Raw genomic sequence first — 288,358 nt, forward strand, 5'->3', positions numbered from 1 at the left:
TTCACTTAGAAATATGCAAAGTATTATAGCAATGACTATTTTGTACAAAAATCTTTAGGTGAATCTTTAGGAATGGTGAGAGCATAATGGGATGGCTTTTGAAGAAACCCACATGTAGAGTAGACTTCTCTATGAAAATTCTCTTATGTTCCTTCTTAAAACTTTTACTTAATAGGGGGTGACATTGAAAACCCTCTCTCAATCTATTTTCATGAAAGGGTTTCTTCAAAGAAAAGTCATTGAAGCAAGCCATCTAGGTAGTTTCACCAGCGAAACCCCTTTGAAGCAAGTCTCCCAAGGTAGTTTCACTGGCGAAACTATCTTGGACATCACTTTTAAAAGTGGCATAACTTTCATATCCAATGTCCAAATATAGTCATTCAACCACTCAAATCGATCAGAACACCCCATTTGAGCACATCTATGCAGTTATATTTTGGAAAATCTTGCATATATAGTATTAAATATCACATGTATTTTATGAGAGTGATATATAAGCCCAAGTTAATACTTATTTATAGTAATTTAAACTTCTTTAGAAACATGTCCATAAATATCTTGTTATTTATGCTATAAAAACACTAAAAAGATATTGCCATATGATATATATGTGTTAATAAGTAATTATATATGCATAGTATTATTACATTAAGAGTGATTATGAGGGATGTTTCTTAAAGGAATCAATACTTTTTTAAGGTAATAACAGGGGTACAAAGGGATGTCTCTAAATAAGAAAATTATGTTGTGTAAAAATGAATGAGTGACTAGTATTTATATTTTTATGATAAAGGGATCTAGTTCTAGTGAAAATAAAAGTGTTAAAACCATGTTTCCTAAAGAAATACATTTTTTTAAATCTCTTGAAAAATACGCTCGGATAAACTTGCTCATAGGTTTTTGCTCATAAAATTGACGCATCCCATGGTCTGCATCACTGTGGCTCTATAGGTCCCTAGCTCCACTTTCTCTCCTTTTGCTTCGTTGCAGTCAGCATAGGCTACCAGCAGCAGTCCATGCAGAGTTGCAACCTCATTGCCCGCTTGTGCAAACCGTTTGCCTTCTTGACTCTACCTCTCTCTGCAAACTACCACCCAAAGCTAGAATTCAAAACTTCAAAGTACAGCTGTATCTTGCTTTTCACATTAGCTTTGCCCCAAAGTACCTCCTCTACTACATCTGATCGTCGATTTCTTGGAGACTTGGAGAACTAGAATTCTCAGAATTGAATATTATTTGAGTCCGGTGACCGGATCTTGATGTTCCGTTTGAGTCCTTTCATGGTTACTCCCCCCCCTGCCCCACCCGCCCCCCCTCCCCCTCCCCCTTTTTTCCACTCCTCTTATGTATACATATTTCTTCTAAACACCCTTGCTAATTTCTCTTTGCCCCCCCGCCCCCCCTTGCATCATATTTACCCTCATCTAATTCGCTTTGTCTCTCTCTTTTTCATTAAATACAAATCCCCCTCTTTATTTATAATAGATTCCTTTATAAAGCGCTCTTATATTTCCCCCTCTTATCCCCCCCCCCCAAAGTACCTCATCTACTATGCTTGATCGTCGACTTCTTGGAGACTTGGAGAACTAGAATTCTCAGATTCCTTTTGAGTCCTTTCATGGTTACTCCCCCCCCCCCCACCACCCCCCTCTCTCTTTTAGTTCTAATTTCTTCTTTTATATATTGGTGAAAAAACCCCCAACCCCCCTGCCCCCTCCCCATTTTTTCCACTCCTCTTACGTATACATATTTCTTCTAAACACCCTTCCTAATTTCTCTTTGCCCCCCCCCCCCCTTGCATCATATTTACCCTCATCTAATTCGCTTTGTCTCTCTTTTTTTTCATTAAATACAAATCCCCCCTCTTTATTTATAATACGTTCCTTTATAAAGCGCTCTTATATTTCCCCCTCTTAACCCCCCACCCCCCCCCCCCTCCCAATACTTCATTCAAAAAACCCCACTCTTCATTTTAAAAAAAAACCCCCCCTCGATATATATATAATTTCTCTCTATAATTCCGCTCTTTACCCTCATAACAACCCCCCCTTCTTTTTATTGACATATAATTTTTTTCCTCCTTTCTCTATACATAGATCTTTTCCCTTCTATATACATATATTTTTTTCTTTTCTTCCCCCTTCTCTAGCTATTTATCTTCCCTCCCCCTTCTCTATGACACAAGGGAGGAGGGTTTATGACACATGTCTTCCCAACTGAAGTTAACCTGGTTCTTATCATGTTTTCTTGTTGGATGGTGGCAAGTAGGCAAACACCCCTCTTCAATAAAAGTGATGCTTTTGCCAGGACTTATCCAAGCTCAACTTCCATATAGTTTTCACAAAGACATTTCTACAAAAAAGTCCATTGCTAGTTTCCTTTATAAACAGGGATTCACCAACTTGTACAAACTTTTCTGTTAATGCAATTAGTCCTATTTCATTGTCTAGCTTCGCTCTTTTGTCTTTTCACTATGCAAAGGGGTGTTGTAAAATCTTCCACACACAGGTCTTTTCCCTTGCAACTCTGGACGGTTGCACATAGTACACTTAAGTCATTAAGGCTGTTTTGGCTTCTTGACTCCCTTCTTTAACTTGTTCTTTATTTTATTTTATTTTTTCTAATAAACATCTTTTTAATCCCTCTCTTGTCCTTGCAGAATTATTCATCTGATGTCACATTCTGAATCCAAAACTCTCTACAACCCTCCCCTAACTTCCGCTCCCACCTCCCAAAACAATACATTTAAGTCATTATGGCTTTTTGGCCTTTGACTCCTTTCTTGTCTCCTTTGAGAAACACTGCTTTATTACACTTACCTTGTTATTATATATTTTTAATATAAAACTCTTCTAGATTATTGTCAAAATTGTCCACTTCCTTTTCTTGCCTAATATTACTATAACCAAAACTTACCCATATATCTATTAAACCATTTTTACTTCAATATTTTTCACCTACCTCACTCAAGTACTTCTCTTCCATTTCCATTACTTCAAATTGCACTTCTCAATACTTCTTATTCTCTTTGGGTAGATAGTAGGTCGTCACACTAGGTGATGACCTACTATCTTGTTGGGATAAGTGTGATCAAGGGCTTGCTCTATGGTGCATGTGTGCATCTAGGGGAGACACATGTGTGTGTATGTGTGTTGTAGAGGCACATCAAGTGCTATGATGTGTCTAGTGTGTGACCTAAGTGATGATGTACGCCAAAGGCTCCCACATGGGAGGTTCCTTTGATTTAGGTCAGTCCCACTGATGTAGGGGCTGATTGCCACTGATATAGGGGAGGTGCCTACACCATCCTCTCTTTCTATAAAATGGAGGTCATTCCTTCATTCTAATAACAATGGATTTTGCCTCACTTGTGCTCTCACTCTTTGTGCCATGATGCATCTCTTCTACCCCACACTCTACATTTGGTATTAGAGCCTCCTTGAGTCCCTTGCCCATTGTAGCTTCAATATGCCACCTCATCATCTTCTTCTCCACCCTCCATCTTCTTCTTCATTTCTACCCTCTTTCTCTCCAAATTTTGCTTGGCTCTGTTCTCCTCCATTAAGCGGCCATTCCTAGAGCCCTCTAAGTTGAAGTTTCCTGTACTTAGGGTGCACCTTTGACACCAAGCAATTAGGGAGAGATGCCCTCTACAGCCCGTGCCGACACGATCTTTGCTCAACAAGCTTTCAAGCAATTTCGCCTAATGGTGCAATATTTTGCCAATTCCTCTTAGCCACGGGTGGGCAACACTATGAGCTTGCTGTTCATGAATTTTGAGCTCAAATGCTTGCGGGAATAAGGAGAAACAAGCAAAAGATTAATTGGAGAAGGCACTACTGTCATGAGCAATGTTGCACATTTTTTTAACAATCCGCTCTGTTGGAAGTAGTTCTCAGTAAGACCTTCCATTTGCCTTTGAAAGCCCTCTTAAAGCTTATCTCTTCAGCTTCAATTGCACCCTCCAATTTTAGACTGCTCAATTTGGGGGTAACAGTGATATCTACTTTTACTATGAACCATTGAACATGGTTAAGTGCTAGAAAGTTTCATTATTATGTAAGTAACCTTTGAGCTTTTGGATGCTTTCTCATTTGAAGTGATCTAAAGCATTTTCCAGCTTCACATTTGGAGCACTGTCCTAAATTTTTGACAGTTTTTTGAAAATTTTATGCTAGAATAAATGCTATGTTGATGCTTGAGGATTGAAGTAATGCCAAAGTTCAGTTCATAGAATGTATTTTCAGTTTTAAATTCAGTTAGGACTGATCTTGTGTCAAAATGCCAAGCTCTAAGGGATCTTCAAATGATAAACACTTGAAGAAGACTACAAGAAGGACAAAATTCAAAGTGAAGAAGACCCTAGCCAAGAAACTCTAGGAGGAGCCAACAAGGTATGAGTATGCTAAACAATTAGGATTCTCTGAATTTATCTCTAGCAATCTACATTTGTATGGTGAGGGAGATTTCTTTGTTCCATAAGATTAGTAATTTTTTAAGAGAGTAGACACTGCCTGATAAAGGTAAGACCCTCTCATGGCTACTTATAAAATTGACAGGTTCAATGGCTAAGGATTCCATACTTGGCAAATGAAGATAAAGTTTATGCTTATGGAGGAGAATCTACAGGACTTAGTCAAAGAAGGAACTCAAACCTCTCAGGAAGGTGAATAAACTACAACAAAAGGTAAAGGAAAAGTCACTGACTCTACTTCTACACCTGCAGATGCAAAGAGAATTGAGAAAGCCTATGCCATCATTGCAGTAGGTTTGGGTGATGATTATGTACACCACATCTTAGATTTGGAATCCCCTTTTGAAGCATGGCACAAGTTAGATATATTGTTTGGTGCTAGCTCTCATACTTCCAAATTAAATCTAAAAATTAAGTTCTTTGAACTTAGAATGGAGGGAGATAATGTTGCTGCCCATGTCAACACTATGAGAAGTATTATGACAACTAGCTTCAATTAATTCCCCTGTCATTGAGGATGATGCTATTGCAGTGCTTTTAAAGAGCATGCCTTAGGATTTTGACTATGTGATTACTACTTTGGAATCTACCTCAACCCTCATTAGAAGGCATCATTAGTGCCTTACAAGAAGAGGAAAGGAAGAACAATTCAAGAGTGGGCAAAATGCAGATAGAGGCACTTGCAATGAGGTTTTCAAAGACCAAGTACAAGGCTGGTAAACACTATGGGAAAAACAATCACCTTGAGAAGGATTGTTATAGAATCAACCCTTGCTCATATTGTGGAAAGAATAATCACTCTGAAAAGTTTTGAAATGAGAAAAAGAGGACTATGTCAAATATGGTTGAAGAGAGAACTCCATCAGCAAAAGAAGCATCCAACTTTGTGGTAGAAGACAAGGACTTCGCCTTTTGAGCAACTTGTCTTTGAATGTTTGTTTATCATCACTTGGTCAAATTTTGAGGTTCTCTACTTGGAGTAGTACTCCAAAAAGAATGTCATATGTTTTGTCTTTTGTAAATCACCTCTGGTCACCATATGATGTAGGCCATGTGATATGTGTTTGGTCTATCCCATTTTTGTGAACCTTGACCCTTGGGGCACCTTTGCTAGCATGAGATCCTAGACATAGATTTATCCTTGACCACCATGAGATGGCCATGTGCGACCACCTTGAGATGGCATGAGAAACTATGAGACTAGATGTATCCTTGACATTGCAAGAGGCAAACCCTTGAGGGGGGGTATGTTGGGATAAGTGTGATCAAGGGCTTTCTCTATGGTGCATGTGTGCATCTAGGGGAGTCACATATGTGTGTGTGTGCTGTAGAGGAACATCAAGTGCTATGATGTGTCTAGTGTGTGACCTAAGTGATGATGTAAGCCAAAGGCCCCCACATGGGAGGTTCCTTTGATGTAGGGGCTGATTGCCATCGATATAGGGGAGGTGCCTACACCATCCTCTCTTTCTATAAAATGATGGTCATTCCTTCATTCTAATAACAATGGATTTTGCCTCACTTGTGCTCTCAGTCTTTGTGCCATGATGCATCTCTTCTACCCCACACTCCTCTACATGTCTCACCTAGTGTGTTGTATCCTACTGGGGTAAAGGTGGGTACACACACACACACACACACACACACACACACACACACACACACACACACAACACTTCCTATTCATTTCCCCCTTTCCATTTACTTTACCTTTGTTCTTTCCCCCTTCCCCCTTTTTTCTTTAATGTTTCCCATTAACATTTTCCCTTAGTTTCTTTATTTCACCTCCCTTATGACCCCCTCTCTCTCTCTCTCTCTCTCTCTCTCTCTCTCTCTCTATCTCTCTCTATCTCTCTCTCACTAAGTACTTATTCTTACATTTGTAATTTTTTAATTATCCCAAGCTTTTTCCTACTAGTTTTTTATACCATTTTCCTCAATGTTCTCCTCTTGTCCTTAATTTTCTTTCTTTTTTAAATTTTCTTACTATTTACCTAGTTTCCCTTACTAATTTATATTTGCTTGTTAAATGTTTCCATCACTTATATATACATGTATATATACATATTTATTTTTTATTTTCTTCTAATATCCTATGATCCTTATCCTTATTGGCTATATTGATTATTTTACTCACCACTATGAATAAACAATTTATTTCTCTCATTCTCGATTATCTACCTAAACCCTTTAAAAATCTATCATAAACCCCCTACTCTCATAAACCCTTAAAACTCTAACTAAAACCCCCCGCTGCATGTTTTTCACACCTTTTGTGGCTTTGTCTTAATTGGCCCCACCTTATTTTTCCTTAGTTTTTTCTTTTTGTTTATTAAATCTAATCAATTGTCTTCGTTTATTCTTAGTGTTTCTTATAATTTCATTCTTTCCTACTCTATTAATGCTAGTAAATAGAATTTCTCCTTATTTTAAACTTCCTTTCTACTCTATTACCTCTTTATTACTCTAAACTAACCCCCACTGCCCTTACTTCCCCCTTACACCACGTGGGATTAGCTTGCCTTCCCAATTTAATCCCCGTTGTCCTGACTCCCCTCCCTGACTAACACTCCCTTCTCTTATAAATAACCTATCGTACCCACCTCCCACTACCTACTCCCCCTACCTACATCTTCCACCTATGCCCTCTACTGGCTCCTTATGACTATGCTCGCTGCCCTCTGGCCCGTACTCATCTCTTCTATCTCTACTCCATGATACGCGCTGCTACATTGGCCCAAAAAAACTTGCCTTGCCCATTGCGTTGAGCCCCTGCTTCCTTTTTGCCCTTTCGTTCTGGTCCTCGTACTCGACTCCATGCTCCAAAGCTCAACCCTCCAAGTCAAGTTTGACGCTCCCTCCTTTTGCTACACACTGTCGACCGATGCCATCGTTGATGGCATGGTATGCATCGCTGTGGCTCTGTAGGTCCCTAGCTCCCCTTTCTCTCCTTTTGCTTCATTGCAGTCAGCATAGGCTACTAGCAGCAGTCCATGTGGAGTCGCGACCTCATTGCCCGCTTGTGCAAACTGTTTGCCTTCTTGACTCTACCTCTCTCTGTGAACTACCACTCAAAGCTGGACTTCAAAACTTCAAAGTACACCCTTATCTCGCTTTTTGCGTTAGCTTTGCCCCAAAGCACCTCGTCTACTATGCCTGATTGTCGACTTCTTTGAGACTTGGAGAATCAGAATTCTCAGGATCTAATATTATTTGTGTCTGGTGACCGAATCCTCAAGTCCCTTTTGAGTCCTTTCATGGTTACTCCGCCCCTCCCCCCCTTCGCCACCCCCCTCTCTCTTTTAGTTCTAATTTCTTCTATTATATATTGGTGAAAAAACCCCCAACACCCCCCCCCCTCCCCCTTTTTTCCACTCCTCTTACGTATACATATTTCTTTTAAACACCCTTGCTAATTTCTCTTTGCCCCCCCCGCCCCCCCCCTTGCATCATATTTACCCTCATCTAATTCGCTTTGTCTCTTTGCACGCGCACACACACACACACACACACACACACACACATTTACTATGCCTTCCTCCATTGGTTTGGCCACTTGATCATTAGATCTCCCCCCAACCCCCCCCCTTTCCAAACCCCTCTTTCAATTTCTCTCCCTAGTATTTCCCTCTTTTCACCCACTCTCCATTCATTTCCCTCGCATTTCCCTTCTTAAATGTTCCCTTTTCCCTTTATTTCCCCTTTATTATCTTACTTTATTTATTATTTTTTAATTTCCTACTTTTCCTACCTAGTCTTTTCCTTAAACTACCTCTCCCCTCTCCCTCTCTCATAATTTCCTTATTTTTCCTTCTTTCCTTTACCTTCAATTCCAATTTTACTTCTCATCCCCATAGGTTATCGTATTTTACCCCCCTCTCCCCCCCTTTTTTTAAAAATTTTCATATTTTTACTCTTTCCCTTTTTTCCTTTATTAGTTTTTCTTTTCTTGTTTATTTTTTCATGTAATTTTTGCCCTTTTGTTTTTGTTTAGTTCTTACCTTCTAATATCTTATTTTCCTTATTGTCTATACTTAAGTAAGGTTCTTTCCTTATTTTTATGACTCTCCTAATTCTTATATTTCCTTTCTCCTAATTACTTGCTTATTTTCTCCATGATTCCCTCTCTTCCCACCCCCGTCCCCTTCCCTCTGCCCCCGCCCTGTGGCCCTTTCCCCCTTTTTTCTATTTTCTCCCTATTTTCATGGTTTTTTTTACACTTATCTACCTAACTACACAAACGAACTAGCTAAAACCTTGTAACTACCCTAACCCCCCACCTCTTTGACCACCAAAAACTCCTAACTACCCTGACTCCGTAACTAACCCCACCACTATGGCTACCTCCCCTACAAATTACGGTTCCTTTCTGCCCCGACTACTTCCGACTGGCCGACCACTTTGTTGAGAGTTCATGCTCAACATCATGTGATCACGTGTGCATAGCACCAGTGATCATATGTGCATAGCACTAACCCAATAGATTGCTATAAAGGAAAGGGTTAGATCCCCTAACCCTAACCCTAAATGGTTTGTATATATTCTATTTTTTTAACTAAATCTAGTGTATAGTTAGTCATTTGTGGTGTGCTCTCTAGCTGTGCCCTCTCTCCTCATCTCCACTCTTCTCCTCTCCCCTCTTCATATTTTGTCATGGTGCCAGAGCTCCCTTGCCTTTCGTTGTGGCATTGCGATTCCTGAGAGTGTGAGAGAGATTCAGAGATTGAGTATTCTTTCACTTTCATTGAGTGATAGAGAAATTTTCGTCCATTTAAGAGGAATTTCCGTCCATGAGAGATTGAGAGATTTCTGTTAATCTCCTTCCATTCAATTCATTGTTTCTTGAGAGATCTATTGTGAGAGAGAGTGCTCTTCTTCCCTTGTAATTCGAGTGATAGGGAAAGAGTTAGAGACCATTGAGAGATTTTAGTTGTTGAGAGAAAGAGATCTTTGTAGGATTCATTGAGAGGAAAAGAGAGGTCTCCTCATTGAGAATGCTTGAGTATTCATAGACGAGAGAGAGAGAGCGATATTGCCATATTGAGAAATTTTTCAAGTGAAGTTTTGTTTTGTGAGGCTACAAATCCATACAGCTCAGCCTTAGTTGCAAAGAGGAGTTCAAGGACTCCTATGACATACACAGCTGACCTTCTCCAATAGAGCTTCAGGCTCCCTAAAGCAACTACCTCTCCTCACAAGCCATTCACCTCTCCAAACAATGAACTCAACAATGAAGGGCAGCCACGAACAACCACCATAAGCCCAAGCTTCAATAGCCCTGTAGTAACTAGTCTGATCACGGGCGATGCTCTAGAGGGTTGAGACTTGCATGTGAATAGCGAATCCCTTAGCCCACAGGCTACTTAACCGCTCGACCTCCAAGCTCCTGCCTCTCTAAGGATCCGCCTCTCCATTGACCTTCATACGAGCTTCATACGAGCTCTGCAGACTCTCTGAGACGTAAGCTTATCTAGTAGCTTAACCAAGGGAGGGTTGTCATCTACTTCACGGCCACCACACATAAAAACGACATCAAAAGCCTCCACCTTCAACACTGCCAATGCACCAACACAAAGCCAATCAACAAGGCCTCCCAACGCGTCCTGCAATCGATCGTGCAACCCTCAGCTTGATGACCAGCACAACCGATTGCTCTATAAACACTCTTTACAACACAGCTAACTCCAATGACTACATAGAGTGCATTACAATCGATGCCAGAGCTCCAGACAACCAAGCGTCTGCAAAGCCACTCCTAATAGAGCTCCAACTATGCTTATTGGGCTAATCAGCAGTGACTCGTGACTGTGCCATCACCAAACTGTGCTGCTCCTTCTACTCCTGTACGGACGGCTTTGCAACAAGCCATAGTATTGGCTCAATCACCTTACTCCAATGCCTGTGACCAACGCTTCATCCACGAGCTCCGAGCAGACAAAATCTGTTCGATTCCACTGGAATCTATAAAGATTTCAGCTTCTCCATGTAGTGACACATGGCAAGCTAAGGCTATCCTTGGGGTTGGCCACCAATTTGACACGTGGTAGACATTATCTGCCATGTTACCCCTAAGTGCCACATCACCAGTCAGCCATGTCATCACTACCACATTAGTCAGCAGCTTGTACCACATCACGATCGACTGACACGTGGCAGTCGATCGCCACATCAGCCTTATCTACCATGTCATCTTATCCATCCATGTCAATAAGCCATGTCATCAGGCCACCTCAACTGCCACATCATTATTGCCAGCTTAGTTGCCACCTCAACATTGCCATATCATTTACTGACATCATCATTTGTGCCACCTTAGCTGTCCAATCAGCACTGACTCATGCAGGCACAATTATCTCTTGACAGGCACTGCATGTGACCACTCTTGCCACCTCAGCATAGGGCTCCATTGGTACACCTCTTGCTAGGCATAGTGCCACATCATCATTGCATGTGATCCACAGTGACACATCATCATTGAGCACATTTGCACTCCTTTTGCCCCTCCACCTAGATCAAGTCGTATCTCTTGATCCAGGAAGAATTTGAGGGTGCTTCAAAAAGGAAAGTCGCTCATTTTTTTGTGCTCTACGTGCTCCTCACATCATGTGCACATTTTGGCACAAGCTACACTCACATTTTAGCCTCGCCGCTAACAAAACCACTTCTACATCAATGCATCTAGCCCAGCACTTAAAAGGAACAAAAGAAAAGGAATAATTTGCTGTTCTTTCATCGATCGATGGTTGGTATAGATCTAGATCAGAGTAGATTAGATCACCATAGAGGGGACGCTTTGAATTTTCCCAAGTTGCCAATCTAAACCATGCCTAAAATTCCCGACTAGTACCTACTCGGAGTCAGCCCATACGCTCACATACAACCGCACATCATTACATTACTTGACACCTTACGTTCATCAATTCAGTGAATAGACTTCAGAGAGTTCAGAGGCATTGCAGATTGTTTCAGTGGGGGCAGATAGCACCAGATTTGATTTCACACACACATGCCACCATTGTAAAGCCTATTTAGCTATCTCACGGTATTGTGCACATCATTTTAGCCTTGTAAAGCCTCTTGGCTATTCCCGACATCATTTGCCACAAGCCTTGTAACATAGATCATATTTTATATATTGCAATTCTTCATTGACAATTCAGATTCCACTTAGCACAGTTAGTGTTTTTTGTAGTTGATTCATACAGAGATTTTCACGACACTTTAAGTACATTTCTTGCACCATGTCTACGACTAGCAACCTCAATCTAGAGGCATCTACTAAGCTAGACAACTCCAATTATGGTACATGGAAATACCAAATGGAGACCATTCTTGTACTTCAGGACAAGTGGGAGTACGTTGATGGATCTACACCTAGACCATTGGATAATCCAGCCAGCAGTAGCTCTACACCTATTGTCATAGCACCAGTAGTGGGATCTACAGCTACACAAACAGTTTTCGCACCAGTAGTAGATCCTGCCATTGCCCGAGCTCAGACAAAATGGGATAAGAAAGACAAGTACACCTATCATCTGATCAAGCAGAATGTGCAAGATGTCATGCTAGGATAGCTCAACACAGTCAAGACATCGAATGCGACATGGGATATGTTTGCAGATCTCTACGAGTCCAAGAACACATCCAGGATTATTATACTGAGAAACCAGATCAACCAGAGTTTTTGCAACAGTAGTGAAATCGGTCATGCTTATGTACTCTAGATAAAAGGCTACAACAATCAATTTGCAGTAGCAGGAGAGACTATGAACCCATCAGAAATGGTTCAAGTCATCTTGAATGGACTAGGAGAGGGATACGAGAATCTAGTTCAGAGTATTGCCATTCAACGATAAATTTCGACACTGGAAGAACTTCAGTCACAGTTCCACTTGGTGAAGAACTCAGAACTCAGGCAATTCAAGCACGTAAAGGTCATTCTAATGATCAAGCATTCACAGCTTTAGATAGAAGCAGAGGCAGAGGCAGAGGTAGATCATACCAGAGAAGTGGTCATCATTAGCAACAAAATCAAAGTCAGCATCAACATCAGCATCAACATCATCCTCAGCAGCATCAGAATCAACAAAGAGGAAATCATTCCAACCGAGGAAGATTTCAAGGATGAGGGAATGCATCCACCAATGTGTCAAACATCCAGTGCAACTATTGTCACAAGTTTGGACACTATGAAAGAGATTGCCACAAGAAGCAATACATCCAAAGCGGTCAATCCAACAGTAATCGAGGGAATTTTTGAGGCAGAGGAAATCATCGTGGTGGACATTCTAGTCACTGTCATTTTGCAAATGAACATGGGAATATGTTTCTTGCAAATGATGAAATGCAGCAAACTGATACAATGTACATAGACACTAACTACAATCCAAAAGAGGATTTCAGCTATCAAGTCGACCAAGCGGAACAAAATCCTTGGTACATCGACAAACGGTGCATCATCTCACATGACAAATCATCAAGAATGGTTCATAGAGATGAAACCACTAGAAGGTTAAAAAAATGTCATCTACATAGCAGATAAGGGACAGGTGTTATCCCTATGAACAATTTCACTACTGGTATGAAAGGATTAGTGAAAGATGTGCTCTATGTTCCGAAGCTCAACAAGAACCTCTTGTCAGTAGGTCAAATGATGGAACACAACAGTGCGGGTGTCGGCAAGTGATCTCAGAGTCCACGGGTGTTTCTCCAGTGTCCTCAACCGAGTTTTCTTTGTAGGTGCAGCCTATGAATGTTCAGCTGCTACAGTTTTGTTTCGAGTTGCTTGCTCGGCTAGCCTCACAAACTGGTGTAGGGGGTGATTCAATGAGAGTGACCAGCTTAGAGGTAGAAGTCACGTAGTTGTGGATGGAAAATGAGACTCTATGGAGTCAGTAGGACTGAGTGCGGCAACTGGAGGACAGGGTGGTAGTTCTTGAAGCCCAGTGGTGGAAGCACACTCGGATGCCACTCACATTCGGAGTATGTTTCGGGCATTGAGCATGAATTATTGCACCGACATACTACTGATGCATTGGTGGAGTACTTAAGGGCCTTTCTAAGGAATGTTAGTGTCAATATGGAGCAGATGGGCTCGCTCCTGGAAGCTCTTCAAGGAGATGTGCAGCCGGAATGGGACAGACAAGTGGCAAGATGGAGTGCAGGTGTTGTTCTGCAGACATGTTGGGAGCTGGTTCCACACCAATGCCAACCCGGACGGAGATGCAGGGGTTGGTGCGGGTTCTGGTCTACAAAAGGGTCTGCAGGTGCAGATTGGTTTTGGACCAAAGGGGTCTAGTACATCTTCCGGTGGTGGTGGTGGTGGTGCAGATAAGGGGAAAGGAGTTGTCGCGGAGTCGATGCAGATTGCGGAGGATTGGCAAGCGAAGTATGAAGAGTTGGAAGATGGCATTGTGGAAGTCGTTGTTCGCAACATCAAAAGAGTGGATGTGCTAAAGTGGCAGATGCGTTCACTATGTCTGTGGTTGGAATTGTGCACCCACTCCTTCAATCTATCACTACCTCCTCGCCCTCCTTGGTAGAAAGAAGCGGATAAGTTTTTGGGGAAGTTTTATAATAAGCACATGCCTTTTCTTGGATTGCTGGATCCTCCTTATGAACCGATGGTGATTCAGAGACCAGCAATTGCACAGGAACGATGGCAGTAGCAGCTACCACTGGGTGCTTGGATAGATGAGGTGCTACCCATAGAGAAGTGGCCTGAATAGCAGGTGGTGGATAGATCCAAGCCGCATCCTTTGCAGTGGCTGATGGATCTAGAGCAAGATCGTAGATTGAAAATGTGGTTGGAGAAGAGGTAGCTAGAGACTACTGTGGCTAGTTCGAGTGGAGCAATGATGCAGTTGCAGACAGAGTTACTTGAAAGCAGTGATGCGGGACTGATGAGCAAGGTGGGTGTCATTGATGCACCTGCTCATTACATTTCTAGTTCGGATGAAGAGTAGAACTACAGTGATGGCTGTTGAAGGGCCTCGCAGAATAAAGATAGGAGATGTTCGAAATGCGAGTTGCTTTTGGACAGGCAAAATTAAAGATGTCCGAAATGTGAGGATGCTTTTGGACAAGGAGGAGAAACAACAAAGGACGTTCAGACATGCATTTCGACTGATGAGAGTGGATGTTTTTCTGAGTGTTTTCGGGATGAGATGCTTTGTAATTCATGTGTACTGAGTGAAGGGTGAGAATTAACTTAGCGCACCTGGTTCTCTGCCGAGGCTATGCCTAAAATGATTGTTGCACCACGTAGGCATCTGACTTCAGTTCTGGGGATGTGCATGTGTGGTTCGCACCATGTGTGGTACATTATGCACCGTGTAGGCATCTGACTTCAGTTCTGGGGATGTGCATGTGTGTTTCGCACAGTCCACCGTGAGTGCCATGTGTTATTGCAGCAGTGACCAAGAGGGGTGTGCAAGGGTAGGTTAGCTGCAAGGGTTGGCAGTTCGGATCTCCAAGCAGTTGGGCCCTCAACGGCCACTTTCCTAACCGTCAGACGATTCTGTGCACATGCTATTACTAGCATTCTGATGTCATTCTGCACATAGTTGTTGTGCGAGCTATTGCTTTGGAATATAGTGATCTTCGATGTTCTATCTCTCTTGCATTATCTGTATTCCTTTCTCGTGGATGTTACGCGTATCGTTTGTCTTTGTTTCTCGAAATGTCTGTGCGTATTTATGACGCTATAGATGATGAGGTTGCAATTACTGCTCTTTCTTGCTCTTCAGAGGCTGCTCCAAGTGATGCCCAAGGAGGCCTAAGTGGACCCCTTTTATAGGGTTGAAGCCCCTGCCAAAAAATTCACTGGGTAGGGGGATCTTGGCGACCTCAAATGGACCCCCCCCACATGGCTTCACTTGCTGCCCATAAATCCCCCTTGGGGGCACACTTTCAAGCCCTTGGCTGCCCCTACTTGGCCACGTGGCATGATCCCATTGTCACGCCCATATTCCAACCTACTCTCCAGGCACATAGCCCTTCCAAAACACCCTTGATTCCTATCCTTTTCTTCTGCTATAGATCCACCTCCATTCGGGTTCCTTCCAGCCTCCAGGTTGCTTCAGAATAGTCCATACATGCCAACATGGCGTTCCATAAATATGCTAACATCATTGTTAATGTCATCTCAGACTTGCTTTTGTTAATGTCATCGTAGACTTGCTTGTTGGTTTTCCCTATTTAGTCAGTCCTCTCCAATCATGGAGAGCATCTGAAACCTTCTTTGCCCTTCATGGTGGATATCCTCTGCCAGGTACTTTCCCTCTTTCTCTGTTGTCCACATGGCAGCCCCATGTCCCGTCCTATCATTCTATGGTCCACATCCCTAATGCACTCCTCATATGCGCTCATTGGTGGGGATGTGACCAACACTATTCCAACCTCTTGGACATGTTATCCACCTCGCACAAGTACTTTGGAGCTGTCCATGCCTCACTAGACGTATGTGAGAAGTGCAGTGGATCTAAACAGAAATGGAAAGAGAGAGAGAGAGAGAGAGAGAGAGAGACCAAAACTTCTAAGAAGTGCCCACATTGTCAAATATTAAGCCATTGCTTTGACATTGAATCTTCCCTAAACATTATGTTAGGTAATCCTCCCAAGTCACTTTCAAAAAAGGGGCTAAGATTTAGCCACATGGTCAAATTGTAGCCCCTTTTCTGAAAATGGGATTTGGGAGATTCCCAAATTCTCTAATATAGTGTTCAATGGAAAGATAGCTTGGATGAGACTATGGGTTTGGATGACCAAGAGGACCATTTCTAAGGCCCTGCATGTAATAAGCCTAGAGAGGAATTCAACCTAGAGAAGCATGTGAAACAAAATGATTTCATTTTAGCCAGGCTGAGTGATGATATATATCACATTTGGCTAGTGCTAAGTTGCTCTAATTGCTATGCGCTATGCATAGCAGTACTAAAAGATAGTATAGCACTACTATAAGTGCTACGTGCTATACATAGCAGTTCTAAGTTATAGTATACCAGTGCTATAAGTGGTATGTGCCATATATAGCAAAGTTAAGTGATAGTATAGCATTATTGTAATTGCTATGTGCTAGATATAGCACTATTGTAACTGTTATGTGATATAGGGTATCTGCTATGTGCTCTATTTCCATTTCAAGTAGGCATCATCCCTTGACATCATCCAATACTCTACCATCTCTATTTCCATTACTCTATGATCTATTTCCATTTCAGCTAGATCAATATCTATCTCCTCATCTTCCTCTAGATGTGAATGCTCTACCTGCTTGAACATCACTCCCCATGGGAGTTTGAAATACAAGGATTGAAATCATCAAAAGCTTGAAATAAAATAGTATAAGAAGAATTTAATCATGTATTCCATTACCCAAACACCACATTCCTCCTATCAATAGTTAACATTGTCACAAAATCCTATCTTGAATCCTATATAGCATGTTAGCATGTAATAAACCAGGTCCACAGGCTAATAATACTTGTGGCTCATCCAAAAGATATATGGGATGTTCAATGCATGAATTCTTGCCTATTCATGACCTACATATATCCTTTTTGTTAGGTGAAATCCAATTTTGGTCAGTCCAAAATGCAACAATAATATCTTGGAACTCCTTGCTAATCACATCATTTCATTGTTGTCGTTGGCATGACTACAAAGGAAATTTTTTTTCATCCTCATTTTGCAAACAATCTCTAGCTGCATATAAATTCCTCTTATGGACATACAACAACCTTAAGGCTGTAGGAACATTAATTTCACCTACACTTCCTACATTCATCAACATCGTCAGGCTACTCCTTTTTAGAAACAAGTGCTCTAAAGATTTTGGAACCTTTACCACGCACTAAATTATGGAGAGGAGATTTTTGTTAAGGTCCTTCAATTGTGGATGACTTAGAAGAAGCTAAAAAATGTCCTTCTTGGTACTATAATCCAAAGCATTAGCCAAGGTGTTAAATTATTTGACAACATCATTTGCAATCTTTCTTTTCTTCATGTCATTGCAACCAATAATTTTAAGCTTCATTTGCTTCTCTTTCTACATTTCTATTTGTAATGTCTTATTATGGCTATTGCATTGAGAGAACCAACTGCAAATTTTCTAGAGTTTGAGACATTTTGTATTGCATTGCACGACTTTAGTGAACTGTGATGGCACACACCTTCCACAGAATTCCATGGATGGTTTTGCCCTTTTAAAATCCTCAAAGCATGCCCAGTCACCTCAAAGCTTTCTATGTGTGCACACCTTCAATGGAGCAACAACTATGGAGTGTATGAGAAATTTCCTGGATGAGAGAGAGAGGGGGAGAGAGAGAGAGAGAGAGAGAGAGAGAGAGAGAGAGAGAGAGAGAGAGAGAGAGAGAGAGAGAGAGAGAGAGAGAGAGAGAGAGAGAGAGAGAGAGAGAGAGAGAGAGAGAGAGAGAGAGAGAGAGAGGGTTCATAGACCTTAGGCAATGGGAGCCAAATTCAAAAAAATTGACAACCAATTGTATGTTTAACTACTAAAAACCAACTGCCCAATTAGCACGACTGCCTTCTCTAGCTAGGTACTATTGGACTATTTTTCTAGCACTTAGCACCTCATGTCCTAGCCACTGCCACATAATCCACCTAACCATGCTTCCACCTTGATTGGATGGATACATTCATGGAGACCTTTGATAGAAGTTTGCGAGGGGCTCATCAAGTTCATTGCAAACTCGGACCTCACATGTGCACGATTAAGCACTATCTAGAGTCCAATGTAGTAGCTTGTCTAGGTACCCCACAACTCAAAGGACAGTTGACTTGATTGCTACTAACAAATGTTCTAGAAGGAGAGATTTCTAAGAAGTTGAGTGGCTCAGGGTGGACCACAAAAGACCAAGAGGTTACCATCCTTGCAACATGGTTGGGACCCACACCTCCTCACCCAAAAACTCGATCCACCAGCCAGTTGCATAGTTGCCCATTCCCAAAATTCATACCTCCCCCTCTCCCATCAACGCACCCACTTCTTCTGCCACTCAATCTGATCAACTCTTTACCACACCTCCAAATTCTCTCCCAAATCCCATGCCTCCTCATTCTCTAGTAAACACCCTAACCTTGTCAAAGTAACAGGAGACCTGAACGAGAGAGGTGGAAGCAGCATCTTGACTATAAGAAGGAACTAAAGAAGTTCTTAAATAAATAGAGAAGATCCTAGTGTGGAGCTCATGAGGAGCTAAAGAATATCCTAAATAATCAGAAGAGGCACCAAAAGAAACAAAGGCCTTGAAGGAAGCAAAAAAAGAGAGAAGAGGCTCCTAAAGGGATGGAGGTTCCAAAAGAAGTACCTTCCAAGTATGGTACAGAGATGGCTAAGGGACATGGACAAAAGGTACATGGAAACATAGAGGAACTTGCCAAAGAAGGATAACAGAGTAGCAAAGAATCCTCACCATTGGTGCACAGAGAGACTACGAGTCCAACAGGCTTGGAACAAGTTGCAAAAGAAGTTAGAAGGATTCCAACAGAGGTAGCAAAAGAAATTGAGGCTAGCATTACTACCTCAACTCACAAGGATGGGAACAATTCTTTTCTTCCTTTAACATCAAATTTTTGGTGCCACCTATTGAAGTGGAAACCATAATGGCTAGGATAGACCACACTCCTTCTGAGCTAGCTGATGCACTACGAGCTCCAAGTCTAGTCGACTAGCCATAGAGAGGCAATATTTCAGAAGACTTGGCCTCCAAATTTGATGCTCCACTAAAATAGCAACAAGGTAAGGGGAAAAGTGATGCCACCAAAGCAACATGAATACAAAGGCAAGGGTATGTTGATAGGGGAGCAAGAAGATCAACCATAGTTTTTGAGATTTTAGATCAAAATCCCCCTACTTATTGTGCGTGTATTCAACTTACCCCATCTAAGATGGATTTTACCAGGTGAGGGTGTTAACCCTCTATTTTACTCTAAAGTTCTCACTAACCCAAAGGTAGCCCAAAGGTTGTCACATACACCTAGCAGTAGCTTAGGGAAGCTACCATGGAGGAAGGCCAAAATGTCTCGCATATGGTCCAGACATGGATCCCTCCATAGGTGCTGATGTTCGAGAACAAAGAAACAACCATGTACATAAGGGAGCAATGAGCTTGATATGATGAGATTGTTAACCAGGTCTCTATTATAGAGGAGGATGCAAAAGAAAATATCACCAAACTACAGAGGTTGACCATCACCAACTCGAGCTCAACCATGGCCTCATATTGCATCAATACAATGAGGTCATGGGTTCTTTGAAGACTGCTCAGCCTCTCAGGTCATGGGTTCTTTGAAGACTACTCAAGCTACAATAACCTCTCAATAGGAGATGCTCGTGCACTGATAAGAGAGGCTGAGGGCATGTCCAAGGATAGGGGCTAAACCATAGCATAGCAAAAGGGAGAATGTCGAGCCACATCAATAGTTTTCTAAATTAAGGCAAATGTTTTCAGCATGGATGTTACAGGACATTTGGAGCAGACCGTGGATAATCAACCAATTTCAAATATGGTATTTTAACAAATAAATTCTCAACCACATCAATAAATACATTTGCATACTTAATATTCTCTTTTGAAAACATCTTATCAAGTATGAAATCAATGGTTTCATTGGCCTGTTGGTGGTAAAGCCACAATATTCCTAGTTAGCACAGCAATAAATTTCTCTTGATGTACAATGCTTTTTGGAGCCAACAAAATATTTGGTGCTTGGGCATCCTCGGGTGAAAATGGATCCTTGTCACCTTCTTGATCAGTGTGCTCAATGTGAGGATTATCCTTATTGAAAAAATTCATTGTTTCTATTTCAGACAATTTAGAGGAGAATGGAAAAGTAAGTATTCATCTCTTGCTCCAAACATGATGCATGAGTCCCTCCCTTGATTGAGAATGTTTGATTATACCTACCCATGATTGGGGCTAGATGTCGTCTAGCTTGGTCATCCAATTTCGCTATCTATTTTTCTTTGCTTGGGAATGCCATATGGTAGGCAATTTTTAGCAAGTGGATTGCCTAAATGATGAGCGGATTGCCCCAAATGGCGAGTAGTTTTTTCTTTCTCTCTCTACTCTCTAAGTCTTGTCTCCTCTCTCATATCTCCACTTTTAATCCCACCCTCTAGCAATGGTCTTCCATTATTAATTGAGTATTCCCTTTGTAGCAATGGTATCACATGAATGCACTCTCTCTCTCACCCACACTCTCTACCCAATGGATCATATCATTATAATGCTCTAGAAAACAAAATAATTTTCTCTCACACTCTCACAAAATAATTTTCTCTCACACTCTCACACTCTCTCCCTCTCTCTCTCTCTCTCTCTCTCTCTCTCTCTCTCTCTCTCTCTCTCTCTCTCTCTCCCACCCTCCAGAAATGGTATTCCATGATCAATAGATCATATCATTATAATGCTCTAAAACCATGAAATAATATTCTCTCTCTCTCTCTCTCTCTCTCTCACACACACACACACACACACACACACACACACACACACACACTTTTAATCCCACCCCCTAGCAATGGATCAATTGAGTCTTCCCTCTATAGCAATGGTACCACATGAATGCACATCGTCTCTCTCACTCTCACACTCTCTCCACAATGTATCATATCATTATAATGCTCCATAAAACCATAAAATAACTCTCTCTCTCTCTCTCTAAAATATAAAGCTCCATAAAATATAATGTATCATATCATTATAGTGCTCCATAAAATCATAAAATAACTCTCTCTCTCTCTCTCTCTCCTCGATGGTTCATCTGGCCAAAAATGTAAAATTTGCCACTTATTGGCAGTAATTATCATTAAAGAGGTGCAAGAAAAGGAAATCACTCTACCCCTATCACCACAACCTCTTGAGGATCTGGACATCATCTTGTCACCCATGTGGGAGCCATCACAATCTTCTCCTCATGACACATTTCCCAATCAAGATGCCCTAGAAGAACTGCCTATGATGGAGGTTAAAAATGAGGAATTGCCCCAAGAGATGCTACAGCTCAACACGCAGTAACCAATTGATCTCCCATTAACAGCAATAGCAAGAGCCAGAGGCTACATTGGTACAAGCCCCACCCATCAACATCATGCCAGTAAATGAGGCACAATGGGATCTAGTGCAAGATTTTTAACACTACTCACCCAAGTGTTAGTTCCACCCATGGAGAAACCCCCCACCAATACTGTAGGGTCTTCAGTATGGATGCATGGGCACCATTTGTATCAACATTTTCACCAAACCTCATCACTGTCTACCATCCTCCATCATCAAGCCAACCAGATGCTTCAAATGTCATAACTATTCACTAGCTTGGCCAAGGAGAGCATGCTCGAGAATTGGAACGACAAACTGTAGGATACATCCAAGAACAATTCCATGGAATTGCAATAGAGGTCACAAAACTTTAGGCCCAAATAGATGAGAAAGAGGTTGAAGAAGTGCAAAGGAACCAAGCTCTCGAAGCTTAGGAGAAAACAACGTAGGACATGACGTCCAACCTCCACTAGAGCCAAATATAATTGACAATAGCACTTCACACTACGGCAATCCAACAAACCTCCAATGACCACTTTACCTCAATACATGAGGAACTTGTACAAGCTCAGCTCACTCTAATCCAAAAAGAAGAAGCACTCTAAATTGCCAAGAAAAGCTTATCGAGATGCAACAATCTTTGGCCACAACCGCTTTTAGCATTGAGGAGCTTACAAGGGAATGCCAACTACTAAAAGACCAACTTGCCACCAGTATAGAGGCAACCACTACTCAAGCTCAACAAGTCTTAGACCAATGATCAAATACTAATGAAGCCATTCCTCAACAAGAAGAGGTGACCTTGCAGCATATGAAAAAGCTTAAGGGTGCATATACATCTCGTCTACCATAAGTATGAGGAAAAGTCTGATGAGTTGGACTCCCACAAGGTAACAATCTCAAAGCTTAAACTCCAATTGCTAGTGCAAACCAATGAGGCAGTGGATGCCACCACAAATGAAGTCCCACTACAGTGCACGACCGTGGTGCACCAAGAGCTTGTGGCTACTCTACAAGCAGAAGATCATTGTAGAGCACGAACACTCATTCTATGGAAATAGCTCTAATCAAGATCAAACATAAAATTGGAACATTCAATAGGGGCAAAAAATCTACACGAAATTTGCAACAACTTGTCTGAAGATGAAAAAAATATCTTCTGCTTGTCCACACATGGTGGGTTTACTACACTCAGGACGGATGCTTCATAGCATATGTATGCCTCATGGGCAGTCCTCCCCTCAGGGTCATCGGTGGACTACTATAGTACCATTGCTACAAAAGCTATCACTCTTATCTATAGGGCATGACATGTCCAACATCCCACCCTTGCAGCTAATGATCCCATCTCACCAAGAAAAAGAAGTGTTGGAGGATGACATGGCCTATCTCACATCTAATTTACCATATCTAACCACTCTCTATGCCAATATCATAACCTCACTTTCCCTTGCTGCTACCAACCTCTTAACCTTTCCTAAGCTCGGATATCAATTCTACTATTTGCAAATGTACCTATTCGCAATTAATTAATCTCTGTGTCGCAACTGACCTATGCCTCTAACCTATGTTGAATACACGTAATTGACGTAATTTTTCTCCTCTCTAATGAGCCTCGCCTCGCCTCGTAGACTTTCTTCTCTCTCCCCTCCCTGCGCTACCCTACTTAGGTCCTCTCCTCTTCTGTCCCTCCCCTCCCTCTCCTCTCCTCCCTCCCTCTCCCTCCACTGCGCTCAACCCTCCCTCACTCTCCCTTCCTCTCCCTTGCATTCAGCCCTCCCTCTCCCTCCCCTCTCCCTCCCTCCACTCCCTCTCCCTCCCTCCACTCAGCCCCCCCTCCTCTTCTTCCTTCTTCTCGGGGAGGCTTTCATAGCCCCTCACAGCCCCCCTTCTCCTCTACCCCTCCAGCGTTCCCTTGTCCCTTATATACTCGTTGGGCGGTTAAGTTCCTTATGGATCTTCAAACCTTGTAAACTTTGCTCGGATATTCGTTAATCATGCCTCCTCCCTTAGCTTAATTCGCTGTGCTCGCCCCCTCCCACACAGAGAATTTAATTAATAGCGGCCTTTTTTCACTGGGGGGACCCTATTCCCTTCACTGTCCCTTTGCTCATGACTCTCACCACTTCCAACTCACCCAACAATTGCAAACTTACCAACCCCTCATTCCTAACTTCTTTCCCACCCTTGCTAATTCTACCCCCAAGGATTACCAAGTTGCTCAATTCATTTGCCTAGTTCTGCCACCCTTCCCTCAGATACCCCTCCCACAAATAATACTCTTCCATATTATTCCCTCATGTCCCCAAATTCTCTCCCTACACCGCCATCACCTCCAACACCACTGGAGATGCCATAAGCAAAAATGGACCCGATCTTTGATTTTGAATATCAAGATCCAAATAATCCGAATTACACTCCCATGCTAGATTCCAATGATGGGTATGATTATGAGGTAATACCACTTGCAAGTAACCCCATCAAGGATTTCTCGAACAAACATTTAGATATGAAAACTCGAGATGTCAAGAACCTCTATCCATGACCATTGGTGTTTTGTTTTTCCAATTTCTCTTTCTAGATTAAGGTAGCTAGATCTTGCGATGTGAAGACATTTTGTAGATGTTAAAAGAAAGGAAGGAGAAGGTGTCTGTATTGACAATCAAAGCCGCAAGATGTTCTTTTGCACAAAATCATTTTATCACTAGTCCAAAATAGCATGGTTGAGATATTCTCAAAACTTTAGTTTAATTACTTTCAAACTATTTATTTTATGGTGAAAATTTTGACACAAGTTACTCATTATATTTATAGTAAGGAAAATTGCTCTAAAGAGTTATAGGCATTGACCTTCAAAATCTAAGACCAACTCTCGTTCCTCTTGCAAGTCTTCAAACAAAAATTGCCTCAAAGTTAGGAAAAAGAAGAACAACAAAACTAGCCAACAAAGACTTATTATTAAGCTACACCAAGGCTATGGGTTTTTTTGAGTTGTTAAGCACAAATCCATAGTTGATCTTGTAACAGGATTAGACACCACCTTTCAAAAGGTAAGAAATTCCCACAATCATGTCTAGTTCAAGAAAAATAAAAAAGCTTGAGGACAATGCATTTAACACTTGGCAACTAAGTCAGAATTCACTCACATGAGAAAGGGTTTTGGAAAAGAATAGGGATTCTGAAGCAAGATGGGTCAATAAAGACAAAAAAGCCCTTGCTATGATAGCAATAGGCTTAGTGATGAATTCATCCATAAAATGAATGGGAAAGAAAAACATTTTGAGGCTTGGGAACAACTGGAGAAACTCTTTGGCACACAATATAAAAGTTCAAAGATTAGCCTCCTTATGGAGTCTTTGAGCTGAACTCGAATAAGGGAGAATCTATTGTTGCTCATCTCAATCAGATGAAGAGTTTGACCACTCAACTCTTAAGTGTCAAAGTATAGCTATTCTTCCTTCACCAAAGCTAGTAGATGTTGTTGGATCACTCATGCAAGAAGAAAAGAAGATCAAGCAAAGGCATATGTATTGTTTTAATGAAGCTTATTTCCCCAAAAAGACATTTAAGGGGTCATCATCGAAGTCAATTTTCAAGTACAAGGGAACTAAAATGTCACTTTTGTAAATCGAGACACTGAAGGACTGCTACCCAAGAAGAAACTCTCTACAAACCTTGTTGAAGACAATGAACACAAAGAAGAGCTTAATACGTTGAGGCCATTGATATGGCTAGCTTTATTGAAGATGAATGGTTCTTTTAGGGTAAAGGGTCATCCTAGGTAATGTTATCATCAACATCAATGTTTGTACATGAATAGACCATTTAGCGTGAGATGATATTAGGGCCAGAGCATCCAAATGATTCTACTCCTAATACAACAAGAGTAAGTTACAAGTTTGTGGGTGCTGTCACTAGAGCTTGACATTGTGAAGGCTCATCCCATCTAATGTTATCATCAATCGCAGTGTTTGTACATGAATAGACTAGATTTAGAGTGAGATCATGTTGGGTCTACAGCATCTAAATGAGTCTATTGATGATGTAACTAGAGTGAGCTCCGAGGTCATGTGTGTTGTCACTAGAGGTTGACAAACCATGAATCTTCCATAGGGTTGAGCTCATCAATTTGAGGGGGAAATATTGGACAAATTAATCTACTTGTGATAGATTGCTTAGATTCTAGGGGTCATGTTGTGACCATGAGAACATAAATGTTACCATGTGTGTGAGCATAGATATGTGTCTAGGTTTGTGTGAGTGTGACTACGTTCATGTGAGTTAGTGTGATTAAGTGGGTGTGATCTAGAAAATCATGGAGAGAATTAAGGGTGGTGGAGTCATGAAGGTCATGAAGGGTGGTGGTGGAGAATTAAGGGTGGTGGAGTCATGAAGGTCTCACCTTTGAGGTCAAGTACGTTATACACACTTACCTATATTAGGCTCTCTCTTTGGAATAAATGTAGTTTAGTTTTGTGTCATTGAGACCTCCTTTCATTTCAGCCATGTCACATAACTATACTTCTTAGTCCCTTGATGCATTCAAGAGCATCCTCTCGAATCCTTTCTGCAATGGTCGAGGAGGTCAATAGGCATCTGAAGAAAACAAATCTTGATATCCTCTTGATATTAGATTACCCAAAAGATGATGTAGCCCTAATCTCAAAGCTCGCAAAAGTACTCATCATGACGAGTAAGCCGTGCATGCACAGTCCAGAAGGAACGAAAGATCACTACCTCTCAACTCTTTGTTCCCGCCCAACGAGCTTTGTCACTCATCTCTTTTGTGAAATTTGTATTATAAAGGGGTTTAAATTCTTACCATCATAAATACTAGATAGGGGAGCCCCTTTCCTCATAATAGAGGGACATCCTCATTATTCATTTACTCTCCTCTTTATTAACACGCCCCTAACCTTTACCACCCCACCCCTCCTCCCTTTTCCACTTATTAATCCATTTTTGAATTCTTTGAAATGGGTGGGGGGGGGTTGGGGGGGCATGCTAATATGTACGTATTCTAAAGGTCTTTAATATTATAGAGCAAAATATTCCATTGATAAAACTTGACCTAAGGAGAAGCCTAATATTTCTTAGGTGAAAAGGTGGAAATAGCCCAATTAAGCTATGTCTTCAAAATTTCATTCAAGGGGGGCCTTACCCACTTAACTACCCTACATGAAAATGTAGTGAAAGAAATATTGTAAATAGGCTTAAATTCTTATCCACATAACCAAGAGGGGAGGGAGCGCCTTCCCTCATAAATATCATTCATCACTCTCTTCTTTACAACCGCCCGCACCCCCCCACCCCTTGCCCCTTCCTCCTCCCTTTCCATTAATCAATACATTTCGAATCCTATTCCAGTCCGGGGACCTATTCTACAATAGGCATGCTAGGTTTCTTGGAGGGTTTGACTTAGGCAATAATAACTCCTCGAGTCCAAAGGCGACCCTAGTGCAAAAGCAATGCATCATTTTCCATGAGATAAGGCAGCATTAATAGCGATAGCGACACATATCAAATCGAACATGAATGCAATAGGGCTTTCCAAGATGATGGCAGAGGGAGCAAGCAAGCAAGGAGGCAAGAGAAGTGTGATGGGTGAAGTGAAGTTGTACCTACCTGATGAGAGTTTGCACTAAGCCATGTAAAGTAACCCAACCCATGGGATGGGACGGTTTCTCCTATCTTCTCCAAAAAGGGCTTCATGAGCTAGCACTGAGCTTCTTTTAAGAGCTTTTTCCTTTGCTTGTTTTTCAAGCTATCATCAGCCATAGCCACACCACCTTCTTCTCCTCCCTTCTACAGCTCCCTCCCCTCATCCTCTCATCGTTCTTCGGCACCTGGTACTCTCCCCTCACCTTGTTTTGCCTTTCCTTTAGGGTTCTTTGGATCGTATTGGCTGCATTTCTCTTCCAGGTTCAAGATCTCGCTTCGTTTGGATTCCGCATTTTGTTTTTCAGTAGCCTTTTCCCTCTCTGGTGCTCTCTTAACGTGTATTTTTGTGCGTTCCTTCGTTTGCACATCCCTCCCTTTTATGCACGAAGCTTCGGTGAGATGTGTTCCTGTACAATCCTCTCTCTTCCACAGGTTTAGGTTTTTAAAAGCGTAGGTTCAAAATGTTCCATCCGATCTAAGGCTCGATCTTGCTGAGTCTGTTTCCGTTCTTAGATTTGGAGAATGGGACGTGGCGTGAGCAGTGGTGGAGGTCAGAGCTCTCTCGGATATCTGTTTGGATCTGATGAACCGCCAAAACCGGCTCCAGTTGCACCCGCTGCGGCTCCTACTCCGAAGGAGAATCCACCCGCTCCCAATCAAGCCGCTGCCGGATTGAGCACACCAGTTAGTAGGGTGGAGGACAATGGAGCCAACCCTGACATTGCTGCTGGAAAGCTCGGAACTACTACTAACAACTACCATCGGGCTGATGGTCAAAATACGGGGAATTTCATCACTGTGAGTCTTATGGGCGGGTCTCGAGTCTTTTGAATGTATCGAGCATTAGCAAAGTCTTTCAAGCACGCACTTCATAGGTTGCACCAGTTGTACATTACATTTCTGGCTAAGCTTTATGAACGAGTGCAGGATCGGCCATCTACCAAAGTGCACGCCGCTCCAGGGGGAGGTTCATCTCTCGGCTACCTTTTTGGAGGAAGTAATTGACTCATGGGACTTGTGCAAATGTAAGGTGTGTCGTTTACTACAGCTCAATGCAATGCTGTGGTGGAAGTCGTTGTAATGAAGGTGCTGGTTTCTGATCATTGCCATTGAATGAGCCAAGGCACTCTATGTCACAATGCAGCAGGTTGCAACTTTAATCGTTGCGATGGATTCAGTATATTTTCTACTTTTGAATTTGGTCTGGGATATTTTCTATCACGGTTTTCGATCGTTTATTAACTCATATTGTCTATCAATGTAGTTTAGTGCATCTTTATTTCACCTACTATGACTCAAGCTTTGAAACATTAAGATGTGACAGCGTCAAGCTACCATCATGCTGTAGTCTGTGAAATTTAACATCTATATTGGTGCATTCTCTTATCATGTCTTTCGTCGCAGTGAGAGCACAGTGAAATTTTTGAAGAAGCATACCCTGCAACTGCTTATGGATGTACCAGATTAGGGTGGTCTTTATTCTGATTGTTTACGATTGCAGGTAATGACCAAGTCTGATCCTGCCTTCTGTTACGGGGATAGAAGTAAGCTATTTTTATGATTGCAGGTAATGAGTGAGTCTTAGTTCGTCTTCTCTTAAGGTGATAGAATTAAGCACATTGACATTTACATTACATGCTTCTACGTGTGGGTGCTGTTGAAGTAAATAGGGATGCACAGCGTTCAAGTTTTCATTATATTTCCATTCACGGCTTGAAGCTTTGGGAATGGGCCTTATATAGTGAATATTAGAGTTTGTTCAGTGAAGCTAATATTGGTAGTTTTGTTTTGGTAATTTGTGCTTTGATTGTTCCTGGCCCTGCGCTCAGCAAGATATTGTGGGGCTGATATTTCCATAAGAAGTTCTTGATAAAATGAAGTGAACATCTTCAAGTCTGTCGTGAGATTTGCGTAAGGCATGTGGATTGATACTACTGCGGATTTGTTATTGAGGCTAGCTGACTGTAACGAGGCTTAAGTGATTGCTATTTGTATCAGCATTCTACTTCGGGGGTCCAGTTGATTGCTTTTCTTTAGGTGAGATGCTCTTCCACTTGAATTTCTTTGTGTCACTTCCTCAATATCACGTAGAGGCCTGTATCTAAACTGTCCTTACCATGCTACATTGATTTTTGAAAGTTGATAGGGAATTTTCAATCTGGTTGGTTCCTATGTCCAGAAGAACTAGGCTTGACAATCTGCAATAGACCAGGTTCTTTGCAGATATTTGGTTGTGCCCATATGATGTTATAATCGTGGCTAGATTTGTACATTTTGTATTGTTTCTGATTATAGAGGGAGTTTTAAATCAAGTATGGTACAAGAATCAGATAAGAGACTAGTAAGGGCAACGAGACGAGAACACAAATATGTAAAAGTAGAAAGAATGATTGAGAGAGCGAGTTTTACCTTTGGAAGATGGTTTGGAGCCCCAAATTGCTGACCAAATTGCTGTGCCTAATTGAAATGCTGCCTTTGTAGAAGCTTTAGAGAAAAAGTAATGCTGCGTGGATTTTGAGTACCAGCGTAAATTTTTTGTGTGAGTCTGTTGATAAAAGTGCTGGCCTCTCATCATGTTGGGGTATATGCTAATGAAAAGGTAGAGAATTTTTATGGATGTGTTTTTAATAGGCTGAGGACGTTGTCACACATGCTTACAATGTACTTCACAAACTGTATTTTTTACCTTGGAAGGCCTTAGATTATGCTAGTACTATTCACATGAAAATCATATTGAAGGGGGCAGGTTTACATGTGGAGTTTGTGGTAACATAGGGCTAGCATTTGTTCATGCTTTTCCCACTGAGTGAATCTCATAACGAATAATTCCATGTCTATTGTGGGGTTAATGCTTAATTTATATTGAGATATTGCATGCCAGATTAAGAAGATTTCTAAGGTAAGAGTAGTAGGGTAGATTTTGTTGAAAAGTCCTGTATGATGTGTGCGGACATCATAGAATCCTTACAATTTAGACATTCATGATGCTAGTACTATTCTGGTTGTTAACTCGGAAGGTGATCCATATTTAAGTTTATCCTAAGTCGCAACTTTATGTGAAGAGATGTATAACCTAGGCAGGGCAAGTAGTGCTCATCTTTTTCAGACTTTAGAAATCAAAGGCTTGCTGAACTTACACAGAGCAAAAGGTCTCAGAACAATGACGCATCATTTATAAAAAGGGGTCATCAAGAGATCGACTATAGTAACTGAAATTGTTACATTGTTCCTTTTTTGTAACAATGTTCTTTTTGGAAGTAGTGAGTGGCATACAAGAGGGTAAATGGTGATCTCGGCCCAGGTGACAGGAAGCCTTCACCTGACAGGAGACACCAAATCCGAGCCGGAAGCAGGAGACATGAAATTGGACATGAGGACCAAGACTCGTGCAGAAGGGCCCACTCCAAGAGCTACGGCATCTGGAACTAACCAATTATCGATTCCTGCAAGGAGGGGCACAGAAGTAGAACTGCGAAGTGTACTGTTAAAAAGTTCTGCCTCACTAAACTTCTTCCAAGAAGAAAGCTACAGCACAATGCAGATCGTTTGGGGTCGAGGCAACCTTTGTTCAGATCAGTCTGAAAACAAGCTTACTTGAGGAATGCGGTAAGGGTGAAGAGGGGAACTGCCCACGGTGTTTAGTGCAGAATCTAAATAGGCTGCTTGAGCAACAGTGCGGCAAAGCAGGGCGACACCCAAAGAACTGGTAAATGCAAACTCCACATCGCTTTGATTCGTATCCAAAGCATGGGCCCTTGAGTCAATAAATTGCAATTGAAGTGTCGGCTCAGTAAGTATTACAATGCGTTTGATGAGCCCAATGAGCTGGAGAAGCTGGATCAGTCGAACGTGTAGTCATATACGTGTAGTCATATAAACTTCTGAAGTCATGTGTGTTCAAGGATGAATAAAGATGCACTCGTGTGCCTGTTACTTGGTGTAACGTATGTTGTTGCTGCAGAAAGTTTTCCTCAGGGTTTAGGGATATGGGAGAGGGGAAAAATGTGATTTGTACCTCTAAGACCATAGTTGATGTAGGCGATTTTTCAGAGGGTTTAGGGACATGGGAGAGGGGATAAGATAGGAAGGTGTAAATCACGTTTTTCTATGGTCTATTTCCCGCCCTTGGATGTTGACATTGTCACAGGGAGTGTTTTAAGGAGTTTCAACCTTCCATAGCTTGGAATTCCTTAATATGCACTCTCCCAACCCTTCACCAATTTGTCCACCATGTCATTAGAATTTCGTTTTGTTTGATTTTGAGGTTGAGTGGGAGTTCAAAACTTGAAAAGGGTCCTTAGTGTGTGTGGTTTTAATACTAGTTGTTAGAACTGGCAGGAAAGAATGTGGCCCTTGTATTGAGAATAGCATATGCCCCCCCGCAAGTCACCATTGACCCCCGCAAGTCAAAAAATTACTGCCCTTGACCCATTCCCTTATACGACAAAGGCTTTTGTGTTTTATGCTTAAAGCAAAGATGGATTAGACATGCGTTGATCTTTGGTCATATTAGCAAATGGAAAGAGGTCTTCTAAGTCTTGCAACTTTGTTTTTGTATTTAGAGTGACTAAGTGAATTCAATCATTGTGATTGTTTGCTCTTGTTTGAGGATGAAGAAGAGAGTTGTATATTTCAACGTGTTTGGGTTCGATACTCTTATAAGTTTTACTCCCCAAAAAAACTTGCCTGCTTTAATATAGAAGAGAAAAAGGGAAAACTATTACCAAATTTTGGCCATCTATGAAGGGCACCCTGTTCTTGGCTTGTGTCTATAGGCTAGAATTACATCTTGGAAACACTAAGCTCATGAAGACATGAACCAACTAGTGAATCCTTCCAACCCACTATCAACCTCAAATGTGCAAGCATAGTTTAGATGTTTCCCAACACCATGTTCTTATATCCCATCCCAACTCCTTGATTAAGAATTAGATCATTACGAACAATCTAGATAGAAAGTAGTATTGCAGCCTAAATATGTTGGCAGCAAGTTGCCAGAGTTGAAGGCAGCTGAAGAGGATCCCTCGATACAACTAATTTCCAATTAGTTCTGAAGGAAAAGTTGCCCATTAACTCAACCTTCTTGACAATCCTTGCCAACACAAACCAAACTCTCCTTGTCTTTGCACATGCCCATGGCAAAGGCACTTTGTCCTCCACTCCTCTCCCAAATAGAGGACATAATGGGCTATGCTTCGATCACTTAACCCATTCTCCCCTCTCTCTCAAAGGCAACCATTTATACGTAATCTTCCAAAGAAAGAAGCTTGTCTTTCTTGATTGACAACCCTTTCAAATACTAACAATTCTTTGCCTTCCATTCTGCCGACCTCATCATCTTTTATTTTTCATTAACTTATCTAGTAAACTTTGCTCAATTAAATCACCATAGATCTTTTGGAACTTAGACGATCCCAAATTTCGGATAGTATTTCAGACTTCGTCTATTTGGATGGATCGAGGACGACCTAAAACCTCTCTGCAAGTTTTCGGGCTATTTTGTGAAGCTTTTGTAGATATGTCATACTTCATGTCTACGAATTCGTCTTCTCATTCAGATTTTCTCTAAGGTTCTTGATTTTTACCATGTGACATTTTTGCTAAGATATTTGTTAGTAAACTGCAAGGGTTAACTTCCGGTTTCACATCCATCGGTTGGGATTTCAGAGTCTTGTTGAGTCCTATTATGCAGTGATGTCCATGTTTTGGAACATTCTCGGTTTTATTTTTACTAGAGATCATTGTCGTAGGGTAATGATTTCTTGGATATACCTTATGCAAATTACTCTGGTTGCACTTTGAGCCGTGTGCGCTCATTTGTGGTTTCCATTGGGTTGCAGTGAATGCTTTATAGGGCATTTGGATGCATTGTGATCTTTGTTGGATGCGTTGATAGGCCCAGATTACCTTGTGGGATGCTTTATTAATGGACGTTTAGCACACAGATGCTATTTTATGTCGAGGGACAGCTTTGACACATTGCAATCGATGCACTGATATTGCTATGTTCTCTTGGATGAGATATTATTTATGCTTATGTTCAAGATGGTGTTTATACTTGAGGCATTTGGCTCTTATTGGCATTGAGTTTGCCATTGTTTTGTTATTGCAGGTTGATATTTTCTTTTAGGCCAGATTTGCTGATATGGGTGCATAGTATATGCACATGAGTTAGATGCATTTTGATGCTTTGAGCTTTGAGTTTTTGGTGACATTATTCTCCATTGTGAAAGACATATTTGGGTGTACCTAGTATTTGGTGTGATTCTTTCTTGCAGGCACTAGCATTTAGGACTTTGCTTTATTTGCATCATGCATTCTCTTCTATGTTTGAAAATGAGTTTTTCAACATTAAAAAGTTTGAAGGGATAAACCTTTCTTTGTGGAAAGAACAGATAAGGGATGTGCTTATTCAAAAGAAGCAGATTAAACTCTTGGAAGGGATTGTAGCTAAGCTTGCAACTATGTCTGAGGATGATTGGAATGAGTTAGATGCATTAGCAAAGTCTACTGTTAGACTTCATATTATAGAGTCAGTTTATTTCACTATAGTAAATGAGTAGACTACAAGAGATTTATGAAAGAAATAGTGTGACACTTATGAGAAAGAAACTATCTCTAATAAAGTTTATCTCATGAAGAGGTTGTTTGAGCTGCAATTGAAGGAAAGGGTCTTCATTGCTTATCACTTGAATTATTTTCAGCAAGCTTCACGCTCAGAAGATGAATTTTGATGCGGAGACTAAGGAAATCTTTCTCTTATGTTCATTGCCATTCTCGTAGGATACCTTCCATATAACTGTCAGTAACTCTGCACCTGGTGGAGTACTGAAGTCTATAGAGTCAGTTTATTTCACCGCAGTAAATGAGCAGATTAGAAGAGATTTATGAAGGAATAATGTTACTTATGAGAAGGAAACTGCCTCTAATAAAGTTTATCTCATGAAGAGGTTGTTTGAGCTGCAATTGAAGGAAAGAGTCTTCATTGCTTATCACTTGAATGGAGTCAATATTATTTTCAACAAGCTTCACGTTCAGAAGATGAATTTTGACGCGGAGACTAAGGAAATCTTCCTCTTGTGTTCATTACCATTCTCCTAGGATATCTTTCGTTTGTCAGTAACTCTGTACTCGGTGGAGTACTGAAGTTTGTAGAGTCTGTTTATTTCACCGTAGTAAATGAGTAGAATACAAGAGATTTATGGAAGAAATAATGTGTCACTTATGAGAAGGAAACTGCCTCTAATAAAGTTTACCTCATGAAGAGGTTGTTTGAGTTGCAATTAAAGGAAAGGGTCTTTATTGCTTATCACTTGAATGGATTCAATATTAGTTTCAACAAGCTTCACGCTTAGAAGATGAATTTTGATGTGGAGACTAAGGAAATCTTCCTCTTGTGTTCATTGCCATTCTCCTAGGATACCTTCCGTACAACTGTCAGTAACTCTGCACTTGGTGGAGTACTGAAGTTTGATGATGTTGTGGGTAGCTTGTTGGCCAATGAGATTAGTTGGAGTCTATGAATGGCAACAAGCAGGATGCATCCTTAAATGTGCAAAGGGGAAGATCACAATTTAGGAGAAAGTCTTAAGAAAGAGCGAACTCTTGTAGCAAATCCAAGGCACATAATATTGAGTGTTACCATTGTGGCAAGAAGGGCCACATGAGCTACAAGCTGAGAAGAGAGCAAAAGGATTAAAAAAAGAATGTAAATTGGGGTGCAAATAAGAAGGAACAGAGTCCAAGGAAGGACAAAGAAAAAGTGAAGATCGAGGAGATCAGTGCAGTTATTGATAATAGTGACAATGACATTCTCCATGTCTATTTTATCTACAGAGTTGCTTACCACTTCAAATGATGCATATTACCAGAATTGGATTTTGGATTCTGGTGCTTCATTCCATGTTATTCCTCATAGGGAATTGTTCTCCACTTCTGACAGTGAAAAGACAGGTTGTGTGCATTTTGAAAATAACTATGCATGTGACATAGTGGGAGCAAGTGATATAAAGTTTTCTTTTACAAATGGATCTGCATTTGTTTTGAAAAATGTGAGACGTGTGCCTAAGCTAACCAAGAGTCTCATTTCATCAGGTCACCTAGATGATGCTGGTTTTTAAACCACCTTTAGCTTTTAGAGTTGGAAGGCTTCATGGTTTTGGCAAGCGGTGCCAAGTGTGGGATACTATATCCCTTACATGTATGAGGGGTGTTTGATCATGTTGTTGTAATAACCGAGCAACCATATACTTCTTTGTGGCATTGCCAGTTGGGGCACATGAGCCAGAATGGAATGAAACTCTTATGCTATTTGAGTTATGTACCGCATTTGAGTTTTTTTGACTTTGAATTTTGTGAGCATTGTCTCTATGTGAAGTAGACTAAATTAGCCTATAATAGAAGGGGAAAGAAAGAGATTGAAAAGCTTGATTTGGTGCAGTATGTGATCCCATGTCTACATGGTCATTAGGCGGGGCTGAACACTACGTACGAATTGATAATGATGGAAGTATCTCTCTCGTGACTTTTAACATTTTTGTGATATACATGGGATCAAGAGGGAGGTCACATCCCCTTGTACTCTAGAGCAGAATCCAGTTGTAGAAAAACATTCATGAAATATTTCAATGTATGCTTCCAATGCAAGTCTTTCTGGTGGTTTTTGGGCTAAGGCAATGAAGATTACAGTGCATATGATCAATAGATCACCTAGTAAGAGTTTGGATGGCGGTATTCCTAAAGAGGCATGGGGTGGCAAGAAACCCTCTTACTCTCATTTGCATATATTTGGATGTAAGGCATATGCACATGTGCCAAAAGATCTTCAGAAGAAGCTAGATCCTAAGTCTAGGAAATGCATCTTTCTGGGTTATGGTGAAAGTGGAGAGATGGGCTATCGTCTCTAGGATCCAGAAGCAAAGAAGATCATACGAAGCCATGACGTGGTCTTCAATAAGAAGAAGATGCATAAGACATCCATGAGGGATGTAGAAATGAGGAGAATCACTTTTCAGCATGTGAATCCATCCGCATATTTTGATAGACAGCAAGCTGTCCATGCACCAAATGTGCAAGAAATGGTGCCACTAGGTACTCCCACATGTAGACAATCAAGGGTAGATGTTGGATCCTCTATTGATGGAAATAATTAGTCAAATGAGGCTGATATGCACGCGGGACAAGAAGCTAAAATGCCCTTGAGAAGATAAGCTAAAGTGTATAAACTGCCTGAGAGATTTATTCTAGGAGCAGACAATGTGATGCTTATTAATTGCGGCGAGTCTTCTTGCTATAGCGAGGCTATGATGCACGAGGATCAATGCAAGTGGGAGAATGCTATGCAATCAGAGATGAATTCACTTATGAAGAATAAGACTTGGGACTTGGTTTCTTTGCTGTATGGAAAAGAAAGATTGCCATGTAAATGGGTCTACAAGATGAATGTTGCAGGTATGATGTGTTTAAGTATAAAGTCCATTTGTCTACTAAAGGATTCAAGCAAGAGAAGGGTGTGGAATTTGATGAAATATTCTCTCCGGTTGTGAAGATGAACACACTTAGATGCGTACTTGGACTTGTGGCAGTAGAGGATATGGAGATTATGCAGATGGATGTCAAGACAACTTTCTTGCATGGGGATCTGCACGAGGAAATTTACATGGGACAATCGGAAGAGTTTAGAGAAAAGGGCAAATAACATTTGGTTTAAAAGCTAAAAAAGAGTCTCCATGTAAGTTAACCACAATGCCAACCCTGCACCTACAAATCTAGACAAGGAGGCCATCTTGAAGGTTACGAGAACTATCAGAAGTTTGATGCTTTCATTAGGTCCCAAGGTTTCAAAAGAAGTAAGATTGAGCCTCATACTCCTAGCACTTTATGTAGATGATATGCTATTGGTTAGCAAGAACACTTATGAGCTGGATGCATTGAAGGCCAAGTTGCATGAGGTCTTGAAAGCCAAAGGAGTTTCCTACTCTGGTCACGCGTGATGCGCATACGAAGAATATGACCTACAAGTCCCAAATCCTTCATGTCAAGAAGGTGTATGTTACAAAAGTGCTGTAGCGTTTTAATATGGAGGGGGGGAAGGCAGTAAGTACTCCATTGCCTCTGTATTTGAAACTAAGTTGGGTAGATAGTCCCAAATTAAACGAGGAGAGGGCCATGATGGCCAAGGTTCCTTATGCATCAGCAGTTGGGAGTCTTATATATGCTACGACAGCTACTAGACCCGACATTGCATTTGCAGTGGGAGTTGTTAGCTAGTACATGGCTAATCTAAGAAAGAGACATTGGGGCAGTTAAGTGCATCATGAGGTACATGAAGGGTATCAAGGATCTGCAAATGGTGCAATGTTGTGGATGTCTCATGCACAGAATTGTGTTGCTTGTCGAGTGCTTGTCTACTATGGAGGCTGAGTATGTTGGATCCACAGAGGGTTGTAAGGAGGCTATATGGCTTGATCGGCTAGTGGGAGATTTGGGGATTCATACAGGTGTATAGACATTGCATAGTGATTCCATGAGTGTTATTCAGTTAGCACGAAATCCGGTCTTTTATGCAAAGAACAACCACATTGACATCAGGTATCCTTTCATTAGGGAGGTACTTGTGGACAAGCGCATAGAGCTTGTTAAGATTCATATAGATGATAAACCTATAGATATGTTGACGAAGAGTCTACCTAGTCAGCGATTTGGGTATTGTCATGTCTTGATGGGCATTGGATAGTATACTCACTAGCTGTTCTCTCTTAAAGGCACATTGGTCTTCAAGTGGGAGGTTGTGGGGGGTTAAAGGCCACTATACATTAACCCGGGTTATGTACAATACTCAAAGACATATATATAAATGAATGACATAGAAGATTAGGGTGTCCTACACCCAGCAAAACTTGTGTGACTCTCTCCTGGCCCCTCTCTCTCACTCTCTTCTGTTCCGCTTCTGTTGAGAGCACTCTCAGATGCACCCTCCAACCTTGCACATGTGGGATGCCAATTTACAAGGGAAGAATCTGCTCTAAAATGGGGGGCTCTTGCTTGATGTGACACACTCTCATAGCCATATCTCCCACATAGACTCCTTCTATTAAGCCTCCTTGTACATATTGGCCTCAATGCAATAAGCCTTCTTTCTCTTTTCCACATGGAGTCCTCTCCAAAACTCATCCCCCTCATTATCTTTCCCATAGTGTCCCTTGTTTCCCTTGTATATCCACTCATTGATGAATACCATCCATCTTCTCCCATCCGCCCTTCCCCTTCTCTCATTCCATATGGAGTCCCTTCTCTCTCTCTCTCTCTCTCTCTCTCTCTCTCTCTCTCTCTCTCTCTCTCTCTCCACTCATCCTCCTTGTTATCTTTCCCATAGTGTCCCTATTTGCTCTTTTATATTCACACATTAATGAATCTATCCCTCTTCTCTCATTCCTACTTCCCTTGGTAAGCATACCTTCTCTCTCCTTTAGCATGTATTCTTGCTCTCCTTTATTAATACTGTATCCTAATCCATGCTTGTAGTGCTTGTAACAAGCCACCATTAGGACATTGACAAGTTCAAAATTTCCACATGTATTCACATAAGCCTACCACATATCTTGACTCAAGATTGCCACCTATTAGCTCCTTTAGCATTGCAATTTCAAGGTTGAACAATGGCAACGTATCTACATGGCGTGCCACCCAATTGTGGGGGATTTTGAAGCTTTGGGATGGGGGAGGGGTGTGAGATCTATGGAGATAGGGAAGAGGGAATGGAAAGGCAAGGGAATTTGAGGAAGAATCGAGTGAGGAAAGCAAGGGTGTCCGAGGTCATGAGTGAGGGGTTGGATGAGGAACTAAGTGAGTTGAGTGGGCTATGTGAGGGAGATTGGTGGCCGGGCTTGTGAGCGACAGGTGAGGGGGTTGGGCAAGGACTAAGTGATGGATTTGTTGTGTGAGGGACAAGGGGTTGGCCGAGGTTGTGAGTGGCCAATGAGGGGCTTGGGTGAGGGACTGATGAGGAAATGGACAATGTGAGGGAGAGAGGAGGTGACTCGGGTGTCATGGGTAACCAAGGGGGATCACTAGGGGCTGAGTAGTAGAGTGAGGGGAGGGAAGGCTAAGGAATAAGGGGGTATTGTGAGAGATTGTGAGGGGGTAGGTTCATGTGGCATTTTTAAGGCAACCCCCTTCACAAATTTAAAGTCCAATTTGTTCAAAAGGCCATAAGCCTTTTACTCCAATGTCTTATGTCAATGTAGCAAAAAGGCTAATTAATGATTTTTATGTGATCTTCAACATAGAAACTGATTTCTAGTAGCAAAAATGGGAGGGATTTCCCAACAACAGTACATGAAGGCATCTCCAAATTTCACAAAGTCACAACTTTTCACTAGAATATCGGATGACCATGTTGTAAAAAGGAAAAGTGATTACTCTCTTAAAGTCTTTGATCTCATGGAGACAGATCTATCATTTGATACAAATTTCCCAACTAAAACCAATTGTTCCACATGACACCATAGGGAAAGTTTGCAGTGCTCTATGTTTTGCCCATAGCTTCCATTTCCTCAAAATCATCCATTTGTACCACATTATGAGCTACATGTCATCATTTTATTTGAAAGGAAACTTAACCACTAACAACACATTGTGAATCTATTTGGAACCATTCGATTGGTAAAAATTCGATTATGAATCTATTTGGAATCATTCGGTTGGTAGAAATTCTAGCTTCTTCCCATCTTTTGATTTTGTCTATTGTCGATTACCAAGAGACTCGGGATGTTTGATTCCTAGTGATGGTATAAAGTCATCTATTTAAGGCAAGCCAAATGCGAGGGTAAACTCCATGGGAGGGAATAGTTTGGAAATTGGAGGAGCTTGAGGAAATTGAGGGTGACACTCAAGCCTTACAACTCTGGGCTTTGATATTGGCATTCCTCTTTGCTCTCATGAATAACTTGATGCACCAATAAATTCCTTTCTTGGAAGGCGTGATCTTTCCTCTTCTTTTATTATCGTTGCTATACACAAAATGGCTAATATTTCTATCTTTTGTGGGAGAATGGCTGAAAATCCAATGCTCTTCAAAAAGTAATGTGTCTTTGATTTTTTCAACAAAGGATAAGTGGATTAAGGTGATACTAGTTTTCATTGAGGGGATTGCCAAAGTTTGGTTTGAGAAGAAAGCTAGGTTGTCATTGTTGACAATAGAATTTGTGGACCATTTCGGCCAAAAGAAAGACCCCATGTGTGTATCTATATAGGTGGCCCAATCAAGGTAGGAGGTAGGAGAGACACCATGTCGATCCAACGGTTGTTCTTCTATAGAGCCTTAAAGAAATATAGATTGACAATGAAGGTCTTTTCACCAAAATGGCCTTGTAAGTGCAGCGTCAGATGATCAATGAAGCTAATAATATAAAGTTATGGCAAATGTTTATTGAGACAGTATTTTGAGTTTCATGATATTGATAGAACATATTATACTTTTTTATATTTTCTTTTGAATTTTAATGAAAAAGTTGTAAAATTTGGAAAAAAGTTAAAATTTTTCTCATAGAAGTTTCAAATCTTGGCGAATATTCCAAACCTTTATTTTTATTAGGGCATACAAAATTATCAATACCAACACACGCACACTTTTTCTTTTTCTTTTGGTGAAAATATTGTTGCTTTTATATTACAAGATGAGCATCCCAAAGCAAGATATGCTTAAAATACATCAAGCAAAGATGTCAATATATGACAAATATACATCTTGATCTAATGACCTTGTTTGCAAACAATCATAAAACAATTGTTTCAAAGAGTGCCTAAAGAAAGAGTAAGCTGAGAAATTCGGGTCACCAAGAAATCTGTGATTTCTATCCTTCCACAGAGTCCAAAGTGCCCAATATCAAACCCAAATAAAGAAAAAACAAATTGATGTCGAGGGGGATGTATCCCAAACAACAAGAAGTACTTGCCAAAAGAAAAGCCTGCAAATTTGCATAAAGTTTGACCCAATAGTGCCAAGAAATCACATGTAAGAGAACAATGCCAAAAGAGATGAGACATTGTTTCCGTGGGAGCCAAACATCGACGACAAAGTGGTGGAGCACCATAGTGTTGTGCCAAAAACTATCTAGATGGAAAGACTCCCAATAAAATAGGCCACAGAAACACCTATTGCCGAAGAGGAATTTTTGTTTTCCAAACCCCACTCAATCTTCTTCGCCACCACTTTGCCGTACTATTCATATGCCAAATTTTATTTTCCCTCTGTGCAGCCCAAGGCAAAGGAAAAATAACTTTATAGAGCGCTGAAACTATAATATTGGACAATCGACAAAGGACGACATGTCGATCCTGGCAAATGAAGAGTCCAGTTGTGCAGTCGATCCTCCACTTCCAAAGCAAGTACATGAGTAAAATTCTAAATCAAGGAGATAATCTTATGCCAAACCGGACAATAATACAATCTAAGATTATATTTTGCTAGTAGCCTGAGGGAAAGAAAGAGGGGTCCCATCATCATGAACAATATCTGAAACCAAAATGATCCCCTTTAGACTCAAAAAATAAGACCGTCGAGGCTCTTGCAAGGCCAGCAGAGGGGAAAAGACCCGAGACCAGTGTACACTTCTTGCCCTCAAGGAATTACCCTATAAAGTACCCTGGCCACCCCATTCCAAATGCGAAAGAACATGTTTCCAATCCATCAACAAATTGGAAACTAGAGGGCAACCTTTGATTTTCCCTTGAAGAGCACTGAAAAGAAAGTCCCAAGGAGTGGGCTACCAAAAACCAAAAGCAGAAGTAGTAATCTGAGTAAGTAAGTGATGTATCATGGCAGCCCATGGTTGTGGTCCTTGCAGAAATTGCAGCATCATGTTGCCCTTGTGAGCCAAAATATGCACATGAAGGTTCAGAATATTGAGGCCTCCATGCATCTTAGGTGAACACAGATGTTGCATAGAAAGCAAACGCAAACTCTTCTTGCCATGTTTGGAGTGCCAAAAAGTCTCCATAACCATGGACATGAAAACTGCCAAATCCCCTTTGGTAAAATAATCAAAGGCAGATAAAAATGTATATATGCCATCAAAAGAGATTGCATAATATGAAGCCTGACATGCAAGGGCCAAGTAGCAAGCTTCCAGTATTCTAGCTTCTTTTTTGATTTTTCAAGAACCCAATGAACTTGTTGACGATGCATGATCATCCAAGCAAGAGGGTAACCAAGATGACGGATAAACTGAGTAGGCTGTATAATATCACTCGGCCATAAAAGAGAATGCCAATCTTTAGAGTGCAGAGGCAAGAGCTTGGATTTATGAAAATTCACATGAAGACCAGCAGCTAAACATAAAGAGAGAGAGCATGCATCAAAGAAGAGAGATCCTACTATGTATTCCGAGGAGTAAAAAGGGAATCATTAGCATATGCCTGAGCTATCATAATACCACTCCAAAGAATTTCTAATCCATGAAGCATATCCATGGCAACCAAATGATCCATATATTGCAACATAGGCTGGGTGGCAATGGCATAAAGCAAGGCACTAAGTGGACATCACTGTCGAGTCGAACATTGAAGAGTCCAAGCTTCAAAAAGATCCCCAGACAGTATACAAGCCGCCTGACTATCACTATAAAGACAATAAATAATATGCTGTAATTTTTGACCAAAGCCCAATGCTTGCATAGTCTGAGCAATAAAATCCCATTGGATTGTGTCAAAAGCCTTGGCAATATCAACCTACAGTAATAAAACATCCTGTTTAGTATATTTGGCATATTCCATGCCAACATATGCATTAGTAATATTATCTGTAATATGCCGGTGAGGAACAAAACCATATTGAGCAGGATGAAGGCCATCATGCAGATATCCTTTAATGTGATCAACCACCATTTTAGTGACAATCTTATAAATATCAGGCATAAGAGTGATGGGCCTCCAATCAGCCAAGGAGTCACATATTTGCTTTTTAGGAAGCAATTTGACAATGCCCTTTTTCCATAAATATGGCATATACTGATTTTCCCAAGCAAAATTTATCATGCATAAGAGGGGCAGCTAGAAACACACATAGGACTGTATGGAAACAGTACGAAAATTGTGAGCAGAGTGTACAAAAACACTGAGACGAGAAAACTTGCCATGCATGTAGAGCCATACACACGTAGAAGCCAGCGATGAAAATTGTAGAAGTGGAGTGGAAAGCAAAAATTCGGGCCTAGGAAGGAATCATGATACAGCAAGTACCTCTGCGCTTAGGTTGTGGCTCCATTAAGCTTGAGCCAATCCATACACACACACACACTATCGTCGGCAAACACACACACACACACACACACACACACTATTCTCATTTTATCTTTTATCCTTGCATTTTACCTTTCTTTCCCTCTCTCTCGCTCACTCTCTCTCTCTCTCCCTACCCCCTTCCTCTCTCTCTCTCTCTACATCTTTCTCTCTCTACCATCTCTCTCTCTCTCTCTCTCTCTCTCTCTCTCTCTCTCTCTCTCTCTCTTGTCTCTTCTTTTGTTTCCCAATAACCCCCTTCATTCTTCTTCCCAAAAAACCCCCCCTATTTTACCTATTTACCCCCCTACTAGGTATTAATTCTAATCTTTTTCCTTAATTTTCTCACACACACTATTCTCATTTTATCTTTTATCCTTGCATTTTACCTTTCTTTCCCTCTCTCTCGCTCACTCTCTCTCTCTCTCCCTACCCCCTTCCTCTCTCTCTCTCTCTACATCTTTCTCTCTCTACCATCTCTCTCTCTCTCTCTCTCTCTCTATTGTCTCTTCTTTTGTTTCCCAATAACCCCCTTCATTCTTCTTCCCAAAAAACCCCCCCTATTTTACCTATTTACCCCCCTACTAGGTATTAATTCTAATCTTTTTCCTTAATTTTCTTAAGTCTCTTTCAAACCCCCCCTTTTTTCTGCTTTATTATTATTTGGTACTGTCCTATTTTCTTTCCTAAGTTTCCCTTTTTCATATCATCCCCTAATTTTTTCCCTTTTTTCTAATTTTCTTAATACTTTTCCCTCTCCCTAACCTAACTCTACCAAACCTACCTAACCTAACACCCCTTAACTTCCTCTCAAATTCCTCCTATTTTATCCTTCTCTTGTTTCCCATTTTTTCTGCTTATTTTCCTTGTTCAAAAAAGTTTTTACCTTGATTATTTTTTGTAATTTAATTTTGCTTATTTTCCTTACTTTTTCTAAAATTTCCTTAATTTATTCTAGCTTGCTTATTTTTTCTTCATTTCTATAAATTTTCCTCCTTTTTCTTAATTACTCCAATTCTTTCTTTATTTCCCTTAATTTTTGCCGCTTTTCTTTTCTTTCCTAAATTTTAAAATTTTCTTCTTCTCCCCCTATGTTATCTCCCTCTCGCACCCCCACTTTTTTCCTATTTATTCTTCCTTTCATTCACTCACCCCCCCCTTTTATCCACACCTTATTGCTCTTAATCACTATTATCTCTATCCAACCTTATTGCTCTTAAAAAAATGCTTTTCACTTTTTCCTACCTTTCTCCCTAGTAATTCAAAAATCCTGGGCTGACTACTAACCCCCTCTAATTAAAAAGTCCCTAACTAAACTTATGTTATGCTATAATCCCTAAAATACATGATGCCCCTTTCTTGACTATGTCTCCCGACCCCCTTCCCTGATTAGGACTCCCTAGCCTATTTAAACGTTCCTCCTCTAGTCTATAATCCTAGCTTCCCTATCCCTTATGTGTTGACAGCCTCCATAAATAGTACACTCGCTCTCCCTTCTAGTCACCTCTCATCCCCCGTGTACTGATGACCTCTCATGTGCGAAAGTAAGGGAGTTGTCCTCTTTGCAGTTTGACCTAAGCTCTGGTTCTCTACTCTAGTCTGTGAGTCCGGTTCTTTGCGCCAGTCTGTGCTACTGGTTGTAGTAACAACCATGCTCTTATCATTGCTTCACAAGACTGCATGTTTTGCGACCTTATTGCTACTATGCACATACCGCACACATGGCTGCGACAGCAAGCTCCTCGACTTTTGCTCTGCATGGCGATTATGGACAAAGGTTCTTTACTTGTCTCACTTCATAATGGTTTTAAATATTTCGGCTATCCCCGCCCCCTCTCTATGGTTATTTCCCCTTAGTACATACATTCCTTGAACCACAAACCCCTCTCCTCTCTTATTTAGTTAATTTGTTGCTCTAGTTACCTTACTACCTTGCTGAGTTTGGTTTACTTAGTTCCTTTTTCCCCCCACCCCCCTCCCTCATTTACTCTCTTCCCTCTATGCCTTTTTCCCTCCCCATCCCCCTCTATGACTTTCCCCCTCCTTTTATTTAAAGAAAAAAACCCCCCTTTTTCCTGTACCCCCCAATTTACCCCCTTTTCTCTAACCCCCCAATTACCCCCCTTTCCTTTAATTAAAAAAACCCACTTTCCAATTATTCTCTCCCCACCCTTATTTATCTCTTCTTTCCCTCTTCTCTCAAATACATATTTACCCCTCCCCCCCCCTTTCCTAATTCTCTTTATTCCTTTCTCTCTATTTATTAAACATTTCATCATCTTTATTTTACCTAATATTTTAGACATTTCATCATCTTTAATTTCTTAGATTATCTTTACTGAAATTAATTTTTTCTAACCCATTCCTTAACCCTCCTTTTCCCATTATTTCTATTATTCCGTGTCAAATTCCCCCCTTTTTTTTACAAATGTTTATTATTTTCTCTCCTTTACACTTGCAAGTTCTCATTAAGCTTGATTAGTCTGAGGCTAAGTGTTAAATTTATTGTGACCCCGATAACAAGGGAGGGGTGTTTATGACACCTGTCTTCCCAACATAAGTTAAAACTGGTTCTCATCGTTTTTCTTGTTGGATGGTGGCACGTAGGCAAACTGCACTCTTCAATAAAAGTGATGCTGCCATTGACTTATCAAAGCTCTACTGCACACATTTCGTCTTTTAGAAATAATTGTTCATCCTTTAATTGATGCTACTTCATTTTTTGCGGATGTTTATTGCAAAGTTTATCTATTAAACATTTCTCTTTCCTACTCCAAATTTGTCTACTCTTCAGTATGGAAAGGGGTGTTGTTAATGTCTACTACTACACACACACACACACACACACACACACACACACACACACACACACACACACACACACATGGATATATATATGTGAGGAATTTCCTTTTCTTCAGGTGAAGGAGAAAATGTGGGCCCAAAGTGATGCTGAATATTGAATTCATCTGCAACACTTTAAAACGCTATTGTCAACTTGATTTTAGGTTTTAAATGAAGTCCATCACGCAAGAAGGTTATGCAAGGATGTCAGAAAGAAAATAGTTCAAAGCTAGGACAACCAAAGCCTAGAAAATCTTCTCTCCTTAATGGAGCTAGAAGAAGCCGATATGGTCATGAAGAACAGCAAGACCCCAGGGGAATACACTCTCCCGGTGGAGTTTTATACAACTTATTGGGAGGTTGTTGGCCCTAAGCTGCTTGCAATGTGGCAAGAGAATATTTCCCTTAGACAACTTCCTGAACACATTAATGGGGGTATTATAAAACCTATCCCTAAAGAAGCTAGGAAGGTTGTCATTAAGAATTGGAGGCCACTTACTATGCTCAATTGTAGTTACAAGAATTTTGCTAAGGCATTGGCCCTTAGAATACATAACAAAATGGACAAATGGATTTTTGTTGAGGCATTAGACCTCAGAATACATAACAAAATGGACAAATGGATTTTCCAGGAGCAAAAGGGCTTTATAAAAGGAAGGCATTTACTTAAATCAATCATCAATGTTTTGGAAGGTTGTGACTATGTTAAAGACACTGCTTGGGTTGCAAAGGGATCCCTGCTTGGGTTGCAAAGGGATCCCAAAGGGCACAATTTTTAGACTCTTGGGTATCTCGATGGGCTTTGACATCTCCATAAAAGATAGATGGGACTGGGTATTAAACAGATTTAGAACCAAGTTGGAAAAGTTGAGAGGATACCAAGCAAATCTAGTTGGTAGAAAAATGGTACTCAACCACTGTCTTTATCCCATAAAAAATTTCCATCTGTCTTGTTGGCATCCCTATAGTGCTAGCCTTGAGAAGTTAATAGCAAAGTGCAGATCTTTCCCTTGGGGTGGAGACAAGAGAAGTGCTAAATGGAGTTTATGTACTAGACCCAAGCCAGAGGGAGGATTAGGCGTAGCTAATATCAAGCTTGCAACAACCAAGCTTTCTGCAACATGGATCATTAAAGCATTGCTAAATCCAAATTTGGATTGGGGCATGCTTCTTGCGAGACTTTCTAGTAAGTGGAAGCACTATCCCATTTTGTCAACTATTTTTTGACTTGAACCGTGTTCTTCCAAAGGCAGTCAATTGTGGAATCCTTTTGGTCACATCCCTTGAAAGTATTAAGAGCTAGATCAGATTCTCAAGTAAAGGTTCCGTTATGTTTCTTGACTCCATCTGGGCCTCCACAATTCATAGGAACTCTTTCATAAATGATAAGGAATTCAATAGGGCCTGTTATCTATTTAAAAAGGGGTTGCAAACTTGGGGACAGCTCTGGGACAAGGATCAATTAAGGTGGAAGACCTAGCAAGAGATTAGATGACAATTCAGGTTCCTTAATCAAGATGCGAGGCTAATAGTGAGCAGAATTGTAATATGGGATGGAAATATTAATGGATGGGTGGCTCAATGGTGGTGTATTCAAGGGAGTTTAGTTGGATTAACTCCTCCCATCTCCTATACCTACTCCATATGAAGAAATAGGGGACATGGTTGTGGTCTTAAACACCAAATGGAAGTTGCATGACAGTCCACAAATCTTGAAAAGAGATTTTCCAAGATCTGGGACAAATCAATCCCTGAAAAAATGTTGACCCTACTATGGCTAGTTTTGCAGAAGGCTATCTGGTCGAATGAGAATTGGCAATGGTGATGGTCAATGTAAAATATGCCTAGGAATTTAGAAGATATTTTCCACCTTTTTGTAGCCTGTCCCATGCTAGAAGAGTTTGTAAAGTTGTCCAAATCGACCTTGGGGAACCTGTCAATCGAAAAGCCATCCTTATGGGTGAGGCAGCCAAATTCAAACACCAGAAATGGACCATTGTTAGAGCACACACACTTTGTTTTATCTAGATTTCAAGGAATGCTTATCAATTTAACCAGCTTTCTACTAATGTTGAACTGCTTTTCTTGGGTTATCATGAAAATCACAGGTTGGACCAGGTGATTCAAGTATACAACAGAGATCATGACTTCCTCTTCAAAGAAATCCTTGAGCATGAGCTGGAATACCAGAGAACTTTCCATGAGCAATATATTTCCAGTTATGTAATATTTAGGTATAACTTCATCCTACCATGAACTATGAGCACTTAATGTACCATTTTGCAAGGAGTAAAGTTTGCAAAATACTACAAGTTCATTAGAATGATGTATACAAAAGGTGCTCATCCCCTTTTCCAAGTATTTACTTCAATCTATCAACTTAAAGGATAAGTTTTTTTTGTTAGTACAATGATGAGGTTCAAGCTAGCCAAGATAATATATATAATTGTACTATTGTTAGGGTCACCAATGTGTTTTGATAGGAGAGTATGGGATGCCATTTGTTTTTTAGTGTTGCTTGAAAGAATTGGGGTGTTTAGGGTAAAACGAGTGCAATCGGTAGTTTTACAAGGATTTGCAAGGTCCAGTTCTATTTTGAGGAAGTTATAGGGTATGAGTGTCACAAGAGTCGGGAAGTGAGTGTAAGCAGTGTTAAAGTCAACATAAGGGTTAATGATGACAACCTTGTTTATACGCTTGCAGACAATCGGAACACACATAATTTCATCAACACCAAGACCTCACAAAAGGTGGGGCTTGTTCTACAAAGAAGAGGTGGCTATAAGGATTTGGAAGGGGAACAACATCATGTCTCCCTTAAAACACAACTACACGAATCTAAGAGCCCCGTACCAATGTGCCACATGCCCCATTGGAGAAATGAAGTCCTCACACTACTTTTAACATAAAAATGCCTTGGTTCTATGCTGCCCATAGGCCTCCTAGGCAATGATTTCAAATTCCATGGAGGGAGTGGACGAGATCCAACCAAATGAAATCTCAAGGATTTCAAATGCTATGGCAAGGCGTCAATGATAGCTATGTATGAACACTTCCAAATGGGCACAGCTGGGACTCTTCAATTCCCAGAACATTTCCGCACCCTAGGGCAGAAATAACATTCAGGAAGGAAGCTCATGTTGAGAGTTCACGCTTAATATCATGTGATCATGTGTGCATAGCACCATCACGTGATCATATGTGCATAGCACTAACCTTATAGAGTGCTATAAAGGAAAGGGTTAGATCCCCTAACCCTAACCCTAAAAGGGTTTGTATATATTCTATTTTTTCAACTAAATCTAGTGTACAATTAGTCATTTGTGGTGTGCTCTCTAGCTGTGCCCTCTCTCCTCATCTCCACTCTTCTCCTCTCCCCTCTTCATATTTTATCATGGTATCAGAGCATGGTTCTGCCTTCTGCTGAGGTGCCATCCTTATTGTGAGAGAGATTGAGAGATCGAGAGAGATTGAGTGTTCTCTTCCGTGAGAGACTTTCGTTCATGTGATAGAAAATTTCCGTCATTTGTTTCCGTCCATACATTTCATGAGAGACTCGTGAGTGATTTCTTTGTGAGGACTTGAGAGTTCTTTGAGAGAGTTTCTGTCAAATTCTACTCATGCTCCATTCTGTTACGAGAGTTCATGCTTTGAGAAGTTTCCATTTCGAGAGAGAGAGACCTTGAGTGTTTTCTGAGTTTGTAAGGTTCTTTGTGATTCAATCTCCTATGTGAGAGAGGTTCCTGCACCTTCTACTACTCTAGCTGCAAGGCTCCTAAGCACTCCCACAGCGTGACCCTCCTCCACAAGCCTCTAAAGCTCTAGTCGTCAACTACGGGTAGGCTGAGACAACTCACCTTCTACGACCTTGATATTCTGCACAGCGCCAAGCACCTGGGAACCTTCTCCAAACGGGCTCCAACGAGCTTGCACGTAGCAAAGCTCCTAAGCAGCCAATTCTCTACAACTCCAATGAGCTCGACACAGCTCCAACGGGCTCCTCGCTACAATCAAGAGACCCTCCAACGAGCTCGACACAGCTCCAACGGGCTCCTCACTACAATCAAGAGACTCTGTAGGCTCTCTACGACCAGCGCCCTTCTTTAGCTTCAATGCCGACCTGCAGCATGCCCCAGCTCGAAAACTCTGCATCAACTAGCACGCCACAAAGCTCCTAAGCCTTCTGCCCATTCTGCTTGCATGACCTTCTGCTGCTCACGCTCTAGTAGCGCACCTACAAGCAACAAGACTCAGCCAGCAGATAACTCTTCCTCTCCAACGCGATGCGCATCCTCTTCATATTTTGTCTGCACTCAGGGATCTCCAGTGCCTCAGATCCACAACCCGGCTGCAGTAGCAACTAGTCACTGGCAATCCTGACTCCAGCGACAGCCCTTCTACCCCGTCAACTGCCTTACCAAATTTGCACATCAACCTCATCTCTGCACATCGACGGAATAGACCCAAACAATGGAATCTTTTGAAGATTCTGTCGAAATCTTTGTAGATTCTGGTGAAGCCATTGGTCGGCACGTGGCAGATAGCCTTATCCACTTGCCACATCATCCAGCTGACACGTGGCAACCGATTACCACATCAGCAACGTCAACATAGACACATCATCACCGATTGCCACGTTAGCAGTCCACATCACCTGTGCCACGTCAATAGTCTACATCATCAGCCACATCATCTACTGACATCATCATCTGTGCCACCTCAGCTGTCCAGTCAGCACTGACCTCTACAGGCACACACAATGCTTCACAATCACTTCATGTGACCACTTCTGCCACCTTAGCACAGGGCTTCACTGGCACACATCTTGCTAGGCACAATGCCACATCATCACTACATGTGACTCACAGTGACACATCATCATTGAGCACCATTTGCACTCCTTTTGCCCCTCCACCTAGATCAAGTCATATCTCTTGATCCAGGAAGAATTTGAGGGTGCTCCAAAAGGAAAAGTCGCTCGTTTTTTCGTGTTCTACGCGCTCGTCACATCAAGCGCACATTTCGACGCAACTTACACTCACATTTGAGCCTCGCCAACAAAACCACTTCCTTCATGCACATTTGCCTCTACATCGACGCATCTGACCCAACACTTAAAAAGAACAAAAGAAAAGGAATTATTTGTTGTTCTTTCATTGATCGACGGTTGGTTTAGATCTAGATCAGAGTAGACTAGATCACCATAGAGGGGATGCTTTGAATTTCCCCAAGTTGCCAATCTAAGCCATGCCCGAAATTCTCGACTAGTACCTACTCGGAGTCAGTCCATAGGCTCACATACGGTTTCACATCAGTACATTACCTGAAACCTTACGTTCATTAGTTCAGTGAGCAGACTTTAGAGTTCAGAGGCATTGCAGATTGTTTCAGTGGGCAGATAGCATTTGATTTCACACTCACATGCCACCATTGTAAAGCCTACTCGGCTATCTCACGGCATCGTGCACATCATTTCAACCTTGTAAAGCCTCTTGGCTATTCCCGGCATCATTGCCACAAGCCTTGTAATACAGATCATATTTTATATACTGTAGTTCTATCTTCACCGATGGTTCAGAGATTTCACTTGGCATAGTCAGTGTATTTACAGTTGATGCATACAGAGATCTTCATGACACTTTTTGAGTACATTTCTTGCACCATGTTGACTAGCAACCTCAATCTGGAGGCATCTGCTAAGTTAGACAACTCCAATTACGGTACATGGAAATACCGAATGGAGACCATTCTTGTACTTCAGGACAAATGGGAGTATGTCGATGGGTCTACACCTAGACCATTGGACGATCCAGCTACCAGTAGCTCTACTCCATCTGTTGTCACAGCACCAGCAACGGGATCTACATCAAGATCTACATCTACACAAACAATTTCCACACCAGTAGCAGATTCTGCCATTGCCCGAGCTCAAGCAGAAATGGGATAAGAAAGACAAGTATGCCTATCACCTGATCAAGCAGAATGTGCAAGATGTCATGCTAGGACAACTCAACACAGTCAAGACATCAAAAGAAGCATGGGATATGTTCGCAGCTCTCTACGAGTCCAAGAACACATCCAGGATTCTCACCCTGAGAAACCAGATCAACCAGAGTTTCCGCAACAGCAATGAAACTGGTCATGCTTATGTACTTCGCATAAAAGACTACAACAATCAACTTGCAGCAGCAGGAGAGACTATGAACCCCGCAGAAATGGTTCAAGTCATTCTGAATGGACTAGGAGAGGGATACTAGAATCTAGTCCAGAGTATTGCCATCCAATGGCAAATTCCGACACTGGAAGACCTTCAGTCAGTCCTACTTGGTGAAGAACTCAGGACTCAGGCCATTCAAGCACGTAAAGGTCATTCTAATGATCAGGCATTCACAGCTTCAAACAGAAGCAGAGGTAGAGGCAGAGGTAGATCATACTAGAAAAGTGATCATCATCAACAAAATCAAAGTCAGAATCAGCATCAACATCATCCTCAGCAACATCAGAATCAGCAAAGAGGAAATCATTACAACTGAGGAAGATTCTAAGGACGAGGAAATGCATCCACCAATGTGTCAAACATTCAGTGCAACTACTGTCACAAGTTTGGACACTATGAAAGAGATTGCCGCAAGAAGCAGTACGACCAAGGCGGTCAATCGAACAATAATCGAGGGAATTCTCGAGGCAGAGGAAATCATCGTGGTGGACATTCTAGTCATAGTCCTTTTGCAAATGAACATGGAAATATGTTTCTTGCAAGCGAGAAATTGCATCAGACTGATACAGTTACCTAGACACTGATTTCAATCCCAAAGAGGATTTCAGCTATCAAGTTGACCAAGTGGAACAGGATCCTTGGTACATCGATAGCGGTGCATCATCTCGTATGACAAATCATCAGGAATGGTTCATAGAAATGAAGCCATTAGAAGGACTGAAAAATGTCATCTACACAGCAGACAATACACCGAATCCAGTTCAAGGGACAGGTGTTATCCCTATGAACAATTTCACTGGTACAAAAGGATTAGTGAAAGATGTGCTCTATGTTTCGAAGCTCAGCAAGAACCTTTTCTCAGTAGGTCAAATGACGGAACACAATTACAAAGTCATCTTCGACGGTGATGAATGCACTATCAGAGACAAATCCAAAAGATGTCAGCTAGTAGCAAAAGGTGTCAAAGAAGGATGCTTATACAGAATGCTAGCTACAGTACCAGATAAGCATGCCATGTCAGTTCAACCGCAATAGATGCCACTATCTACAAAATGGCACAAGAGATATGGTCATGTCAATTTCAAGTACTTGTTAGATCTCAGGAATCAGAATATGGCAATTGGGATTCCGAAGCTATAGTTTCTTGGAAAAGTTTGTGAAGCATGCTGCTTCCGCAAACAAAAGCGAACCAACTTTATCAGAAGTACCTCTCGTGCACGAGGTATTCTTGATTTGATTCATACAGATGTATGAGGTTATGCCGAGACCCGCAGCATCAATGGCTCACTTTACTACTTGACTTTCATCGATGACTATAGCAGACATTGTTGGGTCTACTTTTTGAAAGAGAAATCTGAAGTGTTTTCTAGATTTCAAGAATTCAAAGCCATGGTAGAAAACTAGACAGGAAGAAAGATCAAGGTCATGAGATCAGACAGAGGAGGTGAATACATGTCTTCAGCATTCATGAACTTCTGCAGAAATCACGGCATACGAAGACAATTCACATGTGCAGATACTCCTCAGCAGAATGCAAGAGTTGAAAGGAAGAATGGGACTTTAGCAGACAGTGCTAGAGCAATGCTTAGTGAAAAGCATCTTCCAAATCAGTATTGGGCAGAAGCAATAGCTACAACTAACTACTTGCTTAATCAGCTTTCTACCGAACCGATACAGGGTATGACTCTGCTATGATAGAAGAAATGGATGCTTTGTATAAGAATAATACTTGGGAATTATGCAACCTTCCACCAGGAAAGAAGGCCATAGCAAGCAAATGGGTATACAAAGTGAAGTACAATCCAGATGGAAGTATTCAAAGATACAAAGCCAGATTAGTTGCAAAAGGATTTACACAACAATATGGTCAAGACTATGATGAGACTTATGCTCCAGTAGCAAAGATGGATTTCATACGGTTCTTGATATCACTAGCAACACTCAGCAGATGGAATGTGTATCAGCTTGATGTCAAGATTGCATTTCTCAATGGTTATCTAGACGAAGAAGTCTACATGCAACAGCCAGCAGGTTATGTTGAACTAGGACAGGAGAATAAGGTTTGCCATCTCAAGAAAAGTCTCTACGGCTTAAAGCAAGCACCCAGAAGTTGATACAGTAGAATTTGACAAGATCTGGGATACATGAAGTCCAATGCAGATCATACTCTCTACTACAAAGTTCAAGGGGAAGACATTACTATTGCACTTTTATACGTAGATGATTTGATTGTGACAGGAAGCAAGGATAGCTTCATCAAAAAACTAAAACAAGACTTATCTGCAGAGTTTGACATGAAAGATCTTGGACTTATGCACTATTGTCTTGGAATTGAGTTCTGGAGAGATTCAGATAGCACATTCATGAGTGAGCTCAAGTATGTTGACAGTCTCCTGAAGAAGTTTCATATGGCAGATTGCAAGATTGCAGCCACTCCCATGAAACAGAGTTTGAAACTTACTAAAGATTCAAAAAAGCCTACAGTCAATGACAGACACTACAGGCAGCTCATTGGATCTCTTATATATCTGACAATCACATGGCCAGATATTTGTTATGCAGTAAGCTCACTAGCACAGTTTATAGCAAATCCAAAACAGTCTCATTGGAATGCAGCCAAAAGAGTCTTGAGATACATCAGAGGTACAAGACAGTTTGGGATAGAATACAGAGAAAGTCATCCACGGTTGCATGGATACTGTGACAGTGACTATGCCGGAGATCATGAGACCAGGAGATCGACACACGGATATGCATTTTTCCTTGGTCAAGGTGCTATATCATGGTTGTCTTCAACTGAAGCAGAATATAGAGCACTCACTACAGGTGCATGTGAGGCTGTATGGCTCCGAAGACTATTGTCAGAAACATATTACTTTGATGAGTCAAAGCCAACAACAATATAATGTGATAATCAATTGGCTCAAGCATTGGCCAAAAATCCAGTACATCACTCCAGGACAAAGCACATTGATGTCAGAGAGCAATTCATCAGAGAAAGTGTTACTTGGTGACATCACACTGCAGCATTGTGATAGCAAAGAGAATGTTGCAGACATCTTTACCAAACCACTCGGTAAAGAGCTATTCGAGAAACACCGACTAGCTCTTGGTTTGACACAAAGGAAGGACATTCCCATTAAAGGGGTGTGATGGAATGTAATGCTATCCCTTCTTCGATTCCCCAGAATCATCATCTTGAGGGAAGGCCTACTTCATGATGTTGATCTTGAGGGAAAATGTTGAGAGTTCACGCTCAACATCATGTGATCATGTGTGCATAGCACCGTCACGTGATCATATGTGCATAGCACTAACCTTATAGAGTGCTATAAAGGAAAGGGTTAGACCCCCTAACCCTAACCCTAAAAGGGTTTGTATATATTCTATTTTTTCAACTAAATCTAATGTACAGTTAGTCATTTGTGGTGTGCTCTCTAGCTGTGCCCTCTCTCCTCATCTCCACTCTTCTCCTCTCCCCTCTTCATATTTTGTCAGCTCATTCCTGCAAGAGCAATTGACCATACCACCCTTTAGGAATCTCACCCTTGGAGAGTGATCGATTATATCCCTGAGTATATAGCATCCCAAGGAAAAGATTAAAAAGGGGGAGGGGTAATAGTCAAAGAAGAGAAGTTCTCCTAAGATGCTGCATCTCCTACTTGCCTCCCTTCATCCCTCCCACCATATCCTCACCACTTTGCGCCTCCTTCCCCTCACCATCACCTCACCATTAGCGCCCTCTCACACCCCTGTGCTTTGTCATTGTGTCCCCTCTCTTGCATTACGAGCCGCTCAGCCCACTTAGGGCTCGAGTAGCAACTAGCGTTGGTGATTGCAACCCCGCCCTTGTTCCCTTGACCTTCCATGCAAATCATGTAGATCCGCGTCTCAGTCGCGACAGCTTCCAGTAAGGCCTTGTCACGTCGAGGAGAGCCACGAGCTCTCAGCTCGGGTTGGTGGTAGCTCAAGCAACTACTAATGGTAGGCAACCCCCAGCCCCTTTATAGGTCGTACAACTGCAAGGGAGTGGTGAGGCCCCCCCTTGAAGCCTGTTTGCCAACAAAGAAGGGGAGGATGGCTCACAGACCTCCTTCCTCGTTATTCTTTCCACCTCATTATCCTTCCTCTTTATTTGGTGAGCCAGAACGTGCATGGACTTTACAATTGTGCATGCAATCAACCTCATCATTTGATTCTTTGCCAGGAATTGCAGAGAGTAGTGATAGGAAGGTCAATAGACCTCCTTTGGTCTAGGAGCACATGTTCACAGCAGTTGATATTGCACATTGCCATCACCTTCTCCTAGGAAGGGGGCCCGAGGTTTGATCCCCAGCAGTGGGAAGGAGTGGAGGGGTTTATATTTTAGCTTCACAGGCAGTGGCCTCTGAGGTCTTCGACCATGAGGAGTTGATTGCAGGCAAGGTAGCGTGGATGGGCCTTTGCGCGAGGGGGGCACAAGATAGGGCTCTTGAATGTTTATGCACTAGCATGCAAACATCACCAGTCGACCTTTTGGAGACGCCTAACAAAGTGCCTCCCAAATGTCAACTCATGGATTGTTGGAGGTGACTTCAAACAAACTTGAGTTCGTGGAGAATAAGTGAGAGGAAACCTCTTTCTTTGAGATGCCAGTAGTAGAGAGGACCACCTGGGAGCAGTTTATTTTAGTGGTCGGGGGTAGCAGACCCCTAGCATGAGGCAGAGTTTACTAGGACTCAAAGAAGCCTACATTTTTCTTTTGGATAGGAGGCATGATGGGTTGTGGAGCGCCTAGATTGGTTCTATGTGGGAGATAGGCCGCTACACAAAGGGGGCTCCACTAGCATAGTAGTGAGCACCACGAAGTCCGACCATCCTCCGATCATACTTCACCTCGAGTAGTCCCGCTCAAGTCTCCCCCAAAAGGGGATGCGTATTCCAAACAACCTGCTTCAAGAGGCAGAGGTCCAAACTGTCCAACATGACAGAGGATTTGGACAATAACTTTTCGAATTGTGACCAAGACACAAAGGATGCGGAGACTTCACGTAGGGTATGGTGGCGTGGCTCACAGAGGGACGCCATGCCTTCTCTATTGATCCAATCTCACCGGCGTACAAGATTTATGGTGAGCAGGTCTTCCGGATTGAGTTCTTGAGGCAATACCACCATGTTACACCCGCCTCCAACCTTTGGTGTATGGGAGACAGTGGCCAACATCACTGATTGGAACTTCTCGATCGCACATTACAGTCAAGTCATGGGAGGGCAATAGATTCCACTAGCGGCCACACTAATGGCCATTTGGCAGGACATCATCTCCACTCTGCGCGCTGGTTGGGAGTGAGGTGTTCCCAACTCATGAGAAACCACCGGGCAGCGGGAGCACTTTTGCAAGGCTTGGCCAGCAAGCATTTTCTACACATTCTTGGCGGGAGATATCCGCTGGATGTATAGGCCACCATCCTGGCTGTTAGCCCCTATCCCAAACAGTCCCTAGGCAGTTAGTTGGGATTGCCGACAGGCCGGTCTTGGACAGCCAAGGATTTTCTTTATACTCGGCCCAATTTTGGTTGCTGATTTGTATGGGATTTTCTTGAGCATTAATAAAAGTTTCCTTTCTTTGCAACCAAAAAAAAAAAAAAAAACATCCCAAGAAACCAAAACAGAAGGGCAGGGAAAAAGGGCATCATTGCAATTCTTGCAAGCTTATGAAGCTCTTTATTTATTAACCTTAAGGACTAGAGCATCAATCAAAGACGTTTGTCTTCTTGAGAGTGCAGAGAATTTTAATTAAAACCGCCATCAAGAGCAAATGTAAAGACAAATCTATGAACAATTTCGTAGCACCTTAGGAGAAACCAAGAAAGATCTAGAGGGAGGTAACGACCATGACAATGATAATGATGACAGCACTGACGATGACTCATTATTATTGCTCTTTTCATTCCTCAAAGCAGGAACTTTGGCCAGAGAAAGCATGCCCAGTGGCTGTTTCCAAGCAGGAATAAATTTGAGTGGAGCTTAAACTGCTTAAACCATAGATGTATACAAAGAGTGATTTGATCGGTTCCTACATCGCTATGACAATGGATTGCCTCCTCATGTAGTAATTCTGCAACATCATTCTGGTCAAGAGCTCTGGCTAGAAATTTGTAGATTGAAATTTTGCTCCATCAGGTCCAAACTTTGCAAGCAGCCAATCTGCAAGCATACAAGAGGCAATAAGACACGGAAAGAGCAAGCTTGATCACAACCCCACAATCTCCTGCCTGCTTAGACCCAAGGAATATTCCCACATAAATTATTTAATTTTAATGACATACCTCCACATGTATATTTGGTCGAAGAATACATATAAAAAACTAGTCAAAATACCTATGTGGGGATAAAGACACATGTCCAACAAGAGTATTAACATTTTTATTGAATGAAAATATATCCTTCCCCCCCCCCTCTCTGTCTGCTTGCTACTGTCCTCCTCCACCAGCTCATTCTCATCACTCACATGCTTTTTAGCCTCCCCCCAGCTGCCTGCTTGTCTCTACATATTATTTCTCTCCCCAGCTAAAGCCGCCTGTTATGATACCTCTGCCACAAACCCTTCCTGTTTTTCATGAGGCTCTCCTGCCTTCATTGTGGCACATCAGAATGCACTTCTCTCTAGGCAGCAGTTCTTCAAACACCAGGCATACTTTGTTAGCAGAGAAGCTTTCAGAGTAGCATTTCCCTGAATGCTGTTCATGAGCGTTCCCTTGTAACAAAACAGCACATTTTCCCCTATCTTTGCATTTGTATGGCTTTAAAAGAATAACCATTCTCTATGGCATCGTATGCACTAATTATACGCTGTACATTTGAGCTACCTTCATGATCGTATTTGTCGTAAAGTGATTTCTAAAAGCTCTAAAACTTTGACAGTGTAAAATTACTTAATCCTACTCGCCAGGGTCCATTTCAAAGAGTTGTTCTTGACCACTGCCTTTACCATCTGCAAACACCCTACCCTACCCCCCACCCCTGAAGGGGCCTGACCTATTCAGAAGCCCTACAAACTGTGCCAGACCGTTTTTTTTTTTGGGGCAAAAAGAGACTTCTATTAAGTATTAAAGAAAACTGTTAGAGCAAGCTCCATACGGGATACACCATGCAATGCATGAAAAGCTCAAAAGCCAAAAGAAAGGATTGGGGCTGATAGTGCCATCTCAATCCTATAGAACCCTCTGAGAAAAAGGGAGAACCCCTCCAAACTCGTAGGAATACAATCCTCCTAGAAGAGGCTGCCCGTGAAGGGCCCTACATGCTAGCCCAAATAGCTATCAAAGTATGAACCGTGTCACTCCAAATACCTGTGAACACATGTAAAGGGTGTATTTGGGTGCCATCCAGGGCCTCTATACATCTGGCTCTCCAGATGTGCCAAGAGGAAATGCTAGCCAGAATCTCCCAGGAAGTGTCCACTGAAGCATGAGAAGCTCTGAAGGGAGTAAATGGTACATCTTGAAGAGAGCAGGTCTCTATCACCTACCTACAGACCGAGAGTGCCCAAGAAGAAGGCTCACCCTCATAAAACGTATGGGGCTCAGTAAGGGATAACCAGGCGACCGAGCCCCAAGTCATGAAGAAAGGGGAGGTATGAAAAATGCTGAGTATCTGAGCAACCCCTTTCCAAACAGTGCTCGCTTGACTACATTCCCAAAGGCAATGTCGCACTGACTCCTCTGCAGAATGACAATGAGAGCAAGTAGGGTCAACCCCAAATCGTGATCTCCACTAGTTCACTACAATCCCTCCATGAATAGAAAGCCAAAAGAAAAGAGTGATCTTTCTATTTCTGAGGGATTTCCAGAGCCTCCTCCAGAAGTTCCTACACAAATCTGCAGTGATGAAGAAGCTGTCCCAATGGGGGGCTCTAGAGGGAATCCAACCCCTACTGCTCAACTGAAATCTCCTGGCATTACCAACCGTGAAACGAAAGAAGGGAATCCCCCTCTCTTGGTGCCCATGATCTATCCAATCCCACTCTCATGGGTCCCACTGTAAGCACATGATAGATGCACCTCCATATAACCACAATCTCCAGGATCCCAGGGCCAAGAGCAGAGGGTCAGAATCTAAATACCACTGCAAGCCCGCTCCATCATTCACAAAGCCACCAGCAATCTTGATAGGCTAAAAGGCAACCTCTAGAAGAATATCATCCGTGGATCTAGAAAGTATACCCCCATCCCCAACGTGAAAGACAAGTGCATCCTCCCTAACACCTCGAAGAGTGATCACCTGAGGAGAAGCTGCTGTCCTCGAAAAGGCTCCCATCCAAGTGGAAGAAGTAATAGGCATATCAACTGTCCAGTCCACCGGGATGGCTGCATCTATCTGCTGAATCTTACGTGCTACCCCTCTGAGGTGACTCACCGACTGTAGTCTCTGACCCTCAGGTAGCCTAATAAATGCTTTCCAAGTGTCCTACTATGAAGGCGGGGCCTCTCTCCCATCTAGACCACTGCATGTAATCCGAAGAGCCCAGTGGTCTGCCATCCTCATCAAGAATACTGTCATTCCAAATGACCGACTGCCTATCAATCTCTTTGAGGGTAGAGGGCGGAACCCTGCGAAGTGTATTTCAGAAGCTTCCCCAAGCTTTCAGGATGGCAGCCATGACAGGACATGCAGGAGATTTGAGAGGCACGGAAGTAAATATCCAGCGAGGGCTGTCCACCCAATCATCTCCTAAGGTAGGTCTGCAAGCCTGAATGCGTCCAAAAAAGAAGTCCTTCCAAGGTTCTTGCCCAGGCATGATACCCCTCACCACCACCTTACAAAGAAATGCCCTGCATTGCAGGTTCGGGTCAATGATATTAAGACCCCCTTCACATGTAGGGAGAATAATGGTCTCCCAGGCCACCCTCGCTGCAACATCTGCCGTGCCATCGAATCCACTCCATTGAAAATTTCTGATTGGTCTAATGAGCTGAGTGATGCACTCTCTAGACCGGCACCAGCATGAACACACAAACCAAGCGGTGGCCAAGAGAACCTGGTTCGCTACCACAACTCTAGATGCAAGGTCAAGTTTGGCTGAGCTCCAGAAGAGAAGCTTTTTCCTTATACTCTCCAGTACAGGGGTAAACTGCTCTGCTAGAGAGATGCCCAACCCTACCTGGCATCCCACATATATGACAGGAACACCCCTCCGAATCCAGGAGAAGCCAATGTCAACTCCCTAGCCTGGAGTATCCTCATCACTGATCCAAAAGCCAAAGGATTTATGCCAATTAATGTGTGCTCCTGCAACTGAGCAAAAGATATCCAAGGCTGTCCGGAAAGCATCCATTGACTTCCAGGAGGCCTCAATAAAAATGGCAATGTCATCAACCAACTCACAATCCAGAAGCTCCTACTCCTGTCTCAAGGGCAATCTCTGGCATCCAATTTGTGTTCCTGTAGAAAAAGAATGTCCAAGGAACCACCTGACACACTTGGATGAAGCTGATTCCTTGTCAGCTGCCTGCGACGGCGATGAGGGATGCCGCCCAACCCCTGTATATTCCAACTGGCTATCCTCATTGGCGGGAGGAAGCGGATTGGAATACCTTACCCGACCTGGTGGCAGAAAAAGAACCCTCTATCGGAGCTGACCTCTTGCCATACACATGAGGTCCAAGGGGAGGAAAGTCCACTGGTGAGAGAGAGAAGGATCTCTCAAAGGGGATGCCGATAACTGGCTCTCCGAAAGTGGAGGGTATAAAATCATCATCTGGGAGGTCAGAGAGGTCCTGAAGAGCGGAAAAGGAATTCCGCCGAGCCAGTCCTAGGAAAGGGGTCCGAAGGATTCCTATTGAAGCAGGGAAAGAATGTAACACCCCTTTCCCTTTGTCAACAGAAGGAGACACCTGTGCTGTGTCCTAATCAAGAAGTGTTGCAGACAAGATACCAACAACCTGGGCTGCTGAAGGAGGCACAGCCTGATCTTGTGATGAAGCGGAAGAAGGCTTCTGAACAATAGCCTCCATGGCGGTGGCCTCCCGAGGAGGGGCTCCTAAGGGATAGTCTCTGGAGCAGCGAAAGTATGATCTGAAGTAGAGGACCTAACCGCGATCGGAACCCACCGGAGGCCAGAGGTAGTGCGGTGTGCAAGAGGGCCTAGCAAGAGGACGGAGCCCGTGTCTGAGGCGGTGCTTATGGAGTGCTAGGTCCTACTCCTAATCTCTGTCGTAACCTAGTACGAGCTGGTTGCTTTTTTGGCCTCTTCTTCTTCTTTGGGCAATCTCTGGCGAAGTGCCCGGAGGATCTGCAAATCCTGCACTGGTCCTGACGACCTGCAACCTCAAATCTCTGGCGAAAGAATGACCCATTGGGCCGTTGTAGCATGATGTCGTCATCTGAAATGTTAGGGTCCTCGACAATGACCCTAACCCTGGGTACCCCATCCATCCTGACCGCCTCAACAGCCGACGAAGGCTCGCCAAGAAGAGAGGGATCTCTGCTACCACACCAAACCTCTCGCCAATAACTAAAAGAAGCCGATGATAAACTGAAGGTAGACCAAGGAACCTGATGAAGACGGAAACTCCGTGCTTGTCCTCTTCAATCGGGTCTAAGCCCAGTTGAAAAGGAAACAAAAAAATCCTCCTATAGCCTAGAAAGAGAAACCCAGTCTGTAGCAAGTCTCTCGTGACGTTCGAGGAATCTAGGCACACCTGAAAGAAACCTCGTCCCAATAAACGTACATCCTTAAGGTGGGGAGCGAGCTCCTGAGAAAGCGCCGCAACCATCCAATCTCTAGCCTGTGATCTGGAGGGGTGGGAGCCAAAGATACATGCGAAGAGAGTCGTGGAACACTCATGCTGCAGCTCGTCTTTTGAGAAAGTGACGGTTCTCGCGGCCGGTGTGTGCGGTAATGGATTGACTGAATGGGTACCCATTCGTCAATCGAGGTGGAAAAGGCCGACTCAAACACAAAGAAACTCCGTCTGCTTTCCTGAAGCCCATGAGATCCCTAAAAAATAGGGGGTACACCTCATGAAGGGAGAGGGTGAAAGGAGGGAGGGAGAGAGAAGATTGAGCAAGGAGGGAGAATGAATGAGGGGGAGGAGTCAGAAAGGAGAAAGGGAGGACAGCAAGAAGGAGAGGGGAAGGGAAGGGGGCAGGAGGAGGAGAGGAGGGGAGAGGAGTGGAGGAGAGGGGAGCGAAGAAACAGTTTGGGGGGGGGGGGGGCACACAGGCAGGCAGCAGCGCGGGGGAGGGGGGGGGGCTGTGCGGGCAACAGCACGGGGAGGAGGGGCTGCAGCAGTGCGCGGGGGTAGGGGCTGCAGCAGCGCGGGGGGTAGGGAAGGGGAGAGAGAGAGGGGAGGCGGGGGGGAGCAGCAGGTAGGGGGGAGGGGGGGGAGGAGGCAGCAAGGAGGGGAGGGTGGGGGCAGCAAGGAGGGGAGCAGGAAGGAGGAAGGGCAGAAGGAGGAGCTGGAAGCAGCAGCCGATGGATAAGCCTTCATTAATGAGACTGTTTTTAAAGAAACACTCAATTCATACTTGCTAGGTAGGATCCACGTGCACAACTTTCCCCTGATATCGGAAGATATGCTTGATATGTGACTCATAGGGGAGGACCATTAGAGCAATGTTACTGCTTTCTCATCAGGAGTCTTAGCCTTGGAGATGAAGAGACACAAAGACCTTTTCTGGGGGTCCACTTCAACAACACAAAGCACCTCTTTCTATCATGAGGTGGACAAGGACAAGGGAGAGACAGCACAAGATCACCAAGCCAAATTCATAGACCATCACCCTACCCCAATTAGTAGTATGTTGGAAAAGTGACTGATGAACTATAGATTTAGCTCACTAATTCCCCTTGGAGTGAGATTAGTGCTTTGGTTTATCAAAAAGTTCCAATGAGTGGCAGTTAGACCTTAGGTCCTAGGCTAGAACACCCATGGCATCATGTCATTGGTGGTGGTTAGAGATTTTTAGGAGCCACATTAGGTGGCATACTCCCATATGCATCTATCATAGATGCAAGGGATGGGTGCCACATGGTACTAGGTTATGGAAGGCCAAAGAGGACCTGAATAAGACCTTTAACATGAAAGCATTACTACGTGTGAATTCAGGTTTGGAGAGACCAAGATACAACGTTCATATCCCAAACCAAGTATGCCAATGAAATTCTGAACCGGTTCTGAGCAGTGCCACATCAATAGCAGCGCAGCAATGCCACATCAGCAATAGTCTTCCAATCTTCTTGCTGGATTATTTACAACACCATGTCAGCAACAGTATTGCAGTCAGGGCTGTTCTTCTTGCTAGATTATTTGCTTGTAGGCAACCAGTTTTCTTGTAGTGTTTTTGACTCAGTAGTGACGGTCAGTTGAAGCTCTTTGCATATTTTCTTGCTTGGCTCAAAGTGATTACCTGTTTCGTGGAGCTTTGTCCCAGGAGAACAAGCTCGATGGCACCAATTTCTCTTTCTGGAGTTTCATGTAAAGAATGTCGTCGATGGGATCTAGTGAATGAAGAGGAGCCTCGTCTTGCAGATAGTGTACCAGCAACACCTAGTAGAACATGAGCTGTAGTGGTGGCTCAACTGATACCCACACTAGTTGCCCCAAGAGATCCAGGCTCTCGCCTCGATCTCTTTGTCAATCAAAAGGTTTATTATTCCAACATCAGGTCTTGCAGGGCCTCTTTGCATGCATGGCATGTTTTACACGACCATGCATCAAGCAAAGAATGAGGCAAGGGTTTCACTTCTCAAAAAGAAACTTGAGAATCTGAATATACATGAGCGTGATAGTATGTCAGGGCATATAACTAAGATCCAAGATCTTAGAAAGAACATCTTGAATATCGATGAGATTGTCTCTCAAAAGACTTGATCTCTAGGACATTGCAGTCATTGCTAGAGTCCTACTTGAGTTTCCACACCTCTCAATTTGTCTTTGAGAGGCAATGCTCAGTCTCTTCACTTTGAGGAACTAGTGGGTCTATTGTTGCAAGAGGAACAAACCAAGAGGATTAAATCTTCCTCTTCCTATAGCAGTGATCCAATTGCTGTCCATGATAGGCATTATCACAAGCATAAAGGTGGTGTGCATTCTAGGCAAAGGTGATGTATGCAAAACGAAAAAGAAGGGACTCTATCAATTATCGTAAAAGCCAAGTCATTATATCAATGAATGCAGGAAAAGATTGGGAAATGACGAGGAAACTGGAATGCCAGTCTCAATTTCTAATGCTTCAAATGCTGACAAGGATAATGCTTCAACAAACTGTGGCTAAACAGTGGGTCCTTTCTAGTATGCAGTTATGATCTCAATCTTGAGGTCAGTTCACTCAGTGTGAGTGATACTTCAGATGCAGTTTGGTATTTTGATAGGGGTGCATCCAGGCACAATACTTCCAAGAAACATTTATTTGTTGATTTGCAGGCTGCTACTATTGATAAAACAGTATCCTATGCCAACAATTCTTCATATACTTCGAAGCGAGTTGCAAACATTACTTTTTAAATTAATAGATGGAACTGGCTTGTGTCTTTCAGGTGCCCTTTCTGTCCCAAGATTAAAGAAAAATTGCTTTCTGTTTCCTCTTTTTGATAGAAGAGATTACAATGTCACGTTTGAGAGACTAGTACATTGTAAGAGATAGAAGAAGCGACTATCATTACAAGCACATTACATCATGATCTATATGAGTTGGATATACGGATAGTAGCATGCAAAGTGCTTGTGTGACAACAATAACTTCTGCAATGAAAGATGCAGAATTGCGGCATGCCAGACTTCGCCATGTGAACTATGGCAATTTGCAAATATTACAGAGACACGATATGGTATTGAATATGCCTACAATGGAGCATGTGTGTATGAAGGGTGCATAATGATGCACAGTAAGGTCTTTCCAAGGGATGGAATCAGAGCTAACAGGAAACTATAGCTCATACATTGTGATATGTGTGATTCAAGACACCAAAAGAATCTATTTTGTGACCTTTATTTACGATGCTTCTAAATGTAGATGGCTCTATCTGGTGTATTTACGTGTGTTCAACATTTTGTTGCAAAGGTTGAAAATGGAACAACTTGCAAAGTGCAAACACTCCATACGCATTGAGGGTGGGAATATATGTCTGAAGATGAAAAAGGAATTAAGCACAAAAGTATAGTGCCAGCGAAATGGTGTTGTTGAGAGGAAAAATAGATCTCTGATAGAGGTGGCCGGATGTATGATCGAAGGATAGAATCTGCCACATAAACATTATGCATGCCAATATATTTTGAATAGATGCCAGAACCAAAGCCTTAAAAACCATAACACATTTTGAGGCTTGACATGATAGGAAACAAGGTTGATTACCTTAGGGTGTTTGGCTGTGTAGCATATGCACATGTGCATCGGTAGATGAGAGGAAAAAAGTGAATTGCATTTTTGTAGGCTATAGGTGTAAAAGTATGGTATATCATCTCTAGAATCCTCATGCTCACAGGATTTTTGTCAATAGAGATGTTTCTACAGAAAATCAGATAAGTTCTTGACCGAGTTTGAAAAAAATGCTGCACCCAGGTGGATTTGAAGGGCGGCTCCCACTACCAACTGATAGCAGATTCGAACAAGCAGAAAATAAGTATTTCATCAGGCTCAGCAGACTTTGGATGCTCCAGATCAGGTTCATGAACAGCCTATAGCACATGATGAGTGGAAGAAACTGTCAGAGAAAAGGAAATGGCTGCACAAGAAGCCAGATCAGCCCCTCGCTGGCTTATGAAAACTTTGCAGGATACTAAGCTATTAGCTCCTCTCCTAGTAGGACAAAGACCAGTTCTAAGATGTTTAGAAGAGTACACTATGCTAATTCAGCTTGGATGAGCGCACCTTGTGATGCGGAAGAACCAGACAGCTTTGAGGATCCTTAAGACAATGAGCATTGGATGAGAGTCATGGGCTGAGCTGGATTCAATCCACAAAAAAATTCACATGGGATTTAGTGGATCTGGCCATTGACAAAAAGGTTAGTGGAACTAAGTGGGTATACAAACTTAAGATAAAATATGAAGGTACTACTGACAGGTACAAGGCAAGGTTGTGCCAAATGCTATTCTCGGCAGAAGGGAATAGATTATGATAAAACCTTTCCCCCACTTCGAGGATGACCACCATTAGGTGTGTTGTTTCCTGACTGCTCATCATGGCTGGAAAGTGCATCAGTTGGACATTGAAACAACCTTCCTAAATGGGGACTTACATGTGGAAGTCTATGTGAGCCAAGCTATTGGTTTCAAGATACTCGTCAAGCAAATAAAGTATGCAAGCTGTGTAAGGCTCATTATGAGCTCAAACAAGCTCCACGAGCTTAGTATGAGAAGATTCATACTTATTTCACTAGGTAGGATATAAACAACAGTCCAACTAAAAGTACCCTATATGTTAAGAAGCAGATCTTTTCAACAAAGCACTACCCAAAGAAAGCTTGAAGCTTTTCGCAAAGCTATCATATGTATCTGTATTCGTCTATGTTTTAGAGTCGAAATTTGAATCAAGTAGTGCACCTTTCTCTCACCTTGGCCAGTATTTGGAGAGACACTATACACAATTTGATGGTCATGTAGTCGAGCATGCATGGATCCTCCAGGGCTGCTTCCGCAAGGAGGATATTTTTCCTCAAGGAGTGGAGAAGCTGTCCTTTCTTCTCGGAGGTCACTACAAGTTTGAGGCGGCTTTTTCAGCCTCATCCCTGGATCTTCTCCAAACTTGGTTGTTGAGTAGGGCTTGACCCTCTCTGGTTTTCTTCGCATGCTATGCATGGTGTATTCTTGCCTTGAGCACTCTGCTCTTGAGGATTTTTTGGTACTTGAAATTAGTATTTTTCTTAAAAATAAAAAATCAAAATTAAAATTGTGTCAAGTGCCGTACAAGAAGTGAAGAGTTTGTCCCCCTAGGATTAAATCTCTTTAGTTACTTTTCCTCACAAAACACATCATGTCCAAGGGGAGGGCTGATATTTCTTCAATGTTATCTGCAAACTTAATTCTTTTATACTTCTGTGAATGTTGCATGATTCATGCATGCATATGTGCGCATATGATTATCTATAGATGTAATATATAGATGAGAGTTACTTTTCCTCACAAATCACATCATTTCCAAGGGGATGGCTTATATTTCTTCAGTGTTATCTGCATGCTTAATTCTTTTATAGTTCTGTGCATGTTGCGTGATTCATGCATGCATGTGTGCACATATATTTATCTATAGGTGTATATATAGATGAGAGATAGAGATAGATAGAGAGACAGAGAGAGAGAGAGAGAGAGAGAGAGAGAGAGAGAGAGAGAGAGAGAGAAAGAGAGAGAGAGGGAGAGTACTTACTGATGAAGTATCCAATTTGGCTGGAGGAAAAGCCAAACTTTGGTCTTCTGCAGGTCTTTCTGATGTCAGAACAGCAGACTGACTGCTACTGTGGTCATCCTTTGTTATTGTCGGATTCATCATTGGGTTGGGGCAAACAAGGTTAGATATACCTTGCTGCTGCAGATATCTTTGTAGTGGATAGTTTGCATTCTGAAACAACATCGTCATTGTCACTCTGGCTGTGCCTTTACACTGTTCATCGTCTCGCTCTGGTTGGCTGTTAAGATCAATTGGCGGTTTCCCAGTTATATGTTCCTCCTTGAGGGAACTCGGCCTTTCTGGATAAGAACCAGGAGTTGCATTTGGAGAACACCTATCTCCATTTGATGGAAAGCTGCTGATCTCAGGTGAAGCACTAGGAAATATAACCGTTGAGTTTCCCTTGACAGAACCTTTTTCAGAGATTAAGGCCTCATTGTGCGATTTGATCTCAGGCGAAGCACTAGGAAACATAACGGTTACAGGTGAAGCACTTGGAAACATAACGGTTAAGTTTTCCTTAACAGAATCTTTTTCAGATATTAAGGGCTCATCATGCAAATTCTCACTGTTCACCTCTCCTTCCTCTGTGACCAATACACATTTCTTCTGCACACTCTCTACTGCTTGCTCTGATTGTCTTTTCTTCCGGCGCATCATGAGGGTCTTGAATCTTCGCTTCACTGTCATACACACATTGCAGGTACAAGTAGGCTTGTGCTTTGGTCCCTTGCCACTAGGTGGTTGGATGCACACAATGCAAGTGCAACCAGGTCTATGCCTAGGGTGTTTAGTTGTGGGAGGAGGACATGATGAAAGAACATTATTCTCTCCCAATGTGGCAGCATTTGCCAGTGTTTCAAGACCAGAAGGAGTCTCTTTAAAATCTTGTTTTTTAACTTCTGAAAAACAAAACAAACATTAGATTCTAGCACAAATCTAAACCGTAACATTTTAAAAGAGCGGTAAACCTTCCAAAATAAAGCACACTAAAAGCAGGACTTTTCACCTTTTGAGAGACGTGATACTGTATGATTCTCGCCATTTCCAGCTTCTTGTGTGGCAGTGCACGTGGCCCTGTTCACAAAGAGGAATGTGCAGATAGAAATATATTGTGACTGATCACAAAGACGAATGCGCAGTACATAAAACACCTCAAATCTACCATTCTTTGGTCTGTGTGATGAATTACAGACAGTAGAATGAGCTTTATGACTCAAGCTTGACCAACTAAAATCCAAGAGAATCCAAAATAGTTAACCTGGTTGAAACAGGACAATTACCTTTTGGCATCCCATACATTGTCGCTGCAAGTCCATGTTGTTGGCAGAAAAACATCTGCAGGGACCTTACGCCAGCTTCCACAATCATCACATTGTGCCCATTGCTCTTCCCCTCGCCTGCAATATTAGGGCATTTTCTTGATCGTTATGAAAGGAATATGCTGACTAAGATAGGTCGTAGAAGACAAAATTGAGCAGTACATAATCCTTTTTAAAAACAATTTTCAGGTTCCCAAAGGGCAACTGCTCCTTTGCAAGGAAACTGGATGTAACATGTAATCCTACTAGTTGCAATTTATTTAAAAAAGTTCATCACTGACTCAAGAAGGGGTCTTAGTGAGCATGCATCAGCAGACAAGTTAGCAAGTGTTTCTTCTTGGAGTTGACGACACTGCTGTTGTTAGAAAAATAGAGGCATGCTTGGTTGGAACATCAACAGCTTGAACCATGAAGACAAAAGCGATTCAAAATAGCAGCTTTTGAAAAATAACTTACTTCCTACTTGGTGTTTAGGTCTTCAACTTAATTTCTCTCATTTAGAAATGCAAACTAGTGCTGGACAGGATGCATCACAGCTAAGGCTCACTTGGTGGCAGATCCAAACATTATCACATAAGCTAGTGGTACCAAGGGACACACAGTTTCAATGACTTACAAATGGCACCTAGAGGTCATGTGCAAGATATTTATCAAGGGAGAATTAATTAAGGGCCGAGCTCTTTTCCATTTTATCCAACTTACAGAGGGATTCCTTGGCATTTGTCAAATTATGCACCAGTTTCAAAGTTTTCTCATCCACTTTTGCTGAAGGTCTAGGGGGTGAAGGGGTGGGGGTTCTGCACATGCTTGAATAAACATGGATGTTTAGAGAGCGTTTATCTAGGAAAGAGATCTGAGTCTGGGAGAAGTGTCTTCTAGTCATAAGATGTTCAAATTTCAAAGATGATGCCTTGACCAAACCATGGGGAAATCTTCGTTTCAGCTGCACAGGTAACCACAACATTGCAGTTGTTCATGAGAGACTAAAAAAGTTTATGATTTCTTTCCCTCTTTTTGTTTTCTTGCAAGAGTGTGGTGTGTGCTTTTGTTCTCGCATGAGAATCTAACTAAACATATGGCAGTACATTCTTGAGGCATTTGCTCAATCTTTACTAGCCTAGGTGTTCTTGCTAATCAATTTCATTCTGTCATGATTTCCCCTTCCTTTTTCAACACCATCTAGCTGCACTTTGCTCACCTTGCTCACCTTGATTATCTCCATACAATCTGTACGGACGATTCCATACAGCCATAGTTGACTGTTCCGTATACTGGAATCCGTCGTACATCCAGTGCCAATCTGCTCGTCCGTACATTCTGCATGCAGCCTGTCCGTACAAGTGACGTCGTCCGTACACTACAATACAGCGCCGTACATCCGTACAGCAATTTCCATCCGTACATCTGTACACTGCAGTCTCCATCCGTACGTGCGTTGTCTTTTGAACACTGCTGCTAGGTACAAGTACCTGCGCCATACCTTCGTCGTACAATAGCCGTACTGTACCAGTAGTACCAGCTCAACGCCGTACGTATCTACATCAGCTTCAGCACCGTAAAAATCTGCAGTCCGTGCAGACTCGAGGTGCACGTGCCCGTACAGCTATACCAGATCGTACATCCATACATTGCGTCAACAACCGTACAACTGTACGTTGTTGTCCGTACAATCCCAACTCACTTGGTGGATTCTATTGGTAGCACGAACTCCTCTGATGTATAGGTGCAGGTTCAGTTAGCAGGTGTTTTTCTTTGCATTGAGCCATTGTTTGGCTGTGTATTCAAGGAGTTCTGTGGGCAATTGTGACCACATTTGGAGAAATTTGGGCCTTTTTGGTAAAGTTTGGGTCTTTTTGTGAATTTGCCCCAATTTCAGCTCAATTTCTCCCCAAAATTTGGGGCTTTTGGTTTTGCAGTACAATATCCTGCATAATCGGGGCTTTCAGTTAATTTGCCCTCTTTTGGATGCAATTTCCCTCAAGAAATTGGGGCTTTTGCAAGTGGGTTGCGAATTTGCAGTGAAAAAGCATGGGAGTTTGTAGGCAATTTCGGACTCATTTTGAGTGACACTGCAGACATTGGCAAATTTTGCAGTGTTTTTTTGGCAGTTTTGGAGAGCATTTGCAGGATAATTGAAGTGCATTCTGAGCCTTTGACAAATTGTGACAGTATTTGTCACTGTGGGCAGCTTTTTCTTTGCAGATTTTACTTGTGCATTTTATATCCCAGGAAGGGATTTCACTTGGTTAGTCTGCTGTATTTTTTAGTATTTTCTGGTATAAATGGCTCAGAACAACTCCAATGAGGTGTTCGGGGTTCTCACACAGGAGGATAAGTTGGATGGCACCAACTACTCCTTGTGGAGTTATATGGTTCGCAATATCTTGGTTGGCAAACATCTTCGGGATTATGTCAATGGGGATGAAGCAAGACCAGATACAGCTACTACACCTGTCACTCCTACAGCTGGAGGCAGGGGTAGAGGTATAAATGCAGCACACGTGGTTGGAGCAGCCGCTCCAGGAGCTCCCACAGCAGAGCAGAAAAGATGGGACTCTAGAGATGCACAAGCTCTTTCAGTAATTTCTCTTTCTGTCAAAAGGTTCATTATACCTCATATTCGGTCATGCAAGACATCTATGGCAGCTTGGGAGATACTAGAGAGTATGTTTGCAGCAAGAAATGATGCCAGGGTTTCCTTTCTGAAGCGAAAACTTTCCCATACACATATGGAGGAGGGAGATTCCATGAATTCTCACCTCACAAAGCTTCAGGACCTCAGGAAACAATTGCTGAATATTGATGAAGTCATTCCGGATTCAGAGATGATCACCACCACTCTGAACTCTCTTCCTGAGTCCTATCTCGGTTTCCACACCTCGCTGAATTTGTCATTGAGGGGGGCAGCAATCCTCTCTCCTTTCACGAGTTGGTAGGACTTCTATTGCAAGAGGAACAAACTCGCAGAAATATGGCAACCCGGGCTGGCGAGCATGCTATGCTCTCCAAGTTCAAGCCCAAGGGTAAAGGGCAGCAAAAGCCACATGTCAATCAGTCCACACATCAGCATAAAGCTGATTCTGGACAGCCTTCTTACAAGGCAAAGGGTGATACAAATAAGCAGAAAAAGAAGGGCATCTGTCATTATTGCAAAAAGCCAGGTCATTATATTGGAGAGTGCAAGAAGCGCATAGCCAAAGAGAAGAAAAGGGATTCTGGTATGTCTGTGTCAGATGCATCAGTTCCACATTCTCATGATGGAGGAGATGTTGCAACCAACTTGGTTGAAGAGCACTATGCCTTTGTGTCTTGCACTTCAGATTTTTCAGTGGGTACTTCTGATATTACGGCCACTAAAGATGATGACCCGTATGCTTTCTTGACTTGCAGTTATGATCCTTCAAAGGATGAATGCTCCTTTAGTGTTGATGAGACACTTCATACTTGGTATTTTGACGGTGGTGCTTCAAAGCACATCACTTCCAAGAAGAGTCTGTTTGTAACTCTGCATTCTTCACCCACCAAGAAGAAGATAACTTGTGCGAATAATTCTTCTTATTCAGTGTGTGGAGGGGGAGACATTATTCTCACATCCACTAATGGCACAGATTTCAGAATTTCCGATGTACTCTATGTGCCAGGGATAAAGAAGAATTTGCTTTTAGTGTCCTTACTCAATAGAGAAGGATTTCAGGTTATTTTTTATGATGACGAGTGTGCAGTTAGAGACAAAGAAAATGACTATGCTTTGATGTTGTTTGGCACTTTGTATCGGGGTCTTTTTCAACTTAATCTATATGAAAAAAGATCCCATCTTGCATTATCAGTTAGCACTCCCGAGTCCCACTGCTGCGATGCAGAATGCGGAGTTATGGCATGCCAGGTATGGGCACATGAACTATGGCAGCTTAATGATACTTCAGAGGCATGATAAGGTTGATGCATTGCCTCCCTTGGAGTTGCCTCCTCCTCATGCATGTAAAGGCTGCATTCTTGAAAAATGCATAGACTTCCATTCAAAAAGGATGGTGCAGTGAAAGCAACACGGTTATTCACAGTGATGTCTGCGGTCCCATGAGGACACCTGCTTTTGGGGGTTATCTCTACTTTGTTACATTCATAGATGACTTTACCAACTACACTTGGGTCTATGGTCTCAAGGCAAAATCAGAAGTGTTTATGCATTTCAAACACTTTGTGGCTATGGTTGAGAATGAGACAGGACTCAAGGTGCAGACACTTCGAACAGATCGAGGGGAGGAGTATATGTCTCATGAATTTGAGACATTTTTTAAAGAAAAAGGCATCATGCATCAACTGATAGTGAGGCTTACACCTCAACAGAATGGCAAAGCTGAGCGGAAGAATCGCACTGCCATGGAAATAAATAGATGCATGCTCACAAGTAAGAAGTTGCCTCACAGGTTTTGGCTCGACGGCCTCATGTGTGCCAACTATATTTTAAATCGGGCTCCTACAAAGGCTTTGAAGACAATCACTCCCTATGAAGCATGGCATGGGAGAAAGCCTTCCGTGAACCATTTCAAAGTTTTTGGTTGTGTTGCATATGCCCACGTGCCTGTGGAGTTCAGACACAAGTTGTCAAATAAGGCACTCAAATGCATTTTTGTGGGATATAGTTCACAAAGCAAAGGCTATCGTCTCTACAATCCTGCTACACGCAAGATTTTTGTTAGTAGAGATGTTATATTCTTTGAAAATTCTGCACATACACATGCTGAATTTCAGATTCCAGGCACATGGGGGGGGCTCTTTCAGTTGAATCTGCTTATGCAGATACTCTTCTTGATGAGGAGGAGCCTGAGACATTTGAAGAAGCAAAGGATAATGTGCATTGGATGAATGCCATGCACGATGAATTGCAGTCCATTCATAAAAATCAGACTTGGGATGTCGTGGATTTGCCACCAGGTAAGAATGCCATAGGTACACGTTGGGTTTTCAAAGTCAAAAGAAAGCTGAATGGGTCCATTGATCGGTACAAGGCAAGGCTGGTTGCAAAAGGATATGCTCAGAAAAAGGGCATAGATTATGAGGAGACTTTTGCTCCTACATCCAGAATGACAACCATCAGGTCAGTTATAGCAATGGCTGCAAATTTTGAATGGAATGTTCATCAGTTGGACATTGAAACAGCTTTCCTTAATGGAGACTTGTTGGAAGAGGTTTATGTCAAACAACCTCCGGGCTTTGAAATTCAAGAAATGCACATCAAGTATGCAAGCTGAGTAAAGCTTTGTATGGACTGAAACAAGCCCCACATGCATGGTATGCCAAAATTGATGCCTTTCTAACCAGCAAGGGGCTGCACAATAGTCCAACTGAGAGCACCCTCTACATCAAGAAGGATGGGGGGGATATTTTGGTCATCATTCTTTATGTAGATGACATGCTGCTCACCGGATCAAATGAGGAAGTAATTGCAGATTTCAAAGTCCAATTGAAAGCTACATTTGATATGTCAGACTTGGGCTTGTTACATTTCTTTTTGGGGATCCAGTTTATTCAAGAGAAACATGGCATTGTTATGTCTCAATCCAAGGATGTTCAAAAGCTCTTGGACAGATTCAACATGCATGATTGCAAGCCTATGTCCACTCCCATGGAGCCCGGACTGAAGCTTACAATGCATGATGCAGGTGAATCAATTGATGTCACACTCTATAGCCAGGCTGTTGGATGCCTCATTTATCTCTACAATACACGGATATTCAGTTTTCAGTTTCTCAGGGGAGCAAGTATATGCACAGCCCAAAGATTATGCATTGGCAGGCTGTAAAACGCATCTTACGTTACTTGCAAGGTACAAAGTCTTTTGGCTTGATGTTTCCCAAGGGGGATGACTTGCAGATGCATGCTTACAATGACTCAGATTGGGTTGAAGACTATGATACTAGGCAGTCCACCAGTGGGAATTTTTTTTTTCTAGGACATGCTTGCATTTCTTGGTTGAGCAAGAAACAATCTACAGTGGCTACCTCCTCATGTGAAGCTGAGTACAGGGCAGCTTTCACAGCGACAGTTGAATGTGTTTGGCTGCGTCGTTTGTTTGCTGATCTTCATCTTTCATTGGACGGTCCTTCGATTTTCACTGATAGTCAGAGTGCTATAGCAGTGGCAAAGAATCTAGTGTTTCATGCTCGCACGAAGTACATTAAGGCAAAGAATCTAGTGTTTCTGAAATCTGTCCCCTCTTACCCCCCCAATAAGCACCTGGCTATGGGCTGATCTGTAGAGAGAGGATACTCCTCTAATCCATGCATCTGAAAAACTAAAGCGAGATAGAGTACCCTCTAAAAAATCCCAATCTACTTTGTCGTAAGCTTTCTCAAAGTCCAAGAGTAGAATGGCCAACCTCTAGCAGCTCTACATGGCCCATTCTAAGGCCTCCCAAAATGAGAAAATATTATCGAAAATACTTCTGCTATGCACAAACCCTGTCTGTGTGTCATGAATCAAATCTGGGAGAAAAACCTGTAGCCGCATACTGATGGCTTTCATCAAAATCTTGTAAAAAGTGCCCAATAGAGTGATGGGTCTCCATTGTGACACTAGATTCCTATTACCCCCCTTTGCGATGAGATGAATGAGACCATATGTGAGTGAGTCAGACATCTCACTAGAGTCCCACACGCCCTGTAGGGCTGATGTAATGTGATCACCAATCTGCTCCCAGAAAGTAATAAAAAAAGAAGGGGTAAGTCCATCTGAACCTGGGCACTTGCCCTTGTGAAGGGCAAGTAATGCAGTCTTGAATTCTGCATTGGTGAAAGATGCATCGAGAGAAACATACATCTCATCCTTCACCAATACAAGGATACACTACCAAATAACCTCTCTTGCATCATCTATGGCCTGTGTGCCTGGATTTGTAGTAAAAAGGGATGCAAAAAAATCTGAAGCTACACGCATGACGGCATCAGGATCTGTCTGTAACACCCCGTCTAAGTCAACAAGTTGCAAGACACTATCTCTACTATGTCTGGGCCCATGAGTAGAGAAAAAGTGTTTGTTGACCCTGCCACCCATCTAAATCCAAAAGGATTCCCGTGCATGAAAGGCATACTCTGCTCTCTGATCCAACAATGTCTGTATATGAGCCCTTGCTGCAGCAAGGCGCTCCTGAATCCAAGCATCTATGGGCCTCTTCTGCTCTTCCCTCTGAAGGGATGCTAACTGCTGGCGTATACCAATCTCACGTATGAGAATCTCATGTCTCTTGGAATTAGCGACTGTATGATAATAGTCACTAATTCCGGATGAGGCTGCAGCTACCTGAGATGGGCAGACAACTCCACCCTATATGTGAGAAACCCAAATCTGTAAAATATCCTCCGTGAGGCTCTCCTCTGCATAAAAAGCATCCGGAATCCTGACACTGGCAGAGCGTCCTCTCTGATGAGGCTTAAGAATCTGCAACACCACTGGACATTAATCTGAGGTGGTAACCCTAGTAGAAATGCATACAGATCCGCCTCTGTCAAGTGACCAATCGTCTACATAAAATCTGCTCAGCTAAAAAGGTAGTGAGAAGTCCAGCTGACCTGCCTGGCCTTGAACAGAAAAAGGTTCGCTTCCCAAAAACAGGAGGTTCCTGCAAAATAAAATATATGAATGCCTTTGGACAATCAAAACATCCCCAATAATTGCTCTAACATTACAATGCAATGAAGCATACATAGTAAAAACTACACGTGACTTTCCAACAGACTGTGTGAAAAAGATGTAACATTCAGTAGAAGGAAAGTGACTGACACACCTTTCACCACACATCAAAATACAGCATACCTAGTCCATCTTTCTCTGAAGAGGAAGACTTGGCATAGGAAACAACCATTGTGTTCTGAGAGATTTGTCTTTTCCTACTATTTCTTAAAAGTGCTGGGAGGCAGCAACCTGTCATGAACAAATCGGATAGAATGAATTCCCTGAAACAGAATGATCCCCTTGACCAACTGTGTTCGCCTATACTGCCCCAATCTGTCAGAAAGGCATACCAGGACCCCAGGTCTGAGATCAATTTGACATCATAATATAGGCATTACTACACCTTTGTATGGGTGTACCGAAGAGTATCTAAAGACTCCGCTTCCTTTATTCCCAAAGAGGACACTATTAAGTATTCTAGGTCCCCTTAATTGTCCTGGTCAGAAGTGTTTTAGGGGTGCATGGAAATGTTCCATCCTCCAGCCTATTATGAAGGAGATACATGAACAGCACTAGCGTAGCAAGTAAATATTCCACAAGGAGGGGGGACTACTGGATAGACAGCTCAGAGTTCAAGACCAGAATGAGAAATAGTTGAGAGTTAAATACAGGAGGTGTTGAGCAGGAAAGGACAAACAAGTTTGAGCAAAAGATGGGCTGTCTGCATTAAATAGTGTCATTGATTTTGCCCCTTAACGCTGACCCTGGTCAAAAGCAATACAATTAGCAACTCCCATTTTTACAATTTTACGTTCATACATACTAGGAGAGCTATGCTTCGCAGCTTCGACTTGACATCCCTCCATGTTTCTCTTTGTTATCCAACATGATTTGTTCCATTGTAAGGACTCGAACTGTTTAATTTTTATGGCAATCCACAACTACCAATCAATGAAAAGTGTTAACCTATACTTCTATATGTTGAAACACTGAAAGGAGAGAGTAGAGTTGACACAAAATCAGAATACTTGCATATAGAATGAAGAAGAAAGAGGTCCTTAAGTAGGCACCTCATACAAGGTCACTAACATCACTGATGACCTCAAAGCTCCTCAATCATCTCCTCAATCTGCTCCTAGATTCACTCAATCATCCTATGTGGCTTTTCCACCACCTAACTGTGCTTGTGGGCACCTAACTGTGCCTCTAGCACTCACACATAGAAACATAAGGTGTGCCTGAGGCATACACCTTGAGATATCCCAACAAACCCCCCCTCAAGGAAATGCCTCTGGCTATGTCAAGGATACATCTAGTCTCATAGTTTCTCATGCCATCTCATGGTGGTCAAGGATAAATCTATGGCTAGGTTCTCATGCTAGCAAGGGTTCCCTTGGGTGTAAGATAAACAGAAAGGGATACAAACAGACCTTCCAATGGTTATCTCCCCTACATGTACATGTTGCTGCTCAGATTTCAGCACAAGGTAGCTCTAGGTATGGAGAAGCTTGCCCTGGAAGGAATTAGGAAAAGACAGAGCAAGCGCAGAGAACTTGCAGTAGAGAATTTCGACGATGTTTCTGCAATGGCGACGAGCAGCGCGCGTATTTCGTCAATTCCTTCCAGCCCGAAGTTCGCCCAATCAAGAGGGATCTCCAGCAGAAAGGGCGTGGGAAATGGTTGAGGATTGAAGGAGAACAAGCTCAAGCAAATTTTTGGGAGAAGAGGGAGAGATGGTGAAGAAGAAGAAGAAGAAGAAGATGATGATGTGGCAGAAATGGGCTCAAGGGGGATCAACCTGGCTCTGATACCATGTTGGAACACTGAAAGGAGAGAGTAGAGTTGACACAAAATCAGAATACTTGCATATAGAATGAAGAAGAAAGAGGTCCTTAAGTAGGCACCTCATACAAGGTCACTGACATCACTGATGACCTCAAAGCTCCTCAATCATCTTCTCAATCTGCTCCTAGATTCACTCAATCATCCTATGTGGCTTTTCCACCACCTAACTGTGCTTGTGGGCACCTAACTGTGCCTCTAGCACTCACACATAGAAACATAAGGTGTGCCTGAGGCATACACCTTGAGATATCCCAACACTATATAGCCTCAATCATGAGAAATCTCTCTTCTGCTAATTCTCAATCCTAACGAGAACAAAAAATCTCAAACCCTTTTCTCACTCGAACTGCAGCATCATTGAGCCTGTGCTAGTAGGATACGCTTCACGTTGATAGGCTAAAAAATGTTTTAAGTTTTGTGCAATCCTTGTAGATATGGGTAGGCACTCAGAGCATGCACAGATCTAGAGGATAGGCTTTAGGGGCACTAGGAGTTTGTTTTTCTCATTTGATCATGCTGGATGTAAATTTTTCAAAAATGTATATAATGTGTTTCTTGCAGGGTCTCAGGGAAATGATCACCATAGGTGATGTGAGCCCAAGGTCTCCAATGTACTGGGTCTTCGTTCGTTCGGGTGTTGGTTTGTTGGCTTGTATGTGAAAATGGATAATGATATATGTGTGGAGTGTTATTTTGAAAGGGCTAGGTCCCTTGGTAATTTTTTCTTGTCAAGGAAATGTTTACGAGGGGTGAAAGGGGTGTTATGGATTGTGCGTGGGATTGTTGCGTGACAAAGATGCTATCTTGGTGGATTGACGTGTTGACAGCATTCATTGGCTTGGGTGAGGGCGGGAAGAGGCCTCTGGATGACAAGTTGGTGATGGCACTTGAAGAATACACTGGCTGGAGAGTTATAGGAAGAGAAATCAATAGGGCTGAAGAATTTACTGGAATCTATGGGCTGATGGCGTGGGAGCGTCAAAATGAATAAGGGGGGAAGATGCCGATTTGATGAGAGAGGCCGTTGATTGCACAGGAGTGGTAGAAGGAGAGCAATCGATAGAGTGGTGAAGTATGGGCTCTGTGCATGCAGGAGTTCGAGGGCTGAAAGCAGAGAGGGCATCTAGGATCGCGTGATCTCAGAGGCAAGGAGAGGGGTTGGTGCATCACGCTGGCGTATGCTTGTACGACAAGCTGCACAGATATGTTTTGATGTGGTACGGATTGCTTTCGTAGGTTGGTATATGGGTGGTTCACAGGCTGCCTCAGATCTGATTCGTGGTTCTGTACGGGCGCTGTACGGTGCTGCACAGCTTGGACATGAGTAAAGTCGTACATTATGTGCAGCCACTTTGCACTGACAACCAGCTGTTGTGTACAGACTACTCTTGGCTGACACAGGGCTGCAGCAGAGCCAAAGTTTGGCTATTTTGTGTAGGAGATCTTGGGCTGTTACATCACCTTTCCGATCCTGATTGAGATCTTTGTTTTTTAAAGCTTCATTTTCTGAATGGGATCACAGCTTTTTTTAGTCTTCATTGAAGAGTAGATGATTGATGCTTGAATCAGTAGGCTTTAGGCTTGGCTTAAAAGTAGAAGTAGCCTGTTTTTTTGTTATCAACGTGAGCTCTAATTGCCAAGAAAACATACCTCCATAAAACTAGAATAAATCCAATCTGAAAGCTGCTCCCTGCCACCCCTCATCCCTCCCACTGCCCCTCCCCCTCCTTTCCTGATGCTCACCACCTTCTTGCCCCTCCCTCTCCACCTGCTGTCTCCATTACACCTCCCTTCCCACTTCTGCCTTATCCCCACCCCTACTCTCCCGCCTCTCCTGCTGCCCCCATTCCACTTCTCCCCCTTTCCCCTCCCCCCTGCCTCTCTTCTCTTCCCTACCCACTGCTACCTCCCCCCCACCCCTCCTGTTGCCCCCCTTCTGCCTATGTTGCCGCCCCCATCCTGCTGCTACCTTCCCCTCCCCCCCCCCCCAGGTCCCTCTCATTCCACCTACCCTACCCCCCCCATTCCCCTCCTCTCCCCCCCTGCCCCCCCTCTTCTCCCTCCCTACCGATGCCCACTCTCCCCTCACTCTCTACTGCTCAACCTTCTCCTAGTTTTCTCTCTCCATGACGGAGGGATACTAACTTTATTAAAGTCTGCATGCCACCCTTGGTTGGGGAATGACTACCTTGTCCCATCCACTCACCGCAAGAACATGCAATCTCTCTAAAGCAGAGCCGTGCCGCTTTAAACGGATATGGAGTTTGAGAGATCCACCACCCTCTTCGCACGTATCCATGGATCCCACCCCTCCAAGACGCAGGTTAGGAGCTGGCTGCTTGCTACCTTGCCTTTAGACCTCATCCAACTTTTAGAAGTACATTTGCTGGGTAGGGCTTCTTTCCAGGTGATTTTTGATACTCCGCAAGTACATTGCTCAAGACTAGCCCCTCGGCACTTGGCTCCACAGAGATCTTTCTCTCACCTTTTTCATTAGGCTTCGACCCGGAAGGACAGAGGGGTCACATCACTCTTCATCAAGTTCCCTGGTCTTCCTCGGGCCTACCACCGAGTCCTCACCATGATTTTGATGGAGGTAAATGTTAAGTTGACCAAGGAAGACTCTTCCCCATTGGTAGGCATCACAGAGTACAAGCAGTTGATAGGAAGCCTCATCTATTCCTCCAATACTAGACTTGACATTGGCTTTGTAGTCAAATTATTGATTCGAAACCAAAAGAAAACCATTGGCTAGCTACCATGCGGATGCTTAAAGCACATCCGAGGTACTCATTACTACTACACCAAGTATAGATTGGGGGGAGACTCCCCATTGGTAGGCATCAAAAAGTACAAGAGGTTGACAAGAAGCCTCATCTATTCCCCTCCAATACTAGACTTGACATTGGCTTTGTAGTTAAAGTGTTGATTCAAGTTTCTACAAAAGCAAGAGAAAAATATTGGCTTGCTGCCATGCAGGTGCTTAAGTCCATCCGAGGTACTCAATACTGTGGCACCAAGTATAGATCGGAGAGTTGGCAAATCCGAGGCCCCAACAAGACCCCTTATAATGAAGTTCCGGACAGCAATGGACAAGTCTACCCTCATGAGCATGTGGGCAACCTTGAAAGGGACAAGAATATACTTGGACGTTGACCTCCAGAGCAGCTACTGCCATGAGAGGTACTTTTTTCAGAGTTTGGAGAGGATCTCCTTTCTTCTCTGAGTCTCCTTCAGGGTTGAGGTGGCACTTTCAGCCTCTGGATTTTTGTTAGCTCGTTTTGAGCTGGTTTTTTCTCATGCATGACATGATATACTCTTGCATTTGAGCTTGCTCTTGCAGTTTTCATTCATACTTAATGAAGGAATCTTTTTGACAAAAAAACCCAAAGGGTTTTGAGGCATCTTCCCATCTAGGATACGTGCAGATCATGTCGTGTGAAAGGATCTGGTGACAACATACTGTATCCCTGAGAGAAGGGTATCTAATGCATGTGCGAGGTCCATCCCCTCTCCAAGTAATACTGGAAGCTTAGAAGCCCAGTGGCTCATGTGCACCGGGTCAAGAGCATGGTCAAAATGGATCTGAACACGAGTGGATGGCGGGGGGGCCCTCCTCATGGCTGGCATGGCGGTCGATACACAGAAGACAAGAATGAGTTGTCGGCCTCGAGTGGAGAAGGAGGCACAATAAAATCCCCTATTCGTGGGGCAAAGTCTAGTGGACCCAACAAGTAGTCCACTGTACTTCTCCCCCCGCCATGTGGGAAACAAGTTAGCCCACCAGATGATGGCCATCTCTAGAGATCGCTATATATGATCAAGTCGTGGATAGCCCCCAACTCGAGTAGATGCCTCCCATATGCTGTCACTGGTGCATCTACACTTGCCGATTGTCTCACGATCCCTAGCTCTATTGCATCCATCTCTGGTACTATGAGGGAATCCTCATCGAGGCCAACCTGTCTGTTCCCAGTACGTGCATTGAAGTCACCAAGGAGGAGAGTGTCCCCCTGTCTAGAAAGCTCTGTCATCATGAATAGTCTCATATGGGCTGTGTTCGTCAATGGTGACTTCTCAAGAATAAGATGATGTGTCTGGGGAAAAGTACAATAAAGATCGCGCGTATTTGGTAGCTAAACTCGCACCCACATATGTCATGCGTGCTCCTCTATCCAGATCACCGATATGAGTAGTGTCATATGTGCTTTGAAAAGGACAGCCACACCTCTTGATCCCATATTCCACTCTCTCCTCTCATCTCCTTCTTGTGGGCTGATTCCCAGAGATATCCCGCCAATGTCGGCAGCCCTCTTTCCGGGATTTCATGGGTCTTGGCGTAGAAGATCATGTCTCTGTCGGTGTATGTTTCCAAGAAACCCCAAGAGTCGGACCAAAGGGTACCATTGCAGCTCCACAGTGCTATTCTGAGTCCCCCTTGTGCCCTCATCTCCTGGGAATGACACCATCTTGTGCTGTCCATCTCTCCCTCTTCTCTTTCTTCCTTTTCCTCCATGTCTTCTCTCTCTCTGATATCCAGGCGAATCCTATGTCAATCCCCCAGTCTGAAGTGTCCTCATCAATAATCCAAAAGCCATTGGATTTGTTCCAATTGATATGAGCCCTTGCAGTAGTGCAAAACAAATCCAAGGCTGTCCTGAAAATGAGGTGAGTGTCTGTGGTGTGGCATCCAAAAAAACAGCCATATCATCTGCCAATTCACAATCCAATAGCTCATCCTCCTGCCTCAATGGATGACTCAGCCCTTACTATCAACTAGCTCTAAGATAATAGCTCATAGCTTCAACCACAAATAAAAAAAGAAAGGGGGTTTAAGAGCATCCCTGACAGACCGATCTGGTAATCTGAGCCCTGTCTCCCCTGACTCCACCAATGAGAACCTGGCTATGGGCTGATCTCTATACAGTTGACACCCCTCTTATCCATGTATCTGTGACTCCAGAGCGAGCAAGGGTACCCTCTAGAAAGCCCCCGTCTACTCTGTCATAAGCTTTCTCAAAGTCCAGGAGTAGAATGGCAAGCCTATGGCCATTATGCATGGCCCAGTCAGAAGCCTCCCAAAATGAGAATATGTTATCAAAGATGATCCTGCCATGCACAAATCCCGTCTACGTATCATGTATAAGATTTGGAAGGAAGGGCTGCAGACGTAGGCTGATTGCTTTTGCTAAGATTTTGTACAACGTACCCAACAGAGTTATCGGTCTCCACTGAGACACTAAATTCATGCATTCCTCTTTTGGGATAAGATGTATAAGTCTCGCATCTCACCCGAGTCCCAGACGCCCTACAGACTGAGGTAATGTGATCCCCAATCTAATCCCAAAATGAAATAAAGAAAGAGGGTGTAAGCCCATCTGAACCAGGGCACTTGCCCTTGTGAGGGCAAAGAGAGCAGTCCTGAACTCTGTGTTGATGAATGGTGCATCAAGTGAGACTATTATATCTCCAATCACCAACATAGGTAAGTGCTCCCAAATAACAACTCGAGCATCATCTTTGGCATGTGTGTCAGTATCTAATGTAAGAAGGGAGGCATAGAAATCTATGGCTACCTGCAAGACGGCATCTGGATCTGTCTGTAAAACTCTGTCTAAGTCAACAAGCTGTAAAACACTCTCCTTACTATGTCTGGGCCAACAGTAGAGAAGAACTTCTTGTTGACCCTACCCCCCATCTCAATCCAAAATGACTCTCTGGCATGAAAGGCATACTCTGCTCTCTGATCTAATAGTGACTGCTGCTGAACCCTTGCTGCCACAAGGCGCTCTTGAATCCAAGCATCTGTAGGCCTCTTCTGCTCTTCTCTCTGAAGAGCAGCCAACTGCTGGCGGATACCTATCTCTCGCATGAGGATCTCACCTCTCCTGATACGAGCAACTGAATGATAAACGTCACTAATATCTGATAGGGCTGCAACTATATCTGACGGGGAAAGCTACGCATCGCGCATGTGAGATACCCAAGTCCGCAACACTGCCTCTGTGAGACCCTCCTCTACATAGAAGGCATCTGGAATCCTGATACTGGCAGAGTGACTCCTCACATGACGATCTGAAACTCGAAAGTGATCTGAAGTGAACACCCCAGGTGTAATGCATATTGTCCCACCTCTGTCAAGAGCCCAATCATTAACATAAAATCTGTTTTTGTGATTTGATGAGTAGGGCCTGACCCTCTCAAGGTTTTTCTCATGCTATGCATGATGTACTCTTGCCTTAAGCACTTGGTCTTGTCTTTTTTCATACTGAATTGAAGTATTTTTTTTTAAATTAAAAAAACAGATTAAAAGATATTATAGTGATTGGAAGAGATGATGACACCCATTAGACTCAGATTTCTCATCCATTGAGTCTATTAAGAGATGTTAACAATATTAAAAATTCATGCTAGGTAGGCTGAAATGCCACATGTCATGATCGTTGCTATTCTCTTAAGACCCTCTCACTTTTAAGTGGCATGACTACTAGTCAGCATCCTATGCAATGTACCTTGCATTGCATCAACATTGGTACCCAACCCTTTGTCTTACCTTTCATTATCAGTCCCCCCCCCCCGGCGGCCTCCCCAAGCTTAATACTCTATTCCACTTTACATCTTTTGTCCCACCTATCGCATGAAAATTCTTGTTGGGCAGGATAGTTGAGATAATCATCAAGAACATTTTTACGTGAAATACACTTGGACCGAATTCATGTTGAATCATATAAACCTTTTAAAGTAAACCAAAAAACAAATTGTCATAAGAAGACTCCCAACCATAGCATCATTCATTCCGATCTATGAGCCACTCTACTATGAGATCCGGGGACAGTACCACCTGTTTCTTTCAGGAGGCACATGGATTTGGGCCTCTCTCAGATGATCCATTTGCATGACCACGTCTGTGTTGGCCTCTTTTAAATGGAGATGCGGTAACACAAAGAGACCTTGTTGTAGCAAATCACACAGGAGGAGGTGACAATACTATAGGAGGCAGATCAAGCAGAGCGACAAGTCACCAACTTCTATGCCTTCGAGGTAGCTCTAAGACACATTGGGGCAAAGGGCCGACATGAGGACAACATGGATCAGCGGGAAGAGACGTGCGGAGCCGTGGAGCTAGTGACAAAGGACTACCAGAGCACACACGATAGAGATCAAGCCCATAGCTACTCTACTCAGAGGAGAATCGCCCGATCGGAGGCGTCACTCTTGATATGGCTCATTGGATACAGAGATCATAGAGACCACACCCCCCGCCATAGCAAGAGACAACTTGACAAATGCAGATATGTGATATCTTCGCATCTCATCAAAAAGCCACCTGATATGTATTTAGAGCACTAGCTTTGAATGTCTGAGTTTTTGGGATTTTTAGATTATAAGCTTGGCACTTAGCAAGCCCTTCGCTTCAGCCCAATGTGGCTTGTAGTAGGAATTAGTTTATTCAATGTTCTTTGTCTCATAGGCCTGGGAGGCCTTTCAAAGACGTTAATACAACTTTCTTTCTACTTGCATCAACTATGTTCAAATCTCTATCCTTTTTTAGATCTATGCATATGTCCAAACTCCCAATTTTGGCCGTTTCCCCACTTTAATTTCTTTTTTTTACAAGAAAATTACTTCATTAAGTATGAATGAAAACCACGAGAGCAAGCTCAAATGTGGGAGTGCATCATGCTATGCATGAGGGGGAAAAAAACAGGTCAAAAGGAGCTAATAAAAAACAAAGGCGGAGGCTGAAAATGCCACCTCAACCCTAAGGGAGACTAAGAGAAGAAAGCAGATCCTCTCCAAACTCTGAAAGAAGTAACTCTCTTGGCAGTGGCTACTCTGGAGGATCCTTGCATGCTCACCAAGATGGCCACTCAAATTTCATTTAGACTTCATGTGAGATATGTTTGTTGTGTTATGCACAAGTAGTTCAAGCAATTTGTCTTACACGGGTGCGCGTGTACGTATGTGTGTGTGTGTGTGTATGAGAGAGCCTCTATATGTATGTGTGTGTGTGCGCGTGTACGTTCGGGCATATAATCTCATGAAATTGGGAATTAGATACATAAATGATGTGGTAGATGATCAGGGCTATGTCTTATCTTTTCCTCAGGCCACTGCTTCCTATGCATTGGGAATGAATCATAGGTCGATATGGAAGAAAATTGCTGATTTGTTACATCCTCTTCTACATGTTCCTCCTGTGGCTGGCACAGACAGGCTTATGGATTGGCAATTGCACCCCTCTGCTACATGCTCTCATCCTGTTCCTCTGCCTGCCTTGACCTCCATCAAAGCCTACAAGCTTCTTCAACCTGCTCCATGGATTCAGCAATATGCTAATACTCTGTGGTATATCAGGAAGCCCCTCTCATGGTGGCGGAAGAATCTTCGGATATTATGGAAGTGTAAAATGCCTTTGAAACAAAGATTTTTTCTTTGGAGATGCATGATCGGCACATTGTCAGTGGGAATCACACTTGCCAAACGTCACATTGCACCATCCGCATGTTTACGATGTCAGGCTCCTTCAGAGACTGTCCATCATTTGCTTTGGCACTGCCCGTGTTCTAGGAACCTCCTTGGGAGAATTTCAGATCATCTTAGGCTCCGTTTCCCGAGTCACAGATTGGGGAAACATTTTTGGTTATTTGGCAGATTTATGAGGTCTTTGTCTCAATACTAACTATTTCTCTCATGGGTGAGACATTGGGCTCTTTGGACAATCTGGAGTGAGCATAATTTGGCATACTTGGGTCAGCAGATTCACGAGTCATATGAATCTTTCCGAGCCTCATTGCGGCAATCCTTATATGATGCCTGCCATGAGGGTGATACACATGCTTCTTGCATAGAGCTTTTCTTTTTATGTTTCTGATCTTTGGGATACTCTCCATTTTGGAGACTTCCCATCTTGTAAATTTATGAGAATATAAATACACTGCACTAGATTTTACTAAAAAAAAAAGTGTGTATGACGGAGCTTTTTCCATTGGGGTGAAATTGTCGTATTGCTTCCTCTTCCTGCCCCCGTTGCTCTCATCATCGTGAGACAGTTCCCCATCTGTTATGGTCTTGCCCGCACTCTCGGATATTGATCACTCATGTCTCTCATTTGCTGCGGCTTCGGTTTCCCTCTATCAAATTCGAGAAACTCTTCTAGATGTTTGGATGCTTCTCATCTCAAATGTCTCCATTCCTCCTTTTCTGTCACTGGGCTCGTTTTTGGGTACTATAGACTATTTGGACACAGAGATGGCATTTTAGGATGGGACAACAGTTCCCTCAGGCATATGCTTTCTTCAGAATGTCCCTCAAGCAATCTTTATATAATAGTTATGCTGTGAGGGATTTGGATGCTACTAGCCTTGAAGTGTTTTCTCACTGCTTTCGAGTGCTTCCATTAGGCTCTCTTTTGGAGTCTAATGTCATGTACATTGATTTTATGTTAATTTTATAGTTACTGGTTTCACAAAAAAAAGTGTGTATGAGAGAGCACGAAAAAATCAGCAGATGCCTTTGTCATGGAAAAAGGGTCTTCTCAAGCTGATTCCAAAAAAGCAGCTATGTGATTCACTGGGTGATTGGAGGCCAATCACACTCATGCCAGTCATTTACAAGATCATTGCCAAAATGGTGGTTGATCGGATTAAAGGTTATTTGCATGATGGGTTGCATCCCTCCCAATATGGCTTTGTTCCATGTTGCCATATCACAAATAACATTGCCAATGCTTATATTGGGATTGAATATGCCAAATACATGCAACATGATGTTCTACTCTTGCAGGTAGATATTGCAAAAGCCTTTGACACAGTTCAATGGGATTTCATCTCGCAAACTATGTGAGCTTTGGGGTTTGGACAAAAAATGCAGCAGGTTATTTACTGGCTTTACAGAGATAGCAATGCAGCTTGCATTATCTCTTGGGATATCTCTGACGAGTGGACTCTTCGTTGTTCGGTCCGCCGGGGATGCCCTCTTAGTGCTTTACTGTATGCCATTGCTACTCATCCTATGCTGCAATATATTGATCATCTTGTGGCTACATGATCACTTCATGGCTTGGAATTGGATGCTAATCGCAGCATGGTTGCTCAGGCTCATGCTGATGATTCTTTCTTTACCCCGAAGAATACGCCCCATGATCTTGCTGCCTTGATGCCGGCCCTCTCTATTTATGGTTTGGCAGCTGGTCTTCATGTTAATTTCCAGAAGTCTAAGCTGCTCCCTTTGCATTCCAAAGACTGGCATAGTCTATTATGGCCCGGAGATATCATTCCACCCACTCAGTTTGTTCGTCATCTTGGTTACCCTTTGGGGTGGGAACTCACTCGCCGACAACAAAATGATTGGGTTTTGGGTAAGCTTCGGAAAAAGCTTGAGTATTGGAAACTGGCAACCTGGCCTTTGCACGTTCGTCTTCGAATAGTGCAGTCCATCCTTGTGGCATATATTCAATTTTACTTGCCATTGATCATGTTCACTAAGGCAGATCTTACATCTTTCATGTCTGTCTTTATGGAACTCTTCTGGCGATCCAAACATGGCAGAAAAAGTCTCAGGCTGCTTTCGATGAATCACATTTGTTCTCCCAAGATGCATGGTGGATTGAACATCACAGATATTCATGTGCATATTCTTGCCCACAGGGGGAAAATGTTGCTGCAATTTCTGCAAGGTGATCAGCCTTGGGCTCTTATGATTAGGACTCTGGTCACTAATATCAGTATTTCTGTGTTTGGTCATTGGTAACTCGATCACTGGGATTTCTTTTTTGGCTGCACTGATGGCACTTTGCCTGGATGCCCTTTTGTCTCCCGCTTGCTTCTTGACTGGAAGCATGTTCTTTCTCATCTGGAATGGAATGGACGGCAATCTTTGCTTGGGAATTCTTTGAGAGCTGAAAGCATTCACTGGTCGAAAGTCTTTCAGCCTCCCTCGGCTTTACAGGAACCTCGACGTTCCTACTTTGTCTCGTTTAGAGGCATCACCTCAGTTGCTGATGTTCTAGATGATGCTGAACTGTGCTCCCCTTTTCTCTAGCAGCCACTATATATGGATTGGGCTATCATTATCGTCCTTTGTGGTGACAAATTACTTCTATGCTTTCGCCCTTTGTTCCGATTCCTCCTTTGGAACTCCAGGACCGACTGGAAGATTGGACTTTGACTTCTCCAGGGTCCTCTTCTCGTCCTTTGAGGCTATCTCAGATTACTGTACCTGCATTGTATAAAATCCTTTTGCCTCAACCTTGGGTATCAGAGAGAAGTGATTCTGTTTGGCGAATGCATCGCCCAGCCAAGTGATGGAGGAAAAGATTACAGCAACTTTGGGCCTATAAAGTACCGCTTCGGCAACAGGTTTTCTTTTGGCGAGTTCTTTTGGGAGTGTTTCCATCTGGACAGCTATTAGCTAATCGACACATTGCTCCTAAACTTTGCCATATATGTTCTGCTTCTTCGGAGACTATGCCTCACTTGTTTTGGCATTGTCCGTGCTCTCATGAGTTTTTTTATATGCTTCGACAGCACCTGCGAGCGAGATTCCCATCTGTTCCGTTTGGGAAGTTCTTCTGGCTATTTGGGTTTCATCCATCCAGGCCGGAGTTTCATCTTTTCTTCGTTTGGGTTCGCTACTAGGCACTATGGACTTTATGCACATATAGGAATTGTAAAGTCTTTGGTGATCCTACTTTCTCTCTGTTTGGCTTTTTTAGGCGTTCTCTGCAGCAATCTTTCTTTGATTGCTTGCAGACCCGCTGCATAGATCATGAGGTCTTTTTGGCATATACTGAAATTTTCAGTTGATGTAATTGTAGCACCTTTTTTTGAGGTTGCTACTCGTATAATATAATCAATCAATGATTTCACCCCAAAAAAAAAGTGTGTATGAGAGAGAGTGGTGGGGGGTGTGTGTGTGAGAGAGAGAGTGAGAGTGGTAGTGAGTCTTGAGAGTGAGAGAGGTGAGAGAGAAGAGAGAGTGAGATTTCATGCTAGCCCTCGTGCTCCCACGCTACAACTGCTTGTTTCTCCCTCAATTTGACACCCTCGAGGTTCCTTTTGACGTCTGTTTTCTGTCCGTACGCTATCAGACAATCCGCGGGAAAAAAAATCGTACTATCAAAAATCCGTACGGTTTTGTATGTACAGTCAAGAAAATCCATACAGTCGGGGAAGTCCGTACAGTTTGCTTCTCAGAAAAAAAATTGCTGTCAGAAAATTCTGTACGATTTTGTCCGTACAGTCAGACAATTCCATACAGTTTTGTCCGTACAGTTCGTACTGTTTTGTCCGTACAGTCGGGGAAGTCCGTACAGTTTGCCTGTCAGAAAAAAAAATCGATTGTCAAAAATCTGTACGATTTTGTCCGTACAGCCAGAAAAAAACCGTACAGTTTTGAACCTGTTGTGCTTTCCTGCTTGTAAAGCGTTGCTGCTTCCAAGTTTTTTCCTTAACTCGAATGGCAGATTATTCCTATGAGAAAACCTTTCACAAAGACAAGTCGGTTTCCAACAAGAAACAAAAACAGGTGATGGATTCAGATGATTCCCTTCATGACTGTGCTGAGGCTCAGCTTGTTTATGACGTTATGCATGAAGGGTTTGAAGACACCCGTAAAGGTTGGAAAGATCCACTTCCCAGCACTGGCATTATGGTGGAAGTGGATGATATATTTGATCCAGTTAAGGAGTATGCAAAGCATGCCATTATAATTTTCTTCCTAGGACGGATGCTTGCTGCTGCAGATGTTGGGAATTGGTTGACTCGAACCCTGGGTAGTTCTTATGTCAAAAAAGTTCATTATGTAGCGAGGGGCCTTTTTGAGATCATCATGGCTGATGAGGAGCACCGTTCGGTTTTGCTGGAGCACTCTCCTCTTTTCTATGGCCAACAGATGGTCCATGTTCTGCCATGGTCCCCCACCCGGGATTATCAGGCATTGATTCGGCATCGTTGCCCTATTTGGGTAGAAGTTGTGGATTTTCCTCAATGCTCGTCTTCTCTTCTACCTAAAATTGCAGCTTCCCTCGGTAAGGTGGTATGTCTACCATGACCCAATGGAAATTCGAATCGCTTCTGCATTTTGTGGGATACAGATCATCCCACTCCAGCTTCATACTCGGTTACTGTGAATACTGTTTCCATGGGGAGTGCCTTTTACAAGCTCAAGTGGGGGCTGTTTGCAAGTGCTTGCTTTGAATGCAAGCAATTTGGGCACATGGCTTCACAATGCCCTTCCCGAGCTCCACGGATGCCAGTGCAAGCTGAAATGGTTCAGCCTTTGAATAAGAATGCAAATGCCTCTTCTATGGTCAAAAACAAAGGGGTCAAACAGTTTTTCTCTGTCCAAGACAAAGGCAAAGCCCCGGCTGTCTCACATGGTAATGCTTCTTTTCCTGTGCCTTTGTCCTCTCCACCTCAGGGGAAGGGGGAAAATTATTTGACTGATGGATGGCAAACTCCTCGCAAAGTGATCTCCCCCAGGCGACCTTTGCCTTCTCGGACTTGGAGTGGTGCATCCTCTCATGGGAAAACACCTGCTGAAAACTCTGGTGTTGGCTTGACCTGGGCTGCTGTGATTGCAAATCGGACCTTGTTTCCTGAAGAAGAAGTTGCTGCACTTTTGTCCTCTCCTCAGGCTGATGCTTCATCCTAGGGCAGAGGCCTGGACATTGAGGTGGAAATGCAGACGTAGACAGCCCGTTAGTTGCTGTACATACCCATCCCATAACTGTAAATATGCTTGATCATCTGCAGTGTGTTACTCTCAATGTACAGGGAATGTGTGATGGTCACAAATGGAAAATGGTCTGGATGTATATCAGGCAATTGCAGCCTGATATAATTGCTTTGCAAGAGCATAATCAGCATATGTATGCTGGTCAAATAGGCCATTTTGCTGGTTATGATATCTTCTATGCTAGAGAGCACTCCTTTTCTGGTGTGGCTTTTTTGGCAAAGCACGACCTTCAACCTGTTGTGGCTCTCAATGATCGCCATGGTAGATGGATTATTGTTCAATGCCTTGTTCGAGGGGAAATTTTTGAATTTGCATCGGTTTATGCCCCCCAGTCTTCTCGTGATAGAGCTTTGATCTGGGCTGCCATGCATACTTATCCATGGCGACAACATGCCTTCATTTGTGGTGACTTTAATAATGCCCCTCAATCGGGTGACAACACCTCAGGCCACACTCATATGTTGGCTTCTGAAACACAGGCATGGTCTGATTTTTTGCTTGAGTTGTGCCTGGTTGATCTCTCGAAGGAATTACAGCCCATGCTTCCGGGTTATACCCTTCAGCATAATGCTCAATCTTCTTATCGGGCACGCTTGGACAGATGGTATCAGATTGATCCACAGCATTGTGATGCCTTTACTTGTCAAATTTGGGTTGATCATGCTTTCACACATTCGGATCATGCTCCTCTTTGGTTGAGGCTTTCCTTACATGAATTTCCCACTGACAGATTGCCTTGCCGAAGGCTTTTGCTGATTAATAATAGTTATCTGGAGCATGCTGACTTTAAAGCCTTGGTCTCTGATGCTATTCAGCCTCTCTCTCGTTAGATACGCATTGGTTTGAATTATGCCTGGCAAGCCTTAGTTGCTCGGATGCAAGCAGTTAGTCGAGATTATGGCAAATCCTATATGCAAGCCACAAGGGAGACTGTAGCACATGTCAAATTTACATGTCAGAGTTTGACTGAGCTTGCTCATCTTCAGCCTTTGTCTTCAAAGGAAAGCATGCTCTTATGTCAGGCTCAATTATCTCTTCAATCTAATGATCGCAGAAACTTGCTAAATGGGAAACTCGATCCAGACAACACGCATTTTTGGATAAAGGCTGCTCTTCCAAGCAATTTTTTAAGAGTTTACACTACAAAGGACAGGCTGCCAATATCTGTCGGATCCAGAGGCCTGATGAATTTTGGTCAACATCTCGCTCAGAGATTGCTGATTTATGTGTGCAACACTTCTCCACTCATTTTGGGCATCTGGATACTCTTTCTCCTTGGGTCATGTCTGCACGTCAGCTTCTTTTGCAGCATATTCCAATTCTGTCTGATGCTCAGGCTTTGGAACTTGAACATCCCCTCACTGAAAGGGAATTGTCTGATGCACTGAGATCCTATGGCAGATGGAAATCTCCAGGATGGGATGGTCTCACTGTTGAATTTTTTCCTGCATTCTGGGATCTTCTTAAATTCACCTTCCTGCAAATGGTAAATACAGCATGGCAAAATCAGCAGATGCCTTTGTCATGGAAAAAGGGTCTTCTCAAGCTGATTCCAAAAAAGCAGCTATGTGATTCACTGGGTGATTGGAGGCCAATCACGCTCATGCCAGTCATTTATACGATCATTGCCAAAATGGTGGTTGATCGGATTAAAGGTTATTTGCATGATGGGTTGCATCCCTCCCAATATGGCTTTGTTCCACGTCGCCATATCACAGATAACATTGCCAATGCTTATATTGGGATTGAATATGCCAAATACGCACAGCAGGATGTTCTACTCTTGCAGGTAGATATTGCAAAAGCCTTTGACACAATTCAATGGGATTTCATCTCGCAAACTATGCGAGCTTTGGGGTTTGGACCAAAAATGCAGCAGGTTATTTACTGGCTTTACAGAGATAGCAATGCGGCTTGCATTATCTCTGGGGATATCTTTGATGAGTGGACTCTTCGTTGTTCGGTCCGCCAGGTATGCCCTCTCACTGCTTTACTATATGCCATTCCTACTCATCCTATGCTGCAATATATTGATCATCTTGTGGCTACAGGATCACTTCATGGCTTGGAATTGGATGCTAATCGCAGCATGGTTGCTCAAGCTTATGCTGATGATTCTTTCTTTACCCCGAAGAATACGCCTCATGATCTTGCTGCCTTGATGCAGGCCCTCTCTATTTATGGTTTGGCAGCTGGTCTTCATGTTAATTTTCAGAAGTCTAAGCTGCTCCCTTTGCATTCCAAAGACTAGCATAGTCTATTATGGCCTGGGGATATCATTCCACCCACTCAGTTTGTTTGTCATCTCGGTTACCCTTTGGGGTGGGAACTCACTCACCGACAACAAACTGATTGGATTTTGGCTAAGCTTCGGAAAAAGCTTGGGTATTGGAAACTGGCAACCTGGCCTTTGCACATTCGTCTTCGAATAGTGCAGTCCATCCTTGTGGCATATATTCAATTTTACTTGCCATTGATCATGTTCACTAAGGCAGATCTTACATTTGTTCTCCCAAGATGCATGGTGGATTGAACATCACAGATATTCATGTGTGTATTCTTGCCCATAGGGGGAAAATGTTGCTGCAATTTCTGCAAGGTGATCAGCCTTGAGTCTGGTCACTCATATCAGTATTTCTGCATTTGGTCATTGGCAACTCGATCACTGGGATTTCTTTTTTGGCTGCACTGATGGCACTTTGCCTGGATGCCGTTTTGTCTCCCACTTGCTTCTTGACTAGAAGCATGTTCTTTCTCATCTGGAATGGAATGGACGGCAATCTTTGCTTGGGAATTCTTTGAGACCGGTCAAAAGTCTTTCAGCCTCCCTTGGCTTTACAGGAACCTTGATGTTCCTACTTTGTCTCGTTTAAAGGCATCACCTCGGTTGCTGATGTTATAGATGATGCTGGTACTGTGCTCCCCTTTTCTCTAGCAGCCACTACATATGGATTGGGCTCTCATTATCGTCCTTTGTGGCAACAAATTACTTCTATACTTCTATGCTTTCGCCCTTTGTTCGGATTCCTCCTTTGGAACTCCAGGACCGACTGGAAGATTGGACTTTGACTTCTCCAGGGTTCTCTTCTCGTCCTTTGAGGCTATCTCAGATTATTGTATTTGCATTGTATAAAATCCTTTTGCCTCAACCTTGGGTTTCAGAGAGGTGATTCTATTTGGCGAATGCATCGCCCAGCCAAGTGGTGGAGGAAAAGATTACAACAACTTCGGTTCGGCAACAGGTTTTCTTTTGGCGAGTTCTTTTGGGAGTGTTTCCATCTAGAGAGCTATTAGCTCATCGACACATTGGCATTGTCCATGCTCTCGTGAGTCTTTTTATCTGCTTCAACAGCACCTGCGAGCGAGATTCCCATCTGTTCCGTTTGGGAAGTTCTTCTGGCTATTTGGGTTTCATCCATCCAGACCGGAGTTTCATCTTTTCTTCCTTTGGGTTCGCTACTGGGCACTATGGACTTTATGGACATATAGGAATTGTAAAGTCTTTGGTGATCCTACTTCTCTCTGTTTGGCTTTTTTAGGCGTTCTCTGCAGCAATCTTTCTTTGATTGCTTGCAGACCCGCTGCATAGATCATGAGGTATTTTTGGCATCTACTGAAATTTTCAGTTGATGCAATTGTAGCACCTTTTTTTGAGGTTGCTACTCATATAATATAATCAATCAAAGATTTCACCCAAAAAAAAAGTGTGTATGAGAGAGAGAGAGAGAGAGAGAGAGAGAGAGAGGGAGAGAGAGAGATAGAGAGACAGAGAGAAAGTTTATTCAAGTCTTCGAAAGACCGATGGGTCTATGAGACTATGAAAAACTTGATACAATGAGCTGTGGTAGTGGAGCTACTAAACGAGGATCTACACCAATGCAGAATGCAAAAAAATGCAAAATGGCAGTACTAAGTCCCAAGTACAACATAGTCATAAATTGGTCTAAGGTCGCTTGAACCGCTCCAGGATGGAGGAGCTGCTCGGTGAGCTCCCCCTTGCTGCCCGCGGCTATTGGCTGCTCCGCCCGCTACCCTCTCCTCTTCGTCGCCTCTCCTCCCTGCCTCGCCCTCGCCCTCGCTCCGCCTCGCCCCTCCTCTCTCTCCACTCTGCCCTACTCTCCCCGCTCCACCTCCGCCCCCCGCCTTGCCCCCGCCCCCACCCCCGCCCCCGCCTTTCCCCCGCCTTGCCCTCGCCCTGCCTTCTCCCCCGCCCCCGCGCCACCGCCCCTTGCTCTAACCCCGTGCCGCCGCCCCTTGCTCCGCCCCCCACCCTATGTTCTTCCCCCGCTCCACCCCTCCTTCCGCCTCCTTGCCTCCCACTCCCCCTCCTTGCCACCCCGCACTTCCTCCCGTCCTTATGTCCTCCTGTCAGTGCACCCCCCTCGCCACTCCGCCTCCCCCCCCTCCTCCTCCTCCTCCTCCTCCGCTTCTCCCGCCCTCCTTCCCTCTCTTCACTCCTCCTCCTCCTCTCCCTCCTTCCTCTCCTCTTCTCTACTTTCCCTGTCGCCCTCCCAATCTCTCTCCTCCACCTTTCCGCCTAACCTCGTCGTTCTTTCTTTCCTTTTTCATTTGCCTCCCTACAGCAGGAGCATTCGTGTTTGTTACGAAAAAATAAAATCTTGGTGGCGACCTTTGGTCTAGCTAGAGGGGCTCTATGGTAGCACCCTCGACTCCCACAACCGTCAAGGTTCTTCTTTCCCCAGTTGACAAGCAACAGGTACAACAGGCAGTTCAATCCCTCCAAGACAAGGCGCTTGTGGGCGGAATTGTGGGCCTCATGCCTACACGGAGACAAGTGCGAGAGTGGATCCAAGCGAGCTTGATATTAGAGGGTGACCACATCCAGGAGGTCACCATCTATGGACGAGGCGTTTTCCTCATCCAGCTGAGCTCCCCTGGCACCGCCTCCACACTTGTGGAGCCCATACTCCTTGGCCCGCACCTTGTCTACCTCTTTCCTTGGTATCATGGGTTCACAGTGCTAAACATGGATACGAGACACCATTTTCCATGGATTCCGGTTACACTCCGTTTCCTAGGGCTCCCCAAGGAGTATCGAGCCATTCTTTCTTCCATTGGCCGAGCATTTGACACGGTGCTAGAGCCCCCACCAGAGACAACCGCCTCCGTTCTAGCAAATGATGGAGTCCCCAAGATTAGACCGATAGTGGAGAGCCCGGAGTCCCTCCCATAGTTCATCCTTCTCGACAGCCTGGAAGGGGGCACACTTCGCCAGAGGGTGGAGATCTCCGAGTTACCGAGCCAGTGTCTTCGATGCAGACAGATGGGCCCCCTCGCCAGAGATTGCCCCCGTAGCCTCCCTCACGCGCCTCCTCCCAGGTACAGTCAACAAGCCCGAGTTCAGCACCCTCTCAGGCAGGAGCAACAAGAGTCTCAGACCCCATCGGTTACCCCCTCGGAAGGGAACTGGACACAGGTTAAAAAGAAAAAGAAAACAAGCAAGCAGGCTTGGAAACGCCGCAAACAGAGGGCCAACTGCAAGGAGAGGGAGAACAGGGTTGACGGGGAGGCCTCGCAAGAGAAACAGCAGGAGCCCCCCAAGCAACGGGAGCCTCTGCCCATCCAGCCGATCCTCCAGCTTCGGAAGTCCAGCCTCCGCACCCACCCTTGCAGTAGCAAAGAGCCCCAGGAGCTCTAGATGCGGCGGTGATGGAAGCCGCAATCGCTAGCCGGACGAGGGCCGCGGAGGATCCGATCCAGAGCCCTGACGAGCCTTTTCAGCAGGGGGCCTGAGGTCGCTCTTTTCCCTCCTCCTCCCCCTCCCCCCCCCCTGGCCCTTCACTTCCCCCTCCCCCTCCAAGGTTCTCCCCGCCCCCTCCCCCCCCCCGGCCCTTCACTTCCCCCTCCCCCTCCAAGGTTCTCCCCGCCCCCTCCCCAGGGTCTTTTGATCGCTAGAGTAGACTACCTATGGAGGCAGAGGCGAGGCTTGACGCCATAGCGCATCTGAGAGGGGCAGGGCAATGGATGGGCGAGATCGACTTAGCCATCCTGAATCCTGGTGGGAAGGACTTCACATTTGGAGACACAACATATGGTTGGCGCAGTTTTCCCGTACTGGTGTTCCCTTGAGGACTTTGATGCAGCGCGACAGCATGCACCCCAACTTCTTCCGTGTAGGACCTGGACGCCTGCTTTAGCCCCTCACTGGGAGTGACCCTGAGATGGATGGGAGTCTTGATGGGATACACTGGCAGATGATCAGAGTGGTAGGATGCTTGGGCAAGGAGTGCCACATTGATCCCAATATCTCAGAGCAGGACGCCTCTTGATGGCACCTCTGGCTATGGGAGGGTAGACCCCTGACGGAGGTCTAGTGGGACCCCGGGGAGTGGTTCTGGCCCTCCAGGGGCGGCCTAGCTAAGACGATAGATGAGGTGACTTTCTTTTCCTACACCACACGGATTGGCAGAAGACTTCAGATGGACTCGTCAAGGTGGACTCCCTCGAGGAAAAGACACTGGGTGACCCAGAGAGTGCCCCGGGATGTTCGCTCCAGGTTTTGAATGCGGTTGTGGTCTAGCTTGCGGCCGAGGAAGATTTCATACTTCTTCTGGCTGGCAACCCACGAAAGCTTGCCCATCGGCCTGTGGTTGGAGCAGATGCGAGTGGAGGGGCAATGCCAATGCTGCTCAGATGGTGTCCTGAAGACTATCCCGCACTGCCTATGGAGCTGTCATAGCACAGCGAGGATCTGGATGAGAGCCCTCAAGATCATGACACGCATGCAGAGTATACACAGAGATTACACCTCGGGGATGGTGGCTTGGTTGACAGAGGGAGGACACGCATTTCAGATTGCTGAGATCTCCCTAGCCTACCAGATACAGAGTCAGAGCATTCAGAGGATTGCACTCCACGAGGCAGTCCCCCCTAACACCCTAGCTCCTCTTCCTCCTAGGGAGGATAGTGTTTGGGAGGTGGTAGCCAGCATCATGGACTGGAACATTTGGGTGGCTCAGTGCAGTCTTGTGATGGGAGAGCACCCGGTTCCACCCTCGGCTACCTTGGTTGCCATCTGCCATGATATCATTTACACTCTACGATCCACCTGGGAGCACGGGACTCCAGGCTCCAGGGCGACTATTGAGAGGCGTGCTCGTTTCTGCAAGGCTTGGCCTACAGGTGTTTTCTACATCTTCACTCCGCGAGGGATTCGCTGGCTGTATAGTCCCCCCACTTGGCTGTTAGCCCCAGTTCCAGAGATCCCCTAGGCACTGAGCTGGGCTTCTCTGAAACAAGCCGGTTTTTCTTTCACCTTTTTCGGTTTTTTCATACTCAGCACCTTCGGGGCTATTGTCTTGTATGAAATCTTTCAAGCATTAACAAAAGGTTCCTTTCTTTGAAAAAAAAAGAGTACAACATAGTCATATCTCGACTATAAATATCAATCTCAGCATCATCGCCGGCATCATCATAACCATCATCATCATCATCATCATCATCAGTAGGACATCAGAATGGATGAGGCTGTGGAAGTGGAGGCATGAGCGCAGTAATAGAACATTGTCGCCCCCTCAAGGGTGCAATCCTGGTACGTCTCATGGTCGTAGCTCTACGTCTAACCAAGGCCACTGTGACCCCCGTCGGTCAGGCTCCAACCCTAAACAAGGAGGGGATGTCCCCAACTATGATCTATGAGTCAACCCTCTGTCTGAGCTGTCAGGTCACAGGCTCCGAGTCACCGTCATGTCGAGGTCTTGCCCCGTGGGGGTCTATGTGATCTAGATGAAAAAACTCCGTGATAGAGCTCTAAGAGGTATCAATCGAGGGAGAAGTCAGCTCCTGTCTCCGTGCTTGGAGTATCCTATCGCAGTGTCTAAGCATCTCATGAATGAAACCAGTCAAACATCGCTGGTCTGGGTAGGAGAGGACACGGGCCAACATCCCATAACTATCTCTAAAGAGGCAGTAGAAACGCCCTCGGATCTCATAGTAAACAGGACACCTGAAGATGAAATGCTCCTCTATCTCAACACCCTGCATGTCACACAGTGTGCATATGCGCCTCTCCCTGGGTAACCGCTCTGCTCGGCCGCTCTCGATACGAAGTCTGTGTGAAGAGACCCAGAACTGCCCAAGGGAGATCCTCAACGAGTGGGATAAGTGAATCTGCGTGTATCCTGGTGGATCAATGAAACCCTCCGCTGTGATATGTAAGAAGTGATCTCTAGAGAAGCTTTCTGGTGCTGAGCATATCCAATAAAGATGCATTTTAGGACAGCTCAACACCGTCAAGACATCGAAAGAAACATCGAAAGAAGCATGGGATATGTTCGCAGCTCTCTACAATTTAAGAACACTTCTAGGATTCTCACACTGAGAAACCAAATCAACTGGAGTTTCCACAACAGCAGCAAAATTGGTCATGCTTATGTACTCCAGATCAAAGACTACAATAATCAACTTGTAGAAGTAGGAGAGACTATGAATCCAGCAAAAATGGTTCAAGTCATCCTAAATGGACTAGGAGAGGGATATGAGAATCTAGTCCAGAGTATTGCCATTCACAATGGCAAATACCGACACTGGAAGAACTTCAATTAGTCTTACTTGGTAAAGAACTCAGGACTCAAGCCATTCATGCACACAAAGGTCATTCTAATGATCAAGCGTTCACAACTTCAGAAAGAAGCAGAGGTAGATCATTCCAAAGAATTGGTCATCATCCGCCTGAAACTGGCCTGTCCCGCTGCTCTGAGTCCTCGATACTCCGCAAATCTGTTGACCTCAAAATCAAGTACTGATGCATAAACCTTGGACATGACATGTCAAATCATAATTGTCATGTAGTTCTCCGGGTTCATGGGATCCCTTGCCTTGTGGATGGGTGAGATGGTGTTGATGTTTAAGGTCCATGGAAACCCCAAGCAAACGGCTTCATTAAATAGCTTGGCTAAGATTGGGGCTAGGAGGTTAATCCCATATGCAATGAACTCAGTGCATACTCCCTCATGATCCTTCGCTTGGTCATTATGAAGTTTCATTACGGCATCCTTTACACCCCCCCCCAGTAAAGAGGGTGCAGGATGTGGGGCGTGGCATATGTGATAGGTTAGGGGCTGGCTGATTTGGGATATCATAGAGCGTGCATGCATAATCAGACCACACCTGAGTGTCAATGAGTGGTGGGGGGGACCGTCCCTCTAGAAATCTCTGCCAGAAGTCCTTAGAGTTGTTACTGAAGGGAATGTTCAGTAGCTCCTCCTCGTTTCGACGCACGAAGTCAAGTTTCTTCTTGTGTACCAGACAACGGTACTCGCGTAGTGTCTCTGGTTCGTTCGAAAGGCTGTTTTTTGTTTCGAATTTGAGCTGACAACGTAAAGCCTTACGCTCATCATCATACCATCTATTACAGGGTATGGTCCCAGGAGGTGGTGGGCGGGTGGAGCGGGTTGTGTGGGAAAAGGCATGAAGAGCAACCTCATATGGTGAGCAAGTGACTTAGGGCAGCACAATCCTCTAATAAGGGTATAAAGTCAATGTATGCGAGAAGTATGTACAAAAGGCCAGAGTAAGTAGGTGAGTGATCGCGATCAAAGCGTATATCATGGTAGGTGGAGTAAGAGCTCAATGGGGTAGAAAGTGCTGTGCGGCGGGGGATAAAAATGCTAAAGATAAGATAGGTAAGATCAGCCCCTGGAGAGAGAGGTGCTACGGTAAAGTGAATGATGCGAGAGGTGAAGGCAAGGGATCCCATGATATAGTACACAACACTGAATCCTCCCCCAAGCCACCTGATGCAGGCCATATGTCAAGACGATTATAGATAATAAGATCATACATCCTGCCGAGGTCTAATAGGGCAGGATGTGAGCGGTCCTCGTCTGTCAGTCGAAACTCGTAGCATACCTGCCTCCTCAAGGTCAATGTCTGGCAGTAGAGTGGAATCATCCCGGAGTCGAGGAGTGGTGCCTGACGAACGCATGTTCTCGCGTTGAAGTCCCTAACTAGGAGGACTTTCCCGCGGCTAGAGAAGTGAACAATGGACTGATAAAGAGCAACATATAAGATGTCTCATCCTCCCCTTGAATATCTCTGGCAAAGCGGGAGGTCTCAGGGGGAAGTAGCAAACTGCAATAATTAATCTCGGCTATCCATGTATCGAATCCGAATCCAGAGAAACTTGGAGTGTGGATCTCTCTACTCCACTGAGATGGTCCCCAAAAGTATGGATCTGTAAAGGAATGTGACTCCTCCTAATCCTCGAACCCCTCCTGTATCCCTCGTCTCATCTCTGTAGGCAGACTCCCATGTATACCCGCTGACTGCTGGTAGTGGGCGCTCTGGACTCTGATGTGTCTCTGTGTAAAAGACTATGTCGTGACCTCTATAGGATTCCAAGAAGTTTCCTGGTTTTGACCATAAGATACCATTACAGTTCCAGATGGTACAGGATAGGGTCTCGGATGCCTGGGTCTCATAGACCCCGCCTCCCTATGCGGGAGGAGAGGTGGGTGCCCGACGGGGACCTTTAAGGAGTCGTCCATCTCGTACTACTGCCCACTTTCCCTCTTTGCGGGCCTCATCCCACTACTGCAACATGAAACGCCTCTCCTCAACCTGTAGTGGAGTGAGGTCCTCGTCCATGGAGATCGCTGGCTGGTCTCGTAAGGCTGACCTACAACGTAATGTCGAAAGTCGTGTCTGGGCGTCATGGAACCGTATGATAAGGGGCTGCTCTCAGTTGGGATCCCTCCCAACCCGCCATGCTCTCTAAATCCTATGCTCAATCGCTCCTAGGATAGTGTTCATGAAGGCCTACCCATCTGCCATCGGGTAGCCTCAGTGCAAGAATCTCACGTACTATGATGTTGAGAGCCTTGCTGGCTCTCTGTTGCTGCTCCAGGAGGGTAGCCGAAACGATTACTCTTGCAGGTTCCCGCTTGACTACGTCGACCCATCTGCACGTCTCCTCGATGGCAAATTGCATGCTCACAATTTGTGCCTCCACAATTGGGGTGCTCCCTGGGACTGTATGTACAATAGTGACCTCCTGTCGGAGCTGTGAGATCTCCTGTTTGAGCCCCTGAATAAGATCATCCTGGACTCAGATAGCCTGAAACTGCTTCTGTATGAGTCGTGCCTGCTCCTGGGTGAAGCATGTCTGCTGCTGTGCGAAGCGTGACAGCTCCCTCTCGCGCTCTCGGATGCTCTGGGCCTCCGTCAGCAAGTACTCCCAAGCCTTTGATGGGTCAGCTCGTCCGTGCTCTAACAGAAATTGATAGGACTATGGCCTAAAAGTGTGAGGAAGAGACTAGAGGCTGGATGGTGACTGGGTAAGATGGGTGCGGTATGGGGATGATGAGGCGATCCTGGCAAGGTGAGGGAGTGTGGGCTGACTGAGAGGCAGAGGGGAGAGAAAGGTCGAGCAGTGCGGAACAATGTATGACCCCTCCAAAGTAGGCGTCATAATTGGAGAGAGAACTATAGCAAGAGAAGAAGGGAGAGATGGAAGAGATGGTGTCAGTGACAACCCCTCTATCCTAGGGGAGGGTGGGGCAATTGATGTCATGGGTAGGGGTATATCAGAGCCAGTAGCTGTAACTGTAGAGGCTGTGGGCGGAAGTGGACCTGAAACTCGAGCTGGAATTGGAACTAGAGCAGACGCTGAGGCTGAAGTTGAGGCTGAGTATGAGGATGTAGCTGATGTAGCTGAGACCGAATCTGAGACTGAAGCTGAAGCTGAAGCTGATGCTGTGGCTGAAGCTGAGGCAGAAGTGGGTCCCGCCTTTGCTTGGCTGTCCACTCCAAGTCCACTGCGGTTGTAGCGTGTGTTCACATCTTCGAGTTTCAGCTGTGTCTGTTTTTTGGCTTTGTTGTCATCTTTCTTGGCAGCTTTATCCGCATCCTTGCCACCTTTTCCCATTTCGTTTGATTGACCCATGTTCGGTGCAGGTCTTAGTGCACGAGCAGGAGCGGAAGCATGAGCATGAGCTCCCTCCCCATGATGGGAGGTACCCCCATGGGGCTGAAAAGAGGCGGGGAGTGGGAGAGCTCAATGGATCACTGCCCCTTGTATCTATTTAATGTTCTTCTTGATGTTCTGGATATTCTTGATTTTCTGCAGGTCAGGGACAGATGTCAAGTTGCAGTGGGGGGGGCTGTTGGCCAACAGAGGCAGCCAATCAGCTGCTGTTGATGACGCCACAGGAGAGAGCAGCCAATAGGCTGCCGTGTGAGCGAGTCGGGGCTGTAGAGGGGCTGTAGGGGGCTGTGGGTAGGCACAACAGTGTAGGGGGCTGTAGATAGGCTGAGAGCAAGCGGGGGGGCTAGGAGAGGTGTTGCGACAGGGGGGGAGTGGCTGAGGGGGTAGTGGGAGTAGTAGAGGGGTGGCGAGGGGGTGGCTGAGGGGTGGCGGGGGGGCTGTAGGTAGGCTGAGAGCAAGCGGGGGGGCTAGGAGGGAAGGGGGGGTGGCTGGAGAGCAGGCGGGGGTGGCTGAGGGGTAGAGGGAGTAGCTGAGGGGTCGCGAGGGGGGGTGGATGAGGGATGGCGGGGAGCTGAGGGGTGGCGGGTGGCTGGAGTGGAGGAGGTGGAGCAGGAGGGGCAGCAGAGGCGGAGCAGGAGGGGAGGAGGCGGAGCAGGAGGGGCTGAGGGGTGGCGGGTGGCTGGAGTGGAGGAGGCGGAGCAGAAGGGGAGGAGGCGGCACAGCAGAGGGAGCTGCAGCAGGCCACAGAGAGAGAGAGAGAAAGAGAGAGAGAGGGACTAATGGACAGACGGACTGAGGGAGAAATGCATTAACGTCTACAGGAGGCCTCGCGGGCCTATGAGACAAATGCAAAACCAAAAGGTAACTTATGCAAGCCACTAAGGGCTGAAGCAAAGGGCTCACAAAGGCCCTTGCTGAAAGCTAAAGTGCTACGCTAGTGAACAAAATAGTAGAGTAGCAAAATATTAGAAGATTGTCACGTGCTCAAAGCTAACGCTCCTAGTACGTACCCAGGTTCCATATATCTAGGTAACCTAGTGGCTCTCTAATGAGACGTGAGAAGCTCTCGTATGTGTGTCTGTCGAGCTGCTTGTCGATGCGGTGGAGGGTGTGGTCTCCCCGATCTCTATATTTGAAGGGCTACATCAATGATGACGCCTCGTCTCTGACGGTCTGAAATGGACCGGACCTTGATCATGTGTGTCCCTCTCTATGTCGCATGTGGAGAGCGTCTCTTGTCTGGTAGCACCATGGCAGAGACTCCCACTGCTAATCCACGATGCTCTCATCTCGCCTGCAACCGACTCAGATGCATAGAGATCTGTAACAAGTGTTTGTGCTCTGTCGATCTCGGTGACCTGTGGCATCAATCTCTGTTGCTCTCTGGTGTGTCGCATGAGTATATCTCTTTGTCGTCGCATCTCAATCAGATAGAGCCAATCACAAACCTGATCGGGAAAATGGATCAACCGTGTAAGTGGACCAAAGCCATGCCCCTCCTGGAAGAGGCAGTGATATCGCCCTCGGATCTCATAATAGACTGGGTAGACACACACAAAGTGCTTCTCCATCTCAATCTCCTCCATCTGGCATAGTGTGCAAATCCTCTGATGTCTGGGTATGCTAGCAGCTCTCCCAGCGTCAATCCTGAGCAGATGTGGCGAGACTCGCAACTGCCAGATGGCGATCCTCAATGCATGTGAGACTCTCCTGTCCTCGAGGTACTGAGGTCTGATGATGAGACCATGCTCTGAGACCCTCAAGAAGTGGTCACGGTAGAACAAGATCTTGGTGGGAAACTCCTCTCCCCCCCCCCCCCAAGCCCTAGATGTATGGAGCTGGAGGAGGTCCACCAACCGTATGATACGGTTGATCTCATCTCATGGGATCATCTGAGGTGGTGCATCCACGCTATACTGAAAGGGGGAAAGTCTGTCCATCTGAATGCCATGACTACCAAACCATGTAGATACTCGTGCGTACCATGCTGTATCAACACTGCTCTCTGCTAGTCGTCTGGAAGACTCCAATGCTAGTCTCAGTAATCGTCACTGGGGTAAGGCCCAGACTCTGTGGAGGAAGGTCAATGTCTACAAGATGGCATCAACTTGGAGAGGGGTCATGGTGAACTTTGCCTGTATAAACTGATGGGGGCTGAGAGCTTGCTCTGAATCATCATGGATCCCATAATCACCTGTAGCCTCTCAAATCTCCTCCACTCTGTCGCTGAAATATCACTCCTCCAAAAAGGTACTGCATACATGGCAGTTAGTCTCACCAGCATGTCAAAAGCCAGCGCTTTGTCGAAGGGTCCTAGAAGTGTGCCTAGAAGTATCGCCTCTCTACTCGGGCTAGAGCACCCCGTCCTCGTGTGAGTTGTGTCGTACCTGCATGGATCATCGTGAAACCTGGTCCAGTGAACACTACCCCCGAATATGTGTAAGACTGCACTATCTCCACTCGCTCGTCACGGTATGTGAAGCTATGGTGACGAGACACTGCTCGCAAGGTGTTGAAGATCATAACCTTGGTTTTCCCAAGGTTCACTGTCAAATCTGTCTCTGCAAAACTTCTCCAAATCCTCTAGATGTTTCCGCAATCCCTCTGCTGAGGATGATATGAGGACTATGTCATCTGCGTACAGCAATACCTGCACCATCAGGTTAGCCAAAAGCGAACCCTCTCCACCTAGGCGATCTACAAAGGAAGTGATCTCATCGATATAGAGTCCGAAGAGAGTCAAGGGGCAGCTTTATTTTACTCCGATAGTGCTCTCAACCAAGTCTGATAGGCCTCCTGGGGCACGTGACTTCCCTCCGACGGACTCATATCGACTCGTGACCCCCCAAAATCATGAAATCTAGGAGCTGCAACTCATGCAACCTTCTGATCAGGCAAGAACGTGGGATAGTATCAAATGCCTTACGAAAGTCTACGAAGCAAGTGTAGACTTTCTAATGCCTCGACTTCGCTTCCTTAAAAATAGCCCTCAAGGTTAAAAATGTGGTCCAGGGTGGACTATTGTCTCCGAAAACCTACCTACCCAAGAGCCCACTGCCTGTTACCCTTTGTGTGGCTGTTGATCTCCCTCTCCAGTACCGAACCTTATATCTTAACTAGAGTGTAGCCAATCATAAGAGTGCGGTAGTACCCGGTTTCCATGGGATCGCCTGCCTTGTGTATCGTTTCTATGGTGGTGGTGTTCTAGGTGGGTGGTAAGCTAGGGCATACGGCATGGTTGAACAACTATGCTAGGATTGGGGTCAAGATCTCTGTCCATGTGTAAAGTGCTCAGTGTGTAGTCCGTCATGATGTGGTGATCTTTGGTTATGAAGCCGAAGAAGGGCAGCCTGTACATCTGCGCACTAAACAAGTGACAGATAGTGGGTCTGGGAATAGAGGACATATCAGCTGGTGCATGAACTGGGACATCATAAATAGTGTGATCTTTGATTATGAAGCCGAAGAAGGGTAGCCTGTACACCTGTGCAGTAAACAAGTGACAAATAGTGGGTCTCGCATAGAGGACATATCAGGTGGTGCATGACCTAGAACATCATAGAAAGAGCATGCATATGTATGCTAGACTGCTAGATCTGTCATGGGGATGGGCGACTTCCCTTCTGACAAGAGCCCCCATCCCATAGTAGGATGTCATCCACGAAAGAATCTGATCACCTCATCCATCATCTGTACGAGGAAAGCCCACTTCTTACGTCATGTCACTCATTGTGAGATCCGCTATGCCTCTGGTGAGGTCAAATGTCCCAGTGCTCGCTCAACTATTAGATGGGCTCTCATCTCCCTGCACTCATCGCACCTCAGCCCCCTCCCTCGCCCCCTACCCCCGCACCCTCAACCCTCTCCACCACCCTCTACTCCTGCCCCCTTTCCTCACCCTCTCAGCCTCTACCCTCGCCCCCTTCCTCCACTCGCTCAGCCCCTACCCCCGCCCCCGCCCCGTCCCCCTCACCTTCTCTCCCACCCCTTCAGCCCCACCCCTCCCGTCTTGATATGGGTTTCTCATGTCCAGGGTGGGCAGCCATTGCCATCACAGGTAGCTGCTGCCCTTTCTGGTATTAGCGACTTCTACCTCTCAGTTGCTCGTACCAGGAGACGAGATATTCTCAGATGTGAGATTGGTGTTCGCTAGTAGTTGGCAGCTTTGCAGAGGGAAGAGCAGAAACGGCCTTCAGATGCTTTGATTCAGGAGCACCTTGCTACAACAAGGGCTCATCAGCAGGTATTGCTTGATCAGAGAGCAGAGTATGCCTTTCATGCACGGGAGTTGGCTAAGGTATCTGCTGTGCCATCAAGCCCACTCCAAAGAAAATTTATAATCGGTCTCCTGAGCTGAGTCATCCAGTCCCTAGAATAGCACCAGCAAGAACAAGCAAACCAGGCCGTGGCCAAGAGGACCTGGTTGACCACCACAACTCTAGAGGCAACATCCAGCTTGGCTGAGCTCCAAAAAAGGAGTTTCCTCCTTATGCTCTCCAACACGGGAGCAAACTGCTGCGTGGAAGAAATATCCAAGCCCACCTGGCAGCCCAAATACCTGACAGGCACACCCCTCTGAGCCCAAGTGAATCCTATGTCAAGCCCTCAAACTCGAGTGTCCTCATCACTGATCCAAAAGCCATTGGATTTATGCCAATTTATCTGCGCCCCCGCCGCCAAGCAAAATAAATCCAATGCTGTCCTGAAAGAAGTGAGCGTCTCTGGAGTGGCATCCAAGTAAACTGTTGTGTCATCTGCCCACTCACTATCAAGTAACTCCTCTTCCCTTCTAATGGGAAGTCTCAACCCAATGATGTCAGCCTGAGATCTAACATAGATACTCATAGCTTTGGCCACGAAAAAAAAAAGGAAAGGAGCAAGAGAGCATCCCTGACGGACTGATCTGGAAATCTGAAATCTCTCACTCCTTACCCCACCAATAAGTACCTGGCTGTGGGCTGATCTGTACAAGGAGGAAACACCTCTTATCCAAGCATCAGTAAAGCCAAAACGTAGAAGGGTGCCCTGCAAAAAACCCCAATCTACTCTGTCATAAGCTTTCTCAAAATCCAAAAGTAGAATGGCTAGATTCTGGCCGCTCTGCATGGCGCACTCTGAAGCTTCCCAGAAAGAGAAAATGTTATCATGAATGCTTCTGCCATGCACAAATCCCGTCTGAGTGTCATGAATAAGATCTGGGGGAAATCCCCGTTGGCTGCTGCTCCTCCCCGTTCCCCTGCTGCTCCCCCTCCCTCAGCCCATCTCTCTCCCCCCTCAGCCTGTCCCTAGCCCCTCCCTGCTGCTCCCCCCCCTCCCCCCCTGCTGCTCCGCCCCCTCCTCCCCTGCTGCTCCGCCCCCTCCCCCTGCCTGTCCCTCGCTCCCTCCCTCTGCTCCCTGCTTCCACACCCTCCCCCCTGCTGTCCCGCCCCCTCTCCCTGCCTCCGTCCCCTCCCCCCTGCTGCTCCGCCCCCTCTCCCTGCCTCCGCCCCCTCCCCCCTGCCCCCTGCTGTCCCGCCCCCTCTCCCTGCCTCCGTCCCCTCCCCCCTGCTGCTCCGCCCCCTCTCCCTGCCTCCGCCCCCTCCCCCCTGCTGCTCCCCCTCTCCCCCCTGCCTCCGCCCCTTCCCCCCTGCTGCTCCGCTCCCTCTCCCTGCCTCCGCCCCCTCCCCCTTGCTGTCCCGCCCCCTCCCCTGCTGTCCCGCCCCCTCCCTGCTTGCTCTCCCGCCCCCTCTCTTCCTCTCACTCCTCCCTTTCTTCTCCTCTCCTTTCCCCTCCCTCCCTCTCAGCTTGCCCCTCTCCCCTCTCAGCCCCAGCCCCTCTCCTCCTTCCCTCCCCTTCCCCCCTGCTTCCTCTTAGCCTCCTTTCCCCTCCCTTGCCCCTCGCAGCTTTTTTGGAACGGAAGGAGCTTTTTTTTCTGTTTGAGTCGGCCTCCTCACCTTGATTGGCGATGGATTCCCCGTCAGCCAATCCTACTCCATCTCCACCGGCCGCGAAAACTATCACTTTCTCTAAAGACGAGTTGCAGCAGCTCAAGAAGGATGTAGAGATTGAGTGCTCTACCACTTTGCTAGCACGCATCTTCGGGTCTCACCCTTCCAGATCCCAAGCCAGAGACTGGATGCTTGCGGCTCTCCCCCAAGACCTCGCTCCTCGATTGGTAGATGTTCGCCTTCTGGGACGAGGTTTTTTCCAGGTTGTTTTTGACACTCCAGAGGCTGCGAGCACTGTGCTCAAGGCCGATTTCTTACACCTGGGACACAGGAAGATCTTCTTTGAAGCCTTTCACCTTGGTTTCGACCCAGTGGAGGCAGATAAGAAATTCTTCTCGCTCTTCATCAGGTTCCCCGGGCTTCCCCAGGTTTACCATCGACTTCTTTCTGTTATTGGGGAGCATTTTGGCGCAGTTGCTGAGATCCCACCCCTCCCTGGGTTGCCATTGACTGCAGCAGAGGCAACCAAGGCTGATGGGGTTCCTAGAGTTAGGGTCCTTTGCAAGGATCCTAACCTCAAGATGGACCACGTCATGATATAGCGCCCGGATGGTTCCTTTTTTCGCCAGAGAGTGGAGATTTCAGGCAGGCAGGACCAGTGCAGGATTTGCAGGACCTCGGGACACTTTGCCAGGGATTGTCCCAAGAAGAAGAAAAGGCCTAAGAAGCCCTCTGGTACAGCTACCGCCTCAGGGCATCGACAGGGGGGACAGGGGGGGGATTAGACCCGGCACTTGCCCCTCGACCTCGACAGAGGGGTGGTACAGGTCCAGCTCCTGCTCCTCGTTCTTCACGTGGCGGTCCTGCTCAGTCAGGTGGTGGTACAGGTCCAGTACCTATTCCTCGGCCTCGTCAGGGGGGTGGTACAGGTCCTTCACCTGCTCCTCGACCCCCACCTCCCTCAGGCACATGCGACGCTTTACAGTGGGTTCCAGTACGTGTGCAGGTCCCTCCTTCAGTTCACGAGGGTACCTTAGTAGACTATGCTTCACCTCGAGCTGTCCTTCCTGTCTCACCTTGCACAGTCCGAGACGCTGAAGCTTCGACCTTCTCCCCAGTTGCAGCTTCTTCCTTAGATCCAGCACTGCCAGATGTTCCTCTTGAGGACGGAGAGATTTTCGCGGCTGGGCAGACACCGGGTAGAGAGCCTTCCTCACTCCCTCCCTTGGACAGGGGGAAGGGGATAGCTTACACTGTTGATCATCTTCCCTCACAAGGGATCCTTCGTACTCCGGTGTCTGGATTGCTCCACAGGAACTCGTTTTCAGCCTTGGCAGACAGTTCAGATTTCCCAGAGGAGGAGTTTGTGCCCGCTACTTTTGGGGAGCCAATGGTTGGATTTCCTATTGACAGGGCTTCTTCTTCAGGTGCCAGGATTCTTTCCCCTATTGACTTTCCTCCACTCGGTTCCTTCCCTCCTTCCTCGAGCAGGAGGTCTTCCCCTGTTGAGGGGTTTGTTTCCGCCACTAGGTCGGGTAAGGTGTTCCACTCTACATCCTCCCGTCGATGAGGATTATCAGTTGGAACATACAGGGCCTAGGTGGCATCCCACATCGCCGCCGTAGACAGCTGATCCGGGATCAGCTTCATCCAGGTGTTACTGGGGGTCCCATTGATATATTATTTATTCAGGAGCACAAGCTGGATTTTAGAGATTGTGCCAAGTCAGGCAAGTTGCTTTCAGGACATACTTTTTGGTCGCCTGCATTGGGCACTAGGGGTGGCACTTCTATTTCAGTTTCGCAGTCGGTTCTCCCCTTAGTTGTTGGGCACGGAGTCATTATCCCCTCTAGAGCTCAGTGGATTATTCTTTTGATTGGAGGGCGTAAGGTTGGCTTCCTCAACCTATATGCCTCCAACATTAGCGGGGAACGTGTCCTTATGTGGAAGACTTTGCTCTCCTGGGCCCCCATTGTGGATTCTTGGGTGATTGGAGGTGACTTTAACATGGTCGAGTTACCTTCAGACAAAAAAGGGGGTAGAGAAGGCGGACTTCACTCTTTGGAGAGAGCAGCTTGGGATGCCTTCCTTTTCCATTTCTGTGGCAGAGATACTTGGTGTGATGATGCCTTTCTTATTCAGCCACAGTCCCTCCTGTTCTCTTGGTCGAACAGGAGGCAACAGATGCCTATTCATGCACGCATTGACAGATTTTATGTAGATGACTGGGCACTAGACAGAGGTGGATCGGTATGCATTGCTGCGGGGGTTTCCACCTCAGACCATTTCCCTGTTGTTCTGGCTATCTCAGAGCCTCACTTGAGAGGCCGATCTGCCAGCATCAGGATTCCAGATGCCTTTTACACAGAGGAGGACCTTACAGAGGCAGCCCTACGGATATGGTTTGCTCATGTCCAGGGAGGGCAGCCACATCCTTCACATTTAGCCGCTGCCCTCTCTGGTATTAGCGACTTTTACTGCTCAGTTGCTTCTACCAAGAGATGAGATATTCTCAGACGTGAGATTGGTGTTCGCCAGCAGTTAGCAGCTTTGCAGAGGGAAGAGCAGAAACGGCCTTCAGATGCTTGGATTCAGGAGCGCCTTGCTGCAGCGAGGGTTCATCTGCAGTTATTGCTTGACCAGGCTTGATCAGAGAGCAGAGTATGCCTTTCATGCACGGGAGTCCTTCTGGATTCAGATGGGTGGTAGAGTCAATAAACACTTTTTCTCTACTCTTCGCCCTAGACATAGTAGAGAGAGTGTATCTCAGCTTATTGACTCACATGGGGTTTTACAGACAGAGCCAGATGACGTCTTACGCATAGCTTCAGATTTCTATGCCACCCTCCTTACTGCTGATCCTGAGACACACGATATAGAGGATGCTAGACAGGCTATTTGGCAGAGTATCCCAGTGTTGGTGAATCCGGATATGCATGTTCTACTTGACGCACCTTTCACCAACACAGAGTTCAGGACTGCACTTTCAGCCCTTCACAAGGGCAAGTGCCCAGGTTTAGATGGCCTCACCCCGTCTTTTTTCATTGCATTTTGGGATATGATTGGAGACTATATTACTTCAGCCATGCAGGCCATTTGGGACTCTGGCGAGATGCCTGAATCGCTTACAGAGGGCCTCATCCACCTTATCCCAAAAGGAGGTAGCAGAAATTTATTGTCCCAGTGGAGGCCTATCACACTTCTGGGGACTTGTTACAAGATTCTGGCCAAGGCTATCAGCCTCCGATTGCAGCCACTTCTCCCTGATCTTATCCACGACACTCAGACGGGATTTGTGCATGGCAGAAGTATTTTTAATAACATTTTTTCTTTCTGGGAAGCTTCAGAGTGGGCCATGCAGAGTGGCCAGAATCTTGCCATTCTACTGTTGGATTTTGAAAAAGCTTATGACAGAGTAGATTGGAGTTTTTTGGAGGGCACCCTTCTACGCTTTGGATTCACTGATGTTTGGATCAGAGGTGTTTCCTCTTTGTACAGATCAGCCCATATCCAGGTACTTATTGGTGGGGTAAGGGGTGAGAGATTTCAGATTTCGAGATCAGTCCGTCAGGGATGCCCCCTTGCTCCTTTCCTCTTTTTATTCGTGGCCGAAGCTATGAGCATCTATGTTAGATCTCAAGCTGACATCTTTGGGTTGAGACTTCCTTTCAGAAGAGAAGAGGAGCTGCTTGACAGTGAGTTGGCTGATGACACAGCGATTTATTTGGATGCCTCTCCACAGACATTGACTTCTTTCAGGACAGCATTGGATTTATTTTGCTTGGCGGCAGGGGCGCAGATAAATTGGCATAAATCCAATGGCTTTTGGATCAGTGATGAGGACACTCCAGTTTGGGGACTTGACATAGGGTTCACTTGGGTTCAGAGGGGTGTGCCTATCAGGTATTTGGGCTGCCAGGTCGGCTTGGGTATTTCTACCACGCAGCAGTTTGCTCCCGTGTTGGAGAGCATCAAAAGGAAGCTTCTCTTTTGGAGCTCAGCCAAGCTAGATCTTGCCTCTAGAGTTGTGGTGGTGGTCAACCAGGTCCTCTTGGCCACGGCCTGGTTTATTTGTTCATGTTGGTGCCGTTCTAGGGACTGCATCATTCAGCTCAGAAGACCGATCAGGAACTTTCTCTGGAGTGGGCTTGATGGCATAGCAGATGCCTTAGCCAGAGTGGCTTGGGAGACCCTCATCCTCCCTACACAGGATGGGGGTCTCAATATTATTGATCCAGATTTACAGTGCAGAGCCTTACTTTGCAAGATAGTGGTGCGAGGACTTATGCCAGGACAGGAACCTTGGAAGGACTTTCTTATCAGCAGCATACAGAGGTGCACACCTTCCTCAGGAGGAGACTGGATGAGCAGTGTTAGATGGATCTTCACCTCAGCACACCTCAGATCACCTTCTTCCCCTCTCATGGTTGCCATTCTGAAAGCTTGGGCTAGTTTCAGAAGCTCTCTTCGGAGGATTCCTCCTTCCTCCCGGGAAGAGATTGATAGGCAGCCCATCATGTGGAACGACAGTATCTTAGATGATCGTGGCAGACCACTGGGTGCCTCACTCTACATGCAGTGGGCCAGGTGGGAGAGGGGACCTGCTTCTTCTTTAGGATCTTGGAAAGCCTTCCGTAGGCTTCCAGAGGAAACCAAGTCAAGGTTGACAGGACATCTCAGAGGGAGTGCAGGGAGGATCTTGCAGATTGAGACAGCCCTTCCAGAGGCTTGGATAGACACAGATGATATGCCTCTCACTACCTCCACTTGGGCAGGTACTTTCTCGAGAGGCGGGGTTCCACTTCAGGTCTTAGCCTTCCGAGATGCACAGGAGGATGCTTTGGTTTTCAGTGTCCAGGATGGTGGCAGATTGCTCAGATCTTCAGATGATATATTGCTTGAGTCTGCTTTTCAGCCTATCAGGGTCGTAGGCCTTTTGATGCAGGGACCAGATTCAGAGTGGTTCATAGACCCTGACCCCCAGTTACTCTCCACCGAGTCTTGGAGACTTTGGCTCTATGGAGGAGTTCCCATCAGGTATTTACAGTGGGACCCCGGAGAGTGGGAGTGGATTGACGCGGGGCATCGAGAGAAGACCATCCCCTTCTTTCGTTACACGGTCAGTAATGCCAGGAGATTTCAGCTCAGTAGTAGAGGCTGCAGACCCTCCAGAGTTCCTTATTGGGAGACTTTTGGTATTACTGCGGATCAGCAGAGGTACTTCTGGAGGAGGCTCTGGAAATCCCACAGGAATAGAAAGATCACTATCTTCTTTTGGCTTTCTATTCATGGAGGGATTGCAGTGAACCTTTGGAGGTCCAGATTCGGAGCCGACCCTACTTGCCCTCGTTGCCTTTCTGCTTCGGAGTCTATTCAGCATTGCTTATGGGATTGCAGACAGGCGAGATTGATTTGGATGGGGATAGCCAGGATCTTCAGTCACTTTGCCCATTCCCCACTCTTTATGACTTGGGGCTCGGTGGCTTGGCTTTCTCTTACAGGACCTCAGGTTTTCTATGAGGGACTTGACTCCTCCCGGGCCATTTCGGTTCGACGTCATCGGGTTGAGCTCTGCTCGTTGGATGTGGTTCCACACCGTCCTTTTACAGCTGTACATGCCTCTGTGGATACTTCTTGGGAGATTATAGCGAGCATAGCAGCCTGGCATATCTGGAGATCCAGATGCACAGAGGCTATGGAGGGTACTCAGGTTCATCCCTCGCACACATTGGCTAGTATCTGGACAGACATCTGGACAGACATCGTACACACTCTGATGGCCATATGGACGGGTATGCAGGGGGACTCCCGTGCAGCCTCAGCTAGGAGGGCTTCTTTCTTCAGGGAATGGAAGGATTCTCCTTTCTTCTCTGAATCTACTACAGGGTTGAGATGGCACTTTCAGCCTCAGCCTTGGTTTCTTTCCACCTCACTCTGAGGGGGTTTTTTATTATCCTCATGATTTCATGATGTATTCCGCTTTGAGCTTGCTCTCGCGGGTTTTTGTTCTTACTTAATAGAAGTCTTTTTCATGAAAAAAAAAAAAAAAGATCTAGGAGAAGGGGCTGCAATCGGAGGCTGATTGCCTTGGCTAGAATCTTGTAACAAGTCCCCAGAAGTGTGATAGGCCTCCACTAGAACACTAGATTTCTGCAAACTCCTTTCGGGATAAGGTGGATGAGACCTTCTATAAGTGACCCGGGCATCTCACCAGAGTCCCAAATGCCCTGTAGGGCTGAAGTAATGTAGTCTCCAATCATATCCCAAAATGCAATGAAAAAAGAGGGGTAAGGCCATCCGAACCTAGGCACTTGCCCTTGTGAAGGGCTGAAAGTGCAGTCCAGAGTTGGTGAAAGGTGCATCAAGCAAAACATGCATATCACGTTTCACCAACAAAGGAATGCTATGCCAAATAACCTGTCTAGCATCCTCTCTATCCCGTGTCTCAGGATCAGCAGTAAGAAGGGCGGCCTAGAAATCTGAAGCTATGCACAACATGAGAAACCCATATCTGCAGGGCTGCTTCTATAAGGTCCTCCTCTGTGTACAACGCAACTGGAATCCCGATGCTAGCAGATCAGCCTCTCAAGTGAGGCTCTGAGATAGCCAGCACAACAAGAAAGTGGTCTGACGTGGAAACCCCAGCAGCAATGCATACCGATCCACCTCTGTCAACTGCCCAATCATCTACATGGAATCTGTCAATACGTACATGAATAGGCATTTGCTGCCTCCTGTTCGACAAGAGAACAGGAGGGACTGTGGTTGAATAAGAAATGCATCGTCCAACCAAGTATCTCTGCCACAATAGTGAAAAAGGAAGGCATCCCAAGCTGCTCTCTCCAAAGAGTGAAGTCCTCCTTCTCTACCCCCTTTTTTGTCTGAAGGTAACTCAACCATATTAAATTCACCTCCAATCACCCATGAATCCGCAATGGGGGCCCAAGAGAGCAAATCCTTCCACATAAAGGCACGTTCCCCTCTAATGTTGGAGGCATATAGGTTAAGGAAACCAACCTTACATTCTCCAATCAAGAGAATAATCCACTAAGCTCTAGAGGGGATAATGACTCCGTGTCCAACAACCAAGGGGAGAACCGACTGTGAAACTGAAATAGAAGTGCCCCCCCTAGTGCCCAAGGCAGGCGACCAAAAGGTATGACCAGAAAGCAGTTTGCCACACTTAGAGCAATCACTGGCATCCAATTTGTGTTCCTGAATAAAAAGGATATCAATAGTACCTCCAATGACACCTGGATGAAGCTGATTCCGAATCAGCTGCCTACGACGACGGTGTGGAACTCCACCTAGGCCCTGTATGTTCCAGCTGACTATCCTCATCGACAGGAGAATGCTGGATGGAAAGGCTTACCCGACCTAGTTGAGGAGACCACCTTCCCCTGGGTCGAAGCACTCCTGCTGAGGGCAGGAAACTCAACAAGCGAAAGGATCCCTACACCTGCTGAGGGGGAGGCCCTGTCAAAAGGAATCCCAATGACCGGGACCCCTAAGGTGGAGGGCACAAACTCCTCATCATCCATGAAAGTCGCCGAATCAGCCAGTGTCGAAAATGGGTTCCTCAGAAGCAAGTCTGGCCGAGGAGTGCGAAGAAGACCTGTACTCGTGAAGGAAGGAGGAGAGGGACCTGCCAAGCCTCTATCAGCAGATCTAGAGCTAGGAGTTGAGGAGGCCTGTGGCTAGGTTGAAGAAGCATCTGTAGTCCTCATATGTGCACACACTCCCTCAGCTGTGACATGAACACTCTGAGGGGGAAAGTATCGGTAGCCCCCTCGTGATCAAAAACGAAAATGACCGGGGCTGGTGCATCTGAATGTGCCTCCTGATGAGGAACTGTAGTATCTAGGGCTGCAGCAGCATCCACCTCTGGAGTCTAGATGGCATCTGTCTGAACCGGACCAAGGGTCTCCTCCTGAGGTAAAGGAGGGGGGGAATCTCAGTGACCACTCCGAAAGTGGCTCCAATAGTAGCAAGAAGTCGATGGTAAACCTGAGGAAGACCAGGAAACCTAATGAATAGTGATGTGACCTGACTGTCCTCCTCGATCGGTCGAAGCCCAAGGTGTAGGGCAAAAGAAAAATCCTCCTCGAACCCAAAGCCAGGGGATTAGCTTTGAGAACGAGGGCTATGGACTCGTGGGAGTCGAAAACCACTTGGAAGATCCACGTCCTAGAAGTCGAATATCCCCGAGGTGTGGGGCGAGATCTCTTGGTAACGCCGCTAGCATCCAGTCTCTAGCCTGTGATCTGGAAGGATGTGACCCATAGATGCGGGCGAAAAGTGATGTGGAGCCCTCTAATTCCACATCTTTCTTGAGCTGCTGGAACTCGTCTTCTGAAAAAATGACGGTTCTCGCGGCTGGTGAAAGTGGACAGAGATTGGCTGAATGAGGATCCATTCGCCAATCGAAGTGAAAAAGGCCGATTCCAACACTGTTAAAGCTCCGTCCGTGAAAATTCTACCCAGGACGCCCTGAAACGGGCGTAGGAAGGAGGAGAGAGGAGAGGGTTGGAGAGAGAGGATAGAAGGGAGAGGGCTGACGGAGAGGGCTGACGGGGAAGGAGAGGGTAGGCAACGGAGGAAAAGAGGGGGGTTAGGAGGGAGGGAGGGGGTGGGCTAGGAGGGAGGAAGGGGGCTGAAGGCGGGGAGGGAGAAGGTGGGCGGGGGAGAGGAAGGGGGGGGGCAGGTTAGGAAGGGAGGAGGCGGGGGGGTTAGAGGAAGGGGAAGGTTGGGGGAAGGGGCGAGGGAGGGCGGGGCAAGGAGGGGGTGAGGGAGGGGAAAGAGGGGGCGGGGGGGAGAAGGGGGCGGGGGGGGGCAGCGGAGGGGGAGAGGGAGGGCAGGGGAGGGAAAGGGTAGGGAAGGGGCGGGGGAGGAGTAGGGGGCAGGGAGGCAGTGGGAGAGGGAGGGAGGGGGAGAGGGAGGGGGCGGGGAGAGGGAAGGGGCGGGGGGGCAGCGGGTGGGGGAGAGGGTGCGAGGGAGGGGGAGGGTGCAATGGAGGGAGGGCAGCGGTTGGGGAGAGGGAGGGCGAGGAGGGAGACGAGGGGGCCGAAGGGCTGGCACGTGGGGAGAGGGAGAGCGGAGAGGAGGAAGGGAAGGAGGAGGGAGAAGGGGAGGGGGCTGGCGAAGGGGAGGGAGAGGAGTAGCGAGGGGAGGGAGAGGGCAGGCTGAGCAGGGGGGAGAGAGAGGGAGAGGGGGCTGGCTGAAAGGGAGAGGGGGGGGCAGCAGCACAAGGGGAGGAGCAGCAGCTCTCCAGTTCAAAAATTCCACCAATCTTCTCAAAGAAGAGTGTTTATTGACTCTGCCACCCATCTGAATCCAGAAGGGGGTGGCTTGGGAGACCCTCATCCTCCCTACACAGGAAGGGGGTCTCAATATTATTGATCCAAATTTACAGTGCAGAGCTTTACTATGCAAGATGGGGGTGCGGGGACTTATGCCAGGGCAGGAACCGTGGAAGGCCTTTCTTATTAGCGACATACAGAGGTGCACACCTTATTCATGAGGAGACTGGATGAGCAGTATTAGGTGGATCTTCACCACATCACACCTCAGATCACCTTCGTCCCCTCTCATGGTTGCCATTCTGAAACATGGGCCAGTTTCAGGAGGAGACTGGATGAGCAGTATTAGGTGGATCTTCACCACACCATACCTCAGATCACCTTCGTCCCCTCTCATGGTTTCCATTCTGAAAGCATGGGCCAGTTTCAGGAGCACTCTTCGGGGGACTCCTCCTTCCTCTCGTGAATGGATTGATAGGCAACCCATCATGTGGAATGACACTATTTTAGATGATCATGGCAAACCACTTGGTGCCTCACTCTACATGCAGTGGTCTAGCTGGGAGAGGGGACCTGCATCATCTTTGGGGTCTTGGAAAGCTTTCCGCAGGCTTTCAGAGGAGACCAAGTCTCAGTTGACACGACATCTCAGAGGGAGTGCAGGGAGGATCTTGCAGATTGAGGCAGCCCTTCCAGAGGAGTAGGTAGACACAGACACTCACTTGCTCCACTTGGGCAGGTACTTTTACAAGAAGCGGTGTTCCGCTTCAGGTTTTGGCCTTTCGAGATGCACAGGAGGATGCTTTAGTTTTTACTCTGCATGATGGTGGCAGATTGCTCACATCCACAGAGGACATCTTGCTTGAGTCTGCTTTTCAGCCTATCAGTGTTGTAGGTCTTTTGGTACAGGGATCAGATTCAGAGTGATTCCTCAACCCAGACCCTCGGCGACTCTCCACTGGGTCTTGGAGGCTTTGGCTCTATGGGGGAGTTCTCATTAGGTATTGGCAATGGGACCTTGGAGAGTGGGAGTGGATTGACGCAGGGCATCGAGAGAAGAGCATCCCCTTCTTTCGTTACACAGTCAGTAATGCCAGGAGATTTCAGCTCAGTAGTAGAGGTTGGAGACCGTCCAAAGTTCCTCATTGGGAGACATTTGATATCACTGCAGATCTGCAGAGGTGCTTCTGGAGGAGACTCTGGAATTCCCACAGGAATAGAAAGATCACTCTTTTCTTTTGGCTTTCTATCCATGGTGGTATTGCAGTGAACCTTTGGAGATCTAGGTTCGGAGCCGACCCTACTTACCCTCGTTGCCTCTCTACTTCGAAGACTATTCAGCATTGTTTATGGGATTGCAGACAGGCGAGGATGATTTGGATGGAGGTAGCCAAGATTTTCAGTCACTTTGCCCACTCCCCATTCTTTATGACATGGGGCTCAGTGGCTTGGCTTTCTCTTACAGGGCCTCAGGTATTCTATGAGAGACTTGACTCCTATCGGGCCATTTTGGTTCGGCGTCATCAGATTGAGTCCTATTCGTTTGATGTGGTACCACACCTTCCTTTTACAGATGTGCATGCCTCTGTGGATACTTCTTGGGAGATTTTAGCGAGCATAGCATCCTGGCATATCTGGAGAGCCAGATACACAGAGGCTATGGAGGATACTCAAGTTCATCCCTCGCACACTTTGGCTAGTATCTGGACAAACACCGTACATACTTTGATGGCCGTATGGATGAGCATACAGGGAGACTCCCGTGCAACTTCAGCTAGGAGGGCTTCTTTCTTCAGGGAATGGAAGGATTCTCCTTTCTTCTCTGAGACTCCTACAGGGTTGAGGTGGCACTTTCAGCCTCAGCCTTGGTTGTTTTCCACCTCACTTTGAGGGGGTTTTATTTATCCTCATGATTTCATGATGGTGTATTTCTGCTCAGAGCTTGCTCTAGCGAGTTTCTTTCTTACTTAATAGAAGCCTCTTTTTTGCGCACACAAAAAAAAAAGTGGTATCAAAGCGGGTTTTCTTGTTCCTACCTACCTCCCCTCGTGCTCAGCCCTTACTCCTACCTACCATTTTACTCCAGCTTAGTCCGTGTCTCATTTCATCGCCAAAAACCTGTTTTGTTAGCAGAAACAGTCCAACGACTATTTTTTGACTTTTTGAGGTTCGATTTCGCCATTTTTCAAAATTCTGAGCTGCCCGCATACAAACGACCCTATCCTGCACCATTTCAACCGAGAAAAAATCACTTGTACAGTTGTACGAACGTCTATACGGCAGTACAAACATGTACAGACGCGTGCGCGACGACGCCAGGAATCAGTACGACCTGTCAAAACTTGATTTAAAGCATTTTTGGGCTGTGTTTTGACGGGATTTTGCTCACATGTAGACTCTTCTCAGTCATTCGGGCCTTCCTCCAGCTGCTCCACCCTGCTCTAGCACCATTTTGCTGGGATTTGCTCCTTTTTGACTTGGATCTGAACGGTACAGTTGGATTTGAAGCTTTTCACCCTCTCTTATGTCTCATTTGTACACATTACACTAACATTGAGGTGATTTTGCTCTAGGAATTGGGGCTTTTGTGTCACATTTGCAAGTTTTGCAGTGACATTTGCTCCTTTTCTTGACATTTTGGGGCTTTTGCAGTATTTCCCTATTTTTGACTCCATTCCAACTCCAACATTGGGGATTTTGGATCTATTGGATGTGTCAAGTTATAGTGGAGATGCCTCCAACTCAGCTAGAATGATTCAATGTGGGACCAACGGCTTACAGTAGATCATCGATCACAATAAAGAATCTGAAGCCACTCTGCTCATCCCAATCCACCTCTGAAAAATTAGTCTCCCAACAAGGCTTGCAATACATGCCCGCTGAGTGGAGGTGCGTCGAGCACTAATGCATTGGATCTTGGATATGAGATGGCCAATCGTAATGGTCCTATAGTTTTTCGGGCTCATACGATACCCCACCTTGTGAATAGGAGTGATGGTGTTAAGGATCCAAGCGTGGGAAAAAGCAATGCAAATCACTTCGTTGAAAAGCTTTGCCAAGATCCGAGCCACAGTATCTATTGCGTTTGCAATGTATTTAGTACAGAGTCCCTCATGATCTTTCGCTTGGCCGTTTTGAACTACGTGTCGATGCCAACAGTGGTGAAAAGTCTGCAAGAGGTGGCACAGGGTAACCACGAGAGGTCAAGTGATCAATGGTCAGTAATGTCATATAGTGTGAGTGCATGAGCATGTCAGAGTGTGGTATCTGCCAGAGAAGATGGGAACTCGTTGTTCAAGAATCTTCCGCTAGAAATTCTTGGAGTTGTTACTAAACAAGATATTTATTAACTCCTCGTTCTGGCGAACAAAAGCCTCCTTCCGACGGACCAGGCCGTTATACTTGCATATCGTATCTTCCTCACTTGAAGGTGATGCTTGGTCTCGAATCTGAGTTGGTAACATAAAGCCTTACACTCATCATCATACCAACAATTATAGGGTATTGAGCCAAGAAGTGCCTAGCAAGTGGAGCAAGTGGGGTGTGTGTGTGTGTGTGTGTGAAAGTGTGCAATACGGCCTCATGGAGAAAGCCAGTGATCATAGCAGCTCGATCTTCCAAAAGCGGGATGTCCCAACATCTGTGAGTAATGTGAAAAGACATGTCGAGTACTCACAGGAGACGCTATATTCAACATGGGTGTAATTAGCTCCTGGTGGTGGCGTGACATAGAAGTCAGTGGTTGCGAGAAGAAGACATGGGATCCCATAAGGTAGTAAACTACACTAGAGCACCCCCCACCCCTTCTCGTGTGGAAAGCAACTATCAGTCCTGACCATTACAAATGACCAAGTCATGTATCCTTCCCATATCCAAGAAAGCATGCCCATAAGGCAGATAGTGTGAGATCCCTGAATCGGATAATAAGAGGTTGCTTATGAGTGGGGTCCCATCCTATGCACCATGATCCACAACTCCTAGGGTGGAGGCCACAAAGTTGGTTGCATCATTGATGACAATAGCACACGTATGAGGGATCCCTCGGACTTTGATGTTGAGAGCCTTACTAGCTCTTTGCTACTGCCAGAATAGTGGCTGAAACAGTCACCTTCGCAGGCCCCTGTTTCGCGATGTCTACCCATCCGAAAGTCTCCACATCAGCCTACTGCATGGTGTCTATTTGTTCCTCCAATGCTGGCCCACTACTCAGGCCTGTCACTATGGTAGAAATCTCCTTACGGACCCGTCATACCTCCTAACCGAGGCTATAAATAAAACGATCGTGCTCTAGCTCGTGCATGTAGGCGATGAACCTCTATGACGAGCTGCTCCCAACGCCTCAAGAGAAATCTGGTGTGCCTGATGGACTGGGTGTGAAGGGGGGCTAAGCGAGTGGGATAGGAGATAGGGATGGCAGAAGACTGAGAGTGGCATGGGGACATTTGTGAGATGGCAGAGGTGAGTCCGACTATACAGGGTAACGGTGGCTGGCTAAGGGGTAGGGGTGACAAGAAAGAGGAGTACTGTGAGGAAACATAAGGGGGTACAGCTGCAGTCGGGGGCTAAGGGGCATGTCGATCTAGGACTGATGAAATGCTTCTCGCTCCTGCCAACTTGTCAATCAAGTTATCAAACCTGGGAAGAGGATACCTATTTTTTAATTGTCACTTTATTCAATCATTTATAATCAATACGCATTACCCACGAACCATCTTTTTTCTTTCTTAAAAGGACAAGGACACCCCAAGGTTATTTACTTGGGCATATATAGCCCATCTTCATGTAATCCTGAAGCTATGTAGCTAACTAGTCCTCCTCTAACTGGCTCATCCTATAAGGCGTAATACTGATAGGTTGAGCACCAGGATTTAAGTCAATGCGATGGTCTATTGCCCTTTCTAGAGAAAACCTTCCAGCAGTTGGGCTGGAAATACATCGGATAATTCATTCAACAACTTCTACTAGATACAACCTTGCTTTTTTATGGACACATAATACACGTACTTTACGATTCCAGGATTTTATTGTTTTGTAAATCTCCTCAAATAAATGATCTCTAGGTGCAATGATCTAGGTATGTTCCATTTCCCAAACAACAAATAAATTTGTACCTGTTTAGTTCCTTGAATTGGTTCTATAATCATTAAAAGACACAATTCATACAATGGATCTGGAGCAGGGCACCTTTTGGATATAGTGAGAACCGCAAAGATACATTCTTACATCCTACCAAGTCATACCATACAAGGGAACAAATGTCTGACCTCATACTCCTCAAACTCATGTCCTTCAACTGTCACAATGCTTAGGGCAGCTTTAGGAGGTGGTCGAAGCAGCTCCTGTACTTCTTCCCACGATAAGTTCCATTGATCAACTGAATCCTCCACCTCCAGTCGTGGTTTTTTCTTTTTTGAGCCAAGATGCTGCCCTCTTTTCCTGTCACCTGACAGAACAGGCTGGGTGAAAGTGCTTTGTTTTGGTGGTTGCTTGTCATTATACAATCCATATCCTGTCTCTGATATATTGCCAGTCCCTGAAACGCAATTGCTTTGTGCTTCCGTAGGACTTTTTACCATGTTCGGAACTAAGCTTGCAACAATATTCAGGTTGTCTTTGCCACCTGATTTTACTGGGGCAGCTGTAGTTGGTGCAGATACGGTCAAATTCTGTTGACGCTGTAAACAGAATAAGTACAGAGTCTCATGCAGTGACAAATAACATTTGCACATTCCTAAGATACTTCAACGATTGGTTCAGCATGTTGCGAGTAAATACCTAACCTGAAAGCTCATTGAGTTTGGTGCTCGCCGATAACCCATAATGAGCTTCCCTTCTGGATCAAGTCTGCTGAAAGTCACTGCAGAGAGAGGTGCATACCAGCAATCTTCAATACAGGTCTTGAATCCCAAGAGGTCTTTAGAAACTCACTTCAACTACTCATGCACACACTGTCCATGCATCAAAAGGTGACAAAGAGGACAACCTGTTAGTGGGATAGGACTCATTACTGCATGCCTTGGCCCTAACTATGGTTTAGTAGCAGGATTCACATAATAAGCATTCCAAATTATGGCATAAGGTCTACTTCTTACACAATGCAAGGATACACATGTGGCCACTAAGGCATATGCATCATAAAACGCATCATGATAAAGAAAATCAGTCAAAATCCTGTAAAACAACCTGTGTCGCCAGCTTGCAATTGCATAGACTGTATACAGGGTGTAACTCCCTCTAAAACATACATCCTGCTGTTGTTATTTGGCCAGAAACGGAACTGAAATGACCACTCCTTTCCAGTAACATCTTGAATTTTCAAAGGTTGGCCCTCTGGCTGAGAGATAGTAGGAAAATAGGCCTGTTACAAAGCACAAAATGTAACGTGATATATTTAAGAATCCCTAACTTAGCATCAGGGCTAGAAACCTAACGTGTGCAGAACCAATTCCATGAAAATAACTTGCATCTCACATAACTTCCACAGACCCCACATAAAGTTCTTTTCTTACGTAACCAGCACAATGCAGGACACAAAGCAAACATCTACCTTAGCAAACATTAAGGAGGACATTTCATCTAGCGTTAACACAGGAAAGAAGCCAGATCATAACCCTTTAAGTTAAAACTGTATCAGAACTTCATCAAAACACATTAGGAACCACCAATACCTATTGTCTCAATGCATGGCTTCCAATTTTTAAACAAGACTAGTGAAACTACTACTTCTTTGATGTTCAGTCGGGAGGCAGACTTACCAGATCTTCTGATGATAATCTTTTGGAGGTTGCCTTTCAGCCTGTCAGGATTGCAGGTTTCATGGAGAGGGTCTTGACCCCAATCCTCTTCTCCTTGCACTGGGGTCTTCGAGACTCTGGTTATATGGTGGTTCCCCTACTAGGTTCTTGCAGTGGGACCCAAGGGAGTGGGAATGGATTGATGAGGGGCACCGAGAGAAGAGCTTCCCCTTCTTTCGCTATACAATTAGAAACGCCAAGAGATTTCAGCTCAGCAGTAGAGGTTGGAGGCCCTCCAGAGCGCCTCATTGGGATAGATTTCAAATTTCCGCAGATGTGCGGAAAAACTTGGTGTAGCCTCTGGAAATCCCTCAGGAATAGAAAGATCACTCTTTTGTTTTGGCTTTCTATTCATCAGTGATTGCAGTGAACCTATGGAGATCCAAGTTCGGGGCTGACCCTACTTGTCCTCATTGTCACAGACAGGCGAGGACAATCTGGAAAGGTGTTGCTAGGATTCTCAATATCTTTCATACAGCACGATAGGAGTCACCCTTGATGTAGACCTTCGGATACAGAGATCGAGGAGACCACGCCCTCCACCGCATTGAGAGACAGCTCGACAAACACAGATACGAGAGCTTCTCACATCTCATCAGAGAGCCACTAGGTGACCTGGATATATGGAACCTGGGTATGTACTAGGAGCGTTAGCTCCGAGCACCTAATTCTCTCCTGATATTTTGCTACTTCTACTATTTTGTTCACTAGCTTAGCACTTTAGCTTTCAGCAAGGGCCTTAGCAAGCCCTTTGCTTCAGCCCTTAGTGGCTTGTATAAGTTACCTTTTGGCTTTGCATTTGTCTCATAGGCCCGCGAGGGATCCTGCAAACGTTAATACATCTCTCTCTCTCTCTCTCTCTCTCTCTCTCTCTCTCCATTGATGAGATCACGACACTTGGAATACACATCAGGTTTTTAAAATGACTTCAACAATGCCATAAGTATCATGCCAAACATGTGCATCTGACGTAAAAATATCAATGAATTGTAAATATGTTGGGATCTATAATAGAAGGGAAAAAGACTTACTTCAGCACAAGCTTTAGGAAGTACTAGCCGACCAATGCGACCTGCATCACTTGCACTCAACACCTTTTCAAATAATGGTGTAATCATTGAATTTGAGCTGATCACGTGTGAAGGAATATATAATTATCAGGAAATAAAGGAAGTTTAAAGGCACATCATACAGTTCCCTACAAACAGATACGTTTTGGCCTTCTCACATGACAAAACAGTCAGGAAAACCCCACATTGTAGTAAGAGGATACTCTCCCGATGTAAATTGCTGCAGTTCCTGATCAGTGATCCTTGGCCAATATCGAGGTAAAAGCTGATTCCTACCCCTGCCCTCACCTGGTGGGCGGGCAACTCGTATTGAACCCTTAGCTGAGGAGTCCATTTGTGCTTCTGTGTGAGTATGTGCAGATGCTTTTGCAACCTGCTGTTTCTGTCTTTGACGTTTTATGTGTGATCCTGAAAATTTGTCAAGTTCCCTCACATGCCCATCTAATTCAGAGGCTTGTCTGGAAAAACTTTTAGGGACTGCCTGCTCACACGCTTCATTAGGTGCTTCCATTTTGGGACGAAGACCAAGTGACATGGTCAAACAAGTCCTATTAGAGGGATTAGACTCGACGGTCCCTGAATCAGGCCCCTTACCTGTGAGATCACAAAACTCTTCCAATTTGTCCACATGATTAAGCTGCCAGCTGAGTCGACCAGAAATTGATACAGCACCCTCATCCACCTCCCTTGTGGAAAATTCCCCCTGTAAACAAATCTCCTTTGTAGGCCCAGGATCTGACCAATCTGCAATGTTCACGTTATCGGAATAATCTGTCTTCCTTTCTTCATCCATCAACTCTAGGCCAGTAAGATGCGAGGATATTCCCAATTTTTCTTCTCTGCTCTCATATTTTGAAATGCCGTGTGCATCATGGTCCCTCTCGATAACAGAATCAGCTGCAAAGGTCATTTCTCCAACACTAACATCCATCAAAGGATCTTTCACAATCTGTGGTTCAACTTCAGAGATTACTTGCCACTGTGCCACTTCAGGTTGACATGCTTCTGTATGATATGGAGGAGGAGACAGTAACAAAGACAAAGATTCTGAATTACGTGAAAGCCTTGCCCTTAAGTCCTCGTTCCGCTGTTCAAGTGAAGAGCCCTCCACTTTTTGCAGAAAACGTGAAAAGGAAAGGAGATGCAGAGCTGAATTTGAGGCCTGAAACATACATGTTTTTTGCACACCCATGAACATTTAAAGTTAACCCAAAAAAAAATATATTCAGTAAAAAGATATATATTCCACTGAAGCATATTGCAAATGACAAGAGTACATGAATAGAAAATCTAGGAGGACTAAAATCTAGCACACTTATTGTCAAATATGTAATCCCTTTCAAAAAGGAAGCCTGTAAAGAGTTAGCTAAGACTACAAACATCTAAACGTGTGATCTAAAGATTCATCATATGTCTTTCGGTCATTACAAAGAATATACAATGACAATGTGTCACAAGAACAGCCTCATCATGCTTCACAGCATTGCCATCACAAACTTTAACTAAGTGATTGCAAAATCTCTTTTTTTTTTTTTAATCTCCTATTTTAAGAGACAAATTAGACCATATGGCCGTTAACTTATCCAAAGAATAAGGAATTGAAGATGCTAAAGTCTACCCTTCCTTTTTTTTTTTGTGCAAAAAGTAGTTCTAGTTATATTACTTGAAAGCGAGAGTACAAGAAGGCCTAAAGGCCAGCGGGCTGCAATCACAAAACGGATTCAGCCCGAGGAATCAAAATGCTAAATACAAGCCTCTCTGGGCATAATCATCGGAGAGTGGACAAACAGCCACGGTGGAGGGGCGTAATGCCACTGAAGACTCTGAGTAGAGTGCTGGAAGAACAACTCCCGGTGGTCCCAGTCACAAAGGAAGCGCCGTCTCTTTTCCTTCCCTGCCCGAGACTCCCCCTGACTCTGATCCCACTGACCCTTGAGCGTGTGAACGATCGTGCTCCAAATGTCTGCTAGGGTCTCGGTAGCAGAAGAAGTCTGAGCTCCTACATTCTGCGTGCATCTGGAAGTCCAGACATGCCAGCCTACAATGCTCCCTATGATCTCCCAAACTGGGTACCGAGGCATCGCTCCTACATCTGTCTCTGTCAAATGCCAAGGGAAGCTGTCCATGTATGCCCAGGTGGCCTACGTGATGAAAAAGACGGGATCCTGTCTAGAGAACTCATAAGCCAAGTGATGTCCCATCTCTGTGCTGCACCAGCAAACGGCTCCCCAAGTGATCGGTCCTAGCTCGGGTACAGCCCTCGCTAAGATCCCCATGACTCCCTTCCAGACTGTCTGCGCATGCGAGCAGCTCCAAAGGCAGTGCTTCAGGGACGACTCCTCCTGAAAACACATCTGGCACTGCTCCTCCTGCCCCATCTGCCTCAACTAGCTGCCAACTGGTAGCCCCTTGTGTGCCACCATCCAAAGGAAGTAAGAGATCTTCCTCGGTCACCAGCTAGCCCAAAGAGTCTTCCAGAAAGTGCGAAGAAAGACCAAAGATATCCCCTCGGCATACCAACTATGTGCCTGTGTGAAGCCCGCGCTGGAGAGCTCCAAGAGCATGCCTACCCATATGCGCACTGTAAGAGAAGAAGGGGGTAGGATTCTCTGAGGTCTCCAATGGTGGCCAGCACCACTCCCCTGGGTCCCACTCCACCTCTGTCAAGGAACGGCCCTCCCATATCCAGAGTCTCCAATCCTGGTCCTGCATAATCAGGGGATCTATATGCCACGTCTTCCCTTGCAGCCCTACAATGCGAAGGCGCTGCTAGGGAAGCTGGGGGTCGATCACGGCCTCTCTACTCTATAGGCGGCTATTATCGGTGATGGAGAAGAAGTGTACCGAGGAGTCCGAGAAAAGGCCTGCAACCACCAAAGGAATGCCTCGTGGAGTGAACTGTCCTAGCCACCTCTCATCTCCCGAGAAAAGCTATCCGGTGACTATGGGAATCCTTCAACCTGTAGGAATGGCAGCATCAATCTCCGCTCGCCGAGCCTAGATCCCACGTGCCGTACCTACTGCTGCCGCCAGCTCGCCTGGGCTCAACTGGCTATAGACATCCCTCCAAACCCGGAGCGAGCGCACGGGCCCACGCGCCCAGAGCGCCCGAGGGATATGGAATCTCTCTCCAAGCTGGCGACCTGTATCATCTATCACCTGGCTGCTCCAGATCAGGGGTTGTCTGTCTATCTCCTCTCGGCAGCTAGGGGGAACCTGGGAGACGCTGTGTCGCAACTTCCTCTAGACCGAGACGAGGCTACGGAGGAAGGGGGGACGCGGCTGAGTCAAGGGGGCAGAAGTGAAGATCCATCAGATAGAAGGCTGCCAAACACCCCCTCTCTGGGGGGTACACGCGCTGAGACCATGCTATAGCAAGAGCTTCCACGTCTGCCCTCCTGGGGTCAGACCGTGGATGACTAACTTGCCAAGAAGTGCCTGACTCTGCAGATCTGGATCTATGATGCCGAGGCCGCTCTCTGTCTGGAGGAGAATGACCGTCTGCCAGGCGACCCTCGCTCTGATGGTATCGGAACCATCTGAACCCGACCACCGCCAGACTGCATGGGAGACAAGACTTGGAGATGATTGTTTAATCCTGACAAAAGCTTGCACCCCAATGGATCCCATAGAGATGCCAGGAGACGAGATGTGGACGCCAGACGCATAGAAGCTAACTTTGGTGATGATGTCACAGAGGCACCTAACAAAAACCTTGCCTCAATAGGGAAAGGGACTGGCCAACAGAGCCGGCTCCCTCCAAAGTCCTCCTATGCCTCGACACTCGACAATAAGAAAGAGACCGGGAAAGAAGCAGGCAACGCCCAAAAAGCTGTAGAGACATCTCAAAGTGGATCTCGATAAGCTCCCCCAAAAGGAGATCACCTTGCAAAAGAAGCACAAGTCCCACAAGCCCGCAACCCGGAGAAGTTCATGCAAGGCCCATTGAAAACTCATAGAAAGATTCATGCCGACTTTCTGGTCCAGATAGAGGAGCTAAATCGAAGAAGACTCCTGCTTCTCCAGGTATCTTTGTTATGGCCTTTTAGATGAAGGTCTTCACAGAGATTAAATTGATTGGCTGCGCACACATGCTGTCATTGGTTTCATGCCTGGACCTATCACGTAGCTCCTTTCATTGAGACATGGGTAAGATCTAGCGTCAAGTTCCTAAGGGTGAAGAAGGGCTTCGTTGTCACAAACTTACATTTCCTGCGCAAGGGCTATTTTGTTTTGCTTTTTGAGCGAGCCGATATGGCTGCCAGAGTGTTGCAACAAGGTCTTTTAGACCATCCACAAACAACCGTTATATCTTGAAGGGTGGATGAAGACTTTCTCTCCAAACAAACCTAGGTCCACATGCACTCCAATTTGGGTGGAACTACCAGATTTGTCCTTTCTCTCTGCAACTGGGCAGCTGCACTGTGTAGAGGACTGGAAGAGATTGTGGGGGTCGAAAAATAAAAAATCTGCAAGTCTACGTCAAGTTGGACATAGCAGAGGATCTCCAAATTCCATTTTTATTCTTAATAGAAATGGTCTTATGAACAGAGGCCAACCTTTGGTCTACAAAAAACCTTTCCAGCCACATAGTAAAAAGTTGCCCTTTGAAGAGGGGAAAAACTAAAGCTTCTGTAGAAACCCACAAGGATCATGAGCTTCCAAAAACTGCTCCATCGCGATCAGAGAAAGCTCCTTCCCGTGCTTCCCAAAACAAGGGAAAAGAAAAGGTAGAGCTTGATATAGTTACAAAGAATGCCTTTGATACATTAGTGGAATAGGAAACAAAGGACCGAATCCAAGAACAACAAGGAAACCTAAGTGAACTCGAGCACAAAGAAGAAGTGGACAATCTTCAGATTGAGCAGGAGTGGTCCAAAGATTTTGAGGATGACATAAACAGGGCTGACAATACGGTCACCGGTCTGTAGTACCTCTAAGGAAGACTTACCCCGACTTGGGGTGGAAGAGAGGGATTTCAAGGTGCAAAGCAAGGCTAGTGTAGCCAAGGAAAATAAGAGAAGCTTATCTCAAGTTAAAGCTTCCCCTTCTCATGATAAAAGCCCCAACCCTAGGGCCAAGAAGGGACATCAAAAAAATGGTAACGATAAGCATAGAAGGAAGATGAATCTCCAAGGGGAATGGATACTCCTTAAGTTCAATAAAAGCGATACTCAGAAAGATGAAAGGGAAAAAAAAAGTATGTCCAAGGCTATCTTCGAGATATTATGGGCCATTTCGGGTCAGTGAGCCAAAAAATGAAGTTGCATACCGATTGGAATTACCAAAGAATTGGAAGATCAAAACACTTTCCACATGAGTCTTCTAAAAGAAATATCAAGGACCAGAACCCACAAAACCAATTCAAGAAGAGCTCCTCCAACCAGAGAAATTTTTTGTATGACATTGAGAAGAAAGGACGTAAAGGCAAAGTTACCCCGCAAGTACCTTGTGAAGTTCAAGAATTTTCGGCACTTGATGCCAAGTGGGCGGATGAAAAGTTTTTCTCTAAGAACACCCAAGTTCTACAGTTGTCCCAAGAAGCTTTTCAATCGAGGGCAACTGTTTAGAAGCCCAGGGGATGTCACGCATTTGTACTTCTCCCAAGAAATAAAGAGAAATCTTATATATTGACTTTGGTCAAAGATAATGACTTCGGTTAATAGAACAAGTTTTATCTTTGCGTTGAATTGGTTAAAGAGCACCGTGGGGACACCCAAGGGACTAGGACTAGCCCAAAGACAGAATGCATGCATTGAGCTAACAATGGGTTAAAGTGTTGGATATTGTTTGTGCAAGTTGTAGGACTTTTAAGAGTGCTAAATTCCCCCACTTTTTAAGGGGCAAAGCACAAGACAAGTGGCATCATATTTAATGAAGGACGCAATTGAGCCAAAAGCATTAAAGGCACCTCACTTTAAGGAGAAGCCTAGCTAGGTGGCCTAGTCTATAAAACAGGGGCCTCTAGGCTCTCAATTCTATTGAGATTTTGTACTAAGACTCTTGCTCCCTCCTGAGCCACCTTCTACAACAGATTTCCATTGCAATAAAGACCTACGGGGAGCCAGCCCTTATTTCTGGCCCCTAGCACTGTGTTTTTCTCTCTCCTCCCCAAGTCTTCCCCCCCTTCATTGTGATTTAAGTTCCAGCACTTTCTTGAAGTTTCCTAAGTTGTCTCAAAGTTCCCGGCCACCAGAGGCGGATATTGGGGTGCAATTCACCCCTATGTGCTGCAATTTGTTCCTTGTTGCTGCGATTTGGTCTCCAGCCACCTATTGTTGAGGATTTGAATTGTTAGCTAGAAGGACTGTGGTTTGATTAGTGAAGCTGTGCTTTGAGGTTCAATTTAGGTTTACCTCCACCTCTCACCGTAGAAATCCTTCTCCCATGTCCTATCTTCTTTTCCAACACTCTGAAGCATAGCCCCCTTATACTTTATTTCCATCTTTCTCCTCCTCACCTACGGCTCCAAATGTAGCATGCTCACATTCACTTTCTCTCAGAATTTCGTCTCTGGCTCTACCTCTAGCTGTAGAAGTACATTATTGCATGTCTTGCCTTCTTTTTTGAAGACTGTGAAGGACACTGACCTTACTTCCCACACTAAAAGCATGGCCTCTTTTGTACTTAGTTTCCATCTGTCTTCTCCTCAGCTACAGCTCCAGATCTAGCCCTGGTAGTACTTATACCATGTTGGGAGTAGAAGAAAACAAGCGAATGGAGAAATCAACCTATATGTACATGAATGCCTTCCTCAATGGTTTTTTGGATGAGAAAATTTACATGGTACAGCCTCCAGGATATGCTATTTGTTACGCTCAAGTTGAGGCAACATGACCTCGGAAGGGTCAGTCGACATTTTCCTTTAAAGGATCAATGTTTGTATTATATTTGTTTGGGCTTCACGTAATTGATCAAGAAAGGAATCAAGGTCAAGGTCCTTGGTAAGGGTCACATGGCACAAGACTAGGTGGATTTAAGGCTAAGGGGTCTAAATGCATTAAATGTGCCAAGGGGCAAATATTTCATTCATATCCCAAGAGAGGGATAAATGATGCATTGAGGAGATGCCCTCCAATGTAGACATGTGGCATACTAGATCCATCTAGGGAATTTTGGGGCTTTGTGGAATTTGCAAGCTTGAGCCTTCACGTTGTTGACTATTCTAGAGTTTGGCTAGGAGGAAATTCTGTGTCTGCCCCGTGATAGACTGTTAAACTGATGATGTGAAGTGAGTTAAAGATAGTGATCGTTATATTTTGGTATCAGAGCACGGTGTCTGGTGATTGTCGTGGTTTGGAGCTGCACGTCGAGTTGACAGACTAACGATGAATTGAGATTGGAGGGATTTGGTGTTATCTTTTGTCATTGATTTGAAGGCGTGGAAGACGAGATTACATGAACCTATGAGCACAGGCTAGATTTGCAATTATATGTATCGTGATTCGGTTGGTAGTCGGGGCTAGTACTTACGTATGGCAATTTGGTGGTAAGCAGTGCGCTGACGATTCTTGCCTTTGTACGGTGCTAGAGAGAGTCCGTGAGCAGTTCATATAATTATGTCTGGTAATTCAATCGATGTGACCTATGGGTTGACAGCGGTCATTAGGCCAGATCGCAGGAGCACACAGTCTATTAGATGGCGTCATGACTAGCTGGCAGAGCTTTGGGTAATACCAAAGGCTGGAGCGGTGCATCATATGGTTGTTGGCGTTCGAATTGTGGTTCAATTGCTTTGCAAAGTTCGGGCGTTACGGCAGTATAAGTGGCTTGCTAGTCCTGGGCTCGGCTATTGGGCCTGCTAGCCCACAGAGCTAGGCCTTCATTGGTGGCACTTAGTCGCTGAACACAAGTTAAGATTACGCTCACAAAGACCTGCCTGGTCAACGGAAGATAATTCGACAACACAGTTTTAAACTGGAGAAGAGGCTAGTCTCATAGGCCTGCTTACATTTGGTTGGACTAGGAATGTAACTGGGATTTGGAGAGGCACTGCACTTGGTCGTGAGCTCGTGGGAAGGCATATTCGTGGTCACAAGGCAGGACATAAATGCATATTGGAGTGGCTTGCAAGGACAAATTGATCTCTCCATGCAGCATGAATGACCAGGGAGTTTCTATGTTTTTTAAAATCAGTGTTGGTATATGTTAATTCATTTTGCCTTAGGATTTGAGGTTTCTGAGATTGCAGATATTTCCCTAGTATAGGGAAAAGATATTCATCTTGGTTTACAGCTAATTTCAGTTGATGGTTATACCTGTTTAGACACCTTTTGTGGTTATGAGATTAAAAAGCAGTTTGTAAATACAGTTTTAGGCGATGTTCCATTTATTTATTTATTTATTTTTTCAAACAACCCCATCGACCTAAATGGAAGTAGAAGAAGAAGGGTGAATCTCGTAGAATCGGGAGTCCGACCGACCACGCAAGTGTCGCGCCCAGCAGGCCATACGCTATTTGGTAGAATTGCATTATTAGAGAATGCCTTGCAACAGATTTTAGTGCAACAGTTACAAGCAAATGTAGGGCAATCTAAGCTCAGGAAAATGGTTCATAGTATGTCTACTAGACCATCTCGTAAAGAGAAAGGTAAAGTTACAATGGAGCCTAAATCCAGTGTTCATACGGTCGAGCCTAGGAGGGCTAAGGTGCCTAATATTGCCAATTATAGGCTAGAAAAGTAATCTGGTCAGATGTCTGACCGTAGTTCCGATATCATAGAGACCTGGTTACACAAATGGAACGAGGCCTTCGCCATTTGTGAAATCATGAATGATATGAAGAAAATCCGCGAGGCCACCCATATGTTTAATGAGGCAGCGGATCGGTGGTGGATAAAACAGTAGAAAGATGGAGTGGCATCCACTACTTGGAAGGGGTTTAAAAAAGAATTTAGAAAACACTTCTTACCTCCTGACGAAGGATCCCGAGCTTGGGATCAGTATTGAAACCTTCGTCTGAGGAATTTATTAGTGGCGGAATACACTGATAAGTTCAGAGAAAGTGTAATGAAAGTTTATGAACCTCTACCTCAATCAATCCAAGTAAAAGATTTTATCTTTGGTTTGAATGATCGGATCAAGATGGAAGTTTGAACTAAGTATGCGAACACGCTAGATGAAGCAATTGCCATAGCCCTGAACTATGAGGATACCAAAGGGAACAGACCAAGTAGGTTTCTGCAGGTTGGGACTCGGTATGAGTACCCGAAGAAAACTGGGTTTAAGAAGAAGTGGATTAGCTAAGGGAGTGTCTGACAGCCTAGTGGTCAAGCTACGCAGGCGAAGCCAGTTGAGACTCCTAAACCAAGTACCACCATTGGAATGAAAAGAAAAGTAACACCAATGGCAGCCTGGGCTTGGTTGAAGTCCTTTTTGAACCCAGAGCAAAGAGAAAAAGCGAGGAGAGAAGACTTGTGTTTTGGATGCCTTCAACCTCATCAGTGGAAAGATTGTCCACGAAACAAGAATCATCGGATGGCTGAGATGGTGATCTCAGAATGCGACGTGGAAATGGAGGGAAGTCCCAGAGCAAAACAAACGCAGATTCAGCTAGCGGGATCTTCACAAAGGTCAGTACCTGTTTTGTTATATGTGTCTGTTACTAAGCTAGTAACTAGTGCACCTGATAATGTCCTGTCAAAGCCCGCAACAACGGGGTATACAACCTTTAACGATACGAAGTTAATTAAGATGAAAGGACAAGTAGCCAATCATGATGTCATTGTGTTGTTTGACTCAACGTCAACGCACAATGTAATTAACTCCAACCTTGTAAAGAGGCTGAAATTAAAGACTAGCCCATCTGACTATGCATATACAGTCAGAATGGCAGACGGAAGTTCAACTGAAGTATGGGACCAAAGGGTTACCCAGTTGGAACTTCGAATTCAGGACTATGTCAAGAAGCTTGACTTTGAAATGACAAAGCTTGCTCACGCTCACATAGCCCTAGGTAAGGCTTGGCATTCTAGGAAAAATCCAACCATAGATTAGAAAAAGCACATTTATCAATTCAAGATGAATGATGTGCTATATGTCTTATGAGGTGAAAAAGATATACCTCAGGGGCCGTTGGTTTCCGTAATGGAAGTTCAAAAAGCTCAAGAAGAGTTTATGTTTCTTTGTACAGCAGCGGTAGAGCCGATTGATGGTCCTTCGGCTAGCAGCCTAGCACTAATGTTACCCAAAATGCAGAGATGGCCAAGTTGGCTGATCAAATAGCAGAGTTGTTCTCTGATTGTTTTAGGGATGAGTTACCTTATGGGTTACCTCCAGGGCGGAATGTTCAGCATAAGATTAAACTAATCCTGAGGGCAAAACCTGTAATTAGACCTTCCTATAGGTTAAGTTTTACCGAAGAAGCGGAGGTACGAAGACAACTGGAAGAATACCTCAAGCTGGGACAGATTCAACCCAGTTTCTCACCTTTTGCTTCGCCACTAATATTTAAAAAAAAGAAAGATGATACTTTTCACCTCTGTATAGATTACAAAGCATTCAATAATATCACTATTAAGCACAGGTATCCGATGGCTCGGATCGATGATTTGCTAGATGCGTTACATGGGGCCATAATTTTCAGTAAAATAGATCTTAAATGTGGCTACCATTAGATCCATATTAGAGCCGAGGATGTGCATAAAACCGCTTTTTAGAAGCAGGTTTGGACATTATGAGTTTTTGGTAATGCCGTTTGGACTTCCCAAAGCTCCAGCTACATTCGTCATGCTTATGAACGATTTACTACGTCTGTATATCGGAGAGTTTGTAGTATTGACGATATTCTTGTGTTCAGCAAAAGTATTGCTGAGCATCACGAACACTTAAGAATAGTGTTCAATACTTTGAGAAAAGCCAGTCTTTGTGTAAATAAAAAGAAAACTGTACTGTGTATGGTAAGACTTGAATATTTAGGATTCATTATTACTCTTGAGGGGGTGGAAATGGATCCAAAGAAAGTGGCTGTGATACTGACTTGGCCTATGCCTCAGAGTTTGATCGCTTTGCGATCATTCTTAGGATTTGTCCAATTTTATCGAAGGCATATCAAAGGATATTCCGAAATAGTATCGACATTGACTGATCTAACCTCAGATAAAGTACCCTTTATATGGGGAGAGAACCAACAGGAGAGTTTTAACACCATAAAATAAGCTATGGTCTCACGACCGGTGTTAAAAATAGTTGATCCCTAGAAACCGTTTTTCCTTGAAACCGATGCAAGTGGCATTGTGGTAGGAGCAGTTCTCCTCCAAGAGGGAAGGCCAGTAGCCTTTGAAAGCAAGAAGCTTTCTCCCTCTCAACGAAATTGGCCAACTCATGAATTAGAGTTGTATGCTGTTGTCCATGCTCTGAAAACATGGAGACATTATTTGTATGAGGTAGAGTTTTATGTTGATGTTCAACATGATACTCTGAAACATTTTTGTAAACAACCTGACTTGAGAGGCCGCCAAGCTAAGTGGGCCAAACTCATGTAGGAGTGCAACTTGACAATTTGGTACCGAAGAGGGAAGGCTAACAAAGTTGCTAATGCGTTGTCACGCATTCTACATAATATGAGTTTCACGGTATTAGAGAGTCCTCTAATGACCGAGATTAGAGAAACTCAAAAGATGGACGAGTTCGTCCAGAGTCTTTGGCCTAAGGCTCATGTATTCAAACCCGCGGAAAAGGTTGACCTGGCATCTAGAAAAGGCCAAACTTATGCAAGATATACCATATGTTGAAAAGAAATGGCAAGGTAGTAGTACCTAATCAGAATGATCTCAGGTAAAGAGTCATTCAACAATGCCATGATAGCCCATGTGCAAGACATCCAAGAGTCGAGAAAACATATCATTTCGTGAAGCGAGATTTCTTTTGGCCAAAAATGAAAAAACATATTCATGAATATGTGACACGTTGTTTTTCGTGTCAGGTAAGTTAGGCAGAGTGGGTGAAGCCACCCGGACTTTTACAACCTTTGGAAATACCACTAGGTAGGGAGGAGAGCATTTAGGTCTGCCTACGACACAAGGTGGATATGATTCTATCCTTATGATAGTTGATAGTCTTACCAAGATGGCTCACTTCATTCCAACAAAAGAGTCTGTTAGTGCCCCGCAAGTGGCAGATTTGTTTATTAAACATATATTTCGTTTGCATGGATTACCCAAATCCATAGTGTCAGACAGGGATGTCAAATTTACCAGTCATTTTTGGACTGCAGTGTTTGAGACACTAAGGACTGAGTTGGGAATGAGTAGCAGGGATCATCCAGAAACAGATGGTCACACGGAAAGAATCAACCAAATTTTGGAGGATATGCTTAGAGCATATGTGTCATTGAGGCAACATACATGGGACAAGTGGTTGCCACTGTTACAATTTGCCTATAATGATAGAAAACATTCCTCTACAGGGTTCAGTCCGTTTGAGCTGAACTATGGTTATAGACCAGCAAATCCAACTACAGTTGGAGTACCTCAGAAAGTACCTAGTGCCGCGAACTTTGTGGTTCAGATGCGGGAGATGCTAGCACTTGCAAGAGCTAACATCCACCAAGCTATGGATAGAGCTAAGCCGTATGCGGATGAAAACAGATCTGTTAGAGAATTTAAGGAAGGAGAAAAAGTTTTTCTCAGAGTTCCTTCGCGCTCTAAATCTTTAACTGCAGGAGAGCGTGCTAAGTTATCACCCCGATATTGTGGGCCGTGGTTAATTCTAAAAAGAATAGGCAAGGTAGCCTATAAATTAGAATTACCACAAGGTTGTAAGATGCACCCAGTGTTTCATGTTTCTCGTTTAAAGAAAGTTTTACATACAGGTGACTCACTAATCAAGGGTGGTGTTTTGTTTCAGGAGATAGAGGATAATGCAGGACGCAAACCAACAAGAATCCTGGACCGAGGAACAACGCAAGTACGCAATCGGAAGATACCCACGGTGTTGGTTGCATGACATGGTTTACCTCTATCAGAAGTTACCTAGGAATCCGTATACCAGACTTTATCATCGACGACGCTGATGCCTGAAGAGGAAAGGAATGTTACGCTCAAGTTGAGGCAACATGACCTTGGAAGGGTCAGTCGACATTTTCCTTTAAAGGATCAATGTTTGTATTAGATTTGTTTGGGCTTCACGTAATTGATCAAGAAAGGAATCAAGGTCAAGGTCCTTGGTAAGGGTCACGTGGCACAAGACTAGGTGGATCTAAGGCTAAGGGGTCTAAATGCATTAAATGTGCCAAGGGGCAAATATTTTCATTGATATCCCAAGAGAGGGATAAATGATGCATTGAGGAGATGCCCTCAAATGTAGACATGTGGCATACTAGATCCATCTAGGGAATTTTGGGGCTTGGTGGAATTTGCAAGCTTGAGCCTTCACGTTGTTGACTATTCTAGAGTTTTGCTACCACTAAGGTTGGCTGGGAGGAAATTCTATGTGCCTGCCTCGCGATAGACTATTAAACTGATGATGTGAAGCGAGTTAAAGATAGTGATCGTTATACTATTAGTGGGATGGAGCAAAATTTCTGCAGGTTGTAGAAAGAAAGAAAATTTATTAGAGTCTTCAAAAGACCGATGGGTGTATGAGGCTGAAAGAAAACTTGATACAAATCACAGTAAGGGTGGAGCTACTAAACAAGCATCATCACCCGTGCTGAGTCTTAAGTCTAATCATACATAATCAAATACGTCTGGGTGTGACAATGAAAAGAAAAAAAGATTGGGAGCGGAACGGAATCCTCCTTATGTCATGTCGCCCTGGCTGGTGCATAGCCGGTGATGGGACGCAGGCGTCCGTCAAGGGGTGCCATGCGTCTCAGTCTCCTGGAGGAGGATGGACATAAGACCAGAGCCACCGTGACTCCCGTGGGACGTGTCCTGGGTCTAAACAATGACGGGAGGTCCCCCAGAGTGATCTGTGTGTCCCCTTCATGCCTCGTGAGTCGTGCTGCGGTCGTCGGGTCGGGGTCTCTATCACGTCTGCGACTAGAGATTGGACGATCAATATCACTCGATGGAAAGCACTCTATGATCCTGCTCTGAAAGGTGTCTGATGGTGTGGCCAAGCCCCCGTCGCCTGAGTAAGTACTCTCTGCATCAGACCCGCTTGTGAATGAAGGCCACGAGGCATCTCTGATCTAGGTAGGCGAGGAATATGGAAAGGAGCCCGGAGCCGTCTCTAAAAAGACAGTGGTAACGACCTCGAATCTCATAGTACACTGGGCACCTGAAAATAAAATGCTCCTCCGACTCAACCTCCTGACAGTCGCACAATGTGCATATGCGATGCTTCCTAGGGATCCCCTCTGCTCTGCCGCTCTCTATGCAGAGGCGGTGTGATGATACCCGAAACTGTCCGATGGAGATCCGTAGTGAGTGAGGTATATGAAGCTCAGTGTACCCCAGTGGTGTGATGAATCCCTCCTCCAAAATACGAAGACAGTGATCTCTGTAGAAGCTCAGCCTCACTGGAAGCTCCCTTGGCTCCAACCAGGTCCTAAAGGTGTGTAGCTGCAAGAGATCTCTTGAATGACCTGGTTGGTGTGTGGCCCGATTGGGATGGTGGGTGGGAGTACCGAAGGAGCATCCAAACTGTAGGTATCCTATCGACATGAAACCCTAGTCTACTTACACTCGCCGTGCCACTAGACATGAGATCCCTTGTGCCTGGTGAAGTTAAATGTCCCAATGCTCGCTCACTTGTGAGGTGGGCTCTCATCTCTCTGCACTCGTCGGCAAACCGGGGGTTTTGGAGCATCTTCCTGTCTAGGACACGTGCAGATCGAGTCGTGGGAAAGGATCTAGTGGCAACATCCTGTATCACTGAGATAAGGGTATCTAAGACATGGGCAAGAGCCATCCCATCTCCAAGTAAGACTAGAAGCTCCGAGGCCAAATACTCATGTATCCCGGGTCAAGAGCAGGGTCAAAATGGATATGAACACGAGTGGGTGGCAAGGGGGCGCTCCTCATGGCTGGCATAGCGGCCGAGATACAAAAGGCAACGTATGAGTGGTTGGCATTGAGTGGAGGAGGGAGCACAGTAAAATCGTGTATCCGTGAGGTAAAAGCTAGTGGACCCAACAAGTAGTCCACTGTGTTTCTTCCCCCACCATGTGCGAAACAAGTGACCCACAAGATGATGGGCATCTCCGGAGAGCGTTAGATATGATCAAGTGATGGATAGCCCCAAACTCAAGTATATGTCTCCCGTGTGCTGTCACGAGTGCATTTGTATCAGATGACTGCCTCACTATCCCTAGCTCTGCTACATCCATCTCCGGTACTATGAGGAAATCATCATCGAAATCTAGCAGGCCAACCTATCTCTCCAATACGTGCATTGAAGTCACCGAGGAGGAGAGTGTCCCCCTGTCTAGAGAGCTCCGTGATGTCATCATGAATAGTGTCATATGGGTTGTGCCCTTCCGTGGTGGTGACTTCTCGTGCATAGGATAATGTATCTGGGGAAAAGTAAACACACTGCAATGAAAATCAGGCGTGTATCTGGTACCTGAACTCGCACCCACATATGTCGTGCGTGCTCCTCTCTCCAGATCACAGATATGAGTGGTCTCAAGTGTGCTCTAAAAAGAATAGCCACGCCTCCCGACCCCCATACCCCACTGTCCCCCCTCATCTCCTCCCTATGGGCTGATTCCCAGATATATCGTGTCACTGTCGGCAGCCCTCTTTCCGGACTTTGATGGGTCTCGGTGTAAAAGATCATGTCTTTGTCGATGTATGTTTCCAAGAAACCCCCAGGATCACACCAAAGGGTACCATTGTGATTCCACACTGCTACTCTCAGCCCCCTTTGTGCACCCAGCTCATTGGTCTGACACCGTCATAATCCCCCATCTTCTTTCTCCTCCCTATCTACTCTCTCCCTAATGATCACTCTACCATCTCTATAAGCAGCCATTTCCCTACTTCTCTAGCTGCCATGACATGTACCATTCCTTCCCTTCGGTGTTCCTGCTGCAGGAGAGTGAGGTCATCATCTAGGCATATTTTGGTCCCTTTCAAAGTTGTCCCTCATGCTCATGAGGGTAGATCTATCTATTGTTGTCCGGGGTTTCAGCACTCACGGTCCAACTCTCCAAGCTGTCTCGCATGTGAGGCTAGCTCCCATCTTAGTGAACAAAGTTTGGAAATATGCCATTGGAGTCTCTCCCACGGTTAAGCCTCTCACTAAGACATTTCGTGCCACTGTTGCGCAAATTCAGCGTGCTTACCATTCATGGTGGCTTATCTCTCTCTTAAGAGTCTCATTTTCTGCTTTGAGCTCTACCATGGCCTTGCTGCCCCCTTCTGAGGCTGCTTGCGTTTCTTTCATTTGCTGTAATTCAATCCCCAAGTGCCTGTACCTTATCTTGTAGCTGGACTTTCTCATTTACCCATCCTGCTTTCTCCTTCTCCCATTCATCTTTCTTGGCCTTTTCCTTCCTCCACTCTTCTTGTACATTCCCTCCTTGTTTCTTGATCTCGGTAGGTGTCTTGTCCACGGGAGCTTTCCCAGCCTGCAAGGCCACATTTGTAGCCTCAAAGCTGTCATTTTTTTCTATCAGCGCAGGGCATAGCTTGTTGAGGCAAGTGATCACATCTGAGGTACCCTTGTGGGCTGTTCCTGTTGGTAGGGTGCCATGGCTGTTTCCAGAGCCTGCTTTCCCCAAATATCTTCCACATAGCCTCTTGTAGACATTTTACTAGGTAGTATTGAGACTCACTGCTAAAAATGTGCAGCATCTTGTGACTTAGATGGATCTTGATGTTGTTGATTGGGCTGTTTTTTCTGCAGGTCTTTGTGCTGGTAGTCATTGCTTCTTGCAGGTCCTTCTTTGTTTCTTCCAGGTCCTCGAGTTCAGAGCAGAGGATGGGGTTAGTTGTTTTTGAACTCGACAGCAGGGAGGGTGGGGGTTTGCATGTATCGGGGCCCTTGACAGGGCCTAGGCTGGCCCTGTGTGTAACGAAGCGCTAGGTAGGGCCTAGGCTGGCCAGGCTGCTTAGGGCTGTTGCTTAGCCCATGGGAGCTCCTAGGCCATGGCCAGCAGCTAGGCGGGCAGCGCAGCAGCAGGGGGGGCACAGCACAGGCAGCAGGCCACACGCGTCCCGTGCATGGAGAGCAGCATGCCACGTGGGGAGTGGGACAGCAGCGTGCCACGCGAGGGGGTGAGCCGGGAGGGAGAGAGGGAGAGAGGGAGGGGGGAAGAAAAGAAAGAAAGAAAGATGTATTAACGTCTGCGAGAGGCCTTGAAGGCCTATGAGACATATGCAAAGCCAAAAGGTAAGTCATGCAAGCCACTAAGGGCTGAAGCAAAGGGCTCACTAAGGCCCTTGCTGAAAGCTAGAGTGCTAAGCTAGTGAACAAAGTAGTAGAAGTAGCAAAATATCAGGGTGGTGTCAGGTGCTCCGAGCTAACGCTCCTAGTACATGCCCAGGTTCCATATATCCAGGTAACCTAGTGGCTCTCTGATGAGATGTCACAAGCTCTTGTATCTGTGTCTGTCGAGCTGTCTCTCGATGCGGTGGAGGGCATGGTCTCCTCGATCTCTGTATCCCAAGGGCTACATCAAGGGTGACTCCTCATCTCTGGCGGTCACCTCTGAGAAGGGTATGAACCGGACCTCGATCGTGCATGGCCCTCTCCATGTCGCATGTGGAGCGCGTCTCTCGTCTGTTAGCATCGTAGTGGAGACTCCCACTGCTAGTCCATGATGCCCTCATCTCATCAAGCTCCTCTCCCTCGGGCTCGCCGGTAGCTGACTCAAATGCATAGAAATCTACGAAGTGTCTGGCTTTGTCAATCTCTGTGACCTGTGGCCTCAATCTTTGTTGCTCTCTGGTCTGTCGCATTAGTATCTCTCTCTATCGCTGCATCTCAATCAAATAGAGCCCAACACAAACCTGATCGAGAAAATGAATAAACCATGTAAGTGGACCAAAGCCATGCCCCTCCTAGAAGAGGCAGTGATATCGTCCACAGATCTCATAATAGACTGGGCACACACATGGGCACACACATAGAAAGTGCTCCTCTGTCTCGATCTCCTCCATCTGGCATAGTGTGCAAGTCCTTTGCTCTCTGGCTATGCCCGCAGCTCTCCTTGCCTTAATCCTCAACCCTCAACTGATGTGACGAGGCTTGCAATTGACCGATGGCGATTCTCAATGCATGTGAGACTCTCCTGTCCTCGAGATACTAAGGTCTAATGACAAGACCGGGCTCCGAGACCCTCTTGAAATGATCATGGTAGAACTGGATCTTGGTGGGAAACTCCTCTCCCCCCCAAGCCCTAGATGTATGGAGCTAGAGGAGCTCCAACCGTATGATACGGTTTATCTCATCTCCTGGGATCATCTCTCAAGTGGTGCATCCAAGCTTAACTGAAACGGGAGAAGTATGTCCACCATCCTCAGTGTGAGATCTATTGTGCCTCTGGTGAAGTCAAGGGTCCCAATGCTCACTCACATGTAAGGTGGGCTCTCATCTCTCTGCACTCATCGTCGAACCAGGGGTTTCAGGGCATCGTCACATCTGAGACACGTGAAGATTGTGTCATGGGAAAGGTTTTGGTGGCAACATCCTGTATCACTGAGACAAGGGTATCTGATGCATGTGCAAGGTCCATCCCCTCTCCAAGTAATATTGGAAGCTCACAAGCCAGGTGGCTCACGTACACCGAGTCAAGAGCACGGTCAAAATCGATCTCAACGCGAGTGGGTGGAAGGGGAGCCCTCCTTATGGCTAGCATGGCGTTCGACATACAGAAGACAAGATATGAGTGGTCGGCCCCAAATGGAGGAGGAGGCACAGTAAAATCATGCATCCATGGGACAACGGCTAGTGGACCGAGCAGGTAGTCCACAGTACTTCTCCCCCTGCCATGTGGGAAACAAGTGAGCCCACTAGATGATGGCTATCTCCAGAGACCGCTATATATGATCAGGTCATGGATAGCCCCCAACTCGAGTAGATGCCTCTCATATGCTATCACTGGTGCCTCTGCCTCTGCCGATTGCCGCACAATCCCCAGCTTTGATGCATCCATCTCCGGTACTATGAGGGAATCCTCATCGAAATCTAACAAGCCAACATGTATGTTCCCAGTGGTGACCTCTCATGCATAAGATGATGTGTGTGGGGGAAAGTAACACACTGCAATGAAGATCGGCCGTGCGTCTAGAAGCTGAATTTGAATCCACATGTGCCGTGCATGCTCCTCCCTTCGTATCACAAAGAGGAGTGGCCTCACATGTGATCTGAAGAGAACAGCACACCTCCAAAGCCTCGTACCCCACTATCCCTCCTCAATTCCCTCCTATGAGCAAACTCCCATGTGCATCCTGTCACTGTGGGTAGCCCTCTCTCTCGACTCTCATGTGTCTCTATGTAGAAGATCGTGTCTCTGTTAGTGTGTGTCTCCAAGAAACCCCCCGAACTAGACCAGAGGGTGCCATTACAATTCCATACTGCCATCTTCATTTTCTTTTGCATTCTCATCCCATTGTTCAGACACCGTCATGTGCTGTCCCCTTCTCCTTCATCTCGTACTTCTCTTTCTGCCCTCTCTCGGATGATCACATTGCCATCTCTGTAAACTTCCCATTTCACCTCTTGTCTTGCAGCCATCACCTGCATCATCTCTTTGCTTATATGCTCCTGCTGTAGGAGTGTGCGATCTTCATCCAAAAATAACCTAGTTCCCTTCAGTGTTGCCAACGTGCTCATGAGGGTGGATCTATCTATGGCTGTTTGTAGCTTTACTACCAAAAGCCTCGTCAGTGCATCTGCTTTGCCAACTCTCCAGGCTGATTCACAGGTAAGGTTGACTCCCATCTTGTCAAAAAGGGTTTTGGAATCTGACATGGGGATATCACCTACTGTTAGGCCTCTAACCAGCACATTCAGAGCCTTGCTGCACCACCGTTTTTCTTCTTCAAGTGTTTCAGAGATGAGCTCCTTTTTTTTTAAATGTTGTTGTGTCCTTCTTTAGTACATCTTTCCGTGCAAGCATATCTGCCTTCCCCTTCGTGATTTGTTGTATGAACTCAGCATGTTTCCCTTGTACCGTTGTTTGCAAAGCTGCGATTTCCTTTCTAAGCTGTTCATTCTCAATTTTCAGCACATCAATGATCTTGCATCCTTCCTCTGACATCCCCTTTGCATCTTTAAGCTGTTTCATTTGTTCTTTAATGGTGTTCAGCTCCTCATTTAAAGGTGTCCGAAGCTCCCCTTCCTCCCAATGTGCACCTGCCTTCAATTTCTCATTCTCATCTTTAAGGGCAGCAGCATGGGCTTCCAATGTCTCAATCTGAGAGGCCAAATGACTGGTTTTCTCATCTAGAACACGGGTCATGTATTGCAGCATTTTACTTTTTTCACATGTCCATTTGGTTTGCATCTCCCCTTGCCATTTCTTCATTCTGTCTTGCATTTGAGCACGAAGATTTGAGAGCTCGTCTTCTCTAGCCTCTCTCAGCTTCTTGTGTAGGCATTCAATTTCAATATCTTGCATCTTACATACTTCCTTGAATGTTGGTATGCAAGCCTTGGCATTCAGGTCTTCTATCTTCTCCGCCTTCGTCCAAATGAGGCTATACTTCCAGTCCTTCTCACCCTTGTTTTCTGGTCTGGTGAGCTCTCTCTTGTCCCCATATTGGCAGCCCGGAGCATTGAGGAGGTCTAGAGGGTGCTGGGGCTAGTAACAGGCCACCTGTGTTTGTTCTTGTAGGTCTGTGCAGGGACTAGCAGGCCCCTCGGTGCCTATTCTTGCAGGCCCCTCGGTGCATGTTCTTGTAGGTGCATGTGCGCCAGGTGAGAGGGTGACGATTCATAGGCCTGTTCTATGGCAACAGGAACCAAAGCAGGGCCAGGCGGGAGGTCGCGATAGAGGTTAGGGTGAGCAAGACGGCCCGCGGCGGGGTTGGCGACATCAGCAAGGTGCTACGACGTGGGTAGGGGGTGCCGCGACGGGGTGCTGCAAGCAGAGGTGCCGCGACAGGGGAGGGGTGTGACGGGTTGGGGAGGAAGGGGGCTGGGAGCTGAGGGGGGGGACTTGGGGGGGGGGGGAGCGAGAGAGAGAGAGAGAGAGAGTAAAACATAAGAAACACGAGTGCGAACACAAAGGAACAAGGAAGGAAGAAAGAAAGAAAGTTTATTAAACTCTTTGGCAGACCGATGGGTCTATGAGACTGCGAGAAACCTAATACAAGCCAACTGAAAAGGGTGGAGCTAGCATCCACACCCATACAAAGAAAAAAACTATATCCTATATAGTCATAACAAAATAATAGTCATCTATAGCATCACTATCATCAACATCATCATCATAGTGACTGTCGCCATAATACAAAGTAAAGTATATGCTCCAAAGTCACTATGGTACCCCCTCGTCAAGAGTGAGAGAGCGATAGCATGAAATCAGTTACAAAGTCTTGCACTGTCTCCTGGTCACAGCTCTGTTGGAATATGAAGCCAAAGTGAGTAAAATATGAGTGTACTAGTGGTTTTACAGTCTAGTGAGTCCTAGACATGCCACGTGTCATATTGGGAGATATCCCATCGACATTGTGACTTTCTAGAGTCTAGTGCCACACTATATATTGTTGTACTTGTCTATTATCTAACATATCAATCAACATCAAGCTATCAATACATTGTGAGTATTTTGGTTATTGCCTTGCACTTGTACTTTCCTTCCTTTCCATTTTGCCTTTCATTATGCTTTCCATATTTCCATTCCGTTCCTAGCTAGTTACCATGTCTCTTCATATGGTATCAGAGCCTTCCTTCCTAGCCCTTCCCTTCCTCCTTGCTTCTCCATGAGGTAGAGGGTGGCTGGAAAGAGAAGCTGCCCTCTCTTCTCTTGGAGGAGCTCCCCTTCCCTACTCCTCTCCATTGAAGGCTTCATCAACATTGGGATTCTCCTCCAACGTTGTCTTCTCCAATTTGAGCTTCTGCCACCTCTCTTCCCTTTCCTTAGTGAGCTCTTCTCCTTCCTTCAGCTACAAAGACGTCTTGGAGTAATATGTTTCTGTTGCTCTCTCTGTGACCTGCGGATGATGTGATGCTTCTATCTAGATCTGGAAGCAAAATCAGGACTTTGTGTCTTGAGGAAAGTTGTAGAGGACCTTGAGTACTACAATTTTCGTTTTTACATCAATGCAATCCGAGATTTCTATGAAAAGATATAGCTCCTGCAAAAAGTGATGAAAATTATTCCTGCACGCGGATTTTGTTCTTGAGTTCACGGGATGATAGTTTCCAGCCTACTCTCACTATCTTCATCTCCACCTCCATCTTTTTCTGCTCTAGTTGATTCCCACGAAGCTAAGCTGTAGCTGCCCACACAGCGTCTCCTGCTACCCACATAGCTATCCTCTTTGCCCGCCATCTAGCTGCCCATGTTGCTTCGAGCTGCCCACGCAGCTGCTCCTGCTACTCACGCTTCTCCTATTGCCCACGAAGCTCTATCTTCTCGCCATTCAAGCTGCCACATTGCACACCTCATCCACCTTCTATAACGGTGTGTAGACTCCACACTAATTTGCAGCAAGATAAAGAAAAATGATCTTGATGTGAGGTACGGTTACTTCTTGGCTTCTCCGATTACTTCTTTGATTGCCCGTGGTGCTAGGCTTGCACATTGAGTGACTCTACTAGTCCTTGTGGCACCTCCAGCCTCTACATCAATGAGTTTAGGTGACTCTACATCTTCTATCTTGAGAGTCATGCGATGACCACTCCATGTAGCTACCCCATGGACTTCACCAACACATATTTTGGGGCATCCATGCCTAGTGCCTCATCGACATCGTCATCGACTCGTAGGAATGTGCACACATGTGCAGTGGCTACTTGGAGGTGTTACGCTCTAGCCGAGGTAGCATGACCTCGGAAGAATCAGTCGACATTTCCCTTAAAGGATCTATCTCTGTAATATCTGTGTTTGCGCTTCATGTAAATGATCGGGAGGGATTTGATGTCAAGGTCCTAGGTGAGGGCTGATAGCACCAGACTAGGTAGATCTAAGACCAAGGGCCTAGTGCAAAGATGTGCCTAGGGGCAAGGAATTTAATGCATCCCAAGAGAGTGGTGAAATGTTGCATTAGGAAGGCCCTATAGTGATGACATGTGGCATCTAGATCTATCTAGGGAATTGGGGCTTGCTGAGGCTAGTGAGAGAGGAGAAGAAGTGAATTCACGTAAAAAAAAGAAATGGATGTAGATCTCTATCGACTTGTTAGCCTGAGCAAGATTTGGCTGGGTGGTGATGAATGGTGCTACTCCCGTGATCTTCAAAGAGAGGGGAAATAGAAATAGTGTTTGACATTTTGGTATCAGAGCAAGGCTAGAGGATGAAAGGGGATTCATGATCTACGACGAAACCTGCGAAGGCTACTGGTGACGGAACGTCAAGTGATTAAGCGATGGAGCGCAAGGTTCCCGCAAGGATGATGTAATCCATGTATCGCATGATCAATCCGAGCCATTGCTGGAGCGCAGGTGTGACAGCAAATGGCTGTGCGTGAAGGGAAGGTGGACGGCCGATTTTTGTTTGGGGTTCTACGGTGACGGAGTTGCTGGCGACGCCTGGTCGGTGACGTTTTGGACTGTCAACGGAGAAGGCTAGTTGGGGTCCTGTAATGCACTAACGCACAATTGGCTTACGAAGGTCCGTGGGCGTTGGATTACTTTGATCGAGGTCGTCAACGATTGATGACGTTTTCTTCCATTTGGGCTTGGGGTAGCGTGGTGGTTTGACCAGACGGGGCTGCTGAATTGGTGGCTGGACTTTGGGGTCGCGTAAAGCAGGCTGGTAGCAAGTGGAGCACAGAGGTTACGTGGACATTCGTTGTGTAGGCATAGGATCACGCTCCTACGGCAAAGCAGCAGGAGACCAAAGGCAGCCATTGAAGACATACCAGGACACTCTTCGAGAAACATACAGTTCATTCGTTCTGAAGAAGACGATTCGGAATCTTCATGGGAATAAAGACTTTTTTTTTTTTTTTAAAACCCATCTTCCATTGTGGAATTATGGAGGCAGAAGGGCAGAACTCTAGGGTGAATCCTAGTGAGTCTAGAGTGCAATCTACACAACAGAGGTCACATCATGCAGCACCTACTTTGATTGGTAGGATTTCGATATTAGAGGATGCTTTACAGCAGATTATGAACCAGCAGCTTTAAGTGAATGCTGGTCAAAATGAGATCAGGGAGATGGTGCAAGCCGTGTCGGCTAGACCGTCTAGAATTGATAAGGGCAAAGCTCCAGCAGAGCCAAAGCCCAGTATACATTCCTTAGAGCGCGCAAGGGTCAAAGTGCCTAATATCGCTAATTATAGAAGTACGCTGGTCGGATGACCGAGCGCAGCTCTGATGTGATCGAGGTTTGGTTACACAAGTGGGAAGAAGCCTTCGCCATTTGTGAAATTAGATCCGATCTAAAGAAGATCCGCGAGGCCACACACTTGTTTATTGAGGCAGCGGACAGATGGTGGATAAAGCAACGGAAGGATCAAGTTGCTCCAACCACCTGGGAAGGGTTTAAAGCTGAATTCAAGAAACACTTTCTCCCACCTGATGAAGAATCCCGAGCTTGGGATGCTTATAGAAATCTTCGTCAGAGGAGTCTGTCAGTGGCAGAGTACACTGACAAATTCAGGAAATGTGTTATGAAAATAACGGACCCTCTTCCTATGTCGCTTCAGTTAAAGGACTATATCTATGGACTGAACGACAAGATCAAAATGGAAGTTCGGGCTAAATATGTAACTACACTAGATGAATCTATAGCAGTAGCCCTGAACTATGAGGATGCCAAAGGCAGATCTGGTGGATTTGTGCAGGCAGGGACTCAGTATGAGCACCCGAGAAAAGGGGGATTTCAGAGGAAATGGATTTCAAAGACAAGTGTCTCGCAGCCAAGTGGCCAAACCAAGCGGGTGAAGCCCGTTAAGGGACCAGTAAAAACAAGTACCACCGTTGGGGTGAAAAGGAAAATAACTCCAATGGCAGCTCGGGCTTGGTCAAAGTCCTCGTTGACCCCTGAACAAAAAGAGAAAGCTAGAAAAGAAGGATTGTGCTTCGGCTGCCTTCAGCGACATCAGTGGAAGGATTGTCCACTGAATAAAGACCGTCGCACGGCTAATATGATAATATCTGAATGCGACGTAGAAATGCAGGAGAGTCCCAATGCGGAACATATGCAGATGCAACTGGCGGGACCTTCTCAGAGGTTAATACCTTGTTTTTTATGTGTATCTGTTGCTAAGTTAGTGACGAGTGCACCTGATAACATCCTATCTAAGCCCGCAGCAACGGGGTATACGGCCTTTAATGATACGGAGTTAATTAAAATGAAAGGGCAAGTGGCCAGTCATGAGGTCATTGTGTTGTTTGACTCGGCGTCAACTCACAATGTGATTAACTCCAAGCTCGTGAAGAGGCTGAAATTAAAGACAAGTCCATCTGACTATGCGTATACAGTCCGGATGGCAGATGAAAGTTCAACTGAAGTATGGGACCAAAGGGTTACCCAGTTGGAGCTTCGGATTCAAGACTATGCTGAGAAGCTTGATTTTGAAATGACCAAGCTTGCTCATGCAGATATAGCCCTGGGTATGGCGTGGCATTCTAGGAAGAATCCAGCCATTGATTGAAAAAAGCACGTATATCAATTCAAGATAAATGATGTGCTTTATGTCTTGCGAGGTGAAAAAGATATACCTCAGGGACCGTTGGTTTCCGTGATGGAAATCAGAAAAGCTCAAGTAGAGTTTTTATTCCTTTGCACAGCATCGGTAGAGCCGGTTGGTGATTCTTCGGCTAGCACTGATGTTGCGCAAAGTGGTGAGATGGCCAAGCTGGCTAATCTTATAACAGAGGAGTTCTCTGAATGTTTTAGGGATGAACTACCTTATGAGTTACCTCCAGAGCCGAAAATTCAACATAAGATTGAACCGATCCCGGGGGCAGAACCTGTAAATAGACCTCCCTATAGAATGAGTTGTACTGAAGAGGCGGAGGTGCGTAGACAACTGGAAGAATACCTCAAGTTGAGGCAGATTCAACCAAGTTTCTCACCTTTTGCTTCGCCAGTGATATTAAAGAAGAAAAAGGATGATACGTTTCGTCTCTGTATAGATTACAGAGCATTGAATAATATCACTGTTAAGCACAGGTATCCGATGACTCGGATTGATGATTTGCTAGATGCATTACATGGAGCCGTGATTTTCAGCAAGATAGATCTTAAGTGCGGCTACCATCAAATCCGGATTAGAGCCGAGGATGTGCATAAAACCGCTTTCAAAAGCAGGTTTGGTCATTATGAGTTTTTAGTAATGCCCTTCGGACTTACCAATGCTCCAGCGACATTCGTCATGCTTATGAACGATTTACTACGTCCGTATATCGGAAAGTTCGTAGTACATTTTATTGACGATATCTTGATATTCAGTAAAAGTGTTACTGAGCATCGTGAACACTTAAGGATAGTGTTCAGTACTTTGAGGAAAGCCAGTCTTTATGTGAATAAGAAGAAAACTATACTATGTATGGTTAGGCTTGAATATTTAGGGTTCATAATTACTCCACAGGGGGTAGAAATTGATCCAAAGAAAGTGGCTGCGATACTAACTTGGCCAATCCCTCAGAGTCTGACCGCGTTGCGATCATTCTTGGGATTTGTCCAATTTTATAGAAGGCATATCAAAGGATATTCCGGAATAGTATCGCCATTGACTGATCTGACCTCAGATAAAGTACCTTTTATTTGGGGACAGAATCAACAAGAAAGTTTTAACACCATAAAACAAGCTGTGGTCTCAGGACCGGTGTTAAAAATAGTTAATCCCCAGAAACCGTTGTTCCTAGAAACCGATGCAAGTGGCATTGCGGTAGGAGCAGTTCTCCTTGAAGAGGGAAGGCCAGTAGCCTTTGAAAGCAAGAAGCTTTCTCCCTCTCAAAGGAATTGGCCAACTCATGAATTGGAGTTGTATGCTGTTATCCATGCTTTGAAAACATGGAGGCATTATCTGTATGGTTCAGAGTTTTATGTGGATGTAGATCATGATACTATGAAACATTTTTGTAAACAGCCTGACTTGAGGGGCCGCCAAGCTAGGTGGGCAGAGCTCATGCAGGATTTTAATCTAACGATTCGGTACCGAAGAGGAAAAGACAATAAGGTTGCTGATGCGTTGTCTCGCATTATGCACAACCTCAATTTCACGGTATTAGAGAGTGCTCTAATGACCGAGATAAGAGAAACTCAAAAAGTGGACGAGTTTGTCCAGAGCTTATGGCCTAAGGCTCATGTGTTAAAACCCGGAGAAAGTGAAAAGGATGACCTGGCATCCAGAAAAGGCCAAACTTATGCAAGATATACCATAAGGGATGGTATGCTAGTTAGAATTGGCAAGGTTGTAGGTCAGAATGATCTCAGGCAAAGAGTCATTCGACAGTGCCATGATAGCCCGTGTGCGGGACATCCAGGAGTCGAGAAGACATGATCTCGTGAAACGAGATTTCTTTTGGCCAAAGATGAAAAAACATATTCATGAATATGTGACACGGTGTTTCTCGTGTCAGGTAAGTAAGGCCGAGCGGGTGAAGCCACCCGAACTTTTACAACCCTTGGAAATACCACTAAGTAAGTGGGAGAGCATTTCCATGGACTTTATTGTAGGGCTACCTGCAACACAAGGAGCATATAATTCTATCCTTGTGGTGGTTGATCGTCTAACCAAGATGGCTCACTTTATTCCGACTAGAGAGTCTATTAGTGCCCCGCAAGTGGCGGATTTGTTCATTAGGCATATATTTCGTCTACATGGATTGCCTAGATCCATAGTGTCAGACAGAGATGTCAGATTTACCGGTTATTTTTAGACAGCGGTATTTGAAACACTAAGGACTGAGTTGGGAATGAGTAGTGGGGATCATCCTGAGACGGATGGTCACACGGAGAGAGTCAACCAGACTTTACAGGATATGCTGAGAGCATATGTGTCATTGAGGCAACATACGTGAAACAAGTGGTTGCCATTGTTGGAGTTTGCCTACAATGATAGGAAACATTCATCTACCGGGTTCAGTCCGTTTGAACTAAACTATGGTTATAGACCAGCCAATCCGACTATAGTTGGAGTACCTCAGAAAGTGCCTAGTGCCGCGAACTTTGTAGTTCAGATGCGGGAGATGCTAGCACTTGCGAGAGCTAATATCCGTCAGGCTATGGATAGAGCCAAGGTGTATGCGAATGAAAATCGGTCTATAAGAGTATTTAAGGAAGGAGAAAAAGTTTTTCTCAGAATTCCTTCGCACTCGAAGTCGTTGACATCAGGAGAGTGTGCTAAGTTATCACCTCGATACTGTGGGCCGTGGTTAATTCTAAAGAGAATAGGCAGTATAGCTTATAAATTAGAATTGCCACAGGGGTGTAAGGTGCACCCGGTTTTTCATGTTTCGCGCTTAAAGAAATTTTTACATACAGGTGACTCACTAATCGAAGGTGTGGTTTTGTTTCAGGAGATAGAGGATATTGCAAGGCGCAAACCAACAAGAGTCCTGGACTGAGGAACAATGCAAATACGAAATCGGAAGATACCCACGGTGTTGGTTGCATGGCATGGTCAACCTCTATCCGAAGCTACATGGGAATCCGTATATCAGTTGCGGAGAGTGTTCCCAGATTTTATCATCGAGGACGCTGATGTCTGAAGAGGGAAGGAATGTTACGCTCTAGCCGAGGTAGCATGACCTCGGAAGAATCAGTCGACATTTCCCTTAAAGGATCTATCTCTGTAATATCTGTGTTTACGCTTCATGTAAATGATCGGGAGGAATTTAATGTCAAGGTCCTAGGTGAGGGCTGATAGCACCAGACTAGGTAGATCTAAGACCAAGGGCCTAGTGCAAAGATGTGCCTAGGGACAAGGAATTTAATGCATCCCAAGAGAGGGGTGAAATGTTGCATTAGGAAGGCCCTATAGTGATGACATGTGGCATCTAGATCTATCTAGGGAATTGGGGCTTGCTGAGGCTAGTGAGAGAGGAGAAGGAGTGAATTCACGTAAAAAAAAGAAATGGATGTAGATCTCTATCGACTTGTTAGCCTGAGCAAGATTTGGCTGGGTGGTGATGAATGGTGCTACTCCCGTGATCTTCAAAGAGAGGGGAAATAGAAATAGTGTTTGACAGGAGGACATCTCTTACTCCTAAGAGATCTATTTTTATTATTCCTACAACTTGATGTATTTTGGGGTCCTCTGCCCTAGGTAGTCCCCCTAAAATGATATGTATTGAGTGTTTGGTTGCCATTGAGTCTAAAGGTCCTCTGCCTTGGATAGTCCTCCTAAAAAGATCTATTGGTTTTCCTATTTTGGTGTGTGGCTTCCTAACATGTCTTGTTATGAAGCCAAGGGGGGATGTACTGTGGGAGCCATGTATTGACTTTAATAGGTTTAGAGGGGGATGTATTGTGGGAGCCATGTATTGGCTTTGATAGGTCTCGTTATCAGACCTGGCCAAGTTCCAAAATGTTGGTCTATTCCTAGACCTATGAGCTGGCCATGCAGCCATGTTATAAAGTGAGCCTCTGAGCATGTTGAGTCTCAAGCCATTAAAGTGCTTGGATCAACCTCTGAACACGCTCAGACTTTAGCCTCTGAGTTACATAGGGTGCACAGCTTGATGACCGTCATTGTCATGTTCTGTTCTTATGTTCTGTTCTTGGTTTCATTCCAATAGTCTCTCACCTTGCCTTCATGGGGGGGTGTTGGAATATGAAGCCAAAGTGAGTAAAATATGAGTGTACTAGTGGTTTTATAGTCTAGTGAGTCCTAGACATGCCACGTGTCATATTGGGAGATATCCCATAGACATTGTGACTTTCTAGAGTCTAGTGCCACACTATATATTGTTGTACTTATCTATTATCTAACATATCAGTCAACATCAAGCTATCAATACATTGTGAGTATTTTGGTTATTGCCTTGCACTTGTACTTTCCTTCCTTTCCATTTTGCCTTTCATTATGCTTTCCATTCTGTTCCTAGCTAGCTACCATGTCTCTTCAAGCTCTACCTCTAACAAGGGCGATAGTCACCCCGTCGGTTGCGCTCTCAACTTGAACATGGAGAGAATGTCCCCGAGTGTAATATGTGCATCAACCCTCTTCCTGAGCTGCCGTGTCATTGGCTCTCCAGAGCTATCTCTGAATAGATAATAAAATGGTCCTCAAATCTCATAATAAACTGGACATCTGAAGATGAAATAATCCTCCGAACCTCCTATAGGCCACACAAAGTGCATAAGCATCACTTCCTAGGTAGACCCTCTGCCCGACCACTCTCAATACGGAGTCTATGTGAAGAGACCTAGACCTACCCAATGGAGATCCTCAATGAATGGGGTAAATGAATCCGTGTATATCCTAGTGGATCAATAAGCCCTGCATCCAAGATATGTAGGCAATGATCTCTATAGAAGCTAAGCTTCACTGGGAGCTCAAATGGTTCCAACCAGGTCCGAAATGTGTGTAGTTGCAAGAGATCCTCATGTATGGCCAGGTTGACCTCATGATACGGGAGTGGGGAAAAGGGGCAAAGGCAAGTATCAAAGCATAACACTACCCACGATCAAAGCTAACATCCAAAAATGTTACAAGCCTAAATACTTTCAAAAATGGGATTTGAAGCGCCCCCTTAGGATTCTGAACTTCTTAGCCTTGAATATCTCAATATGCACATAACCGATTGCACATGGGATTATCAAGAGCCCACCACCTACGTGGTAGCATGTGACAAAAAAGGGTCATTTCACTATGAATCCACCAGCTTTACACACATTTTTAACCAATGTTTGGCCTTCTAAGTTAGGTCCAAGGTGAATGCTTATGCTTCAACAATATAGTTCCCTTTTGTTATTGACATGCTTTTTTCATTGCATCACCATATCTTCTGGAAAAGGATGCCACATTTCTTTGAGAGAGAAACTTTAAAGATACATCCAAGATGTGCTTGATAACACTAATGCTATGTCAATAAAAAACATATTCACAAATGGCATTCAACAAAGGGATTGCATAGCAAAGAGTTCAAATTTTCTTTTGTTTCAATTCACAACATTCATAAGCAGTACTCTTCAACTAGCATTCTCATAGAAGCATATAGAAGCAAGCTCGTTCATTACCACATCATACGAAGTGTTCCTCCTGGCACAGCTCACACACTCTACCCCTCCACCATCCAAAAGAATGTAGGAAGATATAGATGCAATACAACCACAATGCAAACTCTGCAAAACACTAGAAAATGCCAATACATGTTATTAACAATCACATACACAGATGACCTAAGACCAAAGAAAGTTTCATTTTGATTGCATCAAGTGATATAATGCAAGAAAGTTTTCCTTTGATTGCATCAAGTGATATGATGCATGTTTACATACGGTTGGATTACTATATGCGTAGAAGAGCTGCATAAGATGGCTTGCCAACAACGAGATCCATACCCTCAAATAAAGTACATAATATTAAATCTACAACTACATTCGTTCTACATACTTCCTATAATTCACTCCAGAAGTTCCATTCAATCAAAAAATCCAAACGTTGGTGGATCTTAAAGCCCTTACCTTGACAAACCTCTTAGATAATAATCTCAAATCTGAGTTATGAAATGCTGCCAATACATTGAGTTCCATCAACAAGAGAACACCTGAATCGCATAGCTGTTTGGTCTAGGATGTAGGGTTCTTCTAGGTCTGTTTGACCAAGAGGACGATCTTTCTCAAAGAGTGGAGAGGCTGTCCTTTCTTTTTTGAGACCATCAAAGGCATGACGTGGCATTTCCAGCCAAAGTCCTAGTTCTTATCTAGTTTCTAATTTCTTCAGAGTCATTGAGTGATATTTTATCACGGGTTTTTCATGCTCTGCATGATGTATCTTTGCCTTGAGTTTCTTCTCTCAGCAATTTCTTTCCAATTTAATGGACGTCTATTTCAAGGGAAAAAAAAAAAGCACATGACTCATTTCCTCTCAGAAAGAAAACTAGACACTGCTCTTGCGTAAGGAAACAAAAAATGCAAAAGACAAAGAACATATAGCACAATTTCATGAATATTAAAAAATAGTAGGTGTCCATAAATTCTTAAATTTGACTACCATATATCATATGAAGAAAAAAACTCAAGACATTTTGTTGCACTTGTGCATTGCAAAAGCATCCTTACTGTCAAGGAGGTTTTTTGTGCAAGAATCTCATAAACTTCTCTATGTGCTAACCAATCTCCTCATTTATTTTACTTTATACTCTGTGCTTTAGTAAATTCAATGATAATCAATTAATGGCTCTTCAACACTAAGAAGATTGAACCTATACATGATATCTATAGAGTCCACATGAAGTGGAAGGGATATTTGGCTCCTATCAAAGAAGTCATGAACTCGATCCAAATAGCTGCCCTTCACTAAGACCAATCTAAACAGAGTGATTATGGCTTTCCAACAACAAGATCTATAACCTCGAAAAAAGCACATGAAGATATCGATGCCACAGCCACCCAAGATATGGACGTCACATGGACAGCATTTTGAGGTGCTGACATGGCTCATAAGCCATGTGGATCTGTAAGGACATTTACTGATGATGATGCAGCAGTATGAACACGCTGATGTGGCATACAGGCCACATCTGCACGTTCTCAAATTATGTAGACATGACGTTGCACAACTATCACATGGCAAGTCAGGCCCTTATGTCAGCTACACATCAGCAGCAGGTTGCCACAGGCCAGCTGTGGTCGGTTTTGCCCTAGAGCTGGTCTGCCTGGCCCTGCCATTGCATGGGCAAATATTACCGTGGGTTGCACTCTCACTCTCCATTAAGTGTCTCTTCCCTCTTCATCACTTGAAGAGAGCAAGAGTGTTCAGGCATTGTGTATTCCAGAGCACTCCTTCACTTCCCGTCTCAACAGTTGTGTAAGGAAGGCTCTGACATCCAATAGAGTAGAGTACGGTTTCCAATTGCTGTACCTGTGTGGAGTTTCAGTTTTCAGCCTGATTGGGCTGTGCTTATACAGATCTACATTGTCTCTTTCTATCCCTCTCATGTGTGAACCATTCTTGGTTAAAGATTGTTTCCACTTTAGTGCATTACATGCATCTTGAATTCTCACATATTTCCATGGCACCTTTTTTCCAAAGTTCGTCCAATCAAACAATCCATATGTTGAATCTTAAAGCCCTTAGCTTGACAAACCCTCTTAAATAACAATCTCAACGTGTTAAAACTCAATTATAAATGATGCCTATTCATTTAGGAGTTCCACCAACAAGAAAACACATGACTTACTTCCTCTAAGGAAGAAAACTAACCACCGCTCTTATGTAAGCACACCAAAAATACCAAAGACAAAGAACATATAGCATAGTTTTTGTGAATATGAAAACTCAACATTTGACTACAATAGTATCATATCAAGTAAAAATCAAGACCTTTCATTGCACTTTTGTATGCAAGAATCTCATAAACTTCTATGAGGTTCCAACTTCCAACCAATCTCTCTCTTTCATTCTCCTTTCCCCCCCCCTTCTCTTGGCTATTTCCTTTATTCTCCTTTGTACTCCCTGCTCTAGTAAATTCAATGACAATCAATTATCAATGAAGAAAACTAACCACCACTCTTATGTAAGCACACCAAAAATACCAAAGATAAAGAACATATAGCATAATTTTTGTGAATATGAAAACTCAACGTTTGACTACAATAGTATCATATCAAATAAAAATCAAGACTTTCCATTGCACTTTTGTATGCAAGAATCTCATAAACTTCTATGAGGTTCCAACTTCCAATTCATTCTCCTTTCCCCCCCCTTCTCTTGGCTATTTCCTTTATTCTCCTTTGTACTCCCTGCTCAAGTAAATTCAATGATAATCAATTGATCAATCTTCATTGCTAAGAAGATTGAATCTATGCATGATATCTATAGAGGTCAATGAAGTATGCATGAGCTGAAAGGTGTCTTTGGCTCCTATGAAAGGAAATAATCTTAGTCATGAACTCAATTCAAATAGCCGTCCCTAAGTCTGATCTTAATAAAGTGATCCATTCACAAGTACTCCTTCTTATAGCTTCCCATCATCGTGTCACCCTTAACCATTATATCATTAGTAGACCAAAACTAGCCAAGAACTCAATTCAAATAGCCTTCACTAAGTCTGATTCAAATAAAGTGATCCATTTCACAAGTACTACTTCTTATAGCTTCCCATCATTGTGTCACCCTTAACCATTATATCATTAGTAGACCAAAACTAGCCAAGAATATAACTTTAAAATTCTTGAAAATTTGAGGTGACATACACCAACATGACCAGAAGCATCTTAGGCTGACCTAAGAAGATAGTGTATTTTAAAATGTCATGACTGGTAAATCACCATAGCCATCAACTAGACCATAAAGATCGGGCTCTGCATCAGCCCTATAGTGTAAACCATATCCAAGTGTATGCTTGACATACCACATGATCCTACAAACTGCATCCAAGAGTGGCTTCCTGGGTGATTACATAAACTGGCTAACTAGTCCGACTGCATAGCAGAGATCCAGACGAGAAATGGTGAGAGGAATCAAGCTTCCTACCATTCTCCAATACATGTTCGGATCCTCTATCTCATCATCTATATGTGATGACAACTTAGCATTCAGATCAAGCAGTGTACTCATTGGCTTGCATGCGGTCATGCCATACTTTGCAAGCATGTCTAAAGCATACTCATGCTGCAACATCCATGCGTCATCACCTTCCTTGATGACCTCTATGGCAAGGACAAAACACAACTCTCCAAGATCTTTCATCTCAAACTCAGTTTGCAACTGAGCTATGAGGTGCTCATTGTTTCCTCTGACTATGAGATCATCCACATACAAAATGATCAGCACCTTGTCACTCCCTTGACCAATGTAAAGAGGAATGGGTCAACTGGACATGCATAAAAATCCAATTGCTACAAATAAGTAGTTATGCGACCATGCCAAGACCATGGGACTTGCTTCAAGCCATAAATTGTCTTATGCAACTTGCACACTTTGTGCACATATCCATAACTTGGTGGCTGCTCCATATAAACCTCTTCCGATAACTCTCCATTCAAGGACGTGCTCTTAACATCCATCTGATGCATTTCCCAGCCATTAGTTGTCTAAACGAACTAAAAAATCTTAGGCGTACGTCCGATGGTACATGCGATACCCCAAAAAAAAGACATAGATTTTAGAGTTATGGAGTAAGTACTTGTACAAGCTTTAAAACTTGTACAAACATGTAATATAGGTGCTTGATGGAGATGAAGAGGGACAGAGATGAATTCAGATGCTTGATGCAACTTGAGCCTCGTCACTTGTTGGAGATGGAGAAGGGAGAGTCAAGACTCAGAGTCGGAGATAGATGCTTAGTGTGAGAACATAGTGAAGAGAGAGGGGGTTTATATGGAACCTTGCCATTTGGGAGGCCCAAAATCAGTTTGGCAGAACCACCACCAATAACAAAACCAGTCATCCAAAAAAAAAAAAAAGAACACACACACACACACATACGGATCGTATGGTACCATACGGAACAGAACGGAACGTTCCGTACATTGAATGAGGGCAACCATGCACCGGGCTAAAGTTCAGCATACCCTTTAGCAACCAAACGGGCCTTGTACCTGCTTACACTGACCATTTGCATTATGTTTCACCTTGTAAACCCATTTGCAGCCTATGACATTCTTGCCTTCAAGCTAAGTCTACACGCGAGCATGTTCCCTGTTGCTCCAAAGCATGCATCTCTTCATTCATGGCATGCATCTATTGCGGTTGCTCAATGGCATCCTCAAACTTCTCAGGTTCCTTATATTGTAACACGTTTGTCACATAGGCATGGTTCAATATCACAAACCCATCACATGTAATCCTTTGCACTGGGTATCTCACTCGTGTGGACCCACGAGGTAGAGTTCTTGGCCGATGTACCTTCAGCAAGCATATCCTCAATGACCTGATTGACCCTTTCAATTTGACCATCACTCTGTGGATGATCCGCCGTACCCATATTCAAAGTAATTTCCAACCTCATAAACATAGCCCTCCAAAAATGGCTATTCAATTTGCTATCCTAGTCACTAATACCGGCCGATAGCCCATACAATCTATAGATATGCTCCACAAATAGCCTTGCTATTTCTAGAGTTATAACCTCTTCATTGGTTAGAATAGAATGAGCCATCATGGTCAACCGGTCCACAATAACCCACACTGACTCGTGCCTCCTCTGTGTTCTAGGTAATCCAACAATGAAATCCAAGGAGCTACTTTCCCATTTGTCAGATGGAATCTCCAAGGGATGGAGACCTACTACCTTAAGGCATTCAGCCTTATTGACCTAGCATTTTTTGCACTTGAATATATAATCTTAGACATCCTAATCTATTCCACGCCAAAAGAATTGTCTATTCAGAAATGTGTGTTCTTTTAATTCTCGAGTGCCCACCACTCAGACTATCATGAGGCTCAAAAAGAATTTGGTGCCTAATGTCATTGTTATCCGAGACACTAACTCTACCCTTGTAGAGCAGTAGCCATCTTCAATACTATATTTTTTTCAATTAAGCTCTTTATCACCAACCTATGGTGTGTCATCATTTTCATGTGAATCTTCAATGAAAGCTCCTTGATTTGTTGAATCCCTCCTCATGATTGCTTTCCATGTTTCAGGAAACTCACATTTTCATTTGAAGGACTTGACGAAATCATATTAGAATTAAGTAAAACCCAATTTATTCTTCGACTTATGCAATCTGCTACCACATTAAATTTTACCTTTCGATATGTCAATTGGATATCAAATTCTTGCATTACTTCAGCCCACCTAGCTTTTCTTCCTTTAAGCTCGACTTAATGCTTTGTTGATCAAAAAGAATCTCAAATTTGGCACCATACAAATAGTGCCTCCATTTCTTTAAAGCATAAACTATAGCATACAATACTTTCTAAGTAATTCCGTTGAGCACGGTCTAACTTTTTACTTTCAAAAGCCACTAGTCGACCCTTTTGTAAAGTACTGTCCCAACAACAAAATCATTGGCGTCTCTTTCAACCACAAATGGTTCATTCGGATCCACTACTTTTAAGACAGAAATTGATGCTATAGCTACTTTGAACTTTTCAAAATCTTCTTTTGAGTCTCATCCCATGTGAAGGTACTTCCCTTCCCGCCTTAGCATAGTCTTGATATCTCCTATAAAATCTTGTTTTACTATAGATGAGGATATCATCTAAGAATACTACAGCAAGTTTTCCTAAATATGGCCTCAAGACACTATTCATTAGTGTCATAAAAAATGCTAGAGCATTTATGAACCAAATGGCATTACTTTAACTGATAATTGATAATGCCCGTACCTAGTACGAAATGATGTCTTAGGGACATCCACTTCTCTAATTTGCACTCCATGATATCCCAATCCTAAATCAATTTTAGTAAAATATTTTGCCCCTTCCAATTGATCAAAGAGCTCATCAATGCAAGGCATAGGAACTTACTTTTTGTTGTGCTTTTATTTAAAGCCCGGTAATCTATACATAATCGCATAGTACCATCCTTTTTCCTTACCAATAAAAAGACCAAGGTGAGCTACTTGGTTTAATTTGGCCCTTTCTAAGATATTCTGTTCATTGTCTTTCGATCTCGCGCTCTTCCTTTTGGCTAAGTCTATATTGTGGTATACAAACAAGGGTAGATCCAAGCCTTATATCTATATTATGATCTACTTCTCTCTCAAGAAGTAAACCATCAAGCAAACCAGACCGAGAAACATCTTTAAATTCAACCATTAAATCATTGAAAGAAGATTTATACTTTTTAACAACATTTTTTAAAAAAATTACTCCTTTCATATGCAAAAGAAATCACCAACAAAAGTAAGTTTACAAAGATATACCTCCCATTAAATTACTCCTTGCCATTACACAACTAAGGGAGAATTAGGTACATCATGTTCTCCCTGAATCTGGAAGACTCTATACTATCGCAAAAATGATGGAGTTATATAAATAAATCTGCTGCAAGCTATGCCCAAGGCTATATAACCATTCTCGACCAAGAAGAACATCTATTCTGTCGAGATGCATATTTCAAAATCCAAGGCATCTTGATGACCTGGAGAAGCTCTCAAGCACAAGTCGGATATATCCTCAATATCTAGTCCTGAAACACGCAACTCCTATTCCACCAAGTCCAGCTCAACTAAGGTAAGCCATCCCAAACTCGCGATTCAGCTCTCCTCCCTTCATCATCTTCCGTTCTAGATCACATGTTTATTCCAGCCAGTTTGCCTCCATCTCCAATAGGAACATATTTGAAGCCATTAGAATGAAGAACCTAGAATAGACCTTCTTTTCTTTTTCTTTTTTTTTTGGCAAAGAAAGGAACCTTCTATTAATGCTTGAAAAACTTCATACAAAACAGCAGCCCCGAAGGTGCTGAGTATGGAGAAAAACCAGGAAAAGGCTGACAGAAAACCGGACTGTTCCAGAGAAACCCAGCTCACTACCTAGGGAATCTCTGGTACCGGGGCTAACAGCCAAGTGGGGGGACTATACAACTAGCGAATCCCTCGCGAAGTGAAGATGTAGAAGACTCCTGCAGGCCAAGCCTTGTAGAAACGAGCTTGCCGCTCAATAGTCGCTCTAGAGCCTGGAGTCCCACACTCCCAAGTGGAGCGTAGAGCATGGTTGACACGATCACGTTCAATGCATACCGTTTGATATTAGTATGGTACTAAACGAACTAAAAAATCTTAGGCATACGTTTGATGGTACATTCAATACCCAAAAAAAAAGACAAAGATTTTAGAGTTTTGGAGTAGGTACTTGTACAAGCTTTAAAACTTGTACAAAACATGTAATATAGGTGCTTGATGGACATAGAGGGAGAGAGATGAAGATGCTTGATGCAACTTGAGCCTCGTCACTTGTTGGAGATGGAGAAGGGAGAGTCGAGACTCAGAGTTGGAGGCAGATGCTTAGTGTGAGATCATAGTGAGGAGAGAGGGGGTTTATATGGAACCTTGCCATTTGGGAGGCCCAAAATCAGTTTGGCAGAACCACCACCAATAACAAAACCACTCATCCAAAGCAAAAAACAAAAACAAAAACAAACAAACAAAACAAACCAGAAAAACCACCCCCACAAAAAAGAAAAAACAAAAACCAAAAAAAAAACCCCCCCAAAAAAAAGAACATAACATACGGATCGTATGGAACGTTCCGTATGTTGAACGAGGGCAACCATGGCGTAGAGTATAGATGATATTATGCCAGATGGTGACCATGGTAGCCGAGGGTGGAACTTGGTGCTCGCCCATCACAAGACTACAACGAGCCACCCAAATGTTCCACGTAGTGATGCTGGCTACCATCTCCCAAACGCTGTCTTCCGAAGGAGAGGGGAGCTAGGCTATCCGGAGGGACTGCCTCATGGAGCGCTATCCTTTGTATGCTCTGACCCTGTATCTAGTAAGCTGGGGAGACCTCATCAATCTGGAACGCGTGTCCTCCCTGCATCAACCACGCCACCATCCCCTCGGTGTAGTCCCTCTGGAGACTCTGCATGCAAGTCATGATCCGGAGGGCTCCCATCCAGATCCTCGCTGCTCTGCGACAACTCCACAGGCAGTGCGGAATCGTCTCCAAGAAACAACCAGAGCAACAATGGCACTGCCCCTCCACTCGCATCTGCTCCAACCACGGTCCGATGGGTAAGCCTCCATGGGTGGCCAGCTAGAAGAAGTAGGATATCTTCCTCGGCCACAAACTGGACCATAGCGGTGTCCATTCCCCAAACGTCCCACCACTCTAATCATCTGCCAATGAATCCCATCAAGACTCCCATCCATCTCCGGGTCCCTCTCCATGAGCGGATGGAGTAGGCCTCTCGATCCGACAAGGTAGAAGCCGGGGTGCGTGCTGCCTTGCTGCATCATCATCCTCAAAGGGACACCAGTCCGAGAAAACTGCCCCCGCCAAGTGTTGTCCCTCCAAGCGTGAAGTCCCTCCTACCAAGACTCAGGGATGGCTAGGTCAATCTCTCTCAGTAATCTACTCCATCTGCCAAAAGACCGGGCCGGGCCACTGTCCCACTGTGCCCAACCAATGTGCGTCCGCTGTCCTAATACCAACCTAGAATAGACCTAATACCAAAGATGCAACTAATACAAATTCGAAGGGCAAACTTATGTTAATCTAGTTCATCTCCCTTCTTGCAAAGGTACCTGTTCTTCAGATATCGGAGTCGATCTCAAGTTTTGCAATTCTTGAATCAAGGTCATCTTTCTTTAATGCAATGGTCCTCTCGTCTGGGCAAATATGCACTAGTGAGTCTCCCTCCAAGCTTTGATACCAAGTTAGAATAAAAGATGGATGTTGCTTGCTATACCCAACACTCCTCCGACAGAATAGGCCCAAGAATCACACAATGCATAAAACAATTTTCACTCTGTCTCTCTTGTGCAGGCAACTATTACTGAGGTAACTCACAGATGCTAGCTAGAGCATGTCATTCCAATGGTCTGCCTCCCCAAGTCATATAAAGAAGATGTCTGCGGTTCTCATGTGAGGGTTAACTCAATTGTGAGTCTATGGTGTAATGCTCTCTAGGTCCTGGCTGCATCTTGCCTCTTGTAGCATCTAGCTTGAGTCACAAGAGAAGTCTGTGATCGTCCTCTAACTGGACTCTGATGGGCCTCCTTGGTCTCACCTCTGCATTCGCAATAATCAATCTATATATCATTGGGAATCAAGGAGAAAAATTTCCATGCATATATATATATATATATATATATAGAGAGAGAGAGAGAGAGATCAAAAGTGACCTTGCCTCCATTGAGAGGTTGCAAAAGAAAGATTTATTAACGTTTGTAGAAGTCCAAAAATGCCTATGAGACCGAGAAGAACTGATCAACAAGAGAGTATACCCCCATGGGGGAGCTAGAGGTGTCTATCACACCCCCAAGAGAGAGCACAAGCCAAATTCACAGTGACTAGTACATCGATACGTGTGGGAGTGGATATTCAAGTGTTAGAAGCCACGCGTGCTGTGTACTCCTTTCACTTTTCGCATGCGTGGTAAGTCCAACAAGGGGAACCAAGTATGATGCAACAATTCTTATTGACCACACAACCCAGATCAACAAGGACCAAACAGACCATCTGAAGGATGAGATAGGCCAAATCCGTTGAAATCCATTGAAGCTCTTGGCTTACAAATCTTTCATGCCATAGAAAATCCTCTAGTATATAGTCTTGGAAAAAGAAAGTGTCAAGCTTGAAAAACGATTTTCTTCATAACCTTCTATAACTTCTATATTTCCTTTGAGTTTATCAAATATACATACTTGGTCATGATCAAAGATGAATTTTTTTCCTTTGTGTAGGAATACACAAATTGAAGAAGACTTTCACCTATGCTAAACATAAAGAACATCTTCAAGTTTCTTTTTCACTCATGTATGACCTTTCGTTAATATTGTGCCTTCCACTTTGCTTTTTGAATTGTTACCGAAAGTAGCTTTGCAATAACCATTGACATCTTGGAATAATGAAAATAAGTATCTTTTTACATTTCAATATGCTTATTTGGCACTAGAATCTATACCAATTATCATTTGTAGCATTCACATACTCTCCATTCACTTGAAGAATGAAAAGCCTTGGACTTTCCTCTTTTTCAACAACATTATCTTTTCCACTTGCTTTCTGAATTGCTGCCAAAAGTAACTTTGCCATGACCATCGACATCTTGAAATTATCAAAATGAATATGTCTTAATCCCAATATGCTTATTAGCACTAGAATCTATACCGGTTATCTTTCGCAACATTCACGACTCTCAATACACTTTGAAGAATGAAAGTTCCTCTCTTTTTCAAGAACATTATTTCAAAATCATTAACGTGATGAGAATGTTGATTATAGGATTTTCGAAACCTATAATCATCTGCGTTTCTTTGTCTTTTATTTGATTGTTTCTTCAATCAAATACTTTTTTAGTACATCAATACCACAATGAGAACGTTGTACTTCTCTTTACTAATTGCTCATCATACCACTTTGCTGAATCAAATCTTTCATTTCCAGAAGTTTAAGATGAATTTGACCTATTCATGTACTTCTTTGGCATAGACTTTCCTTTGGCTCTAGATGCAAAGGATTTATCTCCTACATCTTCATGCCTTTATATCATTCTTCTGCTAACAAATGTCCATACATAAAATCAAAGTGAAGATCTTTCATTTTTTATGAAGCTGGTAATGGATTCACCATCTTTCATCTAAAGAGAATCTAACTAATTTTGAAGGACAAGCTTCCGATCTCATTTTCTATTTGAAAATGGTCATTAAGTGACTTTCAAGCAATTGATATAATTGTAATGGCCATATAAGCAAAATGTTAAAGTGCACCTCGATCGTTCTTTTCATACCATTTTTCAAGCGCACATCATCTCAATTGAAGGTTGAGCTTCAATACCTGTAACACCTAGCATACCTTCTTGTAGATGAGAACGATCATCATTTTCAATTCTCATGTCACATAGTTGGTGTCATCCAATTTGATACTTATGAACAATGAACTTGAAGTAAAAGCCATGTAAATTGTGACTCGTTTAGAAATACAAAGATTTGACTCAAAATGGGTTTGAACGCACACCTTTAAATAAAAAGAACTCAAATGAAGGAGTTGCTACTTTACCAATGTGTTGTAGGGATGGCTTTGGAGAAGCAAACATGTGGCTATTGGCCATGATGCTTGAAACAAGATGATGAGTCTAGTACTACAACCCTCCCCTCATTAAATATTGATGTGGAGCCTTGTGTAGATGACATGTATACTAACACAGGACAGATTGCCTCAAGCTATGAGCTAGAAATCAATTGTCATGTGCCACATCAATGTTTTATGAGGGAAGGGCAACGATTTTCTACGCGTTGCACTACTACACTCATCATCACGTTCAGGCACTATTCGAGCATCGTGGCCAATAGCCACATGTATGCTTTCCCAAAGCCATCCCTACAAAACATCGATAACATAGCAACTCCACACACTTTCATTTTGAAGTTAAAGTAGAGGTATACTTACAAATGCCAATAAAATGATTCAATATGGACCAGTGTAATTAATGTTTTAATAAAAAATGATAAGATACGTACCTTTCTGCATGAATTACATGTCCTCCAACCGGTGTCATCCACATGAAATGTCTCACAAAAGCACATATGCTCGTATGCCAAGCTACCCTTTCACAACAAAGATGACAATGATAAGCATTATGAGGATCAATTGCGAAATTGCATAGTAATGCGAATAATGTGTTCACATATCCATGTGTCAATAATACACCTTTTAAGGATAAATATTGTCAGTAATACTCTTATTCAGACAAAGAAGAACTAAGTGGACTACATGTGTTTTTCCATCATGCACTCGTGCTCTAGCTCCATTGGCTATTCCATCTGAGATTTACTTATTTTGAGCAAGCTGCACTGATGAATTAAACATAAGTAGGACTTTTGCATTGGGAACCATCTTACTTGTCATAATATATAATTAATTAGCAATGTATTAGTGGTGTAATGACAAGACAAACTGACCAAAGAAGACTAAAATGACGATGCTAGAGATGAGTATTATGATAAAGGGGAAAAATAGGAATTTCCATGTGCATTGTAAAGATATAAAGAGATGGGTGTTCAAATGCATCCACAAAGTATATACGCTTTGTAGAGAGGTAAGGTGTGATAAGATTGTTACAAATAAGGAGATGTATCCCTCTATAGTAAAGGAGACAAAAGACCACCAAGCAATGAAGGCAATCCAACATGCATGTATTGCTAGGCAAAGAGCACACATTAAGGTAGAAGAAAATAGCAGCCCAATAATTGCGACAGCTGAATCCTAAACCAAGACCTCTTTCCTTCAAAAAGCCTTGAAAGGTATGAAACCCTAAGACGTGGCCTTGAGGAGAATAAGTCAATACAATGAAATCAAAATGACCCCCCAATCGGCCAATAACCTAGTCTTAACCTCTCTCGCTACACATGATCAACATATTATAACAACCCATAACCCCAACAAAAAATAATGATGATAATAATTTAAGATGTCACATTGCACCTTAAGCCAAAGACTCTCATAACTTCACAAATTTGACCTTTGCGAGCTACCTATAAAGCTAAATGCTATGTTGCCCTTCGTGGGACAATAAAGAAGCTGAAACTCATTTGTGGATATCATCTCATAAATGACAAAATCCACTTTGGTTACTTGGTGTATCACATGTCGGATTATGATTGCTTGGTGCATCACACAATGTCGACAAGGAGCCAAGATATAAAGCCAAATGTCCCCTCACATGTTGTAGATTGCAAAGGTGGCTGCAATGTCCTAGACATCCGGAGTAGAAAGAGCAGTCATCATTTGCTTCTTAATAACCATGAGATGAAAGAGGAAGTAAAATTGAAGCCATAGACAGATGTATACCTTCTCTCAATCATTGGCCCAATCTGAGTCAAAAAAGCCATGAAGTGAAAGCTCCCAGCACCCAAATACAGCATGCATTTCCCATACCTGAGTATTATTGGCTGCCTTCCAACGATTCTCTGCTTTGGAGCTGGCATACTTTCGTTTACTATCCCCAGTACATGTGAGACATCTGAAATGTAGTGGCTAGATACATAAGGCTGCCAACTGCACCCTGCTCCTCTAAAGCACCATTAGCTGAAGGCTCACCTCCAGCTTCTATACATCAAACCTCCTTGCTATGCTGTATTTGAACTTTTGCAACACGGAGGATACTTCATCGAAGTCCAAAGTAGGATGCTATGTATATGCCCCTACCTCAATACTAAGTAACATGCATAAAACCTGGTACATCCTTGATAGGACTAACCAGAGGCTGGATATGATTGGATAATAATGGTTAACACATAGTCTAACTAGGGGTGAGGGAAAACCTATGGTTGAAACTGGAGGTAGCATGGATGAGGTTTCAATCCCTTGGATAAAGCTAATCCAAAAACAGCAAGGCGATTCCTAGAAAAGCGAAAAGCAACCTAATTGGGGTATGAGTTATAGTCTATAATTGGAGTTGGATGTGTAACAAGCAAGAGCCAACCGTATAAATGCAAGCTACTAGGGCATAAGGTGAGGGGATAACCTAACATTGAGAGGTTGGAGCTAGCGGGGATGAGGTTTAAATCCCATGACACATCTAATCCAAGAATAGCAAGGCTAATGTTGAAAAGGTTAGGCTTTATGGAAAAGCAAGCTAATTAGGCATGACTTCTATAATTGGAGTTGGATGCCAAGAAAATAAGGGCACAAGCTTATAATTTCAAGACGGCAGCTCGGTTCATGGGTGCCTTGGGAGAAGGAGTCCCTAGAGACCATAAGACCTATTAGCTTAAGGAGTAGCAGGCTGGTAAAGTGGCATGTAGTATGGGACAAAGGGCTTAACCTTCACTCAGACTAGCCTCCTCAAAGGTCTAGACTTCAAGCTCTGAGATAGTTGAACCTTGGCTGGGCAGTGGGCTCGCTAGCTCAACCCTAAAGGGCCATGTTACTTGATGACTATGATGGTTGGTTTTCTGTGCCAGGTCAACAGATTCTTATTCGAGGTCTCTTTTGAGGTTAGCATCCAAAGGCAACAGCTTTTATGACACCGAAGTCTTTCATTCTTCATAATATGATTTCAGGGCACCATAATATATGGTGCTGTGTGCACATTGCCCCTCCTCCAATGAAAGTACTTACGTATAATAATGCTAATTGCTTATAAGACAAGATCACTCTATAGAGCTGTACTACTGCTTCAAAAGGCGAAGAAGTGGAGGTCCTGCTGTGCAATGATGAAGTTTAAAGCATACAACTGTAGGGGCTGTTGTATGGGCTACCTTTAGTGACCACACAAGTGGCCAACCCTCTATGTCTGTAAAATCCTGGGAGCATCTCCGCCTTGGTGGCATGTGTGGATGGTTAAGTGTGTGGCTAAAAGAGGCCTTAAAAATGTGACTAATATGTGGCTTATTGTGATCTAATGTGGATAAAGTGTGCTAAGACGTGCACGCTAGGGACATGTCGCATATGGTGGAGTGGATTAATCCCACATACAATGGTAAAACATAGAATCGATGAGGTATCTGGGTAGGTGGTGCCATAGCCTTCAATTCCCCGTGCACGTTTTTGGGCATGGAAAGCGTAGGTTGCTATGCCACTTGGGGAGTGGGATGCCCTTATGTGCAACCCAACCATAGACATGGCAGTAGGCTGGACACACAGGTTATTGTCGTGGTATCAGAGCAAATGGCAATGCATGGCAGGTGGGCAGTGATCAGTGGCCTGTGCAGTGGCTGCTTGGGAAGTGATGACCTGGCTGGATGGAGGTGACTAATGCATGTTTCAGTGGGTACACTCTGATGTGGCAATGGCAGTCATAATTCCTAACAAGTGGGTGCACCAATCAATGATGGTAATGTCTCAAGGGGATGTTTGAACATGTGAGCCGCCCCCCTTGGTGGCATATGTGGATGATAAGTGTCTGGCAAAAAGAGGCCTTAAGAATGTGACTAACTCTGACAAGTGGGTGCACCAATCAATGATGGTAATGACATGTTCAGCTCAAGGGGCTGCTTTGAGGTGTAACCCAGATAAGACGCCTTCTATTTCTTGCACATTTAACAACGAGGATGAAGCACGCTCTATGGGATTGTGTGGCCATATCCATAGGACAAGATCCTTCGTGTTAAGATTTGGGAACAATGCCCGCCTTCCTGATCCCATAAATGAGGACAAAGGCGCAGGACACTGCAGGATACAAGGAATTGCGAGGATTGCCACATGGGCAGTGAGAAAGACTGCCACATGGACAGATCTAACAGGACAAGAGCTGTCACATGGGTAGCATGCTGCATGTGAGCAGCATATCTGACCAAATCTGGCTGCCACATGAGCAGCACATGGACTTCCAGTCGTGCAGTGGGTGGCGCCCATCATTGGTCAGCCAAGAGCCAAGTTTAGTTGGCAGCGAAAGTGTGGGGCTTGGCCCACACATGATTGGCATACTGTTGCAGGTTGGGGCAGATAAACGGGCCTATCCTAAGGCCGAGTCTGCCAGATCAAAAGGAGGGATAGGGCCCTTGACGCCTTAGTTCTCTCATCCAGCAAAGCCATTGAGCCCCTTGAAGGCATCTTAGTAGAGGGAGGGAGTAGTACGACAATTGGAAGATGCTGGATATGATGGTGATTACTCCAGTTGAAGACTATGTGTCAAAGAGTGGAGAGCCAAAGAAAGAGCAGAGTTTGACCTTGGTGGACTCAGGAGTCAGACTTGCGTGGAGCTTTGAAGCAGCTTGGTGTGAGAGACTCATGGATGGAGTTCTAAGGTTGCTAGACATACAATTGCTAGAGGAAATTGTGTGGGGCAGCCCATTCTAGATTTCTCTAAGCAAGTGGGTATTTTAGTTCGCATGAATTAAGGATGATCCTTGCTGGTGTGGCCAACCTGATGACAGTAAAAACAGGTACGTACTTCTTTGTGCATTATCAGGCTTTTGCATCCACATAGCATAGAGACCATTAATGTCCATATCTATGTTTGCTTTGCTGCCTCTGTTGTTGCACACCTTTGTTGCCTAGTGGTGAAGAGCTACTTGCAGCCTTTGCTCCTTGACCCTTATTCATAACCTCTTTTAAGCAAGTGAGAAGCTTTCTCAGTCATACTGGCTCACAGGGACACATCAGTTACACAACTGAATCTGGGAGAGAAGACCATGTCTGGATTCATGTTGCCACTTGCATAAACTGATTCACATAGTGTTTGTCGAATTCGGTTGGGACCTGAGTTGTGTCGACGAGTTGATCATTCAACTGTTTCCTATCCATGAGGGCACCCACTTGCTACATGTCTCAAGACATGCATTGAAACACATGGCTGCCAAGAGACACTCCCCATTGTCATACTGCTTGACCACGGTGGAGTCACTGTAAGGAAAGCAATCAGACTCACCAATCCTACTGTCGAAAATTGAACTGTGGAGGTTGACGATTTGAAGCAGCACGCTTTCAAATGATCAGATGCAAGCGGTCCCCATCATACACTGTTTCTGCCTTCCCCTCACCTGTTCTCTCCTTTCTCCTCTCGAGCCAATGAAATAAACTCAGAAGGAAGCTTCTTGGGATTTTGATACTTCTGAAGCCTTCAAGACTTTGTTAACTTGTTGAGCTGCTTTGCTTCCCACTGACTTTTCATCATGCCAGCAAACAAAGGTAGTGTCCCCAATCGAGACTTCGTGTTTGTCCACATCATCTCCATCATGCCAAAAGCTAGCAGAGATGGAGCCTGAAAGAGTGAACTCATGAGTGGAGACTACTACATATTATCCAACTCCCGATCGTGCTCAACACATTCTGCATGCATTGGTACCATGGGATCAGAGGATCTGCCCCATCTCAAAAGAAGCATGCGTGTTTAAGAGTGAATGCAATGAGAAAAAAAAAGAGAGAGAGAGAGTGAATGCAATGACCAATGAGAGAGAGAGAGAGAGAGAGAGAGAGAGAGAGAGAGAGAGTAGGGGAGGGGGGGAGGGGGGGGAGAGACCTGCGCACACACAGCCGAAGTATCTGTCCAATCATGAACTGGAGGTGGTACCGGCACTCAATTAGTCCAGACACTACTCTTTCAGTCCCCAATATTAAAACTTGTTTTTCTAAATAGCAACGAATGGTGGTAATCTAGTCCCTCCATACCATATGCAAGTCCCTCCTTCCATCTTATATACCTTTGTAAGACTAGAATAAGTCCAATCATACAAATTTAGAATTTTTGTTGTTCTAAACATCAAAAATCTACAAAGAAAATGAAAGAGAAAATGAAAGAGAAGAAAAAAGAGGTAAACAAAAACTTTTATGAAAAACAAAAGGAAGACATACTTAGCAAGCAAAGCAACACTTATGTCGTCATCAGTGCCCAAGCATAAGCAGCTATACTAGGTTTCTAAAGACCCGCGGAGTCTCTTGGGCAAACCCAACGCTTACTAAAATACGTCAAATAAACAAAAGAGAATGAAAACAAGAAATAAAGAAGAAACGAAGCAGGTGACTAAGCAAAAATTAACAAGCAAGTCAAGAAACAAAAACTTCCAAAAAACTAGAAACTCTCTCTCTCTCTCTCTCTCTCTCTCTCTCTCTCATTTAAAACATAAAAAGCTAAATGGCCCTTTACACTTATGTATCGTTTCTACAAAGAGGCAAAAATACATTTCTAACTTAGAAAGCACAAGCATACTCAAACAAACTCTCTTTTGAAACTAAAAGATGACAAATCAATAGACTTAGACCTTTATGGTTTTACTGATGTAGATTGAGCTGGTAGTGTGGATCACAAAAGATGTACATGTTTCTCCTCCAATCTTGGCTCAATGACCCTCCTTCCATCTTATGTCTACCTAGGATTGACTTTACTGTTCGAACAGCAAAGAACCTTCAGGAACTCCACAGTTTGGATGAAGCCTAGTCCCACAATGGTGGTCATGTCCAGCCTTCTAAAGGAGGACTGAAGCACAAGGCTGGCCTTCATATAATCACAACCTTGCAGCTTGCCATCCAAGAAACCCGACTACTGGCAGATGTGAAGATGTGTCCTTAGACTTATCTAAACCATACAAGGCATACTGGATACGAAAATTTGCCGAGTCATAGCTTATCTGATATAGTGCCATAAAACATTGAGATGAATTTGCCTGGCAGAATCCTTCAGATTGCACACTCAAAACCCACCTGATCAACTCTGCTTGGTATCACATTGAATACAAGGTGACCCCTCAAAAGTTCAATACAAACTAGACACTTTAGCTAGGATGGCGTTATGCTAGAAGCAAGCTTATGTTTTCTTTGTGATCAGCATCCATCACTTTATCAATTTATCTCCAAATATATTTTTGGATGTAGCCAAACAGCATTGGGTACAATGTTCTTGCAGAACGGATGGCCAATAAAAGGTTCCAGCACCCACATAAAGTCCCAATAACTGTTCTATTATATTGAACCATGAGGGGCAAACAATGAATAACTTGATTCCACCCAGATGCAAGCGCCACTTCAAAATCAGAACGAAGAAGAACAGGGCAGAAAACAATACGAAGATTCTCAAAAGTTCAGCAGCGCCAAAATTTCCAGGACGGGTTTGACCAGCCAAACGAGAAAACCATACTTTACATCGTCTCTCTTCCCTATTCTATATCCTCAGTGACTATAACTTTTTTCTAGACACCTATTGTCGTTGACTTATGTAGCCAATTCTCTAGCGGCTGCCTGAGACTGTGGTTCAACTTGGAAAGGCATTTCGTTGTCTCAGAGTCATGGCCTTTTTTTGGCTGCTATTTATTACTAATTTTTCCCCCGCTCGTATGAGCCACATCGGTGCATGAAGGCCCGCAAGAAAGGGCAAGCATACTTTTGCCTGAGGCATAGCGTTTTGGGAAAGCCACCATCTTACCAGTTGAACCGTCGTTGCTTGAAACTTGACAATTAGCACCCTCTGCCTATCCAGTCTCCAATCCCTCTAATCATGCTCGTTCTAGACAAGGTCCAACTAAACACTAGACTCACGACGGAAGGATACGTTGCAGTAGCAAGCGCTGGGAAGGATCAGAACGTCTGGAAGTACCAATAAAAGGAGTCCTGTTTCAATCAGCATATTCTAACCAGCCACCCTATATAGAGTAAAGCAAAAACTTCAGATTTGAAAGATTGACTTCAAGCGACCTTTCATGAGAACAAAGCGACGACGCCGACGATGACGAATCAGGCGCCGAGCTCTACCATAGCTCCGACAGCATTGGACGTCTCAACATGGGACCTACCTCGCTCGTACCGACAACGATAAAGGCAGCTGAAGAACAGTCGATCTTAATGAAGACCAGCGGGCGAGGAGGGCGAGGAATGGAGGCTTCGACCACAGATAGAGTACCAACAAGAGTATCAACAAGTAAATTGCTGTGTTGTTCCCAACATGGAATACCAAATTTCGAGAAGTTTACGTTCAAAACGCGATCCCAGCAGTTGAGTCAAATCTGGGAAAACCGTAATGATGGTAAGTAGCGGCTATAATTAGGGACTGTCCTCTAAACGCCGGAATAATGTTTCCCGAGTACGCGTCGCGCACCCAATATCGGCCTTAATTTCTAGACGCAGTTCAAGGATCAACCTGCGGCTGATTCAGTTTTATAACCTGCGAAAAGCATGTTTTTGGTTGCTGGACTAAAAGACATTGTATTCAGAGTAGCTGGGAGGACCCGATTTATCTGAAATCGTAACGTTATTATCTTGTGTGCGCGTTATTTCATGACCCAGAAAGGCCGATATGAAACGACAGAATGACTGCAGCAAAGGGCTGGAAAGGGTAGAAGGCTATGGCCGCCGTCAACCCAGACAACCGATGTGAGAGGCTGACGACGCGAGGTGATAGAAAGCTACAGGTGGAGCGAGGGATAGTACCAACGTGGGGGGGAGTGAGTGAACTAGCATGAGTGCAAACGTAAGACTACAATGGTGGAGATCGAGAGGAGGGGGGAGAAAGAGAGAGAGAAAGAGATATAAGAGAGGAGGAGGGGGGGAGAAGGGAGGATAACACGTACCCACAAGTGTGGCAGAGATCTGCAATGCGGCCGGAATGCAGGAACCAGCCGGGCATCCAAAGGGAGGAGGTGGCGGTGTTGCACTTGGTATTCTGACAAAACTTGGGGGAGTGGGAGGGGGTGACAAGGGGTAATAGAGGGGGGGAAACTGGGGTGATGTTTTGGAGGTGGTGTTGGGGAGGAGGAGGAGGGGGAGAAGGGAGGGGGGGGGGCTGAGCCATGGAACTTTGGAAGGAGGAGGAGGAGGAGGAGGAGGAGGAGGAGGAGGAGGAGGTGGCTGCAGAAGGTTGAGTAAGAGCTTGCAAGCTGCAGGAGAGGCAAAATATGGGTTATAGGAGCAGGAAGTGAAGATGGCTGGGCTGGGCTGGCCGCTGGAGGAGCAAAATATGGGTAGGAGGACGAAGTGAAGCAGAGGCAAGATGGTTTTGGAGGATCGTTGATTTTGCTGTGAGCGACTCAGATGTGTTGTGGTTTGTGTGTGTGTATATGTGTGTGTGTGTGTGTGTGTGTGTAGGGAGCTCAGGATGGGTACTTGAAAGGAGGGCGGTTGGATGAGTGGTGCGTGGTGTATTTAAACACGTACGCTGGCTGCCTGCGAGGAGAAACAGCAAGGCCAACAACAACTCAACAGGAAGACCTCAAACAACAAATTAACACAACAGAATTCAAAGCCAGTTTGTGCAGCACCACAGACTACAACAGAACAGATTTCAACAGAAAGCCAATGTGTGCAGCAATAGATTAGTGAAAGCGCACACAGCTTATCTACATATATATATATATATATGTATATATATATATTTGGTGTGTGCATGTTTCATACAAGCACGACTGTTTGGCCAATTCAACGTCGTCTTCTTGAATTATTTCACCATAACCTGGTTGTGCCTTTCCTTCCTTTCTTTCATTTCCTTTATATAATTGTGGGCAAAGTAATAATCACTACGGCCTCCTCTTCCTTCTTTACTTCCTTCCTTTCTTCAATCCTTTCAGTCGTTTCTCCACAGCGCCTCTCAGCTCTCTCTGCACACCACCACAGCACAGATAAGACACCATGAGAAATTTTGTCGTCCATCCGCCCGCCCCCTCGCCCGCTTTGATGCATGCATGCACCCCTCTTCGCCAACCAACCTGCCCCCCTCGAAAAACAAACACGCAACGTCCTATTTTATCCAGTGTCCACCCCTACAATCCATGCATCTCTCTCTCTCTCTCTCTCTCTGCACCTCACCCACCCACCGCCGCGTCCTCCTCCTCCGCCCTCCTTCCTCTCGCCCCCCACCTTTTTCCTTCCTCCGCCCCCCCTTCCTCCACCGCTCCACTTCCCCCAATGCCCCCTTTTCCAACCCCCTTTCCGCCCACCCGCATCCCCAAGATCCCCCCCCCCCTTGCATCTCACCTCTTGACTTGATCAGCTGCCTTGCGTTTTTAATCTCCTCCAGACCACACAGGACTAGTTCGGTGACGTGCTCGATATCCTGTATTTCATCCGCAGTTCTCCTCCTCCTTCGTACTTAAACCCCGCTACACACCGGCCTCCCTCCTAACCACAACGTCTGCCCAACAAAGCAACCCTTTTCTGTTCTCAGAGAACAGAATCGAGCGTAGCGATCTTTCTAAACACCAAGGTCACGTCTTCGGAAAGTGACTTGACTTTACGGAAATTGGCCCGTAGCTTATCATCAGAGCATGATACATAGGCGTTGCTCACTCGGCCTTTTCGGTGATCTACCGGAAGTCTTCGAGATCTGCGCATTAAAACGCATTGCTTCAGCAGTCAGCCGCTCCAACAAACCACACAAGCCTGCTGCCTACCTTAACAGAACGTTTCCTATCAACAGGCCCCGACGTCAATGCGCGAGATTTCTCGCAAACGAAAGGAAAACCAGCTAGAAGGGAAAGGACCCGACTGTCGAGGGAAAACGCATGATGAACAAATCAGATCGTACTTGCCAGCAAGGAAACTCGTGATCCGATTGAGGTAACCGTAGAATTCGTCGATGATAGATCATAGCGAGAGGCAGGGATAAGGAGGAGGAGGAGGAGGAGGAGGAGAGAGCAAAGATCAAAGATTATGGGAAGCTGATGGGGAGTCCCATGTGACCCTCATGCACGTTAGCTAATCAGCTCCCATGCATTTGGCTTAGTCATAATCGTCATGTGACCCTCATGCACGTTAGCTCGTCACCACACATCCCCCCCCACATGTGCAAACGTTTTCATTAGTAAAAGTGCTCTCTCTTGGATTCCAAATGTCGTCAATGCCACGTCGTGCACCCTCCATTTGAGGAGTGTAAAGTCCCTTCATTTGGAGGTTTTTCACATATCTTGTTCATTGCACCCCTGTAAAGTCCCCTTCATTTGGACGGTTTTCACATACCTCGGCGGTGAACTCATTCATCTCTCCACGATTTACATTTTTCGCTCAACCTTAGTTTCTCCTCACATCCTTGAAATGGAAATGCCATGCTTATATTTGGCTCTAGCTTAAGTCTACATAGAGCCCATCACCATGTATCTCTTTGTGACTCTAGCTTAAGTCCTCTAGCTTAAATCTACATCTAAGAGCCCATCACCATGTATCTCTTTCTGACTCTAGCTTAAGTCTATGTAGAGCCCATCCCCTTTTGAGAAAGACAAGTAACCTTAAGTGCTCACCCCTTTAAACATTTCACATTGATCTTCCTTGTTTCAATCAATGACAACATCTGATATTTTATGTTAAACTTTTACATTTGGTACTATAAGTTTTTTTTGTCAAAAGCCCAAGGTTCTGTACTAGTCAATAGCATTACCTCGATAGAGGGTAATGCTTTAGCAAAGACTTAGAAATCCACTAGTAGAGGGTAGTGCTTCAGCAAAGGCCTGGAACTCGGTTAGTGTGATTTTTAATGTCTTTTTCCGTTTAAAGTAGGACTCTCTCTCTCTCTCTCTCTCTCTCTCTCTCTCTCTCTCTCTCAGCTTTTATCATCCTCTCACTCGTTGCTCCCCCACCATAATTTATGATTCCAACAAATCGTGAGGTAGTTCCTACAAGCATTAGTGTTCACTAGTATTTTTCCTTATGACTCTCTTATGACTAGACACAATTTGTGTGCACACAAAGAAATCACTCTTAATTTTTAACATTGCAAATGAGTAAGAAGTTAAAAATATGGGGCACTCATCAGAACTTATAACCCAATAATCAAATACACTATTTATCGTTTGCATGCAACAAAAGATCATTCCGTCATTCTTACAAAGGGCTAAAGCACATCATTGTCAAGACTAAATAGTTTGTTATCAAATTCTACAAGCATGACCATGCATGATGGTGTCTACCCAACCCTCCCCTGAAATAAACAAAGCAGGGTGGATTTTTATTTTACAAAGGGGATATACTTTAGCTCTTGGGCCCCCTCCTCGAAAATCCACCATCAACCATAAATATCTAAAAGCCTTTCTTCTGGACATAGACTCAAAGTTGGTATAATATATGTGTGGCTTTCAACAATGATAACATTGTAAGGAGGTCAGCAACCTCTTAGTCTCTAGCCCCATCATTGGGCCCTAGTGTCAAGGTTGTTTAATCTTCTCCTTGAACATATTACTCAATACAACAACATTCATCTTTTCACAAATCCTTTGTAGCTCCTTTATAATCCAATCTTAGGATCACCAACTTTCCAGCTAGATTTTAGCATTGACAATGAATGTCTTTAAATTCTCATGCATGAGTAGTGTAAGTATAGTAGTGCAAACACCAGCTTGTTTTACTCAAGCAATACCTTAAATAAGTAGTGGTACAAATGCTACCTTACATGATTAGGAGTGTAAGTGTAGCAGTACAGGTGCTATCTTACATGAGTAGTGAAATTGTAATGGTACAAATCCTACCTTGTTTTATTACCCTTGTTTTGCATTCACCTTCCTCCCTACTTTTTATTAGATTTGTCCTTCTTCTTGAAGGTTGGCATACCTATTTGTAGGGTCTCCTTTTAAGTACATCCTTTTGGTTACATGTTTATAGATCTACTCCATTTAGGAACTTGCCTCCATTGCTACCCAGTCCTTCGCCAAGCAATTCACAATTCGACAACCGAAAGGGGTTAAATGCATGAATTTATGCATCCTCTTCATTTCTTGCATTGGCCTCCCCACATATTCCAAACCTTACAACTTTGGAAAGCAAGGTTGATATAGTATCTAAATCAATGTTCATGTCAAGTTTGACATTATGGACACTAAATGGTAAAGATTGTGCCTAGGAATGTTCTTTTTTAAGTGGTATGCATCTATTAATTTCAAGACTACCAAGAAAGCATGGACAATGTAATAAAAAAGGAACAAATTTCCCACCCTACTCCCCCGCAACCTCTCTATCTAATATCCTTAGGTAGTTCATTGATTTGGTCTATTTTGGTACTTTATGTTGCTCACTAGAGAAGATCATCTAGTCTTCCCACATGTCATTATAGATTCAAATGAATCTTATTGAATTCATGTAAGTACACACATTTTTTAAATATCTAGTGCATTAGCTCACAAATTTTAATCCACCGAGCTCTTAATACAACCCAATGTTATAACCATAACTCGTAAATCAATAGCATCTCATGGGCTCCTCACTATATTCAAGGTTCTCAATGTATTCTTAAGTTCAATTGAGCCATAACTCTACCAAAATTTATAGCATAATAGTAGTGTGTTTTTTAATATAATAACATACATCGAGCATACATCTCACTTTATCAAATGTACCATGGAATTTAATATGTTGATATTTTCACATCACTTTAGAGTTTAAATTGTGGTATATGTTAGTATGTTTAAAGTTTGAGGATTTGGTTAGGTGAGTAAAGTAGGGTTTCTCGACATATCGAAATCAATTGATAAATCCCATATTAGATTGACTCAATGGACATGAATATTCTGCATGTGGCTAACATGCGAAGCGTACAAACAAATTGCATGCAGTAGTACTACAAGTCCCTTGTTATACCATGCTTATAGACTATTTATAACTGTTTTTCCCAAGATTAAGACGGTTACATCCTGCAACCTACATTGCAAAAAAATCAAATGAAAAAGGTATGGAAAAACAATAAAAAACTATTTAGACAAACCACATAATAGACCATGAATATAAAGTACATTTTTATTTGTTTCTAAAATACATTTGAGTCGAGAGATTCCAAAGTTGAAAGCGTGCTTTTTGACTTTCAATAATAGTATGCAAAAGAAACTTGTTTTGAATCCCTCAATTATCAAAAATAAAGGTGCCTCTTTTCAATTCTTACAGACAATGAAATGTGATTGGGCCATATATTTGCATACCAAAACAAAATCAATTAGTATGTATGTTTAAGCCATGCAAGCGCATCACATTTCCAAAATAGGAAAAAATGTAATTCATTTATGTCTTACAATTCACCTAGGCTTTCACACCTATAATTCAAGTAAAATAGACTAGATTTTTTATATACATGATTCTTGTTGAACATTTCCTCAATAAGCTATTGTAGTTTTGCACGTTGAGCCTATTATTTGAAGCCTTTTCCCATATATTGAAAAGCATCTAAGATCATCTCAGTTACCAACCTACAAACATTGTGTCATGCATGTTGTAATGTCTCTAAAAGACAAGAGATCTATAGAAGTCTTTAATGGAATACCATATGAATATATCACTAGTTTAAACCAATTGATTTGTGTTGTTGGATTATCAAAATTTGAAAATATTATATTTGCCTTGTGGTGGATTTTACAAATTTATTGTGCCTTGGTGTCTTAGACAAGGAAAGGACAACCACACAGGATGACTATATGTATTTTGTCTCTTGAATAGCATAGCTATTTCTTATCAATAATATCGGTGGACTTCCTAGAGTTCTCTTCTCTCTTGAGATAACATATAAATCTATTGCGGGTACTAGAGATCGAATTGTAAATACTAACATCTTAGCCTCAAAGGCTTCTTATGATAAGACATCGAGATTGGCAACTAATATCCAAAATGCGTAGGAATGTATGAAGGAGGAAAACAAAAGGGAGATGTGGCATCAATATGCCATTTTTTATTAAATTGTATATTCAAGTGAAGGACATTTAAAGGTAGCACAAGTAACATAATTACAATAAGCTTAGAATAAAGAGGACATAGCGGCAACCTAGTGGTAGGGTTGCCTGCCTACCAGGGTGGCAGCCCTCGTTCGATCCCTAACAGCTTGTTGCGTAGGCATAGGGCTAGGCCCCTCGATAGCGCCAATGGGCGGGTACATGGTTGTGTGAGTCACAAAAAAAAACTTAGAATAAAGTGCTCATAATCTTACACGTATGGCAATGGGCATAATGACATAATGATAATAAGCTTAGAGCAAAGTGCCCATAAGTAAAATAATTCTTACTCATAGCAATGAGCATTTACACAACTATAGCACTATTATCGATTAGGCTAAGTAGGGGTTGTTTCAAACCCTAACGGGCCTTTTCCTAATTTTAATCCAAATCATACATGTGGAATAGAATCCTTCACAAATTCAATAAATGAAACATGCTATGTTATGGAAATTTTCATATGTAGCTAAAAGAACCATCTTTGTAACTCTCAACTAAGAGGGTCCACACCAATGGGAGGCTTGAAAGTCTTGTGGTCAATATTTTCAATTGTCTAATAATACATTAATCAACACGTTATGAGCAAACAAACTCCCAAAATTTGAATGATCAATATGTTACGAGTCCTCAAAACTCGAGGGCTTCTACCATGTAGCCACGGATTCCCTCTTTCTCTGGAGCCTCTTTCTTTTTTGGCTCCATCTAGAACCCTCCCTCCTAGCCCAGCACTTGCCACTTGGCCTCCAACTTTGGTGCCACATGTCCCACAAGGGACTCCTCTCTTTATAGCCCTCTCTAGGACTCCTATGCACCACCTCATAAATGCCTAGACCTAGGTGTGACCCTAGATCTAAGCCCTTTAGGCCCTATTAATGCCCGAGATTAATGCAAGTGTTGCCAAGCCCTCTGGCTTCCCACCTTATACCATGGTCACACGATATTATAGTTAACGTAACATTCCCTTCCCCTTAAGAAATGTTTACGTCTTCGAAAACAAAATTGGGAAACCTCCTCTGGAGACTGCTTACCCTTTCCCATGTTGAACTCTCTTCAGATCTATCTTTCCACTTAACCAGACATTCTTTCCATATAGTATGTCGCATTCTTTTTTCTTGTGTATCTAAAATTTTTTATGGTTCATGTGGTAAAGATGAGGGTTCAATAAGTTCAACTAGGACTTCATTTCCAATGAGATTATCATCATCTCCTAATTTTCTTTTTAGCCTACTAACATGAAAAACTGGATGTACTCTACATCCCTTAGGTAAGGCTAATTTGTAAGCAAGTTCTCCAATCCTCTTAAGTATTGTGAATGGTCCACAATACCTAGGAGACAACTTCGGACATTTACCTGTTCTTGGAGATTCTAAAGATTCAGGTACCTTAAGGTAGACTTTCTCATTTACTTCAAACTCCAACTTTTCTGCCCCCTTAGTAGATTCTTTATCCAAATTCTTGGAGATTCCCTCGAGGCTATTCCCCTCTGAATTTCCTTCCTTTGGCTCCTTAGAGGTGCCCTTATTATTTCTCCCCTCTGGGTTGTTCTAATACTATTGCTTGAAGGTGACTTCATTGTTGTTCCCCTTCAGTGTTTTGTCTTGTGTCTCTCCAGAACCCTTATGCTGATCCTACGTCTCCTGGTACCTTTGTCTTGTGCCTTCACTGACTTATATGCCTTTTGCTTGGCACCTTGATCCACCACTGATCATTCTTGATCTATGTTGCTTGGCTCCTATAGCCATTGTCTTGTCCTTGTTCTTGCTCCTATCCTTCCATTTCCTTATTTCCTTATTCACCTCCTTTCGCGTGTTCATCCTTTTTGGCCCCTAATGGATCTAATCCACTTCGTGGAGGAAGTGCATTGGGCACCATGCACCTACCCCATCATGAGACATTGTTGCACCATGCAAAAGTGCAGGTTGAGCTTACAATGCATCTGGCCTTTGTGCACACCACCCTTAGCTAGGATTAGAATGCCTTCTCAAAGATTATGATCCAATCCATAGACAATATATCCTCCACCAACATTTTTAGTTGTGCCACATACTTCCGTGGGATGGAACCTAAGCTCTTCTTTAATCCAATGATCTTGGACAAGAACTTACATGTCATCCTTAGGCTGTTGTTGATTGATTTGCTAATGAAGTACCCTTGGGAAGGTGAATAGCTATCATCTTTGTAGTAGACATCGCACCATTTGGCATCAGCGAGGATCCCAAGGTTGGAGTGTAGCCTAATCTTGAAGGCCTTCATCAGCAACTTTGATCTGATCCAGGTGTGAGTGTGATTGAGTCAGTTAGGACCATTGAGAAAACATGGGCCCTTGGATTTAAGGTCATGAATATAAGCCATTAGATCAATTCAATTACATTGTTATCGTGGAGATCACCCCATGATGGAGCTTCTCTCCAAATCTCTCCCTATCTACCCTCATCGAGATTGTCTTTCACTTCAGCCACTTGAACCTTCTTTTTTTCGAGTCCCACTGTCATTGGGGCTCTTGGTTGAAATCCATACATCATCATGAATGGACTGAAACCTGTAGCCGAATGTTTGGCACTGTTATATGCAAATTCTAATATGGGCAAATACTGTTCTCAATCAGTTTGTTGTTTACTTACATATGCTCGAAGCATATCCTCAATGATCTGATTGACCCTTTCAGTTTGACCATCACTTTGTGGATGATCCGTGGTACTCATATTCAATGAAGTTTCCAACCTCTTAAACACAACCCTCCAAAAATGGCTGTTAAATTTGCTATCCCAGTCACTAACAATACCGGCTGGTAGCCCATACAATCTATAGATATGCTCCACAAATAGCCTAGCTAATTCTGGAGTTTTAACATCTTCATTGACAGGAATAAAATGAGCCATCCTGGTCAACCGATCCACAATTACCCACACAGAGTTGTGCCCCCTCTGTGTCCTAGGTAACCCCACAATGAAATCCATGGAGATGCTTTCCCATTTGCCAGATGGAATCTCCAATGGGTGTAGGAGACCTCCTACCTTAAGGCATTCAGCCTTATTGACCTGGCATTTTTGGCACTTCAATACATAATCTTGGACATCCTTACATATTCCAGGCCAAAAGAATTACCTTTTCAGAAGCACATATGTCTTCTGAATTCCCAGGTGTCCAACACTTGAACTATCATGACATTCAAAAAGAATTTGGCGCCTAATGTCACTATCATCCGAGACACATACTCTACTCTTGTAGAGTAGGTAGCCATCTTCAATAGTATATTTTTTTCACTTGAGTCCTTTATCACCAACCCATGGTGTGTTGCCACTTCCATGTGACTCCTCAGTGAAAGCCTCTCGATTAGTTGAATCCCTATTTTTTATTGCTTTCCATATTTCAGAGAAGTGAGGATTAAACTCACATTTCCCCTTTAAGGACTCTAGGAAATCATTTTGAAATTGAGTAAAACTCAATTCATTAACAATTGGCATTTGTCTGAGAGAATCTGCTACCACATTAAACTTCCCTTTCCTATATGTCAATTGTATATCAAACTCTTGCATTAATTCAGCCCATCTGGCTTTTCTACCTTTAAGCTCTGGTTGATTACAAATCCAAAATTTGCACCATATAAATAGTGCCTCCACTTCTTTAAAGCATAGACTATAGCATATAGTTCCTTCTCATATGTCGAGTAGTTCCGTTGGGCATGATCTAACTTTTTGCTTTCAAAAGCCACTGGTCGATCTTTTTGTATAAGTACCGCCCCGACAGCAAAATCACTAGCATCTGTCTCAACCACAAATGATTCATTGGGATCCACTACTTTTAAGACAGGAGCTGCCGCTATAGCTACCTTTAATTTTTCAAAACTTCTCTTTTGAGGTTCATCCCATATGAAGGTGCTTCCCTTCCCCTTAAGTTGGTTTGTCATCGGAATAGCAATCCTAGCGTAATCTTGGATGAATCTCCTATAGAATCCTGACAAACATAAGAATATCTGTAATTCTTCTAAATTTGTAGGATGTGGCCATTCCAATATGATCCTTACTTTGTTAGGGTCCATACGAACCCCTTCTTGGGATATTATATGTCCCAAGTATTTTCCTTCTTTTGCAAAAAATTCACATTTGGATTCTTTTGCAAAGAGTGAATTATCTCTAAGCAGTTGGAACACTTTTCACAAATGTTTTAAATGTTTTTTCCTGGTTTTACTATAAATGAGGATATCGTCTAAAAATACTATAGCAAATTTCCCTAGATATGGCCTTAAGACACTATTCATAAGTGTCATGAAATTTGTTGGAGCATTTGTTAATCCAAATGGCATTACTTTAAATTGATAATGTCCATACCTAGTACGAAATTATGTCTTAGGGACATCCTCTTCCCTAATTCGTACTTGGTGATTTAAATCAATTTTAGTAAAGTATTTTGCCCCTTGCAATTGATCAAAGAGCTCATCAATGCGAGGAATAGGATATTTATTTTTTATTGTGATTTTATTTAATGCTCGGTAATCTATGCATAAACGCATAGTACCATCCTTTTTCTTTACCAGTAATACTGGTGCATACCAAGGTGAGCTACTTGTTTGGATTTGACCCTTCCTAAGATATTCCGTTAACTATCTTTCAACCTCACGTTCCTCCATTTGACTAAGTCTATATGGGGGTTTAAAAACAGGGGTAGATCCAAGAACTAAATCTATTTTATGATCTATGTCTCTCTCAGGAGGTAAACCATCAGGTAATTAGATGGAAAAACATCTTTAGATTCAAACATTAAATCATTGAAAGAAGATTTATACTTTTTAACATTATCAAAAACAACATTACTTCTTTTCGATGCAGAAGACATAAAATCACCACTAAAAGTAAGTTCACAAAAATATACCTCGCATTCTTCTTGGTGTAGTAGTCGTTCCAATTCCATCGAACAAATTGTAATCGTTGGCTATAGACGTGCTTGGAATCATGCTAATTAAAATGTAGTTGGCTATAAGAATTGAATTGCACAATGTGGAAATGGGATTCTTGTAACCACATAGCATACACAACATACACAGCATTCTGTTCAACCACACAAAATTTTGCTTTTATTAAAAAAAAAGATTCATTCCCAAGACTATACAGCCATTCTTGACCAAGCACTACATCTATTCAGTCGAGATGCATGATTTGGAAATCCAAGGCATCCTAATAGCCTTGAATATCCACCTCTACACCATATATCATGGTGTCCCAAACTTTTTTATCATTGCCCTTTGCCAAAGAGACCACATATTTATGGGCACCGGGACTCTCAGGCAATTTTAATTTCTTAACTAGTGAGTAGTTTAAGAAATTATGTGTTGCACTATCATCGACCATCACTCTTACTCTTTGCCCCTTAATTTTTCCATGCATCCTCATTAAATCATGAGGACCAAAGGTGGGCTGCCACATTGCCGATGATAGACTGCACATGTGGGTGCTATCCTCATGATAGACCTCTACCTCAGTGTACTTTTTTGTACCATTAAGTGGCAACACTTGCATCGCATGCACTTTTTTCTGTGAGAGGTCTATTTGGGGCTTTAGCTCCCGCTGGTTTATTTTTAGGGTAGTTCCAAGCAACATGGTCTTTGCCCAAACATTTGAAGCAAAGATTTTCTTGCATGGCCCTTTCATAATCCTCTTTCTTCAAGAGAGGATAATTTTGTGTTTGATTTTTCTTAGGTGGTGCCTGAGGAACCTCCTTAAAGTGCCCCTTCCTTTTCAAATTGGGAAATTTATTGAACTTTGGAACATAACTTGTTTGCTCTGAAGTTCCAACTCTAAATTTCCTCGTTGTATCATCATATATTTGGGCATACTTAATGGCTTCCTCAAAGGTCTTTGGAGAATTTATTTTCACCTCAACCTTATAAGTGTCTTTAAGACCTCTCACTAAACCCCTTATCTTTTGGAATTCATTAATTCCCTTCAGCTTAAGGACTACCTCCCTATAGTTCGCTATGTACTGGACTAGAGTGTCTTTACCCATAGTGCAATTATCCCAAGCCTCCCATGCTCTTTCTAATTCATTTTATGGTAAAAACTCTTTTAGGAAAGCTTGTTGAAACTCAGTCCAATATCTAGGAATTCTATCACTCTCCCTGAGGCTCATCCACCATTTATAGGCTTTATTTCCAAGGGAAAGACTTGCTTCCACGACTTGATTTTCAGGAGGTGTATTCCTGAGTTGGTGGAAGTCTTGCCATTTTTGCAAGAACATATTAATCGAATCTTTATTACGCTCCTTTTCTTCCCCATTGAAAATTGGCAGTTTTGAGTCCTTAAGAATGTTCGATGTTTCTCTAAGTCGAGAGGTAGCCCTCTCAACTTGATTAGGAGGAATCGGTGATTTTTCAGTAATAGATACCGATTGAGAATTGGGTATCTTAGTTATACCTTCAACTAGGGTTTTTAATGTTTCACTGATAACTCCTAACTGTGTTTCTATATTTTGCATTCGAGTTTCAAGTTTAGTGAATTCCGTATACGGAATTCCATAATCACCGTAATCAATATCCTCCATTTCCACATTATCCTCTTGAATTTTAGTTTGTACCTCCTCATGTGTTTCCTCTCCGACTAATGCTTTTCCCTTTCTAGCCCTTTTCTCGACCTCCCTAATCATACCATCCCTTTTTGGAGTGGTCATTATAAAGACGTATATTTTCAAGAAATTATAAAGCAAAGCACTTTATATTAGAGAGAAAAATGTGATGCCCACTTTCCTGGTATTTGTTTGAGGCGTTAGATTCATCTTGAAAGTCATCTCGCTTTCTTTGATTAGCAGACTCGCCTTTCAATTCCACTCTTTCCCTTCTTTTGACTTTAAACTCGTCAACGGGAGCTTTGATTCCCTTCTTTGATCTCTGCCATCTCGCTTTTCAAGTCCTTTTCTTAAAGATTGGCGAGGCTAGACCTTAGATATAGATTCTTAGAGAGGTACTTTGGAGATACAGATTCTTAGGAGGGGTGAAAAAGGTTCTTAGGACCTTAGAAAAAAAATGACATGGCTTTCTTCAAAGTTTAAGAACCTTTGTATGACCTGGCCTGCAAACGCACCCTTTCAAGAACTGCTACGTGAATTCGCATCGTATCGCCCGGTCACTTCACTTCCCAAGCAATCTCCTTGTCCATTGCACAAGTGCGCATCAGAGCAGAAGCTAGGGATACAGTGTGCCCGTGATTCTTGAAGACCATGTTGATCTTGGCTTCTGAACTTTGGAGTTGTCGCGCCGATTCTGTTTGAGATTGGCCTCCAGTTCATAAGCTCTCTCGTAAGATTTTTCTATATATTCTATGAGCAGGTCCTCGAACGAGACTCAGCTGGATGTTTATTGGAATGCCGAAATGGCGAATCTCTTCCCTTCAACCATCCAATTGACAAACCAATCAACCCTCATCATCTTAGCAAGCTTCGTGACTCCGATGCCAACGAAGTCTCTCCTACCCGAAACCATGGGATGTATTCACAAAAGTGTGAATATTGAGCGATACACCAACTCTCTACTTCCTGAGTTCAATTGGCTACTCAGATGTCACATCAAGTCACGAACTACGTGACGGGGAGTAACAAATGCTCAACTTCCATCCAATTGCACCATCTTGCCATCTCGCCATCTCTGAGTTTGCTCCCTTAAGACCTCTCTATAAATTCAACCTCACAAGTCACGGTCTTGTGGTGAGCAATTCGCCGCATGTCTCTAACTCCTTCATCAAGCACTATGCAAAACTCGATTAGCTACAGATCGATTGACTCTGATACCAGTGTTATGAGTCCTCAAACCTCTAGGGTTTCTAGTCCACCCAGCCACGTATTCCCTCTTTCCCTAAATCCTCTTTCTTTTTTGGCTCCATCTAAAATCCTCCCTCCTAGCCCAGTACTTGCCACTTGGCCTCCAACTTTGGTGCCACATGTCCCACAAGGGACTCCTCTCTTTATAGCCCTCTCTAGGACTCTTATGCACCACCTCATAAATGCCTAGACCTAGGCATGACCCTAGATCTAAGCCCTTTAGGCCCTATTAAAGCAAGTCCTACCAAGCCCTTTGGCTTCCCAACTTAGACCTAGGCGTGACCCTAGATCTAAGCCCCTTAGCCCCTATTAATGCAAGTGCTGCCAAGCCCTTTGGCTTCTTGGCTTATACCGTGCTCACACGATATTATAGTTGATGTAACAAAGTAGCTCATCATTGAGCACACCACCTTTTTTTTATTTCTTTTTTTTTCACTCCACACACCCATTTGTAGCACACATCACTTGAAAGTAGTAGCATGAGATATGCATAAAAAATTATGAAAAATGGAGTGTCTCTATTAACAATGGAACTTTCTTTTGTATAAGCATAACATAGAAAACTCATATAAACAACATTCTAGGACATAAAAATAAAGTTTGATTTTATGATGTTTGTACTAGTTTGTTCTCAATATTCTATAGGGCAATTGTTTGCCCTATTTGTAACAATATATAGGAACCCTACTAAGGGTTAGGTAAATATAGCAACACTATTTATAAAATATATATAGCACTAACCTTGTTTAAGTTAAGTAGATGGTTAGTGTAACTAGTCCTTATGGAATTGTAGCAAATTTGGTTAGGGTTAGTTATATACTCGACATATATTGTATTATTATTTTTATTAGTATGAGGAAGGTGTATAATTGGATACTCACCAAATTATCACCTTCTACATGCATGCTTGTGTGTGTTTTCTCCCATAGTTTGACATTATATGAGAGAATCTAGGGGAATACTTCAAAATATTCCCTTTTTTTCATGTGAATTTTACATATTCTTGAAAAAGATGGCCATTACACAATGACTTTTGACAAAAGACATAAAAACCTTGTTTTTTTGAAAATTTGATGAGAACCATATTTCAAAACATGGGCATGAAAACCTTTCCTTAGAATAAAAAATTACATAAAATACAACAAGTTATCAAAACAATTACAACATCGACCTTTACATCCAATTTAAATAAAAGAGCCATGACATAGCATATTTCAAAATCCTAACTAGCTACAAATTGCATTGCTTCAAAAATATGCATGCCTTTGATCCTACAAAGAAGAGCTAGGTTGCATTAATTCGCTCGATTTTTTTTTTCGATTCGAAAAACGCGAAAAATTGCGATTTTCTCGAATTAAAATGAATCCAACGATTTTTCCTAATTTATTCGTACGAATAAACATAGTATAAATTTGAAATAATTGTTATTTTTGGTATTCATATGAATACATCCAGCTGTATTCTTGAGCCACCTACTTGCCTACTTGCCACCTCTTGGTTGCCTACTTGCCACCTCTTGCTTACTTCCATACCTAGCAACTCTCGTCATGGGTACCTTGTTGCACCTTACTTTTGTTATAGTCTTTCGTTAGTAATCAATGTTTCTAATTCCTTTGTGGCCTCCTCTATGAGATAAAAAACCCAACTTAGCCATAGATATGGAATAGAAAGTAGGAACGCCATGTAAGCCTTCATAGAGAAAATCAAATGGCCACCATCCCATAGAAGAGCTCCTAACGCTCATTGTCACACTAATACTCTTGAATATAGGTTTCGAGCTCTGTCTGCAAAGCGATTCCGATGGTCATACTAATACTTGTGGAGATTAGCACATAAGCATTTCCAATGCATTACGCAAAAAAGAGAAGGAAGTATGGACAAAGGTGATCACTAACTATGAATCTTGTAACACTCATACAAAAATTGTATTTGTAAAGCTTCATGAATGCATCTATGCTTACAATTATGGTTGCAATTTGCAATGGATGCATCTCAAGCCCTACACTTGCACCATTATCACTTAAGTGCAAGCCATAGCTTTGGGCAAAGAAGCTAATTGAGCAACCATATTGTGGATAGGAGTCTCTCCTTCATTCAATTCTCACAATCCTCCCAAGTATTGAATGTTAGAAATGAAATCCCAATAAAGGGTATCCCACAACAGAAGACTAATAGAGCCTCCCCAAGAATACACACGATAGTGTTTCACTATGGAATCAAAACTTCTTTACTTATGTGTACTTCGTAACCATGAGTGTGTGTGCAAGCCAGTAAATATACTATGCTCCAAGAAAGATATAGAATCCACAATGATATATTTCCATCCAAATATAGACAATATACAAAAGATATGAAGAGTCCCACCAAACCATGGTTCTCTAATCTTACCAAAAGCTCTATTATCAGCTTGGCATCTCTAGATCCCGAGCCCATATGCTCCTAGTAAGCTATGTAGACTCTCCATCCAATGATCCCTCCACCCTATTGCCCAAGGAGTTAGCCTACGTGGGTAGCTTCTCCATGCTTAGTCTACGGCAGCCCTCCAACACTCTTCTCTTTGCCTGGATGTAGGCCTAGAAGAGGTTGGTATACTTCTCTTTGTTGCTTGTTGTTTGTTGCTCCAAGTGATGCCTTATGAGGCCCAAATGGCCTCCTTATATAGGGGCAAACCACCCTAAAAAATGGTTGACTGGTAGGGGGGAAATGTGCTGACCCAATCAGCCCCCACCAGTGTTCATAGAAAACCTGCAAACTATCTATAGTGAACCTGCAACATTTTCATTTTCACCCGTAAAAAATATTTTCTCAATTTGGTAAAATCTACAAAATTTTAGGCAATTTAGTTATATTTTTGCTAAAAAATTAGTAAATTCTCAAGAAAAAACTTCAAATTTTGAAAACTCAACTTTTGTGGTTTGTTGAGAAGAATGTTTTCTGTGAACACTGGCCCCCACCCTACTTTTGCTGCTCCCCATAAACCCAATGGTGGGGGCACACAAAAAGATGTTTACCTAGGTCCTAGCCTTGCGTGGCCATGCGACAAGCCGCCTCTGCCCTGGTAGGCCTTCCCAAACAACCTTGATCCTAGCCCCGTTGGCCTCCATACTCTACCGTGATTGCTCGCGCCTTCCTCTTGTAGCAGCAGCAAATCTGCACCTGTGTGTGTCCCCTCCAAGCCTCAGATTTGCTCCTAAGCCAACAACATTGCAAGAAAGTTACCATGCCACAAAAAATATTAATATCACTTACACTTTGATGAAACTGAGGAGGTGCCTTGAATACCTAGTTTTGACCATCTGTGTTTTTCTCCTCCTCTCCTCTGTGCCTAGCCCTAGCAACTCATGCCCTCTTTGTAGCAAAAAAATTTCATCTCTAATGCTCACTCCAACTAGCTACCATGCGAATTAATTGGTGAAATTTCATCACAAACAGTCCACTTCTCCTTCATTAGGTAATGGCCTTGCTTCCCTAATGTTCTTTTCCTAGAGGCTACTTGCTAGCCAACCCATCGTACTTAAACTACGTATGTTCAATTACATTTGAAAAACTCATGAGTTTTGAGCGATTTTACATTTGGAATTCTCTTGGGAAATTAAACCCATTTATGTATAGGTTTTAGTGCTCTGACTCTTTGAATTTTGCACTTAAGTTTAGCTTTTCATTTTGTAACAACATACATTTTTGTTGGACGATTGCCTCAAAGAAGCTTGGGCGGCCCAACATGAAATACTAGAGCAGCATCTACATAAATCTATAAGGACCAATTCCTACAAAGAGAACTTGATCTAGGTATAGATCTTAGTGGACATGATGATGTCGATGGAAGTAGACTCTATTCTTTTTGTTGCAATATATAAGATTAAATGTCATAGGGGCACACCCACCTTCACACACTTGGTGCTTGGTGTAAACAATCTTACATAACCACCAATTTGGACCTATAAAATGTAAACATCTCTTTCAAGATAAAATGCTCACTTTGTTGGTCTCGCTTTCTCATTTCATGGCTCTCTTTCATCCAGGCAGGTAGCTATATTGAACTAGAATATATATAAATGATTTTACTATGACCTTGTGTGCTTCTCCTGTTGCAATATCCTAAATCCAAGGCATAAGATGGTAGGCCTGATGCTGCCTGCAATCTCATCTCTAGACTACTCCCTGTGGACAACTAACTGTAAGGCAGTGCTTGCTATAACCTCCTGTAATCTCACCTCTAGACTACTCCCTGTGGGCAGCCAACTGTAAGGCAGTGCTTTTGCTAAAACCTTGATCAACTTGCTACCCATTGATGGAAGCTATCCAATGCCTTGAAGCAATGCCCATTGTGGTCAAAAGCCACAATTATGGCAGTCCAAGAGACCATTGTCAGAAGGGATTATGGTAAATAATCTCCTTGCTTTGCACATGCTAACACACATCACATCCATCTTGACAAGTGCAGTTTCCAAAGCCATGTGTTGGAGACATCCATGATCTAATATAGCAGCATGATTTGCCTACACCTCTGTTAAGTAGCCAAACTGGCACATGCTTCAAGAGCATAGACAAAGGTGATTTCATTTAGCTTGAAGCCCTCAAGCTTCCTTGAATCTGCTACTCTATTTCAATACAACCATCCATACCATAGGCACCTCATGACAATGTGTAATCACTAAACCAACACGTGCCAGTTTTTGGAAATGGCTCAGCATTGTTAGGCCTGGGAGAGGAGCCTGAGAAGAACCATATGGATTCAGTTTGTTGACATGGTAGGTCTGGATGAGACAACAGCATGGAGTTGCTGGACCACAGTCGGCGGGATAGGACGTGCCTATGGTATGGATTAGCACAAATGGTTGTACGTAAACTAAAGTCTTTAACCTATTTTAGTACTGCCTGCAAGTTAACACAACACACCTTAATGTGGAATATCCTTCCTACTTGGCTAGGCCACCACCATTTAGTTTAAAGAAGGCCCTGTGTTGTTGATCTCCAAGGCACCAAAGCTTGTCAATAGCTTAGGTTTGATACCATGTTATGGAAATGATTTGCTTGCTACAGCCAACTCCTACACAACATAATAAACGTCGCAAGATCTTACAAAGAAAATTTCAAATGCAAACTCACTCCATATGCGAGTATGTATAGAGGGCTAAGACATTTGGATGGATACTCAAGAAGATCAAGTGCAAGCTCCAGTACTCAATAGGCATATGTCACAGCATGGAGTTGAAAATAGCTCAGTCTTTGCTATGCAAATGGATTGGTGTGAGATGCTCAAGTGGATTATTGAAGCACACCCAAGACATGGCTTGGGAAAGTGGAGTGGCCTTCCTTGGCATCATAAAGTTTTTCCACACTTTCCCCTCAAGTTTTGAGGATCGTTTATGTCAACAGGGATATTGCAAGCATGAAAGGAGCTCAGCTCCCCTTTGGACCGGACTAGCTGCGCTTACGTTTGAGGTGATGCTACTTTCTTGAAAAGCATCTGGTGGTCCAGCACTCTTGACTTGGAAGGGCAACTTCTGGCCTATGTCAATCCAAAAGAGCAAGGAATCCTAACAGCCAAGTAGTTTAGAAAGACATTTAGAATGAGAAACAAATGTACTGGCTCACTAATAAGTAGGTCACAATTAAATTCAACTTGAAAGCCAAAGACATTTATTCTATAAACCGTGATGTAGATGATTGGCGACAACTCACTAAGTCATCTATTTGGTCTACTAACAAACATTTTGTTTATTACATGATCCTTGAGGCACACAGTCATCTCCTAATGAGGAAATCTTTTGCCTTGTGAACTATGATTTCTCTAATCAGCACAACTACCAGATCTCAAACTTCAAGGCATCCCTACTACATGCCAGCCTGCACCTTATATGCATGTGGGCTCTAGATTTGAAGCCTATAAACGACTCAATACTGCCTCCACTTCTTTATTCTGTACTCGGTTAGAAGGGACTAGGTAAATGCTTGAAAAGCATGCATGAAGCGTAACTGCTTCAAGAACAAATTTGTGTGTTCTTGCAAAAAAAAGAACAGATTTGTGTGCCCTATCTTCAAGCATACCTGCTTCTAGGATAGGATTTCCTTCCTTCAAGTTGGACGTGATGGTGTGGATGGAGTCGCTGAGGATTCTTAGAAATAATCTCCTTAAAAGATTTCAAGTATATCAGTTCTATAAATCAGCAACACTCCACAGAAAGAGGAATACTCAGCCAAAATCAGCATGTCATAAAGGATTGTCACTCCATGGCAAAGAATTAGATACCTGTGCTTGCTGCCTGTGCAATATTTGATGAACCCAACTGTTGACTAAAGGATCTTCTTGTTGTTGAGTCGATTAGATACCTTCGGGTCAAATCCAAGCTCTCGAAGATGGCTTTATTGAGACCTTTTGCAAGCTTATCGGTACTCCAAGAGCTCTTCCAAATCTAGGCTCTCGAAGATGGCTTCATTAGCACTTTGGTCACTTCTTTACAGTTTGCACAGCAATATTTGAAGTGACTTTGGGAATAGATTAAAGAGACTCGAGATAAATATTTATCCAAGTGCCAAAATGCAGACACATGTCAAGCTTGGGCAATCTATGACACTTCGTGGATACCGCAAACCATGTTGGTAGGTACAGCCACATCAAACATTTTTGATACGCCAAACCCAAATCTGAACAAGCAGCATTGTAAACATCAAACATATGACTTTCAAAGCCCTAAAATTGGCAAAATTGAACCCTAGTACTGTTAAACACTGACATAGAACTAAGAGATCCAGACAACTTACTGTCCATTATATTCTTGAAAGTTTCCTGCCCCCAAGAGAAAAACCAAAAAAATTACATCAGGCACCTCATTTCGTATGAGATTCTCTCTCTCTCTCTCTCTCTCTCTCTCTCTCTCACCCACACACATGCACACACAACACACAGAAAGAAACAGTCTTTGTAATGTGTGAAGCTCTTAGGAGGGAGGTGGAGGTGGAGGTCTAGTGGAGGAGGCGCACATGCAATCTTCTTTGAATAGCCTATAAACTTCTAAATTTCTTGCAAAATCCCTTGCACTATGACTGAATCCTCTCATGTGATACATCCATGCTACTGCTTGCAGACAACATTTGTCCAGGACTGGAATATTCTGTGTTTGATTCACGGTGTGATAAAGCTCTATTTTGGAAATTATTTGAAGGATGTAAAAGATCTTCACCGCTTGGCTTTAGGAGGGAAAGTTCAATGGTAGAAGAGCAAATGATTCTTTACAAGCTCACAGGAAGATACTCTTGGTGCTTGTTTGAGCTTGCACTGGGTCCCTAGAGGTTTTAAACAAAGATTCGCGGGCTTTCAGTTGGATCTGAACATCCCTCTTGCAGTTAGCACCAGCTGGAGAAATATCGAGGTCACATACTGCAGACTGGAGTACATCTAGCTCTCCCTTGTAGGTGGGGCTCAGATTCTGAATGAAGCTCTATGTGCAACTATGTGATGTGGTTTCTTGTTTCATATTTTATCCTTAAGAGCATAAGGCATCTGATGCTCAAGATGGGAAGCACAATTTAGACATAAAACTACAAAGCAAGGCTTTATTAGCTAACCTTGTGGTGAGGGAATTTCTCCAGGGCTTCAGCCTTTGGAAAATGCTCACTGCCGTTAACTCTTCTATTTCAGATTACAGAGGTAAATCTGTTCTCCACCATATTGTAGACAGTTGCCAGCTTATCGATTGCAGCTTGGTACTCCAAGAGCTCTTCTCTGGAATGTAGTAGGCAAACACAAACAAGTCCGTTATAAAGATAAGATAGCTGTTCGATTAATTTTGATTCATATGGTACTGCAAGTTGTAAGCTGACCTTGGCTTTGATAATCGAATTCTGGCTATGATCTGAAGTAAAACCATAGAAAAAGGGGAAGATGCTGGTGTAGGGAGAAAGGGGGCCATCTTAGAATTGAACTAGAGACCTCGCCCGTGAAGTAAATCATCACACCTACACTACTACAGGCTCTTGAACGCAGAGAAGATGCCATTGCTGTGCTCTAAAATTTTGAATGATGGAAGGCACGATCTATCATCCGGAACCAGCTTCGCTTCCTCTTGCTCATCTTCCAGCTCCTCTTCCTCCTCCTTGTCGTCTTCCTCCTCCTCTTCCTCCTCCTTTTTCTTGCATGTTTGTACTGTTGCTATCCTTCGGAACTGGGACGATCCCCACATTTCGAGTTGCATGGGTCCAGGAAATGCACACAGGAACTACTAGAAAGGGAAGGAGGAGAGTGTGGTAGGCAAGGAGGTCAGCAGGGCGCCATAGCGAAGGCAAATGATAGAATGGAAGCTGCGGGAAGGAATGTAGCAAAGAAAAGGTTAAGAGAAATGGTGGAAGGGCACCAAAACTGATGTGTGCATGAAGCTGTATCCATATCTAAGGAGGGAAGGTTGGCTATGGTAGAAATGCATATATGTGCTATAGAAAAAGAAACGAGCTTGTTTGTTGAAGAAAATGAAGAAGATGAAGGGAAACGAGGCAACAAGGGGATGGGGGGCATTCTTTGGCGATTGAGGCGAGGGGAAGGGAAGAAGAGGGGAGCATTTTACGAGGGAGATGAGGAGGGGAGGGGCAGGCTCCAACATCAAGGCTTTGGATAGAGGCAGAGAAGAAGAAGAAGAGGACGACACCATAGCCATGAAAACTAGAACAAAAAATGAATAATACAGAGGAAAGACCTGTACAAGCCACGAGATTGAGAAAATGAAGAATATGGAGTGAGGGAAGCTCTGCACTGTAAGCACGAGATGGAGAGATTTGCACGCGCCATGGGACAGTTATGTTGGAATCTTCTTATTGATATTTAGAACTAAATTTTAAATCATTTTGAAATCATGACACGTGGCTCAAGAAGAAGCAAGATTTTCATTTCATTTCACAATGCTACCTGCCTAAAAACTTTGAGATCTGTACATTTCCAAATGGATTGTTGAAAAATTCAAAAGAATAAAAGAAAACGTCAAACTTTCATAAAAGGCACCTGTTTTTGGTTGATGAAGCACAGTCTACAAGCTCAGCTATGGCGATGTCCATGAGAGCTATGGCGATGTCCAAGCTCCTCCTGCGTCGCGCCCATCCTTGCCGTAGCCTCTTGGGCCTTGCCCTCCTCTCTCCCTCCCTTCCCCCTTCTCGCCTCATCGCCTCCGTCCCTTCCGGCGGTGACCAGGAGCTTCTTCGTACCCTCAAAGACGAGATTGTACACGAGCGCCAGGCCGACACTGTCTCCCGTGTACGCCCATCTCTTCTTTTTCATATTTTCTCGAAACGAATTCTATTTTTTGCATATTTGAAATGTGTCGGCGTTTGAGGTGCTCGCGGTTTTGGGATGGGGATCCAATTCAACCAACTCTTTGGAATCCGATTTCTTCTTAATGCGTATTCTGAGGTCGAGATCTTTGAAGAGTTCCGTGTAGTTTTTAGCAAGGATTCCCTTCCATCGATGCTGCATCGATGCCTGCATTTACTCTTGAGCACTAAAACTTTCAGGTTTTTGCAGAGGGAGGATAAGGATCCCCCCAAGCCTTTCACGATCCACGATAAACCTGGTGCACAGCAGGTCGTCTTTTATAGAAGTTATAACAATGAAGATGTCAAAGTGGCCTGTGTGTTTCATACTCAAAGCTATCCGCAAATGGACGACGAGGATGGCCAAGAGTCCGAAGACACCGCAACACCTATGGTGCAAATGAATGTAATGGTTTCTAAACGTGGAGACGACCCCTACCTCGACATTCATTGCGTTACCTACGGTGATGAGCCCGTTATTGACCGTGTATGCTACAAAGAAGTCGCTACCGGCGCCAAAGATCTTCCTTACGAGGGACCCCAATTTTCGTAAGTTGTCTGTCCCGATGAAGCAATTAATTTCCTTCACTATAAGGTTGTTTTTTTGACAAATTGGTTTGTCACTATACCTCTTACGTGTCGGGTATCAGGGATCTCGACGTCAATGTTCAGGCAGGCTTTCAGAAGTATTTGACGGCTCGAGGAATCGATGCTGACTTCTGTAGCTATCTTCAAACATACATGCACCACAAAGAACAGCGCGAATATTCCAGATGGCTTCGGAATGTGGAGGGGTTCATCACAAAATGAGGAGCAATTTTGTTCCTTTATAGCGTTAAACAGGTGATAAGTTGGGACTGCTATCCTTAGGGGATGCCTCCAAGCCAGCCGCACCTTCAGAGGGTCAGTCAACCGGATCACAAGGTGCCATGCGAGCCTGCCTGCAGACAGTGAAGAATTGTAGAGTTGTCTCAACTCAGCATCAAAGCTTGCTTTCTTCCAGTAGTCATACAATTCCCTACTCTATTTATATGTGGGGAAACCTCCTGTGCTCTATACTGTCGCATCAAAACCCAGATCAGTTAATTTTTTATTGGACAATTGGCTGACCTTTTTTTAAAACTTGGTTCCTAGAAGCAAGCGAACCATTTATCTACAGGAAGAAATGGGGCTATGCTGAACTGGTGATTGAACGAAGTCAATGGCTTGGGAGTCAGCATCGTTCTAAGGGTGAAGGTCCCTAGAACGAATTCACAGGCATCCACTTCTGCCCAGCTTCCTTGAATGGGGCTTGGGTATATCAAGCACTGCATTTTCTCTGGAATGCAGCTATAATAATATTATGCCTCTTTCAATAGACGCTTCTTCATTTTACTTCAAGGACACATTGCTCTCCTTAAAACCATGTTGCATGCTAACCAAATGGCTGCTCATTTTTTGTGTTATCATTTCTTTATTGAATTGTTGCCAGAGGTGTGCTTTTGACCTTCATCTGCATGTTAGTGGAGTGCGTGAGCAGAAAAGAATCGAAGATCAATTTGCACATTTGTACTTTTTTGCGTAATCAACATGCTTTTTTCCCTTCTTATGTAGTTTCTATTTGTGTGTTTGCTATGGCTTTCTTACCTCTGGCAGGGTTTAATGGTACACGTCATATCTTCCTGTTGCTGGTGCTGGTTTAAACTAGGTCTGTTGGGTATATTTGCTTATCATCTATTGTCTGGGAGTTTCAGTGTATTGCCTGTCCTGTAAGAAGCCTCTTCAGTACGAGGACAAAAGACTCAATGTATCAAAAGCAGAAGAGTTGAAGCCAGTTGCATGGGGATATTTATCTCTGGCATCAGTTATATTGTGATAATTAGTTTTTGTTTAAATGGGTGCTGCCTATCAGGTAGCTTTTTAAAGCCATTGTGCTTAGAGCTATTTCTGTGGGAGACTAGCATGAATCAATCTGGTCGTTAAGACCTGCTTTTAGCTTGGATGAAGACAATATGACTCGCTTTTGTATTCTCATGAAGTGCCAGCTTTTGCCATGACTAAGTCTGCAAGATTGATAACCTTTTATGTAGTGAAGGCCCATATATCTGGCATATGTGTAAGAGCAGACATGGAGTTAATGGATTTAAACCGTGGATGCTTTTCATGAGGTGAAAACCAGCATTTTCATTTTTCTTTTACATGGTTTGGTCATGCTTTTATGTTTATCTAGATAAAAAGGAGCAATTTTACTCCTTTATAGTTCCAAATTTCAAAATAGGTAAAATTATCATTCATGAGTTTTTGACTGCTAAGCTTTGGAGATACTTCCCAGCCAGCTGCACAATCAGAGGGTCTGTGAAATGGATAACAAGATGCCATGTGAGTGTGCAAATTAGAAATGCACCATCCTTAAGTTGTTGTCTTTCCTTGGCCTACTACTCGATCTCTTCGTGGTCGACTCAAAATGCCACGACAGGGAAATTGAGAATGAGACTGAAGAGAATGAGCACTTAGAGCCTCAAGGTCATAAGCTTTGACAAGTCTCATTCATCGTCATTGGATTGAATTATAGATTTCACCCAGTAGCAGAGGTCCAAGAGAAATTGGATTCCATATTAGAAAGGAATGTATAGAGTCTTCAGTAGATGATAGAGCGGTTTGTAACAATGATTTCCAAATTATATTGAATTATTATACTCTATATTTATCATTGCTATGAAGCACTTTATCTTATGTTCAAAAAAGGCAATCAAAGGACAAAATAAGTAGAAGAACAAGGTCGTGATATGTTTTATGGATCACTGGATGATTTTATTGTTTCGTCTCTCATTCACAAAAAGCACAGTGTTTCTATGAAGTTTAAGGTGTAAAACCGTGAAGCATTCTTATTGCAGAAAAATCATGGCACCAAAGAGAATTGGCATAACTGCATTGAAAACAAGAGGAAGAGATAAAATGAGCAATTGCTACGAAGGTGTTGCATATGAATTATAACTGGGATAAAAATGCCATACCTAGAATGTACTGGCCTTTATCTTTAGCAAGTTTGCTGCTGATGTGGGACTCCAATTAGTATCTTGTGGACACCTCATTGGGAATAACATTGCCTGTGGGCAGGTGGAAAGTTTCTTGCTGTCCTTGGTCTATTCTGAAGCTACATATGATCACATCAAAACTAGATCAGTTAACCTTTTACTGGATATCAATTGACTTGTTTTTTAGACTTGGTTTCTAAAAGCAAGGAACCCATTTATCTACAGAAGGAAATGAAGCCAAGCTGTATCGCAAAATCAAAGAGCCGAAGTAGATCAGTGTTTATCCCAGTCAATGGAGTAGTGCAGATCATCCGTGACGGATAATTTCATGTCTTAGGGAAATTAACCATCTACGTCTACTCACCTCTTGCCTTTGATGACTCAACCATGAGAGAGGGGATTACTAAGTACTCGAGTTTTTCTTGCCTTGGACAAATGGTCACTTATTTGTGGCACAACCTTGGTGTTATGTAGTCCAGGCATTCCTAGGTAGGCATTGTCTTCCATCTACAACATAGTCAAAAACAAATATCTGTCCAATGTATATGCAAATGTTGTCAAGCATTCCTTGAGGGAACGCTGATGAAAGATATGCTAACTTGACCCAAAGAAGTGAGGGGATTCATATCACTCAGGCTTAGATGCAGGCTTAGATGCATCACAAGTTCCTCCAATTTGATTTTATTGCAAAATCCTTATTGGCCATGGTTAATTTGAATGTTCAAAAGATTATTAATGCTATATAGCAATAATGTGTGCACTTATTTTTAAAGTAATGTCTAGTTTTTCTCCATATGATAATACATAAGCAACTTCCCTTGTGTGATATTTAAAGACTTTAATGTAGTATGCGACAATGCTCAATTTTTAGGGCGTGTTGGATTTGAGTTGATCCCAAGCATTTGCTACCATCTACAACTCAAGGGGTTAGGTTTCCTCATATTAATGGTGGTCACTTAAACTTTTTCACATACAAACACATACTACGTGGTTTTGCATCAACACTAAGTTCAACCTTGTTTGGGCATCACTAGTTCCACCTAACAGTAAGCGGATCTTGTTGGGCATGTTGATGCTTGTGCCTAGCATACTACCTTAGCTTGGAATAATGGTGTAACAACTTGTGACTTTGAATCTGAACATAAGATCTCAAACTAGTCATTGATAAGTCTATCTCGAGTGCCTTGCCCTTTTGTTGTTTTGTGATCTTGTTAGTTTCCTTCCTCTTGTTCTTCCAACACACCCTTTTCTCTTGCCTTGCCTCTTTAGCATCTCATGTGTAACTAACCACTTTTATGTATATCCAAATAATGTACATGGAAAATATTTCAAGGAATTTCATTTTGTGTCACACCCAGTAATTTGTACATGAACTATCGATGGATAAAATAATCATTATCCTCATACCCATCGACGTGCTAAAATTTTTAATTTGGCATTGATATGGTTGTCTTAATCATTGGCTTTTTGGGCCTTCATTTTTAGCATTTAGGTCTATAGCTTCAATTTTAGCATTTAGGCCTTAGCTTTATCTTTAGCCTTATGTGACTTTGCTCTAAATTTGGATCTCCTTCATTTTGTCTCTCTTTCTATTTTCTTGCTAACTCATGGTTGTGTCTAGCCCCTCTTATCATAGTTTATGATGCTTTACTTGGGGTCTTGTCAGTGAGGATCATTAGTGCCGAATAGGCTTCCATTTGAAAAGAATGAAATGGAGCCTTACAGACTTTTCACCACCACAGAACATGAATCTTAGACCGCTGTTGCATCTATCAAAAGAGTGAAAGATCGTTTCCTTGTCCTTTCATCTCTTCAATCAAATTTTGAGGGTGAACCAACATAGTGTCAACAATATCAAATCAACTTTTACACTCTTGCTAATGTTCTTGAGTGGCCAAAAAACATAAGTAGTAGAATGGTGCAGTAGTGTAGTGCAATAGTGTAGTAGCTTCATCATCATCATCATTGGCCTACATTTCATTTTGTCTCCTTGTGTAGTCATCAAAGCATGAAAAATAAAAGTACATCAAGGTATCTAATAGAGATAAAATTGACTAATCTTGGTCATAGATAGAATCCCCTTTGGCTTAACATCACATACTTGCCTACTAGCAACCGAAGAAGCGAGATTGGGATAGACATGAAATTGATAAAGTATGCACATTTTCCACTTAATTTTTAGTCCTTTTGAATTAATCTTTCATCTATCATAGCTCGTTGGTCACTCTCACCCTTTTCTTCAACTTAAACCTTCTCAATCTAATGGTCCCCTTAATTTCCATTTCTTATGAATGGATCCTCAATTTCATCTATCATAGGTCCTTTCTTACGTTCACCCTTGTCTTCAACTCCAACCTTTTTAGACCAAAGACTCTTGCTTTGCCATTCAATTCTTGATGCAAGTCCTTATAATAATTTTTAATCGAGTTGCTTTGTCCTCCCAGACACAATACTCATATCCTTGTCACTAAAGCCCTTATGTGTTGAACTTTTTGACATACTAGATCAATGATCACATATGCTACCTAATCATATAAGTGCTTGTAGAATTGTGAACAATTAGACAAAATAGCATTAGATTAAACTTCATCTTCGAAGGCTACATGAATAGATGATGTTTCAAAGTAAATTGAGCAAAGAGGGAAATTTGTATTGCACTATGTTCATAGTAGCATGAGAGAGAGAGTTGTAGCAACTGGTCATGGGGCTGAGATGCTCTAAAATGCAAGGCAGGTCCTGAAATCTACAAGTCAGCTAATGTTGATGGCTGGTGGATAGCTGTAGGTGGTCCAAGTGCAAACCCTGATTAAAACACAGCAAGAAGATGCCCCAAAATGTAGAACCGAACCAAAAAGGGAGCATTTGTGGTTGTTGTAATTGCTTGAAATACTACAGTAGATCAATAGGACAACGAAATGCTTAGCTATTCAATCACCTATGCAGTAGTAGCATCTAAAGCTCTAATTTTGGTGATGGAATACTCCAAAATGACATTGAGGGGAGAGAGAGAGAGAGAGAGAGAGAGAGAGAGAGAGAGATGATTGATGATAATGATGATGATGATCATAATCATCGTAACGTCCACAAAAGGAAAAATACAACTTATGGGACCAAAAATAGCATTTAAAATATAGCAAAGTCATTAGTATCAGAGCAACCCTAGTAGTAATTGTTGCTAGTAGTGATTGCCATGTGTGGGAATGGCTTAAGAAGTTGTTTCCTAGCCTCCATGGTCAAGGTAATGTATTTGCATTGTTATCATTGCATTTTTACTAGGAATAGGCAATGGATTTGTGTCAAATCGAGAAAGCAATTACTAGGAAGATGCATACACTAGTAAGCTACATGGATGAAAAGGTATGAGTATGGTATTGTGAATGCATAGCTATGCAAAAGCAAGTTTAACCCAACTAGTTCAAATGAGCGATGCAAATCTAGACTAGTTGCAAAAGGATTTGCATAGAAATGCAGATAATGATCAATAACAAAAATTGATTTAGCAACATTGTTAGTATCTTTAGCAACCATTTGGAAATAAAAGTTAAATGTGAAGAATGCATTTAATGGGTACCTAGATGTGTAGCTATAATGATTTCATAGATGTGAAAAAGACATCAATGATTTGCAAAATTTGATAGCAAAGGGCTTGAAGTTATTCACTAACATAGTTGCTACAATACATTCAATACAATGACTACTAAAATTTCCTTGTATATGATCGAAGAAGAAATCATATTGATGTTAAAAAAACTTCATTATAGAAATAGATCTACTTAGGTACACTCCATGCAACATTGTGATAACAAAAGCAATGATACAGACACGTTCACCAAGCCTTTCAAAGGCACGTTATTGAAGTTCACCAACAAGGTTTAAGTCACATTATGAGAGGGCAATGTGAAAGAAGGATTGATCTTTCTTTATCTTTAGATTTTATCATTTTGACGTCAAATGTCACGATGTTGATCTTGAGGCAAGCTATTGAGAGAGTGCACTCTAAAGTGCAAAAATAGCAATAAATAACTCATGAATAATTCTACTATTATGTGTTGTGCATGTATGCTTGCTTACTTGCTTGCATCTATAGCATGGGTTCAAGCATGCATGCCGCATGTGTGTGTGCATGGGTGATTGTGTACACAAATGCACACAAATATGCATGGGTGGGCATGTACACACTTGCACAAAAATATGTACATAGGAACGTACGTACATGCACACGTAGACATTGCTAGCTCTATTTGTGCATTGATCTAAGGAGCACCCGAAGGACTCAACAAGCAGTGCACAACATAAGTGTGTGTCGAGTAGCGACAAAGTCTGGTTGTAATATCTTGAGCCTCAAATAATATTTAATAAATATAATAGTATGGGTATCTCCAAAGCACTTTGTTGAAAAGATTACGCATACTTGCAAATCATGATTTAGAGGGAAATACTAGATCTAATGAGAGAAAATGCTCACTATGAGACCGGCGCAAAAAGGATGAGAATGCTTTAGCTATTTCCACTCATATCTAATTGGAGCATTCAATGTATATCAACCTTGGATTCTAAAGCCAATCGTATTTTGAGGCTAGAGAGAGAAACCCTGATACATGTTTTGTCTAGAGATAGAAAACCCTTAATGTGTATAGAGAAAATTATCGATACATGTTCCGCATAGAGAGAGGAAATCAAGAACCTAAATATCTCTTAATGAAGCTCCCTCTTTTTGGGGCTCGATATTTAGTTAGCTTCTTGTGTTCCTATGCTTGATCTCCTTGTGTCCATGTTTCTTTACGTTATCAGTGTGTACTAGCATGCTCTCACACTTGTAAACTCTAACCCTTGCAAACCTTATCTTGCATTGTCAACCCCCCTTCCTTCTCTGTGCTGTCCTCTCCCACTCCTATTCCACCTTCTTCCCCATTCTCTCTCCGTGGTCCTATCCCACTCCTTCTCCATCTTCTTTCTCACTCTTTTGCCTCTTCACTACCCACTCCTTCTCCCCCTTCTTCCCCACTCTTTCCCCCTTCCCTATCTACTACTCCTCAAATCCAACCTTCCCCTCCACTTTCACCGCCATTCTAACTTCCCCATCCTTCTCTTGAACTCCAACTCTACACTTACACTCTATGGAATACTAGCTTAGACCTACCAAGTCTTAACCCCTTGGTCCATGAAGGAGACAAGATCTCCACTCCCAAATCCCTACTACCCATCCTCAACCATGTACTATTATTAAACTCTACAACTCTTTCTCAACCTTAAACTCCTAGATAGACCTCTCAATCTTATTAAATTTCTAAACCCTTGAACCCAATATATGGAGAGGACCTCCATCAAACAAGCAAACCCTATAAGAACACTTTCTCTTCTTCGAAGAATCACTTCTTACGCTTAAGCTTACATCTTCAACTAGAACATGACCCAAGGTCTTATGCTACAATTGTGATCATTATCTATGAAACATAATTGTACGTAGCAAAACTTCAAAACTCGAAAATTAGAGAAAATCCCCACCTAGAAGGAAATGAAAAATGTAAGCAACCATGAGCACTATAATGATGTTCATGAGGCATCAATAGATATTAAGGATGGTAGGAAAAACTTTGATATCGGCAAAGTGATGATAATAAATCCAGTCATCAAGAATATAATTTTTCCAAAAGGGAAGCATTACACACAAGGATGATACCAATGAAGCCTATGTGGAAGCAATGCTACAAAAGAAAACAAATAAATTATGCAAGCCATCTATAAAAAAGAGGCTTAGATCATCCAACCTATATTGCTTGCATATCCATAAAGGGAGAACATGTGCAGCCCTCATTGTATGGCGAACCACATGGTAAATAAATCGATCCAAAAAGGGAGCAAGCAACGAGGCTATGGTGTCCAATCTGTAATGCCCAAGGTCATGTCGTTGACACATATTTCTATAGTATGCAACCCTCTCGCAACCCTTAACAATATCAAGCACCAATCTATGGTATATGGGAAACCCACATTTGCCCCAAATGCACAAGTGCCAAGGCTAAATTCCCTTTTTATGAAAACAAAAGTGCCTCAATTGTTGTGAAATCCTAATCCTTTGGAATATCTTGAAGCTCCAATCCTCAAGTGTCTAATCTAGTGTCTAAAAATCAAGTTAGGCTAGCTACATAGTAAACACCCATCAAGTGCTTCGGATGCAAAAAAAACACAAAATAGGTGAGCGCCCACATAGGGGTAGCCCAAGCTCATTCCAACGTGTGTGTGTGTGTGTGCAAGGATTATGGAGTTAGACACACATGCATGGATTGTTCACTCAGAGCTAAACTTCAACAGCCTAATGAAACAAATCTATTGGGAGCATTCTCGGAGCATAACTAAAGCATGGAAACCCAAAATGTGGTATCCCAATTGATACTTCTAGTAACAAGGACGAAAAAAGAAGAAGCTCTAGAAAAGCCACTTTGAAAACAAGAAACAAAAACCCTAGTAGAAGACCAAGACTTGCCCTTCCCAAAACAAGGTAAAGAAAGGGGCTAGCAACACTTAGTCCTCACTTAGTACAAGACATGAAGCAGAAGGCACAACTTACCCCAATGTAGAAACAAAAAAACCAGATATCAAGCATTGAGGCAATGGATCAAAAGGGAAAAAGCAAGTTTTGGGGCAAATAAATATGCAAAAGTTGATGCTAGAGAGCTTGTGCCACCAAGCATAGAGACAATAATCAAAATACTATCCAACATAAGGGCAAAGGAACCACATGTACCTAGAATGGATTGGAGGGAGATGCCTTATCTACTTTGATAAGCTGCAAAGTATAACAATCCTAATTCAATTCCTACCATGACACTACCCCACAATGTGGGAAATCTTTAGAGGATGGATTCAATCTTAACGAGGCTTCCACAACCAAAAGAGGCACATAAAGAAATTTTAATAAAATTGGGTAATAGGGATGACATTTGAAATGTGACCATTTCCCTTGAGCATAAAGCCTAGGGTCCCCATCCCACCATGGTGGATGGAGCAAGAGGAAACATCCTAGAAAAATAACTCTATGCGTAGTGGTGAGGATTTTCGTTGGATGTCCCCATTCAACACTAACCAATCATCACCAAAATGAAACCTTTGGAATTATAAATGATGTATTGATCAAGATTGTTGGAGTAAGGTTTAACCTAAAATTTACCAAACTAAATCTTGCGAAAGGATAAACAACATATCAAATATTATTGGGAAGACCATGTCTAAGAGGACAATTAGTTTCCATAATTGGGAAAGTGACGGGCTCATCATCCACGACAGGGATAACGTTGTTAAGATGAATCTAGGAATACAAGCAGTCACATCCACTATACCCAAAACATTCATGACACATCTTCCACCATAGGTAGTAGCTAAACATCCCTTCTAGCAATGAAGGAGATCAAACCAACAAAGTGACACCCATAGTGACACCAATAAATGGATACATGCATTGGCTACCATTGACACCTATAAGGTGATACAATTAATGTAGTAGGAGGTGGATGCACAATTGATCCAACTACAGCTACCAATTTGGGTTGAAGAGCTAGAAGAGCCAAAAGAGCAAGAAATCCACATGTTCATGACCAAAATTGAATAGAAGACTGATCCCAAAGAAGCAATACTTGAAGGCTAGACTGTAGCCTTAGACTGGGACTTGGAAATTGAAGCTAATAATCATATTTTAGAAGGTCAAGTGTATGAAATGCCTAGGCAATTCTCCAAGCGTTAATGGTGGTGAAGGAGCTGAAACTAGACCCTCTTAAACTAACCAATAGTAGAAGGCCAAGAAAAAGGAAGGAAGGTGGGCAACAAAAAGAAGCTAAGGTGGAGCGCTTAAATGAATTTGAAAGAGTGCATGCAAGGATGGTCGAATTGTACTTCATTTGACCAAACAATAAGCCAAAACCTTTAAGATTGTATTGGGATACAAAAGGACGTGGAGTCTATAGTGCAAAAGGCGTATTGCTTGAAAAGCAACATCCATAGAAAATGAACCCCTCTATCACACAAAGCAGGAGGTTTTGTAAAATCAAGTTGAACGTGTAGATGAAGAATGACATAAAAGCTTTTGGAAAAAAAAAGCATCTTTGGAACATACCTTCATCGAAATGTGAGGTGCTTGCATCACTTGTGCAATTGCGAATCGATTTCACCCCTCTCTTATCGCTCCTGAACATCATAAAATGAGTTTTTATTTTTATGAGCAAGGAGAGGAAATATTGAAAGTATAGTTGCAACTACTAAATGAAAAATAACAGAGACCTTTGGAATACATAGATTTAAAATCAAGCCATTTAGGATAGCAATTAATGCATTGAATAAAAGTTAAAACATGAAGACCACATCAATTATAAGGTGAAGTAGAGAAGCGTATGCAAGCCACACATCCCTAACAATGAACTTCCACATCCATGACAAGGTGATGTTAGCATTTTGTTAGTGTGATAAACCTCCGGTGAGACACAGAAGGTTGATGAAGGTGTGTAAGGGAGACTCCAATGGTAGCTTTGCATGAAAGTTCTACGTGGTGATATCTCTACCATGTGATGGCAGTCTAGCACCTTGTCTTCTCCATGGAAGTCGAAACTCCTGGACAACATGAGCAGTCACCTTCGACGTTTCCATGGAGCACCTCACTATGGGATTGGCTATTCGTTGCTACTGTTGGTGTCACTCTTCACCGACCTTGATGGATCTTCTACGACCTCCATAAGTATCTTTGGGTGATTTCATAGCTATGTGTGTGCCATAGGAGTTTGTTGTGGTCTGAGCTTTAACTGTTTGGAGCAATTTTTATAGAGTGATCAATTTATGTGAGTCGGGTGTAGGTTTCTCTTGTAAGCAGATGCAACAAACCCCATAGGCATGCACATCTACCAGTGTGAGGTGTTTTAGTTCTTTGGTTGTAAGCCTTTTCTTCAATATATTTCAATTAGTGTTGGTGTGTAAATAGAGTTCTTCGGTTGTATGCCTTTTCTTCAATATATTTCAATTAGTATTGGTGTGTAAATATAGTTCTCTGTCTTCATATTCCTTCACTGGCCTTGCATTAATGCATGTTGTTCTATTCTCTCTGCCAAACCCAAATAATCAAATAGTGCATGCTTGCATCAATACCAACAATTGGTAATAGAGCAGGTTGGTTCATAGGCTGTGAGATTCTTGTGAGGATTTACGAAGTTGTGTAGCCGAGACATCTCATGCATTTGAGAACCTGACATCATCACGTAAAAAGAACGATTCAAAGAAGGTCTCCAAGGTTCGAGGTGATACAAGTACTTATTTCTCTCAACAGGCTACGAAGTCCACGTCAGAAAAGAGCATTAGCAATTGACGTGCTCGCAAAGTTGTGTGGACAGTTGCTTCAATAGAAGTCTCCAAGATGGATGCCTGGTCGAAAGCTTCTATGTCTAAGCTGCCCGAAAATTTTATTGTGAGATTTGATGGAAGAAACTTCTCGTTCTGGTAGCTGTTTGTGCGCTTGCTACTTAAGGAGAAATGATGGTGGGGTGTTGTAGCTGGTCCAGAGAAGAAGCCTCCCAACAATCAGGGACTTGAGAAGATGCAGGGGTGGGAGCTAAAGAATCAGAGAGCCCTAGGACTACTTGGATGAGCTTTGGGTGTGGAATACTTTCATCATGTGGAGACCTCCAAGACGGCGAGTTGGACTATGCTCGAGACTTTATTTGGCTCCAAGGTAAATAACTAAAAAATTATGTTGAAGTAGGAACTCTTTGCTCTTCAGTTGGGAGAAGGATAATCCTTAGCAACACACTTGAACAAGATGCAGTCCATCATGAAGCAGTTGCAACTGTTGAATGTTCGAGTCAATGATGATGATGCCAAAGCTATCCTTCTTACAAGCTTGCCTCGAAAATATCACGATTCTCAAGTTAAACTATGACTCCTTAGGTTTTCATGAGGTTGTTTCCATGCTTTTAAGTGAGGAGAGAAGGGCAGAGATCAATAGTGTAGGAGCAAGTGAACCATCATTTGTAGTTGAAGCAAAAGCCAAGAAGAAAGACATTATTTGCGCATATTGTGGAAGAGAAGGACACATAGAAAAATACTTCTACCAAAGAGCATTCGACGTGAAGCAGAAAGAATGAAAGAAGGCCTGCCTGATCGAAGGAGGAGGATAGGAAGATCACGTAGCATCTTTTGCACATACCGAACTGATTGATTTGGAAAAAGACAATGTTTATGCATTTTGAGTGATGATCATCTTGCAATTAGCAATAGTAGGAATTTGTGAAAGGCTTGGAATTTCCTCGTAATAGTTTTGGCTTGTATCCCCTTCTCGGTTTATGGGGGGAATGTTGGATTTTTGTTGGTGTGATAAACATCCAACGGGTGGTGATATACATAAGGTTGATGAATGGGTGTAAAGGAGACTCCACGTGGTAGCTTTGCATGAGAAGTTCTACGTGGTGTTCTCTACCATGTGATGGCGATCTAGCACCTTGTCTTCTCCATGGAAGTCAGAACTCCTGGACAACATGAGTAGTCACCTTCGACATTTGCATGGAGCACCTCACTATGGGATTGGCTATTTTTGTTGTTGCTGTTGGTGTCTCTCTTCACTGCCCTCTAACCGACCTCAATGGATCCTCTATGACCTCCATAAGTATCTTCGGGTGATTTCATAGTTGTGTGTGTGTGAAAGGAGTTCGTGGTTTGAGCTTCAACTGTTTGGAGCAAGTTTTGCAAAGTGATCAATCCGTGTGAGTTGAGTGTAGGTTTCTCTTGTAAGCAGATGCAACAAGCCCCGTAGGGATGCACATCTGCTAGTGTGAGGTGTGTGTGTTCTTTGGTTGTAAGCCTTTTCTTCATATATATTTCGATTAGTGTTGGTGTGTGAATCAGAGTTCTCTGTCTTCATATTTCTTCTATCGGCCTTGAGTTAATGCATGCAATTCTATTCTCTCCTGCCAAACCCAAATAATCAAGTAGTGCGTGCTTGCAATACCCATAATCCTATCTTAAAATCAAATAAAAGGAGAATAAGAAGGGCATACCTACAAAGTGTGAGGAGGATAGCAAAGCTTCAATGATGAAAAGGAGCGATGGGAGGCAACAAGAAAATCGGGTATAGCTTCTTATAGCCCCTATGAAGTCAACTCTTAACATGCTCATAGCCTCTGTTTAGAAACCAAGGGTTGTAGGAACAAGGCTTCATAAAGACTGTTCAAGGAAAGAATAAGGGGAAGGACAAAAAATTGTCAACTCTTAACATGCTCATATTCTTTGTGTAGAAAGTAGGGGTTGTAGGAACAAGGCTTCATAAAAACTATTCAAGGAAAGAATAAGGCGAACGGCCAAAATGAAAAACATGCAACCTTGAGTTGCACAAGTGGTACATAGATCAACACCCTTCCAAGTTTCCCATACCTCCTCACTTTTGATATAAACTAGTTCCCCCCCATATAGATCTATGGTAATTATCATATAAAATATGCAACAAATTATATATCATAATATGCACAAGTTAAGAGGGGGTCTATACATTTAGGCTATTTTGGAAAAAACCAAGAAAATGAAAACTATCTCGTTGTCAAGGGCACATAGCTTCTAATAGTACTCTAGATAAGCGAGAGCTATTGAAATCATGATTTGGTTTTGTGTATTAAAATTTATCTTGCATATTATACATGTTTTATATGTTGAGAATTCTTGTAGTTGATGTCCCAAGTTATAGCCTCCATTCACATATGTTTTGCAACAAGAGGAGGAGCTAGACTACTTGATTACGCGACTGTAACTAGATGAGGCCGTCATGGTGGTATAACTTAACCTTAGACATTATGAAATGTATGTTTTTTGTATTGGGAAAAAAAATTTGAAATTGGACTATCATATCGGGGGGGGGGGCACTACCTATGTGCCTGATGTTTCATGCGAGGTCTAGTGGCAGGAGGTGCACACCTCTATAAAGGCTTGGATGCTTGTGTGTTACAATTTTTATAAATATATTGAAATGTTATTAGGAATGTGATTTCTAAGAATGCCCGTACGTGTCTCATGAGATATCTATATTTAAGGAATCCATAATGGTGCAAAGCGGGCTTCAGTTGACCACCTATGGGATAGATGCTTCTTGAAAATGGCTCACATGGGGTGGTCTATAGCCTTGCAAACTTAAAATTTTAAATTTTGAATTAAAGCTAATATTTTTACATTTTTTTGCATTGAACCTAATATTTTTACATTTTTGGCATTAATGTAATAAAAGCCCTTTTGTCTGTCCTCTAAAGCATTCTATCATATGTAGTTGCATGATTGGATTATTATAGCATATACAAGCCCTAGTGGTACACTATGTGCAAATTTGCACATCCAAGTCAAACTCCTACATAATATTGGCCATTAATATTTCAAATATGTTGCTTCAGGGTGTAATAAAAATTTCATCCCCTTACATATTCACATCTCCTGAAAGCTATTTTAAAACAATAAGAAAACTTTGTCCATATTACGATAGATCAGTTTGGAAGTCCAATAGATATGAATTGTTTTCAATCGAGATTTGAAACCCCTTGACAAGATGAACATAGATTTTATTAGTAAGTCATAGGGAATACAATTATCATGAACAAATTGTTCTTTAAGGCAAATCATGCCAAGCTAGGTGCACCACCATGACCACACTTTTCCAAATTCACTTTTCATGTACCATGCTTGAGGTTTGAAAGTCTACTTGTTTTTGGTTATGTAGTCCCTTGAAGTGAACACCAAACAAAAATGATGTGCTTGGATCACCCCACAACCACTCACATAATACATTATGTTTAGTGCCTAAATAAGAGAGGAACTTGCTGCCAATCTAACTTGATCTTGAGGTGACATGTGGCAAGAAATGTTACTTGCTCCATCGCTTTCCTATTGGGGTGCTATCCATGTTTAGACCTATCTTAGTGCACATGTGTGCAGATACATATTAATTAGTTCAAGATTGCATAAGTTTGTTATGATCTCTTAAACTCATGCAAACCAACTTAATGTTTGGGTTACTACCCTTCTGTATCTCTTCAAGAGACTAAGTGACCTCCTAAAAGGTAATGAATTTGTCCAAAATAGTTTAGGCTTTTTCTCTTGTACTCATGGACCCAAACTTACCAGGGAAGGGGGGGGGGGGGGCATAGCCCTATATGTAACAAAGTTGGAACATCGCCATGGGGAATTTAATGCTCATAGTTGCTTAAAGGTGGGTTTGCCATTTGAATTGCCGTTATTGTAGGGGTATAAAAATACTGTTGCACTAATCTTGTTTGGAAGACAGTTTTATAAGTTGCCAATGGGTGAAGAATTAATGTGTGAAAGCCATAAATATTTATTGGGGGGGGGGGATGGAAAGGAGAGGGTGCATTGCTTACTGAGAGAGGGAATCCCTCCTTCAGTGCAGCTTAATGTCCTCTGTAGACTAGAGGAGGGCATAGAGTTTTTTGTCTGTCTATATATGTACACGTGATTATAGTTTGGTGTGAAGGTGGATGGTCGAAGGTTTTGCATAAATATGAACATAAACAAGGGGCACACACGTGCCTACAGCAGTGCCCCCAAGCGGCTGAATAGAACTCGAGTTGATCGGCTTTCAGAGGGTCTTAAAAATTTAACTTTGTAGTAGCTAACAAATATATTTGAATAAATATAAATGTATATAAAGGGATGGCTGGAATGTTGCATAGGAGATCGGTAGAGGGACATGTGTGAGTGCGGTTGCTAAATAGAAATCGGTGAACGAGATTCACACGCAATCTAACGCTAGGACTATATGATTCAATTATTATAGACCCCTTGGGGTGTGTGCCCGCCGAGGACTTTAAGAAGGGCAGATGACATGGAGAGGTTGGGACTGAGGTGGCGGGGAACAAAAAGTGGGTAGCAAAGAGAGGGACAGGGGCGTGAGAAATGGGGGCCAACGTGGAGGAGGTGAAGATGCAGACGTGGCAAAACAGAAGGAGAAGTGGCGTATGGAGGGGAGGTGTGGTGGGTGACGTGGCGGATGGAGGGGAGGTAAGTACAGGGGCGACAGAAGGCGTGGCGGGGAAGGGGCGAGGGGGGAGGTGGAGGGGGACGAACGTGCGAATGTCTTTTTGGTCATCCCTTCCGTCGATGTTTTTTGGCATATATCACACACAAAAAGAAAAACACACACAAACACAGCGAGAGCTCCAAACCCTCGTCTTCTCTCTCTCTCAGAGCTTGAGCTTCTTCTTCTTCTTCTTCTTCATCTTCTTCTTCTTCTTCTTCTTCTTCAGAGCTCACCCTTCAAGCTCCATCTCCATCTCCATCTCCATCTCCATCTCCATCTCCCCCTCCCTCCCTTCTCTCCTCGACTGCAGCTCTTCCCTTTCCTCCTCCCCCCCCCCCCCCCCCCTCCTCCTTCCGCACCTGTTATCATAATCCCCCCCTCCTTCCTTTTTGCTTTCCTCCTCTCTCGTATCCTCCTCCCTTTCTCCACCTCCGCCGACCCCCCCCCCCTCCTCCCGCTGCTGCAGTCACCTTCGCCATCCCCCCTCCCCGCTCGTAACTCCATCCCCGCTTCTTCATTCTTCTCCAGCCGCCTCCCCCGCCTTCGCTCGCTCACGCTCCCCTCATTACCAGCGACGTCGATGTGCAGCGAACGTGCCTCTTGCAACAGTAACCGCCCCGCCCTTCACGAGCTCATAGCCGTGCAGACTTTGGCACTTGCCATTCGCTTCTCTCTTCTTTTGTAAACTCGCAGGCTATCCTCACGCCGTGGTCATCTGAAACCCGGCTTTTCCCCGGCAGGCCTGTCAACCCGTTCCCCCTTTTCATTTCAGCACAGCCCCAAGGCTGGGCTACGGATCCGCTCCTCGCTGTTTCAGCCTTTTCGTGCTTCGAACGCCAAGCGCTACACTTGCCCGCTACGAGTCTCAGGTTCTCCTCACAAGAAATGAGAATTGCACGCTGTATCACAGACATAGTCCGTTGCATATTACCTCCGTACCGTACTTTTCTCAGATTTGAGGTCATCCAACAGCGCGCGCTGCAGTCCCGGCTTATCCTCGTGCCATCGCATTTTCATATTCCGGAACTCTTTCCTGTGCTGCTTCATCTGAAAGTGGAGGAGGCTACCACAATATCGAGGATTTACTTAGAATGAAGATAGGTTGCCAGTTCGCGCTCTTTCCACCCCAGGAGGATCCATGAGTGCCATTGTTGTGGCCGCAGTTTCGGCGTCCAATGAGTTCAATAAAAGCTTACAGGTGATAAATGCTTCCTCTAGAACGAGGATGACATCTTTCAAAGCTGCCATCGTCGACCCGTTCTCGTTGCCGGATGGAGATTGTAGAGGGATCATGGTATCAAAGACCGAAATGCAGTCACTTGCAGCCGATGAAAGGATCGACGGTCATCCGAGTTGTCTGGATCAAATGAATGACGAGACCGGTTCGCCGGATACTAGTTTCACAATTAGGTAGAGAAGCCGAAAACGCAATTTTTGTATGTAAAGTCACTTTTTAAATCATCCAGGGTGATTTTGGGCAGCTAAGGAAACCACGTTTTTTTGCGGGAGCTAGAACCTGCATACAAAACCTTGCATACGATTATATCCATAGGATGTCAGTTTCATAGGCCAGTACTCCCAAATGTATCTTAGCCAACGAACTAAGCTCACACGTGATATCTTTGACAACCTCAATGTCCTGAGAAGACTTTGGTGGTATCCATCCCGTATCCTGCAGTTAGACGAACGTTATGCACGTGAGCAACATTGTCATTTCCCAGTTGAGACGGTGAAAAAACAGAGTGGGGTTATTGTTGGCTGGATGGTACTTTACTGTCATGGAGTTGGTAGAGTTTTGGAACGGACTAGGGGGGACCATTGCATGAGCTTGAATTGATGCGTTGTTGCGTTACAGAGCTTCATGAGTCAGAATGCCATTATACATGAGTTTACAAGACGTAGTTGGAGTATTGCAACTCTCGGTGGTTTGTGCTAAACGCTAAACGTTGTTGCCTAACATATATATCTTTCATTCTTCTAAATTCTGATGTTTCTCCGTTTGGGACTGCAGGAGTTTCGTTTCAACTGTTCGGGTGAAAGATTTCTCGAAATGCTGGCCTTTTCGGCGGAGTATCTTAGAAAGATGTTCAAGTATTGGAATGAAACCCCAGTTGCCACCGTTTGATCCTCCTCCAAAAAAAGGCTGGGTCGATGTGGAAGAAAATGTATGGCAAGAACCAGCTTCTACAAATGATACGTGTGAGAAGGTCACCTCAAAAGACACAGAATATATGGCACAATACCTATTGGAAAAAACCAGCAAACAAAAACTAGCAAGCAATGGCAGCTCCACGTTAACAATACCTCCTGTGGAGGCTTCTGACAAAATTGTGTCTGCAGGCCAGCAGGTTGGTGGTGATAATGTTGCAGTTCAGCTAGAAGAGAAACAATCAGAGGAAACGTGGTTAGAAGGTGTTGAGAAGACGAGTCAGCCGTCTGCAGTGGCAGAACTATGTGCAGTTTCTGAGGGATTATGTGATGGAAAAGAGAAGACAACAGACGATGATAATGAAACACATGCAGAGGAGAAAGCAGATGATGATGTTGACGTGAAAAAAGGAACAACAAATCCTACTGATTCTCATGCAAATAGAATAGAGATGCTTGTTCAACGCCAAAGAGTTGGAGCAGATGCTTCTATTGAGGTGGAAACCCCTTGCTTTGAAATTGACAGCATGGACACGAAACAAAAGGACCTGCCCAATTCAGAAACAGGCTCCATTCAAGCTGTTGAAGGAGGCTACACTTTCCCGTCTGACAGTATAACAGAGATTGAAGGGCAACCACACAAAATCAAGTGCAGATTGTTTTCTGAGAACTGTTCAACGCATGTCCAAGTCCAGGAGCTGGAAAGTATCCTGAATGTGGAGCCTCCAGAGGTTTCTGCATTTGTAAAACCATGCCAATATGAAAATCCAACATTAGTCGGCTTGGGACAGAAAGCATCAAATGTTACTCCTCCACAAGTTGTTGAGCATGGATTGATGGTTCAGCAGAGCAGAGTTGAATTAGGTAAGATTGGTGAGGAATTTGGGGCTACAAATGCTGAGGCTCTGGTACCTCAAGTTTGCCCTGTGTGTCTAAGCTTCACTTCTACTTCTAACACGGCACTGAATGCACATATCGATCATTGCCTGGAAACAGTTCTTCCAGGTGAAAAGACCCAAGCCAGGCTGCCAAAGAACAGGATTAAGGCCAGGAAGATGCGTTCTATGGTGGACATCTGTGCTGTTGCACCTGCTCGAACCCTGGAAGATTTGGAGTTAAGTTCTCAACTTTGGGCTCTAAACAAAGAGATGTCTGCAAAACATGCTTCTTGCTCTCTAGGCTGGGAAGACAGTTTAATCCGGAGACAGCCTAGAACTCGCTTGTACCGTGAGCCAGCTAGGAATTGGAAAGGAAACAGCAAATTGGAAGGGCAAAATAGAATGCAACAAACCTTATCTTTTTTAGAGCAGAATCAGCCTGAAAAAGCACGAATGAAATATCCCGGCACAAAATCTGCTCCAAGGCATGCAAAGCTTGGGGTTTCAAGCAGTCCAAGTATGAATCTTTCCAGTAACATCGACTATGAGGTATGGCTTCAAACTTGGTAGCTCTGGGGTACAGTCAGTGTGGGACGTTAATGTATATTGCTCTACCAGATGTGGACCTTTGGTGCACATCTTATTCTTTGTAGAATTGGAAATTTTGCAGTTTCATGCGCTTTGAAGTTCTAGTTCATTACTTTTAATTTCAGATACTCAAGCTGTATAGCCATTCTTAATCTTTGCTTATCATTCAGCACAACCACTTATCATTAAGCTACCATATGGGCTACCTTTCCGCCCCCTCCCCCCCAAAATAAATAAATAAATAAATACTTATAGGGCCAGTTTTTTCCCTGTCAGAGATTCGTAAAACATTGAAATTGACGTTTTGAGATCAAGGGAAAGCTTTTTGAAGTGTCGTGACCTTCTCCTTCCATTGTCCTCAAAGCTTGAGACCTATTCCTTTGTAGAGGAAAGAGCCTTAGTTGAACCACTGTCCATTATCTTTGCTTCTCTTGTCATCATTTTTGGCAGTACATCATTTTGTACCATGTCTTCATGTTGTCCTCATTTTTGTTCTCATCCTCGTTCTCATCGTTGGAGAAGGATGGCAAATCCTGCAGCAGCTAAAGCGGCAAGTATTAAGTGATGGAGAGGCTGTGAGGATGGCAGACAAGATGATGGCAAAGGGGGTGCGTTGGAGAGCATAGGTTTTGAACTAGTCGGGTATCAGGAGAACACCTCCGGCATGCGTTAAGCAGAGAGTGGCAGTGGCAAAGTGGAATGAGAGGCCAGAAAGTGTTCGCCCTCTTGGACTGCTGGATGGTTGCGTAAGTTGTCAGGAGGATCAGGAATGGGAGTCATGGTGTATGGAAGGCCATCGGCCTAATTCATGTCAGCTGTTGATTTTTGTAGAAATATAAAGCTCGTGGCATGTTTGATAGTACCGATTGGGCCCAAAAATAATGGAAACTAGCATTGATATGTCTGTGTCCCAATTTAGAGGCTTTCAAGCTCTCAAAGCAAAATGCAACCCACATCACCCAAAATGCAACCCTCACATATTGCACATTCTTGTGTATGTTGTTGAGGCATTTGACCATGTGCAATCTTCTCACACTATCAGAATCGTTTGTGACAACAAGAGTTTAATTTGATTGGCAAATTGTTAGCTTTATCATAGCAGCTCCATCTAATTGATGTTCAGCATCTTTTTTCATCAGAGAGAGGGTGCAGGTTAGACATTTTAAAATGGTTTTTGGCCTTCAAGTGAGTGGATATTGATATTTGCACTACATTTCTTACATGAACTTAGAAGCTATGTAACCATTTAAGGTGACATTTGAAGGATAAGGACATGTCATTGTATGTCATTCCAGGATAATTTTGCGTTTGGAGTGCATTTTTAATTATTTTCAGATGCAATGCTTAGCTGATGAATCGATGGCTGCCTGTAATGCCTCTTAATTCAGCAAGCATGTACTATCCTCCACTGTTATATTTCTGCTGCCATGATGATTTTCAGCCATACTTCTGGATATTTAAGGATCTGAAAGTCTCTGTTTAAAATCACACCAAATCCCTCTGGAAAAGTCACGCATGAAGGTGAGCCTGTTTTGCTCCACTACCAGTAATGGACCTGCAATATCTTTGTACCGTTTCTCACGCGTGGCTCTTTCCCCATCTTGTTCATTTACCCAGACTGTACGCCTCATACACGTATGTTCATATAAGTGTTGTCTAGGTACGTCAGAGTCCACAGCCTTCTTATTCTTTGTGACAACCAGAGTTGTATTGCAGTGGCAAGGTATCTAGTAACAAGTACCTCATACACTTATGTTCATATAAGTGTTGTCTAGGTACGGGAGCGTCCACAGCCTTCTCATTCTTTGTGACAACTAGAGTTGTATTGCAGTGGCAAAGGTATTAACACCAAGCACATTTCTGTTTAACATCGTTTTATCAAGAGAAGGTGGATGGTGGACAATTTGACATGGTTTATTGTCTTATTAATCATTCTCATGAAGGCTCGTTCACAAGAGGCAATCCTCTAAACATAGAGGCCATGGGTCTCATAGACATTGTAGTCAAGAAAGAGGGCATTTGAAGGATAATGATTACATGTCATGCATCTCATTCTGGACAGCTTGCATTCCATCATTTGTAGATGTAGTGCTTAGCTGATGGCTGGCACATTCGTTCTCTTCAGACATAGTCGCAGCACCAATGGCCCATCTTCCCTCCATAACAGCATGGTCTTACTGTCCTGGACTTCCTCTCGAAGCCTTGAGCTATGCTTCTAAAAATAAAGCTTTGATTTGAAGACCTTGAGATGGTGCCATGAAAGAATAATCTTCCTCTAGCAAGAGCCTTGTGAGGGCTGCTCATATTTTGACCATCATGGATGTCTCCTTCCAATTGTCAAGAGATGCATTCTTTGAAACAGAAACGTTTCAAGACTTGCAGCATGTTTTAAACGTCTCTCTTCCAAAGAAACGTTTGCGTGCCAGCATGGATCTTGCTGCATTTTTTGGATTTAAACGCTGATTTCAAGTCATTGAACACCTATATTTCTCTTTGGATTTCATGGCAACATGTGTAGACAACAAGCAATAGAACATGTGTTTTATATTTCTATGCATTTTATGCCATTATGTAATGCTGTATAATTAAGAATTCTACGTTTAGCATCATTTGAATGTGCCATATAGATGTGGGACATGTTATATAGGTTTTTGGGCCCAGAAAGTACAAACTCACATGCCACAACTTTTCTAGTTTTTCAAAGCGTTTTGAAATGTTTCTAGTGACTATATGCTCTCCATGTTTCTATGTTTTGAAACGTTTCTAATGACTATATGCTCCCCATGTCATAGCTTGTGATTGAAGTTGAGCGTCATCGGAGTCGAGTACTTAGCCTTTATTTTTTTTCCAATGGGTAGAAGCTGCCAACAATGTTTGTAAGACTAGCTTTCCTTTGACTTTCCTCCTTTGCACCTTAAGCCAATATAATTGGTTCTTGAGATCCAACTGTGGTTCTTTTACAACTTGTGGATATGTTATGGATACTTTTGAAGTATTTCCCAAAATCCTTAGTAGACTTGCCTTTTCATACATATTGCTTTTGATTGATAAGGTATCTTTTTGTTCCAATCAACTAGCTTGTGCAATCTATATGGCCTCTTCTTTGGTGGATGTGTTGTGGATTTTAAACTTCTTCTAAAGTGTTTTCCATGCATCCTTAATAGACTTACCATTAATTTTGTTTATAGAAACATTGCTTTTGACCAACAAGGGATGCAAACATAGGAGATGAGTGAAGATTCAAAGCTTAAGTTCAAGGATTAAGCAAATATTGCTCTCCCTTGACCAAATTCCTAAAGTAAAACAAGAAGAATTTCAGCTGGCCTATTACTTGAAATGAACGTGCAAGCATGTGCTATCTACAATATATTCTAATAAGTCGTTTATGATTGAGACAGATGCTGGTGATTGTGTACCGAATACGGATTCTCTGAGTAAAAGGACCTTATATGAAGACTTATAATAGTCCATGCTGCTCATCTATTACAATGAAGATTTATGACGTAGCTACACCAACCTTTATAGGATGAAAGTGATGCTGGAGCATGCAATCATCTCACAATATTATTGCACAAAGAGAGCCACGTATGTAGGAAGGTGGGGAATCACCATGGTTATAACATGTCATGCTCTGACTGGGTATAACAGCCCTGGTGACCCTTGGGTAACGGTGTGACTTTTGGTTGTCCATCGTGTGACCCTTTTTTATGATGATGATTCAGCTCTACACCTCTTAAATACCTGCGAGTTACCCTCCAAATGATAGTCTCCACTTCAATGCCTTTTGGAGTACCCTATGTAAGTTGACACTCATCCAAGACTCTGATTTGGACTCTGGCTTCTTTTTTATACTCTTAGCTCACCCTTAAACACAAGCTCATCTGATTTTATTGAAACAACAGTTGACCTTTGAGCTGAAATTTGGCTTCAAGTTGAAGTTACTCCAAGTACATTTAAGCTATAAATGAGCTAGCTCACATACTTCGTAACAATTCAAGGATATTTCTAGGACCATTTGTTCAACATCAGCAATGCTAACACTTAAAGACTGCATGTCTGCTTCATCCTCTATGGCCTTCAAATATTTTTTGGGAAAGTGTATCAAATGCTTCCTCTCATAGAATTGCCCCGACAAAAAGAGAACATGATGGTTCAGCCAAAATCCACACAGACTAGATTTCTTTGTCGTTGCAGGTACATTACAGCTTCCATGAAGCTGAAAGACTTGAGTTTTGACCACCTCGAACCAGGCGCAAGTGGAAAACACTCAATTTCCTGTACATTTCGGATTTAATGTTGCATGATGCAGCTGCTCTAAAGTTTCTCACACTTGTAGTCTCATTTGTGTGCGAGATGGAGAACATGCAAGTTTTCTTCAAATTCTGATGTAGCGCCTTTGGGGGAATTAATGCAGTCGTCAACTTTCCTTAGCTATGCTTGTTTACACATGTGGATGAAAATTCTGATTTTTTAAAACTCGAGCCTCCAAGATGTAATGTACGTAGTCATATGGCCAATAAATGTTTACGGTAGGCAGTGTGCGGCTGTTGTGCCACAGAGTCACTCCTGTACTGAGTGTAAAGTACAGCAATTAGTGCCAATTTCTTTGGGCTGTATGGGCTGTATGCCTTACAATTTTCAATTGATTTCTGTCATTGGCTTGTTGTAGTTCTGCTATAGCAACCGCTATAGATCACCTGAAGGTGCATGCTTATGAAAATCTGATGCTCAGCTTTCTAGGGTGTCTTGGATGTATGTCAGGTGAGATACACTGGAGGTTTACCTGTTTTTCTGAATCTGTAGCCCTGGAATGACCCACTCTTCTTGTGATTCTTGCCTCTTGGAAGTTGCTGTCCAGCAAGGTTTTTCGGATAACACTGCCCAAAATGCTGAAATTTCATATGGGTAAAAGTTTCCAGGGTTTCTAGGGTCTCCTCAGTGGACTTCCAGTGGGGATTCTCTGGTTTTGGTGTTGTTTCATGCTCTAACAGGCAGTATCAAATCTAAACCCTAGGCCACTTCGAGCGCAAGTGTTGGAGGCAAGAGCATTACAAAAGGGAAAATTGCATAACTGATCAAAGTTCAGTCTATAGAATAGCATTTTGACCTGAGCTCGTTGTAAGGATGCATCATATGATGGCACACGGTAGAAGTTCCATATGGTCAGCCCTAAAGGTAATAAAATACATATGTATGTTACATGAGAGTTGTTTGAAAAGGTTAGCCATCGGTATGCTACTACGTATGAAAGTCATGAGATTCATGCATCCACATGTAGTGATGCAAATATCTGCGAAGTTGGGCCTTGTCCTCATGATGGAAACAAATAAACCTGCTCCTATTTTGAATGTAATGTGTGCTATAGTATGCATTCTGATGAACCATAACTTGGAAAGAAAATAATGATTTTTTCAACGAGGCTAGGCAAACCATCACTTTGTTTTCTACAAAAGGAATGAAAGAGAAAGATGGTATAAAGCAAAAAAACGGGCGATGTTCTTCTATCAATAAGATGAGAGTGTGCTTTTAGTTGGATAGTGGCAACTTGAAATATATTCTTTGCAAAGGGTGTCTAATGGATGGAAGGCTCTTTAGCCCTAAAAATAAAAAGAAACCAACGTGCCAAATATATTTTTGGTTTGAGGGAAAATTTGCACGTTCCAGTCCTCTAGTTCATGTAGGCCACACTTAAAATAAACACACTTGCAACAATCACACCTTTAGATTTAAGATTCCTAGGTAGCCTTTGATAAGGGAAGTCGATGCCATGCGACTAGCATTGTAGGTATCTTCCGGTTTTGAACTTAGCATTTCTCTCCCTTGTCTAGGATGTTTACCGGTTTGTACTAACATTGTCCCCCATCTCTTGTAACATAACAATACCGTCAATCAATGAATCAGTAGTTTGCAAAAATCTTTTCACCAACCAAACATGAAACACTGGAAGTACCTTGCAACTTTTTGGTAATTCCAACCTATATGCCACCTTGACTAATTCAGAATTGTCACAGCCCACGGTATGGGTGATAACGTCATTTCTTGCAGTCAAGGACTTAGTGTATGAAGGAAACCCTGAGAAAAACTCTCTCCTTCATCATATTCTCTTAAACTTCTATTTTCATCTGTGTAAGTGTTAGCCTTGTCCATGGCTTGATGATGTTTGCTTATCAGTCTGACATGGCACATATTTTGTTCACAAACCGCTAATCAAAAACCCTTGCTTCCACCAACATCTCATCTATCATTTTTGTTTACTTAGAGAGGTACCTGAAGGGATGACTTTATAGATTTGTCTTTTATTTTATTGAGTGGATGTTTGCAAGGATAAAGAACAGTCATCATCATATTCGTAGAGTTGATCCTTCACACCTACGTATGCTGAAGACATGACAATATTGGTAGGAGACTTCTGGTAAGATGTTGAAAAAAAACTTTAGAGAACTTGAACCTACTTGCAGGTTCCAGTCCAATAAACCTCATTGCAGTGTCTCATTGGCTAGCCCTAATGCTCATGCAAAAGTAAATGATTTTTTATTGTTTTTAAGGAGAGGCTTGGAACGTGTGCAAGAGGTCCTAGATAACTATTTTTGGTAGGAGACGCTAGGAACACATGCAAGAGTTCCTAGATGATTGTCACTGGCGGAAATTTGCAGGAACAGGACGTTGAGTATATGTTAGAGAAAGCAGACAGCTTTTTTACTTCATTTTGTAATGATGGATTTTTCTGAAATGTAATATTCACATATTTGTGTTCCTCTTTCTTATTAAATTCCCTTGGCTAGAATGCAAGCTTTCCATTGTTGCACTAGAACTGCAGGATGCCTTATATTGCATCAGCAGGTGAAGTTTGTAATCATGTGAGAAACTAACAAGTGTGCAAGCGAATGCTTTCTTTGGAGACGCCTCTCACAAAGCTACTGTTAATGTGTGCAGTTAGAATTGTACAGAGATCAGCAACCCCTTGGGGAGGGACCTGGTCTTCCTGGGCCTTTGAGGTCTAAACTCTCTATGCATACTGGAAGATTGGGAATAAGGAGACAAAATAAAGTTTTGCAGAATCCAGAAGTTTTGCAGGTTGCAGAAAGTTCAAAGTCATTGGCAAAGCCACGAGTAGATTCTTTTGTGCATAGAAGTGTGGGAAAGCCTGACGCCTCACAGACTGGGAACAATTTTGCTTGCTCCAGTCCTGCTGAAATGTTATCTTGTATATCTGCAAAACATGGGTCTGCTACATTCTCCTCGTGTTTGCAATCTGCTTCAGAAAGGGCAATCCAGAATGTCTACTGTCCCACTGAAATGTCTTCTGATAAGGTTTCTAATCACTGTGGCACTGCACCACCTCAGCAATGTGAATCAGCAGTTGCAAAGGACAAGATGGCTGTGTTTGCTGTCGCAGATCAAACTCGTGACTCCTTGCAGTGTCTTGATCAAAATGAAGGGGTGAGATTCACAAAGAAAAGAAAGAAAAAGAAAAGTATTGTCTCAAAGAGTCGAGAAGCTGTTTCTCTCCTGGATCAGGATCCTGCGGGTCACAGTTGGTCAGGAATTGCAAATTGCCATGGTATTATTCCAGTGGATACAAGTGCAGAAGAGGCAAACAGGTTACTTCAAGGTCTTGGAAGCTCCATGGAGTTTCCTCAAGGCCAGCAATCTGGATTTCTGGTATCCAAGAAACGAGAATTTGGTGAATATATCATAAGTGAATCGGGACGAACTAATAATAAGCATTACAAGATGACAGATGTTTCGAAGTCGGTGGACACGGTAATGGACAAACAACAAATCAAAGCAGTTTTTCTAGATGGGAAGGTTATTTCTGAACCTCCAAAGACCTGGAAACCCAGTCAAATAGATCTAGACATTATAGTGACAAGGGCCGCTGATAACACAGGTGACGAGGAAATTGCAACTGAGGACCACTTTGAACGGCCAGTAAAGTACAAGAAAGTAGCACCCAAGACCAGAAGCATTGCAAACATAGCAACTGTTCTTGAACACACGGAGGGTGAACCGATGTTTCACAATGCATGCAAAGAATTAAGTAGTAAGAAGAGAGCACAGATTGATAGTTGGCAAGATATAGCTTCAGATCAACAAGTTTATATGAAGTCAGATTCTGTCAGTGCTTCCATTACTCATCAAGCCAAGATTCTGAAGTGCAAGCATCCTGTAACTATGAAGAGGAAAACACTGGGAGAGGGTTCCGATAAAACTGAACATGTAGATTATGGGAAAGTGCATCTTCCTTCCTGCAATCTAGACATTCATCCTGTGACACAACAGTCTCCCGAAGGCAGTTCAGTAGGGTCAGATGGGGCTCTTGTTGAACATATTCTCCAAGTTGGAGTAGGCTTTGATAATACTGATGCTGCTAGCCTAACAAAAGACATGCCTCAGTATGGCTTTCTTATGGAGAGAGATTTGGAGAAGACTACTGAAGAATTCAGGCTACCAACAATCAGCAAGGTGCATACTCCAAACGTTGCTCCTAAGAATCTGAATGATCAAGCAAAATGCACAGGTTCAATGATATGCATGCAGAAGTTGAATGTGGACACAGAGAAACTGGATAAACTAGGCCAGGTGCACGAAAGCGAAGCAAATCCAGTAAGTGCTGTCCATATCAGAGCTGCAAATTGCACAATTAGCTCTCGTGCTTTTAATAAAGTCCTTACTGACTTGCAGCAGGATTTACCCAACGTGACAGAATTTCATAGAGGAAGACTCAATTCTGTCTCCTTGGATAAAGAAGCAGTGAGAACTAGCCGAACTTCATCTGCTGTCTCTCTATCTGACACTCCACCACGCCAATCCTTAACTCGTCCTCCTACCAGCAGCGTTCTGACCACTAAAAGTAGTAATTCGGCAGCCATTACTGATATATGTGTTAAAGATGCTGATGATCACTATCAGTTTCAGTCCTCATCTGTATGCCATGAAGCTGGTTTATTGAATGAATTATCATGTTTCCAGTCTGTTGACAGTATTAAGACTACTCATATTTCATATACTTGCACAGCTGATATAGAATTACCTGATTGTGTAGACCCTGCTGTTAGGTTAAACAATTGTTTTTCTTCAGCTGTTGCCTCTTCAGCTGCAGCATCTCCACTCAGGATGAGCAATCAATGTCCAGAGGAAACATTGGATTCAAGAAGAGCAGAATGTTCAGATATATCAAAGGTAGAACTTCAAATGAAGCGAGCTACCCCACAGGTTTCTGTTTTAAGAACAGATTTTGGTGACGGGAAGATCATGGGTGATCAACAGTTAGAAAACACACGAGAAGCTGTGAGTGCTGCAAGGGCAGGCCATGTATTTTTGGCAAACAGAACTGTGCAGACTCCTGGCAAATCGGGTGTAAGTGGTGGCTTGCAGGAAATACCACGGGCTGCACAGGTTGCTCATGGCAATGTTTATGGAAATGATCTAACTATGAGGGTTCAGGGTGTGAAAGATAGTGTGGGTTCTGGAGTTTCTACATCCTGCTTGAGTGCAATGATTTCAGGCCCAGCATCACTAGGAGCTTCACTTCATGAGGCTGGTGCTCCTTGTCATAGCCAAAGGCTTAACATGACCAACCAAAAATCGTCATTTCAGTCAGATTTGCTTATTGACTTAGCCAGGACTGCAGCTGATGGCTCCACAGACACCATGGGAGTAAGAGACACCCTGCCACACATGTTTGCTGTAGGAAATGCTGCCAGTAATAAGAAGCAGCAGAATGCATTCAGCACATCTACATTGAGTCGACTACAAACTCCCCATGAACAAATCAATCTGATGCCATTGCAAACAAATGACAGCATTTATTGTTCAGAGATAGGTGGACGGTCAGCTGAGTCAAAGACTCTGCAATCTGCAATGCAGATGGTGACTGCAAACACCTCCACAACCACTGCTAGACATGCCAACCTAATGCCCGGTAATTTCAATGGATCTGGTCAGCTTCTAATGTTGCCATCGAGTCAACCAATTCGTGGACAGTTTCCTTCTACAGGGATAAGTGGAGGGCAAGAGAACTTGGAAGTAGCATCGAGACTGAATGGTTATAGTAGTATTGACTATCCTGGAGAACAAGGTGTGGTACACATTTTTGGTAATCCTGTTTTCAAGTTAATGGGCAAGAATGTCATGGTCACTAATCAAGATTTCAAATCCTTTGGCATGGGGAACCCTGTAGCTGAGAATGGAAGACAAGGCTTTCACCCAGGAGGTTCTGGTCGCCATCTTGATCGTATGGGAGCTGCCAGAGATCTTGGTACGCTGCAGGATACTCGCAGTCAATTTCCACATCCTTTTCTTGAAGATCCTATCTTCATGAGTCAGTCTGTGTTTTCTTCTTCGCAAGCCGGGGCTTGGCAAGGAGACTTGTGCAAGCCACAGAATCACCCAGTGAGGAATGATACTGTTGAACACAGTCTGCCATTACCTTTGTTTGGCGGTTTGGAACATTGTGGATACAGAGAACCTACTGTGCCAAAGCCTTCGATCTCCATGGCTGTCTTAGGGGAAAGCTTAAGGACTAGTTCAGGTGCAGGTGTGCAATTGAAAAGGCAGGCAGTTGCACATGCCGTTGACAAAGCACCTGCTGACATTATTGTAATTGATGATTCTTTGCCAAGCAGTGGGACTGTTTTGCCTGCTATCCTGTCTAGGGGTGGTCGCACATTTACACGCCAAAATGGCAGGCCTTGGTCAGCCAATCCTTTTTCGCAGTCTCTAACTGAGCCACAATTGCACAGTCAAGCTCCAGCAATTCTTTGCAGGCAAGACAATGTTGCCTCAACTGGTTTCTTAGCCGACATTCACAAGCTGACAGTAACTGGGTCTAATAACTTTCACGTTAGCAATCATCGGTCAGGGACCTTGTCTGATATCGTCCAGAGTTCAGACAGGAGCAAAGACAGGTGTGTTAATAGGGTACCTTTTCTCCCAGTTACCTTTTGATGTTTTGTAGAGAAACCAAAAAGCTCTTTGAAATTCTAGAAATGGGTTTAAAATTGCAAAGGAGACAGCATGTCACATTCAAATGTCTCAAATTTTACTTTCTTGACGATTTTGAGTTTCTTTCCCCTAGTTTGCAATCAGTTAAAACTTCATTACTATACCTTGTTTTGTGAAACAGGTTGTGGAGCACACTGCCTGGGCCATTGCAGCAAAAGCCAATTTGACACAGCGATATCATACATCCGAGGGTCTCTTTTCAATTATTTATTATCATTGGTGACTTCTAGGCATTTCTGCCCTGTATTAAGTGAGAAATTGAAAATTTTTACAGTCACGGTTTTCAAGAGAGCTCATTTAAAAATTGAGGTCCAACCAGAATATTTGCTGTAAAGAGGTAATCTTGGTTAATGGTCAGAAGTTTGGAGCTTTTAAAACCTACTTCTTGCCACATTTTCTGCGAAAGAGATTCTTTGAAGTGGTCCAACCTGGATTCAGATGTGGAGGATGGTTGTTCTCCGCAGTTGCAGTGACAAGGTACGCATAACATATAGTCAAATTCAATGAGCTGTAAAAAGATATAACCCTGAATAAGGTTTTCCCCTTCCTCATGGGTGCATATGTTTTTCCATCAGAAATCCAGCTGATGGATGCATGTATAGTGAGTGCTAATTTTTGTGTTGATGTTCATCGTTATCTTCATCTTCAAATTTAATTCTTTCGTTCTTTTTAATTGGTTTAATTGTTTAGAAAATTTTCTACTGCTATTGCCTTCCTCAGCAGATGATTTGAGACTTGTGTTTTTTGTTGTCCTAAGATTAATCAGATGAGCAAGCATGTCCTCAATATGCATTTATTTGGTTTTTTGGCTGAGTTTGTTGAAATATTCCACTAATTTCATTTTGGAACCTCTATGACAAGCATCTGTCAAAATACTTCCAAAGTGTGAAATGGTTTACTCAAGACATTCTTTTGCTTTTACTGTGAAACTTGCTATTAAGTACTTCAAATACGCTGTTTCTGTGTTCATTGCAATATATTACTATTGCTAAGAAGCTCTTGAAGGGAGTGAGGATTCTCCTTTTCCCTTACATTTTACTTTAGCTTTGGTGGTTGTTGCCATGGTTGTTGGTACTGCTATTTTTAGTATTGTTGGTTGAACTGTTATTTTGTCAAATTGATCATTTTTGTTAAACTTGATTGATGACATCAATTTGTTCCTGTGCTATCTCTCTGCGTGCTCATTTACTAGCTCTACATATTTTTATAGTTACAAAAGAAAAGACACCTACTGAAGAAGGAAATCACTGGAACCAGTTCCGCTTATTCCTACCGTATGAACTTCACCAATGCAGTAATTCCCTAAAACATGTCTCACTGATTCATTGAAATGAACAATGCGTTCCATTTGGCCTGAAATGTGAAGAATTGGGAAAAGGGGGAAGGGGGAGGGGGTGTGGTGGTGGGGTTCTCCTTAATTAATCATATAATTTTTGAGCGAGGCATGCCTCTCCTCCTCTACTGTTTTTTGTTTTGACTTTAGACTCGCTTAGTCTTCAAATTATGTGATGTATCCATAATCATTTATGGGAAATCACCACCGGCACACCACAAAGTGCGATAATTATTTATGATCTGAATTTGGAAATTGCCATTCATCCCCAATTGGCAGTGAATTTGCTAGGTTGAGCCTTGACAGATGTTCTAATACAGAATTTAGTAATTTTTGCATGAATAACAATTGGTGTTCATTTGCACGTTTAATAGACGAGAGGAGAGTAGGATCAATGCAACATCTTAGACCTTGTAGCGTGCAATTGTTTCCCCACTCATTAGGTAAGCTTAGGATATCGTCTCAATATGTAAGGCATAACACCTCTTTACGATCCAAGCTACCACCCCCTAATTAAACACTCGCCTTATTTATCATAATATGATTTGGAGTAAGCATTTCCAGTTCCCTAAGCTGACAACAAGCTCCGTAAGAAGTGTGAGATTTTGTCTTGTACCCTTTTCATGGAGCAGTAACGGGTGCCATCTCTTTCCATCTGCTCGAGCAAGTGACCTATGGGAATCCTCCATGTACCACTAGCTAGAAGAAGTAGATCTTCCATGGTTGGTGGCTGGTCCAAAGGCGTGGCCAGGATTTGGAAAGTATTGCATGCCATATGCGTTGCTCAAGCCAATACCTCTCTCACACGGGTTCCTAGGAGACACGGCTAACTAGAATCGCTTGTTGATGCGAGTGGTGTCATGCCCCCTTGTCCTTGGAGTGCTCTCTCTCTCTCTCTCTCTACAAGAAAAAAGAAACAGGTCAAAGGACTACCACACAAGAAATGGTATGACGAGGAATGCAAACAACTACGCCAAGAGCTGAAATACATACTGGATGCAGATAGGCATAAACAACTGGAGAAGACATACAATGCCATATATTTTGGAAAGAGAGAATCTGATTTGGTCACTTTCATAAAAAATCCAAGAAAGGGCTGGAAACAAGTGAAAGGTAGACGGAAACAGGTCATAGGGGATATATCAGATGCAACCATGCTTAATTATGTTACCAAGTTGTACAATCATGCATATCGGTCACATGCACTAGTCCTTTCACCTTCGAAGACATTGAAGTTGGACTAAAGAAGATGGCTAATGGCAAAGCATCAGATCACATGAAGATACAGGCGGAATTTGTGAAAATCTCTGACTCTTTTGAATCAGTTTTTTTGCTGATGATGGAAGAGGGAGAACCTGACAAGGCCTCTCTGTATGTCACGAACGATATCACGGAGGAGCGTAACTCAAGGCCTTGGCTAAGATCGTGTAGGCTGTCCAAGAGTGTTCCGTCTCCACTGGCAGATGTTAACTATTGTCCACCAAGCCCATCTGTCCAGATCGAGTGTCCTCCAGAGTCCAAATTGATGTGATAGTCTGTTTTACATCCTTTTCCTACCAGTATTGTTATCGATTCCTTGGGAATCCCTCCTCTATTGCTAGGTTTGCCCAACTTATCTTGTTTCTGTGGTCCAAGACCTTGCACATCTGGTGCCTTGTCCATTGCCAGTTTCTTTAAGCCCATCTCAACATTGTCTATGGTAATGACATATTTGTGTATTGCTTCATCTCTTTCATAGAGCTAATTTATAAGTGCCACTCTATCTTCGTAGGTGAACTCTCCCGTTCTCCTAAAACATTGTAGAATCTCTCTTGAGATGTTTGTATTACTTGTTTTGCTTCACTATAAGGAATTTTGTGCTCTCCTTAAAATTACTTTAGAGAATTCTTTTTCCTCACAGATTTTTCCTCTTCTGGTGCTGAATCATGGGCTTTCCTGGCTTCTTTGTATTCTGAATTAAAGCAGCAGTGTCTGTGTCAAATGAATTGAGAGAGAGAGCTAAAAAGTGTTGCACATTCATTGGTTGAATCAGGTATTGAGGCATACGCTTGCATTGGAGAAGGGACGCAATGTCAGCCTTGAACAGGTCTAACCCAATGGCATGCGAGCTGTAGGTTCCCTTTCTAGTGGTAAGAAATTGTGAATCATACTGGGAGAGTTCAATCAGTTATCATATGGCTAAGGTTGGGCAATAATGAGGGGCTGGGTTCTTCCAGTCCATGCCCTGCCCATATTTCCAATTATTGCAAGCCTCTTTGAGGAAGTCTCTTTGCTGCTATGTCTGTCTCCAGTTCTATAGAAGCATGAATCTGGGACAGAGGTTGGTTTTCTTGTATATTCATTAATTCGTAACAGTAGATATCATTGAAGGGTGTTCCCCATAACTCTGGTTATTGGGCTGTGACTTCATGCACCATAGGGTTTTCTGCTATCTGAGAATGTGCTACTGTTTAAAACTCGCTTCACTATGAAAGTAATTGCAGAAGACTCCGTTTGCGTGTATCATGTGTGCTACCGCTGATCGTTTCCCTGTGCGTTTTGGAATGTCCCAGGTAAGGGGTTGAATGGGTCTGCCATGGAATCTATAGAGAAGATCCTTATTATTCGGGAAAATCCTTTGTGCGGTAATTCTTGCTACTCAATGCAAACTGCAGACTGTGTGACGGCTCATTATCGTCAGAGTTGAGGACAGATTGTCACTTTGTGTCTGCACATGGATAGGACAGAGAAGGCGAGGGGGGGAGAGAGGAGAAGCAAGTGTCAGTGCCAGTGCCAGTGCCAGCGTTGTGTGGGTGTGGGCATGTGGCAGTTGCACGTGTGACGATGCATGGGTGTATGGAGAGAGAGAGAGAGAGAGAGAGAGAGAGAGGTGTCTATTAAGGTTTGCACAAGGCGTCAAAGATTTATGAAACCAGCAATTATATGAAAATAAATATTATCTCAAACTAGCACCAAATTACAATATAAAAGAACAAAGACAAAAGAGAATTTGTAGCTAACAACAAAAGAGTAAGGATCATGATTGTATATGTACCTTTTGGATATCATTGGACTTAACTTGGAGTGTGGTGCCAATTAGGCACCTTGCACCATGTGCAAAACAACTATCAATGATAGACTAAAATATGTATCATGGATTCCTTGAGACAAAACACACAAGCATCTCTAATGCCTCCCGCAAAACATGGGTCCTCTCATGGATTAGATCTTCAAGGAAATTTGATTTATCGGATTCCAATGTTACTCTCAAGTTCCTACAAAGGGATACCTCAATTACCTCCTTGACATGTACTCCTAGTGAGGGAATTCACCCTCTATTTTGATTTGACCATATTGAGTTTCAAGGCGCAATGTCTATCAATTGGCCTCAATTGAGGGAAACATGCTTAGAAGTAGGATCTCCACATCAAGTACATAAGCACGTGAGGATCTCCACGTGAAGCACATAAGCACATGAGGATCTCCACGTCAAGCACATAAGCACATGCCCATGACCCTCCAATGTCAAGAGGCTCTCAAATCACTTGGGGTTGCAGTGTAGGCAATTGACTCTCAATTTCCAAGCTGTGACAAAGCTAATAAGAGAGTGCCATCCTTTGATAGTAGGTGGCTGCTCTAAAGTAAATGCAATCATTGATCCACCAACTCAAAAGTCCACAAGAGCACTCGAGCATTTCTCCTAGACAAAATGGTCATGATGACAATGAGGATGCAATTGGACAAGGTGGTTCAACTCAATTGGCAGAGCAAATGGATCTATCAAGCATGCCTATATCTGTCCTTCTGCTAGGCATGGAGACATTTGTCGGTGGAGTAGAACATTCAGTTGAGTGACAATTGACCTTAACAACCACACTACAATCCACTCTACTCTTCTGAGCCCTAGCCACTTATAAGTCTATCATCTACTTGGCACATAGACCTCACCCCCATACCATTTTGATACTAAAGATCGATTGCTCTTGGAGGATACAAATTTTGGCAATTATTGACTTGACATGAACATGCCTAGAACATTTACAGGCTCTTTTGAGAGTTGCTCTCCCCAAGTCTCCATATAAGTTGCCACCCAGAGAAGAGTGGTTTAGATGCTCTATAGGAATTGTTTGGTTCAAGGAAGTATTTTTGGATGAATACAACCAATCAAAGAAGTAGCTGCATATGAATGGGCCACCATTGTGTTTAATTTAGTAGTTCTAGAAAAGGTTGCTAGACAATGGGAGGCTTTTGAAGCTGAGAATGGGGAAATAGCATAGTACCTTGTAACGATGGCACATCCCAACTCCCTTTTCATTTTGCTATGGTTGGTGAATAGCTACTTGACACCACTCTTACCAAGGCCTTCATGATGTACTGACATATTTAAACACTTTATAGGCCTTCTTATGAGAAAGAGATGTAGCGTCCTCACAATGTGGTATGCCGGTACAGTCCCTATTTTGGAAACAAGAATTGGACTAGTCCAAACCTCGTGTAGCTATCGGAGACTCGATTGATGCATGGCAATGATATCCATAGTCGATTCTATGGACATTTGTGGACTCTACCCATGGCCACTTGAGTCCCAAACGAAACAATGGAGTGAGGAATGGTAGATCCTTGGACTCTCTCCATGGGTACCAGAGCAAGTGCCAGTTAATGTTCGTGAAATCCATCCTGAACTCCATTGCCCAATAAACCTACACCTCCAAGGCAAGCTCTTCTCATTAGTATTGTGAAAGCTCTGCAAAGGTCCTCTTCTCTACGTGGGTCATACTCACATCAGGCCACCTCCAGAGTCAGTGTAGTGGTAGAATTCACCATGCAAACACAATCCATAAACAGCATTCTACCAGTGGGCCAACTACTTTTGAGTAAAGACGAGAGAGTATACTCAGAGAGTTGTGAGGATACATCATAAGCAAAGATGAGGTGATGTTAACCCTAGTTTAGCAGACAACTTGGGTTAGGCCACGGTAACTCAGAATATTCCATCAATGGATAGGCAGTGCGCCTCTAAGCTTCTAAGAAAGGAAAAAGTCTAGGAGATGGACCAACTGACATAGAAATTTTGAAAATTTATAGGAACAAGCTTAGAAGGTGGTTTAGCTTGACCACCTCTATCCATGCCGAGAGTCTAATATATAGGAAATTGAATGCAAGTTGTAAGGCTCTTTCTCATATTAGGCCGTCTTGTTGTGTAGAGGCTAGCAGGATTGAGTTAGATTTGCCATTCCTAATAGAGTCTTTTGTGAAGCCAAGGCAAGCAAGAGTGAGTGTGTTAGTTTTCAGTGCTAGTTTTCTTGCTATGAGCCATTTGTAATACAGATAGACATTGGGCATAGGGATCTCAAGTGAACCACGAAGTGAGAAAAATACCGTCAGCAACCACTCTACAAAATTGAAGGTTCTTGTGGGTGCTTCATTGTTCATGCATGAGCTTCATGCTTGCTCCCTTTTTGGTCATTTGGTGGTGCCCTCTTCAATAATAGCATCTTTACTCCTTTCTAGGTCTTTGCTATTTCAAGCACCCCTTGTTGCCATGTAGGTCTGAGTTTCGAGGACGATAGGTTGCTGTTCAAAGGTCTGGTGTCCCCTTTCTAGGTTCGAGGCAAGTTGTCACACTCTTCTATTTGAACTAGGTTTCTATATGAGGTAAAAAATTGCAAATTGAGAGCTTCTCTCGACTTGTGGGTTTTGTGAGGTGGTTTTTGGGATGGAGATTACTCCCCCAACTTGCTATTGTAGTGATTCTTCTTTGGGATTGACATCATCTCGGACCTCATGATCTTTTTTTAAAGAGGTCTTGGATTGAGTCTCTTTCTCTTTTCCTTTGTACTATTGTGTTGTTTTGAAGGGAATATACTATAGTATTTTGTTGAAAATCAAAGTTAATTAAGGTCCTCTGTGAATACCAGACGTAAGTCAAAAGAATATGGATATTGAAAACAAATGTTAATTGACATGATTAAAAATTTTAGCTTAAGAAATTGTCATGTGTCTCCTTTATTCTAAAAGTAGGTCCACTTGCTTGCCACCCCAATAATAGACCAAATTGAGAGCTTTCTCAATACTTCAATAAGGAAGATAGGATTCAAAGCAGATCTACGACGACTATCTCGATCAGTAGAATGTAAGAGTAGCCTAAGCCGTTAAACTTATTCCTCATTTGTCTAGGTGGTAAAATTGATTTCTAATTGGAACTACATAACTGAAATGCAAAAATGTGTCAAGATATAATTAAACCTTTCCTTTCTTGAAAACTATGAATACGATTTGCCCTTTGTAGATCTAAGAGCCATCGCACAATAATGTCTTGGGTTAGTTATTAAGTACTTTTAATTAAACTATTATTTTTCCCATGCAAAGTCATACAATAAGAATTGAAATTCACTTCTAGAACAATTTTGGGAATTGAGAATTTTTTAGATTAGTTTATTGAAAATGTACTTGAGAAGAATATCACCAAAATTAGCCTTAACGTTGGGAATGTGGATTTGTGATCTTGTCGAAGTAAGTGAATCCATATATCCTACTGATGGTTTAGGGAATTTCTCATTTGGCTACCGAATTACTAGCAATGGATGAATCTTTAATGTCTGCTACTTCTTTTGTTGTGATTTAATAAAATATTCTTAATAAACATTGGCATTGTTTGAAACCTATGAGAAGATTTAACCATTGGTCCTAGGTTATTACACTTGATTAATAATAACTTCACTTAGTTTTGTATTCATTAATGTTTAATTTTAAAATTTCTATTTCGTGAACATTTAGTCTTTTTTTAGATGTTATCTATTTACAATCATTTGTATATTATTAGGTAGCTAGTGATGCAATTGTCAATTAATGATAAATATCATCTAAACTTGGCCCAATACTTGGACCAATGAATGGGAGAACATAATGCAACACTTATAGAGTTTGTAAATAAGTCTTTGTCTACCACAAGAAATCTTTTTATATGTTGTAACCTAACACGATCTATGGTCATAGTTTCCCTAGATAATGTAGGTTTTAAGTTCTTCACACTGCCATATGAGGAATCATCCACTATAATACTCATAGTTTTTCTAATTTGGAAGGCATTTTGATGGGATATAGCATATAATTTTTTTCAATGTTACTATGGCATCCCTAACTTTTGTGACCAACATTAGTCCTTTTTTCCCTTCAAGGGGTTTAGAGGAAAATTTATTAAACCATGATAATAAAGTTTGGGAGGTCTGGACATGAATTTTAGGCCCCATTTGTGGTAGTAGATACATGTTGAATTTGCAAAACTAGTTAAACTGGTGGCCAACAGAACTACCCAAACTTTTGACATTAGTATTGTGTATAATTATGCATTATCCCCACCCCCAGCCCCCCCACCACACACACACACACACACGCACGCGTTCGCGCGTGCGCACACATACACACACACACACATGCACATGCACCTCATGCATGTAGGCACATAGACTCCTCCCCTTCCTTGCTAGTATATGTTATGACAAGTATTGCCATAACAATTGCATTGGCCTCTCGGGTGTGGTTGGGAAAACTTTGGGATTAGATCCAGGCCACAATTTTCTATTGTATCCATGCCTAGCCATGGATACTCATGGTCTTCCCTCCTACCTATGATTGATCGCATATGGAGCCATTCTTTGCCTTTAATGTTAGAGCTACCTTAGCCAAGGTCGCCTAATTCACATTGACCAATTCATGACATGTACATGGCACTTTATTTCTTCCCTCCATCATCGCTAGCTATAATCATTACATGATATGGCAATGGTACCTTGTTTCTTGTCTCTACTTTGAACATGAATATTGTATAATAAGGGCCTTGGATTCAATAGGGTTACACTAATGTGTACGCTACATGATCTAAGGCAAGCAAAGGGTTGATGATGACTTGACATTGTGGTCGTGAAGTTGTGTTGCCTTGTATCATCTCTTGACATCATCCTTCCCTCAATTAGCCCTCCTAATCCTTGACACCTCCCCCTCCTTCCTCCTCATGTCGCCAAGGTCCTCCCCCCTTCTTTAATGATACTTTTAGCCATTGTGAAGGCCTTTTGGAGTTCCCCTATTGAGGTGCCTTTGTGTGGTCATGCTCCGATTATCACCCATTCCCCTCTTGATTATCCTCTCTATTAGCTGCACTTGGCGAATCCCTCTTGCTCGCCTACCCCCTATTATTATTTTCCCTTCCTGTCATCCCTTGGAGATATTATTGTGCTTGAAATTGCATGTAGTTTTTGTCATTTGGGGACCCTTTTTTTAAAAAGAGAGTTGTGTAGGCTTATTAGAACATAATGTTACTTGCATGGGTTGTAAGGTATGCTTGGTATTCCTTGGGTCTAATTTTCTAGATGGGGTCCTTGTGATATGATATATTCTTGCTAACTCTTGGATATTTTTTGCCCACTCAACTACTCATGGACTATCTACTCCATCATTTCCTAACTTTGTACGAATGGGCTTTGTCTTGGATTATTATATACATAATATACAAGACTTGTAGTATGTCTTGCACTTACTTGTTGTAAATTTTTCTGACATTTTTCTACTACAATTATATGGTAGGATTATTATATCATTGTATCTACTAAGGACATGCATTTTTTATTTATCGGTTTACAATGCTATGATATAGGATTATTATTGTGATGGATTATTATACAAAATAGATTACTAAATCTCAATTCATTTCTTTCATGTGTCATGTGCTCACCACTCATCAACACCCTAGCTTCACAAAGTTGTTTACCTATTGCAGTCATAGATATAACATTCATAAAGTGACTTTGAAGCTTACATAACCTTCTAGAATTATCTAAGTTCTAAGTTAGCTCTCTTTTAGAATGCTAGCAAGTGAGTCGATTGATTTTTCTAAGAGGTTTGCTACTTGAGGTTGTGGGATGATCAAAGGGCCCCTTCTTTCATATTGTTTTTAGCTTTTTGGAAGTACCAAAATAAGGGTTAGGAGTTGAACTATAACCTTTGTTATATACTATGCTTAATGTTATTTGCTTCCATTCAAGGATTTTGTGTACACCACAGGGTTTTGCATGTTGTGTGCATGTGTGGTGACATGATCACATGATTATAGGTAATAACCACATCTCAAAACCAATGTCCAAGTTTGTATTGATGATGACCATATAATCATTGATTAGATGATTTACCCAATAATAAACGCAACTTTACCACATTTGAATATATTTTGTCATCACTAAATTGATTTTTACTCATAACATAAATATACCATCAATATATTCCCTTATACTCGTGCTAAATTTAATCTTTCTTTCTGTATGAATTATTTAGCTTTGGTAGCAATTTTAGTACAAATAGCATATCATATTTTTGGTATTATGAGGAGCTCTTATGCTAGTTACACATTGGGGCACCGTAATGTATTTCTCATCTTGCATCACAGAATGATTGATCTAATTGGTTTGATACACAGAATTCTCATAGGGAGATGACTTGGGTGCTGGTAATATGTGGTCAGGGTCCTCCCACTCACTTGGTGGTTCCTCAATGATTAGTTGGTTTATGGGAGTGATCTTGGGTGATGGCGGTTGTGGATCTAGAACTGGTGGTGGCAATGGTGAATTTTTGAGCTCAAATTGTCCCTTGGTTGGCCTAGGGGGATCCTTGTAAGGCTAACTAGAACTGATTACATGGATTAGGTGGCTCTGGTAAGGACAGTGGTTGTCGTTTGCTGGTACATAGGTGGGGGCATTGGCTTAGGGTAACGCCATTGTGAAGTTTCATGATTTTCCCACCTAGCACAATGAGCGCAGTAGAGTGCCAGCCTTGCCCTTAAGCCAGAGCACTCATGCATCAGGTGGTTTTTTGTGCATATCCCAGACCAAACATTGTCTCACCTTGGAAGCAAGTGTGGATTAATTGGGCCTTCCCTTCATGTAGTCTTCCAGGAGCACGACGGTCTTGCTACACAGCTCGAAGATGTGGAATTAGGGTGAATAAATGATCATGTAACTTAGCATACCTTAACCCAATGAGGAATCGAGGTAGTAGAAGCTTAGTGATGAGCTGAGAGATCATGACAGAGTGACTACATGAGGCATTAGTATCCCTCCCCATGACTTTCGGTGGTGTCACGTCCCTTCCTAGTGCTTGCACTAGGATTCTCATCACCCCCCCTTGCTAGGGCTTGCACTAGGATCCTCATCACACTAGTATGTGGCGCGGGTGGAGGTGCTTGAGGGGCTAGGTCCTTGGGATCAATTGTAAAGGTTTGTTAGCCTGATAGGAATCTTAATGTATTGTCCTAGCACCTAGATCCGGCATCTACTCTAGGCTTGGGTCTATTGGTCTTACCGGTATGGGTCTTGGTACAAGTATATTCACATTTAGAACCGGCCTATAAGATGAAGCCATGGGGAAGAGAGTGCTATCTGGAGCTCCCCCAAGTTGCAAATAGATTGGGACGAGGAGCCATTGATATTGGGAAGGTATTATCCCCAAAGTCCATATGATCGGTCCTCCATCCTTCAGGACTAGGAGCCCAATACCTAGGTACCCAGGGTTTGGAAGTCCTTGTGAATGAGGGTTCCCCCTCATAGAAGTATAATGCGGCCCTGAGGGTCCCTCAGCTGATATGGGTATGGGGTTGCTTGTGCATTATCGAATACTATAGTTGGTAGTGGTATTTTGCCTGGCAAATGGATTGATTTGATTAGAGTCAGCCAAGCTGAACCAATCCATGAGTTTGGAGAATGACTCCCTCAAAAGTGAGGCTACATTTCCTTCGTCTCCAAATGGCTCTTGTGCTATCCATATACGGGATACAAGTGGCTCTTGTGTTATCCTTGACAATTTGGGTGATCCCAACGACTACTTCTAAACGGAGCCATTTGTGGCTCCAAACTCTTGCAATTTGGATGGGCTAGATCCATTAACATGGTCAAAGTCTATTAACAGTCCCCAATTCAAAAAGTGGCATAAGAGCTCACAATCCTAATAAGAAGGACACGCTCATACTAGCTACATGATGCACACCCTCTATACTCTAATGCCAGGGACATGAACACCATGAATCGCAGGCCCGCAATCCAATGTTATACTTGCCAATGTCCACACCGCACTAGTGAGTGTCCATACAAAACTACTACTAATCAGGCCATAACCTGTTATAATGTCAAGGGTCTCACTTGCTTAGGGACTGCCGATACAAGGATGATCAACCCACACTTGGGTTGACCCACAACCAATTTGAATACCCCATTGTGTTCTAGGTGTGGGGTACATCATGTCTACAAAGATTGCCCTATGAGAAGGACTCCTAGACCGGCTCTTGACCCAAAAGCCAGTATTAACTTGCTAAGTATTGAAAGGGGCCAAGTATCCTTAGTATCAATGAATGTGATCATGAGGGCCCAAGCCAAAGCCATGAGTAAGGAGCTCCGTAAGCAAGCCAATTGGGAGAAGATGACCGTGACCTAGTCTAAGGGCAAGGGCCGAGCAAATGCAATTAAAGTGGGGGAAGGTTCAGATCGAGTCATTATCTAAAGTGGCTCGAATGAAGAGACTACAACAATCTCCACCTCGACGTCATCAGGACCTGGCTGATCAAACATGGAACCCACTACACCATGGTCCGAGGTAAGAGGCAAAGCTACTGAGACACAACCGGGAAGACAGGATTCAAGCCTAGTGGGCCAAAACAAATACCTCGACTTGGCCACTGAGAAGTAACGCCTGGTTGAGGCACAACAATTAGTCCAAGATTGTCATGAGAGATTTGAGCAATGGTTTAAACACCTAAGAATATGGACACCATTCACCCCAATTATCAAGTGCCAAAAGGAGCTACCAGTCCCCTTCCCACCCTTGATAAGGTGGATGAGATTGTTGCAAACATCACTTTGTCTAGGAAGTCTCTACATGTTTGAAGAGGACCTGACTTGGCCTCAAACTATAAATGATTAACTGGTGTCCTTTTATGGATTTGAATAACCCCAGTCCAAGGGTAGAGAACCAATCGATCAAACACGGGATGTGGTTGGGCTCACCACGTTCTTGTCCACAGAGATAAAGATGCCCATAGCAGCCTTTCTCAAAGGAAATCACATCCTTTGGACAGATCTCTCTGATTGGATGAATGGGCAGATGGTCAACCCAGAAGAGGTGGACACCGATGTCAAAGCCCCACATGAAGAACCAAATATGCTAAAAATGGTCAATAAGCTGAGCCAGTACTTTGAGAGTGATGACACAAATGCCGTGTTTTGATTTTTTGCCAAAACAAAAAGGCCACGGTTATCTTGGATGACGAAGCAGGTTTCAATGTCATCACAAAGAAACATTGGGGAAAATGGGAAAAACCTGAGATGGAAAGCACCAATCTGATTGTGAAATTAGCCGATCGTGCGATAGCCCAACCAATGGGGGTCCTCAGGGACATAAAGATCAAAACCTTCAATCTGACCTACCGAGTCAGGTTTGGGGTGATGGATTTCCATGGGCAACCAAATGGCTATGATGTCATCCTAGGAAGACCGCAGGCCTATTCATGCAAATGGCTATGATGTCATCCTAGGAAGACTGCAGGCCTATTCATGCAAATGGCTATGCTGTCATCGTAGGAAGACCTTTCATGCACAACGTAGACCTATTCATGGCCTCTAATCATATTTAACTATGCAAGGATGACCAAATCAACCTACAGGCTTGGAAGGCACACCCTAATTTGATTTGCAATTAAGTTAGATATGACTCAAAAAGCCACCCCCATGAATGTGTTCCAAGCCTACAATGAAAAAGATAAAGGTGAGGACCAGGATGAGCACTAGTATGCTCCGTTGCTAGAGTCTAAGTCCCTTAATTGGATGCATGTCGGCAACTATAGACACGGTCGAAAAGATGAGAACCAAGATGGTGGCTCATGATCCTAAGGGGCCAGGCATGGTAGTACCCCTTAATGATAAATGTCTTGAGAGCCCCAGAGAGGATCAAGGGGTAAGGAAAGTCAAAAAATACTTCCATTGGCTGAGGTATGTGGATGCCGTTATACAGCACATCATGAATTTTCATCAAACTAGGGAGTTCAATTGAATAGACTAAAATCCCCCCTAGGTTGTCTTCAAGAAGTGGAGCCTCCCCCCATAAAGAAGCCTCCTATAGAGGATAAACCACCCCACAAAACCAACGCCTCAAAAGGCCAAGGACCCTAGGGCACCCTGCAAGGAAAAGCAAAATGTCCCAGAAGCCATAGAAGCTATGGGGATGAGGAAGAGACTAACTTGCATAAGGTATCCAAACACTTTACAGATTATATGGTACAAGATCATGGGATATTGCTAGAATAGGCTAAGAGGTATGCTAATCAAGGAGACCAAAATGGGTATGATGGTCTCACAAAGGTCAAGGAAGTGAATCTGGCTGGAAGTCCAGGAGAGGACCCTAAGCTGGTTTACATAGCTGACAACCTAACTTCCAAGCAAGAACAGGCCTTGCTTGCCTTGTTGCATGAATTTCAAGATTGTTTTGCCTAGAAATACACAGACATGAAGGGTGTGTCATTGGAAGTAGTGCAACATACCATCCCTATGATGGATGACATTAGACCAGTACAGCAGCGACCCTATCCCATGAACTTGAGATATGTGATGATCATTCAAGAGGAAATACAAAAGCAAATCAACGCAGGGTTTATTTATGAGATCGATCCTACAGATGGGATTTTTCCCATCGTTATAGTGCTAAAAAAGAACAGCAAGGTTGAAGTAAAAAAAATCTTAAGAAGGTAAATGCCACGACCCATAAGGATCATTACCCACCACCCTTTACAAAGCATGCCCTAGAAAGAGTTGCAGGCAAAAAAGCTTATAGCTCCTTGGATGGGTTCTCAAGGTATAACTAGGTGTCCATAGCACCCAAGATCAACATAAAACTGCCTTTGCCATGGTATGGGTTGTCTATGCTTCAAAAGTGGTGATCTTCGAAATCACTAATGCGCCCACAACATTCCAACGGCTAATGATCACTACATTCAAGGAAGACTTGAGGGATTTTTTAGAAGTTTTCCTAGATGACCTGTGTGTTCACTCTAATTGGGATTATCATCTTAAGTATTTCAGATTGGTATTTGAAAGCTGTCTTCTCTATAAAATCTCCCTCAATCCCCTAAAGTGTCAGTTGTGGGCGAAACATGGTGTGATACTTGAACACATAGTGTCCAAGAATGGGATCTCTACTGATTACAACAAAATCAAACTAATTTTGGGATTACCCCCATCCACAGATGCAATAAAATCGGCGATAGAGTGATGTAGGCTACTCGCAGGTGTGGCCCTATGACGTCTCCTAGTCATTGCTCTATGCCTAACAAGGGCTACAGTACCCTTATCAGCTAGGCTCTAACTTTGAATAAAGAGGGGATATCCCCAAGGGTAATCTATGCATCAACCCTCTGTTTGAGCTATCAAGTCACTGGCTCTAGGTCACGATCATGTTGAGGCCTCATATCATGGGGTCCGTGTGATCTGGTAGAAAGAACTCCGTGATAGAGCTATGAGATGGCTTTTCCAAGGAAGAATTCCACTCCTATCTCTGCGATCGAAGTAGACTCTCGTTGTGCTTGACTGCCTCATGAATGAAGGCCGCCAAGCATCTCTGGACTGGATAGAAGAGGAATCGAGACAAAACCCCAAACCTATCTCTGATCTCATAGTAAATAGGACACTTGAAGATGAAGTGCTCCTCCAACTCAACCTCCCGTGTGTCACATAATGTGCATATGTGCCTCTCCTTGGGTACGTCCTCTGCTTTGCCGCTCTCGATACAAAGTCTATGTGAAGATACCTGAAACTTCCCAATAGAGATCCTCAGTGAATGGGGTAAGTGGACCTGCGTGTATCCTATTGAGTCAATGAAACCCTCCTCTGTGATATGCAAGCAGTGATCTCTTTAGAAGCTGAGCTTCACTAGAGCTCGCTCGGTCTCAACCAGTTCCAAAATGTGTGTAGCTGTAAGAGATCCTCACTAATTACCTAGTTGACCTCGTGTAATGGGAGGGGAGAAAACAAAGCATCCATACTAAACTGGAAGGGAGGGAGTCTATCCATGTGGAGCCCCAGTTGCTCAAACCATCTCTCTATCCGTGCATACCAACATCTCTAGTCACCTCCTACTAAGAGTACCATAGAGCCAGAGAATGCTAGCCATGGTAGTTTGCTGCACCCAGAAGTGTAATCCCCGTACTCCCTGTAGATACATGATGACCTGAATTGCAGCATCTAGCTGTAATGGGGATGACCCAAACTCAGCTTGAATGATTTCTTGAGGAACAGATGGCTTACCGCGAATCATCCATGATAGCATGAGAGCCTATAGCCGCTCCACACAAGCCCACTCTATAACCGACAAGTTTGGCCCCCAACAAGGGCTGCCATACATCTGTGTTGGGCAGACCAAGGAGTCAAAAAGAAACCCCTTGGTCCATGGATCTTGAAAGTGCGAGCGGAAGCACTGCCTCTCTAGTCTGGCTAATTTAGTGTATCCCCTGCCCAAACGGGCCTGCATTTTGGGTCTTATAGTAGTGAAGATGGGTCCGAAGAAGACAACCCCAAGATACGTGTATGACAAAACTATCTCAATAGGTGACCCATCAAATGTGAGCTTCTCCTGGTGCCTGGCGGCTCAAGATGTATTGAAGATCATAACCTTGGCTTTACCAAGATTGACCTTCAAATCATGAGACTCACAAAGAAACTATAGTGCATCAAGGTGTCTCTGGATCCCCTGTACTGAGGAAGACAAAAGTGCGATGTCATTTGCATATAAGAATATCTGGATCAGTGTGCCAACAGTAAGAGAGCGTCCATCCCCCCCCACGTCTGCATCACTATCAGAAATGTAGAGGCCAAACAAAGTAGGTGATAAAGGACACACTTATTTGACCCCAATAGTGCTCATGATCTCATTTGTCCACCTAGACCCTGCCTGAGACTCTCTCGTAAAGTGCCATGATAGCTCAAATAATCTCTTGGTCATTACCCAAATCCTATAGGGGCCGAAGGAGGCAGGCTCTCGGAACCATATCAAATGCTTTGTGGAAATTCACAAAGCAAACCCTCTGCTTTTGTGCCCTCACATCCTTGATGATAGACCTGAGCATGAGAATGTGATCCATGGTTCCATGATCATGTCAAAATCCAGCATGTCCCTACTACTCTAAGGCCTCGAAACTCTACAAATCGACTAACCTCAAAATCAAGCACTAATGCATAAATCTTAGACATGACATGTCCAATCATAATGGTCCTGTAATTCTTTGAGCTCATGGGATCCCGTGCCTTGTGGATGGGTTATATAGTGTTAATGGTCTAGGCTCGTGGAAACCCCAAGCAAACAGCTTCATTAAATAACTTTGCTAAGATCAAGGCTAGGAGATTAATCCCATATGCAATGAACTCAGTGCATAGCCCTTCATGATCCTCTGTGTAGCCATTAATAAGTTTCATTACGGCATCCTTCACTCCCCCCTTAGTGAAGAGGGTGTAGAATGTGGGACATGGCATATGTGAGAGGTCAGGAACTGGCTAATTTGGGATGTCATAAAGTGTGCATGCATAGTTATACCAGACCTGAGTGTCAATGAGTGGTGAGGGGGATGTCCCTCTAGAAATCTTTGCCAAAAGTCCTCAGAGTTGTTACTAAACAAAATGTTCAATAGTTCCTCCTTATTCTTTCGGAAAACAAAATCTAGTTTTTTTCTACGTACCAATTGTGTGAGGATACTCGCATAGCATCTCTGGTTTGCTCAAAAAATTATTTTTGGTTTGAAATATGAGCTAATGGCATAAAGCCTTACACACTAATCATCATACTAACTATTACAAGGTACAGTCCCAAGTGGTGGTGGGTGGGTGGAGTGACTGAGGGAAAGCATAAAGGGCAGCCTCATGTAGTGAGCGGGTGAGCAGGGCAATGCAGTCCTCTAATATGGTTATGAAGTCAATATAAATGAGAAGTATGTACAGATGGCTTGAGTAAATAGGTGAGAGATCGCGGTCAAAGCAGATGTCCTGGTAGGTGGATAAAAATCTAATGTGGTGGAAGCTACTATACGACGAGGAGTGGATATACTAAGGAATAGGTAGGTATGATCAGCCCCTGGAAGAAGAGGTGCTATAGTAAAATTTGTGATGCAAGATGTGAAGGTAGGGGATCCCATGATGTAATCAACAACGATGGAACCTCCCCTATGTGGAAAGCATGTGAGACAGCTTGGGCCATCTATCAAGACCATTATAAATAATGAGATCATGCATCTTGCCGAGATCCAATAGGGCAAGAAAGAAAGAAAGAAAGAAAGAAAGAGAGGAAGAGAGAAAGAGAGAAAGAGAGAAAGAGAGGAAAATAGAAAGAGGAAGAGTGAAAGAGGAAGAGAGGAAGACTAATAGAGCAAGAGAGAAAAGAGAGGAAGAGAGAAAGAGAGGAAAAGAGAGAAAGAGGAATAGAGAAAGAGAGAAAGAGATGGAAAGAAGAGAAATAGAAGAAAGAAGAAAGAAGAGGAAGAGAGAAGGAAAAGAAGAGAGAAAGAGAGCTAAAGAGATAAAGAGAGAAAGAGAGAAAGAGGAAAAGAGAAAGAGAGAAAGAGAGGAAGAGGAAGAGAAGAGAAGAAAGAGAGGAAGAAAAGTACAAGAAAGAAGAAAGAAAGAAGAAAGGAAGGAAGGAAGGAAGAAGGAAAAAGAGAGTAAGAGAGAGAGAGGAAATGAGAGGAAGAGAGCAGGAAAGAAAGAAAGAAGGAGAGGTAGAGAGAAACAAAGCGATAAAGAGAAAGAGAGGAAAAGAGTGAAAGAGAAGGAAAAAAGAGAAGTAGAAGAAACAAGAGGAAGAGAGAAGAAAGTGAGAAAGATAAGAAGAGAGAGGAAAAGACAGAAAGAGAGAAAAAGAGGAAGAGGAAAGAGAAGAAGAAAAATGAGGGCAAAGAGGAAGAGAGGAAGAGCAAGAGAGAAAGAGAGGAAGTGCAAGAGAAAGAGAGGAAAAGAGAGTAAGAGACAGAGAGAAAGAGAGAAAGAGGAAGAGAGAAAAGAGAGAAAAAGAAAGAAAAAGACAGAAAGAGGAAGAGGGAAAGAGAGGAAGAGGGAGAGAGGAAGAGTGAGAGAGAAAGAGAGAAAGAGAGGGAGCAAGAGTGAAGGGAGATAAAGGTCCTATGCCCATCACATTTGCTACTGCTTAAGGTGAAGGTCCTTATGTGGAGTTTAAGAAAGAGAGACGACCTTGGAGTGCAACAGAGAGGTTTTGTCTAGCTACAAAGCAAACACGTCATTTTTTTTAAAACTAGTGGGTGAAGCAAAAACTAGTGAGAGCAACAAAGCAAGGGAACATAGCAACTTTGCAAGGGTGAAAGTTTGAATGAGTTTGCTCAACACTCTTAGAAAATGAGGAAAATGATTTATGAAGGTCATACTGTATACTTTCCACTTGACCATCCTTTGTATGAAGATCAACTTGATCCACCACGACCCTCTTTGAAGGCAAGTGACTAGATTACCTCTTGGAGGGAGAATGGAAAAGAGCCTCCTCATGGTATGAAGAGGCTATCGATATTTCATGAGCTTCCATATTGAGGTCGTTGCAAATCAATCATCTCTTGGACCCCATGCATATCTTCAACAATGTGGGGGCTTCAATTTGGGCACACTTAGTTGGTGACAAAGACACAAGAGGAGGGCAAGAAGACTTACGAGCCATGGATAGGATGCCTGATTTGTGGCCCCGAATGCATGATCCAAAAGTGGTTCTCCAAAAAGCACCATGGACCCTCTCCAAGAGAGAGGAAGCAACAATGAAGGTGGACATTGCCTCCTTTTGGACACCGATAGGACACATGCGTTGCTTGATGAGAAGACAACATAGGACAGGTTTGAGCAATGTTAGGGTTAGGGTTAAAGAGGGAGATGACGTGGTAGGTCAGATTAGGGCAGGGCCTGATACCATGAAGGAAACATAGTGAGAGACAGAGAAAAAGATAGGCTAGGGTTAGAGAAAATGATACTCAAATAAAGACATAATGAAAAGGATTTCATTCATCCAATTTTCTAGGACAAGTGAAGTACAAGACTTTATAGACTAGATACACACACTCTAGTACCAAGTGCATATGGGATAACTTCCAAGATAACAAGTGGCACTCACACATGAACCGCTGCTACAACTCCTAGTACAACACACCAACACACACTCCTTGGCTATGATTTCTCCAACATAAGGAGCCACATCACATAAGGATGCATTACTCCAAATGCCAGAGCCCAATGAACAACTACCTACCAACACCAAACCGGTCATAGGGATCTCTTAATTAACATCCTAGCTTCACTCTCTCCTAACTCAATTTAAGCTACTAGAAATGTGAAGACCCACTTATTAATAGCTTATTAAGACATAAGCAATTTCAATGGAGATTTGACTACAACAATGGCATCCTTTCACTGTAATTTTGGGAGGATTAACTATCCTTTCACTGTAATGTTGGTTTGTGGAACAATGTCAAAGGCACGGAGCCTCATACTCGTGGTGAAGACAAATCTACACAAGTCAAAACTTGGGATGAGAAGAATGACAAGGCAATGGGGCAGATTTGTTTGTGGGTGGCTAACAATCTAACTCTATGAAGAGAGTGGGAGAGAAGAAAGGAGTCTCACTTGCGGCTTTCTCACATACACAATGGGGGAGTATACACAAAGGTGGAGGCTGAAAACAGTTTTCCTCTTCTTGTGAAAGCCAAAAGAACTCTAAGTACAAAAGAATAGGTGAACCCTATATGTGGGTCTCAAACCAAACTCAGCTAACTAAGGTGGCATACTAACTGAGCCACTAACTAGAGTACATAAAGATAGCTGTCATCCAACTATTATTCATGGGCGGTGCATCAACCGCATCTGCAGCTAACAAGTCGGTGACATAAATGCACAATGGTCACCCTAGCATATCCCGAGTGGAGCTTGATATCTCAACACTCCCCCTCGAGCTCAATCCCAATTCCTGCACACCAAGTAGGTCCCTGAACTTGCGCAGCTTCTCTGCACCCAATGCCTTCGTGAATATTTTAGCTACCTGATCCTCTGTGCTGACATAAACTAGATTAATAAAACCTACTAGAACCTTCTCCTACACATAGTGATAATGCACCTCAATGTGCTTTGTTCTAGCATGATAGACTGGGTTATTTGCCAAGTGTATAATGCTCATCTTGTCACAAAAAATGACAACTGGCCCATCTGTAGACTAATGCATATCATAAAGTAGCTTATGCAACCAAGCTAGCTCACATGCAGCCATTGCTGCACCCCTGTACTTAGCCTCTATGCTCAACAAGGCAACTGTAGGCTGCTTCTTGCTGCTCCAAGTGACTGCAGCACTCCCAAAAGAGAACATATATCCACTTGTAGATTGTCTATCAGAAATACTACCAGCCCAATCAGCATCAGTGTATCCATGCAACTATATCTGAACCCCAGTCTCATAAAATAGTCCATACTACAATGTGGACTTCACATACCTCAGTATGCGTCTAGTCGCATCCAAATGCAGTTTCCTTGGAGCCTGCATAAACTGACTTACCTACCCAACAGCATAGCTCCAATTTGGCCTGGTAATAGTCATATAAACCAAACTTCTTACTATTCGTCACAACTTGTCATCCCATATTTGGACAGCATGTCCAATCCATACTGCCTCTGCAAGAGCCATATCCCACTTGTGGATCTAATATCCTCAATGCCCAAGAAGTAACGCAGCTCTCCCAAATCCTTCATCTCAAACTTCTACTTCAATAGCATTTTCACATGAAGTATATCTTCATCACTATCACTTGTGATGATAAAATCATCAACATAAATGACAAGCAGCATAATACCTTTCTCTGTTTTTCTCACATAAAGTGAGAAATCTGCCTTGGAAATCTGAAAGCCAATAGTGACAAGATACTGTCCTATCTTGTCAGACCATGCTCTGGGTTTTTGCTTCAAGCCATACAAGGCTTTCTTCAACCTGCAATGGACAGCATGAACATAACCTGGTGGTTGCTCCATATAGACCTCTTCTTACAAATCACCATGCAAGAAAGCATTCTTTACATCCATCTGATGTATCCATAGCAATGACTGCTCTTACGGTTGCCATCCTTGCAACTAGACTGAATCAATGCCATATGTCTGTGCATACCCTTGACAACTAATCTTGCCTTGTATCTGTTCACAGAACCATCTACATTGTACTTCACCTTATAAACCCACTTGCAACCAATTGCATTCTTGTCTTTAGGCAAAGGCACCAATTCCCATGTAGCATTTGCTTCCAAGGCATCCATTTCTTCATCCATGGTTTTCTCCCATTTTTCTTTTCCCGTGGCTGACTCAAAAGAAGTGGGTTCTAGATCATGTATATCTTTGACCATATAGGCATAGTGCATGGCTATAAATCCATCATATTTCAGCCTATCCACAGGATACCTAGCTCTCGTAGATCTACGCAAAATAGGCTCACTACCAGGTGCTCTCAAAACATCCCTTGTCTTCCTTACTCTAGGTGTAACAACAAAAGGAATACCCAACTCATCATCAAGGCTCTATTCTGAGCCACTGGATTCACCATCCACATAAGAGTGACCTGCATTCACATCAACCATGGGCTGATCTACTTTCTCTTTTCCTTTTCATGATACTTGTATACCACTATCTGCATTGCTTTGAGGAGATCCTCCTAATCTCAATCTGCTTGTCCATGGCGAAGTATGTGAACCATTGCTAGAGGAACTACAGGTCCACTAATATTTTGTGATTGCGGCTCTGAATTCTGTGCAGCATTACCATTTTGTGCTTCTACATCATCAATCACATTTACTGGTTTATACCAGCTACTCATCTCATCAAAAACATCTTTGCTCACTATAAACTTACGAGAAGGATGGTTATAGCATCTATACCCTTTTTGTTGCAGAGAATAACCAATAAAGATGCACTTCTCAACTTTTGGATCCAACTTGGATCTCAACTCATCTGGCACACGAACATAGGCAATGCAACCAAAAACTTTCAAATGAGAAATATCTATTTTCCTACCAGTACACCTCTCCTCTGGCATCATGCCATGTATTGCTGCAGTGGGAGTCTTGTTCATTATGTAGACTGCTATAGCAACTGCTTCAACCCAATAATAATATGGCAGGTCTTTTTCATTGAGCATGGCACAAGATACCTCTCCAATATGCATGTTTTTCCTTTTTGCAAGTCCATTTTGCTGTGGGGTATGACTGCATGAATATTGCTACTTTATGCCATGCTCCTATAGGAAACTTGCAAACTCATTTGAGAGGTACTCTCCCCCTCCATCTGACCTTAGGCATTTTATTTGTAGGCCTGTTTCTTTTTCAACCATAGCTTTAAAAGCTTTGAAATGCCCAAACACTTCACTTTTCTTTTTCATAAAATACACCCAAACTTTTTTGCTGTAGTCATCAATAAAACTGAAAAAATAATGACAGCCTCCAATAGATGCAGCTTTAGTAGTCCACACATCAAAGTGGATTAATTCCAATGGCCTCTTACTCTCTTGAACATATCTAGGAAATGGTTTCCTTGCCTGTTTTCTTCACATACCTTATGCATTTCTGCAACCTTGAACTTCGGCAATCCTACAACAATATTTTCGGCCTACATTAATTTAAGTCATTGTACATTAACATGACCAATGTGTTTGGCTAGATTCAATATCTGCAACTACACCAGTCCGATGTGCAAACATTGCTGCACTCAATTCAGGCATGTTCGCATCTAACGTAAACATCCTGCCCTTCTTCTTCCCTTTTGCTATCAAGCGACCTTTATTTTTCATATCCTCAACAAAGCATCCATGAGGATTATATCTGACCTGCAAGCCCTGCTCAACCATTTGACAAACAGAAACTAGGTTCTTGGTGATATTCGGGACATGAAGTACATCAGACAAGTATTTCTTTTTTCCATCGTGCATAGATAAAGGAATTTTACCAATCTCCACAAATCCTGGTCTTTCCATTTTCCTTGCATCCTGCATCCATTCTGCATGACTTGTCATGTGGTTTGATGCACCTGAGTCAACATACCACACATCATTGCTTTTTCTGCACTTGTCACAAAATTGGTCATGTGATGCACCATAAATAGATGCTCATTTCTGTCATCACCCTGTCTACTAGAGGATGCATAATTGCTTTGCTACGATTTTCCAATCATGATGTCATTCTGCTTTTTATAGCAGTCTTTAACCATATGACCCATTTTACCACAGTAGTACCATTCAACATTGCTGTTTGCATTTTGGCCTCTTTGCCATCCACCACGACCTCTTTGGCTCCCCTTGCCTCTAAAATTACCACGTCCTCCTCCATAGGACTGGTTTTCTTGAATTTGCTGCATATTTTGATTTCTGCCACTCCTGAAGAAGATGCACCACCATTTCTCTGCTCTTCAGAAATTAGACGAGCAATCAACTCCTCAAAATTAGGAAAATTCTCACGGATGGCAATGGATGTCCGGAATTGTGCATAATCCTTTCCTAGACCATTCAAGGTCACAAAAACTAAATCATCATCTTCCACTGGCGACCCAATAGAAGCAAGTGCATCTGCAATCTTCTTCACCTTCACGTGGTAGTCTTTGATGCTCATATTTTCTCTTTGCACATTATACAACTCCTGCTTGAGCTGCATTTTCCTGGCTTGCGTATTTGTGCTATACATTTTTGTCAAAGTATCCCATGCCTCCTTCGACATGCTTGCATCCTGAATATGCACAATCATAGAATCTGAAATACTGATAGACAACCAGTACATAACTTTTGTGGCTCTCTCATGCCAACCTTTAAATGCCTGCAACTCCTATTGATTGGGAACATTAGGAATAACTGGTTCTTGTTCAACTCCAGTAATGAACTCCCAATAGCATTTTTCCTTAAGGAAATTCATCATTCTAAACTTCCATGCTTAGAAGTTGTTCTTGTCAAGACTTTCAGTGACAATCTGTGAAAGAGCATCAGACGCCATTACAAAACATTGCAAAATATTATGTCACTGCAAAAAAACACAACTTCTGCCTCACAAGGGCAAATCTACAAACTGATGAGAGTGGTATTTGACCAGACAATCACTTCCTAGTGATGATTATGCATCAACAGGCAATCAGAATGATTCTATCACTCCCAATATCTCTGTGCACAGGCACACGATGTAATTTCTATGATAACTTTTCATCGACGTGCAGAACAGTGGTCGCACAGCAAAAATTGGGCACTTTCTTGAGTGCCTGCAGAAAACTTCTGCCACCAAAATGGGCCCCAAAATGGCCTCAAATCAAAAAAATAATACTGCCCTCTTGCCACACTGTGAAGGGCGTCCCAATCTGAGACAATGCACTCTTGCACTTTCCGGCTGTGCTAAAAAAAAAAGAAAAAAAGAAAAGCAATATTGATCCTCTTACTAGGACACCGTGAACTTGGTTTGCTTTCTTGAGCTCCTTACCACGAACCGAGCTCTGATACCATGTAAAGAAAGTGGGAGAGAAGGAAGAAATCTCACTTGCGGCTTTCTCACATACACAATGGGGAAATATACACAAAGGTGGAGGCTGAAAACAGTTTTCCTCTTCTTAGTTGTGAAAGCCAAAAGAACTCTAAGTACAAAAGAATAGGTGAACCCTATATGTAGGTCTCAAACCAAACTTAGCTAACTAAGGTGGCATACTAACTGAGCCACTAACTAAAGTACATAAAGATAGCTGTCATCTAGCTATTATTCATGGGCGGTGTACCAACCACATCTACAGCTAACAAGTCGGTGACATAAATGCACAACGGTCACCCTGGCATATCATGAGTGGAGCTCGATATCTCAACAAACTCATCATCTTGACCTCAATAGTTCAGTCCATGAGACATGCAACAAGCTCAAGAATCTTTTTGCCACATCTACTAGACCTCAGGAGCAAGCTTTATTTGCTACATTTGATTATCTATCCCTCTCTGAGGTGGTAGTTGATGTTTACTATTACTAGTCCTTTTCCATTTCAGTTGAGTCAATAAAGCTTCTCAGCCTTGAGTAGTCTCTCTAAAATGAATGTATTTGGAGTGAATAAGGGTACTCTACCCTTTTGTCCCCCAAAAATGATCGTATTGTCTTTTACTTTTATATGATTGTATTGATCACCCAGTTTAGAGTAAGGGGGGTGACAAGTGATGGTCTACCCTTATCGGTCAAAAGTTGAAGCTGACTGATAAGTCACTACTATGACACGAGAGGTGTTGGATAGTTGGGCTTACTCTTTGTAGTATTGCGATCGAGGGGGCAATCAGTATGCTCCTTACATGTTAGGTCTCACACTCTTTTCCTTGAAGGGGGGTTTTGGAGAAATCATAGCCAAAGAGTGTATGTTGTTGTGTTGTATTTGGAGTTCTAGTAGTGGTTCATGTTTGAGTGCCACATGTTACCTTGGGAGTTATCCCCTATGCACTTGGTACTGGAGTGTGTGTGCCTAGTCTATAAAGACTTGTACTTCACTCGTCACATCAAATTGGATGAATGAATGACAACCTTTCTATTATGTCTTCTTTTGAGTATCATTTCCTCTAACCCTAGCCTCTCTCTCTCTCTCTCTCTCTCTCTCTCTCTCTCTCTCTCTCTCTCTCTCTCTCTCTCTCTCTCTCTCTCTCTCTCTCTCTCTCTCTCTCTCTCCCTCTCTCTCACCATGTTTCCTTTATGGTATCAAGCCCTACCCCAATCGGTCCTAGAACATCATCTCCGTCTTTAGCCCTAACCCTAACTATGCTCAAACCTATCCTATGTTGTCTTCTCCTAGCTGGTCCAATTTGCATCTAGTTGCCTCTCATTTTGAAGCCATTTGCATTTGTTTTTTGTCTCCACATTCTGTTTCCTCCCTCCGGACTACCAAGGAGCTATCCAAGAGTCCTTTGGGCTCTTTGTTAGCTTATTTTTTGGCTCATTTCCAAAGAGGCTCCTATGTGGGTGAACCCTTGTGGTTGTTTTGGAGTATTCCATTTCCAAAATCAGAGCTTAAGATGTTGCTACTGCGTTTTGGTTCACACTTGGAGCACGCACAACTATCCACCAGTGACCAATATTAGCCGACTTGTAGAATTTGGGACATGCCTTTGTATTTTCGACTATCTCGGCCCATGGACCAATTGCTACAAATGCCTACAAGAGCACTCCATCACCAGCCTTGCACACATGGAGCCAAACTAGAGTCTCTTTATGATAGAAAAACTCAATGGAATCAATTCTCCCAATTGGCAAAATAGAAATTCAATTGTTTCTCATGCACATGATTGCTTCTTGTGAGTGTTGATTTGTGGAACATTGTCAAAGGCACGGAGCCTTGTCCTTGTGATGGTGAAGACAAATCACCACAAGTCAAAGCTTGGGACGAAAAGAATGACAAGACACTTGCACATACTCATTTGAGGCTTCCTGACAATCTAATTCATCATCTTGACCTCAATAGTTCAGCCCATACAACATGCGACAACTCGAGAATCATTTTTCCACATCTACTAGACCTAAGGAGCAAGCTATATCTACTACATTCGATGATCTATCCCTCTCTGAGGTGGTAGATGATGTTTACTATTACTAGTCCTTTTGTTTTTGCGTTGAATTAATAAAGGTTTTGAGCCTTGAGTAGTCCCTCTAAAATGAATATATTTGGAGTCAATAAGGGTACTCTCAGCCCTATGTTGTCCCCCAAAAATGATTGTATTGTCTTTTACTTTGGTATGATTGTATTGACCACCTAGTTCAAAGTAAGGGGGGTGACAAGTGATTGTCTACCCTTGCCAGTTGCAAGTTGACTGATAAGTCGCTATGACATGAGAGGTGTTGAATGAATGAGAAACTTTCCATTATAATTCCTTTTGAGTATCATTTCCTCTAACCCTAGTGTATCTTTCTCTCTCTCTCTCTCTCTCTCTCTCTCTCTCTCTCTCTCTCTCACACACACACACACACACCATGTTTCCGTCATGGTATCAGGCCCTACCCTAATCTGTTCTACTGCATCATCTCCCTCTTGATTCGTAATGCTAACTCTCCTCAAACCTCTCTGATGTTGTCTTCTATAAGTCGGTTCAAATCACCTCTAGGTGCCTCTCCTTTTGCAGCTATTTGCATCTCCTTTTTGTCTCCACAACCTACCGCCTCCATCTACACTATGTAGGAGCTATCCTTGAGTACTGTAGGCTCTCTTGGCAGCTTGTTAGCTTGCTGATTAGCTCATTTTCCAAGAGGATCATGTACGTCTGGACTTTGGAGTTGATTTGGAGTGTTTCATAACCAAAATCAGAGCTTTAGATGCTGCTACTACATAGATAACTACCTAGCTAATCATTTTAGTGTTCAACCTTCTGTAGAATTTCTAGTAGTTACAATAACCACAAGTGCTCCCTTTTTGGTTTGGTTCTACATTTTGGGGCATCTTCGTGCTGCTATTTGATTGGAGCACCTACATCTTTCGACCAACCACCTACATTAGCCGAGTTGAAATTTTTGGGACCTACCTTTGCATTTTAGAGCATCTCAGCCCATTGACCTGTTGCTACAAATGCCTACATGAGCACTTCATTGCCTGCCTTGCACACATGGAGCCCAAGAAGTGTCTCTTTATGATAGAAAAATTCAATGGAAGCAAATTTTTCACATGGAAACTAGAAATTTGATTGCTTCTCATGCACGTTAGTTTGTGGAACATTGTCAAAGGCACAGAGCCTCATCCTCATGGTGAAGACAAATTAGCATGAGTCAAATCTTGGGATAAGGAGAATGGCAAGACAATGCCCCATATTCATTTGAGGCTGGTTGACAATCTAATTCATCATCTTGACCTCAAAAGTTTATCCCACAAGACAAGGGACAAGCTCGAGAATATTTTTGCCACATCTCGTGGACCTGAGAAGCAAGCTTTATCTACTACATTTGATGATCTATCCCTGTTTGAGGTGGTAGATGATGTTTACTATTATGATTCCTTTTTAGTTGAGTCAATAGAGGTTCTCCCCTCTAAAATAAATGTATTTAGAGTCAATAAGGATACTCTATGAACTGTGTTGTGCCCCAAAAATGATTGTATTGTCTTTTACTTTCGTATGATTGTATTGACCACCCAGTTCAGAGTAAGGGGGGAGATGAGTGATGGTATACCCTTTCGGGTCACAAGCTGGCTAAGAATTCACTATCACATGGGAGGTGTTGGATCTTGGTAGTATTGCGATGGAGGGGGGATTGGTCTACTCCTTACATGATTGTATTGTCTTTTACTTTGGTATGATTGTATTAACCACCCAGTTCAAAGTAAGGGGGGAGATGAGTGATGGTATACCCTTTCGGGTCGCAAGCTAACTAAGAATTCACTATCACATGGGAGTTGTTGGATCTTGGTAGTATTGCGATGGAGGGGGGATTGGTCTACTCCTTACATGTTGGGTCTCATACTCTTTGCCCTAAAGGGGGGTGATGTAGAAATCATATCCAAAGAGTGTGTGTTGTTGTGTTGTACTAGGAGTTCTAGTAGTGGTTTATGTGTTTCCACGTGTCACCTTGGGAGTTATCTTGGTAGTAGAGTGTGTGTGCCTAGTCTATAAGGGCTTGTACTTCACTTGTCACATCAAATTAGATGAATGAATGAGAGCCTTTCCCTTATGTCTTCATTTGAGTATCATTTCCTCTAACCCTAGCCTATCTTTAACTCTCTCTCTCATCATGTTTCCTTCATGGTATCATGCCCTACCGTAATCTATCCTACCATGTCATCTCCCTCTTTAGTCTTAACCCTAACTTTGCTCAAACCTATCCTATGTTGTCTTCTCCTAGCCGATTCAGTTCACCTCTATTTGCCTCTCATTTTGCCAACAATCTAGTTCACCATTTTGACCTGAATAGTTGAGCCCACAAAACATGGGACAAGCTCAACAATCTTTTTGCCACATCTACTTGACCTGAGCAGCATGCTTTATCAATAATCTATACCTCTTTGTGGTGGTAGATGTTAGATATTCTCAATGCCCCACCCTCCTGGTAACCACCAGTGGTCCAAGGTGCTCAAGTTGTAAGGCCCCCATATGAGGAGAAGCCATGTGTGAGCCCGAGACACTGGATGGATCCTGAGTTGCATGTTAGATGAGGTCTATCAAATGAGACCGTTGATGGTAGAAAGGTGATTGTGTCGGAGCCCCTTATTCTTGTTGGGACCTGGGGGCCCCAATTGGCCCCTAGCGGGGGGATGGGGGCAATGGCCCCCCTGGAGGGGGTTCGGGGGCGGGAGCCCTCGAGGCAATGGTATAGGGAATATTCCTTGAATATTGCATGGACGACTAGTCGGTTCCACTGACTAAGTCGACTAGTCGGCTCCATCGACTAGGTCGACTAGTTGATTCCACTGACTATGTTGATCCGACTACCTCCTTCATAGCTATAAAGAGGCGACCTCCCGAGTGCATTGTATCAGATCTGTTCAAATCAGATCAGATCTTCCAGCTAGTAGCTCTTCACCTAGTATCTGTCTAGATTGCCATCTAAGCTCCACTGTGGGAGCACATGAGTGGATGGAGCCATCATCTGTACTACATCAGTATTGAAGGAAAATTTTGTTCATCTCCAGTTTGCTGTGTACTCTCTATTCTTTGTTTAGCTTCTATTCTGCTACGCTGTGTAATTTAACAGTAGATGACAATCAAACTCATTGTCTTGACCTTAATAGTTGAGCCCACAACACATGGGACAAGCTCAAGAATCTTTTTACCACATCTAATGGACCTAAGCAGCCAGCTTTATCTGCTAAATTCAATTATCTATCCCTCTCTCAGGTGGTAGATGATGTTTACTATTACTAGTCCTTTTCAAGGAGTTAATAAAGGTTGTTAGCCTTGGGTAGTCCCTCTAAAATGAATGTATTTGGAGTCAATAAGGATACTTTGCCCTGGGTTGTCTCCCAAAATTATTGTATTGTCTTTTACTTTGGTATGATTGTATTGACCACCCAGTTTAGAGTAATGGGGTTAACGAGCTACCCTTGCTAGTCACGCAGGCTGACTGAGAGGTCACTATCACAAGGGAGGTGTTGGATAGTTGGACTTACTCTTTGTAGTATTGCGGTGGAGAGGGTATGATTCTACTCCTCCTTACATGTTGCGTCTCACACTCTTTGTCCTGAAGGGGGGTGTTGGAGAAATCATAACCAAAGAGTGTGTGTTGGTGTGTTGTACTTGGAGTTCTAGTAGTTGTTCATGTGTGAGTGCCACGCATAAAATTGGGAGTCGTCCCATATGCACTTGGTACTAGAGTGTGTGTGCCTAGTCTATAAAGGCTTGTACTTCACTTGTCACATCAAATTGGATGAATGAATGAGATCCTTTCCATTATGTCTTCATTTAGTATCATTTCCTCTAACCCTAGCCTCTCTCTCTCTCTCTCTCTCTCTCTCTCTCTCTCTCTCTCTCTCTCTCTCTCTCTCTCCACATGTTCCTTCATGGTATCAGGCGTTGCCCTGATTTATCGTACCATGCCATCTCCCTCTTCATCCCTAACCCTAACTGTGATCAAACCTTTCTTTTGTTGTCTTCTCCTACCCGATTCACTTTGCCTCTAGTTTTCTGTCCTTTGCATCCATTTGAATCTATTTTTGGTGTCATCTACATCTAGACTATGTAGGAGCTATCATGAGTACTCTCGGCTCTCTTGGTAGCTTGTTAGCTTGCTAGTCGGCTCATTTTCCAATAGGCATTTGCACGTGTGTATGCTCGAGGTCATTTTGGAGTATTCTATCACCAAAATCAAAGCTTTAGATGTTGTTACTACTACATAAGAGTCTGCATAGCCAAGCAATTTTATGTTCTACTGACCTAGTGTAGCATTTCAACCAGTTACAATGACCACAAGTGCTCCCTTTCTAGTTTGATTTTGCATTTCGGGGCATCTCCATACTGCATTTTGATGAGGGTTTGCACTTGGAGCACCGACAACTATCGAACAGCCACCTTCATTATCCAACTTGCAAATTTTAGGATCTGCCTTGCATTTTGGAGTGTCTTAGCCTATCAACGGGTTGCTACAAATGCCTATAGGAGCACTTCATTACCCACCTTGCACATATGGATGCCAACAAGAGTCTCTTTATTATAGAAAAATTCAATGGAATAAATTTTCCCACATGGCAATAGAAATTTGATTGCTTCTGATGTGCATTTGTTTGTAAAACATTGTCAAAGGCAGTGAACCTCATCCTCGTGTGGTGAAGACAAATCAGTAGAAGTCAAAGCTTGGGATGAGAAGAATGACAAGGCACTAGCACATGTTTGTTTGACGCTAGCTGACAATCTAATTCATCTTGACCTCAATAGTTCAACCCACAAGACATGGGACAAGCTCAAGAATCTCAATTTTCCCACATGGCAAATAGAAATTAGATTGCTTCTCATGCGTGTTGGTTTGTGGAACATTGTTAAAGGCATGGAGCCTCGTCCTCATCGTGAAGACAAATTAAGACAAGTCAAAGCTTGGGATGAGAAGCATGACAAGGCACTGGCGCATGTTCGTTTGAGGCTGGCTGACAATAAAATTCATCATCTTGACCTCAATTGTTCAACCCACGAGACATGGGACACGCTCGAGAATCTTTTCACCACATCTATTATACTTGAGGAGAAAGCTTTGTCTGCTACATATGACAATCTATCCCTCTTTGAGGTGGTAGATGATGTTTATTGTTACTAGTCCTTGTAGTGGAGTCAATAAAGGTAGTCCCTCTAAACTAAATGTATTTTGAATCAATAAGGGTACTCTACCATGGGGTCACCCAAAAATGATTGTATTGTCTTTTACTTTGGTATGATTGTATTGACCACCAAGTTCTGAGTAAGGGGGGTGATGAGTGATGGTCTACCCTTGTCGGTCGCAAGCTGACTAAGAAGTCACTATCACATGGGAGGTGTTGGATAGTTGACTTACTCTTTGCAGCATTGCGGTGGAGGGGGGATCCGGTCTACTCCTTACATGTTGGATCTCACACTCTTTGCCTTGAAGGGGGTTGTTGGAGAAATCATATCCAAAGAGTGTTTGTTGGTGTGTTGTAATAGGATTTCTAGTAGTGGTTTATGTTTGAGTGCCACGTGTCACCTTGGGAGTTATCCCATATGCAATTGGTACTAGAGTGTATGTGCCTAGTCTATAAAGGCTTGTACTTCACTTGTCACATCAAACTGGATGAATGAATGAGAGCCTTTCCTATATGTCTTCATTTGAGTATCATTACCTCTAACCCTAACCTATGCTTCTCTCTTTCTCTCACCATGTTTCCTTCATGTTAAGGCCAGGCCCTTATCTTTCCTACTACATCATCTCCCTCTTTAGCCCTAACCGTAACCCTGCTGAAACATGTCCTATGATGTCTTCTCTTAGTTGGTCCAATTCACCTCTAGTTGCCTGTCCTTTTGCAATCATTTGCATCAGATTTTTGTCTCCAAAGGTTTTTACCTCCATATGTACTGTCTAGGAGTTGCCCTTGAGTATACTAGGCTCTCTTAGTGGTCTATTAACTTGTCGGTTGGCTCATTTTCCAAGAGGCGCTTGCATGTACGGACTCTCGATGTCATTTTTAAGCAGTCATTGTCAAAGGCACAGAGCATCATCCTCGTTGTGAAGACAAATCAAAGCTTGGGATGAGAAGAATGATAGGGCACTGGTACGTATTCGTTTGAGACTGGCTAATAATCTAATTCATCATCTTGACCTCAATAGTCTAGCCCACAAGACATGGGACAACCTCGAGAATCTTTTTACCACATCTACTCAACCTAAGGAGCAAGCTTTATCTAATACATTCAATGATCTATCCCTCTCTATGATGGTAGATGATGTTTACTAGTACTTTTCCTTTTCAATTGAGTTAATAAAGGTTCATAACCTTGAGTAGTCCCCCAACCTTAATGTATTTGGAGTCAATGAGGGTACTCTTCCATAGTTTGTCACCCAAAAATGATTGTATTGTCTTTTACTTTGGTATGGTTATCTTGACCACCCAGTTCAGAGTAAGGGGGTGATGGTCCACCCTTGTCAGTCGTCGCAAGCTGTGTGAGAAGTCACTATCACAAGGGACGTGTTGAATAGTTGCACTTACTCTTTGCAACATTTAGCACTAGAGTGTGTGCCTAGTCTATAAATGCTTGTACTTCACTTGTCACATAAAATTGAATGAATAAATGAGAGCCTTTCCATTATTTCTTCATTTAAGTATCATTTCCTCTAACCCTAACCTCTCTCTCTCTCTCTCTCTCTCTCTCTCTCTCTCTCTCTCTCTCTCTCTCTGTGGCTATTGATCGCAGTCGATCTCTCGATGACCAAGGCCCGTTTGATGTAATATTGCATAAGGAATCCATTTGAGCAACTGGGTTCCCAAGTCTAGCTATGCCCCTCTCTCTCTCTCTCTCTCTCTCTCTCTCTCTCTCTCTCTCTCTCTCTCTCTCTCTCTCTCTCTCTCTCTCTGCCAGGCAAAATTCGCGTCACTGTTTTTTAGCCAGATTTCGGCTGTCCATAACTTTTTCCTCCCACTTCTATTCCCCAAAAGGCTCTAGGGTCCCATAGATATGAGATAGAGGCTTCGTTTGAGCCTAAGCTTCCTCCATTTGGAGCTCTATATGCGAAGTTGTGGGTAGTACTCTGCCAGGTGTCACCAATTTCTTTCTATAATCTGGCATCTCCAGCCCTCAACAGGAGAATACTACGCAGTGGGCATTCCTCTCACTCCACTCCCATTCTGAAAACCAGTCAAATGGGAAGCTCTGGAATAGTGCCAAAGAATGGTAAAGCAATAATGAATGCAGCCTCAACAAAGACAATGCAGTCTCTGAATGCAGCAGTAGTACCACAATCCCCAACAACAGAGGTAATTCCTTTGGCATTAGATGAAATTGCAGTCCCTCTCATTCCATCACAAGGAAGCATTTGGACATTATTGGCTACTTTGCAAGCAACTATGGCCCAACAACAGTAGGAACTAAGCAACCTTGCTCTCAAGTGCCAAGAGCTTGAATACAAGAATGCAAACATTGAACAAAACAATGCAAATCTTGAACAAACTGTGACTATGCAGCAAGCTAAAATAGATCAGCTACAATAGACACTAGAAGAATTCCAAGGGACACGATGCATGCAAGGATCTATCAAATAGCCCACTAGTTGGGCAGATGCAGTGAAAACTGGGAATACCACTGCCAGTGAAACTGTAATAGAGGTTTCTAAGAAGCATAGGCAAGCTGAGGGAGATCTGGACGAAAAAGAAATTCTTAACAGAGAAAGAAGGGCACAGAACATTGTACTAAAGGGTATACCCGAGCAAGAAGACGAGTCACCACTGTCCTTGGCAAGGAAAGTAACAGATTTTTTTACTGAACATTTTGCGATGCAGGATGTAATAGTTTTTGGGGCACACAGAGTTGGGAAAAAAAAGGAAGACAAAGATTACCATCGGTTTCTCATTTGCACGATGTTGGATGCTAGGAAAAGAGCAATCATCCTGGACAACAGTAGGATATACCTAAGAGGGACCTCTTTTTTTCTCACTAAGGATAGGACACCTAAACAACAGGCAGAGAGATGCAAATTTTATGAAGCACGAACAAAGGAGCAAGAGGTAGAGGAAGCTAAGACTCTCTAGGGACACGCAGCCCATGGGACCCAAACAATGCTTAAAATAATGTTCTGGAACTGTAGGGGTTTCCCATGGCATAAAGGCTCTGGTCTCAATGATGTGTTAGATGATGCAAAGATAGTTTTTTTAGCAGAAACGTGGGAAAGAGACGTGCAAAGATTACCAGCAGTTCAAGGATACATGGTACATTCACTATGGCAAACACGAGTAGGCACTCGTGGGCAAGGAGGGATTGCATGCATGTACAAGGAATGTTTACAAGACATTGTTAGTTTATGCAAGGATGATCCTTACAAAAGATACATATGGATAAAGATAGAGATGAAGCCAATGCCATTATACATTGTGGGATGCTACATCCCACATCGGGAATCCCCATACTATCCACGATATGATAAAGATTCCTTAGACCCATTTGGAGATCTATGCTCAAATGTGGCCCACTTCAGCTCCAAGGGACGAGTAATAATAATGGGAGACATCAATGCACGAATTGGAAATGCCCAAATTCAGTCATTGATAGGACATGAATACAATAAAGAGGAAGAGATTGAAATAGACACTAGTTGGCATCGATGCTCTCAAGATAAGGAGACTAATGCACATGGGGAAGCACTTATGAGTCTGATCAATGGCCTTCAAATGATTGTCTTAAATGGAACATCCTTATTTCCACGTACAAAGGTCCCGACCTGTTTCCCAACTAGTGGAGGACAAAGTGTGGTGGACTATGTTCTAGTTTCCACAAATACAATACATCTAGTAGCATGTTACGAGATAGGCTCAAAAATGCCTGAATCGGATCATACCCCTCTCTACATCGAGATGCACATACCCCATTTGGCAGAAGTTAAAATAGCCACAGCAGAAAACTGGTCCCTCCGCATGGACACAGACAAAAGGGAATATTATGAAGAGGCTGTAGATATATTGCTCAAGAACACATGCATGCTAGATTGGAATAGAATGAGGGAAGCATTATTCTCTACTGCACAAACAGTTTTGAGGCAGAGAAAAAATAAGAGAACATGTACAAAAGAGCTACCATGTGATCGGTGGTTCGATAAAGAATGTAAGAGCACCAAACTGAAGATAAAACATATGCCAAATGGGAGTGAACATAGAGAAGCTGAAAGGCTCTTTCATGCCCTTAACCAGAGGAAGAGAAGGAAATACTTGGTGGATAAAGAATGGGAAGATGCCATAGAGTTTGCAAAGAACCCGAAAGGCACTTGGAGGAAAACAAAGGGAAGAAAAAAGGATGTTCTGGGAGATTTTACAACAGAGGAAATGCTTCAATATGTGAAACAATTATACATGCACCCAAATGCCCCACCTATGGTTGTTGAGAGGTTCTTCTACAACGGTCCAGACATTTTCACTATAGATGCTGTAAATGAAGGTCTTTAAAAAATGGCCAATGGGAAAGCACCAGACACTCTACATTTTCATACTGAGATGATCAAGTGGACAAAGGATTATACAAGAGGGTGCTTAGCCCACTTGCTTAATGATGCAATTAAACATGGTTTCCCACCAAACTGGCAAGATAATTGGATAAAACCCATCTTTAAAGGGGGAGATCGCAGTCAACTCACCAATTACAGGACTATCATGGTAGGATCCATTATGGCAAAGCTCTTCAGCACAATTATCGAAAATGAGCTGAGTCTATGGGTCGAGCTGAATAGAAAAAGAGCCATTGGATAGGCAGGCTTCACGAAGAACCACAATACAACTGATCATTTGATTACTTTGAGGGTACTAATGGAAGAAAGCAGGCTAAGAGGACAGCCCCTTTTTTGCTACTTTCATGATTTTACAAAAGCATTTGACACTGTCCTCAGGAACCATTTGTGGGAAAGATTGGTGCATTTAGAAGTGCTTGATCAACTGAGAATGGCAATCTTCAGGATGTATGAGAAAGTAGCATGCCAACTGAAAGGGAATAATGGGTTGTCAGCCACATTTTATAGTAACATGGGATCAAACAAGGCTGCCCATTATCCCCAACATTGTTTGGTCTATGCATAGACAAGGTGGAAGAGTTAATTCATATGATGCTACAGGGAGAGCAGCCAATGAGTCCCCAAATATGTGGATATACCATTCTACTATTGCTTTATGCAGATGATGTGGTCTTCTTCTCTTACACAACAGAGAATATGCAGCGGATGATGCACGCCCTCCATAAATTTTGCATGGAGAGTGGTCTAATAGTTAATGTCAATAAGACCAAAATGATGGTAATAAAGACAATACAGCCACCCAACATCCCAAGCATTATGTATGATAAGAAGGAAATCGAGAGGGTGCAAACTTTCAAATACTTGGGGATAGATGTACCATCTAACCATAGATGGGGAGATTGTGTTCAGAGGAGGATTGATGCAGGATGGGGTAAGTACTACCGCTTTGAAAATGACTGCAGAAACAATGACACCACGAGATGGGATATTAGGCATGCGCTATTTGATGCGTATGTCATTCAAACAGTGCTTTACAGTGTGGAGGTATGGGGAGGCAGCATTTCAGCATCAAAATGGAATGACATTGAGAAATTGCAGAAGTCATTTCTCAAAAGGCATTTAGGAATTAAGTCCACCACACCATACTCAATCATGCTTCTTGAAACTGGTTGCAGACCCATTGAGCTGAGAGCACTGGAAAGAGTCTTCAAATATATAAACAGGATTCAAGATATGCAAGCACATAGGCTACCAAAGAGAGCATGGGAGGCAAGCAAGAGACCTCAAAAAACAAACAAGAGCAAGATGCTATCATGTGGATGGGGGTATGACATTAAAGGCTGGTTCCAAAGATGGGAAGTTTGCTTCTTACCTAGATGCAATGCCAAGGGAAGAGGAGAAAAGGACATTTTCTATAGCCCTTTTAGAAGCACTACACAGTAAATGGCAATCAGCGAAGAAAAGGACCAAATATGAATATTATTGTGAGAATATCAACCCCAACTATTGGACCACATACTCTCAGAAAGAGAACAAAGCACACAAACTCGATCACACTCCCTAGAAGTGGAGAAAAAAGCATGGGAAGGAGTATCAAGGGAACAAAGACTTTGCTAGCTATGTAGATAGTGGAAAATGAGGCACATGTTCTTTTGACATGTCCGCGATATGAGCATCTAAGAGAAAATTTCAATAATGTCACGCAGCATCACAATAGTATGGAGAGCTTGCTTTCCCATCCTCACCTCGCAACCTTGGGCAATTACATTACCAAGGTCCTAGCATACCATGACCAATGTATTACACAGGTAGCAACATGCTAGCTGTCCACTCCACCCTTCTTCAAAGAAGGAGACTTTTTGTAACATTCCATTGGGTCCCATGGGTCGATTTCAGGCCCCCAGAGGATGATAATAATAGTTTCTTTCTTTCTTTCTCTCACCATGTTTTCTTCATGCTATAAGGCCTTGCCTTAATCTATCCCACCATGTCATCTCCCTCATCAGCCCTAACCCTAACTCTATTCTAACTTGTCCTATGATGTTTTCTCCTAGCCTATTCAATTCACCTCTACTTGCCTCTCCTTTTGCAATCGTTTGCATCTGTTTTTTTTCGACACCTCCATCCAGACCATCAAGGAACTATCCTAGAGCACTCTAGGCTCTCTTGGTGGCCTCTTAGCTTGCTGATTAGCTCATTTCCCAAGAGGGGTTGCACGTGTGGACCTTCAATGTCATTTTGGAGTATTCCATCACCAAAATCAAAGCTTTAGATGCTGCTACTTCATGTTCATGTTCTACTAACCTACTCTAGCATTTCTAGGAGTGGCAACGAATAGAAGTGTTCCTTGTCTGGTTTGGTTCTGCTTTTGGGGCATCTTCGTGCTATGCTTTGATTAGGGTTTACACTTGGAGCACCTACAACTATTGACCAGCCACCCACATTAATCAATTGGTAGATTTTAGGATGTACCTTTGCATTTTGGCATTTCAGCCAATTGACCAATTGCTACAAAGGCCTACTACAAGAGCACTTCATTGCCAGCCTTGCACACATGGAGCCCAACAAGAGCCTTTTTATGATAAAGAATTTCAATGGATGCAATTTTCCCACATGGCAAACAGAATTTCGATTGCTTCTCACGCACATTGGTTTGTGGAACATTGTCAAAGGCATGGAGCCTCATCCTCGTGGTGAAGACAAATCAGCACAAGTCAAAGCTTGGGATGAGATCAATGGCAATGCACTGGTGTAAATTTGTTTGAGGCTTGTTGACAATCTAATTCATCTTGACCTCAATAGTTTTGCCCACGAGACATGGGACAAGCTCAAGAATCTTTTTGCCACATCTACTAGACCTAAGGAACAAGCTTCATCTGCTACATTTGATGATCTATCCCTCTCTGAGGTGGTAAATAATGTTTACTATTACTAGCCCTTTTTAGCCGAGTAAATAAAGGTTCTCAGCCTTGAGTAGTTCCTCCAAAAGGAATGTATGTGGAGTCAATAAGGGTACTCTCTGCCTTGCATTGTCCCCCAAAAATGATTATATTGTTTTTTACTTTGGTATGATTGTATTGACCACCCAGTTCAGAGTAAGGGGGTTGATAAGTGATGGTCTACCCTTTCGAGTCATCGCAAGTTGACTAACAAGTCACTATCAGTTGGACTTACTGTTTGCAGTATTACAGTGGACGGGGGATTGGTCTAGTCCTTAAATGCTAGGTCCCACACTCTTTGCCCTAAAGGGAGTTGTTGGAGAAATCATAGCCAAAGGTGTGTGTTGGTGTGTTGTACTAGGAGTTCTAGTAGTAGTTCATGTGTGAGTGCCACATGTCACCTTGGGAGTTATCCTATATGCACTTGGTACTAGAGTGAGTGTGCCTAGTCTAAAAGGTCTTGTACTACACTTGTCACATCAAATTGGATGAATGAATGAGATCCTTTCCACTATGTCTTCATTTGAGTATCATTTCCTCTAACCCTAGCCTATCTTTCTCTCTCTCTATCACCACGTTTCCTTTGTGGTATCATGCCTTGCCCTAATCTATCCTACCACATTATCTCCCTCTTCAATCCTAACCCTAACTCTCCTCAAACCTATCTTATGTTGTCTTCTCCTAGCCGGTGCAATTCGCCTCTAGTTTCCTCTTCTTTTGCAAAGGTTTGTATCCATTTGTTGTCTCCACAACCTGCCTCCTCCATTCGGACTATCTAGGAGCTATCTTTACGTACTCTAGGCTCTCTTGGTAGCCTCTTAGCTTGCTGGTCGGCTCATTTTTCCAGCGGTGCCTGCACATGTGGACCCTCAATGTCATTTTGGAGTATTCCATCACGAAAATTAGAGCTTTAGATGTTGCTATAGCATAGGTGATTGCATAGCTAAGCATTTCATTGTCCTACTAAGCTATTGCGGCAATTACAACAACTACAAGTGCTCCCTTTTTAGTTCGGTTCTACAATTTGGGGCATCTTCTTGCCACGTTTTGATTAGGAGTGTCGTGTAACAAAGGTGATTCTAACTAACTAGACTTTGGGTTCTTGACTGCCACATCATTCACACATGTGTTATCCCTTTTCTTATTGTTTCAACCACCATTGCTTTTGAGTTTGAGTTGGGTGTTTAGCCATTGGTGCTCGTTAAGCTCTTTCTCTGTCTGTTTGTTACATTTCATGCCTTTTGTTGGCTTCTTGTATCTTGAACCTTCTTCTTAATCCGTGATTCTCCTTAATTGAGAAGGTTTAAGGAGTTTTCAAGATTGGATCCATGTTCTTGTATCTTTAACCTTCTCATGATCCATTCTTCTCTTTTCTCTTGATATCTTCACTGGTGGTGAGATCTTGCATCCTCTAATGTGCTCGACATTCGTTTTATGCTAATTCATACTTCTTGCTCTTTGCCCTTCTTTGATTCTCATCCTTAATGTATTTGTATCAAGGCATCCTCTTCATGTATTTGACCCATAGATCATCCCTTGGCAATTACATCAGCACCAAATTGATGAATTCATTCAAACTTCCTAGGGTATAGGGTGTAGTGGAATAGTAATAAAGATAGCTCCACTGGTTGGAGAGCCACTTGTGCTACAGAAAATTATTAGAGTGCTATATGTTCATGATACTTTTATTTCACCTTTGGATAAAATACTTCTATAAGTATGGACAAGCACATCAAAACTCGGATTAATGCCTATGATCCATAAAACATCCCAAGAGATAATGATCAATAACCTACCTAAAGTTGAAAGTGTCATAGTAGCCAACATGTTGTATGGAAGTGCCATGAGGGCTTGTTGTGGTGTGTGGGTAAAAGTAATCCATGCTCTCACTCACACATGAAAGAAGCTCTCCTAACACTAGTGGCTCGAGAAGAGCCCCGAATCACACTCTAGGTGGTTGTGAGGGTGTAAATGAAATGTGATGAAAAACTCAATCTTTCTTGAACCAAAGACAATGAAAAACTCAATCTTTCTTGAACCAAAGACAAACTATCAAATGTTAATTACTTAATAAAGGCTTGGCAATATATCTGGATCTTAGAATTTCTTGAAGCGCATCACCATTCCAAAACTCTTTCTCAAAACTCGAAATATAATCTTCTAAACATTTGATCAATGCAATCATTTGTATGACTAACTTTAAAAAACCCAACCTCAAACTTGAACATGCTCTTCTCAACAATCGTAGAAGACTAAGGCCATTCTCTTAGCTCTATTGTCGACCTATATGTATAGTGCATGTGGCAAAGGCCAAAACATCATTTACTAATATTACCATAAAAGTTTGGATCATTGCTAGGATTTGGTGGGGTCCTATACAAACATGCTTGATAAACATACAACCCACTACAGGGTATTATAGGGATTTCTCCTTCTTGAGATCTCTTGGAAAATGCTTGAAATATGGGATATTGGCCTTCTTTCGATCGTCACCATCAAAGATGATGGTGCTATATCTATCATCATGCTCTTAGCTTTTGTCTCTCCTTGCTTACATTTCTTAATGTGTTTCTAGATCCTTAATTTCATAGCTACAAAATACACCAAAGATATAGTGTAAGTATTGTTCCTTAGACCTCGATGTTTCTTAAACGCTCATACACAGCATGCATACTTTTCTCCATGCCTTCAACCCTATCATGATGGACCTCTAAATCTAAATAAGTTGCACATACATTAATTTATTTTTCTTGGGTAAAGTCATGTTATTGAATAAAATTTTCCAATTTTATTGAAGTGTAAATATGAGCAATAACATCCTTGTGGATGGTAGATGTATAAAACCACTATTCGTCAATGATGAATTTGAATAATTTGGTAAAGGTGACTTCAAGCATCCCTTGAAAATACTCCCAGCTAAACATTTGTTGGGCCATGCACCTTTGAAGGTCCTTCCTCAATCTCTTTTACAAGCTAAAGCCTATCATTTCCCAAGCAATGAGCTAGTTTGGAAACCATGAAATAGCTATTAGGGGTCCAAAAGAGTGCTCAAATGAGATTTCATTCATTTTTCCTCCACGAGGCAGCATGACCAAGTAAAGATTTTGTGTATCTCAATTAAGGAAACCATACTTTTCTTGCAATGAGTCAAGGTAGCCTTTCCATCTTTAAAGAGAGAGACGTACTTGATTGCAACAAAATATACTGAAAATTGTGTGGACTAGAGATAAAAGTATTTTTGCTCCTAGCATTGTGTAACTTAATACACATTCAAAGGCCTTCTCTTTAGTTCACTATCACCTAACTATCTCGCACTTATGGGAAAAAGCAAACACATGGGAGATGTTATGAGAATGATAGTACAATATCAAAAATATGAAAAAATGGTCATGCTCTACACATAACTTGGTGTTTTCCCTTGTTCCATGAGTCTTGCTTACTTTATATGGCCTTTGGTCCTAGAGGGCATGATATTACTATCCACCCATTGCTTGAACCTCCAATCCTAGGATTATTTGTGGGTGGTGTCTTTCCTTGAGAATGGCACTTCGGTCATCATGGGACTTGTTATTGGTTTAAACATCTCCCCCAAATGAAGCTCCTTAAAAGTGATGAATGGAAACTAATGCTAAATAGGCCTCTATAAGGCTACTTTTAGGGATCAAGTTTTAATTATGGAAAGCCTTTGTAATAAAGGCTAATCAAGAGCGAGTTCCATACTTCATGGGCTCACTCTCAATATGCAAGCCTACACTATCTTCTCAAATCCAAGCGTAATGATGTAGTTAAAGAGCCAAAAATAGCACCTAACACGAATTGCCAGGAAGCGAAGCTAAAGATAATGAGACAATATTTGTTCGAGAAAAGGTTAACACTAGCCTACATTCTCTTCACATGTTTAGAGGTCGAACCTTGACTTTCGTTTAAGTATTCTTAACACGATTGTGATCATATATCCAAGATTTGGTTAGTAATATCTATTCTTTCACGGCTTTCTATTATGACGAGTACATATCATAATGTTGCTACCTTGTTGCCTAAATGTTATCCATGACAAATTTCACCATTAGATCTTGACAACCATTTTGCGTTGCTGCTTCTTGTCATATATTTGTAATATGACATTGCTCACTTCCTCTATAGAGTGAGTGCCTTTGCATCTTTTCAAGGAAAGACCCTTTGAAAAAACAATACCCTAAATGAGAAGTTTCTGTACATAATAGTTTGATATAGACTTTCTTCTCCAAGCCTTTTCATAGAGATAAGATCTTCTTACGCGGAGATGGTGTGGGGAAGTGTGTCACCCTTCGCATGCATGATTCTTCTAAGCCCCGGGAGCCCGGCTCCCTAAAGAGAGCGCGGTTGGATTATGAGACTTTAGATAGTGTAGGGGACTTGTGAATCAAGACGGAGGGGGGGGCGCCTTGAATGGGAAGGTAGAGATTAGTTTGACTAGGAGAATCTTGCAGTGGAAGAGTTGCCAGCGCCAACATCTTATGCAGATCTGCTAGGAAAGAAACTTAGGGCGGGTTTCACCCAGCTAGAAGAGGACGAAGCCAATAAACTGTTGCAGGGTAAGGTCATTTGCAAGTCGAAAGAAATGGCAAGAAAGGATTGGTTTAAGAATGGGAATAAACACGTGACTGTCTGTAGATTTCAGGTGGAGGATGTTAGACCACAGTTGGAACAGCTGTCTAGAGGTGTTGTGTATTTGTTTTTCATAGGAAGAGCTCCCGTGTTCAAAGAGCTGCGTTAGTTTATTCTGTTTGAATGTGACATTCCAGCCAATGCATATGTTGCCAGTTTTCTAGGGAAGGGTTCTTTTTGTTCGATGTGTATCAAAGGAGCTATGAAATGACATTGTGGGCAGGCCCTACTTGTATGCAGGAGTCTCGATTCTGGCAATCCCCTGGAGCCCATCATTTTGTGTGGATGAGTTCATCTTCCATGATTGTCCAGTTTGGGTCGAATTCCCAGGACTTCCACAATGGTTGGGTGACGTGGTTGATGAGTTGGTTGCCTTGTTGGGTAAAGTTCTGTTGGCGTCTGCATCCTCAAAAACTTTTTTTGTGGGTGGCTCAAAGGGTACACTTTGACCCTTTTCTCATAAACAATTAGGGCATTTTTGCACACTCTTGCCTTAAAAACCGGCGAGCACCTTGTTGGCACTGGGGGGAAGGTAGCAACACCCGTTCGGTGCATGAAGCAGGTGAGGATAGCGGTCTCAACCCCTGAGAAGGCTTCTAAAGATGCACAAGAGGCTGATAAGTAGCAAGAGAGCCAGGGGCTACAACTCGCAGAAAAGCCCCTTCAGGCGGAACATTCATGGATGGTGAGGAAATGCTAGGGTTAGTAAGGAGGTTGGAGATGGGAATATGGTTGGTTCAAAGAGTCCTCGTATGAAGGTTACTCCTCAGAATGAGGGTGGATGCATTGAAGGGGCACACTGTCGAGTGTTGGTCAATATTGGGGTTGCAAAAAGGGTTGAGGAAGAGGGGCACCCTGCGGATCGCCCGCCTACTGCTCGTTCGCAGGCCAATGACTGCCTGCATGTGTCAGTCAAGGGGGTGGAGGATGTAGCTCACCGGTGGGGTCTAAGCAAGGAGCTGATCCGGGTGGATGTCTTCCCCCTGCAAAGGGAGGAGCAGGAGGTCGCAACAGCATAGACTCCTCCGATTGCGAATAAGGAAGAGGTTGGAGGTGCCAACAACTTACAGGATGAGGAGATGCAAGATGCCAACACAAAAAAGAGAGCTCACGAGGATAAGAGAGGGAGCGGAGAAAACAGCAAGCAAGTGTTAACAAGGTCGTCTACCAGAAGCATCTCCAAACATATTAAGGAGGTTGCTAGGAGTGCTGGAGTGGGGAGAGAGAATAGATTTACTTTGATCAAGGATGCCTATCGAGCCCTCGCGCAATGAGTAGAATTCAAAGGGGGGGAGTGGCCTGAGAATGTCGTTGGTCTCATGAAATGTCAGTGGCTGCTGTGGTTTGAATAAGCAGAGAGCCTGTGTGCCCTCAGATTATTTGCCTCCAAGAGATTGTGGCGTGGATGATCAGTTCTGGTTCAGGTGGAAGAGAGAGGGCTTCCGGATCTTTGTGAACTACCCAAACAGAGGTAGAGGAGGTGTTGCAATGCTTGTACCCAGATCGTTGAGCTCATCAGAAGTATTTAGAGACGAAAAGAGGGACATGATTGCAGTAAGGGTGGTCAAAAATAATTGCCCTGGATGTGGGCTGGGTATACGCACCAAATTCGTCTTAGGATAGGGCGGAACTTTGAAACCAGCTTAACACTCGCAATGGATTCTAGCTGGAGACTGGAACTTCACGGAGGTTGAGGCTGACAGATCTCATGCAAATTTTCCACTCTCCATGGCGGAGCGTGGAGCGTGGGACAACTTGGTAGTCAATAAGGATCTGCTGGACTGCATATCGAACTTGAGAGAGAGAGGCTAGCTGGGCTCACTTGTGTCTCTCTGTCTCTCTAATAGGTGCTGGTGGGATAGAGGACCGTTCAAAGGGGTGCGGGTTCTAAGCTATGGAATCTCTAATTATTCGTCGTCATCGTTGAGCTTTGGGATCCCTATTTCTTTCCACAAGCCGCAAGACGTCCCTTACAATCCAGTAAGTTCTGTGTTGAAATCAAAGAGTTATGGAGAATGGTGGCGATGGGATTGTAGAACCATGTGAGAAGTGGGATTATGTCGTTAGGAGAGAACACTCTAGGTTGAAAGAAATGGATCATGAACACAGAGCTGCTAGGAGAGCAACATGTTCGATGCTTGCGCATATAAGAGAATCCATTGTGACGGCTCTAGAGATTTCCCCACAGGATCCCTACATTGCCACATTAATGGGGGAGGACCTTACTGTCACATGAATTGGAGAAGGCTGAGTTAACAAGACTAAAGTCTAGGCAACTGTGGTTAAAAGTGGGGGATTGTCCATTGCACTTTTCTTTCCAGTCTTTGAAGAAGAAACATGACAAGGAGCTGATAGAGCGGGTCATGGACAAGTATGGCAATATTGTTCAAGATCATTGGCATGTGGCTAATACATTTTTGAGAGAGCTTAGAGCCATTGTGGAAGAAAAGACTCTGCAAGATGGAGATTGGAGATCCGATTTATAGGAACTCTTGAATGGCCCGGAAGTTAGGGTTTTCCAGTACTGCAGAACAGCATTAGCAAGACTGTTCACCAATAAGAAATTACAAGATGTCTCTTAGATACTCTAGAGGAGGACAAGGATCTTGGGCCAGATGGGTTGGCAGCAGAATTCTACATTATGTTCTTGGATGTATTAGGAGACAATCTAACATGTATGGCCAATTCATCAGTCATCGCCAAAGGTTCTCTCTCAGCGGATATCAATGTTGTCTTCTTAAACTATTTCCGAAAAGACCGAAGAGGATGAAGGTTGGGGACTGGCGATGGCTATAAACTGATTGCCAAGGCTCTTTTCCTCCACATCAGAGAGTTGTGCACAACAGTAGTAGACTGGAAGCAAATGTGGTTTTGTAAGAGGACTATTGGGATAAATGTGATCAAGGGCTTACTCTAAGGTGCATATGTGCATCTAGGGGAGTCACATGTGTGTGTGTGTGTGTGTGTTTGTGTGTAGTAGAAGCACACCTAGTGCTATGATGTGTCTAGACTATGACATAAGTGATGATGTAAGTACAAAGGCCTCCACATGGGAGGTTCCTTTGATTTAGCCAGTTCCTATGATGTAGGGGTTGATTGCCACTGATGTAGGGGAGGTGCCTATGATCTAGGACACCTTTCTCTCCACTCTATATAATGGAGGATCTTCCTTCATCTCAATACACTTTGATTTTGCCTCACTTGAGCTCTCTCTTTGTGTCATTATTCACCTCTTCTATCCCACTCTCTCTTCATTTGGTATCAGAGCCTATAGGTTCTAGAGAATCCACTTTGAAGATCTCATCATCTTCTCCACCATCTCCATTTGTGAAAGCTCTCTCTTCCTTTCTCTTCAGAATTTGCTAAGCTCCGTTCTCTTCATTCCTTGCACCTTTTGCCAAGCCCTCTTAACTGAAGATTCTACCCCTTGGGATGCACCTCTGGCTCACAGCATTCTTCTCTGTCGCATGTGCCGACCCGAACTGTGTGCAATGGCTATTAGGCAAATCTACAGAGCAGATGAAGACCTGCCCTTCAAGCACAAGTTAAGCAATGCCTAGAGCTTGCTATTGGTGAAATTTGAACCCATATAGTCCATTGGTTACACAGAATTCAACAAAAGAACAGTTGACTTTGTCGATGTGGTCCACTATTTCGTCCCTCCTTTGCTGTGCTTACTCTCTGGTATAAAGACTTCATTCTAGCTTACAAAGCCCCAAATTTGAAGTTATGTGGAGTGAGAAATTAAGCCTCCAAGTTACTCTGTTCCCTTCCAAGAATTTTTGACAATTTTTTAAAATTTGATGTTAAATTAAATGCTAAGATGATGCAAGCTTGAGGTATGAAGTGTTGCTAAACTATAATTTAGAGAATGCAATTTCAATTTAAAGTTTAGTTGGGACTGATCTCTTGTCAAAATGACAAGCTCTCAATTCTAAGCACTTGAAGAAAACTATAAGAAGGACAAAGTTCAAGGTAAAGAAGACCTCAGCTAAGAAGCTTTGGGAGAAGCCAACTGGGTATGCATATGCTAAACAACTAGGCTTTTCTGAGTTTATCTCTAGCAATCTATATTTATATGGTGAGGGAGATTTCTTTGTTCAACAAGATTAGTCATTTTGTAAGAGAGTAGACACTGCCTGATAAAGGTAAGACCCTCTCATGGCTACCTATAAGATTGACAAGTTCAATGGACAAGGCTTTCACACTTGGCAAATGAAGATAAAGTTTGTGCTTATGAAAAAGAATTTGTGGGACTTGGTCAAGTCAGAGACTCAATCATCTCAAGAAGATGAATCAACCACCACAACCAAAGGTAAAGCGAAGGCAAGTGATTCTTCCTCAACTACACCTGCAAACACTAAAAGAATAGAGAAAGCTTATGCAATAATTGCATTAGGTTTGGGAGATGATTATGTACATGACATTTCAGATTTGGAATCCCCTTTTGAGGCATGGCATAAGTTACATGTATTATTTGGTGCTAGCTCTCATACTTCTAAATTGTATTTGAAAATTAAGTTCTTTGAACTTAAGATGGATGGAGACAATGTTGCAGCTCATGTTAATACTTCGAGGAGTCTTATGATACAATTGGCCTCAATTAACTCTCCAGTTACTGAAGATGATGCTATGGCTGTGCTCTTGAAGAGTATGCCTCAAGACTATGATTATGTTATGATTACTTTGAAGAATCTTCCCCAACCCACATTGGAGGGCATCATCAGTGCTTTACAAGAGAAGGAAAGAAAGAACACTTCAAGAATGAGTAAAGTACACACAGAAGCACTTACAGTAAAGTTTTCATCAAAGAGAGCAAGTACAAGGCATACAAGCATTGTGGGAAAAACAATCATCTTGACAAGGATTGCTATAAAATCAACCCTTGCACTTATTGTAGCAAGAACAATCATCTAGAGAAGTTTTGCAATGAGAAGAAGAAAAATATGACAAATCTGATTGAAGAGAGAACTCCAAATGAAGAATCAAAATTTGTGGTAAAAGACAAGGACTTTGCCTTTTGAGCACTGTCTTTGAAATTTTGTTTATCATCACTTCGTCAAATTTTGAGGTTCTCTGCTTGGAGTAGTACTCAAAAAAGAATGTTATGTGTTTTGTCTTTTGTAAATTACCTCTGGTCACCATATGATGTAGGCCATGTGATATGTGTTTGGTCTATCCCATTTTTGTAAACCTTGACCCTTGGGCACCTTTGCTAGCATGAGATCCTAGCCATAGATTTATCCTTGGCCACCATGAGATGGCATGAGAAAGTATGTGACTAGATGAATCCTTGACATAGCAAGAGGTAAACCCTTGAGGGGGGGTATGTTGGAATATATGTGATCAAGGGCTTGCTCTAAAGTGCATATGTGCATCTAGGGGAGTCACATGTGTGTGTGTGTGTGTGTGTGTGTGTGTGTGTAGTAGAAGCACACCTAGTGCTATGAGGTATCTAGACTATGACATAAGTGATGATGTAAGTACAAAGGCCCCCACATGGGAGGTTTCTTTGATTTAGCCAATTCCTATGATGTAGGGGTTGATTGCCACTGATGTAGGGGAGGTGTCTCTGATCTAGGACACCTTCCTCTCCACTCTATATAATGGAGGATCTTCGTTCATCTCAATACACTTGATTATGCATCCCACACTGGCCAGAGCATTGTGATGTTCGGGGTTGATTTAGACAATTTAAGCCTATGATAGAATCCGTTGGGACTTCATCGAGATGGTCTTGGAAAAGCTAGGATTCGGAGGAGGATTCATTAGGATGGTCTCTACCCTTTTCGAAAATGCCTCAGCCATCCTTTGTCTGAATGGAGGGATTTGTTACAGACCAAGGAAGCGCCGGGTGCGGGGGTCCCATAGCCACACAAGCCTCTCCCACATCCACCAAAAAGAGCTAGCTAGGATGTGAGAGAGGGGCTTATCAACTTCATTATATACCAAGTACCACAAGTGAATCCCATGCTTATGGGATACTCAAGTACACGTGTCCATTGCGCATCAAGGGCCTCCTTGCCCCCCTTTATTTTTCCATACTACCAAGATACCATGAGAGGGTTAGGACCACACCAAGGCCCCTAAGGCCAATATTGCTAACACCCCCCCATGGGACTAACCCACAAATCAACTCAAATCAAATCAAGAACTGCCAGTCACCAACAAACGTTGTCCACCCACACAGGGCAATCATGAGGTCACCCACAAAGAGCCCTCCAATCAAGTAACTCCAGCTCCCACTGACACAGGCCATCAATTCCATGCGCCAGTCGCCATCACTTCACATGCAGCGTCTGCACACCATAGTAGCAACAGTCCAGAACACGCAGGGTCACCACTCCCCACGTGTAGTCACTTTCAATGCAACCGTCGCATGCCACACACAGTCCACAAGCCGACAACGATTTCCTGCTTTGATATCGTATGTTGGCTGCCACATGACAGACCAAGGAAGCGCCAGGTGCGAGGGTCCCAAACCTTGTCCCATAGCCACGCAAGCCTCTCCCACATCCACCAAAAAGAGCCAGCTAGGATGTGACAGAGGGGCTTATCAACTTCATTATATACCAAGTACCACAGGTGAATCCCATGCTTATGGGATAGTCAAGTACTCGTGTCCATTGCGCATTAAGGGCCTCCTTGCCCCCCTTTATTTTTCCATACTACGAAGGTGCCATGAGAGGATTAGGACCACACCAAGGCCCCTAAGGCCAATATTGCTAACAGGATTGTCAAGACCTTTGATTTAAAGAGATTAATTTGACAAGGTGCCCGCTGGCTCCCTTATTATTTTCCATTGGATCGGTTCCCTTGATTCATTTGATCAAGAATGGGGTGGCTGCAGGGTCCATTAAGGGTATCTCTCTCCCCTCCGGTGAACAATTCAGCGTTCCTGATGATAATATTGCATGCTCCATGGAGGGAAAGGGTAGTGTGGATAACCTTCTTGCTACCTTCTCGCTCTTCTACAAAGCAACGGGCTCGCGGTGTAGCTGGGCCAAAACATTTGTAATCAGAACTGGCTATACCCCTTGCTGGTCTGGCTGTGTGACAGACAAGTACAAGTGATCCCACAAGGAGATATCATTCGCTCGCTAGGGGTTGGACTAACGAATAAGCAAATATTTAATTGGTTCAAGCGAAAAATCATGGCCAAGTTGAAGGCTTGGAGCAGTATGGCCTTGGGATGGAATGGCAGAACACTAGTGCTCCATCTTGGCCGCCACTACCACCTATGTATCGATGGTGTGGTATTTCTCCAAAATGCAATAGGACGAGATAGAGAGATTGTTTTGCTCCTTGTTGTGGGACGAAGAAGGTGATAGAAAGAGGATGCATGTGATGCCTTGGGAACCTTTAAAGGTACCAAAGTTGTAGGGCAGGATCAAGCTACCAGAGATGAGGCTGAGGAATATCACCCTTATTGGCAAGTGGATGCCCCATCTTTTCATGGTCGGATCTCCGTGGGTAGAGATAGTCAAATTTTTAAAAGAGCAAGGGATAAGTAGGGGAGCTGGAACATGGTTGGGGCTGAATTGGTATGACTCGCTATTTTTGGGGTTTTCGTTCAAAATTGTGGGGTCTTACATCATCGTAGGACTGGTGGGTGCGTGGAAACGCTGCGTAGGGCAGCTAAAATGATGTGGTCGGAATGGTTTGAGGGGGGATGCAAGCTTAAAGGAATGTATTTGATGGAGTCTAGCATTCAGGGAAGACCCGTTTGCATGGCATGATATTGTGAGAGCAAGAAGCTTATACAAGAAGGGAATAAAACGTTGGGAAGATGTATGGAATAGTAGGGAGGTGGACTGGTGCAACCTCGAATTAGTGATTGCAAGGTTTCAACTCAGTCAGGAGGAATCGGATTTGGTGCGAGCATTTGGTGCGAGCTGTAATGGAGAGGGTACCAGATACTTGGCCAATGAACTGTATCACCTCAGACAAAAGGAAGGTCAAACAATGGAAAGTGGGTAGGACCAATCTCAAGAAAACATCGGCGAGAGCAATCTATGCTTATCTAACAAGTGATTGCTCGCTCATACCTGAGCTCAATTAAAAATGGTTCCTCGGAAGGGGCATTGGCTAGTGGAAGAAAATCCTACAAGGGGTTTGGAAGTC

General features: G+C 43.3%; 4 protein-coding genes and 2 long non-coding RNA genes across 7 annotated transcripts; 3 read left to right on the forward strand and 3 right to left on the reverse strand.

The window, feature by feature from the left end:
- The first annotated feature begins 27,183 nt into the window (after nucleotides 1-27,183).
- LOC147903731 (protein SPIRAL1-like 2) lies at nucleotides 27,184-28,477 on the forward strand. 2 transcript variants are annotated; one of them, XM_087400935.1, is made up of 3 exons: nucleotides 27,184-27,459; nucleotides 27,712-27,996; nucleotides 28,126-28,477. In XM_087400935.1, exons 2-3 carry the CDS (start codon nucleotides 27,721-27,723, stop codon nucleotides 28,201-28,203), a joined length of 354 nt encoding a protein of 117 aa, XP_087257061.1. In that variant the 5' UTR covers nucleotides 27,184-27,459; nucleotides 27,712-27,720; the 3' UTR covers nucleotides 28,204-28,477. The 2 variants fall into 2 exon arrangements, with proteins under 2 accessions (XP_087257061.1, XP_087257054.1); XM_087400928.1 differs by having other exon boundaries at nucleotides 27,207-27,386.
- Nucleotides 28,478-58,350: 29,873 nt separating this feature from the next.
- Nucleotides 58,351-179,566, reverse strand: LOC147903732 (B3 domain-containing protein Os07g0679700-like). Its single transcript, XM_087400946.1, has 13 exons — nucleotides 179,495-179,566; nucleotides 171,788-171,874; nucleotides 159,719-159,833; nucleotides 128,721-129,679; nucleotides 128,479-128,575; nucleotides 126,837-127,011; nucleotides 126,434-126,510; nucleotides 125,918-126,328; nucleotides 77,793-77,842; nucleotides 70,189-70,305; nucleotides 69,915-69,982; nucleotides 68,885-69,807; nucleotides 58,351-58,723 (listed from the first exon to the last, which is right to left on the reverse strand). Exons 2-13 carry the CDS (start codon nucleotides 171,829-171,831, stop codon nucleotides 58,652-58,654), a joined length of 3,108 nt encoding a protein of 1,035 aa, XP_087257072.1. The 5' UTR covers nucleotides 171,832-171,874; nucleotides 179,495-179,566; the 3' UTR covers nucleotides 58,351-58,651.
- A 1,675-nt stretch (nucleotides 179,567-181,241) lies between these two features.
- On the reverse strand, nucleotides 181,242-182,293 carry LOC147903733 (uncharacterized). Its single transcript, XR_015540581.1, has 3 exons — nucleotides 182,218-182,293; nucleotides 181,668-182,016; nucleotides 181,242-181,291 (listed from the first exon to the last, which is right to left on the reverse strand). It is a non-coding gene; the product is annotated as an uncharacterized LOC147903733 (long non-coding RNA).
- Nucleotides 182,294-199,429: 17,136 nt separating this feature from the next.
- LOC147903734 (uncharacterized) lies at nucleotides 199,430-202,162 on the reverse strand. Its single transcript, XR_015540800.1, has 3 exons — nucleotides 201,740-202,162; nucleotides 200,936-200,960; nucleotides 199,430-200,818 (listed from the first exon to the last, which is right to left on the reverse strand). It is a non-coding gene; the product is annotated as an uncharacterized LOC147903734 (long non-coding RNA).
- Nucleotides 202,163-203,090: 928 nt separating this feature from the next.
- Nucleotides 203,091-205,548, forward strand: LOC147903735 (uncharacterized protein At2g39795, mitochondrial-like). The gene is made up of 3 exons (XM_087372642.1): nucleotides 203,091-203,411; nucleotides 203,679-204,016; nucleotides 204,118-205,548. The coding sequence occupies exons 1-3, from the start codon at nucleotides 203,202-203,204 to the stop codon at nucleotides 204,275-204,277; spliced, it is 708 nt and encodes a 235-aa protein (XP_087228768.1). The 5' UTR covers nucleotides 203,091-203,201; the 3' UTR covers nucleotides 204,278-205,548.
- Nucleotides 205,549-220,648: 15,100 nt separating this feature from the next.
- On the forward strand, nucleotides 220,649-238,960 carry LOC147903736 (uncharacterized). Its single transcript, XM_087400959.1, has 5 exons — nucleotides 220,649-221,932; nucleotides 222,534-224,097; nucleotides 231,070-235,046; nucleotides 235,265-235,620; nucleotides 238,509-238,960. Exons 1-4 carry the CDS (start codon nucleotides 221,661-221,663, stop codon nucleotides 235,308-235,310), a joined length of 5,859 nt encoding a protein of 1,952 aa, XP_087257085.1. The 5' UTR covers nucleotides 220,649-221,660; the 3' UTR covers nucleotides 235,311-235,620; nucleotides 238,509-238,960.
- Nucleotides 238,961-288,358: the final 49,398 nt, after the last annotated feature.

The sequence above is a fragment of the Dipteris shenzhenensis genome, chromosome 3, assembly GCF_047967505.1.
Source record: "Dipteris shenzhenensis isolate YYH24624 ecotype China chromosome 3, Dip_SZ_1.0, whole genome shotgun sequence".
NCBI lineage: Eukaryota > Viridiplantae > Streptophyta > Polypodiopsida > Gleicheniales > Dipteridaceae > Dipteris > Dipteris shenzhenensis.

Bases quoted from the DNA above. Each gene is read 5' to 3' on its own strand.
- LOC147903735 (XM_087372642.1), top strand. From the start codon at position 203,202: ATGGCGATGTCCATGAGAGCTATGGCGATGTCCAAGCTCCTCCTGCGT. The intron at 203,412-203,678 runs GTACGCCCATCT...AGGTTTTTGCAG, and splicing joins AGGCCGACACTGTCTCCCGT to AGGGAGGATAAGGATCCCCC. The intron at 204,017-204,117 runs GTAAGTTGTCTG...GTCGGGTATCAG, and splicing joins TACGAGGGACCCCAATTTTC to GGATCTCGACGTCAATGTTC.
- LOC147903731 (XM_087400935.1), top strand. From the start codon at position 27,721: ATGGGACGTGGCGTGAGCAGTGGTGGAGGTCAGAGCTCTCTCGGATAT. The intron at 27,997-28,125 runs GTGAGTCTTATG...GAACGAGTGCAG, and splicing joins ATACGGGGAATTTCATCACT to GATCGGCCATCTACCAAAGT.
- LOC147903732 (XM_087400946.1), bottom strand. From the start codon at position 171,831: ATGTGGATGACACCGGTTGGAGGACATGTAATTCATGCAGAAAG. The intron at 127,012-128,478 runs GTAAGTCTTTTT...GCTTTGTAACAG, and splicing joins TTCCTAAAGCTTGTGCTGAA to GCCTATTTTCCTACTATCTC. The intron at 126,511-126,836 runs GTTGTTTTACAG...CTCTCTCTGCAG, and splicing joins ATTGCAAGCTGGCGACACAG to TGACTTTCAGCAGACTTGAT.
- LOC147903736 (XM_087400959.1), top strand. From the start codon at position 221,661: ATGAGTGCCATTGTTGTGGCCGCAGTTTCGGCGTCCAATGAGTTCAAT. The intron at 221,933-222,533 runs GTAGAGAAGCCG...TTGGGACTGCAG, and splicing joins GATACTAGTTTCACAATTAG to GAGTTTCGTTTCAACTGTTC. The intron at 224,098-231,069 runs GTATGGCTTCAA...TAATGTGTGCAG, and splicing joins CCAGTAACATCGACTATGAG to TTAGAATTGTACAGAGATCA.